General features: G+C 37.2%; 19 protein-coding genes and 2 pseudogenes across 33 annotated transcripts in view; 7 read left to right on the top strand and 14 right to left on the bottom strand.

Moving 5' to 3' along the window:
• Positions 1–9,507: 9,507 nt before the first annotated feature.
• On the bottom strand, positions 9,508–20,672 carry ponzr1 (plac8 onzin related protein 1). Its single transcript, XM_026266795.1, has 4 exons — positions 20,517–20,672; positions 17,174–17,272; positions 16,283–16,428; positions 9,508–10,001 (listed from the first exon to the last, which is right to left on the bottom strand). Exons 2-4 carry the CDS (start codon positions 17,268–17,270, stop codon positions 9,873–9,875), a joined length of 372 nt encoding a protein of 123 aa, XP_026122580.1. The 5' UTR covers positions 17,271–17,272; positions 20,517–20,672; the 3' UTR covers positions 9,508–9,872.
• A 6,582-nt stretch (positions 20,673–27,254) lies between these two features.
• LOC113105620 (odorant receptor 131-2-like) lies at positions 27,255–31,227 on the top strand. Its single transcript, XM_026266794.1, has 2 exons — positions 27,255–28,387; positions 30,109–31,227. The coding sequence occupies exons 1-2, from the start codon at positions 27,471–27,473 to the stop codon at positions 30,167–30,169; spliced, it is 978 nt and encodes a 325-aa protein (XP_026122579.1). The 5' UTR covers positions 27,255–27,470; the 3' UTR covers positions 30,170–31,227.
• A 369-nt stretch (positions 31,228–31,596) lies between these two features.
• Positions 31,597–55,381, bottom strand: LOC113105619 (very long-chain specific acyl-CoA dehydrogenase, mitochondrial-like). Its single transcript, XM_026266793.1, has 20 exons — positions 55,003–55,381; positions 54,524–54,593; positions 53,677–53,751; positions 51,658–51,730; positions 51,356–51,420; positions 50,932–51,066; positions 50,698–50,842; positions 49,617–49,746; positions 45,073–45,198; positions 44,720–44,918; positions 43,525–43,629; positions 42,966–43,052; positions 42,682–42,744; positions 33,467–33,568; positions 33,172–33,269; positions 32,960–33,032; positions 32,723–32,795; positions 32,408–32,480; positions 32,000–32,075; positions 31,597–31,919 (listed from the first exon to the last, which is right to left on the bottom strand). The coding sequence occupies exons 1-20, from the start codon at positions 55,074–55,076 to the stop codon at positions 31,782–31,784; spliced, it is 1,980 nt and encodes a 659-aa protein (XP_026122578.1). The 5' UTR covers positions 55,077–55,381; the 3' UTR covers positions 31,597–31,781.
• Positions 55,382–57,265: 1,884 nt separating this feature from the next.
• On the bottom strand, positions 57,266–72,571 carry LOC113105618 (segment polarity protein dishevelled homolog DVL-2-like). Its single transcript, XM_026266792.1, has 15 exons — positions 72,411–72,571; positions 66,698–66,767; positions 65,684–65,832; positions 64,456–64,565; positions 64,205–64,331; positions 63,402–63,489; positions 62,936–63,005; positions 62,697–62,836; positions 62,294–62,370; positions 61,843–61,910; positions 61,054–61,176; positions 60,839–60,970; positions 60,548–60,724; positions 60,236–60,454; positions 57,266–59,297 (listed from the first exon to the last, which is right to left on the bottom strand). Exons 1-15 carry the CDS (start codon positions 72,569–72,571, stop codon positions 58,744–58,746), a joined length of 2,265 nt encoding a protein of 754 aa, XP_026122577.1. The 3' UTR covers positions 57,266–58,743.
• A 2,756-nt stretch (positions 72,572–75,327) lies between these two features.
• si:ch73-335l21.2 (RING finger domain-containing protein) lies at positions 75,328–93,538 on the bottom strand. 5 transcript variants are annotated; one of them, XM_026266788.1, is made up of 7 exons: positions 93,296–93,538; positions 92,810–93,090; positions 81,048–81,222; positions 79,873–80,006; positions 78,684–78,786; positions 78,499–78,578; positions 75,328–76,726 (listed from the first exon to the last, which is right to left on the bottom strand). In XM_026266788.1, the coding sequence occupies exon 7, from the start codon at positions 76,641–76,643 to the stop codon at positions 76,035–76,037; it is 609 nt and encodes a 202-aa protein (XP_026122573.1). In that variant the 5' UTR covers positions 76,644–76,726; positions 78,499–78,578; positions 78,684–78,786; positions 79,873–80,006; positions 81,048–81,222; positions 92,810–93,090; positions 93,296–93,538; the 3' UTR covers positions 75,328–76,034. The 5 variants fall into 5 exon arrangements, with proteins under 5 accessions (XP_026122573.1, XP_026122570.1, XP_026122572.1 ...); XM_026266785.1 differs by lacking the exon at positions 92,810–93,090; XM_026266787.1 differs by lacking the exon at positions 92,810–93,090 and having other exon boundaries at positions 79,873–80,003.
• Positions 82,861–83,536, top strand: si:ch73-335l21.4 (E3 ubiquitin-protein ligase RNF182). The gene is made up of 2 exons (XM_026266791.1): positions 82,861–83,359; positions 83,464–83,536. Exons 1-2 carry the CDS (start codon positions 82,945–82,947, stop codon positions 83,520–83,522), a joined length of 474 nt encoding a protein of 157 aa, XP_026122576.1. The 5' UTR covers positions 82,861–82,944; the 3' UTR covers positions 83,523–83,536.
• Positions 93,539–98,232: 4,694 nt separating the features above from the next.
• On the bottom strand, positions 98,233–140,366 carry LOC113105614 (insulin receptor substrate 1-B-like). 2 transcript variants are annotated; one of them, XM_026266783.1, is made up of 3 exons: positions 139,619–140,366; positions 124,450–127,824; positions 98,233–99,235 (listed from the first exon to the last, which is right to left on the bottom strand). In XM_026266783.1, the coding sequence occupies exons 1-3, from the start codon at positions 139,965–139,967 to the stop codon at positions 99,228–99,230; spliced, it is 3,732 nt and encodes a 1,243-aa protein (XP_026122568.1). In that variant the 5' UTR covers positions 139,968–140,366; the 3' UTR covers positions 98,233–99,227. The 2 variants fall into 2 exon arrangements, with proteins under 2 accessions (XP_026122568.1, XP_026122569.1); XM_026266784.1 differs by having other exon boundaries at positions 124,456–127,824.
• Positions 140,367–141,555: 1,189 nt separating this feature from the next.
• LOC113105613 (arf-GAP domain and FG repeat-containing protein 2-like) lies at positions 141,556–153,200 on the bottom strand. 4 transcript variants are annotated; one of them, XM_026266782.1, is made up of 15 exons: positions 151,844–151,922; positions 151,673–151,765; positions 151,206–151,299; positions 148,770–148,885; positions 148,478–148,628; positions 147,933–148,053; positions 147,596–147,700; positions 147,026–147,058; positions 146,229–146,417; positions 146,013–146,097; positions 145,857–145,903; positions 145,447–145,530; positions 144,534–144,608; positions 144,248–144,318; positions 141,556–142,592 (listed from the first exon to the last, which is right to left on the bottom strand). In XM_026266782.1, the coding sequence occupies exons 3-15, from the start codon at positions 151,257–151,259 to the stop codon at positions 142,545–142,547; spliced, it is 1,179 nt and encodes a 392-aa protein (XP_026122567.1). In that variant the 5' UTR covers positions 151,260–151,299; positions 151,673–151,765; positions 151,844–151,922; the 3' UTR covers positions 141,556–142,544. The 4 variants fall into 4 exon arrangements, with proteins under 4 accessions (XP_026122567.1, XP_026122564.1, XP_026122565.1 ...); XM_026266779.1 differs by lacking the exon at positions 151,673–151,765 and having other exon boundaries at positions 151,844–153,198; XM_026266780.1 differs by lacking the exons at positions 151,673–151,765; positions 151,844–151,922 and adding an exon at positions 151,441–151,649.
• Positions 153,201–154,287: 1,087 nt separating this feature from the next.
• On the top strand, positions 154,288–173,720 carry LOC113105612 (arf-GAP with coiled-coil, ANK repeat and PH domain-containing protein 1-like). The gene is made up of 23 exons (XM_026266778.1): positions 154,288–154,979; positions 156,853–156,910; positions 157,585–157,704; positions 159,244–159,297; positions 159,401–159,459; positions 159,661–159,844; positions 160,185–160,229; positions 160,315–160,410; positions 163,553–163,627; positions 163,757–163,869; positions 164,372–164,423; positions 164,547–164,647; positions 164,859–164,970; positions 165,800–165,999; positions 166,074–166,143; positions 166,254–166,348; positions 167,582–167,775; positions 169,577–169,624; positions 169,729–169,901; positions 170,002–170,111; positions 170,917–171,027; positions 171,147–171,202; positions 172,953–173,720. The coding sequence occupies exons 1-23, from the start codon at positions 154,927–154,929 to the stop codon at positions 173,045–173,047; spliced, it is 2,274 nt and encodes a 757-aa protein (XP_026122563.1). The 5' UTR covers positions 154,288–154,926; the 3' UTR covers positions 173,048–173,720.
• Positions 173,721–174,446: 726 nt separating this feature from the next.
• On the bottom strand, positions 174,447–183,350 carry LOC113105610 (monocarboxylate transporter 13-like). Of its 3 annotated transcripts, XM_026266775.1 has the most exons (7): positions 183,237–183,350; positions 182,445–182,488; positions 180,219–180,460; positions 180,002–180,145; positions 179,666–179,922; positions 177,387–177,912; positions 174,447–176,631 (listed from the first exon to the last, which is right to left on the bottom strand). In XM_026266775.1, exons 3-7 carry the CDS (start codon positions 180,451–180,453, stop codon positions 176,375–176,377), a joined length of 1,419 nt encoding a protein of 472 aa, XP_026122560.1. In that variant the 5' UTR covers positions 180,454–180,460; positions 182,445–182,488; positions 183,237–183,350; the 3' UTR covers positions 174,447–176,374. The 3 variants fall into 3 exon arrangements, with proteins under 3 accessions (XP_026122560.1, XP_026122562.1, XP_026122561.1); XM_026266777.1 differs by lacking the exon at positions 182,445–182,488; XM_026266776.1 differs by having other exon boundaries at positions 182,445–183,342.
• A 3,832-nt stretch (positions 183,351–187,182) lies between these two features.
• On the bottom strand, positions 187,183–193,987 carry LOC113105605 (B-cell CLL/lymphoma 6 member B protein-like). Its single transcript, XM_026266771.1, has 12 exons — positions 193,653–193,987; positions 193,014–193,078; positions 192,573–192,795; positions 191,619–191,849; positions 190,775–190,921; positions 190,494–190,683; positions 190,162–190,385; positions 189,935–190,047; positions 189,721–189,849; positions 189,343–189,473; positions 188,664–188,801; positions 187,183–188,566 (listed from the first exon to the last, which is right to left on the bottom strand). The coding sequence occupies exons 3-12, from the start codon at positions 192,785–192,787 to the stop codon at positions 188,417–188,419; spliced, it is 1,668 nt and encodes a 555-aa protein (XP_026122556.1). The 5' UTR covers positions 192,788–192,795; positions 193,014–193,078; positions 193,653–193,987; the 3' UTR covers positions 187,183–188,416.
• Positions 193,988–201,689: 7,702 nt separating this feature from the next.
• Positions 201,690–211,538, top strand: LOC113105604 (thyroid receptor-interacting protein 6-like). Of its 2 annotated transcripts, none has more exons than XM_026266769.1 (11): positions 201,690–201,783; positions 202,221–202,283; positions 203,528–203,741; positions 204,673–204,830; positions 205,247–205,351; positions 206,112–206,675; positions 207,709–207,799; positions 207,907–208,076; positions 208,187–208,365; positions 208,573–208,693; positions 209,761–211,538. In XM_026266769.1, the coding sequence occupies exons 3-11, from the start codon at positions 203,537–203,539 to the stop codon at positions 209,890–209,892; spliced, it is 1,725 nt and encodes a 574-aa protein (XP_026122554.1). In that variant the 5' UTR covers positions 201,690–201,783; positions 202,221–202,283; positions 203,528–203,536; the 3' UTR covers positions 209,893–211,538. The 2 variants fall into 2 exon arrangements, with proteins under 2 accessions (XP_026122554.1, XP_026122553.1); XM_026266768.1 differs by having other exon boundaries at positions 207,706–207,799.
• Positions 211,539–211,586: 48 nt separating this feature from the next.
• LOC113105609 (somatostatin-1A-like) lies at positions 211,587–215,160 on the bottom strand. The gene is made up of 2 exons (XM_026266774.1): positions 214,472–215,160; positions 211,587–212,059 (listed from the first exon to the last, which is right to left on the bottom strand). Exons 1-2 carry the CDS (start codon positions 214,601–214,603, stop codon positions 211,868–211,870), a joined length of 324 nt encoding a protein of 107 aa, XP_026122559.1. The 5' UTR covers positions 214,604–215,160; the 3' UTR covers positions 211,587–211,867.
• Positions 215,161–215,820: 660 nt separating this feature from the next.
• LOC113105606 (sorting nexin-15-like) lies at positions 215,821–219,646 on the top strand. The gene is made up of 8 exons (XM_026266772.1): positions 215,821–216,028; positions 216,505–216,540; positions 216,627–216,747; positions 216,897–217,012; positions 217,348–217,696; positions 217,788–217,937; positions 218,054–218,263; positions 219,054–219,646. The coding sequence occupies exons 1-8, from the start codon at positions 215,927–215,929 to the stop codon at positions 219,164–219,166; spliced, it is 1,197 nt and encodes a 398-aa protein (XP_026122557.1). The 5' UTR covers positions 215,821–215,926; the 3' UTR covers positions 219,167–219,646.
• Positions 219,647–225,377: 5,731 nt separating this feature from the next.
• LOC113105599 (prospero homeobox protein 1-like) lies at positions 225,378–229,817 on the top strand. The gene is made up of 5 exons (XM_026266760.1): positions 225,378–225,646; positions 226,443–227,985; positions 228,140–228,247; positions 228,623–228,823; positions 228,913–229,817. The coding sequence occupies exons 2-5, from the start codon at positions 226,477–226,479 to the stop codon at positions 229,099–229,101; spliced, it is 2,007 nt and encodes a 668-aa protein (XP_026122545.1). The 5' UTR covers positions 225,378–225,646; positions 226,443–226,476; the 3' UTR covers positions 229,102–229,817.
• Positions 229,818–236,465: 6,648 nt separating this feature from the next.
• LOC113105608 (transmembrane protein 179B-like) lies at positions 236,466–239,165 on the top strand (annotated as a pseudogene).
• A 2,716-nt stretch (positions 239,166–241,881) lies between these two features.
• Positions 241,882–250,046, bottom strand: LOC113105602 (transmembrane protein 151B-like). The gene is made up of 2 exons (XM_026266766.1): positions 249,360–250,046; positions 241,882–246,048 (listed from the first exon to the last, which is right to left on the bottom strand). The coding sequence occupies exons 1-2, from the start codon at positions 249,417–249,419 to the stop codon at positions 244,282–244,284; spliced, it is 1,827 nt and encodes a 608-aa protein (XP_026122551.1). The 5' UTR covers positions 249,420–250,046; the 3' UTR covers positions 241,882–244,281.
• Positions 250,047–250,160: 114 nt separating this feature from the next.
• LOC113105366 (crossover junction endonuclease MUS81-like) lies at positions 250,161–254,607 on the bottom strand (annotated as a pseudogene).
• Positions 254,608–256,670: 2,063 nt separating this feature from the next.
• Positions 256,671–262,619, bottom strand: LOC113105607 (putative transcription factor Ovo-like 1). The gene is made up of 4 exons (XM_026266773.1): positions 261,998–262,619; positions 258,928–259,166; positions 258,422–258,713; positions 256,671–257,830 (listed from the first exon to the last, which is right to left on the bottom strand). Exons 1-4 carry the CDS (start codon positions 262,095–262,097, stop codon positions 257,493–257,495), a joined length of 969 nt encoding a protein of 322 aa, XP_026122558.1. The 5' UTR covers positions 262,098–262,619; the 3' UTR covers positions 256,671–257,492.
• A 4,511-nt stretch (positions 262,620–267,130) lies between these two features.
• LOC113105603 (E3 ubiquitin-protein ligase TRIM39) lies at positions 267,131–282,098 on the bottom strand. The gene is made up of 9 exons (XM_026266767.1): positions 281,746–282,098; positions 281,065–281,201; positions 276,001–276,702; positions 275,056–275,151; positions 274,601–274,834; positions 272,407–272,554; positions 272,276–272,320; positions 272,117–272,143; positions 267,131–268,337 (listed from the first exon to the last, which is right to left on the bottom strand). The coding sequence occupies exons 3-9, from the start codon at positions 276,688–276,690 to the stop codon at positions 267,796–267,798; spliced, it is 1,782 nt and encodes a 593-aa protein (XP_026122552.1). The 5' UTR covers positions 276,691–276,702; positions 281,065–281,201; positions 281,746–282,098; the 3' UTR covers positions 267,131–267,795.
• Positions 282,099–283,106: 1,008 nt separating this feature from the next.
• LOC113105600 (circularly permutated Ras protein 1) overlaps positions 283,107–287,004 on the bottom strand; it is a 13,429-nt gene continuing 9,531 nt past the window's right edge. For 3 of the 4 annotated variants that reach the window (XM_026266761.1, XM_026266762.1, XM_026266764.1), the window contains 9 exons: positions 286,871–286,955; positions 285,717–285,823; positions 285,481–285,590; positions 285,262–285,373; positions 284,963–285,103; positions 284,786–284,879; positions 284,362–284,373; positions 283,744–283,794; positions 283,107–283,535 (listed from right to left, as the gene is read on the bottom strand). In XM_026266761.1, coding sequence (XP_026122546.1) covers positions 283,440–283,535; positions 283,744–283,794; positions 284,362–284,373; positions 284,786–284,879; positions 284,963–285,103; positions 285,262–285,373; positions 285,481–285,590; positions 285,717–285,823; positions 286,871–286,955 — 808 coding nt within the window. In that variant the 3' untranslated portion in view covers positions 283,107–283,439. The remainder of the gene's footprint in view (positions 283,536–283,743; positions 283,795–284,361; positions 284,374–284,785; positions 284,880–284,962; positions 285,104–285,261; positions 285,374–285,480; positions 285,591–285,716; positions 285,824–286,870; positions 286,956–287,004) is intronic. The other variant, XM_026266763.1, reaches the window with a different exon arrangement.

Here is a 287,004-nt window from a genome sequence, read left to right as displayed (position 1 = left end):
AGAAGAAGTACACCCCTCTCAGATGGAGACAGGTTTTTACAGCCGTTATTTCGTGGTACCGAAAAAAGACGGCGGGTTACGACCCATTCTGGATTTACGCCGTCTGAATCTTGCACTCAGACCGAGCAAATTCAAGATGTTGACGGTGAAAAATATTCTGTCTCAGATCCGACCAAGCGATTGGTTTATTACGATCGATCTGAAGGATGCGTATTTCCATATTCAGATCGTCAAGAGACACAGGAAGTTCCTCAGATTCGCTTTAGAGGGCAAAGCGTATCAGTACCGCGTTCTTCCCTTTGGCTTGGCTTTAGCGCCCCGTACGTTCTCAAAGTGCATGGACGCAGCTCTGGCCCCGTTGCGGCTCCAGGGCGTTCGTGTGTTGAACTATTTGGACGATTGGCTGGTGATAGCGCAATCGCGGACTCAAGCACACTCTCACCGAGATCTTGTGCTGAATCATTTAAACAGCCTGGGCTTACGAACAAATTTCAAGAAGAGTGTTTTAACTCCCTCTCAACGGATAACTTTTCTTGGAATAGATCTGGACTCTCGCGCGATGACAGCGAAGCTTTCTCTCCCGCGCGCTCAGTCGATTGCGTCATGCGTGCGGCACTTCAAAGCGGGTCGCACGGTGACGGTGAGATTGTGCCTCAGGCTCTTGGGTCTAATGGCAGCAGCATCCCCCGTGATTCGTCTGGGATTGCTTCAAATGCGCCCTTTTCAGTGGTGGACGAAAAGGCGGAATATTTCACCCCGTTGTCTCCCGCATCGCACGATTTCGGTGACACGGCGGTGTGTGATGTCGCTGAAAATTTGGATGTCAACCGAATTTCTCCTGTCAGGAGTTCGATTGGGAATTTATGCTTTCCGAGAGACTGTCACGACGGACGCGTCTTTGACTGGTTGGGGAGCTGTGTGTCGAGGGCGACCAGCCCACGGAGTGTGGACAGCGGCTCAGCGCGGCTGGCATATAAACAGACTGGAATTACTGGCAGTTTTTCTGGCTCTCCAGTATTTCTCGGATCTGCTGATCGGCCGTCATGTGCTACTCAGATCAGACAACACAGCGGTTGTGTCTTATCTGAACCATCAAGGAGGATTGCGCTCTCGCCCCCTGTGCAGGCTGGCGAGGCGTGTTCTTCTGTGGTCTCGGGACAAGTTTCTCTCGATCCGGGCCATTCATGTCCCCGGGCGATTGAATTTCGGAGCGGATCTGTTATCCAGACAGGCTCTGGAACAGGGAGAATGGCGATTACACCCCCAGACGGTGGATCTTTTATGGCGGATATTCGGCAAAGCGAAAGTGGATTTATTCGCATCGAGCATGACTACGCATTGCCCGCTATGGTTCTCCCTACGCTCCCCATCGCCCCTGGGCGTGGATGCGTTAGCTCACAGCTGGCCCAGGACCAGTCTGTATGCTTTTCCTCCGATTCGTTTGATCCCAGCGGTATTATGCAGATTACGCCGGGACAGAGTGGAACAGCTGCTGCTGGTGGCTCCGCGATGGCACACGCAGCCGTGGTTTGCGGATCTGATCAGTCTGCTAGCGGGCTCTCCGTGGGAGATTCCCATCAGACAGGATTTATTATCACAAGCACAGGGGCTGATTTGGCACCCGAGGCCAGATCTGTGGAAACTGTGGGCGTGGCCACTGAGCGGAGTGCGTTAGTATGTCCCGGTCTTTCTGCTGAAACTACTGAGACTATATTGAGTTCTAGAGCAGCTTCTACGAGACGCTTATATGCTTTCAAGTGGAGACTGTTTACAGCCTGGTGTGGTAATCATAATGTGGATCCAGTTTACTGCCCAGTGGCTTCAGTGCTGGAGTTCCTCCAGGAGCGTTTCTCGGATGGCGTTACACCAGCCACTTTAAAGGTTTACGTGGCAGCCATTTCAGCTTACCACGAATGCATAGGCGGTGCCTCTGTGGGGCGTCATCCATTAGTTTCTCGTTTCATACAGGGTGCGCGACGGCTGAGGCCTTTCCGCCCTGTGCGAGTTCCTTCATGGGATTTATCCATTGTGTTGTTAGGTTTATCAGGGCATCCGTTTGAGCCCTTGGAGACCGTATCGGATAAAATCCTGACATTGAAGACACTTCTTCTCATGGCTTTATCCTCCCTCAAGAGAGTTGGGGATTTACAGGCTCTTTCTGTTTCACCCTCATGCATGGAATTTGCACCAGGCTCTGTGAAGGTGCTGCTGCGGCCCAGGCCTAACTATGTTCCTAAGGTCGCATCTAACCCTTTTCGCTTTCAGCAAGTGGTTCTGGAAGCTTTTTCGCCTGCCGAGGCCGGGTCAGGAGATCTAAGTCTTTGCCCTGTGAGAGCTTTAAAGACTTATGTGGATCGCACAGCTCCTTGGCGTGGTTCTGACCAGCTGTTTGTCTGCTTTGGACATAAAAGTAAGGGCCATGCAGTTACAAAACAGCGCATGTCCCATTGGCTGGTGGAGGCGATTTCTTTGGCCTATGAGGCGCGCGGACTCGCTTCACCCTTAGGGGTTAAGGCTCATTCCACTCGAGCTGTAGCTTCTTCTCAAGCTTTTCTCAGTGGCTCTTCTATGGATGATATCTGTGCTGCGGCAGGATGGTCCTCACCGAGCACTTTTATCAAATCCTACAGTCTGGATGTGAGGATGGCCCCTGGCTCCCGGGTTCTCTCCGCTTGAGCAGTTGCTTCCTCGGATCTCAGTTATCAGGTACGTCAGGCGTTTTGGTATATCGTTCCCATACGTGGTGACGTCACCGCAGCATCGAAGTGACCTATGATAGGGAACATCTCGGTTACGTATGTAACCTTGGTTCCCTGAATAGGGAACGAGATGCTGCGGTTCTGGCCGTTCCGTACCTTGATAACTCTTCATCTTCAGTCATGAAATCTGAGCGAAATGGCGCGCTGCACCCAGGTATATCATGCGCGCGCATGCGCAGGGTGGTGCTATGCGCCATTTGGCCAATAGGATTGGCGGGATGGTATAGGGCTTCAGACATTCGTCACACCAGAGGTGTTCCCATACGTGGTGACGTCACCGCAGCATCTCGTTCCCTATTCAGGGAACCAAGGTTACATACGTAACCGAGATGTTAATTGAATAACACACCGCTCATCCGGGTACAACGACTTACCTTGACCGGTACTATATGCATTACGAGTCACTATGCTATGTTTAACTGTTTGGCGCCATCTTCTGACTGAAAACACCTAGCCACCGCGTGCTACATTGGAAGACTTCAGCATTAATTTCAACATATATAATAAAAAAATATATCTTAGCTGTGTAATAAGTGACATCAAGTACATCTCCAGTCTCCCATGATCCTTCAGAAAACATTTTAATACGCTGATTTGGTGCTCAATAAACATTTCTTATTATTAGCAATGTTGACAACGAAAGCAACAACAACTATTATGTAAACCAAATGTATTATGTCAATTATTATAAAAAGACAGATGAATGTTTGCATTTCAATATCACTAGTCTCACTAATTATGTAGGCTACACGTCCATAATTCTTGTTCCCAATAAGTTTGTATACTTTGGAGTTAGCTCACAGTTTAATACTGCCACCTACAGATCGAGAAATACTGAAAGGACCATCCCACGCCAATTTGAAGCCACTTTGAGAAATCAGTAAATCGGGAACCAGAAGGCCCTATATATTGAAATGTTCGTGTTTGTCAACTCCTCTGCCCAGATTCTGCATAATTAACAGCGTAAACCTTCTGTAACCAGCTGTAACAAAAAAAATCATTGGTTGAATGTTGTAGCACTTAAAGGGTTTGTTGTAAGTTTCCCCTCAGCTGTGTTTCTCAGTAAAGTCCTGGAGAGGGCGCTGACATCCCACTCAGGTCTGAAAGGACAATATGCTCAATAATACTAATGATAAAGTTTTGTAAAAATTGTTTGGTTTGTCACACATTAACATTAAAATAGTTACTTATAAATAAATATAGCAACATCTCAAATATGTTTAAAATAATAATTATTACAAGTCATTATTCTAGTACACACAGGTATTCAGTTCATAGAGGAAGTGCTAATGCTTTACAGCTGTAAGATAGCTACTAGGCCTGCAGTAATAATATAAGATTAGTATGGTAGTATGATATTGCAGAGAACACGAGCATGAGCATACAGTGATAATACAGAATATAATAAAACATCACATTAAAAAAAGTCCTGATTTGTGGTGTATCCAATACTATTTCTGGGCCCCTACTCTATTTCGATTGAGAATATTATAGTATATATTTAAGATGGCCAAATGAGATTTCAGTATGGATATGGAGGTTAGGATCATGATTTTATCAGCAGTACTCCATCACATAGTAAGCATATTATCACTATTTGTTGTCTGCTTTTTGGGATCAGACAGTGCTTTGCAACCCAGGAATGTTGATGTATAAAGATACTGCACTTCCTCAAAAAGCTAGCCTTGCAGTTTCAGTCTTGCAATAGAACTGATCTGACTTACCTGTTTTAATTAATTTCAGTGTAAGATCCAGAAGGCTCCAGTTTTTAACTTTTATGCCTTTGCCAAGTGCTCATATTATTTTCATGTTTATTTTTACCTCACACGGAAAAGACATGCACTAAACTATGATGCAGTTTTTCCTCTATATTTATTTGCAATTCAAAGAAGGCATTGGGGCATTGGGGAATTTACCTGATTCTAGCTGTGGTTTGTAGCTTGTACCAAAAGTAATTGAATGCCTTTGTATGTGGAATATAGATTTGATTTTCTCTCCGGCATGATGTCAGATAGGATCAAATTCAAAACAGAGTTTCCAACATCATATAACCGCGGTGACTGTCTGGTTTTCCTGCTTCCTGTTCAAATGGAGGATTCTGCCCATTTCCATTTCTAACAAGGGAGTAGCCTTAAGTACCACTGAAACCACCAAATTCAATAATATTCGGTAAGTTACATCTAATAGCCATAAGAACAAAGGACAAGGCAAAATGCATGGAGAACTGTGAGGGAAGGGACTGATGACTATGTTTGGTTTTTGAAGGAATGGAGAGGGAGAGCAATAATGTGCAATAAAAATATAGAGATTTGAATGATGGCATTAAGATGAGAATGTTGATGGAGAAATAAATGATCAGATTTGATAGAGGAAATGTTAAGTCATTATCAAGTACCGTATTTATTATTATTATTATTTCCTCATTTTGTTAGTCTTTTTAATACATTTTCGTGTTATTACTAATATTTTTATATGAACATGGTTCTTATGTATGAAAAGTGCTAGTGTTGTATGTATGTGTGCATTTATAATATTTTTTATATTTTATGTTTTGATCTGAGCTGTGGAGCACTTTAAAATGTATATTGTGCATGAAAATGCTATTTATTTATTTATTTAAAGACTATTACAATTCTGTGGACACATGATCATCTAGCATGAAAGTGCACAAAACATGCCTTATACTGCTCACTATATTGATCAAGAGGGTTTTATTTGTCATTTTTACCAGCTAAACAAACACATCTTATATACTTTTGGTGCTTATATTTGTATTTTTACCCTAAGGAGACCCATGAGAATGCTTTTATTCTGCCTTGTCTATCCAAACAGCAAGACAAATGCTGTGACCTCTCACACATATATACCTCAGTAGCACACACCTCTTCTCACTAGTCCACAAACCCACCCCTTCCACATTAATAGCCTCAACCACGTATGCTGTGCTGCTGGGCCTCTGAAACCTGCGATGCACATTCACATCCGGCACACTGTACCTGCTTTAAACACCATCAGTGCACCACTCAACTATTCGATTCTTTAACATTTTATCTGAATAAATCATTAAAATACTTCAAAATATTCTATCTGAAGCAAAACTTCGACTTGCATATTCAAACCCGATTCCAAAAAAGTTGGGTCACTGTACAAATTGTGAATAAAAACAGAATGCAATGTATACATATATATATATATATATATATACACATTGCATTCTATATATATATATGTATATATTTTTTTTTTTTTCAAAAGCTGATCACTTCATTTTGTTGTGGCCACAGACCGTACATGATTAATCTCAAGTTTCAAGCAAGTCACAGTTACTACATGTAAATTACATAAGATTTCATTGTTTCATTGTTGTGATGTTTATGTGAGACCTACGGCTGACAAATTAAGCGAAGCAGAACTGAAAGCTAATGTTTTACAAGATGTTATGACATGAATACCTAACCGCAAACAGTGTCAGCCAAGTCTCTTAGGCAGCCAGCTAACATACTAATTGTTGACATACCTGGAAAAATGCAGCAAAGAGTTTGAACTAATCACTTACAAATAACAGAGCAAATAAACAGTTCATCTATCATCTATTTCAAACAATCTGAATCATGCCGTGTCCTGTGGGCATGCTTCAAAGTCACCATATTGTGTACATAACGCTAGAATGCTTTTATGTACTAGAGTGTTCACGCACCATTGAAACAGATACTCACCTTCATGTCAATAACAGTCTTGAAAAGGTTTGAAAAGATATGAGGATGATAAAGAAATACAGGTTTGAAACGACATTCTAGGGTGAGTAGATGCCAGATGTTTCATTTTTGTGTAAACTATCCGTTTAAGTGAAAGTAACACTGGTAGTAATTTGAATTTAAACTATGGAAAATTACTGTACTACATAGTGGATTCAGTTTTTAGGAGAGCACATTTAGAGAACTTCTCTGCTTGTTTCTCTTGTTTCATCTGTTTTTTCCCATGCTTGAAAGCCTATTTGGTTTCTGAAAAACAAGCATATTTCCTGCTTATCCTCCTGTTTCTCTCTCCCAGGCGGCCGTTGCAGAGCTTGTGTAAGAAACCGTGGGAGTGACTGTCTATGATTACTCAGTTCCCGAGAATAATGGATGATTTGCTGGCACACGCCCAAACGAAAAAGAGAAAAGAAGAGCCACGAAGTCCATTATTAGCCTGTGAACTCCAACTGTTCATGTGTGTGTGTTTAGAGGTTAAATGTGTTGCACAATGATGGTGCTGTGCCAGTGCTAATCTGAAAAATAGTCAGATAAAAAAACTGAAGGTCAAATAGAGGGAAGATATTAAGCTACAGTTGGGTTACAGAAACTTCCCCCACGCACTGCCTCAAGGTCAGCTAACAGATAGGACGCTGTCCAGCGATTCAGAATGCAGAAGAATAACTTCAGTTTCACACAAAATGAAACTAAGTGGTTTAACTGTTCAAACTGCATAAAGGATTAAAATGTAGGACAGTGATTGTTCTTACTAGTTTGCCTCTGTCCATCTGCAAAAGCCATTTTAGTATTTTATATGAATTTAGCATATGCTGAGCCTTTTTAAATCTTTAGAGTTTAGATTTACTTGTTTTGTTCAGGGTGCAAAATGCAATCTCAGTGTTGTAGAGTTTGATCTTTTCCAAGTAATCCAATCGGGTCTTTGAAAGCAAAGACCCTCCCTAAAAAAAGCCACTTCCTCTAAAACACAGGAATGTGTGCATGCAGACCAGGGGCTAACTAGAAACATGATGTGACCTGAATGCAATGCTGTCAGATTACCTCATGTCTCATAAGAAATGATTACTGTACGAAGCGAATAATATTACTGTAACAATGCCATCTATTCTCAATATTATCCTTAATAATGCTGATGACGTTTAATGTGTGTGCACACAGGGTGCATGGAGTTATGCAAATACATGCATTGACAGGCAGGCAGGAATTCCTCTGACGAGGGATATGATTGGACACACGTGTTACAGTCCTACGACTTCCATAGATGACAAACACATATAATAATTTATACCACAAAACTTGGTGATTGCTCTTAGGATGTGAAGAGACTTTCAACCAGCATAACAAAAAAAATCTTTCACCTACCCTGCTTTTAAAACATATGGGTGTATAAAACATATTTCTTTATCAGTTGCCATCTTAAGATCAAAAAGATAAGACACGAGGTGATCCAGACTCCTCAGAAAACGAGATTGAGAAAGCTGATCAGAAGTTCTAATGTGAGACTTGGAGAGAGAATGATAAAAAGTGTTGAGCACATCATCTATCATTCCTCAACGTCAAATATTGCTTTTCATCTGAAAGATGTATATAGTAGCAACTTTACATGGCAGCTCAATCTAATGCTAAACTAGAAAACATGCGCTATTGAAGTGTCTGTGTGGAGTGGTCATACAGATAAAAGTAATACATCTTTAGAATCTGTAAAGACTTTACATTTATTTGTGTGCACTCAGAATAACAACGAAATGTTGCGCTTCTGTTAAACAATTAAAGCAAACAGGATGCGCTTTCTGCCGGTCTCTGTGAACTTGAGCGAGAAACTTCAAAACTCTATATCTATAAAGAGTGAAATGTCTGCTTTCAAATGAACCAATTCAAATAGGAAATGTGTGTGTTTGCATGGATGATTTACATTAAATTTAATGTGAGTGCACTGTGCATTGTTTAAGCTGGCTGTCAGTTCAATAAAATAAAAATAAAAACTACATTTTGGATTTTTATTCAACTAAGAAGTGCATGCTGCAATCTGTACTGTATTTTTACTTTGACAGATTAAGGCATAAAAAACACAACATGTGAGTGGGGAGGGAATGGGAGTCATTCTTCTGGGACTGGGATGGGTCGGATTTTTGTTTTTTGTTTTTGATGTGGGAGTGAGATGGGAGAGGTATGAAAATCCACTCACGTGTCACCCTCTTACACAAACTGTGCATATAGGGAGTGGCGGTACTCCTTACAGAGCATTTTGAAAATGCATTCATGTGTGCATTTTTTAAAGTCCTTTTCAGTCTTAACAATGTCCTGAAAAGTTCAGAAAAAGAGACATTAAAAACAAAGGTTTGTCTGCAGCCAAAATCAACGGGAGCTTGACCAAAGACCTTGTGAAACACATTGGGAGAACCGCAGTCCTCAAAAACAGAAAACAGAAAAAAACAGAGCTTGAAACTTGAGAATAAACCAAACATCACCAAGAGAATGTAAACATTTTCATAGTACTAGTAAAAGTACTGTAGGCCTCTGGGGCAAAGCATCACTATTGGACCTCATTACATATTTATGAACATTTTATGCATTTTGCAATTATAGAGCAGCATTTCCATTAGTTGGTCAAACATCATGTGCACAATCGGTGAACTGTTGCTGGGCAGCATAACGCATGTAATCCTCAGTACAAACAAAGATTAATGTTTGTAACTATATTCTACAAGTTTTACAAATATGCAAAGTATTTTGCATCGGTGAAAAACCTTATTCAAAATTCGGAGTCTTTTATTTGCATTTTGTGAACATCACCTCTATATTAAAATGACACTTTTTACAAAAGGAATATGATAACATTTTTATATACGGATGTTGTCCAAAACACCATCTATGCATTTCAAAAGTTGTTCTGTGGGAAGTGGAAGGGGAAAGAAGTTGTGATCTTGTTTTTACACCTGAGATAAAGCATATAGTAAGCAAATTCACCAATACAAAAAATATAAGCATACCAGAACAGGTTTTCTATTAACTCATAGTTTTATTACAGGAATGATATTCAACTAATACAAAATAAATGTAATTTTGTATAATGCATTTTTACCAAAGCATAATGAAGCAATAAGGATGTTTTTTTTTACGCTATTTGTTTTTCACATAACATATGGCTGGGTATTTTCTTATATATTTTTTTGTAACTTGTAAAGGTAGGAAAAGTTACATATATTTGTGCATTATGTAAACAGCATAATAACAGGTAAACTTTGTGAATAACACAGTGAGCATGCTATATAAAGCACTTTGATGTTTATGAATCACTACTAGGTAAAAGGCATCAGTTTTCATCACCTGCATGAACTACCATTACTCACAGCAAAGCCGATTTCTAACTACGGGTAATTTGTTGGGTGACCACAGTCCCAGAATGAGCACGAATCTTGATTTCACGAGACATCTGACACCAGGTACAAGGATAACAGAAGCAGACAGTGCAGACATCATCGCAGCAGGAACCCTGAGGAAGAAAGAGTTTCAATAATACCACTGAAATTATATTTGTAAAATATATAATAATAATTCGTTTATAAGTATTATTACTTATTAGTTTAATTAAAAACAGACAAAACAGGTTCTAGTTCTTGATTTTGACCACTTGTCTAATTGCATGACGTGTTCAAGAGGGGGGTGAAGACTTTGTACTTTAAAATAATTTTCTTTTAAGAAAGGAATATTGGGTCATTCTATAGAAACCTCTATTTTTCTGTCCCTAGAATTTACAGAAATATTACAATTTAAAAACACATTAGGGTTAAAAAATACATATATTTTAAAATAAAACAATGTGTTATTGGAACAATTGTTTTATTTTGCAGTCAAATACAGGTTTTTCTACCATTTAAAACACAATAATGTATTAATAACTATCAGATATATGACATAAATGGCATAAAAAAGCTAAATAAATATTATCAAATATATAATGAAAACAGTGGTCCCCTGGAGTTGTGTCACTGGTGTTACTGTTTTATTTTTTTATTATTTTGAATTAAAAATCACACTAATGACATCACTTGACTTCCTCCTTCCTATTTTCTAAAGATCTAAAAAAAAAAAGAACCATGTTAAGTCCAATGTTTCTTTTCAGTTGTCAGAAATTGTGTTATTTAACTCACAATTTCAAGTTGTGTTTTGTTTTCACACCTGAGATAAAGCATGTAGTAAGCAAATGTACCAATACAAAATATGTATATATATAAAAACATGCCAGAACAGGTTTTCTATCCACCATTTTCTTCAACGTGAAAGTAAGCCTATGGATGAGACTTCTTGTTCATTAGCTGCTTTAGGTAAATAACGAGGAGAATAACAACGTGCAGTAAATGGTAAAAAGGTGAATGTGCTCTTAATTAAGATAAAACATTAAAACAATATGATAAGACACATTTCAATATCAAGCAGCAAAACTAACTGTTTTGTTCAGCTAAAAATAGTTGGAAGGAGTGGACACAGATAAGACCGGAAGCCAGACCCATAGAATTTACAATAACATAGTGAAGCAAATAAGGATGTTGTTTTACACTCTCTGTTTCCCTTTCAAGGGAACTTCGAACTGTGTCCTCTAGGGGTCGCTATGGAGTAACGCCTTGTCGTGACCCGTGTCTAAAGCATACATTCAAAAAACACCAACAACATGTTGGCCAGCAACAGTTCATGACATCACTACCGGTGCGACTATAGTTTAAACAGGCGCAGAGAGAACATGTCATCCTCTTCATCTTCATTTACTGTTTTGTTGGAAGCGTTCAGCGTTTAGGTATGCATGTTTCTCGCCAGAGGATTTGCTCTTTTGCACACGGCTCGCATGCTGTGTATGTGTGTGTGTGGTGAAGAGCAAGCACGTTCAGTTCTCAAGGGAGTTGGATGCGCTCTGCTATGCTCATTGTAATGCATTCGCGGGACTACTGAGCGGGATGTGAGTATATCACCATTTCCCCGAGTTTGTAGATAGCTTTTTGTGCGTTTAACTCTCGCGGGAATAGCGATGCATTCGCGGCAGAAGTTTCATTCGCACATGATTTCTGAGGTAATCTAGCGATTGGGTGGAGTGTGTTTAGCTTCCATCGGAGCTGAATGCATGCCATGTCATGATGAAAACATGGAAAGGACCTGATGGGAAATTTCTCCCTATCAGTAATTTCCTTTTGTTTATATAGGAAATTAATAGGGTGGATCTCTCTGCAATTTTTTTTTTTTTTTTTTTTTTTGACAGATGGTTTATATCCTTTCCTTCTTGGATATTATGCTGCACTCCCTCTTGAAAAGAAAAATCCATTCTCGTCCAGCATCCACAGATTCCAGCATAGTTGTTATGCCAACATTGAGGGATGCATGAGAATGGTTATGAGAAGATGCCACCTGTTGAAGAGACGCTGGCCTGCTGTCTCTCAATGGGGGAGGCATCTTCTCTTAAGACTTCCTTCTTGCCAAAGAGAAGGGCGTCTGCCTTATCTTCCCCTTCCTAATTCCCCTGTAACCACCATCTCTCCACCTGACCGAGGTTAGGTAGGAACTTTCTGCATCAGTCTCCTATACTAGACCTATGATGTTTGGTTGGTTCTATGACTTCATAGTAACCACCTTAGTGATGGTCCAGACTAGAGGCTTCTTCAGGTCGCTTCTTGAATGGTGCTTCTGCGAGGAAACCATGGTGGATTACTTTGCAGTGTTTTCCAGGACCTGTGTGTTTCTGTTCTTTTGTAGGGTAGGTCCTTGGTGAGCACTCCAGATGCTCAACTTGCAGTGATTACCTCACTTGTCGATTGTCTCTATCATCAGAGCCCCTTAGAACGGTATCTCTTAAATCAATGTTATGGTAACTGTGCACTTGTGGTCTTTGTAAACTTTCTAAAATCCACACAGTGGTGAGTTTGCACGCTAGTACTTTGCGGTCTTTCTAAAATAATGTATGGTGAGAGCTACACGCGGCAGCTTCATGCCCTTTGTTGAGTTGGTTAAAGCCCTGGTTCCACCTTGGGCACCACTCCACCTACCTATCTTCTGGATACTTACTTTAACAGGGTGTTGCTACTAGGGATCTGTTGAGATAGTTCCTACAGCAAGTTGAGATCAGGAGCATGTTAGGATCTACAGCATGTAGAGCAAGCAGTAGCCCCTGTGTGACAGGCCAAGACTTAGTATGATGCTAGGCTCTTGGTCATATCCCCTTAAAGGAATCTATTCCTGATTCCAAGACTTGGCTCTACCCCAGTCTGGCCTTAGGTAATTTCTGGGTTATGTAGCCTAGGCGTTTGGCTAACGTCTAACGTCCCAGGGGCAACTCCGTTAAAGCTTTGCTAAAGTTGGTACTTAGTGCTCGCACTAAATTTTCTGGCAAGCACCCCCATCAGCATAGTGGCGTGGGTATATTGTTCCTCATAGCGACCCCTAGAGGATACTGTTCGAAGTTCCCTTGAAAGGGAACTTCTTAGGTTACTTATGTAACCATAGATCCCTGAGTAGGGAACAAGACACTGTGTCCTCTAGGTTTCTTGCCATGCTTCTGATGAAAGCTTCAGATGAAGAAGTGAAGTGATGACGTGTTCTCTCTGTGCCTATTTATACTCTAGTCGCACAGGTTGTGATGTCATGAGCTGTTGCCGGCCAACATGTTGTTGGTGTTTTTTGAATGTATGTGTCAGACACGGGTAATGACAAGATGTTTCCCCAGAGCGACCCCTAGAGGACGCAGTGTCTTGTTCCCTACTCAGGGAACCATGGTTACATAAGTAACCTGAGATGTTTTCACATAACATGTGGCGTGCTTATTTATTTATTTTTATTTTTATAAACATTCCTCTAATTAAGTGAGAAAGATTATTTGCAAATGTTTTAGAAAATACACATACTCACTTCTACACCAATAAAATACACAGCACGCTATGTTTTAAAACCAAATAATTTGGAAATATCTAATAATTTAACATACACTGACAGTTTAATTTAATATTGCATAATTTTCGTTTGTGGACATGGTGGAAGATTGCATACACTTAGTATGCATTGAAATGGAAATAGAGATTTAAGGCCTGTTCACACCATTAACTATAACTTTAAAAGATTACTGAATCAATTTTGTTAACAAACTTTGAGGTTAACTCAAGAAAGCCTAGCGTTAAAGTTTGAAGCAAGCTTGAAAATTTAAATACGCTAGATATTACTAGCATATTGCTAAAATGATTTCATTCTAAAATGATTTCTTTAGCATTTTTAACAAATTGCAAGCATGTTTCTAGAATGATTAGTATGATACTCGAGTTGCTGTAATCAACCCTTTAAAGCACGAAAGGTTCTGATTGGATATAAATGTTTTTTTTTTGTTTGTTTTTTGCCAGCTTAAAAAATATTTTTTGAAAGTAATTCCAATTATATCAGTACTCTGTGCCATTATGGTTATAGATTTTCACATTTAGTATAATACTTTGTTACAGTAATAGTTATTGCCCTTGTTGTTAACGGGCCTCCAGCAGTGGCGGAGTCAGAGGGGTGACCTCTGACATCTGATTGGCCAACCCAGGTGCCATCCCCAAAGGTAATAATTTTTAATTATAATGAAAGGAGCATTTAATTTAGCCTCAGCTAAATTACATGACGCATATGGTGTTTGTGCATCGTGTTTCATCTCTTCCATTTCTAGCTTCTCAAGTACACGCTCTCATTCCACATGTTAATTTTTTTACAAAGTGAAAATTTTTGAAGATTATTTTAGAGTGAATTTTTTTTGAAGATTATTTTAAAGGCCACTGGCCTTTAGACTCCATTATGTGCACTGAGGCATTCTTCTTACTTGGGAGAGATTATGAACTTCCTTCCTGTCATTTATGTGTGCTGTCAAGTGGCCAAGGCCAAATGGGTGCTGAAAAAAGTTTAGTTTCCTGTATTTCCTATTACATCATGATGTTAGGGTGAGGCTTAAAGGGGGGGTGAAATGCTATTTCATGCATACTGAGTTTTTTACACTGTTAAAGAGTTGGATTCCCATGCTAAACATGGACAAAGTTTCAAAAATTTTTGTTCCCAAAATACTCCTTCCGGTTTGTCACAAGTTTCGGAAAGTTTTTTTCGAGTATGGCTCTGTGTGACGTTAGATGGAGCGGAATTTCCTTATATGGGTCCTGAGGCACTTCTGCCGGAAGAGCACGCGCTCCCGTATAGCAGAGCAGAGAGAGGGTGAGCACAGCCTGATCAGAGCGAGAGCGTCGCGAAATGTCACAGAAGTGTGTTTTTGGTTGCCAGGGCAAGACAACCCTGCACAGATTACCAAAAGAGAAACAGCATTAAGGGACCAGTGGATGGAGTTTATTTTTACAAAGCATCAACGGAGTTGTGCAAGTGTTTTTGTTTGTTCCCTGAATTTCGAAGATGCTTGTTTTACAAACAAGGCCCAGTTTGACGACGGATTTGCACATCGATTATTTCTTAAGGATGATGCAATCCCAACGAAAAAGGGTCACGATCGTGTGTTGGAACTGCAGGCGGTGAGTAAAACTGCTTCAAATATCTCTGCCTCCTTGTTAGTGCGTCCCCTCCCATGCCGGAGACCCGGGTTCGAGCCCCGCTCGGAGCGAGTCGTTGCTGCTGCTGCTTTCGTTCAGTTTCAGCCTCGGGATCTGATTCTGGATCATAAATAAACGGCTGAATCTGACTGTAAGCCATGGTTTGTTTTGGATGATGGTTTTTCCCTCACGATAATGTCACAGCTTCCAAACGCTCTCAGCGCAAAAGCCTACTGGCGCTCGTGATTCTTTAGCTCCGCCCACACGTCACGCCTCCAGCCGGTCGTGTTTTTCCGGGAAAAATCGGTACAGACTATCTTTCTCTTATGAATATAATAAAACTAAAGACATTTTGGAGTTATGAAGGATGCAGTACTACTCTATAGGTACTCAAGATTAACAGGATATTGAGTGAAAACGAGCATTTCACCCCCCCTTTAACAATTTGAGTGTCCCTTTTTTAATTAACCAATAGTATTAATTTACATCCCAACCGTATTTAGATACAAGTGACAAAAATGCAATACAGGATGTCTCATTATTTCTGGTCCATTGTCCCAGAGATAATGAAAATGTTAAATGTTCCTGCTAAAGATTAACTATTCAACATCTAGCTTTAATTTAATGAGTATATATAGGAAAAAGAGAAGAAGTGTCGTTTATTGGCTAATGTGAGGGGATTATCTGGGTCTTTGATTCCTGAAAATGTCCTTAACCTAAAATGTATTTAAGAGTTATTCAAGTTATTCAGATTCAGTATGTAAAGCATTCATATGAAGCGACATTCAAAGTTGCCATACACTGTGAAATAAGTTCTGATGAATTGTCTTCAGATGGAGGCTAATGGCTACACATGCCTAAAGTCTGAAGTCATACTACTCTTCAGTCATTACTGAAGGTTTATAGTGCCTCTGACAGAGATGAAATACTTTAGTGCTTTATTGTATGTTCTCAGGCTTTAATGTGGCAATACTGTAGATCCATGAAGGCAGGGCTCTACACTTACATTTTTTATGAGCACCTAGTAATGAAATATTTGTTGTTTCTATGGTGATTGTCGAAACATCAAAGACAAGAAAAACAGGAAGCTATAAGCGGTTAACCTATAATTTAATCCTCTCTGTGTGCACTTTAGCCCATTAGCTATTAGTTTTCTAGTTATTCGTTTTTCATTATCAGTCTAATACATCACCATTTTCCTAATTGCGTGTGTGTGTGTGTGTGTGTGTGTGTGTGAACTCACATGAATGTTATATTGCTCTCTCATCTTCTGGCGGAGACAGCAAGACACCACCCCGCAGCAGTCCAGCAGTGGCATACAGAAACACCAGCCAAACTGAGACACAGTCTGACACTGCATACAGGGGAAGCACCAAAAGGCACAGCAACCTGAAACACACCAGGCATGTTTTAGTAGTGTTAAAGTCATGGCCTAGTGGTTGTGGGTTTGAATCTTGGGCTTGCAATATCATGACTTAGGTGCCCTTGAGCAAGGCATTGAACCCCCAGGTGCCGCAGCATAAATGGCTGCGCACTGCTCTGGGTGTGTGTTCACAGTGTGTGTGTGTGTTCACTGCTCTGTGTGTGTGTGCACTTTGGATGGGTTAAATGCAGAGCATGAAATCTGAGTATCGGTGATCATACTTGGCTGAATGTCACTTCACTTTAAATTTAGGTGCTGCATTTTAGCACTAACTAAATATTACCAATGATATCCGTCTGTCTGTCTGTGTATCTATCTAGGATACATACACATGTTTGATGTCATGATGTTCTACATTTGCCTTTTAAGGAATAATTGACGACGGGCTGTTTCCTTTAAAATAATTGCACGCCTCAGAACGTTCGTCAGCCAATCAGATTCAAGCATTCAGTGGTGCCATAGTATAAATCATTATAAATCCATAAAAACTGTGGCTGAGAAATAAAAGCTGCAATAAAAATCAACTATATGATCTCATGTTGTACTTTAACAGGAAGGCTGTGTCCTTTTTACTGTAAAGGACACGCTATTTCTCTGGAGCTTTGATTTCACAACATCAAAACAGGTTTAGGATCAGGTAGGATTTCTCATTCAAACAAGTTGGAACACAGAAAAGAGGACTGTGAGGTCATAGGTCAGTGGGTTACTTACAAGTGCTCATATCAGAACAGCAGTCACAGACGCCTGTAGTCCAGGTCCCAGAGGAGACATGCTGGGTCGTCACAATTGTACTTGTATGCGCTGCCATGACTGCAAGGAAGAAATGGTATTTAAACGTACAGTTTATAAATATGTGAATTTCTGTCATTACAGGTGTGTATTTTATATACACCGAATGTTATAACAAAGGTAATAAAGAGTATTTATTAATGAACACATATGATTTCTCTTCTTTGAACAACTCTTTCAAAATGAATTGAATTAGACTGTTTTTGTGTAATCCAAATCACTCTGGAATTTTATCCCCAATTACTACTTTTCCAAATTAGGTAGTCTCCCTTTCCTGATCTGTAATTATACCACAATACTAGAATCCCTTACAATTTATCTAAATTTCATAAACAGGCATTACTTGCATGGTCATTAATTTTTAAGCACCCCTCACCAATACTTAATTTGCAACAATCAAGACATCTTATATTAGAGAAAATATTTTTTTAATAACAAGTTTGAGAATATTTTTTTGGTTGTTTCCCAGTTATTTAACTCGGAAGGTTAAGTTACAAAGAGTTCTTATGTAAATGTAATGTTCCTTCATTGTCTTGGCAGTCTTGCTAATGGAGCTGTTATGCTTTTAAGGGACTCATTAGATCATCCAGCACTTTATCTTTAGCTTTTCCAAAAGGAGCTTGTATCAACTCCATGTGGTGTCTTATTGGAGGGATGCGGTTGATTATTGATTGGAAAAAAAGTATGGACTCTGCCTTTAGAATACATTATAACTAACAAGGTGATAGAAATCTCATTCAAATTGTTACACATATTTTACCCAGCTAAAAAGTGTTTTTGAAAAGGTTTAAATCGGACATAGATACAAGCTATTCTTCTTGCGCTGACTCTAATAAAACATATAAACATATCATTTGTCGTCACACACAGCTATTTTGGATTGAATTCTCTAATGTTATCCATCGCAGTGTGCTACAGGGTTTCTCTCTGCTTTTTAAGGATGTACTGTTTGGCTTCTTTAATAATCAAAAAAACTAAATTAATTAATATTTAATAATTAACCTACTATGACTTCTTGCGTAATTTCATATTCAATCATCAAAACCCTTTATATATTGTTTTTAAAAAAGAGGTTAATCAACAATATATCCAAACCATTAAATATCCCAAAAATCTTAAGGCTGGTAAAACTTTTTAAAAATGTTTATTTATTTTGTTAAAGCTTTAGTTTAGTATTATTTATTTTTATGTTTGCATACGTTTGTAAATGCTGCTTTGCATGTACTGCCACTACTTTGTATGCAATATTAACAATCTCTGTACTTTTATCTTTGGTACTTTGGCATTAATAAAATAATAAAACACATAATTAATCAATTCTCTTTCCGGCTCAGAATGCATTGGTTTCGCTTACATGATGAAGGAACAACTCGAAAACCTGAAAGACTCATGAGAAGAACTATTCAAATCTCTTTCCGGCTCAGAATGCATTAACTGAAACAGGTGACTAATACTAATAGCAGGTCAGAACCCCCAGGCAATCTACCTCATAAACGGTAAAAAAGTTCCCCATTTACGCAATAAAAACGTACAATATCCTTATATTTATTTGTTACCCCTCCATCATAGTACATCCCTGCATCTTACTCAATCCTATTCTGTTATCATTTATAACACAATTGTTTATACACTTATTTATTTGCCAATTTTTTTTTTTTTTTGTCTCTGTGTAGTGGAAGCTAAAACAAAATATATCACTAAAACAAATTCCTTTTATGTGCAATCATACTTGGCAATTAAGCTCTTTCTGATTCTGATTCTGATTCTGAACGAATCACTCCCCGAGACGACTAGTTATTCCCGAATCAAATTAAAGATTCATTCCAAATGAACAAATTGTTCAAGAACGACCCATCGCTAATATGGAAACATAACAGTCAACATAACACTTTTTCACATGATAAGTACAATTTCTGTATAGCATGCAAGTAATGATCATGTAAAAATGTTCTCATGACATTAGCACAGATTCAGCTCATATAGCCTTACAGCCTAACCATAGGGTCTACTTCACCATAATGGTGACCTCAAAAATCAACATAAACATAAATTATTTTAAATGTAAAAAATAACTAAACAACAAACTTTAATATATCTTCCCCCTTTATACCAAAACCACATTTAATTTAAAAAGGTATTCTCCTGGTCTATCCCACTGCACAGTTTCAGTCAATGCAACATGAATTATTAATGTAGGCCCAACTTAACTTCAAAGGTTTAAGTTAACATGTTAGAATTGTCATTTCATTTAATATAATAAAATTGAATGCAAATGACAACGGAATAAAAAAAAAATAAAGATTTATGTTGTTTAAGCTTATTTTAAGTGAACGGAACAAGCAACTAAATTCATATTTTTGATATGTGTGATGTTTTAAGAAAGCATTACCTTCTTAGCCTCAATAGTTTTGTTGATTTTAATGATCTCATATTGATTTATAAATGTCTAAAGAATCATGTTTCACCACTGTTTTCTGAATTGGTCAGTAAGCTTGTTTCAAAGTAAAAGACCTCTTTTGGCCAATCTGCTTTCTTGCAAAACTCTGGAATGCTTTACCCACTAATTGAAAACAGAGACCAATAATGCTTCTAAAAGAGGACTTAAACAATGGATAAAAACAGTGCTCACATGAATAGTTCTTCATACCAAAATTACTATTGCTATTTTGTCTGATTATGTTGTTTTTGCTTTAGAGCTTATTATGTAAATAATTCTGAATATATTGTCAAATCTTCAGTTTTTTATTTGATTTGTATTTTATGGAATGCCTATATGTATTTTTTTATTTCATGCTTATAATAATAATAATCACGCATTATTTGCTAAAGTTTTTAATTAAGTTCTTCTACACATTCAGTATCCCGAAGAAATGTACTGAATTCAGAGCGTTATAAACTCCCTTAAAACGTTATACAGTTTCAACTTCACAGTGCTTGTTTACATCATGAGATTAATGAAGTGGAAAATAGTTGGTTGGACAGTTTAAGAGATAACATAAAACTTCATGGAAATGTAGGCTAGTCTTATATTACAAGTATAATGCGATTATATTCGGATTGTGTGGTTATTGCGCACGTAAATTGTGATAATTAAACAACCGAAACTGTTATGTGAGCGTTTCTCATTTAGCACTCGATCATTTAAAGAAATAAATCCTTATTCTGCAATTAGCCTATTTAGTTAAATATTTCTTCTTTCTAAAGACAAATACAGGCTAAACCGTAATGAAACATTTCGAAATTAGTAAATAAGCGAATGATGTACCTTGCTTTCAGGCTGGACTGAAAAGTGAGAAGTGATGCAGTGGTGGTCCTCGGTGGAAAATGAAACCTTTCTCAAAGGGAAACGCTTTTTTTCCCTTTTCTTTTCTTTTCTTTTTTCTTTGGCTGATTTGATTTCTGGTCAGTCAAGAGAAGGCGGTCCTTATTCATGAATTACTTGTTGAAGCTCATAAACCATTTCATCGAAGGGACAATGATATACTGATAATCAGGATAGGTGAATGGGATTGGCTTTTTTTTCCTTTTTTTTTTTAACAAGAAAAACCACAAAAGAAAAATAACTTTTGCTTTCCTTGTGTTTTTTTTTTATGTTCTCCACACTTTGTTCAGAGTTTAAACCACAACCACTGTGCAGTAGGCTACTACCTACATACCATGTGTGTATGTTGGGGGATGTTTACCACAAGCAAAAAAATAAGATAAAACAAATAGGCATAAATAAGCAGACATAACATATTGATAAATAATAACAAACGTAATAAAACATAAAACAATAAACAAAAGCACCTGTTACAGTAAACGAATATATATATATATATATATATATATATATATATATATATATATATATATATATATATATATATATATATATATATATATATACGTTTATGTGTGTGTGTGTGTGTGTGTGTGTGTGTGTGTGTGTGTGTGTGAATGGGAAATTAGAATCAAGTACGTACTGTATGAATACATTATAGTGTCACACTGCTATCAAACAAATCAAGAACTCTCAGTCCTAATGAATACTGTGATGGGGATGACCTCTGGTGGTGAACTGGGGAGATTGCAGTTATAGACTAGAATGTACATTTCCTAAAGAAAATGTGAGTGGTGCTTGCAGTGGCAAAACTCGCCCCACTGCTGCTACGGTGTTGCAATGAGTTTGCTAGGGTACCCTGGATGGTTGCTAGGGCCGTTGCTAGGGTACCCAGGGTGGTTGCTAGGGTAATCGAGGTGGTTGCTAGGGTGTTACTGTGTGGTTGCTAGGGTACTCTGGGTGGTTGTTAGGGTCCCCAGGATGGTTGCTAGGGTGGTTGCTAGAGTTATTGGGGTGTTTGCTAGGTTGTTGCTATGTGGTTGCTAAGGTCCTAAGGATGGTTGCTAGGGCCGTTGCTAGGGTACCCAGGTGATTGCTAGGGTGTTGCTATGTGGTGGCTATGGTACTTGGGTTGGTTGCTAGGGTGTTGCTCTGAGGTTGCTAGGGCTTTTTGGGTAGTTGCTTGGTTGGTTGCTAGGGTACCTGGGGTGTTCGCTATGCAGCTTCTAGTTGTCACAGATCATTACTGTAAAGTTTTATAGACTTCTTAGCCTGATTTAGAACTTAGTTAATCACTATTAGCATGTAGCTATTTACTGCTAGCATGACTAGCATGCTGGATGTCCAGTTTGTTAGCATGAGTCAAAAAAGCAAACCCCTTTGTTTCTACAATGTTCTGATGTAGAGATATAGATCTTGAAAGATGGTTGCTAGGGTACTCTGTTTGGTTGCTAGGGAGTGGCCTGGCAGCTGCCAATGGTGATACTCCAAAGGCTGCTTGCCAATATAAACCAACCCACATGCCTTTACGATGATCAGATTTGAAGATATCTCTCTATGCTTTGGGTTGCTAGGGTGCTCTAAATGGTTGCTAGGCGTGGCTATAAAGTCTTGAAGGTGATTCCTAATTGGCTGTTTGCTTTCCCCGAGTCAAATGAGCCAACCTCATGTTCCTATGACACTTCTATCCAAAGATATTAATTTGATCTTTTTCAAAGAAAGTCTATGGAGCTTGTCACTATTGACCATCACAGTCCCGCCCACAGCCACAGAGAGCTTAGGTGCCAGAAGTAAATTTCCCATTCATTTCTCCCATTCACGTTTTGGAAAAATACGTATCTAAAGAGTTTTGGAGCATGTCTGAGGATAACCAGCTACGTCTGAACTCATAAGCATACAACATATCATTTTTGCGTGAAAAAACGAAGAGAAAATGCAAGTCAAAGGTACCTCTTGATGCCTGTCTGTTGTTCAAGAGTGGCTTGACACAAGGAATGCGACAGCTGAAACCCATGTCTTGCATACGTCTGTGTGTAGTGGTTCTTGAAGCACTGACTCCAGCTGCAGTCCACTCTTTGTGAATCTCCCCCACATTTTTGAAAGGGTTTTGTTTCACAATCCTCTCCAGGGTGAGGTTATCACTCTTGCTTGTTCACTTTTTCTACCACATCTTTTCCTTCCCTTCGCCTCTCTATTAATATGCTTGGACACAGAGCTCTGTGAACATCCAGCTTCTTTTGCAATGTTTACAATGTCTTTATGCCTTTCCCTCCTTGTGCAAGGTGCCAGTGGTCGTTTTTTGGACCACTGTCAAGTCAGCAGTCTTCCCCATGATTGTGAAGCCTACAGAAGTAGACTGAGAGACCATTTAAAGGCTTTGCAGGTGTTTTGAACTGATTAGAGTGTGGCACCAGGTGTCTTCAATACTGAACCTTTTCACAAAATTATAATTTTCTGAGATACTGAATTTGGTATTTTCATTAGTTGTTAGTTATAATCATCAAAATTAAAAGAAATAAACATTTGAAATATATCAGTCTGTGTGTAATGAATGAATATAATATACAAGTTTAACTTTTTGAATGGAATTTGTGAAATAAATCAACTTTTTGATGATATTCCAATTATATGACCAGCACCTATATATATATATATATGTGTGTGTGTGTGTGTGTGTGTGTATAGGCCTGTCTAACCCCAGAAGGTCAAATTTAGTGGTTTTACTCTCCTTGCCAGGACATTTGGTCCACATAATATAGGAAATACCAGAACCACACTGTTTTTTTTTTTTTTAATTCTTTAAACCAGAGAATTAATGTTCAATGTATTTTGTCATTAATTTTAATAATATACATTTTTGTTTTTTAAAGCATCCTCATTTTACAGAATTTCGACATTAGTAAATAAACAAATGATTTACCTTGCTTTCAGTCTGGACTCTGGAGAAGTGATGCAGTGGTGGTCTTAGGTGGAAAATGAAACCTTTCTCAAATGGAAACGATTTTCTTTTCTTTTTTCTTTGCCTGATTTGATTTCTGGTCAGCCAAGATAAGGCGGTCCTTATTCATGAATTACTTGTTGAAGCTTATACACCATTTCATCGAAGGGACAATGATATAATGATAATCAAGATACTGAGGTGAATTTATTCTTTTTTCACAAGAAAGCAAAATAACTTTTGGTTTCCTTGTTTGTTTTTTAAAAGTTCTCCGCACTTTGCTCACAGTTTAACCATAACCACTGTGCATTTACCATTTGTGTATATTGGGGGGATGTTTACCACAAGAAAAATACAAGAGAAAAAAAAAACCTCAATATATATATATATATATATATATATATATATATATATATATATATATATATATATAGTATAAAATCCAATATCCCAAAGCTGAATCAAATATATATGAATGTGAAATTAGATCATGTACGTACTGGATGAATACATTAAAAGTAGTGTCACACTGCTATCAAACAAGACAAGAACTATCAGTCCTAATGAATACTGTGATGAGGATGACCTCTGGTGGTGAACTGGACAGATTGCACGTATACACTAGAGACTGAGGTGAGAGATCAGGAAGATTTAGCAGTAATTTTGTTTTGTGTGTCACTTCAACTGTTTCCTTATACCAGCAGAAACAACTTTAAACACTTGTTGTCTTATTAATAATGCATCACTGTATAAAGGTCTGCTTTTATTTGTGTACAATCACAACATGTCGCTTTCTGCCATTTGAGTGAACAAATTAAAAGTGTCACAAAAATAAACTGAAACTCAGCAAAGGCTACTTTACATATAGCACTGTTTTTAACCCCCTGTAAACTAAATCAAATATATTTCATGAATTTATTCCTTACATGTATATATGAGAGTGGGGACGGTTGCAACACTTTTTGTATTTCCTTCAGGTTCTCAGAGACAGTTTTTTGTGGAAAGCCAAAGTTATAATTCATTAAACCCACATCTGTCAGATACCCACTCACACTGCTGTAAGATGCATGCATTATGATAATATATTTTCAATTCAATTCAAGTTTATTTGTATAGTGCTTTTTACGATACAAATCATTTCAAAGCAACTTTGCAGAAAAATTCAGTTTCTACAATATTTAATAGTAGCTTGTAAGTGGTGACTGTCAGTGTGTGCGCATATGGCAGGATTTTTCAAGAAAAATTAATACAAGACCTAGTCATGTATGTACAGTTTGAACTTGAGCAGACAAAGAGAAATGTTGCAACTGACCCCTAGCAGGGGAAGTTGCAACATATCATAGGGACAGTTGCAACATTCATGAAAATGTAATATAATAATAAAAAATGATATTGCATTGAATTTTAATTTTATTTTATTTGGCATTGGTGGATCTGCAGGAGGTGCATGCAGGGCAGATAGAACCGGTGGAGCTGCAGTAGATGGAGGAGGACAATCTGTCACCAAAGATGGTGCACAATCAATATCTTGTAAGACCTCTCGATTAAATGGCCAAATACCAGTATTCCTAAAACCTGACTGCACATTTGCTGATGCTGCTGTCAAAAGGAGGGCCAACCTAACAATGCCAGGAATGTCATAAAATTTACTTCAGCAGGCCTTGGAGCTTCATCCATGAATCACAGGAAAAGTTCCCAGCTCATTTTTGGCTGTTCCAATGCATCCAGGTGGGCCATCACAAAGAGAATGTTCTTTAAAATGGACAAGAGGGAATAAAATTGTTTCGTATTCCTCAGTGCATTGACTGCACAAGCAAGGGCCACAAGTGTCACTCATATATATATATATATATATATATATATATATATATATATATATATATATATGAATGTACATACATACAGGTGCTGGTCATATAATTAGAATATCATCAAAAAGTTGATTTATTTCACTAATTCCATTCAAAAAGTGAAACTTGTATATTATATTAATTCATTACACACAGACTGATATATTTCAAATGTTTATTTCTTTTAATTTTGATGATTATAACTGACAACTAAGGAAAATCCCAAATTCAGTATCTCAGAAAATAATAATATTACTTAAGACCAAAACAAATAAACGTTTTTTAGAAATCTTGGCCAACTGAAAGTATGAAAATTAGTTGTGGCTCCTTTTGTCTGAATTACTGCAGCAGTGCGGCGTGGCATGGAGTCGATCAGTCTGTGGCACTGCTCTGGTGTTATGAGAGCCCAGGCTGCTCTGATAGTGGCCTCTCTTCTGCATTCTTGGGTCTGGCATATCGCATCTTCCTCTTCACAATACCCCATAGATTTTCTAAGGGGTTAAAGTCAGGCGAGTTTGCTGGCCAGTTAAGAACAGGGATACCATGGTCCTTAAACCAGGTACTGGTAGCTTTGGCACTGTGTGCAGGGGCCAAGTCCTGTTGGAAAATGAAATCTGCATCTCCATAAAGTTGGTCAGCAGCAGGAAGCATGAAGTGCTCTAAAACGTCCTGGTATATGGCTGCGTTGTTCTTTTCTTTTCTTTTCTTTTTTTTCTTTGCCTGATTAGACTTCTGGTCAGCCAAAAGAAGGTGGTCCTTATTCACGAATTACTTGTTGAAGCTCATAAACCATTTCATCAGTGGGACAATGATATACTGATAATCAAGATACTGAGGTGAATGGGATTAGTTGCTTTCATTCTTTTTTCAGAAGAAAGACCACAAAAGCAAAATACCTTTTGGTTTCCTTGGTTTTTTTGTTTGTTTTGTTTTGTTTTTGTTTTTATGTTCTCCACACTTTGCTCAGAGTTTAACCACAACTACTTTGCAGTAGGCTACTACCTATGTACCATGTGTGTATGTTGGGGGGGGGGGGGGGGGGGCTTACCACAAGCAAAATACAAGAGAAAACAAATGGGCATAAATAAGTAAAAATAACATATTGATAAATAAAGCAGCATATTCCAATATCCCAAAGCTGAATCAAATGCCAGTAACCATAAAACAAAAGCATCTGTTACAGTAAATGAACAAATATGAAGAATATATATATATATATATATATATATATATATATATATATATATATATATATATATATATATATATATATATACATATATATATATATATATATTCCACCACTGTAAATATGGGAACATTATACACTATTAAAAATAAAAGTGCTTAGGTTCATTTCACGGTAATGCCACAGAAGAACCATTTTTTTGATTCCACAAAGAACCATTCAATCAAAGGTTTTTTAAAGAACCATCTTCGGAAGAAACTTATTTCGCCACAAATATTGTTGAAAAAGTTGTTGAAAGTTCTTTTTGGAACCAAAAACTGGTTTTTCTATGGCATAGTTGAATCACCTTTATTTTTAAGAGTATGCAGGTTTGATACAAAAAAAGTGTTAAGCTACAAATATTGCAACAAAAGAAGTTGCAACACTTCGAAGTGCCATGTACCATTACTGAAATAGTAGCCTATATGTAACCGCAAAATAACCGCACTATATAGTAGCTATACTATAAGTATACCGCACTATAAGTTTGAAGTTAAATGGGTTTCAAGCAAATATTCAAAAACATATCCAATATCTGGATCTGAATCTGTCTTCCATTATTTTATAAGACACCTTTCACGTTTCTCATGAAAATATGCTGCACACACAAAAGGCGCCGAAATGAACTCTCTCTCTCTCTCTCTCTCTCTCTCTCTCGAAAGGGAAGTTAATGTGAAGTTGACTTTCCATCACTAGGCTGACTCTAACGCGAGGACCGCAGGTGTGAACGAAAGGATCCACCAAACGAATTCACATGAACATTTTTGGAGAAACACTGACCACCGTCGAGCCAAATGAACCGTGCGCACCTGTTAAAAGCGTTTTGTTCTGGAATGTTTTGGTTCTACTCCTGTACGAGCGAGGCCTGAAGAAGCGCTAGGATGACAAATGCTACTACAGATGAGGCCAACTCGTATCCACACGTACGTGTTTGGGCAGCGGGAGTCTCTTTGATCATTTTGGCCTTTTTCAACTTGATCATCAACTGGACCATAGTGCGCGAGGAGCGCCTGCGGAGCCACGCGCGCTTCGTCCTCGTGTTCCACTTGTTGCTCTCCGCGCTGGTGTACTTCGCAGTAAGCTTTAGCTTTAACTTACAAAGCTACCTAAAGGCAGAGACCACGCCAAACATATGCATTGCGCTAATCAAAGGTCTGATGGCGAGCGGCTCCAATATCATCCTCACCATCACAGCGATGGCGCTGGACCGTTACTTCGCCATATGTTACCCGCTCCACTATAGTAAAATTTGTTTCAAACCCTGGCCGTGGCTCATCGGGATCCTAACATGGGGACTAGCGTCGATTATTCCTCTTACCCTGTCGCCCAACATAAATGACACTGTGCCCTGTGGAAGGAAACCTCTGCAAGGCGGAGAAATGCACAAAATCGGTCTAATAACAATTTGCACGGTTCTTATCGTGTACAGCTATGTACGGATCTTATATGAGGGGCGTCGTCTGGGTGTGTTGAACCGGCGCAACCGAGCTGCGTGTAGGACTATCGCTCTCCACGGCACACAGCTCGCCGTCTACATCCTCCCCAATTTCGTACAGTTTTTGCTGTATCTTCTTCACAAATATGGGTCCATCTTTAGAACCACAAAAGACATTTTTGCAGTCATAAGTTTTGTCTTCTTCAACCTGGGGCAGTGCATTGCTCCTATAGTATACGGACTGCGTAAAGAGGAACTGCTGGAACATCTTAATCACCGATTCCCGTGTTTATCCGTCCGGCTGAAGCGCATTTTGGAGTGGACTGTCAACATCACACACCCCAATCGCCGTCGCCAGCAAAGGTGAATACAGTAGCTACTACAATAATTGTTTACCGCCTACTCGTCCTTGCGAAGGCGCATTACGCATCGCAATTCAGGTGCACATGCTACCCAAAAAAGCTCAAACTTGTAATAAGACTTTTTATATTGGTTTAAGACAAAACAGTTTGGCTTGTGCTTATGGTTTTACGTGGAGTTTGGTTTGGAGAATAATTACTTCTGTTGAATGGATTTTCACACACTCTTACATATAAACGTGCCTTTTTATCATGCTTCTAGATCTTCTTGGCATAGAAGAGACATTTATTCCGCTGGTCTACTCTATATTACATTAACTGATTTAAAGAAGCCCCCCATTTAAGTACCTTTTATAAAAAATAGATTTGTACTCCTTCACTAAAAATGAAACGCATCTGTTTCACACTCTTGCTCGTATTTTTGTGTGACTCGTCCAAAGATTCCCCCTCTAATCAAAGTCAAAGCAAGCAGCTTTTCAGACAGGCCTTTTCAGGAACTATATTGTTCCAACTTAATTAAATATTATGAGATATAACAATTCATATATGTCCTGAATTTTCTGGTTAATATTCTACTGCACTTAAGTATCTAAAACAGGATATTTTCTGTCATTTCAAATGTTTGGGGGTGTGGCCAAATACGATATATTAATATAAATATATTCTAATATCAATATGGATATATAATAATAGTAATCATTTTCTGACTGGATATTGAAAGACAATATAATGCAAGAGGAAAAATATATTTGGATTCTATACTGTTTATTTTGCTTGGTCTCAGGAAAACTATTCCCGTCCATTAAGATAAATATTGTGACAGATGTCTGTGTGGGAGCCAAATATTCCCACATCAAAGTGAAAATAACTAAGTATTTAAAAACAATCAGTCATCGTTCATTTAGCCCACTCCATCTAAACTACAGTTCTAAAGTTTAGGGTCTTAAAAGGTTTTAATATTTTTAAAAGTCTCACCCAGATTGCATTTAGTGATTTAAAAAAAGCAGTAAAAATTGACACTAATAGTTTTCTATTTTAATATTTCTTATACATTCAATCCTGTGATTTTAAAGCTGAATTTTCAGCATCATTACTCCAGTCTTCAGGGTCACATGATCCTTCAGAAATAATACTATGCTGATTTGCTGCTTAAGAAATGTTTTTTTTTCTTTTGTGGAAACAGTAATGCACTACTTTTTAGGATTCTTTGATGATTAGAAGCATTTATATGAATAAATGCTAATAATAATAATGCATAATTTATTTTTTTAAACAGGTATTTTGTGTGACTTCTAAATTTATTTTATTTTTTTCTATATAATTAATCTTACCCCAGTAGTGTAGACCTATGATAAAGATGTAGAAAGACGTCAATATTTGTTCAAGGGAACTGCATGGTGCCTACTCTCAATTATTTGGAGGTTTTGCCAAAAGCTAAAGCAGCATTTCACACTTTAGACCACAGACTCTCATTTGTCACGTTTTCAAACTTGAGCAACTACAAAAAAAAAAAAAAAAGTATTCTCTACTCTGGTTCCACTCTACTAAACCAGATGAGCACCAGTTTGCACAAGCTGGGAGGCCATCTTAAATCAGCAAAAAGGCAGGTTTCTTTCTGCAGCCAGAAACACAAACAATGCTGAATAATTCTTGACAACCAAATTGCACGTGATGTGAAATCCATGCTGGAGATCTAAATAATCTAAGATACTGTGTTTATTTCAGGGAGAGGAGAATGACTTCAGAGACGTTATTATCAAGAGAGACCTCTCAGACGACTGTGTGACGACATCTTGGGATTAAGAGACAGACCTGATGAGGAATTCTCCAAAAGGATATTTACTTACCAAGACTGAGATTAACATGGAATCAAACGCTATGCAATCAATCTGATGTGTTGCCTATAAATTCAACACATTTTCTTCACTGAGAAAACAAAGTTGTGACTTTTAGAAAACTTTGATTTTTATTCTGCAAACCACGACTTCATTAAGTTGGAGTAAAATACAGCAGCTACACAGTGTTCAGGAATTACTTTTGCTGAAGACATACTCAACTGTGATTTTTATATTAACAATATTAACTGTTAATAATACTGGTGACTTAATGTCATGTGAACAAGTCACAACTAGGATGTGAATTCTTATTTTTCTAAAAGCTGTACCAATCTCTTCTTCAGTATCCTTTGTTTTGGCGAAACTTATCAGTATTTTGCAGTCATACATATAAGCTAATGACCCAAGTAAACCAACTAAAACTTCAGACTGTGAAACAGGTTTAATAAGATAATAATGTATGTGCAGTCAAACTGGTGACACTGGAAGATTTGTAGTATTTGATATGCTATGTTTGTAACCACAGCATCCTGAGTTGTCAAGACACACTGGCATAATAAGGTCACTAACGGTTTTTTTTTGTTTTTACAATTTCCTGTAAACTGTCTCTTTACAAATATATTGCATTCAGAAACTAATGCACTGGTGAAAGGACAAAACTCATGATACAGGGAGATTTCGGATGTCGTTAAGCACTGCAACACAGAGCGAGTATTTATAATAACGTCAGGCTGGTGCAGCTGTATATTGTATGTTTGCTTTAGAAGTAATTACATGCCTAATGGGAGATGCCACAGAAAATGAAAGAAGAATAAATCATTTAAGATAAACGGTTTTACAAAAACATCCAAAGGGAGAATCGACCGTAGCATCTTCTTTGCAGGCATCATAGATCTGTGTAATCAAGCAGACGCTGATGTGGTATTGCCCAATTGTAATAAAGACCTTTTGTATTTATGTTGAGCATAATGTTATTTAGTACACAAGTCCCATTTAAAAAAAAAAAAAACGAGACAAACAGCTTGTTCATGATATGTAACCCAAACGAGTGTCTATTTTTAGTTATGAGAATAAACTTCTGGGTAACTCTGGACAAGACGTTTCACATTAAAACCATGGGAACAGCTAACATTTAGGTTCAGTATGTGAAACCGCTAAAAATGTTGACCAACAATGACAAATTGAAAACATTTGCAAAATGCTAGCAGCTGGACCGGATATCGGGCTGAGGTTTGTTAACAAGTCTAAAGTGCTTCAGTCAGAGCTTTTAAACACTATTTAAAGCAGATCAGTTTTCATCACTGGTTAATAACAGGCTTGCTTAGATATGCAAAAAAAGACTACATTTAGAAACAAAGACAAATCCAATCCTCCAATGTACATCTAAATCTACACGTCCTATTTATTCATTTACATCATTTGATATGAAATCTTAAAGCACTGCTGTGGTCGTAGTGCTCATAAAGGATTGCAGCATTGAACAGTCTGGGTAAAGAGATATGGGCAGCTTTAACTGACTGGTTAGAAAAGAAATGGTTTGTTGATGGGAGGAAGCGCAGAGCTTTAAAAGCCCAGAGGATGAGGAGATACCACTCCTCCGTTTTCTACCACAGCAGCAGAAATTGCACGCAAGTTCTTGAAGATCTGCTTGGACGTCCCTGACCTGAGGAACGTGATGTCCTGCATGACTCTCTCATGGGCCTAAAGGAAAGGAATCGCCGATTAATGCTCGTTTAGTTAAAAAAAAGTTTCAAAAGAAAACATGGACACTAAACACTGACCTCAGTACACCAAGTTTCACACAGCACCTTCTCATGCTGAGCAGAAGAGTGACCTTGGCTGAGAGACCGGGACGCTCTGAGAAACACAGATAGAGATGATCTCTCCTTTAATCAGACGATTATCAACTTTATTTCCAGTAATGCATGGGCATACAGTAAAATACACTTGTATGTTAAATCCCAGACGCTGATTTGTATGTTTTCATAAGGAAATCTGAGCTTACTGTCCCAAGTTAGCAGCACAGATGACTTTATTACGCAACAGATTTCCTTTACAAGCTGCACGATTTGAGGTAACCTTTGTGTCTGCAGCACTAACTGTGTCAAAGTTTCACACTTGGGGTGTTAAAGCCTTAGCACGAGCAGCTTTAAAGGTTGTATACATATTAATGCTTTAAAAAAACGCACCTGGACAAGACCACGACCATGGCATACAGATCAATGGCACAGTCTGCAACTCGCTTCAGAACAAACTGTTCATCTGAAAAGACATGTACAGAATCACTCAATGATCACCATGAGAAAAGTTCAAGTCACACAGTCAAATGGACACCTGACAAAAGCTTCCGTAACAGTATTTAGCTGTGAATATATAAAGTGAAAGACGAACTAACATGCACAGCACAAAAAAAGTCTATGGCAAATTGCCAATGCAGACTGAAGCAAATCATATAATCTAACAAAGATCTTTCAGCAGCAGCACAATGTAAATGCATTACTCACCAATGATTCTCTTTCCATGTTTTAGAAGAAGCTCTTCAATAACCGCTCCAAATTGCTCAATAGCTTTAACAGTCTTTTTAAGAAGAGAGAGGAAATACTCTATCAGGCCTGTGATCTCTATGTCTCATTAAGGCTTTGGTATTATTGATGGTTTCCTTGGTTGGTTTTGTTTTAATACAGCATTGGCTGAACATTGTTTCAGTGTTGTACGAGCACTATGGCTTTGCTTTAATTTACCAGCTCTCCACTGTGGTTAAGCTCTGGATGGACCGTTCCTTGTAATGTTAGTCCTGTCCCCAAGCCTGCCTTCCTGTCAGAGACGGAGAGATAAAGACCGACATATTGCAGGTTCATCAAGTTGATGCAAAGAACATGACATTGCAAAACCAACATTGCAAAACACGACAAAATGTTTTGCAAGAGTGTTTTTAGAGATATGAAGGTCTAACCTCTTGGCTCGCTTGGTGATTTCACTCGCCAACACTCCAGCATTACCAAGAGGGTTCTTCAGAGCTTTCTGCAAGCTCTTCAGCTGAGTGCCTGCATTCTACCCAACAGAACACACATTTGAAGATGTAATTTACATTTGTATTAACAACACGTTCATTCGCAAACTTCAATACCAATTTTTAGCAGTGCCAGATGTCAACAACCACACGTGATGTGAGCTTTAGGCGGTTTTGCAGAACAGGATGCTGTATGCAGGCAGTTATGTTCTCAGCAGTATTTTCTTTCCCCTTTTACCTGGAAGCCGTTGAGCGCTACGAACAGTCGCAGGATGTCATTGGTACCCTCAAAGATTCTGAAGATTCGCAGGTCCCTCAATACCCTTTCCACACCAGCATCCTGCATCAATAACATGTTGAACAGAGAATGATGTTAAAGTGGCAAAAAAATAATCAATTTATTCTTTTAGTTCAGCTTAAGTTATTAAATACCAGAGTACATGATGGAAGTAATGTTCTAAAATCTTTATAATGAAAAAAGTTACGAACACACACACACACACACACACACACACACACACTCCTGTGATGACAAATGGAAATTTTCATTAGCCATTACTCCAGGCTATATTGTCAATATTGCTGTTTTTTTTTCTTTTTAAATCAAAGTTATTGCTGCATTATATTCTTGTGGGAACCATGAAATACTACCAGTCTTAAATTTGGTTAAATAAGAAAAATAACACTTTCATACAGCAAGGACACATTAAATTGTTTTCAAAGCGACAGTAAAAGCATTTATACTGCTACAAACGACTTATATTTCAAATAAATGATGTTCTTTTGAACTTCCTATTTATCAAATAATTCTAAAAATTGCATCATGGCTTCTACAACGGTTTTCGGCTTTAATTAGAACCATTATTAATAAATGAGCACAAACCGTCATTGTTAATAATAATCAGCATGTCATGTGACACTGATTACTGAAGTAGGAATTAAATTAAATTTTAAAATTTATTTAAATAGAAAATTGTGTGCATCTATGTGTCTCTTTTATAGGCAAAACATAAAAAAAGTGTGTGTGTGTACTTGCACTATGCTACATTGTGGGACCCAAATGTCTCCACAAGGATAATAAAACCTTACATTTTTTACATTGTGGGGAGCAACCTTGCAGTGCCCATGAGGGGATACAATTATTTTAAAAAAGTAAATATCTAGTAAAAATATGTTTATCTGAAAGTGTAACAATCCAAAAACATCACGTCGGTGACCAACAAATTGGTATATCGCTTTGATAGACCAATCTTTGCTTAGTTGGGGACACTTCATTTACAATGATATCAATGACTTCATTGCAAATAATTGCACAGATACTATTTAAACTGAACTGAGATTATGACATCACTGAATTTAATGATGAACTGCCTTTCACTGTCATTCTGCATTATTGACACACTCTTTCCCTAATTAATGTTGTTCAGTTGCTTTCTTGTTTAAAGCGCTTTATAAATAAAGGTGACTTGACTTGTAAATTAAACGAGCCAATGCAAAGCATCGACATCGGCTGTCAAAAATCATCGGTCAACCACTAATTGAAACCCTCTTGGCAAATGGGGAAACACAGGCTCTAAGGCTCTACTGTGGACTTTACACATATGGGATCTTCTTATGTCTCACATATGGAACCCAGCCTTCTACCGGTTCTCAAGGATACAGCGAGTGAAGGGCTTACACCGGATGCTCTGCCACGTCTGGCTGCTGAGGGGATGGAGGAGCTCGACAGGGTCTACGATATAGACTTTCTGGAGTGGTTTTATTAAGCCGACATTAGCCGTGACCTCTCAGTGCCAATACATATTTCAGGTGAGAACATGGGAGGATACAGGGGCCACACGAAGGCTACAGATCTAAGGAACGTGTTGGGGGTCACCCAGCTCGCAGCTCTACAAATATGTCACGCCGTGCTTAAAGTAAAAAAAAAAAAAAATGTCCAAAATAGTTTAACTTTTGCCGCTGCGCTCTGAAAGACTGCACTAAACCCGGCAGCACATTCTGTGTGAAAGGCCCATCAATTGTCAGTTTTTCAGTAACTTTTATGGATTTTTACAAGGCATGTGACAATGTGATGACTTCATCTTCCCAAATCAGTAATGAGTATAATTTATAAATATGCTGCGGTCAACAACAAAAAGTACTGATGACTTCCTGTAGGTTTCTATCAAAATAAAGCTCCATCAACATTCATAAATGTTAGTATAATAATTTTAATGTCATTCTGATAAATAAAATGAAGAAGACAATAATGATAATAATTACAACAGCTCTATTAATAAATGTATTATAACATTCACACATTGTGTTCAAATTGGGATCTGTGATATTTTCTAATGTTTCACAATAATTCCCTTCTGCTCAGCAAGGCTGCATTCATTTACATAACTGATTCAAGAATGTGTCCTCAAAATATTATTTTAAAACTTAAATGGTTAAATGGTGCTCTGTTGGTGTAATGTCACTAAAATGTTAAAAAATGTTCAGTGTCAAGTATTTTTAAATTGTTGTTTTGTATTGGTGAGTTTAAAAAAAAATCATTCCATATAGTGTCCATTTCATTTATTTAACATTTAATATTGGAGGCATCCAAGTTATGAGATTTATTTAAGTAACACAATAGTTACTGTCTCTGGTAATTGGTTACATTTATATTGATGTAACTCTGTTACAATTTGTGAGAAGTAACTATAATTACTTTTTTACAGTAACTTTCCCAGCACTGGTTACTACTATTGCACTTTATAATAATGCTGCTGCCACCTTATGACAATAGATTTACACTTTGATTTAGGTAGTCTGAAATCAATGACAGTAGCTCACTGGAAAATGATGGAAATGCCCTTCATTGTGTTTGCACTAATAAATGCTGCTGCCTGAAAGTTCCATATTTTTTTGTATATCATCATAAATATCATTAATCGCAAACATTCCTGAAATATCATGATATAATTTTGAGGCTACATCGCCAACCCCTATTCCCAGTTACCCAACAGGCTAAGGTGCGTAGAGCACCAAGTCCCTGTACTCACAAAACTGATGCTCGACTATGACTATGCTCGTATATGCCAATCGTCGAGATAGTTGAGGATGCAAACACCCTACTCTCTTGAGGGGAACAAGAGCCACCTCTGCGACTTTCATGAAAACATGGGGTGACAGGGACAGCCTGAAAAACAGGACCTAATTCTGTTTATCATGTCCTTTGAATGCAAACCACAGGAATAGTCTGTGGGACGGATGGATTGACACATGAAAGTATGCGTCCTTCAGGTCGATCGCTGCAAATCCATCTCGGGCACGGAGGCACCCAAAGACACGTTTATGCGTCAACATTTACATTTATGCATTTAGCAGACGCTTTTATACAAAGTGACTTAGAGTGCATTCTATATATAGACTATACATTATTTTTATAAGTATGTGTGTCCCCTGGGAATTGAACCAACAGCCTTTTGCGCTTCTAACACAATGCTCTACCACTGAGCCACAGGAACACAACAGGAACATCTTAAATGGAGGAAGTCTTAGGGCTAGTCGTGGCCTAATGGTTAGAGAGTCAGACTCGCAATCGAAGGGTTGGGAGTTCGAGTCTCAGGCCGGCAGGAATTGTAGGTGGGGGGAGTGCATGTACAGTTCAAGGCACCGAACCCTCAACTGCTCCTCGGGCGCTGCAGCATAAATGGCTGCCCACTGCTCCGGGTGTGTGTGTGTGTGTGTGTGTGTGTTCACTGCTGTGTGTGTGCACTTTGGATGGGTTAAAAGCAGATCACGAATTCTGAGTATGGGTCACCATACATGGCCATATGTCACTTTCACTTTCACTAAATCGTACTCTGCTCAATACGATTGGCCTTAACCCACCAATTATCTTGGGTACAATGAAGTAAGGGCTCTAAAACCCGTCATCATATCGGATGCCACTGAACCTGGGCGGATGCAGGGGGAACTGAATTGCATAGCCAAGGTTGATGGTCTGCAGAAGACAGCGAGGCTGGGCAGCGCTAGCCAGGCACCCAGATACCATGTAAGTGGGACCAGAGGAACCACCGTCGTACCAGCAGTGGGGCAGAGAGGTGGAACGCTGGAACCCAACTTGGGTGGCTTGTGGGTGGACTGGAGATGGGGCAATTCTTACCTTGTTCCAAAGGTTGGCAGAGAGTTGTAGATGCTTTTGAACCACCCGCTGCTAACTCCTGGGACCCAGAGATAGTGAAAACTGCTCTTCTGTTGAGAATTTGGGTACCGCAGGCAGCAGGGTAAAACAGAACAAAAGATTCTCTACCATGCACTCCACCAGGGGATGGAATGGTGCTTTCACCATCTCCTAAAGAGCAGAGTTGGCGTTCCTGGCCCACAAGTGTGGATGTCGCATGACCCAGGAAAAGGTCAAGGTCAGACAAGTTCAGTGGTGATTCGGAGCCCTTTCAGAACTTCCGGATCATGACCACCCTTGTGCAGGTCCTTCAGTGCCTTGGCCTGGTGCACCTGCAGTAACACCATTGTGTGTGAGGCGGAAGCAGCTTCCCCGCAAGCCACATATGCACTGCCAGATAGACCAGATGAATGCCTACAGGCCCGTGAAGGGAGTAACGGGTCTCCCCGATAGGAGGAGGCAGCCTTAGCACACAATCACATTGCAACCATACGCTCCACTAAATACACCTTAACTGCACCACCGTCGAGGGTGGTGAGGAAGGAGGAACCAGCAGGCCAGTTTCTTGCAGTAAAGGTGCCATCCAAGACCTGGTGAGTTCCTCATACACTTACGGGAAGAAAGGCAGATGGAACATGAGTCATCCACTAAAGGCCACTCAATATCACCTCAGCTTATAGCAATAGCCAACAATACATTGTATGGGTAGCAATTAGCAAAATGCATGTGCTGAAGTTGAGTAGCGAAAATGTCCACAGAGATCTCACAAAAGCTAAAGAGAATAAATATTGTATTACTTTAGAATGGCTAAGGCTATTTGTATGAAAATTTCTAAGACATTTAAAGTTCCAAGAGGCACAGTTCTCAGCCTTATTTCTTAGCTTAAAGTGTGTTGTACCAGAAAACCTTTGAGGGTTTGATGAAAAAGCACAATATCATAAAATTTTTAATCAGAGCAACTGAAAAAAATCTGCAATGTTAAGCCAAAGACTTGCAAGATGACCCGATGAAAGGAGGAAAACCATTTAAATGCAGCGTGTAAGAAGAAAACAAGACAATAATGGCCTACATGTTGAGACATCTCAATGAATACCACTCTTGATCAAGATGAACAAAAGGCAGACTTGAACTTGATAAAATTCATTTGTGTAGATGTGTGGAGCTCTGGAGGAAAGTTTTATGGAGTGATGGGACTAAACTGGAACTTTTGGACCCATGGATCAGCGTTATGTCTGCTGCAAAATAGGCAAAGCTCATAAGCAGAAGAACACCATCTCCATCCTCAAACTTGGAGGTGGATCAGTCCTCTTATGGGGTTCTTAACTGTGGCAGGAAGTGGAAATCATGACTGTATGAAGGACATTATGGATTCTTTGAAGTATCAAGCCATTTTGACAAGAATTGTGATGCCTTTGGTGCAAAGACTGAAGCTGATGATGAATGGACTTTCCTGCAGGACAGTCATACCAAAGTACACATCCAAATCTACTTCTGTTTGGTTCAGGGATCAGTCATATAATGTTCTTGAGTGGCCTGTTCAGTCTCCAGAATTTAATTCTCATTGAAAATATCTGGTTTAATTTAAAGAAAGCAGTGGTGAATGTGAAAACCAAAGATTATCAGTGATCTGGAAGCTTTTTCAGGCAATGAATGGGCCAAGACTGTAGTAAAGAGGTGACAGAAGCTAAGCACTTACAGACATCATTTATTGGTGATTTTAAAGAATAAAAGATTCTGAACAAAAAATTTGAGTTTTGGGAGGTTGGATAATTTTGAACAAAATGATTCATCAGTGTTCCATTCTCAGAATCACTCAAAATGCCTTGCAGGTCAAAGGGGTTTAACAATTTTGATTGCAACTGTATGTATGTATGTATGTATGTATGTATGCATGTATATAACTAAAATAAAATAACTAAAGTGAATTATATTATCACACTTATTATTATTATTTTCAATATAGTTATATTTAATGGGTCACAATAATGGGACCAATCCTTTTATGAGAACCAGTGAAAAACTTATGTACACCCCTGAATATAGCATAAAAACAAGTGGATATGAGAGACTTTTTTTTATCTAACTGATGAGTAGCCCACAAAATACAGATTAGGAGGAACTGATGAATCTCTTCTCTAGAAATTTCCACAACAGTTTACCGTGTTTAGTGGATAGAGGCTGAATCTGTACATTTTGCATACGCAATATGTTCAGAATGGGGAAACTACTTCAGTTTTACAGCAGCACAAGTGTGGCATTTCAACTGACATAAGAAAACAAAAGCAAAACAATACGACACAACGCAGCCACACAGTCAACATGTAGACATGACCTACATTCAGCAAAGGCCAATTTTATCTGCGTATGGTTTTGTGTTGTGGCGTGAAAGGTTAGCACAGCCGTGTCCCCCCTTGCTAACCAATCACACTGTTGCAGAGGACTTCCTTTGCAAGACACCTCCAGTTTTTCCACCACCCCGGGACAAAACATTTGGGCCTTGAGTGGGTGATTGCCCACAAAGTAGGCGTTTATGAATGTTCACACTTTGAGTCACAATGCAGATTCTACAATGTTGCAATGCTATTGCGCCAAAATTAGACTTCCACCCTGACAGAGTCTGGTTTCTGAAAAAGCTGACAACAAAAAAGCTTTCAATATTTATGTTTGGCACTGTTATATTCAATAGACAATATAATAAATGCAATGTACCTCGATCTAAAAGAGGAGAATCATGCAAACCAGAAACGGTCCAAAAATGTCTGAATTGTTGAAAGTTTACTTATTCTTAAGATGTTGATGAGTTTGAGATTCAGAACATATTTTAACACATTTTGCATTACATCACTTTCTTACCAATGAATCCTCTGCAGTGACCAGGTGTTTTCAGAATGAGAGCTAATAAAAGCATTACATAAATCCACACAACTCCGGTCCATCAATTATTGTTTTGTGAAGTGAGAAGCTGCATGTTTGTAAGAAACAAATCCTTTATTAAAATGGCTCTCTTAAAACCATAAATTCTGGTCGAAATAGGAGTAAATAATCTATAACCCTTTTATCCTCTCACATCAAAATCCACAAACATATTTGTTCAGAAATGTTTTGGACTGCTTTAGCTTATAAATGGTGCATGATCTGTGCATTATTTCTCTCCTGATTCAGACAAGACAACTTTTTCACCAGAGAAAACTATTTTATGGCTAGTGGACTTTCATGTCAAGTTTCATGTTAAAAACTTCTTTATACTTATGGATTATTGTGATGTTTTTATCAGCTGTTTGTCTCATTCTGATGGCACCCATTCACTGCACAGGATCCATTGGTGATTGAGTGTTTGCAATGCTAAATTTATCCAAAATCTGTTTATATTAAAGGGACTTTACATTTACATTTAGCAGACGCTTTTATCCAAAGTGACATACAAATGAGGACAATGGAAGCAATCAAAAACAACAAAAGAGCAATGATATACAAGTGCTATAGCAAGTCTCAGTTATCTTATACAAAAATATTAGAAAGGTAATAATTAGAATAGTGAGTGCTAAAGTTAGAGGGTCAAATAAAGATGGAAGAGATGTGTTTTAAGCCGATTCTTGAAGATGACTAAGGACTCAGCTGCTCGGATTGAATTGGGCAGGTCATTCCACTAGAAGGGAACATTTAATTTAAAAGTCCATAAAAGTGACTTTGTACTTCTTTGGGATGGCACAATCAAGTGACGTTCACTTGCAGAACGCAAGCTTCTAGAGGGCACATAAGTCTGAAGTAATGAATTTAGGTAAAGAGGGAATTTTATGCGAGCAGCTACTGGTAGCCAGTGCAAATTGATAAACAGGGGTGTGACATGTATTCTTTTCGGCTCATTAAAAAAAAATTATCTTGTTGCCACGTTCTGGATTAATTGTAAAGGTTTGATGGAACTGGCTGGAAGACCTGCCAAGAGAGCATTGCAATAGTCCAGCCTGGACAAAACAAGAGCTTGAACAAGGAGTTGTGCAGCATTTTCTGAAAGAAAGGGCTTGATATTCTTAATGTTGAATAAACAAATCTGCAGGACCGGACAGTTTTAGTAATGTGGTCTGAGAAAGTTAGCTGATCATCAATCATAACTCCAAGGTTTCTGGCTATTTTTGAAGGAGTTATGGTTGATGTGCCTAACTTGATGGTGAAATTGTGATGAAACGATGGTTTTGCTGAAACCACAAGCAGTTTTGTCTTGGCAAGGTTAAGTTGAAGGAGAAGGTCCTTCATCCAGTAAGAAATGTCTGTTAGACAAGCTGAGATGCAAGCAGCTACGGTCAGATCATCAGGATGGAATTAGAGTTAGAGATGAGTGTCACCAGAATAGCAGCGGTACCTGCTAAAGAACCTAACGGTCCCATGTAGACAGAGAAGAAAAGTGGTCCAAGAACTGAGCCCTGAGGCACCCCAGTAGTTAGATGTTGTGACTTGGACACCTCTCCAAGATACTTTAAAGGACCTATCTGATTAGTAAGACTCAAACCACTGGAGTGTGGTTCCTGAGATGCCCTTTGTCAGTAGGGTTGACAGAAGGATCTGGTTGTTAACAGTGTCAAAAACAGCGGACAGATCAAGCAAGATAAGTAATGAAGATTTGGATTCCGCTCTCTTCAACAACTGAGAGCAAGGCAGTCTCAGGTCAGTGTCCACTTCTGAAGCCAGATTGGTTGCGGCCAAGGAGGTTGTTGTGTGTGAGAAAGGCAGAGACTTGGTTGAACACAGCTTGTTCAAGTGTTTTTGCAATAAAAGGAAGAAGGGAAACTGGTCTGTAGTTCTCTAAAAGAGATGGGCTGAGGGTGGGTTTCTTAAGGAGTGGAGTTGTATGAGCCATTCTAAATGATGAGGGAAAAACACCAGTGTGGAGGGATATGTTAATGATGTGAGTGAGTACAGGTATAACTGCATGAGAAATGCCTTAAAGGAGATGAGATGGAATAGGATCAAGTGGACAAGTAGTAGGATGATTAGAAAGGATGAGTTTGGAGACGTCTGCCTCAGAGAGTGAAGAGAAGGATGTGAATGAGTGTATGTTTGCTGGTGAGATGTGCTTGGCGGATTGTGGTGTGGAAAATTGTCCACTGATGTTTTTAATTTTATTAATGAAAAACATGGCAAAGTCATCAGCGATCAGATATGAAGCAGGAGGGGGACTTTCTGTAAAGATGCTTTTGGAACGATGTATACTGTGAAAAGGGCAATACAAATAAATTTGACTTGATTTAAACATCACAAAATACATTTTAAAATCCAGTCACAATAAAATCAACACACACACTGACCTTCATGAACCCCATTCCACCCATAACTTGAATGCATTCATCGGTCACCAACCAAGCTGCTTCCTAAAGGAAAATCCAGCGATATGGTGAATTTGCAATATATTATTTAGACATCACATCAGGAGAGAAAGATGTTTGTACAGCACTTTGGGTGTACAGCAATACATAATAAAGCGCTATATAAATGCCTCATTTATTTCATAAAAATTTCTAAATAATTCCCAAATATGTATTTGGAATTAAAAACTAGTCTAACTGGGTTATAAAATATGTTAAACACTTACAGAAGCAAAGATTTTACTAATGGCCGCTTCAATCTGGAACTCTGTGGCTCCGCTGTCCATGTTCCCACTAACCATGTAAGCCATGGACTAAGTCGATGGAGAAAACATGAAAGAAGGGGAAAAAGAACACACTAGTAAAAATGCTGAGAACAAACAAACTGCTTAAAGAAATGGAAAACATGGAAACACAACAGATGATAAATAGAATGTGTATTTTTAGACTTTAACCACACGTGACCCACTCAAATCACTCAGAAATTAGGGGGAAGATTCCACTTCCTCTAAGTCATATGGAAGTAAGAAATTCATGGACTGAGCTCTGCAAGTGTACACTGCTAAAACGCTGATATCTGCAAAGTCCATAAAAAGCACATTGACAATTAGAGATGCTCCGCATTTGAAATGTGTAATTTTGCTTAATGTATAGTATCAAACAAAAGCAGTATTTACTTGACTCAATAAATACATGACATACAGTTAGTAGGCAGTATTTGACTCTCAAATGTCCTTGTTCCCTGAGGGGAAAGTAAAGATGTGACGAAGCAGTAGGTAAGCTCACCTCTGTCACATACTGAAGCATTGCCATTCTGGCCATCTTTTCCTGAATGGCACCATAGTTGTGAATCTTGTTGCCAAACTGAGTCCGGTTAGCAGCATGGTCAACCTGTGTGAGAAGAGAATATTAAGAGATCATTTAGCTAACCGATGAACTCAGAGTTCTCAAAATAAAATAAAAAGTTAGGTTTATAGCTTGAAAAAAAGATTTAGCTGAACCCGCACATGCAAAAAATGCTCTTATATTCAACTTAATCCTAAAATTAGATGGAATTATTGCAGTAATGAAATACACCTAAATGCACTTATGATACATAAACCTGAGTGGAATTTTCATTTGGCAGTTAAAAAAATTCTATATGCAAATATGTGGAAGGACATACAGTATATATCAAATGACATCATGGTACGGTTTTCAGCATATGCATGCCCAAATGCATGCTTTCTTTTTATGACTTGACACAGGTTCAATCTAAACTTAAAACAAACTAGTAACTGAAAACCCACGGGGCAAGTGTACTGCAGTGAATAAGGTCTACGCTTAGTTTCCGCTTTCAAAAGTTCCTGGTCTGAGACAGATACACAAACACAGAGAAAAACACAGATGCCTGTGGTAAGAGCATGCACCGAGGCTGTTGAGAAATCTCCCCCCCCCTCCGCTGTAGCCCACAATCACTCAGCAGCTGCACATTTCATGAGAGCGTATTGCTATAAGTGCACAAGCATCAATTTATTTTTAGCAACCCAAAATTTGCACATTTAAGAACTGCTTTCATCTCAGCAGAAATTTCATTAGTTTTTCTGTATTTACAGTGCCTTCAAGCTGTATTTTATAAATTTTTCAAGAACTCGTAACTCTCACAGCTTTTAAAAATCAGTCAACTATGATGAGCATCGAAAGAAAAATATGCGGGAAAATTGCGGTGAGGCATGTGCCATTGCAAGCTCCGATGTCACGCAGCACAGGGACAGTGCAGTGCGTGCCGAGGAATTTCCCTGCATATTAAGCAGAGGAAGTGAGGATGATAGGGGTGTCAGCGGGTGGGAGGATGTGGCCTAACAAAACAGCATACTAGACAAACTAAATATGAGAAGAGGAATCGAAAAAGAAAGCGAGAAAAACATTGTTCAGCATTATACACTCAAAGAGACAAACAGGACAAACATCTGATAACATGCACTTTAACACACATGCGCACCGCTTTGGCGATGACACCCTTCATGGTGCCAGAGAGGGCAGCAGCCATGCCGAATCGGCCATTATTGAGGATGTTCATGGCCACTTTGAATCCACCTCCAACCTCTCCCAGCACACACTCCGCAGGGACACGCACGTTCTCAAAATACACTTCTGCCGTGTTGGATGCTTTAATGCCCATCTTCTTCTCAGGAGGACCACTGAGAGACAGAAAAAGAAAAAATGAATTTAAAAAGAACAACAGATAAAGAGACAATCAAGAAGATGATGACAGACAGGGTAAATGATCAGCGAAAATGATGACTCAAAAGATTACTGATCAGAATCAGATCACGAGGCAAAAGAAGCACTAACTGTGTGACTCCGCCGAAGCTCCTCTCCACAATAAATGCTGTAATTTTGTCCTTCATCTCTCCGGTCTTTTCATCCTTCATGGGAGTCTTTGCAAACACAGTGAAGATCTCAGCAATCCCTCCATTACTAAGAGAGAGGAGGCAAAGAACCTGATTATTATCATTTATAATGCAATGCGATGGAGTCTTCAGCTTTTTTCAGGCCAAGGATCTGCTTGTGGATAGAAAGATGGAGAAGGAACCACCTGTTACTTATTGTTAGAAAGTGTTGCATTCTACACGCCAGTTCACACCTAGGACGCAAACTAAAACAATACCTATAAAGCTTGAATTCTCTTTTTAATTCTATGACAATGGGAAAGTCCACATCACAGCTATAACAATAACATCACAGAGGAATGATTTCACTAGAATCACTTTCTGGAATTTTCCAGCTGATGAATGACAGAATTCACACAACTTTTAACAGCTCGAGTTTTTAAAGCAGTAGATGACAAATGGCAGTACATGGTTATAATAAAAACATCAACATTGTGTGTTGGTTAGGATGCGAAAATAATCATCACTATAATTATCTTCATAGTTATGAGTCTTTGTGTGAACAGGCCTTAAGCCTGCACTATAATAACACACATACAGTACTATTTTAATGTATTTACTTTAAAGAGCCACACAGATGAGAAATCAAAAATTAGCTGTGTTACAGTGTATGATGTAGCTGTCCATCAGTGTAAACAATGTGCAAAGTAATTAAACCCAAAAGTACACGATTTATAAAGTTATTGGCTTCTAAAGTAAGGAGTTGACTCTGAATCGCTGAAACGAGTCGTTATAGATTTCAAATATTTTGCCCATCTCTATGTACGTCACTAGGAACACTTTGCATAATAATCTCCGCCTACAGTGTTGGGAGAAACAAATCTCCCCCGCCCCCCCACACACAGACGCTCTGGTTGGTGTGAGAGCGTCATGTCGAGGAGACGGTGTGTTTTTAATTGTAAAGGCAAGTTTGTTTTATTTTCACTGCCAAAGAATGAAGATCAGAAGAACCAATGGCTAAAATTAATTTTTACCACAATACCAGAGCAGTACAACAAATCCCTTTTGTTGTGTTCACAACATTTCACTGGTGACTGCTTTTCTAATCTCTGTGAGTTCAAGGTGGGATTTTTAAAGCGTTTGGCCATAAAAGAGGGTTCATTACCAACTTTATTTAGACCAACGAGCATCTCCGAATCACAACGCGAAGTATGATTATGAAGTTATGTGTTTGTTTTCTCCCGAGCGTCTTATCAGTATGTCAAGACCTCTGGAGTCGATTAACGGATACGTGTTATGAGTCATTTCCCACTGATTACACAATTCCCACACATTTACACTTTCAGTTTTAGTCGTACAGATAAGAGCAATACATCAATCGAATCTGTAAAGGCTGCAGACATAACTTTGTGCACTTATAAAATAAAGATAACAAACAAGGTGTGCTCTCTGCAGCCTTTATCTGCGCTGATCTTCATTTACAAACACGTCATTAAAAAAAGAATAAAATAAGAAGTGTAACTCCGTGAATACTCAACGAAGAGACATGAGAGAGATATCTATAGAAAGCTTGACTAGTCTACTTTTAAACTAAACAAGTGCTGCCGAAAACAGATATTCTGTGATAAAGTAATCCATATGAAAACAAGGTGATGTCCAATCTTTCACGTCTCCCTTCACTATAGCTAATGTGACCACACCCCCGCGCTGAACGCGCTATTCAGATTCAAACTGAAGCGCTCGGCTTGAATACACACACACAGAAGAAAAAGCAGTGAGACTGTTCAAGTTTTTTATTTTACTGTTTGCTTTGCAATGAGAGGAAGACATAATTCACCCCAAAAAGATGCTAACACATTGTTTACCGTGGAGGTGTGTGCAGAACAACCAATCAAACCTGACTATGTTCGTTGACCAATCAGAACAAAGTATGCTACCGAAAGGTGGGGTTTAAGGAAACTGAATCTTTTGAACAGCTTCGCGCGAACCGTTTGGGGATCTCTGAGAATTGAGGTAATTTTAAAATGATATTTTGACAAAATGACAATGTTTTTTTTTAACCTTGGATGGATTTAAACCTGTAGTACAGGACTTATAAACAGTGATAGGAAGCTTAGAATTTTCATCTTACTGGCTCTTTAATATTACTCTTACATAAATAATAAGGACTTATTATTACTTGTACATTTTAATTTTAATTGTGAGAGGCTCAATTTAAACATTTAACTGAACTTCAACTTCTTGACTTTAACTTTGGTTCAAGTAACCATAAAACTGTATTTTTGTTTTTGCAAAACACGTTAACATATTTATTTTCCATTTTCCATTTTTTTTTTACTTTGAAATCAAATAATAATTAAATCTATTGCAAACCCATTCAATGTAACAACTTACTTGATTTTTACATTGTCTAAAGCAAATGCGAGTGGCACTTCCTCATTTCGTGGTCTAAAGTGACCAGACACCTGCAATTTTATTCCCTTTTTTTCCCCCTCACAAAAATAAATAAAAATAAATAAATATATACATACAGTACAGACCAAAAATTTGGACACACCTTCTCATTCAAAGAGTTGTCTTTATTTTCATGATTATGAAAATTGTAGATTCACACTGAAGTATATATATATATATATATATATATATATATATATATATATAATTAATGCAGCATTTCAGTATTTCATAAATTAGAGATAATGCATTTAAAATAAAAATGTTGAAGTCAGATTAGTGTCATCTGTTAAGAAAAACATCTGCAATTCCATGGTTTAGCCACTAGATTCCTATATAGCTCTATATAAAAGACATAAATTCTCTAGTTGTTTTTTATAAAGTTGAAGATTTTAATATATATTTAGATATTCTCAAAGACTACTTTTGGTAAATGTTTATATATATTATATAATATATAATATAATATAATATAATATATATATATATATATATATATATATATATATATATGTTTATTTATTTTTATATTTATTTATTTTTTTGGTTTGAAATGTTGATATGAAGCATCAGTTTTTGAATTATTATTACTACAGTCAAACCAGAACACAGAGAAGGCATTTTATTACACAAAACATACACATTCTGTAAATTTTGTAACAAAAATTAACAAGAATGTTTTATCAGAGCTTAATCCTTCTGGGTCTGATCTGATTTCAAGTTTTCAGTTTTCTGACTCATTTTGCCTGTATTGTGTGTGTGTGTGTGTGTGTGTGTGTGTGTGTGCACTCCTAATGTTTTAGAGTGTAACACCTTCCTTGCTGTTGTCCACTTTGTATTTGAATTACTGCTTTTATTTTACATATTTGCTGTGTTACAATCTCATCTGTTCATAGGTAGGTATGTGTGTGTGTGTGTGTGTGTGCGAGTATACATGTGTGACTGGATGTGTTGGTTTTGCACTCTTGATGTTTCACCCCTCCACTGCGGTGTATTTTTTTCTGCATTGTGGCACATTTGTAGATTTCCAAACCTCTTAGTACATTTTCTACATCTCAGTAGATTTCGATATCAATATTTGACACAAATGTTTCCAACAAGACAATATTTTCTGATTTATATTTGACACACTGAACGCACTGAATTTATAGACATCTACAAACACAAAATTTGGCTTTCCTTAAGTAGTACCTATTCAGTTATATCAATGTCAAATTTAGCATATCCTCTGCCGCAGCAGAAAAACCAAGGCACGAAGTGGGCTGAAAGCATATTATTGCTATGTGCATTATCCTATTTGTCAGGTTCGATGGTCTATAAAAAAAAAAAAAGACTGGTATTGTTAAAAAAAAAAAAAAGGTGTTAAAAATGTGGCTTTCACTTTGGCAGTATGCCATATTTCAAGGCCTTAGGTCTCTTTAACGCACATTCTGTGGAAGCCATGAAACCACTGTGAAATGGGCTGATAATAGTTGGCTCAGTTTGGATTGTCCTATTTGCTAAGTATAATGGTTTCTCGTGCACACATAAAAGTCACACACCTCATCAAGCTGCACAGTTTGATTGTATCAAGGCATGTGTGGCAATGTCAGAGGTTTAGAAAATCCCTCTAGCCTTCAGTATGAGCAATAAGAAACAAAATGCTAAGCTCCACTAAGTACAACAGCTCTTCACACTACTAAACTTAGTATATTTAGTTACTCATATGCATTTATGAGTTGCCAAAATGCAATGTGTAAATTCTCTGGTTGTTAGACTTCAGTGAAGAGCACACATGAAAGATACAGATATCTTTGATACAGAAATCACATCGTCATAACAAGATAACAGAACCCCACACAAGTACACAATCGGCTCACTGATCAGAAACACTATTCTGAATGACTGTACAGCTGAGACGGGCTATTAACAGTAATATGGCATCATCCAGCTGGACATGGACAGGCCATGTGTATTCATGATGCCCCCTAGTGGCAGCCAAATAGGTGAACATCCTTGCCACCTAAACTGTGGGGGTTTGTGTGTATTTGTTACGAGTAAGATCACACACACCTGATCCAGATCTTGCTTCCATTCATGGTGTAGTACTGGCCGCAGGGGGAACGAACTGCACTGGTTTTAATGGAGGCTGCATCAGAACCACTGGCTGGTTCAGTAAGACAGAAGGCGGCAACGTGCTCTCCTGCCAGAAACAAGCAAGACAAAGAGTTATTCTTTAATAAACATAAACAATATTAAAGGGATAGTTCACCAAATAAAGAAAATTCTGGCAAATTCATCTACTTACCCTCAAATTGTTCCAAACCTGAACACAGGAGATATTTTAAAGAACGCGGGTAAACAGTTTCTGGTCCCCAATGACTTTCATAGTTTTTTTTTTTACACCACACGCAAGTCAGTGGGGACCAGCAACTGTTTGGTTACCCACAGTCTTAAAAACATCTTCTTTCATGTTCAACAGAAGAAACTCGTAGATCACATGATTTAGAGCAACCCGAGGGTGAGTAAACGATGGCAGAATATTTCTTTTGGGGTGAACCATCTTGAACCATACCATTATGAGTTGTCACCCATTATGGGGTTTTCAATGTCAGATTCTTACCATTTTTAGATTTGGTCTGCTAATCTTAAATGTTTGGTCACAATATTTGAATATTTGTAAAAAGTGTAGTTACGGTGCACTTCATTAAGTTTAGTCTAGTTTGCATTCGTTTTCATATTAATATAATAGTCGGTTTGGTGTGCATTGACATTTAACTTTTTTTTTTTTTTTTTATAATTAAAGAATATTTCTCATGCTATATGCATAATTTGTTTATAATGCCTTAAAACATAAATGCATTTTATGAAGTGTATTCAAACTGCTTGGTTAACCGTTAGCTACTACAATAATTACTTGTAAGCCAATATTTCACAATCATGACAGCCATTGCATTTGGAAGATTTGTGGCCGACTTTGTGTGTAAATAAGTAAATGTATCTTTCTAAAATACGGGACAAAAACTCACAAATAAATTCAAGTAAGCAATACTGACAGTATAAGAACTCATTAAAAAAATTCATTTATATGTAAAGTTTAAGTCACACAGCTAAACATTGCAGCAGTTGTTGTGTGTGATCTTCACTCACTCACCAGTGGCCAGCTTTGGAAGGTACTTCTCTTTCTGCTGGGGGTTACCAAAAAGCAGGATGCCTTTGAAGCCAATGGACTGATGGGCACCAAGAGTGATGCCCACACCCAGATCATGCATCCCGACAATCTCCACCAGCCTGGCGTACTGTAAACATGCATACATTTAATGTCTATCTCTAGATTTCTACCTCCTACCCAAATAAATGAAACATGAGAATGGATCAGTGGTCTTACCTGTGTGTTGGTGAGGCCTACACCACCAAGATCCGCAGGCACCTGAAGACCAAAAGCTCCCATCTCCTTCAGGCCTTCCATTGTGTGCTCCTCCACTTTCTCCAGAGCATCGTTCTTCATGGGGTCATTCACTTCCTGGAAACACAGAAGGGCACATTGCACAGAAAATGGAAAAACAGTTACTATAGTGGATCAACGCATGTCAGCTGCGAGCTACAGTTTTAACATTTAACATTTCTTTAGTGTAAAGGATGATTGTATCAATATTGTTTTGTCCTCTTATGGGACACTTCCTCAAGTTTAATTCTGAGCTTAATTTTCTCACATTCGTCCATGACCCACTGTTTTCAAATATTTAGGGAAATCAGTCTATAAAAGCAAAATTATTCATTCTAAAACAGAAGTGTAGGTGCATTAAACTTACCTCAAAAAACTTACTGCATGGCCCAACCAACTCCTTGAGAAACTGTGACTGCTCTTCATTGAGCACTACATCAATGTTTGTAAAAAATATTCAGGGAATAAATACAGTAAACACACACTGAGCAACACTGAAGTGTGAGGATAACGTGTAACAACACTACAACAAAACCCAATACTATAACATTTAAAAACAAAAATCAGTCTAAAATCAACCTCTACAGTTTTTAAAATATAACATCTGGTGATATTATAAAATAACACCGGACCATATCAAAGCAATGGATTGAAAAAATACTTAGTCACCTGAGGGAAAGGGGAACACCTGAGAAGTGCTGATTTGCCCTTTGAAAATGTTCACAGCGAAGGACTTTGACTCCTGAGGGGAAACAGTTACGAGTGTCTTATAGTAAAATAACAATACTGTCTCTTTATGAGACTCTGGACCACAAAACCAGTCTTAAGCGTCAATTTTTCCAAAATTTAATTTATACATCAGCTGAAAGCTGAACAAATAAGCTTTACATTGATGTTAGTTTAGGACAATATTTGGCCGAGATACAACTATTAGAAAAATATATATATATAAAAATAAAAAAGATTAGATAAAAATAATAATAATAATCTAAATACTGAAAAAATGCCTTTGAAGTTTTCCAAATGAATTCTTAGCAATGCATATTACTAATAAAAAATTATGTTTTGTTATATTTACGGTAATACATTTACAAAATATGTTCATGGAACATGATCTTTACTTAATATCCTTGTGATTTTTGGCATAAAAGGAAAATCTATAATTTTGATCCATTCAATGTTTTTTTGGCTATTGCTACAAATACACCCCAGTGACTTAAAAATATATATATATTTTTTTTTAATTAATTAAATTAAAAATTAAATTATTTTTTAATTAAATTAAATTAAAATTAAATTAATGCATTTAGCAGATGCTTTGATCCAAAGCGACTTACAGTGCATTCAGGCTATCAATTTTTACCTGTCATGTGTTCCGAGGGAATCGAGCCCCCAACCTGTGCAATGCTCTACCAATTCAGGAACACTTAAGACTTAACACTTAAGGAACACTTAACAGACTTAAGACTGGTTTTGTGGTCAAGGGACACATATTATAAAATATCAAAAAGTGTGCATCTTATTTGTCTTAAAGGGGGGGTGAAATGCTCATTTTCACTCAATATCCTGTTAATCTTGAGTACCTATAGAGTAGTACTGCATCCTTCATAACTCCAAAAAGTCTTTATTTTTATTAGATTTATAAGAGAAAGATAGTCTGTACTGATTTTTCCCGGAAAAACACGAGCGCCTAGAGGCGTGACGTGTGGGCGGAGCTAAAGAATCACGAGCGCGAGTAGGCTTTTGTGTTGAGAGCGTTTGGAAGCTGTGACACAGATCCAGAGGCTGAAATTTAACAAGAGCAGCATCAGCAAAGGCGGTATGCTATGTGGTATGTACTGAAACTGTATATATTTGCTTAGCGGTTTTGGAACATGACTAAGTTCCACTTTATGTCGTCTTTTTTTTTTTTTTTTTTAAGCTGTACATGTGGAAAGTGCAGTTTGATGACAACATCGCATGTTGTTTACTTGATGTGCTTAAGCGCTGATAGCTAAGTTAACAACACAGAGATATTTGAAGCAGTTTTACTCAACGCATGTGGTTCCAACACACAATCGTGACCCTTTTCCGTTGGGACTGCATTATCCTTATGAATAAACGATGTGCAATCCGAAATGCAGGGAACAAACAAAAACACTTGCACAACTCCGTTGATGCTCTGTAAAAATAAACTCCATCCACTGGTCCCTTACTGCTGTTTCTCTTTTGGTAATCTGTGCAGGGTTGTCTTGCCCTGGCAACCAAAAACACACTTCTTTTGTGACTATTCGCGACGCTCTCGCTCTGATCAGGCTGTGCTCAGCCTCTCATTGCTCTGCTATACGGGAGCGCGTGCGCACTTAGGACTCATATAAGGAAATTCCGCTCCATCTAACGTCACACAGAGCCATACTCGAAAAAAACTTTCCGAAACTTGTGACAAACCGGAAGAGTTTTTTTTGGAACAGAAATACTCCTTCAAACGTACAACTTAATTTTTGAAACTTTGTCCATGTTTAGCATGGGAATCCAACTCTTTAACAGTGTAAAAAACTCAGTATGCATGAAATAGCATTTCACCCCCCCCTTTAAGATAAGAGAGTTAAAATAACTCAGAATGAAAAAGTAGCATTTGTCGCTAATCACAAGATCTGCCTCTCAAATCACTGCACAATGTGTCTGAATCCAGCACATAAACTCACGCACCGCATTGGCTGCTTTATCGACCTTCTCAGCTGTCATGGTGGCGTCACTGCCAACTACATTCTTGTCCAGAACAGCCTTGGTTAAAATAACAACAGAAAGTTACTGGTTTGTTTAGATGCATGCAACAAAACTACACAGAAATCTACAGTACTCGCATTTTCTCAGTACTGAATATCCATTATGCTAACATTGCTTATGACTTATTTTGTTAGTTTAAATAAAAGAAAATCTAAAATAATGAACTAGATGAATGTTGAATGAAGGTTTTCACTTTTGGTATAGCCAGTGCTTTCTAAGATATTCTGCTTGGTGGGTTCAAGTACAACGTTACAAAGTGACATACTGTAAAGATTTTCATGGCTTGGCATTGTGACAAAAAAAGATGCCAAGTAGAGCAAAGACTTAGATTATAAAACCCTCCATTATAAACCTTCCCTCCCTCATACAAACAAATAATCTCCCAATACATAACCCATGATGAATCAACCATAATAACATTTTTATAGTTTCCATTCCAAATATTTTATTCTGACAGTCAGAGCATCTGATTTCTGTGTAGGTCAACCACAACATTTACATAACATGTATAACATGGCGTAACGCCTACTGCCAAGCTCCTGTGTGTCATGTGAACTTGGACTTGACCTTTACTCCAGATTCATATTAATGGGTGTCTGAGCACAAACACCTGTTTTTTTTTTTCCACAGTGCATGACCGGATTGGCTACAGCATGATCAGTTGTGTCAGTTCTGGTCACAAAGTACTTGAACTGACTCCGGATATAGCCAAGGTTTAAAACAATATGGAAATTAATACATTATATTGATGCACAGAAATATGTCTCACCTCTGCGGCCTGGCTCGCATAAAAACGAGCATTTTGCACTGTCACAATAGATCCAGTTTGGCGTTGCACTCTGATAAAAGAAAAGAGAAAGTCAGAAAAAAATTATTTAATTGATATAACAGTCATATATTGTCTTTACCTCTTCTGCATGTTTCATATTAATAGATCTAAATTCGATTCAGTTGTGGTTATAGTATTTTTAGGGACGCCTACGCTAACTGACATCATCATGTGTGTTAATTTCACAATTGTTTTCCGGAATACTTCATTCAGATTGGTCAGTGACGTCATCCTGCGGGCAAACTGCCCCTTTGAACTATAATAGAGAACATTATAGAGAAAAATAAGCTCAATCGGGGATCAATTTCAAGTTATTTTAGCTTCTGTATATTCCATTTTTTCTTGGAATCGAATCTAATAACTAACGATTACTAATTACTAATGAGAATAAGCTCAACCTGAATTAAAACGAGTCTCACCGTGTGATCGCTGGCTGTAGACGGAGGACAGAGTTGCAGATCGCAGGACTTTGAGTAACTTTACGCAGCAACATAATTACGATTAGGCCGAGATTCTCTTCTTTCTTGCTGAGCGTTGTTTATCTCAAGTGTCAAGTTTTGCCTATGGATAAAGGACAAATGGAAAAAGTTACAAAATGCCGGCTAAAGGTAAACGAGTTCTGGACTGAATGTGCTACAGTGCAGCAGGAGCTGTTTTATTTCGCCCTTGACCGGTGTAGCAGTCGATTTTGTTCCCCTCGGAATGTATGTTTCCCTTACGCAAACATACTAAAATTTTTGCGTAGTTGCCGAGTTACCATACGTACGTTCAGAACTAGCGTGCGCAAGAAGCGCGACTGGATGTACGGCAAGTCAAATGGTTCAAAATACCGCCCTTAAGCCTAAACTTGGAAATAGTTTTAAGACGAGAGGTTTTTCAACTTGAAATTTATTTCCTTTTTTTTAAAATAAGGTTTATTTACCGATTTCAGTGTGATGCTTGAGGCTTTGGCTATTCTGTTTTAAACTATCTTATACTTATTCATTTATTTTATTTTTTTATTATGTGCCTTGCTGTATGCACTGAAAGCGTAAAAAATATTTTTGTGGTGTGTGCAAAACATGCATTAGAATAAATATACAATGAACCATAAATGTTGACATTTTAATTGATACTTATTTTTTTTCTTTCATTCAATAAACTACAAACCTGGTCAGGTAAGAATGATCTTTGGTGCCTCAAACATTTGAAATAAATGAATGCAGTATACAACTCCTTCATGTTTATCATCTATTTTGTGTAATGGTCAATACTAATTTACATTGTTGGTCCTGGTGACATTCCCCACTAAATTCATCCTAGCTGTTAACATAACATAATCAGTTTAGATGTCTCACAGCAATGTTGAAAAAGAAAATATTTAGTAGCCTTTTTACCCATTTATCAATGTCCATCCCCATTCCAGGCCAGTAGAAACAAGCTGAAATGGCAGGCTTGCTTTTTTTCTAATTCTAAAATAAAAATTGGCTGGCCTTTTTTTGTCCAGCAACAACTTCTTCTACACTTTACATTGTTTTTTGAGGAGATGTAATCAAGTTTGCCATCTATTTAAATAGCTTTATTGTTAAAATCTAAACAAATAACCTGCAATGAGGTTCTAAAGGCCCAGTTGAAGAAATACACCCATTTAAACTGAAATTAGAAAACAGGTCATTGTCAATATGCTAGTGTCTTGACTGACTTTTTGTTATTATCAAGTCTTGGTGTATCACTATACCTCACTTTACTATGAGAGAATGTGTCAGTGTAAAAGAGTTATCACTTGAAGTACCTTGCTTACCATCAACATGGAAATTGGAGGAACATCTGCAAATTTTTCTGCTCTTTTTTAAGACAAATGGATAATTTAGAATTAATAGGCTTGACCTATATGAGGAACTATATTACACTGTATCAGTAAGAAGGTAAACAGATTAATCAAATAGAATATTAGTTCAAATGTATTGTTGCTTTATATGGAAACAGTAATATAATACCCTGAGTTTGGACGTCAGCACGGACAGATTACACTAATTTGCAATGGAAAAATTTAACTGCAAAAACTCGGGCATAAGACAAAAACAAAGGAACAATTGCAAGATGAATAAAAAAAAAAAAACATTGAAACATTTCCACGGTTGAACACAATGACCCAGCATCAAAACCCTCATGTTATTCCAAATTTCAATGCTGCTTTATTCTTTATTTTTTTCTAAGTTAAATAGAAAATTAAAATTTAGGTGGCAGTTTGTGACAAAGCCTGTTAAACTGCAAAAGTGAAAAGCACACTAGTAAATTCTTAAGTTTAACTTGCAATTAATGTAAAGAAATAATAAAAAAAGCACCTTAATGATTCAAACCACATTTGACGTAATTGAAATCACAATGCCATTGATTCTGGTACTTGTTGTTGTAGATGATCCCAAAGCTACAGTTTGATTATGCGAGATAGAGAAAAAGATTTAAGACATGCACTGGAAGAAATTTTTGCGCAAAAATAAAAACCTATATTTTGTTCTCTTTTACATTAAAATTCAACATCCTAGAGTGTTTCCATATCTACTGCTATAAAACATTGATACAGTAGTGATACATTTAAACACTCTTCCTCGTACAGAAGATAAAGATTGAAACTAAAACACAAAAGACAAGACATCAAACAATCAACAATTCTAAGATAGAAAAAAACGAGTCATTTCAGAGTTAATTCTATCAAATTTATTTGGAGTGAAGACATGCAAAAGTGACAGTATCTGATGATATTTTAAAATGTAACACTTCAACATGGCATTCCATTGAGAATCAGTCTTTATGTAGCACCTGTATACTTGTACCTGTATACTCATATAAAAAGGTGCTATGATTATCAGTCATACAAAAAGTCAAAAAAAAAAAAAGCTCTGGAGTAGAAAATAGAATAAACATCCCATTCTACCCAGAAAGTACCTTTATGGGGTTAAAACTTCCTCTGCATGTACCGTATGAGTACAATCATTTTACAGTCTGCCTATTTAGATGTGTACCATCAAGTCTTTGAAAGCGATTGCTTTCTAACACCAGGAATCAGAAGAGTTTTTAATCTCAGAAATTAACCATCAAATATTTATCTCCATGAACTTTGGCTCCATTCAGCTGTACAGAGACAGTTTACAAAGGTCATTTTTAAAGTGTACAGTATATAGTACATGAGAGAAAAGCTTTCAGAATTCCTTGATACACTTTCAAGCAATACATAGAGACATAATAGACCAGATCAATTGTTACAAACATTTCACTCCTTTTAAAGGTTTTTGAAGTCATGCATTTTATTATGGAAGCCCGAAGCTAATTTGGACTTTTTAATCGGACAATTCATATTGTTCCCCTTTGCAATTTTAAGAAAAACATTTAAAAAAATTCAGAGTTGTGAAATATAAACCGAATCCTGACTGACTCATAATTCAGAGGTTATATTCTGCCATTCAGATTTTTTTCTCATAATTCTGAGCTTGCATCTCGCAGTTTAAAGTCCCATTTATTAAAAAATAAAAAAGGTAATGTTTAAATTACACAATTTCTTTTTTTCACCCCTTGCAATTGGGAGTTTATATCTCACAATTCAGACTTTTCTTCTTAAAACTGCAAGAAAAAAAAAAAGACTAAACTGTTAGATAAATGTTGCATTTGCCTTTTTATGTTTTTATCCCGTGACTGAAACAAGCCTCAATACTATTTTTTTTTAATAAAATGGTTAAAGTTATAATTCTAGTGAATATCATGTTGGTCATTTAAAAAGGTGTATAAAGTGAACTGAATTTGCTTTTAGAAATGTTTTCTGGAAAATCACGAGATCCTTATCAGAGGCCTTCGAGAAATGTGTGGAAATGTTTAAGGAAAATAACAGGACTCTGAAAAATCCGCCAATTATTATTATTATTTTTTCAGTCATTTAAGAAGGCCAGACCCTGTTGTGGTGAATACCACAAAGACAAAATAGATGTTGAAGTCCGTGCTACGCAAGACTCCCTACCCTTCCGTAAACCCTGTTCCTACCGTCAAGGACAAACACGAACTCTAAAGAGCTGCACTGATACAGTAAACTACATCTCTGTCGGTCACAGAGTGGAACTCACAGTTATCATGTGACTACAAACCTCTCTGCATTCACTCCTTCACCTGTACATCCACAGCTACATACTTCATTACATCACATCCACAAAAAACTCACTGGGGTTGCCCATAGCCAAGTGGAAAGACTGCCTAGAGGCTGTCAGCTCAGGCGGGACGGAGCCCAGGTCTCGGGTCGGAGGAGCTCCTGGAGGCCCACCAGGGGTGCCAGAGGGCGGCATGCCAGGGTGGGGCGGCAAAGTAGGCGTTTGTGGGTGCGGAGCTCCAAGTGCTAGGTGTGGGTGTGGATGTTGGGGCACCATCACCATCATCATTGGGTTATAAGGAATGGGGATTCCAGGCGGATACGGGGCGAGATGAGCGGGTGGAGGAACGCGATGATGCGAGCGCTGGCTCGAGCGCTGACTGGAGCGACTGTGTTCACTGGGCGTGGCTGAGCCGTGGTCTCGTCTCAGGCTGCTGCGAACAGAGTAATCTGATTCGCTGCCGCTGCCGGAACGCGAGTCAGCCCCGCCCCCACCAGGAGACTTATCATCACGTACACTGCCGCCCGCCGTGCTGCCAGATACACTTTTACTGCCCCTTCTCTTCTCTCCGTCACTGCGTGTGGAGCCACTGCTGTGACTCCCTGAGAGAAAGAGATGAGAACACAATAGGGGTTAACACGGGCACAAAAACTTCTTTAAACATGGTGATTAGCATACAAGATGCATGCTGATTGTCATGGCAAATTCAAAGTGTGATATTAATAATACATTATGTCTGTATTCCACCATTAATTTAAATAAAATGAAGCATATAGTGTTTTACAAGTCAGGATGTAAAATGTTTTTAAAAAATAATTTTGTACTAATATACCATTTGATATTAATTTTAAATAACACTGATGAAAAAAGAACTAAACATAATAAATATTAATAAAAATGTATTAATAAGTGCAGCATATTTGTCCAGCGTTTTCTCTGTTTTAGTTCCATAATGACAATCAATGGATATACACTACTATTAAAAAGTATAATTGTTTTTAAAGGTTTTGGAAAAATGTCTCATTGTGCGGCTGCATTTATTTTATTTGTTTAATTGTTAAAACATTAAATGTAAAAATATTTTTACAATTTAAAAACTGTTTTCTATTTATTATATTTAAAAACTTAATTTAGTCCTGTGATGGCAGAGCTGAATTTTCAGCAACATTATTACAGAAATAATTATGATATCTGATATCGATATTGAACATTCTGTGCTGCTTAACATATTTTTGTGAAAACTGTAATGCATTTTTTCAGGATTCTTAGATAAAAAGAAAGTTGAAAAGAACAGTATTTATATATATATATATTTTATAGAAACGTAAAAGATATTACTGTCACTTTCAATCAATTTAATGCAACCTTGCTGAATATTTAAAGACAATGTAGCGATAAAGAATAAATTAATGATCTTACTGAACCCAAACCTTTGAACAGTAGTGTATATGGATTTTATTAAGCTCGGATTCATGAAATCTCTTACAATTGGTTGACACATTTCCATAGATCTGTGCCCGAGGGTCAGTGTGTTTGTTACCTTCGCTGTGCTGGCTGCCTGCACTGCCTGGGCCATAGCTGTAGTTGGAGAGCTCATGATAAGGAGGGGGCTGGGTGGAGTAGGGGTGAGGGTACTGGTACGCGAAAGAGTGGAGCAGAGGCCATGGTGTTGCCCCTGGTAAGGGAAGAGGCGCAAGAGTGTCCTGGTCTGAAGCACCGCTGGAACCATCGTTATCATTTAGAGAAAGGTTGGCCATGTCTGATAAGAAATAAATGGAGAGATTAAATAACCTATGCATTTAACAAACAAAGTAATTAACTATCATCTATAATAAAAGCTGATTTTACTTACAATTTTCACAATTACTGAAGTCTCCAAATATATAATAACACTGTTCAGAGAAGGTGATCTTGTTAACAGTGTGTCTGATGAAACCAGCCTTTAGTAGGTTACTGGCATATTTACGGGCTTCCCGTCTGTCCTGAAACCCATCAATGTGATGATACAACCACTCTACCACATCTGAACCTGTATGCGCAGTCATAAAGACAGAGAACAACAAACACTGGATTAGACTGAAGCTCAATTTGTCTCATAGCTACAAAGTGTGTGTAAATCCAGTCTCAAGTAAAAGTCTCTGACCTAGGAAAGCATTGGGAATGGTGATCTTCAGCCACATCCGGTCTCTGACCTCCAGACCGGACTCGGGAGATGCCATGGCTTTAGCTACCGATGCCATGTCAGAGCGAAGAGACAGGTTGAACTCATCAAAGTCTACAGACAGAGAAAGAGCGATTAAATAATATGGCAAATAATAAAGGTCTAGGAAAAGTATAAGACATAAGCGCATTACTCACGTTCAGTTTCAGTGACAGATGAGCTGGAGGTGATTGTGCTGCTCGGGTAGGACGGAAACACCCCTGTGAGAGCCACTGAATGATTGATCCATGCTGCTGGATCTATGGGCTGGATCGGCTCATCTAAGACACAATACGGGGAAGGATGTTAGATAAACAAATGTCAAATAACATGATAAAAACTCAATTCTACATTTACAGCACTACTTTGAAAGAAGTCACTTCTGCCCATTAAGTCTGCATTAATTTGTCCAAAAGCACTGTGAAAACTGAAATATGGTGAACTTTTATTACAATTCAAACTCATTTATTTCGAAATGTTTTCTTCTTTAAAAACTTAATTTAGTTCTTTGATGGCAAAGCTGAATTTTCAGCATCATTACTCCAGGCTTCAGTGTCACATGACCCTTCAGAAATTACTTTTATATGCCGATTTGGCACTAGAGAAACATTATCTTATTATCTTAACATTGTCTTATTATCATCAATGTTGAAAACAGTTGTGTTGTGTAATACCTAGGTGGAGACCTTGATACATTTTTCTCTGGATTCTTTGATGAAGAGAAATGCAACATTATAAACATCTTTAATGTCCTTTTAGACCAATTTAATGCATCCCTGCTGTATAAAATTAATTTATTTGAAAAAATTTAAATAGTCCTGACCCCAAACTTTTGAACAGTAATACATAGGGACATATGAATTATATGTGAAATTACATATAATTTTTTTAAATAGTTTGTTTTATATCTAATTCATTAATGAAACGGGAATGAAAATGAGACTCACTGCGTGGCAGGGTGAAATAACCTTGTGGAGCAGGGTCCCAACATTTTGCCACAGTCAGGGTGATGGGTCTAAGAGAATAAAAGTGTTATTATAACATTGCAGGTTAATTATTACTGTTACTAATAATAAGTCGCGGAGAGTGAAATGCATTGTCCTCCTACTATAATTCACCCTTTAAGTCATGTCAGAATAATTGGATTATGAAAGCAATATATTTATAGGAAAGTGCACATGAGTGTTGATATGAAAGGATGTGAAAATAGATAAATCAATCTTCTGTGGCAGCCCAACAAAGGATAAAATACACTGCTGAATCTCCAATTTCACCACTTAAGTGTTATCTTTTGCTCTTCGTTTTGTTGTACCAGCCATAAAAAAAAAATTGTTTTTTTGTCAGAAATTGAGAAATTATGAAATTGTACACTCCTTTGAGCAGCGCTCACACACTCACCCAGGTTTATGGACAATCTCACGGAGCACCCTGACCGCGTCATCATTACTCATGTTCTCAAAGTTGATGTCATTCACCTGCACAGAAAAAAGGCAGCTGTGAAACAACCCGTCTAACAAACACCAGAAGGAGTAACTATAACAGAACTCATTTGTTTAGAGCTAATAACTACTGAAACAGTGCAATGTTTGTGTCTTAAAGCTTGGCGTGGCCTGAGAATATTGTTTTAGATTGTAAAGTGTTTAAGTTTGTCAGGACTTAAAATAACAATACCGTCACTCATCTGATAAGCTTGCCCTCCAGTAAATAGATAACATGATGTACAGATTGCACTTTGTTCCTGATTTCCCAGGACCAACCACTTCTTTGCTATCAGTGTGTACACACACACACACACACACACCTGCAGCAGCATGTCTCCAGGTTCAATGCGTCCGTCTGCAGCTACAGCTCCTCCCTTCATGATGGAGCCGATGTAGATGCCTCCATCACCTCTCTCATTACTCTGACCCACTATACTGATGCCCAGGAAGTTATACTTCTCTGTAGGACACAACAAAAAGAACGGAGCTTAATGTTATTAATTATATAAAATACATATTTGATAATTAACAGGTGGAACAAGTAAGAAATGGCACTGACCCATGTTAAGGGTGACTGTAATAATGTTTAGGGACATTGTTGAATCTGTCACACTGCTGAAAGAGGAAGCCTATAACAAAACACAAACAAGAATTCAGCAATTTGATTGTATCAAATACTTAAAGGGACAGTACATCCAATTATTAAAATTCTATCATTTACTCCCTTTATGTTCCAAACCAGTATGACTTTCTTTTGTGGAACATAAAATGTGATATTTTGAAGAATGTTGGCAAACAAACTGTTTCAGCTTTCACAGACATCCATTTTTAAGGACGCTATATGGAAAAACCAATGGAAGTTAAATAGAATGAAAGCTGTTTGGTTACCAACATTCTTAAAAACATTATTATGTCCATGTAAAAAAAAAAAAAATCATAGGTTTGAATGTGTGATTAAAATAAAATGACTGATTTGTCATTCTTTGATGTACTCCCTGAAGTGTAATCATATGGGTGTTTCATACTCTCTCCAGACGTGGGCGCTGTTTCCTGCGTCTGCGGTGGCGCTTCAGCAGTCTAGACGCTGTGCTCTGTTCAGTGGAGCTGCTGAACCTGATTACAAACGTTTAGTTAAATAAACATTCATAATCAAGGCATACAATCCAATACTGACTAATCAGTGCTTCTCAACTTGCAATGTTTCAGGATACAGATTTTATTATATACATAACATCAAACAGAAATCTAACATAGTACAAACATAATTGTTTTTTAGTTTTAATTTCAATGATTTCATGCTGTCAGCAGTCAATAATTCACTTCCTAAAACCCATGTTTATTCATATCACAAATGAGTGTCTGTTTAGCCTAATCTAGGTCATGCTGACACCTGCCTTTTGTCTTCTTCCAAAGCGACACGTGAATTTGCATCCAAATATTGTAGAGATTGATTAGAAGCGGAGTTTTTAACATCAAAACAAAATATAAGTCTATTGCTTTTGCGATCCTAACTATGTGCAAATATATTGTTATGCACATTACAGTATTTGCATTTGCATTTAACATTGTTCCCCATTGCATGAACCCATCAGAATAGTTCAAAACCCATTTTTGAGAACCACTGGAGTAAAACCAAACCAAAAGCATGCACAGATGCTGATACACTCTTATAAAGTTCAATCATTTGATTCAGATAACAGAAATATAACTTTCAGACATAAAAATAAATAAATAAAGATTACATACAAATTACAAGGCGTCATTTTCTTGACACTACAAAATATATCCAACCCCAATCCAATCTTTAATCAAGCACACTTGCTCTGACCTGCTCATCGTATCATCGTCGTCTGAATCACAGAAGCTCGTGGTGTCCAGTTCACTGCTCATCACAGTAGCACTCTCATAGCCGGCCAGGTGTCTGTCCATACGGGACTGTCCATTCACACGCGGCCCTGAAACAATAACAGAAAGAGTACAGCAAAATGAGCATGGATTGCTTCGTCAATGTAATGAAATACTATTGAGATTACTGACAAAAATCTGCAAATATTAGCAACATAGAAGATAGAAACAGACCATGTTGGTCCAAGCTCTCTCTTGGTCGAGGTCTCTCTCTCCTGAAAGACACCACTGACTCGGTCTCTGTCTGATCATCTAAAGACTCCAGGCTGCCAGCAGTGTTGGGACTGTGCACACACACACACACACATCATGCAATGATTTACATTCATGACACATCTGTACATTTCTGCATGCTGAGTGAACCTTTAATTTTTAAAAGCAAGCTGCTTCTAGCAAACCATCTCTGATAGGAAATTGAGAGCAAAGGACCTACACTGGGGAGAGGGAACCATGTTCTTAATCAGTATATTTCATTTCCAGTATTAAAAAAAAAACAAAAAAACAACCACCTTAGAACAAGATAATTTAATCTGAAAAGACAGATTAGATTTTCATATGACATTTTTTAAGTATTTTTTCATGTTTCATTAGCATTTTTTTTCTTCACTAGTTTTAGGAATAAACATTTACACTAAAATACATTTTATATCTCACTTTTTTAACAGCCATTATCTGTTACCAGCTTATATTTCAAGACAACATTTCACCTGATATTACCAAACACGTCATGGTTGTGGGTGCTTTCTACACACACACAAAAAAATATTGGATTTCCCGATCATGTTTCATGCTTTACACTACTGTGCAAAAGTTTTTAATGTTTTTAAAACTTTAATACGTTTATTTGATCAAAACAGTAAAAATATGAATATAGTGAAATATTATTACGATTTAAAACAAATCGTTTTGATTTATAATTAATTTAAAAATGTAATTTATTCCTGTGATGGCAAAGTAGATTCTTCTAAAAATTGTGTTAAACTCACAGCTGTACAGCTTTGTATGAATTGTTTCATAATTGATAAACACTTGATATTGAATGGTTCATAACTGATGAATTTTGCAACATTACTGTGCAGCACTTTGGAAATAATCTGAATTTTATAACGTGCTGTATAAAAAAATGGTTTTGCATCATATTAAAAGCATGTCTTTGTAATATTTATCTTCCAAAGCAAATGTTTGACATATTTTGACTTCTCCACGATACAGGGTGTCTGTTTTGAAAAGCAAAACAAAAAAAAAGTGCATTTTCCTTAAAGTAAAGCTCTACAACGAGTCACTTATTCCAATTCCGACACCTTATAAGAAAGTGTATTTTAAGGGACTGACAGTGTACTGCTGCAGACAGCATCCACAGAATGACATTCAGAGGCAGAAGCAGAGATGTAGATTAACATACTGGAAGGAAGGGGGTCTGGAGTCTCCAATGCCCCCCGTCCTCTCGACCGGAGGTGGAGGCAGGGGAGGAGGGGGAGGTGAGGGCTGAGACTGGACCTCTACTGGAGGGGCTGGAGGGGGTTCGGCTGCTGGGGTATCAGAGGACACCAACTAAAAAAGAGAGAAGACTGGTGTGAGAGTGAATGTGATCCATAAGAAACAAGGACCCAAAAAGGACTGGGAAAAGATCTAATGACATTAATAACACACTATTTTTTACCCAACACAAACTCATGAAGCTCATTCAAAAGTGTAAAAGTGATCACACAATGCTGCAGGTCAAACATATCCAGTGTCTGGGTTTTACGTAACTACGATTTAAACGAGGACCAAGTTGGAGAGGTAAATAGCTTCAAGCAGACAGGAAACTCTATTCAGCTCCGTCTGGGGAGATCAAGCTTTGTAAAACTAGTTTAAAAAAAGCTAGTTAACAATAAACAAAAACATCAACAATCTTCACAATCTGTGACAAAACACTGCATTAAAGCAGTCAAAGTCACGTACTTGAGAATGCGTTATAAGAGGCCACATACAGAATCATTGTATGGCCTTCTCCTTTCCTCATACTAATGGATGCTATGTTATTGTACACTCCTTCTCAAGGGACCTTGAGCTATCCTGAAGGTAGTCTACTATTTCCATCCCAAAGGGTCTGGTTTCGTCCAAGCCTTTTGACTCAAGCACCTGCTTTTCTTTGAGGGCTTTCAGAAGAGGCTGGATTTCAGTCTCCGGGTGAAGCGCCTGACACAACCTCCTGATGCTCTTTAAAGATTCACTGTGACATAAATCAAAACAGCCCTGTTACGTGTCGCTACAGGGATGAGGAGATTCAGTGAGGTTTAGTGTAACAGTGCAGTTCACACTTAAACCGAGAACTGTTACGATACCAGTAAGCATCATATGATAATACAGATTTTTGGAGTGGGAGGAGCTACTGCTGACTGACAGAGAGAACTGGAACAGGAACGGTTCATACCCAGGAGACAACTCTTCCGTTGAAGCATGGCAGCTTGGCACTGTCGTCTGAGATCTCCTCCTTCACCACCCTGAGCAGACACAATTATCAAAGAGAGACAGAATTAAAATGAAGGAACACACATGTTGACAGATTCATGCATTTATACATAAATGCATGCATCTAGGCTATTTTGACTTTACTTATGGACTAAATGTATATACTAGATTTTTACAATATATTAAGTAAATTTAATAGTCAAAAAATTTTACCCACAAGCCACACAATCTGAGATAAATTAGTTTCTGTAGAACAGTAACGAGGCTCAAAAATAAGGATTTTTCTGTTGACTAATTGGAGCAGAATTAATTTATTTTTTCTTACCTAAAAGATGGCTCAATTTTTAATCACTGCATTTTTTGCTTGAAATATCAATATTATAAAAAGTAAATAAGCAAATTAGAAATAAATTAGTCCTTTTATTTAACAAAGTAGGGATGCAACGATACAATTTTTTTTTTTCAGATCCGATCCCAAACATTCTGAGTACTGGATGTTTCCAATTCGATACCAGCACAGTTTTCCTTCAATCAATGTCTAATTTCTATACTTCTATGCGTTCACCTGATCATCACTCTTGTTTGGGTTAAACACAACCTGTTAAATATAGACCACTTCATTTTAATGCAAAATAACAAATGAAAAATATATAATCTATGAAAAAATACTATTATAAATTAGGTTAGTGGATAATTCAGCAGCAAAGGTTATTCTAGAAAATCACGGGTACACAATAATGTTATAGAAACATTCAACTAAACATTTAATGAAACATTATATTATGGGAAACAAATAAAAGTTAATACATGTAGGACTAAATCTGGTGAAATGTTACACATTGCTCTTTGTATTGTTGTAAAATACATGAAATGAAAAACAAGTAGCCTAAATATATATATACATACACATACACACACACACACACACACACACACACACACACAGGTGCATCTCAATAAATTTGAATGTCGTGTAAAAGTTCATTTATTTCAGTAATTCAACTCAAATTGTGAAACTCATGTAATAAATAAATTCAGTGCACACAGACAGAAGTAGTTTAAGTCTTTGGTTCTTTTAATTGTGATGATTTTGGCTCACATTTAACAAAAACCCACCAATCCACTCTCAACAAATTAGAATATGGTGACATGCCAATCAGCAAATCAACTCAAAACATCTGGAGGAAGGGTGGAGAAGTTCATAGTTGCTTGAAGTCCAGTGTTAAGTTTCCACAGTCTGTGATGATTTGGGGTCAATGTCATCTGCTGGTGTTGGTCCATTGTGTTTTTTGGAAACTAAAGTCACTGCACCTGTTTACAAAGAACTTTTGGAGCACTTTGTGCTTCCTTCTGCTGACCAGCATTTTGAAGATGCTGATTTAATTTTCCAGCAGGATTTGGCACCTGCCGACACTGCCAAAAGCATTAAACATTGGTTAAATGATGGTGTTAGTGTGCTTGACTGGCCAGCAAACTCACCAGACCTGATCCCCAGAGAGAATCTATGAGTTATTGTCAAGAGGAAAATGAGAAACAAGAGACCAATAAATGCAGATGAGCTGAAGGCCACTGTCAAAGAAACCTGGGCTTCCAGACCACCTCAGCAGAGCCACAAACTGATCACCTCCATGTCCTGAAGAACTGAGGCATTTATTAAAGCAAAAGGAGCTGCTACCAAGTATTGAGTACATGTACAGTAAATTAACATACTTTCCAGAAGGCCAACAATTCACTGAAATGTTTTTTTTTTTTTTTGGTCTTATAAAGTATTCTAATTTGATGAGATTTTGATTTAGTGGTTTTTGTTAAATGTGAGTCAAAGTCATCACAATTAAAAGAACCAAAGACTAAACTACTTCAGTCTGTGTGCACTGAATTTATTTAATACACGAGTTTCACAATTTGAGTTGAATTACTGAAATAAACTTTTCACGACATTCTAATTCATTGAGATGCACCTGTAATAGAACAGAACAAAAAAGACTACAATTAATAATCTTTCATTGTGCAAAAATATAATACAAAAGTGTATGGCTCCTGTGCTCAGAATTATGTGCTTGAAGCAACACTGAGTCACTGTATTATATCAGTGCGATTATTTTATTGAGCATTTTCTTTTAACAATTTTTAACCTCAGTTTTGTGCACTCTTGAAGAGTTTCGTCGTTTTGACTAGTAACTGAACGCGACACACAGTTTTATTGCTGAATGGAGGATGAAAGAAAGATGCACCTAGTAGAAGAGTTTACATGAACTTAATTTAAATATTGATACTTCACATTAAACTATGGAACGGCTTCAGATCACTTAAAATATACTGCACAAAAACCAAATGGTGCTTTATGGCCTTAACAATAATGCAGAGGACTGTAAAATTTAGCTTTGTCAATATAGAAAATAACTACAAACATTAAAACAGAAAACAGTTACTTTAAACTGTAATGATATTTCAAATATTACAATTTCTACTGTATTTTTGATCAAATAAATGCAATCTTGTTAAGCATAAGAGACTTTAGAAAAACAAAAAAATGGCCCCAAATATTTGTAGAGTACATATGTACTGATGCTTCCATGACTCAACACAAGATAAAATCACAAGTGTGTAAGCCAGCTAGATTTAGCAAAACTGTTGTTGCCATAAAGTAGAATACAGCACTGAAAAACAAATGTTTACTTTTGCAAGGCATAAAAATGGATGCACAAGATCAATTATATTTTTAGTAGCAATGCAACACTGGCAGCACATTATGTCAAAGTTTAATCAGAGTTATGCATTTGAATATGTATCAGCAATATAACAGTGATTCTCGCTTATGAAACACCACTTATATAAAAGAAATAATAAATATATGTAACATTTATTTCAAGTCTTCTCTGCAACCAAACAAAGATTTGACTAGACGATGCAACTCTACAATAATTTCACAAAGCACTTCCTGAAAGCAAAGCTCTACTGCATTTTAACGCTTGTGAAACAATCCCACCCCCAAACCCTGTGACGACGCTAATTAAGCCCAACAGTTGTACTTGAAAAGCAACCCCTTGACCTCTAACACAATAACACACACACACTCTCAAAGCACAATCTGATTTGAACAAAAGCTCTTACAATATAATGAGCTCTGGGCTTGTTAACTCGGTGTTAAAATTTTGGCACAGCAGCCATTTGTATATTTACTCATTTTAATTTGGACGATTTGCACTTAGCACAGTCTGAGAAATAAGGTAGGTGTAATAAAACTGCACTGGAATCTGGTCTGTACTCTTACGGGGATATAAAAAAACAGCAGAGAGAATGTAGAGGGGGCCTAGAGAAACCAAGGGGTCTTCTGCTCCTTTCTCTCTCACTCTCTTTCTGTTGATTCTATCCCAGACACCAAGCAAATGGCCCGTCTCCAACCTCCAACCATATCCCTACCCCAAACACGGCTCAACCCCAGCCCCTGCCACACACAGTCAGACTGACAGCTGGCTCTACACACTGCAGCATCACAGCGCCACCGCCTGCTCTCTGTCCCACTCCACCACCGTATCAGCTTACATCCACAATTCCACATCCAACGCCATTCAACAATAATATACACACGTCCACCCTTTCCACAATAACAAAAACTGGCAAAACCTTCACAGCCTTTCTTCCACGGCTGGAAAGAAGAAACGATCAAGTCTTCAGATTTTGCTTTCCCGGTAAAATCAGATCTTATTGGTGCATTTAACCCAATGTAGCACTATATTACAAGAGTTAGGAGAGACATAGCTGGCTGACATTTTGGCTCAAGGGTTTTAAAAAAAACCTTTACATGTAAAACCATGTTAGCCCCACTCTTATGATGAAAATATGTCATTGTTATTGAGAAAGACAAAACAGACCCTCTGCTGCTCTATTGTCTTATGGTCTGTCCATATTATGAAGTCATTTCTGCAATGGTATAAAACAATTAAAAAGGTGATCACACAATTTGAAGAACTACAAGATAAAAAAATCGGAATTATATATAGTATAGATATATACTCATAAATGAGAGATACAAATTTGGAATTGTGAGGAAAAATCCGAAATCTGAATTTATATTTCACAATTCTGACTTTTTTCTCATAAATCATGTAATTGTGTGCGTTTGTTTTGGGAATAAAAATACAAAGGGTAATTGAGCTTTTTATGTCACAGTTCTATTTTTTCTAACAAATGTAAGTTTCTTTCACATCTCCGACTTTTTTTCCTTGCAATTCTGAGTTTTCATCTCACATTTCTGACTTTCTCATAATTCTGCATCTAATTTATAATTGTGAGATAAAAAGTCACAACTACCTTTAAAACGTGAATATAATTTAACATTGTAATGACTCCAACAGCACTTTAAATAGTTGACAGGTGGTATAAATTAAATACAACTGATTATTAATGTGCATTTGATTTAGCGTGGGCTCTACTTTTACAGTGATCAGGTGAATGTCTCTGAATCAACTAAGTGTACGCTGTCAAACTGATGGAGTATTTACAGTCAGATGATAACATCCTAATTTGCTAAGATTACCACAGACATTCCAGTAGCATCTGGAGAATGCATAACTGACAAGTACATGGCTGAGATGTATTGGCTGGCATTCTGTCCATAGCAGGACGATTCAGGCCAAATATGCAGTCAGAGACAAAGAACTCCACTCTTTATTAAAAAAAGGAATGGCAGAACAGTGGGACACTAAAAACTTGGCCCTTGTGCAAAGAAGTGATGGGAAAGGATGAGAATTTCCCCACACGAGGGATATAGGATCTAATGTGTAGGTTTAAGACAGAATAGCTACACACACTACCAAATGTTTGGGGTCAGTAAGATTTTTTAAAATGTTTTTCAATAGGTCTCTTACCGTCCCCAGTATTGCATTTTTTTTTTTTTTACTAGAAGTACATGTGAACTGTGAAATGTATTACAATTTAAAATAGGTTTCCATTGTAATACATTTTAAAATGTCAATTTATTCCTGTGATGGCAAAGTTGAATTTTTCCATAGCCATTGCTCCAGTATATCAGTGTCACAGGATCCTTTAGAAATTAGGCTAATTTGCTGAATTTGTGCTTATTACTAATGTTGAAAACAGTTGTGCTGTTTAATGCTTTTGTGAAAACTGTGTTACACTTTCTTCTTATTTATTTATTTATTTTTACTAATAGAAATTTCCAAAATATAATATTTATATAACATCTAAGTCTTTTGTAACAGTATAAAATATTTTTTTATTTAATGTCCATGGTCAATACCTGTATTTTTTTGTATTAAAAACTATTTAGGAAATTATATATCTTATATTACGCATCAGCCTTAATAGAATGTGATTAATAATTCATATCAAACAGTTAGAGGTGTACAAACAGTGTCATACAACACAACTATTTTTATAGGCAAGGTATTTTTAATTTAGCCTATACCTGTAAAGTCAGACTGCAGTAACTGATAAACTCTGTCGAGACATGGACACACAGTGATGGCTTGATACAACTAGACCACCCACAACAGTGTCCATCTCGAAGAAAACCCTAAACTTACCGAACCCCCACAACAACATCGGAAAAAACATAAACACATTTATTTCCTACACATAAAAAAACGAATTTGTTCTAACGTTAGCTATTCATGCACATCTTTGTGTGTTTTCCCCGCATTCGCTTAACTTACCCGAAGTCCTGATCCATAGACTTGAAGAAGAATTTGTAGTTTGGCTTGTTCAAAACCTGTTTAAAATCTAGCAAAGTGATTTTCTCAGCCGCTATGGGAATTTTCACCAAGTACGGCGTCTCCTCTTCGTCGATGTGATAAATTATTTTGGTCTCCGCCATGTCTCCCAACTCAACTCAACTTTCCCGTTGTTCTACGAAAGTATGGAAGAGGCAGCAGCTATGCTGCTAATGTTAGCCAGCGCTCCGGAGAGAAGGGGGTTGAGAAAACTCGTCTAGACCACAATACTACTATCCAATAACACTGCCCCGACTAGCGCATACAGCATAAACAAAGAAAAACAGTGCTATTGTGCCTGACTTTTGTTGTCTTGAACGCTCAAAAGTGTCATGATTTCCGTTCAAATACACCTACAAACAGCTACCCTGTTGTAACAACATTTTCCCCGTAGGAAAACGCATGGGGGTTTGGAAAACTTCTCCTCGGCTAGGGCCAGCGCGGCGTGTGACGAAACAGAGGCGCCCAGGACTTCCCACCGCTTCGCTTCGCTTCGCTTCTTCTGCTTGGGGCATGTGAGTGCTTTTGTGGTACCAAGTGGGAATTTTGATTCGTCCCAGTGACTCGAATCTTTGCATCAGTTCACTGTTTGCACAGATTCGTTTGCGTACCCTTTTGCAGTTTACACCAGTAGGTGGCAACTGTTGTGTTATGACTTATAAGCTAATTATTGAATCACTCACTCACCGATTCACCAAATCGTTAATGTTGTATTGTATTACAAAAATGTAAGCCTCGCTAATTTAAAAAAAATATCTCCTTTAGTAAAAGACGCATGGTTCAGTACGCCAAACCAATTAAAGGGTAAGTTCAGCCAAAAATGCTGTTCCAAACATGTAAGACCTCATTTTATCTTCGGAACACAGTTTAAGATATTTTAGATTTAGTCCGAGAGCTCTCAGTCCCTCCATTGAAACTGTGTGTACGGTATACTGTCCATGTCCAGAAAGGTAAGAAAAACATAATCAAAATAGTCCATGTGACATCAGAGGGTCAGTTAGAATTTTATGAAGCATCGAAAATACATTTTGGTCCAAAAATGGCAAAAACGACTACTTTATTCAGCATGGTCTTCTCTTCCGTGTCTGTTGTGAGAGAGAGTTCAAATCAAAGCAGTCTGGATATCCGGTTCGCAAACGAATCATTCAGTTCACCAAATCGAACTGAATCGTTTTAAATGGTTCACATCTCTAATACGCATTAATCCACAAATGACTTAAGCTGTTAACTTTTTTAATGTGGCTGACACTCCCTCTGAGTTCAAACAAACCAATATCCCGGAGTAATTCATGCACTCAAACAGTACACTGACTGAACTGCTGTGAAGAGAGAACTGAAGATGAACACCGAGCCGAGCCAGATAACGAACAATAGACTGACTCGTTCACTAGTGAAGAACCGTTTCTGTCAGACGCGTCCGATTCGAGAACCGAGGAGCTGATGATACTGCGCATGTGTGATTCAGAGTGAAGCAGACCGACACACAGAGCGTCTGAACTGAACTGATTCTTTTGGTGATTGATTCTGAACTGATTCTGTGCTAGTGTTATGAGCCCAGGTAAACTGAAGGCTTGAATCAAGGGCAATCATCGCAAATGACGCCATTACGTCGAGCGCAAAAGAACCAGTGAACCGTTTTCTTCAACCGGTTTATTGAATCGAACTGTCCGAAAGAACTACTGGTGATCCGAAAACCGATACAACCGGTTCTTGACTCGAGAACGAGTCAGTCTATTGTTCGTTATCTGGCTCAGCTTGGTGTTCATCACAGCAGTTCAGTCAGTGTACTGTTTGAGTGCATGCATTACTCCGGGATATTGGTTTGTTTGAACTCAGAGGGAGTGTCAGCCACATTAAAAAAGTTAACAGCTTAAGTCATTTGTGGATTAATGTGTATTGGAGATGTGAACCGGTAAAAAAGATTCAGTTCGATTTGGTGAACTGAATGATTCGTTCGCGAACCGGAAATCCAGCTGCTTTGATTTGAACTCTCTCTCACAACAGACACGGAAGAGAAGACCATGCTGAATAAAGTAGTAGTTTTTGCTAGTTTTGGACCAAAATGTATTTTCCATGCTTCAAAAAATTACAATGGACCCTCTGATCTCACATGGACTACTTTGATGATATTTTTCTTACCTTTCTGGACATGGACAGTATACCGTACACACAGTTTCAATGGAGGGACGAAGATAAAAGGAGGTCTTACATGTTTGGAACAGCATAAGGGTGAGTTATTAATGACATAATTTTCATTTTTGGGTGAACTAACCCTTTAAATCTCCCTGTTGGTTCATCCAAGTGACTTTTGAATAAGTTCACTAAAACATTCATTCACAGATTTTTTTTTTTTTGCAGGTTACACCAGTAGGTGTCAGCTGTTGTGTTATGAGTATGTCATTAAAGGTTTAGTTCACCCAAAAATGAAAATTCTGTCATTAATTACTCACCCTTGTGTTGTTGCAAACCCATAAAACCTTTGTTCATCTTTGGAACACAAATAAAAATAATTTTGATGCAATCTTAAGAGCTTGTAAGTGCTGTCTACTGAACATTAGTCTCATGCAGCCAGACCTTCAGACTGATGGCTAAAATTTGTTATTATATCATTTGTTAAATAAACTATGTTCTGTACAAAATGTTAGTGTTCGTGTCTATACATAAACAAATAAAGTAAGAAATATTAACTTTTTCATCCAAATTAATTAATAATTTGATAAAGTACTGTACATCTGTATGTCGTGCAATCAAAACTGCTTTCAGATGTATTCATCTCATCATCCTCAAGAGGAACACATACCTCATTATAATTTTTAATTTTAAAAAAAAACATGCTGGGCAGTATAGTTGATTTTTTTTATTTTTATTTTATTTTTTTATTTTTTTTCAAATTAAACAACAATGCATTTTTTCTAAAACACAGAAAGCTGCAGGCCTATATTTTTTTTTCTTGTTCGCATAAAGCAACACCCTGTAAAAAAAAGTTAGAGAACAGACAATACCATCCTTTAGAATATTGACATAACAGTTAAGGACAGGAATAATTGTAGGAATACAGACTACAATATGAACATATGAACAAAAATGGGCCCATAAAGCATTTGGACGCTTAAACCAAATGTAATATATTGTATATATAATGTATTGAATTCAATAAAATATTAAACCAAATATCATCTCCTTGAAGCTAGTGTATAATTTTTTTTTAGAACTATACTCACCATTTTTTAATTTAGTTTAAGCAGTAAAAAAGTTAATAAAAAGTTACTTTGTAATGAATGTACAATATGAAGTCACACTAACATCTGTCAACCAGGTTCCACAATACTTTTTGTCTTTACTTTTAACCATATATCATTGTATAATTTAAAAACCTAAACCTTGTATATGCCTACCATAAAATGTTCTGCAATTACTTTAATTTATTTTAAGTGTCCAAATTCAGGGCAACTGTAGATTTTACATGTAATCAAAATGATCTAATTATAATGATCTAAATGATGTCATTTAAAAAATGCAGGGACAGATTAAATATATTAATGTAGATACACCCATGTCCTTAATCTCTCAATTATGAAAGAGGCTTGGCCCAAACACAACCCCAATCACACAAGTCAGCACAAACATTATCCAGAAGATGACAGCCAGAACCTGAACACACATCAGGGTCTTCTTGTGTCTCCTCAGAACCTCAATCTCTCGATGCAGCACCCTAGGTGGGTTTACCATTTCTGTGCCTTCTCCCATCTGCTCCACCCTCAGACTAACAGTGGGCAGGATTATGAATCGGGTATCCCTCTCCCCCAGAGAGAGCACCAAGCGCTGGGTCACCGTGGCCAGCCGGGCAGACACAGACGCAGGCAGACGGAAGGTTACGGGAGGCAACTGGGCAAGAATCCGCGAGTTGCAGGGGAGAGAGTGTGCATCGCCACCCTGTAGCGGGGTGGAGTGGCGGCACAGGGGACAGGAGATTGAGGGGGCGCTGTTGGGGTCGGGCGGGTGCATAGGAGTGAGCTGGATTTTGCGGAGACATTCGGTGCAGAAAACGTGAAGGCATTCTAGCATGCGTGGGAGTTTGGAGTCCTGGTCGTACTCCTGATAGCAAACGGGACACTCCACCTCTGGAGACTCTGAAGGCACCTCAGTTTGTGCAGGCGTTGGTCGAGTCTCTGACATGATGGAGGAAACTGAGATGCCAGAGAGAATATGGCTTTTAATCTTCAGTAGGGACTTCCAGAATCGTGCTCTTCTGAAGTAACCTATAAAAAAATGGTTGATCATGTTTAATCATGTCTCATCTAGGACACAGTGATGCCACAGATGGCCACAAAGTTGAGATTAAGTTTGATTATGAGTTTGTTTCTTCCTCGGAACAGATTTGGAGAAATATATCTTTACGGAAAATGGTAAAACATGTAAAATTTGTTGAAACGTTATCTGCTTTTACAACACTTGCTCACCAAAGGATCCTCTACAGTGAATGGGTGCCATCAGAATGAGAGTTCACACAGCTGAGAAAAACATCACAATAATCCACAAGTAATCCTCATAACTTTAATCCACCAGTTAACATCTTTGTAAGTGAAAAGCTGTTTATTTGTAATAAACAAATCTATCGTTAAGGTGTTTTCACTTTAAAGCATCTTTTAGACAAAATAAAGTCTATAATCGATAATAACTCTTCCTCAAGACTATATCCCCTGTTGTCCTCTCACATCAAATTCCTGTTTTACTTGTAAGGTTCTTGTTCTGTGCATATTTCTCTCCTGATTCAGACAAGACAACTTTTTCACTGGAGAAACCAATTTTATGGGATAAGGGACTCAAGCTGCTTAAGGATAAAAATGTCTTAAGGTATTTCTTAATTACAAACAAAAAGCTTTTCATTTCACACAATGAAACATAACTCATGTCATGTGTAGTACTTGTGATGTTTTTATCAGCTGTTTGGACTCTCATTCTGATGGCACCCATTAACTACAGAGGATCCATTTGTTGAGCAAGTGATGTCAAAGCAAATAACCGTTTAACAAATATTTAAACTTTTAAGTGCTGTATGTCCTTAACCATTTTACATATAGGTATGCATTTGATGAAGAAACTCTACTTTGTATTTGCCAGATCCTGCTTAATCAGGTCTCATCTAGTTTATAAATAAGTGGAACTGACCCAGTTTCACAAGCTACTATCGCACTTCCTGTGTACGAAATCATCAAAATATTGAGAAACTGAGTCTTGACACGACACCAAAATATAAACAAAAACTTACTTAAAAGTCACATAGATCTTGTGATAATTAGTAAATGTATCTCTACACCTGCATATAAAATGAGCCACTTTTGGCACAATTTTATGATGATTTCATCAGATCTTTCATCACACACACGTTTTTAGTCTCAAATGTATATATTTTTTAATTGTTCAAGAAATATGTACACATTTATAAACAAAAAAAGTCCAAATACAGCAGGGTTTATTAAGACACTTTACTCCTAATAAACCCTGCTGTCTGTTTTCTTATTAGTGTTGCAGTTTCAATCCAACTCTCGAGTGGGCATTGTCAAAGCAACCATCACTCACAGGAGGGGCTGCCTAGCAAGCCAGGTCTCTATAGAATTAGTGACAATATTTAGTGTAAGAGAGCAAACTTGATCATTTCTTAAAATATAAGCACTGCAGATCTTAATATGCAAATTGTTTATGTATATGTTATTGCCAACTGTAGTGTCAGTTTGCAAATGTAACTGAAATACGCTACATAACATTAAACAATGCCATGCAAGTTACACAATGACATCATTGTTTTCAGAAAGAATGCATGCAAGTAACACTGTGACAATCTTTTATATTCTACACTTTAATATTTATGTAAGAAATGCAAAAGAAATAGAAATGAGTAAAAATATTCATATATCTGGGAACTCTTTGTACGGGGAGTTTTATCATTACTCTCATTCAGAGAACCAGAGCTTGGTATTCTATTAGCACCACGGTTTATAGTGTGTGAAAGAAGGATGAAAGATTGACTCACCCGCCGTTCCAGTCCAGTATTTTTCAAGGTGAAATGCTCTGTGCCCTTACAAACGTGAGTGCCGGGTCCATGCTGGGTCACTTTGTCACAGGTGAGAAGTTTGGGGAAAAAATTGTCAACTAAGCTCTGTCACCATTTAACACTGTCTGTTTATACCCTGCACGTGTTTGTTTTTGTACGTTTACCTCGGTCTCTTTTTTTCAGTCTCTTCCCTCCCGATCTCATGCTTTCTATGTCTGGGGTGGGAGCTGCTTCACTGACATTTATTGTCAAGAGATGGCTTTGTTACTAGGAGAGGGAACAGCACAAGAGCTATTGTTGCTACAGAATGCTTTCATAGAATTTGTCTTTTACACAATTTTACTATTTAATACAGTACAGTGTTATGTAAAACTTCATGTACACAAGGGTTAATATGGTTAAATAAAACTACAAATTATAAATAAAATAAACGTTAACTGAAAAAAATAATAATTTCAGCTAGTTACAAAGGCAACATTTCTCAGTGTCATTTAGTTTAGCTTTAAATACCAAAAGAAATTAACATAGTTAAAAAAATGTTGTATTTGCAGTTATCATAATTTAAGATGAAAGTTAAAAAAAATATACAACAAAATTACAATTTTAAATGAAAACAAAAATATAAAATGTTTAATATTATTAAAAACTATAATAGTATATATATCAATAATTATTAAATTACTACACTCTATAAAATGCAAGTGTCAAAAATAAAGCAATATAACTTCATTATGCAAAATTGTCAAAATTCACCCAAAAATGAAAATTCTGTCATGCCATTTTTTATTCTAAAGCGGATATGTAAAATGTCCCAGTGTTTTGTGTGTGTATGTTTTTGACTGCTCTTTTGACCGTAAAAATATAGACAAGGCAACTTTATTTATATAGCACATACACAATGCTAATTCAAAGTGCTTTACATTAAATAAAATAATCATATAAAAAAATCACAACAATAAAACAAGGAATTTAAAAACTCTGAAAATTATTTAAAAGGTTTAAACTGAATTTAAAACAGTTAAGAATAGAACATTATTAAACATAAAATATAGTGCAATCAGACATTGCACTGTGCTTATTCAATAAATGCACAACTAAACAGATGAGTTTTGAGTCTGCATTTAAAAGTGGCTAATATTTATGCACATTTGATCTCTTCTTGAAGCAGATTCCCCTTGTTTTGTGTGAACCCATGGTATTTCTAACTGACTTGATGCTAATGATCGTAGGTTTATATTCAGTGAGAAATATCTGCTATGTATTTCGGTCCTAGGCCATTGAGTGATATATAAACCAGTAGAAGTACTTTTAAAATCAATCTATCAAACTATAACTGGAAACCAGTGTAAGGACCTGAGGACTGGTGTGATATGCTCATATTTTCTGCTTCTAGTCAGAGTCCTGGCAGCAGCGTTCTGGAAGAGCTGTAGTGGTCTAATGTCTTCTTGGGAAGGCTGGTGAGGAGACCATTACAATAGTCCACCCTGCTGGTGATAAAGGCATGAATACATTTCTGGAAAACTCTTGATATGTTTTTTAGATTATAGTGTGCTTATTTAATTAATGCTTTGACATGACTACTGAAACTCAGGTCCGTCTCCAGAATCACACCAAGATTCCTGAGTTAATTTTTAGTTGTTAGACCCCTAGAGTCAAGTTATGCATTCACTTTGAGAATTCATCTTTGTTTCCAACTGCAAGGTTTTTCCTTGTTTAACTGAAAAAAATTCTGGCACATCCAACAGTTAATTTCATCAATGCATTGGCAGGGAGAGTCAATTGGGCTGTAGTCATTTAGCAATAAGGCAAGGTAAACTTGGGTATCATCTGCATACCTGTGATAGGCAATTTGGTTCTTTCTCATTATTTGACTTAGTGGGAGCATATACAGGCTAAACAAGAGCGGTGCAAGAATTGAGCCTTGTGGGACTCGCATTTAAGCGAATATCATTTATTACCTTAATGAGCGCTGCCTCTGTGCCGTGATGCGGTTGGCAATTTTTAAAAAATTGTTGAAGAAAAAAGTGTTTTCACAATTGAAAAAGATTGAAAATTTTCCAGGTATCCATTTAACTTTAAGTATTTGTTCAGCTAATTAAAGACTACCTTTAAACAATCTTGACTATAAAAGGAAAATTATATAAAATATAATTTTCCCAGAAAAAAAGTCAGTCACAGTCACAAGAACATCATGAGGGTGTTCATTGGCTGAACTATTCTTTCAAGCATGAAAGTACATGGTCCCATCATGCCAAAATTAAAAGTGGAATGTTTATCAGTCTGGAAATCCATTTCTAAATACTGTTTAAATACAGTTTGGGCATTATTATGCCAGAAAACATAGGAAAAAAAGACAAAACATTTCATAGATTGTAATTTCTTTTCCACAGACACATAATGTCTGGCACTGGAATGACAACTGTAACCTAATCCATGGAAAGTCCATGGGACACGACCGACTGGCTTGCTGGTATTGTTGCATACTGTAAGTAAATGATTAAGAGCTGTTTGGTCTACTTATTACTCACAAGACTGTGGTCATGGGTCATGGTTTGTAGCGAGTGTTTTAACTGCACGTTGAACATGGCCGGCAGTGACATCCTCAGCGTTTTTTTCCCCTTTTATTGTTGGTTTTATTTCTCAACTTCCTCTTGTTTCGTCTTGTTCACGTGTAAAACATCAGGACTCCTCTTTCAGAATTCACTGGGTAGAAACACAACAATTACATACTATCAGGCATTTCTACAACATTATAATTTTAGTCATATTCATATTAGTATTATTAAATACATGTATTCACACACAAACAAACATGAAAAGTGCCATTTGAAATTTTCTTCTAAAATGAGCATTTTTATCAGGCTCCTAAATGTATCCTCAGTAATTTCACATTAACATATGATACACTCTGCTTTGCTCTAAATGCAAAAATATCAGACAACAGAGTAAACGGATGTGTGTTCTTAACCAGAAAGTTCAAAAAGTTATGCGAAATACAAGACAATACGGGAAGCACTCTGAGGAAAGGACAACCAGCTACAGCCAGTTTAGAATCAGTGTGGCACGCCCAAGACCAAGTAAGGAAATGACGGGGAGGGAGAACGAGGGGGAGAGGGCATTCTGGGAAATCTCACAGTGGGGTAGAGTGGGTTTTGTTTGGATTAGGCTAATAAGTGCAGCACAGCTCGGGCGTATTGTATTTCCCTTGCTGTAATCACTGTTTATTTAAAAAAAAAAAACAGTTGTTTCCTCCAAACTTACATAGAAAACACTTGTTTCAAAAATGTACATATAGGCAAGATAGAAAAAAGGGTCATTGTAAAATATGTAATATTTTCACAGGCTTTCTGTACAAATGTCAAAAAACAAAAACAAAATGTAATTCTGAGATTGAAAAGTTTTAATGTCAACCTAAATCTTAAACCCCCAAAAAAACGAATTTCCCAAAAAACATTTTTTACTTAGAATTAATTAAATATTACATTACTTTAACTACATTGTTAAAGGGGTCATGATCTGGCTTTTAGTATAATAGGCCTATATATATATATATATATATATATATATATATATATATATATATATATATATATATATATATATATATATATATATATATATATATATATAGTGCAGTTGTCCAAGGTACACTTATAATGTTATCAAGATTTTTACATTAAAAAAAAAAACAATTTAGAATAGTTTTTTTTTTTTTTTTTACTGTTTTTGCCCCTCGTAAATTTGTTTTTAGTTTTTAGACTAACGGGAAAGTTCTTTAGAGTTCTTACATGATATTTGTATAGTACAATGACCTCTTATATGTCAAAAGATCAAGGGAATTTGTTTTCTCAGTTCACGACCCCTTTAAAAAAGGGAATTTAAATAAACCGGGAGTCACTTGACACTGATTTACTACATTTACCGTAATGTAATAGCCCTGCGTAACAGTAAATTCAATGACACCTACGCACACATGCAGGTTTCATTTTCCCCTAAATCTAACATACTTGGCAAAATCAGTGCATGGGGAATTCCTGTTTTGATTTTATAAATACAAACAACTACTATATGTATATTAGGTTAAACCTTTTAAATAAAGAAGTATGTCTACAGTAAGAGATGGAGGCCTACAGTAAGACACGTAGGCCAGTATGATTTAACTTCGGGTGATGTTAAGTCATGCATGACATCACAGTGTTTACAAACGATGACATCACTTGTTTAAAAATCCAAATCCTGTTGCTATAGACACTTTGGCCGAGAACGAAAGGAACCCAGACAACTCCCTCTTACGTACTTTCAGTCGATCCGCCTTCTCTAACTTGCCTATATAAGATTCCTCAGCATGCACCACCAACATTTTACTACAAACCACTTTAAGAGTTGGCAAGAAGAGAGAAGCAAGCAAACAAACAGCGGGACAACATGTTTCCAGAAACGGAGTGCGGAATCTGCTACCGAACTTACAACCTTGGTCGGCGGTGTCCTCGACAGCTGAGCTGCAAACACTCGTTTTGCGAGAGCTGCCTGGTGACGCTCTGGCGGTCCGCGGAGAACCCTGAGCCCCGGTTAATGTGTCCGCTTTGCCGTCACTCCACGCCGCTGGCGGAGGACAAAATCCAAGAGAGTCTGCCGGTAGACGAGGACATTTTTGAGCGGCTTGTAACCGCGGGCTGCGCGGAGGAATGTGAGGAAGACGACGAAGACACCGAGGAGCCCAAACAGGACACTGTCATCCCACCAAAAGAAGACGTTTCACCCTCGCCAAGATCGCGTAAAAGACGCCTGATGAAATGCATAAGGCGCCTGTGCCAGAAATTCACCGGGGCTGAACGGAGAAGTGAGTATTTCATCTCGTGACAACTAGCACGTGCGTTTGAACGGCTTTAATACATGAATTGAGTCCTTAAACAACTGATTAACATGTGTCACTTGTGTTTTCAGATTGTATGACTGATGAAGACCTCAGGGACCTGGCAATGATGTCCTGCTACATGATGTGAAAGACCAGTGTCACTCAAATGATCTGAACGCCTAAAGATGTACCCACACATGATTTAAGGGAGCAGATGGAATCATTTAAGAATCATCTAATGGAAAACACTGGTTTGCTGCTGAACTGAACATTTGGGTGGATGTGTCCCCTCACGTGTTTGAGGGTGTCACGGTTCTGGACGGCAGTCCCAGTGGAAAGATATGGATGACATGTGTTTATATGCTGAAGCTGTGGAATGTCAGAGCCTGGGAAACAGGAGAGGACTGTTTGCCTTTGGGCGTGACTCGTTGCCATAACAAAAATGTAGGACTGTTCCAGAGAAACCTATAAACAGCACACAAACAAAAACAAGTCTTTTTTTTTTTTTTTTTTTACTGAACCATGCTGCCTAATAGATTATTTGTTTTAGGCCAGTATATTTTTGGTGCCGTTTCTTTCCTGTTACAAAATCACTGAGAACATACTCCACCAGTTTCTCCTTTTTGAAATATTGTAACTTAATGATATTTAAGAATTTCTATGAAATATTACTTGTATTTATTGTCTATTAAGTTTAATTATAAGAAGTTTTTAGTGTTCCGTTTGTATCAAATTAAAGATGTATTTGTCATGTCGTGATCACAAATTAATTGTATATGTATTTAAATATATTTTCCATTTTTTTTCAAGAAGAAAATATATAATGACTGTATACTATGTTTGTATAAAATAAAGTTTTTTATAATTTTTATGACAAGATTAGCACACTGTCTTTTTTTATTTTTTAAAACTCTCTATAAGCAAAGGCGGAGTCACACATTTTCATCATAATTTAAGAACTAATACGAATGCAAGATTTTGTATGTGCAAAATTTTGTATGCTTCGTGTTGAACGCATTCAGGTGAACCTCATCAGTGATCACCATTACGCTGATCATCAATATTAGCATTTCAGTGAGCCCAAATGAAAAGGGTAATTTGGACCAGGTGTAACAAAAACTTTGTGTGGCACAGAGCAAGTGCGTTACTCCTTGAAACATGTCTCTTCAACACGGTAAGCAGTAAGCATTCAGGCCTTCAATTTAACAATACCATTACATTTTTTTACAGACTGGTTTTGGTTGGTTTTATTCTTTCTGTTGTTGGATGTGGGCCTGAAATGTCAATAGGTAATATGCCGTTTTTATTCTATAAATATTTAGAACAGTTATGTGTGACCAAAGAAGTCAAAACTGTATTCTTGTCCTTTGGGTGTTTTTCATATATATATTGCATTATGTGTACAAATAAATGGGATTTAAGTCTTCTGCCATTTACATTTATAAAATAACTAAATATATTGTTGGCTCATCACCAATGCCTTTAGGAGATGTCACGGATGATTCAAAGATCAAAATACAAGTGCTGGAAAGTTTCAAAAGTGTAAATCCACCCATTCAAAATCCAGTTAGAGGCAGTCTTCAAAGGAACGTAGAACAAAAAAAAAAATCCAAGCTTCGGGTTACCTGATACAATAGCTTCTGCAGATGTTATCTATTCAGACCCAAATAAAGTCCAGTCCAATATCAGAAATAATCCTGTTGTAAGTGCCAAATTTAATGATGAAAATGATGCCAAAAGAAGCTATGCTTTCCGAACAGTCCAACAGGAACAAAATCCCTTAGACGTTAAAGGGAGCCAAATTAGCTCTAGTGATTTTAATTTGGCCCCAAGGCTGGTGAGGAAAAAAGGTGGAACGCATGCAGCAAATGTGCATAGCTCTAGATCAGGCTCATTTGGATATCAACATATCTCTAAATCAGAAATGCACTCAGACAGTTCACAACCATTAGGACTCAATGAACCTTATTTTGAGGGAAAATATTCCAACTAATTATGTCTAGAAGATCAACTGTGAACCATAATATCAGGCACAAAAGTGATGGAAACAGGCTGCTGGAACATTTTCTTCAAAACAATGGCCAGAATCAGAAAGTGCTGAGGAGAGTCGTATCGGCAAACACATCTCCCTCAATTATAATGGCAAATCAACAAAAGAGCCAACCATTGCCACAAGCTTTTCCTGCTGGGACTGGAATCCTTTCTCAAATTTCCCATGAGAATATGAGGGACATAGCTTTTCCCAAGGTGTTCAAACCTCCAACAATCCCAACACCAATATCTCCTGCGTTTAAGAGATCAAATTCAAATGGAGTTCATAGCATCCTTCCATTTAAAAAAAAAAAATATCTCAGATGTTTTCTTCTCGGCATGATCACGTCAAGCTATCTAATTCTGAAAGGTTTGCCAATCCAAAAGAAAATCTGCAACACCGTTTTGAATATGGAAATACAAAATCAGCTGTGAGCAGCCACACCCTCAAGAGCATTTAGTTGACACAAAAGGGTTACCAAAATAGGAGACAAAGTAGTCAGAATATTGTGCCCATTCAAAACTTTCACAATCAAAAGAAGTATGATAATTTGGCTGCAGTTATATCTGCCATCAGGCCTTCAGTGACCAATAACGCCCACTCTTACTTCCTATCAGATGAAAACCATGGCCTCCAGATGTCTGCGCTACTCAAATGGTCAAAACAACACACAGATGTGACCGCACGAATGCAGTCTGCAAAGAACAACATGTTATTTTCAGGATGTGATAAAAATAATCTACCAGACCCTAGAAATCATTCATTGGGGAAGCCAAGTCAGCATAATGCCAAGAATAGGACACATCTGAATTCCTTCGGCCAATGTACCATACAATCGTTATCCATTAAACATTATCCTGCGCTAATTCTTGTGCCGGGTCACAGAGTGAAGAGTCACGTCCACAGCGTTAACCCATCTGTGTCTGGCACTAACTTCTAAAAAGCCATATGGTTTTAAAGGTTTCACATTTGTCCCTACATTGCAGATCAAAAGCCCCTCTTAAAGGGATAGTTCACCCATAAATCTAAATTATGTCATTAATAACTCACCCTCATGTCGTACCAAACCCGTGAGACCTCCGTTCATCTTCGGGACACAGTTTAAGATATTTTAGATTTAGTCCGAGAGCTCTCAGTCCCTCCATTGAAGCTGTGTGTACGGTCTACTGTCCATGTCCAGAAAGGTAAGAAAAACATCATCAAAGTAGTCCATGTGACATCAGAGGGTCAGGTAGAATTTTATGAAGCATCGAAAATACATTTTGGTCCAAAAAAAGCAAAACTATGACTTTATTCCACATTGTCTTCTCTTCTGTGTCTGTTGTCGCTTATGAAACAAAAATATATTGCAGTATATTAGAAAATATAATGTAATATATTAGGCATATATTCTTATATATATAGTTATTTTTTCAAATATATTGAAAGCGGCAATCATTTGTATATTTTGCAATATATTATATAATATATGTGTCATCAATATATTATTAAATGTATTCAAATGTATAAAATATTAGAAATAAAAAGGGAAAATAATATATTACAATATATCACAATATATTTTAAGAAATATATTGGTAAATATATTTTCCTTTCGTAAGGGGTGAGGGAGAGTTAAAAACAAAGCAGTTCAATGGTATCCGGTTCGCGAACGAGTCCTTCGATGTAACCGGATCTTTTTGAACCAGTTCACCAAATCGAACTGAATCGTTTGAAACGGCTCTCGTCTCCAATACGCATTAATCCACAAATGACTTAAGCTGTTAACTTTTTTAATGTGGCTGACACTCCCTCTGAGTTCAAACAAACCAATATCCCGGAGTTATGCATGCACTCAAACAGTACACTGACTGAACTGCTGTGAAGAGAGAACTGAAGATGAACACCGAGCCGACCCAGATAATGAACAATAGACTGACTCATTCACGAGTGAAGAACCGTTTCTGTCAGACGCGTCCGATTCGAGAACCGAGGAGTTGATGATACTGCGCATGTGTGATTCAGAGTGAAGCAGACCGACACAGTGTCTGAACTGAACTGATTATTTTGGTGATTGATTCTGTGCTAGTGTTATGAGCCCAGGTAAACTGAAGGCTTGAATCAAGGGCAATCATCGCCAAAGACGCCATTACGTCGAGCGCAAAAGAACCAGTGAACCGTTTTCTTCAACCGGTTTATTGAATCGAACTGTCCGAAAGAAGTACTGGTGATCCGAAAACCGATGCAACCGGTTCTTGACTCATGAATGAGTCATTATCTGGCTCTGCTCGGTGTTCATCTTCAGTTCTCTCTTCACAGCAGTTCAATGAGTTATTAATGACATAATTTTGGTCTTCATCTAATGTGTAATATGCCCCTGCTTGTCCACATACCGCCCAAAGTGCACTCGCTCAAAAAAACCCTTGATGCGTGACAGCTACAAAAAAAATGCTTTTCCAGTTCAAGGACATTGAATCAAGCCAAAAAAAAAGAACAACCTTATTGGGATAAGACAGATTTTTTTGATAATGGACCTCAACGTGAAACCATCTCTTCTACTGAAGGTGCAAGTAACCCGATATCTGATGCTCTAAAGCACCATGTTGTTAGAGGTCAAGCTGTAGCAATGAAAACATCCATCAGTGGCACAAATACTACAAATAATGGAGCTGTTGACGAAGTTCAGGCAAAAACATCTCCGAGGTGGAATTCAAGTATCCAAGATCAATTCCCAACAGTGCCATTCTCAAATGCCATTTTTGTAGGATCCAAAGCATCCATAAAATCTAGTCATAACAGTCCCACATCAGAGCTAATTATACCAATTCATAAGTCGTCTTTTATGAACAAAGTGACTGGATATCCTCAAATACAAAATGCTGGTATCCAGCCCCTTCGCAGGTATAACTTGAAGGAACATGAAGGTGTGTTAAATCCAACAAAGTAAATTAAAGACACAAACTCTGCTGATATAACACAATCAAATATTGCTGAAAATTATAGTCCCATAATATTGTGACTGACCGGCAGCTTTGTGATTGGTAGGCAAGTTGAAGACCATTCAGACAACCAGAACACTATCCCATCCTCTCATTCTGCAATTTGATATCAGATTCAGCAGATCTATAATAGTCACAAAACGAATAGCTCTGCAAAGCTCACTTTCCAGTCACCTATGCACAGATCTGCTATGAAACCTTCTGGCAAAGCTAACATCCTACAAGCTAATGCAGCTTCAGACTGGAGGAACGAAACGTCTCAAATCTCAGCAGCAGATATCAACCTCAGGGCTGTCGGTGTGTTCCAGGCTTTAAGACATTAATACATTTGATAAAACCCCAACCAAACCTGACCTTAAAGGGTTAGTTCGCCCAAAAATGAAAATTATGTCATTAATAACTCACCCTTATGCTGTTCCAAACATGTAAGGGCTCCTTTTATCTTCAGAACACAGTTTAAGATATTGTAGATTTAGTCCGAGAGCTCTCAGTCCCTCCATTGAAGCTGTGTGTACGGTATACTGTCCATGTCCAGAAAGGTAAGAAAAACATCATCAAAGTAGTCCATGTGACATCAGAGGGTCCGTTGGAATTTTTTGAAGCATCGAAAATACATTTTGGTCCAAAAATAGCAAAAACGATGACTTCATTCAGCATGGTCTTCTCTTCCGTGTCTGTTGTGAGAGAGAGTTCAAATCAAAGCAGCTGGATTTCCGGTTCGCGAACGAATCATTCAGTTCACCAAATCGAACTGAATCGTTTTAAATGGTTCAGATCTCTAATACGCATTAATCCACAAATGACTTAAGCTGTTAACTTTTTTTAATGTGGCTGACACTCCCTCGGAGTTCAAACAAACCAATATCCCGGAGTAATTCATTGACTCAAACAGTACACTGACTGAACTGCTGTGAAGAGAGAACTGAAGATGAACACCGAGCCGAACCAGATAACGAACAATAGACTGACTCATTCACGAGTGAAGAACCGGTTGTATCGGTTTTCGGATCACCAGTAGTTCTTTCGGACAGTTCGATTCAATAAACAGGTTGAAGAAAACGCTTCACCGGTTCTTTTGCGCTCGACGTAATGGCGTCATTGGCGATGATTGCCCTTGATTCAAGCCTTCAGTTTACCTGGGCTCATAACACTAGCACAGAATCAGTTCAGAATCAATCACGAAAATAATCAGTTCAGTTCAGACGCTCTGTGTGTCGGTCTGCTTCACTCTGAATCACACATGCGCAGTATCATCAGCTCCTCGGTTCTCGAATCGGACGCGTCTGACAGAAACGATTCTTCACTCGTGAATGAGTCAGTCTATTGTTCGTTATCTGGCTCGGCTCGGTGTTCATCTTCAGTTCTCTCTTCACATCAGTTCAGTCAGTGTACTGTTTGAGTGCATGCATTACTCCGGGATATTGGTTTGTTTGAACTCAGAGGGAGTGTCAGCCACATTAAAAAAGTTAACAGCTTAAGTCATTTGTGGATTAATGCGTATTAGAGATGTGAACCATTTAAAACGATTCAGTTCGATTTGGTGAACTGAATGATTCGTTCGCGAACCGGATATCCAGACTGCTTTGATTTGAACTCTCTCTCACAACAGACACGGAAGAGAAGACAATGCTGAATAAAGTCATAGTTTTTGCTATTTTTGGACCAAAATGTATTTTCGATGCTTCATAAAATTACAATGGACCCTCTGATGTCACATGGAGTACTTTGATGATGTTTTTCTTACCTTTCTGGACATGGACAGTATACCGTACACACAGCTTCAATGGAGGGACTGAGAGCTCTCGGACTAAATCTAAAATATCTTAAACTGTGTTCCGGAGATAAAAGGAGGCCTTACATGTTTGGAACAGCATAAGGGTGAGTTATTAATGACATAATTTTCATTTTTGGGCGAACTAACCCTTTAACATGTCTTCAACAAAATCAGGCCTAAATGCTTATAAACCAGTTCAGATATAGCAGTTAATGCCTCCTTCACAAATGTCCAACCACATCAAACCAAGAAGTGGATCTCGAAAAGTGATCAGAACAGCACTCACTCAACATCAGTGATGGAGGCAAGTTTTAAAAAGCTGTTTTTTGTCAGTTCCACTATGATCTCAGCCTTACATAATGAAATGTATGAAAATGTAATGGATTTACGTGTCCGTGAGCTTAAGCCAACAGCTGCTTATGAGTCACAGCTGGATCCTGGGAATCACCACACCTACAGCAAAGGATATTGATGCATTTTATGTGGGAACATTTGATACCCAATTTGCAGGACGAAATGACCTCAAGTTGAGATCTGCCTCTTCAAATTTTCTGTTGTGTGCATTCCAATGGTAGCCGTCATTAACAACCACAAACTGCAATGTGAGGCGTTTTCTCTTTTGTAGATAAATGGTGCCAGATCTGTCCTTGCATTAATTTGCATTTGTGAGTTCTGAGTTTCACAGTTTGTTCTTTACTTCCCTCTGATAACTTTTTTTTCCAGCAATATATTATTAAGATGTCAAATTTTATTACAGTAAACCTTGCATCCAAATGTAGCTCTTTGTTAATGAACATAAATCATGAAATCAGTTTACTGATGTGAGGATGGGTTCAGACATGCAAGCACAATTTGTTTCCTTCTTGCTGATTACTGTTTCTCTATAGAATAGTGGATTTGATTTTGAGTTTGCTGTAAATCCCACTGAAAAACTATGACTTGATTATTCAGGCCAATAGAAAGCTATTTAAAACTTAATCGCTTAATTTTATGTTTTTTTCTGAAATATGCAGACATTTTAACATGGCAATAGGTCTTTCTATAGGTCATTCCTGTTGTGCAGTAACTTTTGAACTCTGAACTTGTAAGTTAATTAATATTTTAAATTGAGAAAGTATTTATATAAAAGTGAATAACAGAGTTTCTGGTTAAATTGTTATGTTACTATAATCTGACTTCACACAGTGCCAACAAAAAGAACAGGACCGAAATAAGGACCACATTAACTATACCCAAGAGTTAGTTTATGAGTTTGTTTTTAACTGAAGATGTCAGCTTGGTTTAATGTGATTCTAAATTTATTGCTAAAACGTACTTGCATGTGTGCTGTTATTTTTCCCACCAAAACAATGTCACTTCCTGTGGTTTGATGTCATTGAGATGTCATTTGAGACTGGTCTTTTGTGTTTAAAGAGAAATTTAAGTACATGGGTTATAAACTATATTCCCAAGTGAACATGCTTTGTTAAAACATTTAGATAAAAGAAAATAATAAACAAGTTGCAACATCCGCTCCAATGAAAAGCTTCTGACAAATATTGGGGACTCAAACCATGCACACAGCCTTGTAAGTGAGCATCAGAATTTTAAACCAACCCTAAACCTAATAGGAAGCCAATGCAGACTCCAAGATAGGAGTGATATGATCTCTTACCCTTGTTGTAGGTCGGATTCTAGCAGCAGAATTTTGCTTTTACTGAAGTTTAATGAGTTCACCATTACAACACAATATGATGACACGAGAAAAAGATAAATAAGCACTTTAACGAAGTCAAGAAACGATAGAGCCGATAAAAACGAAATAATTTTAACCCCTTTTAACACGTCAACAATATGTTAGGAAGGTCGGTCCAAAGTATTTTCACAGTGCGTTTTCTACAGATGACCGCCAGATGGAGTGTGTGCTCTGTCAAAATGATTTCAAAGGGTTCTTCGAGTTCACTGTGGAGTTATTTTTTTCTTTAATTAGGACTGAACTGCCAAAAGACACTACCTGGAAAGGCATGTGTATTTGCGCGAGCTTGCAATGTACGCACACAACTATTACTCTGAACTATTTTGCAAAAAGCCTAGTAGAACTACTTTAACAGTGTATTAAAAAATGACAAAATTCTAATATGACTTTATTCATAAATTTGTATTACTCAGTTACTTTATTACTTCATTTGAATGAATCTCCATGTTAAACAAATAATTAGTTTCTGATCACAAACATAATCCTTAATAAGAGAGTCTTAAAGTCTTGCTGCTACAATGGCGTACTATCAAAGCAGTAACTGCCACATTTCTAAGAATGACCCTTTTCCCAATAGACGGGCCTATGCAAAAAATCCCCCCGTCTACGCCCCATCCACACTGACCCAGCATGAGGCCAGGACACAGAAAAAAAAAGTCTTTCTGTCAATCATGACGACATACATTGTACAATGCATTACCACACCTCCCCCCAGAAATGCTTTGAAAATGGAACATTCCACTTCCAAGAAGTTTGAAGTGGGAATCTGAAGCTTTTTTCATGTAAAAGCTGTAAAATGTAAAAAAAAATAAAAATAAAAAGGGCTAGTTAAGTAGCTTAGAGGTGGATCAAAAGACAAAAAAATGGAAAAACGCCTGTGTCTGCGTGAACATGTTGCATTCTGTCGTTTTCTCACCCAAGTCTCCTTGTTTCCGTCCCTCCCTCTTTCTCTTTTGGGCTGCGGGGGAATTCTGTAGCATGTGTCTATGGGTTCTCAGGCAGCTCTTGGGGAAAATAAAATATGGAGGCCCCGCAGCGCTGTGACCCCTCCCCGCTCTCTCCCCGCTCTGCTATTCACACTCTGTACAGATAGTCTTTAGGGTGCTGCTAGGGTACAGGGAGCCTTTTTGTTTTCGGATGTGAAGCCAGCTTCTGAGCTTCAGTCTCGAGCATTCAGACAGAACCTCCAAATCTCATCTGAGCTTCAAAAGAAACCTCAGTTAGACTCTCTAGGCCAGATTCACTATCAAAAAAACATACTAAATATGGCCACATTTCTTGGGCGAATGGGAACTAAAGATACATGGAGTGAAAGAGACTGGCAAGAAAAAAGGGTTCGAAAGAAAGCTGTTTTTGTTTAGCGATAATGACAGGGTATTAAAATGCATTAAAACATAATTACCCTCCATGCTGTGGGCGATGAGTACACACAGCAAAACTACTGTTTCCCATCGACCCGCGTCTGCTGAACTTTGGTTGGACCCTCCACTCAAACGACTGAGCGATCAATGAGGCTTGTGGATTAAACTCATTACTGACTGCAACTGTGCCACATTTGAATCTGTGAGGACAGGAGAGGACTGTAAGAGAGAACACATACAGAGCTAGCTTGTGATAACCAAGACTAGTATTGTGTCACGATCTCTCATGAGCACATACTCACTGGACTTCCTGTCTTGCTGAGCCAAAAGGGAAGTAATAAAGCAGGAAGACTTCCTGCTGTATCGCTCAGCTGTAAGAGTGTGTGTTGGCTGTTAGCAGCCATATAAAATTATAAGGTGAAAGTAACTTATTTGATGCAGAACAAAACTGGTTTTGGACAAGTGATGATTTGAAATAAATTATGTCTGCTGAGTATTTTTTTAACAGCATTTATTGATACTGTTGGTGTAAGACTACACGAACACAGTGAGTTTTTACAAAAACATTAAGCTCAGTTGTTTCCAGCAGTTAATAATAATCAATAATAATAATAATGACAATAATATTCATTAATATCAGAATATTAAAATGTATTCTGTATGATGACATTGAAGACCGGAGCAATGATTCTGAGAATTCAGCCTTGCATCACATGAATGATAGAATTAATTTAAGAAATAAACTGAATGGAATATAATATGTCAATGTTATCTCTAAAATATTTAATAAAAGCTTATGGCACTAATAGATCTTCTCACAACCAGTAGAATATGGAAATAACTTTTACTGTACCTTCTGATTATTTTTGTCTTGTTTTTTAGTGCAAATGTCTGATATACAAATATATATATTTACAAATAAGTCTTGTTTTGAGAAACTAATCAAAAGTTTTAATGTTTTAAGCATAAACTAAGCATAAATATTTTTTAAAGAATGAAACGTTGTATGTTCAATTTGCATTTAAGTAAATATATTTTCATTGAAGGATGTTCAGATGTTTGTACCAGAAAACCAAAATACTACAAAAGGCTCCCAGCTGCTGATACATTCAGCTTTTTGTCATCATTTTTGTCACTTCTTTTCATGTCAAAAGTTCAAAAGACTTACACATTTCTCTCCTGCAGCCTTCAGACGTGTGCTGAGCCACAGACCCTGTGGAACAGATGGTGAAACTATATGGCCAAAAGTTTTGCAAGTGACATAAATTTTGTGTTTTGCAAAGTTTGCTGCTTCAGTAATTGTAGATTAGATTAGTTTCTATGGTATACTGAAAAACAATGATAAGCATATCATAAATCATTCTAAAGGCTTTTATTGGCAAAAATATATATATAATCAGTCAATATTTACAGTGTTGACCCTTGTTCTTCATAACCTCTGCAATTTTCTCTGGCATGGATATTAGCTTCTGGGCCAAATCCTGGTTACAATTTGTGGGCTTCTGCTTGTACACGTGTCTTTTATAGGACGGACCACAGGTTCTCTATGGGGGTTGAGATCGGGGGAGTTGTTTGGCCATGGATCCAAAATTTCAATGTAATGATGTCTGAGCCACCTCTTTATCAATCTTGTTTTATGACGGTGCTCCATCATGCTGGAAACGCAGGAATCATCACCAAATTGCTCCTGGATCGTTGGAAGAAGTCGCTCTTGCAGGATGTTTTGATATCTTTATTCATGGCACTATTTTTGGGCAGAATTATGAGAGATCACACACGGATGGTCTCAGGATGCTTCACTGTTGGCACGTCACAGGACTCATGGTTGAGTTCATCTTTTCTTCTCTGAACAACTGATTTTTCCAGATGTCCCTAACAGTCGGAAGGGAGCTTCATCAGAGAAAAAAACTTTGCACCAGATGAATGCTGTGCAATCCTTTTACTTGCTGCAGAATTTCACTCAGTCCTTGATGTTTTTCTTGGAGAGAAGTGGCTTCTCTGTTGCGCTTCTTGACACCAGACTGTTGTCAAAGTCTTGGCCTCACTTTGTGTGCAGATGCTCTCACACCGACCTGCTGCCATTCCTCCGCAAGCTCTGCACTGCTGGAGACACGATTCTGGGACGTCCTGAAGACTTATCCACTGCTGGAGACACGATTCTGGGACGTCCTGAAGACTTATCCACTGCAGTCGAACCTCTCTCCTTGAAGTTCCTGATGATCTGGTAATGGTTCTTTCAGGTGCAATATTCTTTGTAGCAATTTCCTTGCATGTGAGGCCATTTTGATGCATAGCAATGATGGCTCCACGTGTTTCTTTGGAAGTAACCATTACTAAGAAGTATAAATTCTTCCCTCCTTTTATAGCAATCAGTGTGCTCATACAATCTAATAGTGATTAACCTGACTAGTACTGATTCACACTTTCACATGTGCTGCTGATATGATTAGTAAATTAATGTTAACTGGTCATTTTGTGTCAGGATCAAAAAAAAAACTTTATTTGTGTGTGGAAAGGTTTTTTTTTTTTTTGTGCAATGAAGCTTTTAACAATTAATTAAAATGCATCTGATCATTCTACACAGTAATCTATAAGCAATGTGAATGAACGCCACATCAGCTTAAGAAGCAAAACACAACATCTATGTCACTACCAAAACTTTGGCCCATGACTGTAGACTTACAAGCAGGTCACGGGTGGAGCACACCTTCACTTCTGTTTGTCCTGTAGGTGAGAGCCATCAGGTTTTTCCTGCATGTGCTGCTGATGTGCACAAGAATATGAAATGCTGCTGCATAGCATGTGTTTCTCAGTGCAGAGAGTTTGAGGTTTAATTCACCTTGTCCTGGGGCCACTGTGTGTCCTGAATAATACAAGTACTCCTGTGGTAATAGGCCACCCATGAATATGTGCCCTCACTTTCAATCCTAGACGCCTAGCCTTCTTCTAATGTCAGTGAGTGCGCACAACAAGTTGAAACCAGACCGTCCACATAAAGATCTCTTTTGTGCTGGTGAAACTTGCATGAACAATTTGTGGAATGACGCTTAAGACTCTGTATACTGTATCTATCAGTTCTGAGTAAAGCTAGACAGCTTGCTATTCATAGATGCATAGGCTGAGATACTGTTACCAGCCTCTCTGTCTATAGAGAGTACAGACTGAATGCATGACAGGACACACATAATTACGCCTCAAAAAAACAAATAAAAAAGGCAACCGGAAGATAAAATTCAATAAGAAATAAAATGAATCACAATTAGAAGAAATACAATTTAAATTCAGAAAAATAACGTCACTCTGCATCATAGGTGGTGGGTAGGCTAAACAAACCCCAGGGTCAGGCTAAAAGTAGCCTAATAATATCTACACACATCATAATCCCATCTATTTTAGACAAGTAGCCTACCAGACACAAGTGTCATTCAATATTTTTAATACGACTGAAATTGTATTTAACAAAACACTGTTACTATAGTGCTTCAATCACACGGTTATTCAAACAGCGAAATAATCACATACAAAAAGAGAGCAAAGAACATTTACTTTTTTTTAATGTGAATTTCTTTCTTACGTTGTACTTTCATCTGCCCTTCATTGTTTCTGAAGAGAGAATTCAGTCACTGATCATGTGCACTGAACAAAATGCTTCAGCGATGACTCACCTGAAAGTCTCTGATTGGCTGTTACATTCATAAGCTCGACACAATCGTGTGATTGATTTAAATGAACAACACTGAAGATATTGAAAAAAATATAGCAAGAGATTCACACTGTATCACTTGTCTGATCTTTTTAAAGCAGCTTGAAATCCTTAATATCACTCACTGTCCAAAAAAGTGTATTATTAATATATATTTGCTACAAGCCCGATTAACAGGAACCAAACACAGCTTTAAAATAGCTTTAGTAAAGTTATGCAATATGTCAAGTCCTCTTTCATCTTTCACATCATGTGATTAATGTGTAAAATACATTGTTAATAAGATTAATAAGGGCAGCACAAGTTGAAAAGTTCATTTTCTTCATTTACTCACCCTCGTGTCCTTTCAAACCTGTGTGGGCAATTTTTTTTTCTATTGAACACACAAGCAGATATTTTGGAAAACCTCCGAGTGTTGTTTTGTTCATACAGTGAAATTGTTAATGTTTGGATGTCGACGTCTTCAAAATATCGTCCTTTCTGGATGAACTATCCCTTATGAAGGTCAACACATTTTGCCAAGACTTCAGCGATATTGGAAACATGTGTGTTCTGAATGTATTTGGGATAAACAAGTATTATTCTGTAAAACTCTTCGGCTTGATTTGATTAACCTGTGGTCTGATCGTTGAAATGTATTATCCTATAGGATTTGAATGGTCATTATGTTGGATTCCCCTTCTGATAAAAGGAGCAACTGGTTATGATCACTGAGTATTTGTATTACAGGTTGTTCTGCGTGTTCGACCAGCTCAGTCTGGATTCAATAAACACTATTTGTTACTTTGTATCCAGGCAATCACACGTCAGGATGGAACATCCTGAAATAGTTTAGCAAAGAGACAGGAACAAACATACTATATATGCACACACCAGTGCCAACACAACATAAATATTCATATCAAGCAAAATGAAAGAAATAAATACTTCACTCCCCCGAGTTCCAAACCTGTATGAGTTTATTTCTTCTTCTGAAAGCAAATGAAGATATTTTGAAGAATGTGAGAAACCAAACAGTTGCCAGTAGCTATTGACTTCCATAGTATTTTTTTCTATACTATGGAAGTCAATGGCTACCGGCAACTGGTAACCAATTCTTCACAATATCAAGAAGAAAGTAAGTCATACAGTTGGGAACAACAACAAAAGTTGTTAGTAAGTAATGACAATTATTTCAATTTTGGCTCAACTATCCCTTTAAATGAATTCAGAAGAAAATCTTTAAAAGGCATACTCATCATAATATGAAGGCAAACAAAATACATGAGAGAATCATGTTTTTAACACTCCTGCTTTTATTACCACTGTTGGCCAGCAATGGGTGTCACTGTGACACAGTGTGTGGGGGTTGATTCCCAAATTATTTCCTTTACACTCCCCCATTCTGGACTATCATTGGTATAGTCCAGGGTGGATTGGGTCAGCTAGCATCCTTGCGTGCCAGAGGAGGTAAGCTACCGCAGGACACCATCACAGAAGCACCCCACCCATAGAGTAAAAATAGATGCTTAGAGTCACTGAGCCACACGTCTGTTACTGGTTCCTTCCAGGACACTACTGTTAAGAGAACAGAAAGAAGAGAGACCGAAAAGAGACAGGCACTTAAGTACTAATGCATGGCTAGAACATGTCACGCATGGGGCGAAGGGGTGGAGAAAGGAACAGGGAGGGCGATGAACTCGTCAGTCAACACATGTGTGATGCTAGGTTCACTAAACACCATGATGAACACCATGTGTGAGTCATAATTACTTCTTCTACATCATTTTCTCCAGAAGCAGTACCAGCAGCGTCGTTGACATCTTGCCGCATTGCTTTCAACGACTCTCTTTTCCAGTCTGTTTTTACATAAGATTAAAGAACGAGCACGTCCATCAGTGCCTGAACAACTGAAAGTCTATATACAGAAAGCGACAATCAAAAACAAGAGGCACTTTTTGTGTACACATATGTTCGACAATTGTGAATCGTTGAATCCTTTTTGTCAATACTGGACACAAACTGTTCAAGCTTCTGGTGAAGGTCGAAGGTCATTGTCATTCTCCTCTCTGATTGGTTCGTGTGCTTGTCTGTTGACAGTCCGGAGAGCACAGGCAGTAGTTGCTCTTCTCGTTTGGCACATGTTCCCGTTGGTTGCAATGATTGTCTTTGGAAAGTGCTTGTGAAGATCGCTGGGCTTTGTGCACACATCTTGCAGTGTTTCTGTTCCGCATTCAGGTGCACGGGAGAGCGCCGGCGTTTTGTTTCCCAGAATTCCATTTTACTGTGCATCAACATTCTGAAAAAGACAAATTAGACGTTGAATATTCTAATATGAGTTAGTGGTATTGTAATTTAGTATTACTGGTATACTATTATGGTTACTGATAACATTTTGGATTAGATTTCATTTTCATATTTACACGCACGCACACACACACACACACACACACACACACACACACACACACACACACACACATATATATATATATATATATATATATATATATGAAATTTAAATTCAAGTTTTGATAATTTTGTTGTGTTTTTCCATTCCTTTTTATGTATTTTTTAGGTTTCAGTTTAAATATTTAATTTAGTTTATATCAGTTAATGTTTATATTACTTTATTAAGTAATGAAAATGTTTTTTAAATGGTTTTTGATTTAGTTAACAATAATAAACCTGATCAGGGGAGATTTAAGAATAATCCTAAAAAAATCCTTTTTTTTTTCTAGTACAATATAAAATGCATGAAGGCCATTACATTTTGATGTCTGCCATAAAAAATAAAATAAAAACTGCAGTTTAAGAACAAGGCGAACTGACACTCTAAAAGAGAGGTCTTGTTACTCCACACAGTTCAGAGATTTGTGCAATTGCAAGAAAATCAATAGTTATGTTCTATTGCAGCTGTTCTTATCAGAATAACTGTTTGCATATGCATCATGGCACATGGCAGAGCTGTACAGGGTTAAATGACCTTAATGGCATGATGATGTGTAATAAGCCCAATATTGCCCTGGAAATGTAAATACCTTTACGACAGGTGAACAGGATCACACTTAAGTCACATTTGCGGTCACCTTTTTAACACCTGCATGCATGCATAAGACAAAATATGCATGTTCAATTCACTTAATCAATCCAGTGTGCGTCACTGCTTGGTCCCCAAGGCCTCCAGCAAAAAAAAAACAATTACTGCAGAATAACAAATTGATGACCTTTATTCATAAAAGCAAAGATGAGCTTGTCTCTCCCTCTGCTTAGTATCCTTTCATTTCCATCCATTATTGTGCTATTTGTAAAGAGTCAGAGTCATTTAGATAAACAAACACAACAGAGACAGCAACTAATTTAGAGGACACACCGAACATTTAAAAAAGTCTAAATGTACTGCTTTAACGGAAATAATAGCTTTTGAACCAGTGTATTCCTTTAATGCACCACAGGTACATATATCGCTTTACATAAAAGCACCAGAATATGAATATATATACACTGGAATAATAATACGTTAATTATAAGGCCAGTTCTGAACCAAACAGACACTTAACCAGACACAAAACAAATGTTGATTAACTGATTGATGGCACATGAGACATACACTAAATTATTATATTAAATTCACTTTTTTTTTTTTACATGATATTTATTCCAAATTCGCAAAAAAAAGAAGAAGAAAAAAAAAAGACATGTAGCAACCTACTGATGTATGATTTGTTTATTGGCCACTAAACAGTTACTGGCAGATGCTGTTATTCTCAAAATTACCAAATAAATTAATCAGCGTGCCCCCAACCCTAAAAAAATGAACATGACCGCATAAACAAACAGATGAAATATCAGCTAAATCAAATATCAACAGTATGTGATCTAAAAAGGTTTTTTCCTATATAAAGTCGTTATTGATGTACTAAAAAAATTGCATGTTTTGACAAAAGGGAAGTAAACAAAATTATTACTGATGACCTGAAAATTGCCCAATGTTCCTTTTCCTTGTTGCTCTTGAATTTCTAGCCTTGGCTCTAATTGTAAAAAGGTTGCCCCTGCCACCTCTGCTCCTCACTGCGCACAGCTATTTTTAGTCCCTCCGGAACAAGTCGTTCCAACCGAACACAAAGAGACTCGATCAGAAAGAGACAGAGGAGAAGGCAGAAATCAGATGAGCATCAATACACCCAAATTTGGCAATGCAGCACCTAAAACACAAATTATGCAGGTGACAGGTCATGCTTGCCTTTTTTTGCTGCAGCAAAAGGCGAACTTTGAGATTTCATTATAATACTATGTAGTACAATTAAATAACTTATATACTATAACTATATATGGTATAACTATATGCACCTTTATAAATTTCTCAGTTTATAATCAATGGTGGCGCTTCAATATCGGAGGAGTAGAAAAATGTGCATACTGTAATAAAAAGTCTCTCATCACAATGCTAACTACTTAATGCTAACAGCACTAGTTTGGACATGACAGCTACAGTGCTGCAGGTAGAAAAGCCATTTCCTGCACTAAGAGCCATAATGAGATGAGACCACAGATCCATCCATCCATCTCTCTCATTTCATCACGTATCCTGCCATCCGTACACTGATCAATTTAACAATGCCTTTGGGACATCTCTCTCCCTCTCTTCCCCCTCTCTCACTGTCTGCTCTGTGACATGTTTTATGTTTTGTCTGTCTGTCTGGGTCGGCATACGTTAGTGTGAGTGTGAGTGTGAGTGTGAGTACAGTTCGGCACGGGGAGAGCGTCTGCGGACTGTGTGAATGATGTCAGTATATTTAAAAGTTTATTAACTGATTTAATGTTAATACACCAACCAAGCTGAACTTCTAGAACTTACTAGATACTTTTTAAATCAAATTAACTTGAGTAAAATGATGTTAAACTTAAATAAGGTATTAAGGTTTTAGTAGTATTTTTTTTATTAATACTTCAGATAGAATGCATTAATTTAATTAATTTAATTAAAGTGACAGCAAAAACTTTTTTTAATATTAAGATTCATATTCAAAATAATTGCTATTCTTTTTAACTTCTTAGTCTTATTTATAAAAATTAAAATAAATCACAGCTGTTTTCAACTTTGACCATAATAAGAAATGCTTCTTGAGCAGAAAATCAACATATTAAATGATTTATGAAGGATCAAATGACACTGCAGACTGGAGCAAAGATAATGAAAATTCAGCTTTGCATCACAGGCATAATATATATATATATATTAAATGCAAATAATAATTAAAAAAAACCTATTAGATAAGATAGCACCATTTTTCTTTTATGATTACAGTACGGTACTTTACCTTGTATGTTGACATGCATTTATTCTTTTTATGTGTCAAAGTAACAAAAGCTGATGAGAGGCCTTAAATAGCATTCTGGCGTATAGTATGCAATGCCTCCTGTGTATGAAAGCATGCAGGACAGCTATGTGTGTCTCAGAGAGGCTGTATGTGAGCGAGTATGTGACATGCTGATCTTTCCTCGGCTCAAGTATGCAAGTGACGTTGCCTTTTCATCCCCTGAGGTTGTCAATCACTGACCAACATCACATCAAATTTAGTGACATGATGATATGTTTATCCAGGAGTATGTATGTGTGTGTGCCATTCAATGGGGTCTTACAACACTGACTTGAAGCAACAGCTGTGAATGTCTCACACACACACACACACACACACTTTATGTAAAACGTCTGGGCGAACGTGTGTCTGAAGTCAATCACATATCAAACACTCAAACAAAGAGCAAGATATAGATCATGAATGAGTAAATAAATGACTTTGGGAAAGCGAAAGGAAGGAAAGTCCTGCAAGTAAGGTTGATTTATTAATTAAAGAGTGTGTGAATGTTAATAAGTGTGTTAATATGTATGTAATGGATATTTAAAGTAGATGATCTTTGTGCTTGGGAGTACTTTGTGAAACAAGGAGGAATCAGAAGCACTCTGAGCAAAACTTTATATCATCTGCCTCTTTAGGTTTCATTTATTAAATATTTTTGATCACATATTCAAATGTCCAGGAGACTTTAGTGCTCTTAGCTCTGCCGAACTAATATTAAGTCCATACCACCAAATGCTGTAAATCTTAAACTAAAATCAACACAGTAAATACGAAAAAAGTCAGCATTTTCCATCAGGGCCTGGTGAAAACCCAAGTTCTGCTCACCGCTGTGCCCTTGGGCTTGACGTTTAACCCCAGGCTGTTTCAGAGAGACCGTTTTTGCAGTAAGTGCACGTTTAGCACATGCAGCACAGACACAGTTTTAATAATCAGAGAAATTATTCAGTAGGAGAGAAATTAACACTTTTATTCAGTAAGGATACATTAAATTGATCAAAAGTGACAGTAAGGACATGTAAAAAAATAAATTAATTAAAAAGCTTTTGCAATTTTCACTCATCAAATATCATGATTTTAAAGGGCTTAAAGGCATACTCCAAAAAGAACGACTTTATTTAACAATTCATCTCCTTTGTTTCTCTCCACATCACCGTAGCGGCATTTTGGAGAATATGAGCTAAACGCAAACTGTGTACCCTATTCTATGTCAGCCGTGACACAAGAATACGCTTTCTACGTGTATTTATGATTTGATCTGAACGAAAACAGCGCATCCATGTGGCGCGGCTGACACAGAAGAGCGCAAGCTGTCACAAGCCTCGTAGGTTTTCATCCAAAATATCTTAAATTGTGTTCCGAAGACAATTGAAGGTTTTACGGGTTTGGAACGGCATGGAGGTAAGTGATAAATGACAAAATTTTCATTTTGAAGTGGAGAACCCCTTTAAGACTGGAGAAACAGCTGCTAAAAATTCAGCTTCATCATTAAACCCTATTGTAAAAAATTATACTAAAATGCATTTGAAATACATTTCATTTGTGCTGCATATACAACAAATACATTTACATTTTTAAGTGCTTAATAAAACCACCCTGCAATTGAACTTCTGGTATACTAACTAATAACTAATTTTGTTTTTAATGCACTTTACTTGTGATGAAGTATAGTGTTGAGGTCCAACAAAAGATACACTGAAGTATATTTAATTGTGCTAGGTACACTTTAAATATCTTGCATTTAATGACTTATATTATAATTTTAACAGAAAAAAGTTGTTTTAAATTGTAGTAATATTTCTCAATACAACTCTTTCTACTATATTTTTATTTAAATAAATGCAGCCTTGGAAAGCATAAGAGATTTCATTCAATGACACTATTCATCATTCAGAAACAACATTCATGCAAAAAAGTCGTACTGACCCCAACGTTTCACATGGTACAGTATGTACCTGGGCTTAGTTAAGGTAAAAATATTCTGTGGACAAAACTGTTACCAGAAGTCCACTAAGTCTGACCAAACATCCTTTTAGAGATGTCCTAAAAGATACAAGTGATTAAAGTGTAACTAAGGTGTTGCTTTAAGGATAAAACAACAACTGATGTTTGGAGAATTTCTGCCCCAAAATTCTGCAGTGTCCATGTGATCAGGACTTTTGCGTAAGGGCAAAATATTTCTCCATGCAGATTATGCATCAGGTTCAAGCTGGTCAAGTGGATTAATCAAGCAAACAACAGAAAGCTGTTTGGTGTGAAATGATATGAGTTTGAATGAGTTGAGTATCATACATTGCTACACTACTGACAACGAACATTTCTTGCCTGCAAAATTTCACTAGAATCTTACATGTAGTAATCATAATTAACATTATCCAAAAACACTATAAGTCTATGGTACTATAGACAGCTAAGAAAAGGTCTGTGTGTGTGTGTGTGAGAGAGAGAATATGCGCTCACAGCTAGGAAGAGTTTTGCTCTGGGTATTAAAAGGACCCAAGAGTAAGCGGTACATATATTGAGCAATGCTGACTGAGCCCTTTCAGAGCTTCAGTTTTGGACTGAATTTGTCCACACACACACACACACACACACACACACACACACACACACACGTTTGTTTTTGTGAAAAGTGTGTTCATCCCATAGGAATAATGGTTTTTATACTGTACAAACTGTATATTCTATGGCCCTACACCTAACCCTAACCCTCACAGGAAACCTTGTGCATTTTTACTTTCTCAAAAAAAAAAAAAATCATTCTGTATGATTTATAAGCGTTTTGAAAAATGGGGACATGGGTTATGTCCTCATAAGTCACTCTCTCCTTGTAATACCTGTGTCATACCCATGTCATTATACAGAGTTGTGTCCTGATATGTCACAAAAACAAGAGCACACATGCACACACACACACACACACACACACACACACACGTTTACTTAGCTCTGAATATGTTTCAACTAGTAAAAGCTAAACCAAACAGCTTTAGAATTTTTTGAACAACAACATGATTTGGTTCATATATTAATAATCTCTCCATTGAGAACCCTGAAGGGAAGTTGTGTCAGATTTAGCTCAGTTTGTCCCCAAAGTATAGCTAAATAAACACACACAGGCACATAACCTTGAAAGCCATGCCAAAATACAGATCCAAAATGCTGCCTGATCAAATGACTAATTATTAATAGGCACTTACTCTTCTAGTTTTTTCCTCCTCTCTTTCTCTTTCACTGTCATTCCCCCTTTTCCCTGCAAGTTTAAGGTTTCACTCCGTAACTTTATTCTGAAGAGCTTCGGCAAGAATTGGTGGCTAAGTGCCTGGTCAACAACACACATACACAAAGGCCAACAGGCAGCGGAAAATATGTATTCATGAGCAAAACAGAAAAGACCCTGGCTCATCTCTAAACGAGGGATGAACGATCAATACATTCTGTCTTTGTTCCAATGCTTGTACTTTTCTTTTGACCTGTCTGTCACCTTAAAGCTGCAGTCGGTAACTTTTGACGCTCTAGCGGTTAATAAACAGAACTGCTTGCGTCTTGCGGAAGAACATCGTAGCCAGATCCACTTCTCTCTGTTTATGTCTATGAAGAATCACAAAGGTACTGGGTTACTCCGCCGCGGTACCCCCGAAGCAATCTAAAATAGTCCGAATATAAACACTTATTATAGGTGCACCCTAGTGATTCAGGACAAGCTAAAAACACGGTTTGGAAAATGGATTCATGGTGTACTCGCTTATTATGTTCATTTTTCTACATTTTGAACACAAACAAAGTTACGGAGCGCAGCTCTGATTGGTTGATTTCTTACCGGGAGCGATGGATTTCTGCAAATGGCAATAGGACACTGGGAGGAGCCAGAGGAGCTTGATTTTTTCACAGATTATCTGTCTCATATTCTACTGTCAGGACATAATGACAGGTTTAACAAATATGTAAAAAATATATTCTTACAAAAGTTACCTACTGCAGCTTTAACAGGCATCACACAACTAGATAAAGATTTTGGATGTGTTTTATGATTTTACTGATTTCAAAATAGGTCAAATAGTCTCAAGGCATTTTGGTGGATGTAATCCCTCAACATTACATTAAATAACTCAAATATGGGGTCTCATATGCTTACATTAATTTGATGAAAAATAAAGCAATATTGTAAATTATTATTACAATTTAAAATATTTGTTTCTATTTTAATATATATTAAAATGTAGTTTATTGCTGTGATGGCAAAGCTGAACTTTCAGTATCATTACTTCAGTCTCCAGAGTCACATGACCCTTTAAAAAAAACCTTCTCATTTGCTGATTTTCTGTTGAAGAAACAGTTCTCATTTTAATATAAATGTTGAAAACAGTTGTGCTGCTTAATATTTTGGCACAAATCATGATACAGGTTTTTTTTAATGAATATAAAGTTCATAAGAACTGCATTTATTTGAAATAGAGATTTTATTCATATTCATGCAAGTTTTTGTTTTTTGTTTTAAAAAAGGGAAGAAAAACTTGCTGACCCCAAACTTTTGAACAGTAGTGTATACACATTTTAACGTGTGGCTTAAGTGTTCAGATACTATTTGGGGCTGCTGGAAAGAGAGCTCGAAAGAATGAGAGGAGCTGGAAAGTAATACAAGAACATTTTTTTTCTGTCTTGTCAGGGTGGCTCATAAAGCATGTCACATAAGCCCTCCAGTATTTAACCTGCCAACACACACACAGAAAAGCACACAAACCCACACAGAAACACTTGATGAATGACACAGACATCATTCACAGAAACAGAAAGAGAGACGCTGTCACATAGATCAGATTAGAAAAACACACTGAACAGAATCAGCTCAGGTATGGCATGTTTAATATAATGTGCAAAAGTGCTGAGTGTTTGTTTTCACATGCACTCACATGCGCGCTCACACACACACACACACACACACACTGCCGCCTCCTGGTTCACTGGGTTTAATCTCCATCGCTAGCACTGATGAGATGCTGCATGGCCATTTATCCCTCTGGAGGTTTAAACCCTGTGTGCGCTTCAGTACGTGCGTGTCTCACTGTTTGTTTGTTTGTTTGTGTGAGTTTGTGCGTATGAGAAAATCTAGCCTTCCTGTTCCCCTTGAAACGTAAAACAAAAATGCACACAAAAACACAAACAAGACTTATTTTAGATAGAGAGCGTGGACCGTAATCACGGAGGGAAGTGAAAAGATGGAGATCATGCAGAAAGGAATAAGGGATGAGCAATGCTGACGCACATGCTGAGGTAAGCAAGCTAGCTGATGTTTTTGAACATCTGTACGTCACTCCTCAAGCCCTTCAGTCACTGCATATTCAAACCAGAACGAGCAAGAGAGCAAACGGAGAAAAAGAGATAGAAAGAGGGAGAGGAACAGACAGAAATAGAGATCAAACGCTGAATGGGGGACAGCGAAGACGGCTGACGAAAAAATGAAGCGAGGGTTGAAAGAGAATGTAGAGCATCACAGAAAAAGATTTGAAGACGTGAAGCTGAGCATTATTTTTCATTAAAGGCATAGTTCAGGCAAAAATTACAATTCTGTTGTCATTATACAAATATGTCACTATAAACATTATATATGGAACACAACGATGCTCTGTATTTGATGCAGTTTTGCTGACACTTATGTATTCGGGGATATCTAAATGTGAGCTTTGGTTATAGTTAATAAATAAAAATGTCAGTAAATTTTTCTTTTTTTAAAATGTTTCTTTTTTTATTCTTTGATGAAAATAGTTCAAGTTGAAAAGAGTTCAAATATGTTCCTGGCACCAAATCATTTAAATATATGTACAGTGTAAATGCAGAAATGTTAAATTTCAAACACACAAAGTTGTCAGAATCATTTAAATAACATTAGCAAGTATCTGAAGCGCCCCAATCTCAATGAACTGTCAGTGTCTTGCAAGAGCTTTGATTCCCCCGGAAATCTCTAATTTGTGCACCACTAAAAAACAGCAGCTGATCTGGAGGGATCAGAATTGTCTTTGACAGACTTTAACACTCTGAACAGTTACACACTGTGCAAACAGCCAGAGTTTCCCCGTGTGAGACTGTCACATTCGGACTGGAGCGCTGGGGAGAGACAGGTTGATTTACTTAATTGAATGTATGGGAGTGTTACATAATTTCCCCTGAGGCCCAGTCTGTTCTTTTAGCTCCCAACAAGCTTAAACCAGTCTTCAATGGTAACACTCACAGAACACAATCCGTCTTGTACAATCCACAACTTGGCATATTGATCTACTGTAGCTGCATGAATGTGCATGCACACATATGCATTTAGATTATTGTGGCTTTGATTTGTATACTTTAAATTATAATAACATATACAGTATATGCATATATATTTATACAGTATATTTTGTGTGTGTGTATGCATGCTCCTGTGTTTGGTGTTTACATTTGTGTGTTTGTGCAGAGAAGGCCAGATCACATCTCTAGAGTGTGAGCATACGAGGAGGGCGGTCATGGACAAAGACAGAATTGAGAAACAGAATTAGAAATATTAAGCAATTTCAAGCATTGCAAAAGAACAGAAAAAAAAGGTCTCAGGTTGTTGGCAATAATTTGTGCACTAAAATGGCAAGGTTATGAAAAGCTAACAGTTCTTATACTGCTCAGATGAGAAAAAACAGTTATAGCTGCCTTTAAACAAACAAACAAACAAACAAAAACTAGATGCTGTAGATTATTAAAAGAGTGGTTTGTAAGCAACTTTTCTTTCTCTGAGTATCAGCAGCCTCTCAAACGTTCACATTTAATCAATTGTTTTAAAATGAATGTATCTTATTATTAATTGTCCAGAATAGTAATAGTAATAGTGTATATAATAACTTTCGATACAGTAATAATGTAAATAATAACTTTTGATACATTTGATACAGAAGAGAAAGGGAAAAACTGGGTATGAATAAATGTAGTCATGTTTTTTTTTTTTTTTTTTTGATGACACATTGTGTAGGTGAGTATAATCTAATTAGTGCTCTTTTATAGACCTGTAAACCCACACTCAGACACACATACACACATAATCTAAGACCGGAAGTCTAAACAATGCTTTAAGCCATTTAACAAGATTAAGAACATATAAAGAGAAGAGACAGTCAGAGAGGGTATGTGAGCTGATTTTAAAGATTACTGTTGAAATCCCATTGACTGATGAAACCAATTTGTTCCTGCAAGAACACCTTAAATGTAAGAAGAACCTTTGGTGCAAGATAGGCCCACACACACACACACACACACACACACTACTGTTCTAAGTACACTAAGTTTTTTATTATTATTATAAATAAACGAAATGTATACTTTTATTCAAGAAGGATGCATTAAATTAACCAAAACTGACCAACAATATTAAAATACAAATGTAGTAAAATATAAGTATAGTTAAATATATTACAAATATAAAAATATTCTAACTGTTTTTCAATGAAATAATCTTGAAAAAAAATGTATGTATATATAAATATATATATATATATATATATATATATATATATATATATATATATATATATATATATATATATATATATATAATCACAGTTTGCACAAAAAAATGAAGGATGAGTAATGAATAATGAAGACTGGAGTACTGATGCTGAAAATTCAGCTTTGACATTACAGAAATAAATTACATTTTAAAATATATTCTATAAGAAAACAGCTATTTTAATTCAGAATATTTCACAGTATTAAAATTTTGTATTTTGCAGTAGTGTAGTGTACACAAACTAGCAATAGGTTACAACCACCAATTTGTTTTAACCTATATAGTTTTTAGCTGTTGTATTTTTATCTGCGGGGATTTTAGTATCATTCTTGTCCTTTTAGATAGTTTGCACTAAAACTTGCACGTGCTTTACATTTGCAGGAACCGCATGAAATCACATTAAAACCATGCATTTGTATGGCAGTGGCCAATTAATCAAATGAATATTATTAGTTAAATATTTAAAAGCATTGTTTTCTGTTCTGTTTCACTCTGTCTAGCTGTGGCAAAAAAGAGTCTTATCTAAATTCCCCAGAAGAAATTAGTCGGATTGGAGTCATGTCAACCTGAAAACAGTCTGATTAAACAGACTTCCTTAAGAGAGATGAGTCAACTTCATTCAACCGTCCAACAAGTCCATTTTAAATATGTTTCCCTAATGCAAACACACTTACAGGACGTCTACAACAGCAGTAAGAGATCTAATCTACTGTATTTTTTTCACTCAGGGTGTGTTAAACTCAACCGAAGCGCAGACTGAACAATGCCACGAGCTGAAGAGCGATGTAACTAAGAAAAGACGAACAGCACTGAACACACACCCTAACATGCCCAGGAATAAGTAATGGGAGTGGGTCTTTCCATTACCTTTAACCTGTGAAACTAGACCTGAAGAAGACTTTGTTTACTCCTGTTTCAGCAAAAACACAATCTCTACAATCCCATATAGGTCTTAAAGAAAAACAGTCATTTTGCCTCCAATGCACTCCTGTACCCACAATATCAAGCCTTAATAGAAATAGCGGAAAAAAACTAAACAAATGCCCTGGCAGACCCGTGAGCCCTTATTCATCCTTTCCTTTTCTTATCTGTCAATCGTTCTGTCTTGGCTGTCTCAGCTGACACCCTCACTCTCAACGGAATGAGCCCTGTCAGGTCTGAGATAAAGAGATTATTCACACGCACACACACACACACAGACACACACACACACACACACATACACACGCACACACGCACACACACACACACACACACACACACACACACACACACACACACACACACACACACACACACGCACACACACACACACACACACAAACACACACACACCTCTCTGAGATTACCATGATCGGTCGATTTGAAAATGTCAGCTGATTTTAAAACAACGCTCAAGACAGACGCTCTCACTATATCTTGTGATAGCATTTCTTGATCTGGCATATAGCATGTTTTGTTTTTGTTTTTTGTATTACTACCAAAGTTAGAATTTACACAGACAAATTTACTGTATAATTTCTAGATTTTATAAAAAATTTGCCTTAATAAATAAACAATATTCTTTTTGTACATTTTGTAAACAAAAGTAAATATCTAATGAAAAAAAATCAATGCATTTGTTCTTATGCATATAAAGACGATTTTCCCCAAAAAACAATGTATATATACACACACACACACACACACACGCACACACACACACACACACACACACACACACACACACACACACACATATATATATATATATATATATGATATTAAAATTTAATTCAATTCAAATTCAAGTTATAACTAGAGAAAAATGTAAAATATTAAAGTTACATTGAACTCCATCAGTGTTGAATTAACATGGCAAAATAAAAAATAAAAAGTCTATAATTTCAAATTTTTTATTGAAAAAGTTGCTTAAGCCTTAAACAAATATATCTTTGTAACTTCTGTTCGTAAACGAGTTGATGTCTAATTAAAAATATCAAATAAAAAAGATTTCATTCTGACACATTAATATAGTTCTTAAAAATACAGTATTTTCTTTCTGTGGTGAAGCCAGTGAAAATATTGGCAAAAATAAATCTGAACTACTGACACAATGAGGTCAGAAGAAATAATCCTTGTTTTTAAGCCCTGAAATAATAATAAAAAGACTGCATGGATGGATGACAAAAGAAAGGAAAGATGAGGTAAAGAAAAGTGCCAGAGGAAAAAAGTGGACAAAAATAGACAGGATGTTCTGAAACAAGCAATAAAACAGGCAGTGAAACTTGAACAAGAACTCTCAGTGAGGTCACAGAGGACGAAAAACCAAGGTATGGTCATATGCGTCTCCATGGCAATCGTGTGTATCTCTGTTTCTTTGACGCAATAAGAAGCCAGATCAAACTCCAGCCAGAACACTCTTGCTCTTTCTCTCTGGCTCCTTACTGCCGTGTCGTGAGTCATTGTTTGGCCTTGGTCTGCATAGTGTCTATTGAACTATTGAAATAAAACTGAATGAGCATCACAATTGGTAAATGCTGTAGGTAAAGTGCAGAATGACTTTCAAATGCATTTTTAGTTCTAGAAAATGCAACTGAACATCCAACAGAAATGGTTGAATATATGAAACGATTCATCCATGTGTGCACAGGTAGTTTCAATCTCTCATTTGCTCAAATGTGAATGCAAGCGAGTTACACAAAATTATGTGTTTTTGCATTACTGTGGTAGAAAACCCCAGGGCTCAGTTACCTGTGCAATTAAAGGTATAGTTCACCCAAAAATGAAAAGTCTGTCATTAATTACACATCCTCATGACGTTCCAAACGCGTAAGACCTTTGTTTATCTTTGAAACACAAGATATTCTGAAATATCTTACTCTTGTGAACACAGCAAAGACTGACATGGAAGAGATGAAATTGTTGAATAAAGTCTTTATTCTAGTTTCCCTTGCACACAGCAAAAAGTATTCTTGTAGCTTCATAAAATTAAAGTTAAACTACTGATGTCACTATTTTAACAATGTCCTTACTATGTTTCTGGGCCTAAAATGTGTTAGTTCCCTTACTGTCTATAGAGGGTCAGAAAGCTCTCAGATTTCATCAAAAATACTTAATTTGTGGTCTTATGGGTTTGCAGTAATGGGTGAGTAATTAATGACAGACTAACAAATTTCCTCTGCAAGATTCTATTCAAACGGCTGCTTCGACACAAAGAACGAAAAACTGATAGTGTTTTTTTTATAAAATGTTCTCCAATAATAACTTTTTACAGTGTGGAACAAGACATAGCACCTCATGTGAAAATAGCTAAGAATGCAATGTGACATATTTTACATCAGTGCATAAAATAAATCTTGCGTATGCACGTTTTTGCAATGACCTCCTTGCATACATTTGTTTTAGGCAAAATTTCTCTCTTTTTCCCCTTTCCCTCTCCCTTGCTCTGTGTAAAATAGGGATTGAGTTGTCAATTCATCCTTTACGCACTGAAATCCTCCCATTTCCTCTCTCTCCGCGCAGTCAATGGGAGATTAAGCATCAAAAGACAGTAGCCCTGGGCTCTAGCTGATGCTACTCTCTCACACACACACACACACGCACACACTAACCGTGCAATAAACTCACAGCTGGGCACTTGTATAATACATTTACTGCTGGGCACGCATCCAGACACACACTTTACACAGCCTGTGTGTGCTGGTTTAAATTCTACCCTGTTCATTTTATTCTGCAAAAAAAACTGCAACTCTACAATTGCTTCTGCTGAGTTAAGCAGGCCCGCCGAGCAGACAAGCAGAGGCACAAAGCAGACGAGCGGGTGGAGCAGGTGGGCCCAGCCTCTAAGGATTGTGGATAAAGCTGCAGGTGGAGCGGGGTCAGTATTACTGACAGATGTAGCGACTCTCTGAGCATAGACACAATACCACAGACAAACATATCATAACCACATCATTAAACGAATGATTACAAATTACTATTTTAAGTAAATATATACATAAAAATAAACTAATATTATAAAAAAGAAAATTTAAACTATAACTATATAATTATTTTTTATGTATTACTATATTATTATTATGAGTAGTAGTAGTATTTATTATTATTATTATTATTATTATTATTATTATTAAAGAAGGCAGCTACATTTGGGTACAAAAGTGCATATGTGTGTAAAAGTGGGTTAGCGTTTAATATATTAAAATGTCATTGCAGCAAACGACCAAGGATATTACACACACACACACACACACACTTGTGTGATGGTCTATAGGCTGATGAAGGATAGTGCTGTCGGTTTTGTAAGACACGTCAACAGATCTTAAATCTGAAACCTTCGTCAGAACGCCCAGTCTCTAATCTAAAACCCAAACATAACGGCTCCATTCATAGAGCTGGACAAGCAGCCACCAGATATACAGAAACACACACACACACACACACACATTCAGATAGTTACCTGGACTGTAAGGAGATTTGAATCTTTAATCTTTTGATTAGGATTGCTGAGCCCTTCCACTTCACTCACATGCACAGACACCTAATTCAATATTTAAATCTTACGTTTATCAATTCTGTTCTAGTATATATATCGTATATACATAGACACATACACACACACATCACTGTAAAAAATTAATTATGGGTCTTGGAATGTCCATCCAAAAAATTTGGGTGATAATTAAAAATAGTGTGTATATTTCATTAAACAAAATTGTGGTTCAGAAAATATTGAGGATTTTGAGATGTGTTTTTTTTAAAGGGAACTTAAACAGTTTTGAGGCTTGGATTGAGGAACTAATTAAACAACACAAAACAAAACAAATGTATAAAATAACTCAAATACAAACAGGCCTCTCACAAAATCACAGACTTTTGCAAATCAATTTAAAATAAATTAGCAATACATTGTGTCATAGATTAATTAATTGAGGAGAATTTACATGATTTATTCAGATATATTAAATTAAAAAATCAAGCCTTAAAATTGATGTGTATAATATTGTTACCATAATTAAGTAGATAGCTCATTACATTTTTTGCAGTACATATATATATATTTTCCCCAAAAAATTATTTTATTAAAAGGTCTGTACTGTAACATTAGAAATGTATTTTTTGTGTAATTTTTCATCCAGTTAATGCATCCTTACTGAAAAAAAATTCAATTGCTTCAAAAACAAACAAACAAACAAACAAAAACAATATATATAATAACAAAAAAATGAAGTTCTTCATTTAAATACCTCTCTATGACTTTTCTTTTTCTGAACACAAAAACAACATTAGGCAGAACGACAGACTCAGTCATCATTCATTTTTACTGTATGAAAAAGATGAGAGACTGTGACTGTCGGTTCCTAATATTCTGTCTAACATCCTCTTGTGTGTTAAGAAGATGAAAAAGTGCATGCAACTCACAGCAATTAACATAATATGGTCAATGTAGCATTTTCTTTCTCTTTGTTTTTAATAAAGTGTTATTTCACATACTATTTTATAAATAGACTATAGAGTAGACTATACTTTGTATACCATGCCACATGCTGTACAGTGGTGCTCTATTCCAAACATAGTCTATGTTCAGATCACACCATAGAGCCACAGTGTTTACACTTTGTAGAGACGCCTACCACCAAGTGACTTATTTATGGATGTCCCAGCAAATAAAACCAGGATCGGAAAAATATTTTAACTTAAAAAAAAAAAAATACTCACAGCACCTTCTAAAAGCTGCTGCCGGAGCAATTCTACAGCCCACATCTACACTCAAATTCCCATTCACTTTGCTATTCAAAGTATTCAAATGAACAACGAACCCATATTTTCTCAGGCCATAGAGCAGCTATATAGCCCAGGTGTGGGCTTTTCTACAGAAGCAGACACCTTTGTTCGTCTCTCTCAGCTACATCTGTCCTACAAGGACGTCCAATATTACCTTACCAAGCCCGTCCTACTTTCTGCCCTCCTGGACCAGCGCTACTTAACAACTATAGCTACAAAATATAGCACGTTTCATCTAAAATTAATCAGACTAACTATAAACCAAGGGCACCTCGCAGACTTCAGTTAAATCACAGTCATACAATATATGCTGATATAAAATACAAAATTCCTCTTTCTGAAGTGCGACAGCTTTTGCATCAAAGCACATTTGCAGTTGTCTGAGTAGCATATAATCCTACTCGGATTATTCCGTAGGAACTGTGTGTTCAAGAGAGATCTCCTGGCGTATTCGCTTGTCCGCTCCACAGGGTTTGTTGGGACATGGATTCCTACGGGAGCATACATTACTCCGCCCCGTGGACGTGCATAAATAACCACAGATTACCTACTGTCAACTTTAATCTCTCTCCGTCTCTCGCTGTATCTTTTTTTCCATGTCCCTTTCTCTCATGTATACCCATACTTTCCATCTCTCGCGTTCGCTTTCTGGCTGAGCGCTATCAAACCAGCTACAACCAGATTTGGTCCTTCAGGACTACTAGGCTTCTGGAGCTCTGACTCAGTCTTTACTGACTTGATTTTATGACAGCTGTCAGTAATAATATACTGATAATCATAGACAAGATTCTCAGATATATGAAGGCACGCAGTTCATCTGTAAGGGATGCTATAAATAAACTTGGAAAATGTTGACAGTGATAAACATACTGAGTCAGTTTCAAAAACTCAGCTGTGTTTGGCCATTCCATGGATTTATACATGTTCTGGATCACTGTCTGGTGTTTAGTGTTAAGAATCAGTGTTTATGAAAGTGGGATTACAGGTTATTTAAAGGAATATTCTGGGTTCAACAGAAGCTAAGATTAACTGAAAGCATTAGTGGCAATTTGCTGAAAATATATACAGTATCCTTCAAAAGTGTGGGACCAGTAAGATTTAAATAATAATAATAATAATACTTTTATTCAGCAAGATTGCATTAAACTGATTTAAAATTTCTATACAAGATTTTATTAATATTATATACGTTTTTTTTATATATATATATATATATACGCTGCTACTGAACTTGCGCTTCATCAAAGAATTCAGAAAATATCACGGTTTCCACATAAATATGAATCAGTACTGTTTCCGAGAAAAAAAAAGAAAGAAAAGTTACAGTTAGGTATATGGATGTTAACAGTGACAATTTAAAATGATTAAAAGCAGAAATGTGATGCTTATTATTTTATAAATTCACTTACATTAATTCTTGTGTTAGAATATGGATAGTGTGTTTTTTGGGCTATAAAATTTGTTTTATGCTTTTAGGAATTACATCATGATGGCAATATTGGATGCTTTTGTGTATTGGAAATAACTTCACAAAGAAATTCATCATGTTAGCATTTATTGGTTACGTTTTGTGGTTACAGTGAGTACTTTAACATTTGCAAATTGCCCTCCTTACTGCAACTTTAAGTGTCTAAACCTTTTTGAATTGAATGATTAAATAAATAAATAACGATGGACAGGTTGAAAATAGTTTGTGTTAATCGACATGTTACCACAGTAGCTGTTGATATAACTTGTACAGGACTCATAAAACTGCTTTAAATATTTGGGCATCAAAATCAGTGTAGCCAGATGTGGTTGGGTGTGCATGCACTTTCTCAACGCGAAGCATTAATTAAGTCCAAGAGTAGCATTTACAAGTATGCATAGGTTTCAGGGCACATGAGGGCACAGCTGATGACATTCTTTGAATATCCAAACGTGTGCAAATGAGTGCAGACTGTGGTGGAAATATAAACTATGATCCAGTTAAGCAAAACCCCCATGAGTAGTTTAAAAAAAAAACATTATTACCCAACAATATCAGTGTAGGGGACCGTTACAAAACTCCTGAAGTGTCTCTGTGTTGTATTATGTGGTTATGGGATTTTATGTGTGGGATTAAGAGACTCAGCTTCACTTCAATTACCTCAGCTTCACTTCACCCATTTAGGTAAATGTTGTCTTGTGGTTGTGATATGGATGAATGATCTTTCTCACTCTCTCTTGTTAACACGCTGGCACAGTAGAGGAATTCACCTCCCTCGGTGCCAGTAGCTGCACTGGTCTAAATCCACTGCTCTCTACGGCAGACTGAGATACACGTGGCACTACCACACAGCAAGAGACGGAGCCCTGCCAGAACTTCAAACAGTCTCAGTGTGTGCACGGGCTTGTAGGTGTGTGTTTGAGAGACTTTAAGCTGCATAAATTAAGCGGCTGCCTTGCTGATAAGAGGTTACGTACCCTCTCATGTACGTACTAGGAAAAAAGACTCTTCTATATACTATCCCAACTCAGAGATATTATAGTTCTGCTGCCATTCCTTTCACACTCAGCTTTCTCTCCCACCACTTTCCTTGCATATCACAAGCTCTAATTCATCTCACTCTCTATTTTCTTTCCCTTGACTGCTAGTGAGAGTTTGGATGTGGTCAGTGAGACCCAATCTGGAGTCCTGCCAGGGAAACTGCTTTCATCGTTGTTCCCCCCCAAAAGCACTGAAGACTCAAACAAATGAACCCTGAAATCTTCATACAATTTCCTCAACTCCCACCAAACATGAAAACCTGATCCGACTCTGAGCTTCTGACTTTCCTTCCATCTTTTCTCCATCTGTCCGTCTCTCACTTTCTCTCTTGCACTCCCATTGTGCCATCTCTTTCTCACCCTTGTACTATCTATCTCTCCCTCCTCCTCCTCTCAATTGCTTTAATTGGGGACTTCCCATTCTACATTCTCTCCCAAAAATCTATTTTGGTCTGTGCTCGCTTACTCTACTCAGACAGAAACGTTTTATTAAAACGCAAGGGGAAAAAAACTGAGCAAGGGAGCGATGAGTTCAAGCCTACTGGAGCTGAAACACACACGCAAGGGCACAGACACACAAACACACACACACATACACGGCAGCCAGGGAGGAAAGCCACGAACAAAAGGATCATTTATTACATGCAGAAAAGGGGGGGTTGTGGTTGTGACCACGCTGGACCAGCGCAGTGTTGGCCCCTTCTCAACATTCACAGCCAGCTCGCTGCCCCCCCCCCCAGCATCGATGCCATGCTGTCCACTAACTGCAAAAGACTCACTCACTGCTGCAAAGATAAGCCAGTATCTTTCTCTCTCCATTCTCTAATTTTCAATACAACTTTACATTCTGTGATAACTTTATCTTTTGATTTAAGATCAGGCACCAAATCCGGGGCTGTTTTAGCAAGAAAATAAACGAGCGATTATCAGATTTCTGCGAACAATCATTGCAAGCTTTCTCTTATTCCACACCAGTCACTGTTTTCTTGCATAACATAAACTGAACACGGAGTTTCAGACATATGCGGTCAGCCTGCTCTGTCACTATTTGTAAAAAAAGACAATTTATTCAAACATCCCGTCACTGAATGGCAAACCCCAATCTAGCCACAAACCCATACATGCATTTTATGCACACAGAGGGAACTCAAATAGACAGTAACTCAAACAGAATGAAAATACTGTATTTAGCCATATACCCTGTCATTGTAAGCCTTCTATATACATAACTATCGAGGACTCTTTAATGTTTCAGCTCAAAGATAAACACTGGAAATTTTTAAAATACATTTAAAATGGTAAATCAAATTTGGGAGCCCGGGGAATGACAGAGGCGGCAGACAAAACCAATGGTTATGAGATTTGCGAAAGAGAACTTTCCATGGCTCTTGATCAGTATTGTTGGCATTGTAATGCCTGGCAGACAGGTGACTCCTGTATCTAGAGGCACCAGGTGGATATGAATAAAGAACAAAAGTGAACCATGGCCTCATAAAGTTTTGTTATGGAACAGGCTGTACTCTGTTTCCAGTGTATCATAACAACCTGTTATTGACTAAAGTGGAATTAAAGCTGAGATAAAAACAGTGTAAATACAGCCACACGGGAAATCAGACACATGAGTCTGTCACTCTAGTAGGTGTGTTAAAGGTGTGCTTATATACAGTGCCCTCCACTATTATTGGCATCCTTGGTAAATATGAGCAAAAATGGCTGTGAAAATACATCTGCATTGTTTATCCTTTAAATCTTTCATTCAAAAAATTAACAAAACTCTAACATATCATTAAATTTCTATACATTAACAATTGAAACTGAGGAGAAAATTTCATGATGAAATAATTGTTTTTCAACTAATCAATGTTGGCCATAAATATTGGCACCTTTAGAAATTATTTTGTGTTAAACATCTCTGAAGTATATTACCATTGATATTAATTTTTTTTTAGCACACCAGGGTTACTAGGAGCATGACATTTTCCAGGCATGGCTGCCTCTTCAAGAGGATTATAAATATGAGGAACACAAATACCCCTTTATCATCCGTCACAAGGAGTAAAACCAAAGAATATAGTTCTGATGTACTGAACAAGATTGTTGAGCTTCACAAAATAGAAAGTGTCTGTAAGAAAAGAGCTAAAGCATTGAAAATCCACATTTCCACCATCAGGGTAATAATTAAGAAGTTCCAATCAACTAAAGATGTAATGTACAGTGAGTGGCCAAAGACTCTCCAATGATTACAGCAGAAGAATTGCAAAGATTAGCTGAGTCTTGGGGTCAGAAAGCCTTAAAAAACAAATAATCAAAGAGCCCCTACATCACCACATGTTAACTCCAGCATATTCAGCTGTTAGACACGACTGGAACTTTAAATGGCACTGGCTTCTATGGTCAGATGCAACAAAAAAAGTGCTTTTGAGCAGCAAACCCACCAGATGGATTTAGTACAAACAGGGACAAAAAGAACCTCATGTCCAGGGTTAAATATACTGCTGGATCTTTAATGTTGTGGGCCTGTTTTACTGTCAGAGGTCCTGGACGACACGTCATATTCAGATACATGGCATAATGTATTCAATCCAATACTGTACCAATAGAGGAAAATCTAAACCTGACTGCCTCCATTAGAAATCTTATAGTGGGGCTGTGGTTGGATCTTCAATCAGGAATAATCCAAAATGAATATTAAAATCAACACGAAAATGGCTAACTGAGCAAAAAAAAATAAAGCTTGAAACCTATAGAAAATGAGTGAGGGGAACTGAAGAGAAGAAGCACCAACATGGAGCTGTGAATCTGAAGGATCTAGAGAGATTCAGCATGAAGGAATGATCTCTTATCAGGTGTTCTCCAAACTCTTCAGGCATTAGATAACTCATTACAGGAGATAACTCAGTGCTGTTAAATTGGGAAAAGGATGTTGCAATAATTGGGTGCCAATAATTTTTTTTTTTTTTTCACAATTAGATTTTCTCCCCACTTTCAATTGTTTTACTTAAATAAAAATGTATAATTTTGTGTGTGTGTGTTTTTTTTTTATTAAAGATCAAAAGGATAAACAATGCAGAATTATTTTACAGCCACCTTTGCTCATATTTACCAAGGGAGCGATGAGTTCAAGCCTACTGGAGCTGAAACACACACGCAAGGGCACAGACACACAAACACACACACACATACACGGCAGCCAGGGAGGAAAGCCACGAACAAAAGGATCATTTATTACATGCAGAAAAGGGGGGGTTGTGGTTGTGACCACGCTGGACCAGCGCAGTGTTGGCCCCTTCTCAACATTCACAGCCAGCTCGCTGCCCCCCCCCCCAGCATCGATGCCATGCTGTCCACTAACTGCAAAAGACTCACTCACTGCTGCAAAGATAAGCCAGTATCTTTCTCTCTCCATTCTCTAATTTTCAATACAACTTTACATTCTGTGATAACTTTATCTTTTGATTTAAGATCAGGCACCAAATCCGGGGCTGTTTTAGCAAGAAAATAAACGAGCGATTATCAGATTTCTGCGAACAATCATTGCAAGCTTTCTCTTATTCCACACCAGTCACTGTTTTCTTGCATAACATAAACTGAACACGGAGTTTCAGACATATGCGGTCAGCCTGCTCTGTCACTATTTGTAAAAAAAGACAATTTATTCAAACATCCCGTCACTGAATGGCAAACCCCAATCTAGCCACAAACCCATACATGCATTTTATGCACACAGAGGGAACTCAAATAGACAGTAACTCAAACAGAATGAAAATACTGTATTTAGCCATATACCCTGTCATTGTAAGCCTTCTATATACATAACTATCGAGGACTCTTTAATGTTTCAGCTCAAAGATAAACACTGGAAATTTTTAAAATACATTTAAAATGGTAAATCAAATTTGGGAGCCCGGGGAATGACAGAGGCGGCAGACAAAACCAATGGTTATGAGATTTGCGAAAGAGAACTTTCCATGGCTCTTGATCAGTATTGTTGGCATTGTAATGCCTGGCAGACAGGTGACTCCTGTATCTAGAGGCACCAGGTGGATATGAATAAAGAACAAAAGTGAACCATGGCCTCATAAAGTTTTGTTATGGAACAGGCTGTACTCTGTTTCCAGTGTATCATAACAACCTGTTATTGACTAAAGTGGAATTAAAGCTGAGATAAAAACAGTGTAAATACAGCCACACGGGAAATCAGACACATGAGTCTGTCACTCTAGTAGGTGTGTTAAAGGTGTGCTTATATACAGTGCCCTCCACTATTATTGGCATCCTTGGTAAATATGAGCAAAAATGGCTGTGAAAATACATCTGCATTGTTTATCCTTTAAATCTTTCATTCAAAAAATTAACAAAACTCTAACATATCATTAAATTTCTATACATTAACAATTGAAACTGAGGAGAAAATTTCATGATGAAATAATTGTTTTTCAACTAATCAATGTTGGCCATAAATATTGGCACCTTTAGAAATTATTTTGTGTTAAACATCTCTGAAGTATATTACCATTGATATTAATTTTTTTTTAGCACACCAGGGTTACTAGGAGCATGACATTTTCCAGGCATGGCTGCCTCTTCAAGAGGATTATAAATATGAGGAACACAAATACCCCTTTATCATCCGTCACAAGGAGTAAAACCAAAGAATATAGTTCTGATGTACTGAACAAGATTGTTGAGCTTCACAAAATAGAAAGTGTCTGTAAGAAAAGAGCTAAAGCATTGAAAATCCACATTTCCACCATCAGGGTAATAATTAAGAAGTTCCAATCAACTAAAGATGTAATGTACAGTGAGTGGCCAAAGACTCTCCAATGATTACAGCAGAAGAATTGCAAAGATTAGCTGAGTCTTGGGGTCAGAAAGCCTTAAAAAACAAATAATCAAAGAGCCCCTACATCACCACATGTTAACTCCAGCATATTCAGCTGTTAGACACGACTGGAACTTTAAATGGCACTGGCTTCTATGGTCAGATGCAACAAAAAAAGTGCTTTTGAGCAGCAAACCCACCAGATGGATTTAGTACAAACAGGGACAAAAAGAACCTCATGTCCAGGGTTAAATATACTGCTGGATCTTTAATGTTGTGGGCCTGTTTTACTGTCAGAGGTCCTGGACGACACGTCATATTCAGATACATGGCATAATGTATTCAATCCAATACTGTACCAATAGAGGAAAATCTAAACCTGACTGCCTCCATTAGAAATCTTATAGTGGGGCTGTGGTTGGATCTTCAATCAGGAATAATCCAAAATGAATATTAAAATCAACACGAAAATGGCTAACTGAGCAAAAAAAAATAAAGCTTGAAACCTATAGAAAATGAGTGAGGGGAACTGAAGAGAAGAAGCACCAACATGGAGCTGTGAATCTGAAGGATCTAGAGAGATTCAGCATGAAGGAATGATCTCTTATCAGGTGTTCTCCAAACTCTTCAGGCATTAGATAACTCATTACAGGAGATAACTCAGTGCTGTTAAATTGGGAAAAGGATGTTGCAATAATTGGGTGCCAATAATTTTTTTTTTTTTTTCACAATTAGATTTTCTCCCCACTTTCAATTGTTTTACTTAAATAAAAATGTATAATTTTGTGTGTGTGTGTTTTTTTTTTATTAAAGATCAAAAGGATAAACAATGCAGAATTATTTTACAGCCACCTTTGCTCATATTTACCAAAGGTGCCAACAATAGGGAAGGGCCCTGTATTACAGTTGTGCATATAAGTTTGCATGCTCCTGGCAGAATCTGCAAGATGTTTTTCATTTATTTAAAATAAAGAGGGATTATAAAAAAATATTTTTAATTGATTACAGACGAGCCATTTCACATAATTTATATTAATGTTCCACAAGACAAAATAATAACTGATTTTGCACAAATTATCATTTTAAATTTAAATCCCTTGGTTTCTATTGTGGTGTGTACATTTATATGTTATGCATTTGGAAAATGCCTTTTTCCACAGTAACTTATCAGTTCAATTTTGCATTGATCAATGTCTGTATGTTTGTTGAAAAGTATACTTAAAACCAAAGTGGTGTGAACTTTAAAACAGGAAGACAGTGTAAATGTTATTATTTTATTTGTTATTATTTACTTGTGGGAAATATCCTGTGAAATATTCTGAAGAAAATAACTAAATAAAAAACAATATAGCTTTTTCTTCTGCAAGTGATTTATAAACTAAGGAGGTAAAAGGAGTATGCAAACTTATGCACTCAATTGTATGACAACTGTTCAGTGTGCTGAAGATATGATTAAACATTACACTGTATGTGAGATTCAGGATTTCATACTTTTTAGACTAAACTCATTTTGAGATTCAAACTGATCTTACCTGTACCTTCTTTACTGCTGCTACCTTGGTGTGTCCGCAGCTCCTCTGATTTGTAGAAGTCAATGCTAGCATACATGTTGAGGTTTGAAGCACTACCGCCTGAACCTCCAGCTCCTACAGAACCCCCTGCTGCTCCTCCGCCCAGCACAGAGGAAAAGATACGAGCGACAGGTGTGTGGACAGCTGCTTGCCCATCTGTGGCAGTGTGGGAGCTTTCCTTGTTAGCCAGGTCCAAGTCTATGTAATTGAGGCCCTGTTCCATGGATGATATCTGTGAAACAGATAGACTGGGTAGTCCAGGGTTGATGTACTGAGATGAGATGTCCGCTGAGCCACTGTTACCCCAAAGCATACCCTCAAAACCAAGCCGACGTACCACTTGGGTGTGATCAGGGAATGCAGAAGAAGATGATGTTGCAGAGCAAGTAAGAAGTGAGGAAGGAGCTTGGAACGTTTCAGAGCAGTGGCGTCGACGACCTTGAGGATCCGCTCTAATTACTTTAGCCCCATGATCTGGGTTTGGGACTTTGGCAAGTGGAAAGTCTAGTCCTAGTCCCAAACCAAGGGCTGGAACTACTGACTCAGTCTGGTCTGGCAAAGAGGCTTTTGGTGATGTAGGACTTAAGGTGCTGCCTGAGTTCAGGCTAAAGGCCATCTTTGTGTAGTCACCACATGCTGTGGGTGAGTCTCCTGGATGTGGCTCTGATACCTGCATGCTTTTTCTATGTCCCATCTCAGTCTCTGCATCATCATCATTTAGTACAGCAGATCTGTGCTCATCATGAGCTTTAGGGGCTGCTGCTGGCGTGACAGGAGGAGTGGGGAATGGGGGAAATCCAAGTGACGTGAGGGACAAAGGCGAGGGGGATGGGGAAACTCCTAGCTCCATATTGACATACTCGGAGGCAATTGATGGAGGGATGGGGGTGCAGGAGCTTTGCGAGAAAGGTGAGAACCCAGCAACACAAGAGGTAGGCCTGGGTAAGTTGCGGTGTGTACTGGGTGGAAGAGGAGCATCATGCCGAAATCCTCTGGGTCCATTACCTCCTGCCTTCAAATTACTCTCACCCTTGAACTCAATACTGACATACTCCCCAGGGCTCTTAGGCTCAGGAGGAAGGGGTGTTTCACGGACTCTGGGTAAAGTGTTGGCTTTAGAGACATCTACAAACAGACTAAGGGGCCTGACCCTCTGACCAGGATGTCCTTGCTTTACCCTTCCAAACCCTTGCCTTTGCTGCAAGGGTCCTTTCTCAGCATCTTTTGCAGGAGTATTTGGTGCTGCTCCTCCTGACACTTGGACGGCTTTTTCTTCACCTTCACCTAGGCTCTCGCTGCTAGCAGAACTGGAGGAGTAGGAAGATGATGAAAGGGACAGGTGTCGACCAACAGGTGGTTCCTGATGCTTGGAATTGCTATTACCTAGCCCCCTACCTCCACCCAGACCTCGACCACCATTAACCAAATGCTTCCCTCTTCCTGGCCCTTCCTCAAAGCGTGTTGAACTATTGTGTTTGTAGGAGCGGGGTAGAGAATAGTAAGAATATACCATCTTAGGTGGAGGCTGCTGAGAATGCTGGTCGGATTGAGTGTGGGGCTCAGCTGGTGGTGGGGTACTATTGGCAGAGCGGGCGCTGATAGGTGACATATTCATGTAGTCGCTGCCAGTTCGGCTGTCAGCACTACTGCTGCCAACCCAGGCAGTAGGGACCCCTCGTTGGTCTGGTGAACAGCTACTGTTGGGAGACATCATCATGTAGCCATCTGTGCCAGAAGGTGGTGGACGGATCTGCCGTGGGGGTGAAATACTATTATTGGGGGTCATGGCCATGTAGTCATCAGCAGACTTTGAGTCTGGATCTGAAACTGCTACTGAGAGGGAATGAGAAAGGGATACTGGGGGAGATGTAACTCCTGGCAACATGGACATGTAGCCATTATCCACTGGTCCATTAGCTCCTCCGATGACATCAGGGACACCCGTTTCACCACTACCAGCATCACTTTTAAGCTCTGCAGCTACCTCCAAGTATCCTGTTGTGCTTGCTGACGCTCCAGAATCCTGCCTTGGTCCAAAGGATTCTCGGCTGGATGTGTGAGTCATAATTGCATAGTCGTCCTCTTCAACAGCTTCCTCCCCAGCTCGAAGGTGTGGTGCAAGTCTCTCCAAGGACATGGGTGGCAGGGAAGCCCGCTTACTCATTATCCTGCGCTCAGCTTCACATTCTCTGCTAGAGGAGCGCCTCAGAACTCTCCTGGTTTGTGGTAATACATTTTGGCCTGGCTGAGGTTTGGATGCTCCTCTCTGACTCATTAGGATGTAGTTGGATGCTTCATCCCCAACAGAATGCCCGCCTGAGCTGCCGGCAGGCCTTGCATGCTTTGTTGGGGTTAGCAGAGAGTGCTCTCCGGGGCTGGAGCCGTATTCATCTGAGGAACCGTAGTCACTAAGAGAACCACAGACAGAGGTCTGTCGGAGAGGTATTTGACTGTACATGTTACCATTACCATCCACACCACTGCTGCTTGTCCCGGTTTCTACTGCACAAAACTCAGATCCATGTACTGAGCCAGAAGGCAGGCTTGGTGCAGATGTAGGGGCAGGGGTTGAGGTGGATCTCATCAGCGCATGCTGTGCATTGACTGGGGTTGGAGCACGAACAGATGTTGATCTCAGTATTGGGGTATTGGAACATGACCCATTAGTTGTGGGACTTGAGCATGATGCAATCCCTCCAGCAGCTGCACCACCTCCATCATCAACTTTTCCACCATCACTGGACGTTCGTGTTCGGGGAAAGCTGTGGCGAGAGGTTGGAGAAGTGCTATTACAGCCTCCAGTAATCCCTGGTGGTTCGGTCCGTGGGCGTCTTGTGAATCCAACCTGACTGGGTGGAGGATTGGCATGATGTCGTCGAGAGGGAACACTAATAGGATTTGATGCAGTGGTACCACCTCCTGCTCCAGCTGCAGCTGACTGAGACTTGCTACGCTGGCGAAACTCCTCACTCAGGGCCTTCATGGCTTCCAGCAGAGTCTCATGCATATTCTGTGCTACCACAGAATCTTCCACTTGCATCCAGAACTCTCCAGGGCCAGTTACTGCAGAGCGACCCACCTCCACAAAGAAGAAGTTTTCAGAATGACCACAACGCCTCACATTCATAAGCTGGAGTACAATAGCCGCTGCATCAGAGTTCAGCTTGACAAAGTTGACTGTCTTTTCAGTCAGGCAAAGTCGGTAGATGCCAACAAGGTTCTTGGCTTGGCCCAGACCTTTAGGCCAAACTTTTACTTGCCAGACTTCCTTGAAGGCGGGACCAGGGGATGGTACACCATAATCTCCCCCATTCGCACTGTCACAGAGTGCTTTACCTACAGAGAGAAAGAAAACAAACATGTCAGTTTAACCTTATTAACTATTTACCATATTTACCTTATAAACCTTAAGGTTAATTTAGCAACCCATCTTATAAACTAAAAGCACATCTTAATAAAGATATTTAAATAAAAACGCATAATGTTTAAATAATCTACAAGTAACTAACAATCTTTTTGTAATTCATGTTATGCATCATGTAACACCAATGATAATGTGAATGTGATCAAAACACAATTTAGTAAATATAGGCCAATACGCTTAATCTTAAAAATGTCTGAGTAAGCAGAGAGCTTTATATTTAAAAACTATAAGTGGTTTTGTTAGACAAAGTGCAAACAAGGAGGACAAAGGTCACTGATAAAGACTCAAGTCAATAGGCCATAAGTAATAAACTGCAAATGAACACTTGTTACTCATAGGAGATGTACTAATGGTCATCAGCCAACAGTCAGTATTGCAGTGTGTGCAATGTCTGGAATAAGCGCTTGTACTGCATCTTGGCCACACCAACAAGCTTGCCACACAGTCGTTCCAAATCTGCAAACAGCCAGAGAAATGCCTCACAGAACCCTTCCGCCCCTAAACGCCACCCTTATGGGGCCCTTAGCATTTTGCATAAAGCACCTGCAAATATTTAAAACAGCTTGCATTGTTCATATGATGCCTTAGGCAAGTCAGAGACAGGGCCTCTTTATTGTGAAGTACAGACATAAAGATTTAAGATTAAGGAAACATACTATTAAGTATCATACAATCATTTGCTTTTAAACAAAGATACAGATGCATAATCAAGGGTTGAGGCATTATGAGAACAATGTGGTTGGCAGTGCCAAATTTTCTTCAGTACAATTTATTTTCTTTAGAAAAAACTTGACATTGCAGCCATTAGCTTGGTTATGTCACGGTTGGTAAAACCGTTGTCTCTGCTAATCACTATGTGGATGGAGTTTTTTGTCTCTCTCGTCAACACTGATTGTTTCATGTGGGCGTCTCCGTTAATTGTTCATCAGCCACAGTTGCCACTCATTACCTACTCAGTACTTATTGCCCTGTCTGTCGTCTTGTGTTTTTTGGATCGTTGTTTGAAGCTCACTGTTGTATGCCTGGTTTCTCATTCCTGTTTCCTCTCCTCGCTGGATCTTCACACCTCTGGAACCCCATCCACTCCACTCACATCGGATCGCTCATCTCAGTTCCTGCGTCACGCTCTCCTGTTGCCTCACCTCATCGCCACTTCCTGGACACCTGTGACATTATCTCTCTATGCTCCATTTGTCCCTGCTGTTACCACTGTACACTTGTGTGCTTCAATAAATCTACTATTGCTACTTTCAATTGCTTCCTCACCCTCATTGCTGTTACAGGTTACTTCTTGTTTTTTCCTACCGAGAAAGCATGCATTTTCAATTCCTTTCTCCTCTCTGCAGGATACATTCACCCACATGTGCTTTTAACAATTCCTTTGTTTGTTCTCTGAAAGGTAAGGCATGAAGCACGTGGTTAATGACAAAATGTGTAATAACAAAATGTTACAGCGTGCAAATCAGTCGACAGATTGACCAAGTGTTCACTGTTAATAAAGGCTCTCTTTCTCTCACTCTCTATTAGTACAAGAGCTGGCAAATTACTACAACCAACAGTTCTATGAAAACACACAAGATGTTCATAATTCTGCAGAAACTCGTTCTTTAAGTCTGTTTCAAATTCAAAGGCTTTTCCTGATCTGCCACAGCTTGCCTGCCCCCCAAAACTGCTTGCCGAAATCATTACGCTCTAGTATTTGCCTAAATCCTGCTTAGTTAGGATAATAGTACCAACTGTATCCACACCCCACCATCGTATGTAAAATACTCTACCAGTATTATATAATTCATATTTATGTTTATGAAACTAAACATAGTCAGATTGTTAGTGTCCTGGCAAATAAGAGCATGTTAGAAAATGCTCTGGAGTATGTGTACATCATTATTCCCAGTCTCTTGCTGTGAATCTGAGAATCACAATGTTTCCAACACAAATGAGAGAATTACAACCATATGCACAAAAAGCACACCAAGCACGCGGAAGAAGGGAGACCCTCCTTTGCGGTCTGACCAACATATCCATTGCCCTTTCCAGAATATTTCTGTTGTGGTCACAAAATTGCGTGTATTATTTTTTCCGCTCTTTCACTTAAACTTCAGAATGAGCAGCTTCATTTCAAAGGTGGTTTCCCCCACTGCATGTGTGTGATTTTGTGATGTGGGCCCCCCTGAATGCTTGTGTCAACTTAAGGAAGGCTGGAAGCCTGCATTAGATGAGTCATAGACAAAGCCACACTCGACTTTTTAATGACTCTTCTTAAAATGCATGGCTTTTTTTGACATAAGACCATGCTAAAACTTCACCCCTCAACACAACATTCTGTTTTGATCAAATCCCTCTCTTTGATATTGTGATAAATAAATCATATCTGAACACGATCAACATTTTAACAGCTACTTCGAGCAACTGTGCATCCTGCGCCAGAATGGGAGGGAAATGCACGCATCACTCTGTGCAGCAACTGGCTGCTGATCTCGTGAGAACAGCATTTCACAGAACATCTACAATTACGAGGGCCTTGCTAAACTGTAGCGTGATGTTTTCAAAAAATACAACAGCAGGCTCATACATAAATCAACATTTTACTAAAGCTTTCATGAGAACAAACACAATTGTGTCAGCGTGTGTTTATGGAAAGACCAAAAATAGCTTTTACGTTTAATGTGTCTTAAATGTTAAAATGCTTCAGGTTAATTCAGCTTAACACGCAGAGATAACTATAAGTCATTTGTATGCTGGGCTTGTAAGGAGTATAAACCCAATGGGACCGTGGTGCTTTGAAAACACTGCTTTTTTCATTCGATAAATTTGGATGGACATTTTATTTGAATGAAGTAAATTATTTTATAAATAGGTAACAATGGTCAAACAGACCAACAAAGCTTACAGTAGCTAAATATTCAGTGGACCTGTAAACCTCACACACACTCACCCTTGCTCTTACACAAAGAGAGAAAAAGCAAATATTCTTTCTTCATTTTAATCTAATTGCACTGCCCTTGGTTTCCCTCCGATTTTGCATGATGGTCATCTACCTTAGCTCTAGATCAGATTAAATACGGCCATTAAATTTGATCAGATGAACTATTCTCCTGTTCTGGTCTATCTCTCCTGCTATGACAGTATTTCTCACATACCCACATGCACACACACATACACAAATAACCATTCAAAAGTTTGAAGGCGTTTTTGGCCAAACTTTATTTTAAGGTCCAATCTTCATTAACTATGACCCCAAATTTTGAATGATACTGTATATACACACACACACACACACATATATAAATATAAATGCTGTAATTTTATTCACTAACACATATAAAATATGACACACTTTCATGCCTGTTATTGTCTATGTTTATTGGGGCTGTAAGGTCCTTTCTTGCTTAATAAACATTACCTATCTGCTTTCAGGTGTCTAGATATAGACAAACAGGCCGAATGGATACTGACACACTGATAACTGTTCAGCACACACACAAACATTAGGAAAGTAGGTCACAAATAACAATGCGGTGAAGACTGGCAAGGTCACTGCATCTGTGGCACAGTGTACGGCACAAACCAAACCAACAAAATGACCTTCAAATCAGCTAGAGGCCACAAACAGATCTAATCATATGTTATTAGTTAAAAAAAAAATCTAATCTTGATTCGTTTGGAACCATAAACCACATTTGATCCAATGTTGTGGCTCTCTTTGAGCTTAAGTCTGCCGTCATCATACTCACTCAGCGTTTTGGAGGAGGAGGAGGAGGACAGCAGAGCCGTGCTGGCGGTATGCGTGTTACCTTACACCAGCAGAGGGACGGGATGGGGGGAGATCGGGGGATTTGAGGGGAACAGGCACTGTTACATAAGCGCTGTTTTGAAGCGTAGACGCAGCACAAATTGCAGCTGTCTGTAAATAAATAAACGTAAAATCCGAAAAATTTACATTTGATCTAAAAATCTAAATGAACTGGTTTTAGTCAAGTGAAATGTATTATTAATTATGACTGCATCAACTTGAATACATTATGCTATGCAAATAAAAGTATAGTTTTGACTATGGATACACTCGTTGCAACCTTTTATTTTTAACTGCTAACTGTTTAAAACAGGTGTGACAGCCAGTAATGCGAACAATGGCTTCAACAAAAGAGCAATTAAACTGAGATTTGTGTGCATGTGAGCACATAAGGGTTTTAAAATAAGGGCTAATTGCTCTTTTTAGGGCCAAAGTTCAGTCTAGATCTTTCTTTCTCCTGGTGCTCTGAAAGATAAGCAGAATGCAGCAGAGTAGAGAAACAGCTGTGTGTATGAGAGCCACTCAAAGCCAAGTGTCCCCGTCTGTCTCAAGACTCCCCCTATGCCTTTTCCCTCAGCAAACACAAGTATTCACACATAAACTCTAAAGAATTTCAAGGTGACATCTAAGTTACAGTTTTGGTCGTGAAACACTTTAAGATACTAAAGATATATAAATGCATGCTAACTCAAACAAGCTTAAGTGTGTGAGTTCAAGCAGCTGTTGTGGTTTTAAGTTACTTCAATATGCATTCTGTATGTAGACAACGCTCACAATTTGACACAAATCACAAAATGTTTTAGTTCCCGGGGTGTTGATGGTGAGATGGTGGCTCAACTCTTGAGAACATTTTGTTCTACCAATATTACGCAACACTCACCAAAGGGAATACTAGTAACTTCATGCAAAACTATTTACCATTCACAAAAACACTAAACAGAGCTAACATCTATTCAAACCAGTAATTCCATACGTATTTTGTTTATTATTTGCCAGTCTTACATTAATCAAAAACACAAAGTTTATTCAGTGGGTCACAGCAGATGCAACAACATCAATTATTAGTCTTTATAGCTTTACAAGAGCACTAAATAGACAATGCTATGCAGTTCTGTTGCAGAAACACACATGAGGTTCAAATTGTAAGCAATTACATATAAACACAATGTAAATATTAAGGCAATGGTTCACCCAAAAATCAAATGTTTACTGAACATGTACTCACCCTCAAGCCATCCGAGATGTACAGTAGATGTGTTTCTTTAACAGAACAGATTTGGAGAAATTTAGCTTTACATCACTTATTCACCAACAGATCCTCTATACAGTGAATGGGTGCCGTCAGAATGAGGGACCAAACAGCTGATAAAAGCATCACTATAATCCATAAATAGTCCAAACCACTCCAGTTCATCACTTAATGCCTTGTGATTGTCCAATATTTGTGTGCAACTGTTTTTGTTTGTGAATAGTGCTCGTGATTCAGAGGAGACAACTTTTTCCTGGAGAAAGCAATATTGTAGTAAGAGGATTTTAATCAGAAGCAACAGTTTGAAATGAAAAACACCTTAATATTGAACCATTATTTTTTTTTTTTTCAATTTAGAAGATGTTAACCAGACTGGAGTCATGTGATGTTTTTATCTGTTCGGACTCTTGTCTGACGGCACCTATTCACTGCAAAGAATCCATTGGTGAGCAAGTGATGTAAGAAACAAATCCATCTATATCTGGGATGGCCAGAGGGAAAGTACATGTTCATCACATTTTTATTTTTGGGTGAACTACTCCTTCACATATTTACACATCATAAATATATAATTATATATTACATAAGACAATATATATATATAAAAAAGACATTTGCTGTGATCATGCTGCTAGTGGCAATAATGATGAGAAAGTGTATTTATTATTCTGAACCAATTGTCTTCCTAAAGACTGAGTGATCTTGATCAAACTGAGAAGACTCAACAGTTTGTCAGCTTCACACACAGCTTGATACAGCCACCTTTAAAATAGTTTATCTAGGTTTTCCACAAGAAATGCACAAGTGTCTCCTACACAAACACACTATCTTTTTAAGCTCCTTTCACACATGTGTTTTCTGTTATCACTGCACACACACAAAAACACACAAATGCTGGCACTGTCATCATGTTAACCCTGATGAACCCTTTGCTGGTCAGCATTATCATGAAGTTTCCAGATCTGCGTGTGGTTTTCGGTTTCAGTGCCATATGGAAGCATATTACTGGTTTTCGCTCTGCCAAACCAAAGTTGGAGCGATGAAAGATGTAACAAGCGAAAGGAAGAGTCATTCATTAGTTAATTACAGGTGAGAGAATTAACAAATATTGAGAGCTTGTGTAACTCTCGGTAGCAGCGTCGCAGTATCCCTCGGGCACGAGTAAGATAATAAGCAAACGGGCTCGTGTTTGTGTATATAATGTGTCGAATTTAAACAGATTTTAAGTAACTCTTAAACAAGCGACATTAATGGTAGCTCTTGTTTACTCCGCACACATGCTCTTCCTCTTCCCTCACCAATGTCTGTTCCCTTCATTAAAGCTCCAGGTGAACAAATAAAAGAGGAACTAATATTACACATATCCAACAAAATAAAAAAGCAGGCCTTTTGTAGTGCATTATTATGTATTATGATACATATTAACACCAGCAGTTTTACATATCTGTAAAGATCATTATATAACATTTAAATTTGAAACTAAATTTATACCGTACATTTAGCATTGTGTCCTTATCCACCCTAATTAAACTCTTTATTTCAATAAAACTGAATTTCAGCTGTAAATCACAGGACTTTTCATTAAGTTTTGTGATCTTAGCACTGCAAGTTCCTTTCTGTGTTTGAGAGCGACTGATAAGGCCATTCAGCAAAACATTACAAATAATCAATTAAATTGGCATTAGATACATTTCTGCTGAGAGAGGTTTCATAAAGTGGTGCGGACAAAATTGGTCATGGTCAGAGGCGGTGTGGACTGTACATGACGTCTACGATGGTGCCACTCTCCTGTTCGGTACACTGTGAACCGTGTCTAGCTCACTTAGAGATAAAAAGCCTTTAAACAAGCCATTTTTACTCAAAACAAGCCATAAAAACAAGACACAGATTTCCACGAAAGCACAGCTTTGTTTAGCAATGACAGCTACAATTATTTCCAAGAAATCTTTCGAGTCTAAGTGGTGCTTCAGTGGCTGAGTGATTGCCACCATAGTACTATTGCTGCCATGTCTTCATCCAATCTCTTTAGGCTCAGTCTAGAATTGTATATTTAAGAAATATTGCTCTAGAACTGAACACGTGAACCCAACGACCTTCTAGCTCACAATTCTCAAAAATCAACCATGAAAGAAAACAATAGACATCCTTTTCACAACACAGCTAATTCAATTAGGAAGCAATAAAACGAAGTCTTTGGCTCAAAATATGTGTGTATAATGTGAGCAAACAGGCTGACATATTAACCTCTGCGCTAATTTGCATTCAATGCTCCGTACTTATTAGGCTTATGTATCGTTGATTTGAAATGTTTACCATGAATCAGCATGACAGACTGCTAATGTTGCATAGAGCTGCGTGTGGTTAGCATCTCTACTGTGATTAACACATTCTGACAAACGCAGCATACATAAACATTCGAAGAATTATTCAAAAACAACTTTTTTTTCTTTTTTCGTATATTTGTTTATTCTGAAATGACCTGTGAAACATGTATTTCATGCATTTAATGTACATTCACATAAATATGGTTTTTAAAATATGTATAAATGTGTTCCTTTAATACAGTGTATTTATTTTGCAGACTTTGTATTCAATGCAACTTAATAATACAATCAGAAACAAGATGTTGCTGGGCTAGTCCTGTGAATTGCTTTATGTGCACCGAGGAGCCTAATGGATATTTTTGTCACAGGCTTACATTTCTCTGGTCGTGTTTAAACAGCACTTAAGGACAGGCTAAGTTGTAATACGAGGTACGTGGGGTCAAACAGTTGTAAGCAACTCTGTGATCTGCTTCATTACATCAGATTTAGCAGTTAAAATAGAACATGCTTTCAGTGCTGTTGGCTGTGTGTGTGTGTGTGTGTGTGTGTGTGTGTGTGTGTGTGTGTGCGTCCAAAAGCTGACAGAGACAATAATTACCAGCACATTAAGGAGATGAGTGAGGCTTAGGGAAGTTTAACCTTTGAGCATCAGCCATGAGATAGACTGGTATCACAGCCACATACTGTACAAATACACATCGACTAGTACACAAACAAATGGGAATGTAGTGAAGTGCTATGCAAAGTTAAAAAAAAAGATTAGTTTGATTTTACAAATGTATTGTGCAGTGTGTATCACCTGCAAGTAATGCCCATATGTGTCCAGCTGTGCCAATGGTGAGAAAACCGGTTCCTCCAACCTAATTTCTTCCTCTTGTTTGCAGCTGTACAAATACAGAACATGGGATATCTGCTCACAGAGCCGAGTCTGCTTGCTATTTGTTCAAATGAATTTGGCATCAGAAATCCATACAACATCAGGAATGCAGGTGAGTTTCCCAGGACCCTCTTTTTCACGTAAAGCATACATTACCGTTCAAATGTTGTGAGGTCGGTATGCTTTTGCTTTTTTTTTTTAAATGCAATTTATTCCTGTAATGGAAAACCTGAAAGAGCAGCAATTACTCCAGTCTTCAGTGTCACATGATCCTTCAGAAATCATTCTGATATGCTCATCTGATGCTTAATAACCATTTCCTACTATTACTGAAAACAGCTGCGCTGCTTAAGATTTCTTTTTTGAACCCCAAACCTTTAAAGTGCAATGCATGTTTTATTGTAATTTTTTTTGGCCCATCTGATAAACACTTCCTTTATGTGGAAAAATAGTTAACATTGACTCTATTTAGCTTTGTCTGCGTGTACATGTGCTTTAATGTTTTATTAAGTATTAGGTTCAGCCCCTAGACCAGATTGTCCAGCATTGTTCTGTACAGTTTTCAAAACTTTCCACTGTTGATGCTTTTAATGACTGTGGTCTCTGTGTTCAGTAAGTGGTTAGTCGGAAATACACAGACAAAATAGACAGCTGCAGGTCCAAAAACTTAGTCAAAGGGAAAATATTCAACTGTTTGCATCACTTTAACTCCCTAGCCACAATGCAACGGTTGTTCAGGGTGCAAATTATTGTGCTTTTCTGTAAATATCCAAGGTTACAATTACCAGTTAAATCTCAGCTGTATGTAAACATCAAAACACGGATCTATATTTTAAAAGCCTTATAAAATCTAATAATTGCAATATCTAGCGCTTAGTGGTTAAGAGAGGTTATGCCGATGTGCTGATAACTGATGCATGCAAGAGAATGAATGAAAGAATGCATGAAAAAGATCAGTGTAAAAAAATATGTTTAAAGGAATAGGTCAAACCACAGACTCGATGAATAGCGGATGATAGAATCAAAGCGGATAAAAGCGGCAACTGAAATTTCATCCCCAGCGTAATTTGAACAGCGGGGGGCAGATTGCTGTTGGACAGATTCTCAATCATCATCTAGTAGTGCTTGTAAAGAATACGAACAGGGAGTAAACGCATTAAGACGTGTAAAAGTGAAAATGCACAACATTCCCACAGGTCATCTCACAGTTGTCCAGCCCGTCAACAGGTTGAGCTCAGCAGAAAGCGACTATGGAGGTAAGACAGATGTCAAAATGTTTAACCAGCCGATCAGCAGACTGGTGTGTTCAGCTTGTTATCCAGTTAGGGGGTTTATGGATGACAACTGGAGGGTCATTTCTAGACTAAGTCTCACATCTTGTTAAAGTGTCACCTCCTTTACCCTCCACCACAAAGTGCCTTAATACACACACACACACACACACACACATCCTGCCTATATGCATGTAAATTCAAAGAGGCTTTGCTTTGTATTCAGAGTAAATATATGAAATTTAACTTTCTGGTTGCAAACAGTACCTTTTCAGAATCTGCATATGTTTCTATGTGCATGTAATATGCTATGACATATGGTTGGTGCTTTCATGAATCAATCATTGTGTAAAGCAGAAATAGCACATTGGACTCCTGATATTGGTTTGCGAGAGATGCGTCACATGTTGGATATGTTAGTTGTATCTCCCGGAGCCAAGGAACATGCGGGGCTGTGTAATTGCTGTAGGAGTCACGGTCACTGCCCTTTTCGTCTGTTTACTCTTTGCAAGTGTACCTGGCTTTCGCCACTACAGTTTATTCTAAGAGGAGTCTGGGGTTATATAATATCCAAAATCTTTTGAAATGCACAATATGATGAGAAACTGTCTGAGTGATTTAATTAGCAGATTTTATGAAGCATCAATAGAGTATAAGTTGTATAGGCATGGAGGGGCCAAAATAAATTAATAAAGAAAGCTTTGCAGCATCAAACGGCAACAAAGAAACCTGGTAAAGTATGCAGGTTTGTGTGTTTCTTTTGTGTGTTTGTGTTAGTTATTTTGACTGTACTGTAACCAGGTGGTATGGGGAGAACTATGATGTTGTCATTTAGTTAAAGGGGGCCGCTTTAATTATTTTTAGGGGAAGAGCATGGCATATTCTAGCAGCAGAAAACAAGCTAAGAACCGTTTATGAATTTGTTTGTTGCATTTTTTAGATTAGAAAACTTCTGAGTAGTTTTTGCAAACACACTCCCATTATAATCACAGAAGCTGTCTACACTGCAGAACGAATGTTTTACTTACATCTTTTCTGCCCTTGTTGTCTTATGATGACAGTGAGCTCAAGCACTGACTGAACAACTCCAGCGTTCTCTGCAGAGACGAATCAAAGTGTCTCTGATTGGCCACTGCATTCATAAGCTCAACAGAAACCTGTGTGATTGGCTGTAATGCTCAGCGCTGCAAATTGCGTATAAAAAGAAATCTGATGCAACGTGAACAAATCAACCATAAATGTAATGCAGCAATCACCACTTTTCATGAACTGATAGCATTATTTAGAATTTATTATACATTACCCTGCTGAAAAAAACACAGAAAATTGAATGGATTCCAATACAAATGCAATTACAAATATTGCAATCCATCAATTTTTAACCATTTTTCCCCTGTAGTGTGTTTTGGGACATGTTCCATTAGGAATTAGTGGTTTTAACAAGCCAGCAATAAAAGGCGACCAAGTAGAGACCAATAGGTCCATTACAGTTTCCATTAAAACCAATACAATTCCCATTATAACAGTAAAACCATTACAAATTATGTAATGGTTTCTATTGTTTTTTGTTTTCAACAGGGTATATATATATATATCACAAAACTGTTTTTGTTTAAATCAACTCGACATTTAATTAACTTCACTAGGAGAATCAACAACCAATTTGGTTTGGTGAGATGAACCTCAACAGATAATTAGAAAAATTCAGCTAAATCAGAATAATTCGCGCATCTGTCCTAAACACTAGGCTATACTAAATGTTATTTAACAGACATACATATATATAAAAAAAGAAGAAAGATATTAATTTCCCTGACTGAAGATAACACAATGTGTGGCAGTGTGGATAAGGAGCAATTTGAACTTAAGTAACAGTCGTTCCCTTCTTCAACAGCAAAAGAGGCCCCTTTGCCCAACTTGGGGGCCATCTACTTTACTGGAGAGGAAGAAAAACACTGTTGTTTCAACACCACCAGCAGCTGAAGACCCAGAGTCAGCACAAGCTACGAATGCAATGACAAAGTATCTGGATGTGCTTTGATTAACTATTCATTTTACATGCTATTGCAAATTCATCACATTAAATACTAGATGGAATGACATGCAAGATGCAATTAAACGAAGCTCGCCACGTTAACACCTAAGTTGACCACTCTTTTGCAACTGCTTGATGCTTTATTTCCCAAACTTACTCTTGCACTGAAGTTCCACCATCGCCTGGTACCATTCCTCCTGGTCCGTCTCGTTCTCCGCCGCCACCACGAAACTCTCAGCCCGCGTGTACAGCACTATCATGTGTTTATTCTTCGAGTCGGCCCGTTTGTTGATGTTGAAGCACGTCTCCAGCGCCAAAGCCTTTTTAGGCACTGGCGCTTTACCTCTAAATTTCTTCTCACTCTCGTAGTACTCGAGTCGGGCCGGACCGCGCTCCGAAGCCGTCCTCAGCACGAAGTACCGCCGGTGCATGGACTTCTGCTTGCGGAGATACCCGCTTTTACGGACGTCTTCTGTGCTGCTCTGCGAGTCGCTGTGGTTCTCCATGGTGTCTGTTTTACTCAAGCACGTTGAAAAAAAAAAAAGTAGTTCAACCCTTAGAAGAAGGCTACTAAACGACAACAGATGTAACCTCCGTCCACCTCTGCTGCTTCAGAAAAGTCATATGCGCAAAGGGCGAGAGAGGTTCCAACAAGCAGTTCCTTTCCCAAAATAATGTCATTAAACGTTGCGCTTTTCCTGGCTGGAGTCGAGCAGAACGGGTGAGCGCACGCGAGCACATGCGCTGCGGCGCGCGAGAAACAGCGCAACTACTATTGAGAAGAAGCTTCAGAAGTTGAATAATCTCATTACGGTAGTTTACAGTAGACAGCTCCCCGTGACCCCTCCTCTCCAGCGCAGCGTTCACTGCTACTGTGAAGCTCTGTCACTCATCAGTCCTGTGTGTGTGTGTGTGTGTGTGTGTGTGTGAGAGAGAGAGAGAGAGAGAGAGAGAGAGAGAGAGAGAGAGAGAGAGAGCTAAAGCTGCAGAGCACGAGGTTGCGGTTCAGAATCGGATTTCATTCGCCTCTGGTCTGTCCTGACTCAACACTGCCTTAAACAAATGTCACTTTTTTTAAAAGGTTAGATCATCCCTTTCGTTGCCAATATTTTGCCTAATTGTTTTTTTTTTATTTTTTAAAGATCTAGTAGTCTATCTATTATTGTTAGTAGTAGGCTACTAGTATTAATAGTATTCGATAATGGGTATCTTTTTCTGTTTAGACACTAGTATCCGTTTTATTTAATATATTCAGTGCCTAATAGTATTTATTTATTTGCGTCTCATTTTTCGAAAAACAAAGTTTGCACCAATTTACAGATTTCGTTTGCCTTTTAATTCTATAGGGATTTTAAAATCAAAATAATAAGTAGTAGTAGGCCTACCAACGAATAAGTACTTATTTCCCTTTTCCAATGAATAATTACTATTGCGATTTAATATAGGCTACTAGTTACATAAAATACACGTTTGTTAGTTTGAAGCAATAAATGTTAATTCTTACCCTTGTCGTCATAAATCTCTTAATTTACTGCAGATAAATAGGCTATATGAGTGACAGTAGGAGGAAAACAATGGGCAAAAGACTTCAAAATAAGGCAGAGCTAAAACTGTTGTATCATCCTTTAATATATTCAGATGCCAAACATTTTAGGTTTTACGCAAGGAGAAAAAAATGTTTTGGCTGTACAGTATGAATAAGTCAGTAATGCAGGTGTACATTATAAAAATATTTTTAAAAATAAATAAATGCGTAAAAGTTTTGATTAAATACTTTGGAAACGTATTTAGTCGAATTCAAATTGATTACTTGCGACATCTAGTGAATTAATTGGTTCATTGCAGCTGGGTATTTGACAACGTGAACAGGAATTTTAGGATAAAAATTAAATATATAAATGTATATAGCGATGTGTGCATTTTTAGAAGATGCACTGGTTCACCAAAGTATTATTTAGAAGTACATATATGAATAGATAGATATAAAAAAGTTTTAGATTAAGTATAGCACTGCAGGACATTGCTTGACATGTCCAGCTATTTCAATTATAACTCTCTATCAGTCATAAACATGAGACTAGGTCAGGTGAGAGGTGAAATTTATACTATTCATTTTAATTTTCAGTTGAAAGCCCTAATGACCATAGAGTGCAAATACATTCGAAATGCAATAATGATCTTCACAGAAAAATATAAATGATGCTGTCATAAAAAGATATTGCATGAAATTCCAAAAGCAGCAAATTCCGTTTGATTTGCATCACACAGACAATACACATTGACACAACAGTTATGGATAGCTTTATGCATGGATACAACTCGATAAAAAGACATTCTATATTTCTATATAGACAATTTTTGGTCCATACAAGAAACTTTTTTTCCCTCATAAGTAGTACATTCAGCAGCTTCCTGCTCAGCTTGAGAAGCGCATGCAGTTTGACAATGCACACACAAATACTCGACGTCAAAATAAATAGAAACAAGCCCGGCATACATAAACAGACAGAAAAGTGAAGGAAATGCCTGTTTTGTTTATGCCGTCTTTTTCACATGCCTCTGAATCATTTAAACCAAATCAGCACTGAGGAGAAATGCATTACTGAGATGATCTGAAGCTAATATTTTACTGTAATGTGTCGACCTCAGTGATTGAGGGAAGTACGTGGGCACTCAGGTTAGGGTGATACTGGCAAAAGAAGTTCTGGAAAGGTCAAAGCAGCAGCTTGTGTGTGTGTTTGTGAGTGTTAACGGCTCTCATAAGCACCTTTCAACTGAAGTTCTCCTATTATCAGAAAAATTCCTCTGATATTAGGCAAAATCCACACATAATGTACACACAAACACACACATGCGCACACACTCACAAAGCTTAATTTATAGCATCTGGTACAAAAGGGCACATACAAACACACACACTCGCTCACACACAACAAAGTGTGTACAAATAGTTACATGGACAATATCTGCTAACACACACACACACACATGAAGACACACACAGAAGTGTTGGTGGTTTTCTGTAGGTATGGCAAAGTAAACAAGCTCCACTCGCTCTCTTCTTTCTCCACGGCCGGGGTGCTTCAGATGAAAGGGTTCAGTGATGCTCCTCTACTCGGGTAAACATTCCCCTAAGAGAAGTCATAGAAACACTCTTAAACCTTCACACACACGTACTAACAAATGTTGTGTGCTTGTACAAATAAAAAGACTAGTGCTGGGTAGATTACTTACAAACTGTAATCCATTACTGAATATAAGTGCATGATAAATAATTCTCTATTAATTTGTTACATTGCATCACATTGATTGATCAAGATAGTCTTGTACTACATTAATATAAAAATACAATGAGAATGAAAATGTACTGAATGCTTTGTTATCAACAACATGGAGTGCATTAAACACCACATGACGCCAGGGTTTCCCAAACAAGGTTTTGTGAAGAAACTGAAGGGGATTGATTCGTAAATTGATAAAATGCTAATAATTAAAGGGGTCATATAATGTTGCTAAAAAGAACATTATTTTGTGTATTTGGTGTAATGCAATGTGTTAATGATGATTAAGGTTAAAAAAACACATTATTTTTCACATAATGTACATTATTGTTGCTCCTCTATGCCCTGCCTTTCTGAAACGCATTGATTTTGACAAAGCTCATCATTCTGAAAAGCGAGGTGTGCTGTGATTGGCCAGCTATCTAGTGTGTTGTGATTGGCTGAATGCCTCAAGCGTGTGACGGAAATCTTAAGCCCCTCACCATACTGTGGTGCCGTGTGTCCCAGCAATAAAAGACAAAACAATAAAACCCATTACAAACAAGGCATTAGTTGCATCCAGTGGAGACATAGCTACTGATTATAATGACTTTTACTCTCTTTTTACCTGTTTGTGACTGGAGAAATGACAAACAAGCCTACACTAATTCTTTTGTAACACTCCAGAGAAAGAGGAAAAATTTTAATCGCATCAAATGACCCCTTTAATGGAATAGTTCACTCAAGAATGAAAATTAGCTGAAAAGATGAACATGTGAATGAGTTGATTTCTTCTTTGAAAAAGATTTGGAGAAGTTTAGTATTACATCACTTGCTCACCAATGGATCCTCTGCAGTGAATGGGTGCCGTCAGAATGACAGTCCAGACAGCTGATAAAAACATCACAATAATCCACAAGTAATCCACACCACACCACTCCAGTCCATCAATTACCATCTTATGAACTGAAAAATTGTGTGTCTGTCCATCATTAAAATTTTAATCACTAAACCATCGCTTTTGACCAGAAAACGTGTCCATAATCCATAACGCTTTCTCCACTGAAAAATGTCCACCCCCGCTTTCCTCTTATCAACATCCACTGACATATTTGTTTGGACTGTTTATTTGCTTGTAAACAGCGCTTGATCTTTGCATATTTTTTTCTCCTGATCCTAGCGAGAAAACTTTTTAATTAAAGAAAGGATATTAGAGGACTCGTGTTTTAGCCAAAAGCAACATTTTAAAGATAATCGATGGAAAGGTTGATTACCGTGATGTTTTTATTGGCTGTTTACACTCTTATTTTGACGGCACCCATTCACTGCAGAGGGTGATTATTAAGGAATTGATGTAATGCTAAAATTCATCAACATCTTAGGTGGCACATTGTCTGTATGAGGCACATAGTCTGTCATTCAGTTGAAACTATGGCCTGTAATTGATGTATATGTAAAATATATAGGCACAGGGTGATTTACTACACTCCGTCTATTGACTCTTAGCATAAAAAGATCATGCTTACAGTAAAAGGGTTGACAGACATTGGTCGTGGGACTTTAGGGACAGAGTCCGGGGGAGGAAATGAGTTGAAACCTAAAAACAAACAAGCCAACAGGATAAAAATAGCACACATTTCAGTTCAGGTCAACAAAATGGTCTCTAGCGGTCTACTAGAGTTTTCACTCTGCAGTGTCTTTCCTAAAGCACTAACTCCTGAATGATTCTTTTAATTGATTAACGGACTACTTTGAGGACACGGGTTTCACTGCAATTAAGCAGATTTAAAGACTTAAGCTTGCTACACTTACCGTTTGCTTCTTGGTTACTAGACTGTTGGTGTGAAAAAGCACTTTGTGTGGTGGGTGCAGGAAAGGAGACAACATCTGTCGATCAGAAAGACATGAGGTCTTTAACATTGCAGTTAAATACCACAAACATAAATATATCTATCTATCGGTCATATTTATGTCTATATGTATGTGTGTAGATCAGCAAACACGTAGTCAGACAATATATAAGCAGTGTTGTATTTTACGTTGTGATGCATGTTTGAACTCAGTGTTCAGGAATTCAAGATAAACGTGCTGACTGCTAAAAACTAAGTGTATTATTTCCTCTCACACTCAAAATTCAGCCAACAGTAAATCCAACAGACCACTCACATGCATTGGAATTTCACTAGGTGACATCCCTGTTTTTGTTGGCTTTGAGATCTACCACTAGGTTTACAGCATTTGTGGGAGTAAGCAATTTATGTGATTTATTAGAAGTAGTTCCGCATGGGAACACCAGCATATCCAGTTATCAGTTATTCATTGCTTTATGGATTAAGTTCCTTTTAAGCCAAGTACACTCTGTCAGGTTTATAGCACTGTAAAAATGTATCCTTCACAAGACATAACCATGGGCTTGTGTCCCACAATCAGATTAATGCTGACCCTTGGCTGCACAGACTGAGAAATGTGCACATATGCCACTGGTAAAATGAAGGTTTGGAAAATCTGCGGTCAAGAACCTATTGGGATTGAATGCATTTCTTTATGGTCAGTTTCTAACCTCATAAACATACTTTATTTGATATCTTAAAGATAAAAATTGATCCTATCTTTCCAAAAGTGCTGATAACATCAAACTTCAAAAACTGCATCGTGCTGCTGAATTGCAGTCTTTTTGTTTTCTAAAAGTCAAAATATAAAGCGAACACGGGTGCAGATTTCTTACCTGAGGCTGTGCTTTTGAAGGGGTTACTGGGAGACAGAACTGGCTGGGCGCAACTGGCTGTAGAATTAAAGGGGTTTGGGAAATCTGAATCAGAGAGGGGAAAAAGTCTGGTTACTTGTCTCTCATTAGCACAAATTGTACTTTGGATTCAATCCCTGTTTTGACTTAATTATAGTGAATTTGCAGATGTTTCCATCTCAGAGATTTTTTGAGGTCATGCTGTAAGATCATCCAAATGCTGCATGTCACACTGTTTAGAAAAACTCTACTATTATTACTCGCTTACTCAAAAATAACTGCTTTAGATTAAGACTAAGTTAAAGTTGAAAACCCAAAGGCGATGCCCACTGTACATCACAATCTGTTCTGGGTGGGCTATCTAGATAAACTACTACTCTGAATTTGCTCACTTGCAAACGTTTGAGATCCAGAAGTGGCCTCTGGAACACCTGGGGAGCTAAAAAAGAGAGAGAAATAGACTGACTGAGGGAAACTGAGAAAAAGACAATACACTAGTTCACAGAAAAGCCATTAGCCATTAACAAATGTGATGTGGGTTGTTGTACCTTGCAGGGGTTGAACTGGAGGATAGTCGGTTACTAAAGAGGGTGCTATACTGAGGGGGTCCATCAGAGGGAGCTGTTGTAATGGCTACAAAATTGTAGAAAGGACGGTCAAAGATTTGATATACTGAGATTTTGTTTGGAATTATTTTATGGATTGGTTTAATAATGTTATATGTATATAAAAAAACAGATAATACCCAGAACATTCTTTCTTACCTGTGACAGGTGTGTTGTCTGAGAACACTTTATGAAGCTGTGATAAGGCTGAATACTTATCCTGAGTGACAGGGGGCGGAGCAGCAGTACTTATAGTGTTGTGGGCGTGGCTTAGACCCCCAAAATCCAAACTCAGCGATTTAGGGAAGGCTCTAAATGGAGCTCCACCCCCAGTTGACAGAGTGCGACCTGAACCAATCAGAAAGGCTATCAGTTATTGCGCTCTAAATGCTTTGGCAGACAGCAATTAAAAATGGATTTCATTTACATTAACTGAAATGAAGTTTAAATGAAATATAAATATAAGTTAAAGCACAAATCTGAGGCCACTGCAGTGAGACACATTTTTGAAACTGGGCTGAACTGGGTGATGAGTTAAGGTGTTTTTTTAAAAAGCTTTTTAGTTTTTGTAGCTTGTTTTCACTGTACTGGGTTATATAATACTGTGGCCACAAACTGCTGACTTTCTGAATGTATTTATCTTACACTAAGACTAGCTTGGTCATTTGATCTTGATCTAAACCACAGTCTTTCCACTGGTTTCTTGTTAACAATATTATTCCGTGGTGGAACAATTCTGCATAGCGTCAAGCTTTTTCTCTGCCTCTTTCTGTTTCTTTCTCTATGATACGTTCATATATGCACAGACATTATATTTGCACATTAATGAATGCATTTTCTTATTGCTTGTCATGGCTGGCTCACTCAGCACTGCAGCCAGATGGTCTGAGGTATAGCTGTCTAGTGTCTGCATTGCACAAACACTCATACTCACATATATCGTTTAAGCGACTTACCTAAAGTAAAGCTGTTTTTGAAAGTGCTACTTGCTGTGAAATAAAGGATAAGGAAAGGAAGATGAGATTTCATGCAACTGTTATGGTTCAGTAATGAAGAAAGACTTGAGGGACACTGGGTTTTTAAACACTACAGAAATGAAAATATACATTGCAATCTATTATTTGATTAAAGTGCTTATTTGCAATTTAATATAAAATGTTTTATCATTTTTTTAATTAAAAAAAGTCTAACTTTAAAATGTACATGAATTTCATTTACTTGAAAGTCACCAATTTGCTTACCGTTGATTAGTGGTTTATAAATAAAGCAGAATTGTAAAAATTACTTTCTAATCTGAATTATACTCAATATATTATTATAAAATTACTTTGAATTTCAAATCATAACATTTCAAATAATTTTTGAGGTCTACATAGGTCTACATAAAAAGAAGCCTCAGATTTTCAATGTGGTCTTTTTGGACCCTATAACATACTTACAAAAATTTATTTTATGTTATAGACACAGTCCGTGTGTGTGTGTGTGTGTGTGTGTGTGTGTGTGTGTGTGTGTGTGTGTGTTTGTACCTGAAGGACGTGGTAGGGCTGGAAAGGAGGAGGGATGATTCTGGTGTCCCATTCCAGAAGAAACTGTTCCTGGCCTCTGTCTCTCCACACCACTTAACAATGTGTCTGAAATAGAGAGCGAGGAACAGACATGAAAACATTTAAATAAAGATTTAAAAGAATAAATCAAAGTCTAATGATGACTCAAAGTACAGTACATCTGTGTTAATAATCAGGAGAGGAGGGAGGTAGACAAGACAGAAGGAGGAGGGAGAGAAGACCGGAAAAGAGGAAGAAAAACAGATTGAATAAAGGAAAGAAGAGCAGATGGGTAGAGAAGAGAGTTTGAAGGCGGCACCTTTAATGGGATGATCTCTGAAGCTCTGTGAGCGAGTTGGCCTGGCAGTGAACACCTCAGTACGGCTATCAGCTGGGGAGACAGCAGGAGCTCTGTCCCATATTGACAACTGGGACTGGGACTGTGGGAATACACACACACACACATCACACACACACACACAGTATTAAAAATCAGATCAGCACCCTCGGCGTGACACATTTTGGGGCTGGTTTTCAGATCAGAGATGAAAGCTTATTAGACAGCTCCATCCAAAGCAAGCAACACATCAGAAATGTGCTCATATTAGTTCATTATTAGATCCAATTCATTAAAGTCAAATTGACAATCTACTGACACTAAAATGTTTTACTCCATTTTCTTTGTAAAATAAATTTATGTAAATTTCTCTTACATTTGATTAGATTCATTTGAAGCTGCAGTCTAAAACATGATGTCTTGCGGAAGAACATTGTAGCCGGAGCTACTTCTCACTGTTAATGTCTATGACGAATCACTTTTTTATTTTATTTTGAATTCCTGAGCTTTCCTGGTGTTTTTCTCACCAGTGTGCGGGTGGGCCGGGCCGCGGGGTTCAGAGGATGTCCAGGCGGAGGCTGATTCTGAGCAGGGCCGTGTGGAGCTGGAACAGCCTGAACCCCTGGAGCCCACGGTGACTCATTGACATCCCTGCGGATCTTACTCTTAGAATAATGCCTGGGAAAACAGACACTTCTTAGTATCGCATTCTTTGACTTTTTTATCTATAGAAACTGCAGGGAGAACAAGCTGCATGTTCTAGGACACGCGTAGATCATTCTGTTCGATCCACATTGAAACACACTTTTTCTCACTCACCATTTCTTTCTCTCATATTTGTCCTGCAAGAACTCTTTAAGCTTCCGTGTGTCACGTGCATCAAAACAGCCGTCTGTTTTGGGGTCAAATATGCAGAGCCAGGTTCTCCTTCCAACCTAACGACCCCATAAATCAAATACATTAATCTCCTTTTAAAGCCTCATTAACAAAGTACATACAGCCTGTTACAGGCTAATCGTCATATAGCACAGAGTACCTCCTTGAAGACTTCAGAGGAGATGTTTGCTAGCATTTTAATGTAAAATTGAAACTGTGCAGCACTACTTAGTAAGCATATTGCATCTTTGTGGTTATGTTTGCAATTAACTTAAAAGCTTTATTATTACTGAACATTAATAGTTAATATAAACATGTCAAACTACTACTGTTTGTTGCATTAGAAGGAAACTCTCCGCTCCAATATGTTTCTGAGGTACTTAAAAAAATTAGACTTTGACCAAGATGCTCAGAGACATAAATGACAAAAAAAAGAGTCCAAATGCACACATTTTTAGCAATGCATAAGCTTAGATGCAATTTATCAGTCTCAGTTATGCTTTGTGATTTGATTATGGATTAGTAACGATTAAGCCATGTGGTTTTTATTTATAATGAGCTTCAGTGTCAACACTAGCATTGATATTTGCTGTGCCTGTCTGTTCCTTCTCATACTCAAAGTGCTTTACTGACAGTAAGAGGAGGAATGAGTCAGATGAATTTTTTTGCCAGTGTTATACAAGCAACGGCGCCCACCCTCTGAAGTTGGCTTTAACTGCAATGTGCAAAAATCCTGTGGTGCCAATCGTGGGAGTGAATGTGAGTATGTGTATGTCAGTTGGGGAGTGAAAGATAAGTGTCTGTACTTGTACCCATTCCCCCCATGTAGATTAGCTCACATGCTCATGGGAAGACCACAGTATATTATGTACTAAAATCTCTATACAGTATATTAAGCTGTGCCCACACACCATTTAAACACAGATGATTTAATACAAAACTTAACAGAGGCTCTTAGTGTCAAGCTATCTAACATTTGCTCAATGCACTACTGAGTTAGCCTGCTTTAGTAGTTTATATTATTGAAGACAGCAAATGTTTTCAGTCTTTCATTTCTGAGGATGGACTAGGAAGTTTTACATATGCACTTTGACACACATCCACTTAAGAAATACAGCCGAAAATAAAGTGTGAAAGTCTGTCCCTCACACGTGTGGTGTTTTCTATTCATAGAATTTAGAGTATGACACTTATGAGGTTGTTGATATGAGACATAACATATGCCTACAAAAATAAATATGTTCTATATTCGCTTGTTTTTGTTTTTTTTATACTGATTTTCTTTTTTTTTAGTTTTTGTGGCTATTGTTATTAAGTTCCAGCACTATATTATCTTTATATGTGCATATGTAGGTTCCCTTTTAATGTTAGTCAGTGTTGAGTTTTTCCTTAAAGGAGTGGTCCACTGGTTTTTCCTTTGCAAGGTAGCAGTTCAGTGCTGTGTTTATTTTGAGGTTTGGGTTTACTGTTTAATCCAGGGGTCAGGAATTTTTACCATTATGATGGCAAAAAGTATCTTTCCCCATTGATGTCTATTCAAAAGTAACCATATATTCTGATTCTGACAGGGTTTTTTTCAAGCAGTTATCTATAATTATGAAAATTTATGTTTAATTATATTATATGTGTGACCCTGGAGCGCAAAACCAGTCTTAAGTCCCTGGGGTATATTTGTAGCAATATCCAAAAATATAAGAAAAATTATGCCAAAAGTCATTAAGATATTTTGTAAATGTCCTACTGAAAATATATCAAAACTTAATTTTTGATTAGTAATATGCATTGCTAAGAATTCATTTGTAAAACCTTAAAAAAGACTCAATATTTTGAATCCATATTTTCAAATAGCTGTATCTCGGACAAATATTGTCCTATACATCAACGGAAAGCTCATTTATTCAGCTTTCCTATTACGTATATATCTTAAATTAAAAAAAACATTTTACACTTACGAATGGTTTTGTGGTCCATGGTCACATATGGTATATGATATACAATTAAAAATATTAATAAACATATTTTGATTATTAACTCAACATATATTAACTAGCAACAATGTGTTATTGTTGTTTTATCAGGCATTTTGTTTATTTACATTTTATTATATTAATAATTTAATATATTAATCAATTATATGAATCATTTAATAACCTTGGACAGTTTCCTCTCCCTCCCACTTCACTTCCTGTCTCATATAGCTACTCTCCTATCATAATAATTAAAAAATATATATATATTTTAATTGTAATGAAAATGAAAGAAAGAGACTGATTTAATCTTACATTGACTCAAAAATAAAAGGCAACTGGTAGTAGCTGTCTCCCGTTCAGAAACTCGCACAGCATCTTTAAGCATGTAGTTAGTAGATCTGTCACTCACCTCATTGCCATGATTTTGCAAAAACTCCACTTCCTGTTGGGAGAAGGTTGTCATGGAAATAGACTTGACTCTGTGGGGTGGGTTGAGCCCTCTCCTGAAACAGAAACAAACTGCGTGCTTAATCACAAAACTGGGTTTGCACTGATTTGAACACAAACAGTAGAAACGTGTGAGATAAACGGTGCAGGGCGTGAAAGGACCGTGAACGTGATAGTAAACCGAAAGAACCTCTTACAGCAACAAATTACAAAACCGTGAAGGAACCGTGAACCTGCTTTTTTTCCTCTCCGGTGTTCGTGAGTGCAGTTGCATACTGAAATCGTGTAGAAACTGCAGTGGTATCACACCATTCCTTTGCGGACATGCAGAAAACATATGGATGCCAAACCTGAAACCGTGAGGGAATGATACGTAACGCAAGCAAGACTGAGACACGCCTGAAAACGACAAAGTAACGTAGTAATTACCGACTGTCTTGAATGTAAACACAACTAGAGCTCCCTCAAACTCGCGCGCGCGGACAGCGCTGCGTTGTAGCCACGTATATTTTCCAGAGTGTGCTGAAGAACAGCGTAAACAAAACACAATCATCTCGACTTAATCACTAGGCTGTAATAATCACATGCATGATCACTCACAGCATTCCGGAGCATGACGTGCACACGAAGCAGCCCACGGTGATGTCGATGTAAGTCACCCCGGGCTGACTGCACTCGAAGCAGTGCTTGTTCACTCCCGTCTGCGCGAGCTCTCGGACCTTGCGGGCGCATATCTCCTGGTTGTCCCGGTGCTTTCGGTTCGACATGCTGGTGTCCTGCAGACGCACACACCCCCTCTGGCACTCAAGACGTTCACTCGCCCGCCGTTGCACTTTAATTCCCCCTTCGTAGTAGCCTATGTTTCTTCTTCTCACGCCCGCATTCTGAGAGCGACTGTGCGGCTGGAGGTCTTCTCATGCGCTGGCTTTAACTGACGTGAAACGATTTTACATGCGTAGTCTCCCGTGGTCACGACTGGCCGATCCGAGCGGGGTTTTACAACCGCCCTGTTTATTTATTCATCGCTGCGGGTTTCTCCTCTGGGCTCGGGATCGTTATTCTGCCTCGCTCCGCTGATTGCTGGTTCTCTCCGCTCGCGCGCGGTATCACACCGTTCAGACCCCGCTGTTGCGCACCCGTCTGTCCCCTCACGGATTCTTCTGGGGAGATTGCGAGCAGAAAGCAAGACGAGGGCGAAGGAGGCAACACTGTGCCTCTGGAGAGCGCGCGTGAACGTGATAAGTGGGGATTAATCTGATAACAATATTATGTTTATGATGGCTGTGTGCTCATTATTTTGTGCTTGTTTATTTCCAGCAACGTGAGATTTTTTATCTCGAGTATCACGCCCTTCTGTATGACGTTTGGAATAAAAAATGCTGTCCTCCGTGTGTTTATTAACTCTTTACATGGAGTGTGAAGAATCCAGTCCACACGCAGTGTCCCTCGTGACTGATAAAGAATAGCGTAGGGATCAAATGGAGAACATTTTATATGAATCTGAAGTGGGTGCATCCTGTTGACACATTATTGTGTTAAATTACATTAGCAGAGACATCTCAGCAGTTATACTGATGTAATGTTGGCCTTGTTCCTAAAACACAGGGGATGCGTGAACTGCACTGGCGACTTCCATCCGGCTGAGGTAGCGGTTTCGCCAAACATACGATTTAGCAGTAATTCGTTCACAGAAATGTAATCTGTGAAGTCACCACAGCTGCTATATTTTTGTATGGTTTCTGCAGGTCTTAAATAGTATTAATTAGAAGTGTTTTGAAAAACTGAACAGAGTTAAGTGAGTTTAAAACAAGAAAAATATCTGTCTGTGAGGTATGGCAGATGTTATTGTTGTAGTCATGAACCCTACTTAATTTGATCAATTTCACAAAAATTTGCTTGTCAAGGAAATGCATCTTGATTTAAGAATCTTGAGACATTTGCACTGTGTTATGTGTATAATAATTTTTGCCATTTTAATTCTTTTTAAAATCATTTTACATTCTTTGTTTTATTGTTGTGATTATTTTTTTGTATGATTATTTTAATTCCTTTTTATATGCAAAGCAGTTTTAATTGTGTATGAAATGTGCTATATGAATAAACTTTGCACTGAAAAACAAGGAAACAGTAGGCTACTGAGGAAAAACAATTTTTGAAGTCTCTTCATGAGTTTGGGAACACATGCATTAAATCATGCATTTTTTTTATTAATTGAAAAGTAATCTTTTGGAAGTTGTATTTTCAAACTTTAAAAAGAGTTGCTAATTTTCTACAATTTTCAAAACTCATTTCCATAAACATTTACTTTTTTAGAGTAGGCTTCATGTTGATGTGTTGTGTTCTTTCGATTTAATTATTATTGTTTTATTTTTTTTTACTTCTTAAAATGGTCTCCTGAATCGTTTTTGATGTTTCTGCATACATTAGTTTTCTATTATGCTAAAATGTGTAAACTGAGTTTGTGTTGCATATAGAAGACTTACTAATACTCAGTTTACATCAATAGACAAGGAGAGAGATCAATGTTGGTAAAGGTTTAATTAAGCCTGCATATCTTTGACGAGACGTACAGATCTTACATCTCTGACTCAGACTCGAAGCTTTTTCCTTTTTCGGTTTTGGCTTGATTGCTTTCAGTGCTGTCAGGTGGGGCTTTCTTATGAACAACAGGTTTAACCGGGACAAATGGATAAGCTGCAAGCAGATTTAGAGACAAAAGCAGTCAGGTTTTGTTGACACGTGATGTTACAACTGTGGGGAACACTCCCTGGAAAACCCTTCACCTGAAACTGGGATGTGAAGAGATAATCATGCACTTGTCTTTTCGATTTGAAATAAAGAATCACAAGACTAGGAAATATAAGACTAAAGTTTTAAAACAGGATATTTTGAAGTAAAAGACCTTTGATCTTCCAAAACATAAATACTCAGTAATAACATTAGAAGTAAACGCTACTAAATAAGTGTGTGTGTATGTCTCCTGAAAACAGCTTTAATTTGTCGGTGCACCAAAATCCGAAACCCGGAAATAAAGTGCGCTCGCGCGAAGGGGGGTGGACCAACTTTGGCAAATTCAAGAGAGAGAAAAAAGTTCTCCTGCGAGGTGCGAACAAGTTTAGTCTCTCAAGGGAAACGTACACGGACATGCCGTCTGATGAGCTGAAGCACACATCGATGTATAAACCACGAATCTATGGACTAATAAATGGATGAAATGCGCACAATGGAACGTAATGAAAGCGTGCTCTAGAAAATTTAGTAAGAGATGAGGCCATAATTATCGGTACGGTTTACTTAGCCTAATTTTCTTTTACCAGTAACTTTGCTCGTTCTTCTAATATTTATATTATTCACGAATTATTTTAATTTTATTTCCGCGACTCGTCGTTCAAGTGAATTAACGTGACCGGGAAAACAAAAAACTTGGGTTTATTTGTGAGAAGATGCTTTTTGCTTTCACAAGGCAAAACCCGGCTGATACTTACATCGAAACCATCCAATGGAAACGACTGGTTTAATTCATCTTTTCTAAACTAATCCTGATGTTGTCAGCACCAGTGCTCTCAAAGCGTTGGACGTTCACAGCGTAAAGGAACTCTCTTAGAGCACACCACATAAAGAGCTGCGGGGAATTAAAAATTAATTGTTTGCATCGACTGTGTTCTTTGTAATTAGTTACCAAAATGACCGTCAAACTGGATTTTGAAGAATGCCTAAAAGATTCCCCGCGATTCAGGTAAGCTACTTTTTTATATATATATATAGCCTATATATATCAGATATTCTAAATATTTAAACAAATACAAAATAATCGCAAAATAATTATATATATATTATTAATTATTTATATATATTATATATAGGCTATATTAATTATTATATATATTATTATTTTATTTTTTTACAAAAGACAGGTCACATGCACCACATTAAAATGATACATTTCACTGTCATGTGCAGAAGGGATGACGTAGCATGTTTCTTTCCAAGCAGTTCCAGGATCAGGTCAATGTGTTCAGCGTAAGGGTTTTGGCCTGCGCGTGCTTGATTAAAGCTGATCTCAGATCAGCCCTGAGTGTAGCCGCAACGGTTAGTGTAGCGCACAGCACTGGAAAGAATTTGCTTAGACCCATACAGAAGGAATGAATGGGATGATGATTAAGTGGCTCTGTGGAGAGTAGGAGGGGGATTTTATTATTTTTCACTCTGATTGCCTTTTTTGAACCATTTACGTGAATACATAATGCTATTATAGCAATTTCAATGTATAGAAAATAATTTATTTAAATGATATTGTAATAAGAATAAAAGTTTTGAGAGTTTTAAAACCACTATTCGACTTTAAAAGTTTCTTTCTATCTTTCTTTCTTTCTTTCTCTGGCTTGGCTGTAGATTTAGTGGGCAGTATAATGGAAAGTTTGAGTGCCATGTTTTAGTGGCTGCCGAGGGAACAGAGGGTGTAGTGAGTTCAACAATTAGGTCATCCCCACTCAGAAATATACTTGTATAAACACACACAATATCCCTTTACATCTGTGATATGCAGATCTAAACGTACAGAACATGTGGAACTCATCTACACAGAATGTACAGCCGTGCATGGACGCTTTTGATCTTCATACACAGAAAGCAACTGAAAAGAAAGAGTTCGCATGAAGGTGTAAGAAGGCTTGAACAAATTTGAGGCCTAGTTTACTTCAGACTGAGGCTGTCTCTGGTTGCTAAGTGACGGCTGGGTAGTGGTGGAGGAGCAGGAAGTGAGACGACAGATACTGAAATGATAAACAGGAGACAGGAAGTGTGTTTTAGGGGTGGATTGCTTCGGAAGCTACAACTTTTTCTTCAATACACACACACATTTATGCACAAAAAAGTGCGTTTATAATGCATGCACATCCATGTGAGCTCACATTATGGCTGGAATATTATTACAGATTCTAAAACACTAGGCGTTTTACACTTGCCAACTTTGTTAGTAGTTACAGAAACAGGGCATCATAGACTAATCGACTGAAGATCACACACAAATTCATATCGTGTCGACCAAACACAACAAAATCACGCAATCCTCTTTGATAGGAGATACATGATTATTGAAAACAGTGTGTGTTTAAAAGACATCTTGACATTTCAAACATGCTTAATATTCTCCGACTGGATATAATCATAGTCTGAAGCTAAAACTAGCGACTAGCGTTGACTGTAAATTGGAGCAAAAAATCATAGTGTTTTCCAGGCTTTACTTAAATAACATTGTATAGTACTTTTTTTTTTTTTTAAGGCAATTTATATGAGCATTTTTTTTTTTTCGTGTATTTTTCCCAGTTCCTATTTGTGTTAATACTTACATAAAGTTTTGAATTTAATAATATATTCAGCATAATATTTCTGTCTATACTGTATGTATGGAAAAAGCGGGAAACACAAAGCGCTGTGATCTTTGAGAAAGTTTATAATGCTACACATAAGTGAAGATTCACTGACACAACTCCACATTTGGACACAGATATTGACATAGTTTTGTAGTGTTTTTAACAGGTTAAGTTAAATGGGATATCAATCTTTTTTTCAGTTCTGTGTGTGAAAAAGTACATGCTATGTTTCAACAGGGCAGAAATCGAGAAGGTGGAGGTCAACGTCAGTGAGCTGGAGACGAGACTCGAGAAGGTGAGGAAATGCCAAACCAACAACACTTAACTCCTTCTATATGGACATTATCGATAGCTCAAAACATGTGGCTTGTTGAGGAGAAAAGTGAAAGTAGTGCTACTTTTCGAAGAGTCCTTGCACCTTGTGAATGATGTAAACATAAAACAGGTTAAAAAAAACATCCTATAGACTTATACTGACATCAAATCTCGAGATCTGAGCCACTTTTTATTTGTCTGCAGTGAGTTTTACATGTTCAAGCACCACACCTACTCACATTTTACGTACAAAAGTCTCTGCTACTGTTTAAAACCATAACAGAACGCAGTCTCATATTTAGACTCGCACCATAAATACACAACAGACACCCAAATATCATTGCTGCAGGGTTTATGTGTTTAACCTTCAATGCTCAATTCCCTAAATCGAAACAAAGTCATTGTTCCTATCTTCTGGCGTGCGTCTCCCGCTCTGTGGTCTTATGAAGAGATATAGTGTAATTCAGAGGAACTACAAAGAGGAATCGCCAATTGAAAAGCTTCTAACCACAATTCAAGATCATTTCCCTTGAATTTATTCGACTGGACAGTTGATAATTTGTTTAACAATTGCCCACATCATTTGTTTCTGAAGTTTACATGAGGGTTATGCGTGTGTTATGAATAACATGACATTATCTGACGTTTGTGTAGTTGGTGAAACAGTGCAACACTATGCTGGATGCAGGCCGTGCCTATTGCCAGAACAGTAAGAGCTTTGTTAATGGCCTCAAAGAGCTGGGACACCACTGTGCCGAGGACCGAACCATGGGGGTGAGTGTATCAACAGTCCTGCAACTGATCTCAAATGAACATTACTTACTGTACACAAAACCCACGTGGGTTAGCTGATACCTGTAAATGAACATGTGATCACCCATAACAGCATCAAAATAAGAAGGAAGTGATACAACTGATAGAACTGTGTGATAACACATATGACTGTACAGTAGATTCCAGATTAAAATGGGAAACAACAAAAATGACCAGTGTAGTGTAAAATATAGAGTGTGAAGATGTTCGATGGTTTGACAGAGGTTGAAAGCGTTAAGCATTTGAGACAGAGATTTAAAAATACGTATGTAAGTGCTAACAGAGCACGTGTGTGTCTAGACATTATGAAAAAAGAAAACATAAAGAAAATTCAGTTTCTTTGGATTCATCCGGATTTATAGCTACGTGTTTGAGTAAAACTTATATATATATATATATATATATTTTTTTTTTTTTTTCTGCAACTACTTGTTATGAGATTTCTTCCCAATTTTAAATAAAATGTTGTAATTTAGAGCATTAAATGACAGCTGGTCAAAATAACAGGTAACACTTTAGTAAATAGTTAATTAGTTAACATGAACTAAGACGTTAGATTTTAAATTTCTGCATTTACTAATGCATTCAAGGTTGTGTTTGTTAACATTAGTTAATGCACTGTGAGCTAACATGATCTAATGATGAATTAATGTATTGTTATTAACTAACATTAACAAAGAGGAATAATACTGTAATAAATGTATTGTTCATTGTTTGTTCGTGTTAGTTAATACATTACCTAATGTTAATAAATGACACCTTATTGTAAAGCTTTTTTAACAAAAATAACCAAAAAGATGCCATGATATATTCATGTTTAGACTACACAATAACAATGTTTCGCCTTCAGAGGCCTGAAGAAATCAGCATTTTGTGGAATAACCCTCATTTTCAATCACAACAAATGAAAACATTTTTTTGTGTGTGTGTGAATTTTTTTCATTTTCTGAAAAAGGAAAAATAATTCCCCTTGATTATATATTTTTTACTTGAAATGTGGAGGAAATGTTATCATACCTTTTACTCAAACTTATACCTAGTAAATCCAGAGAAACGTTCTGACTGTTCAAGTCTTAAAAAAAGATTACTTTAAAAAAAATATTTTCAGCAAGGATGCATTAGATTGACAGTAAAGACATTTATAATTATTCTGTTTTCAACATTATTTATTATAAGAAATCATCATATCAGAAAGATCATGTGACACTATAGACTGGAATAATGATGCTGAAAATTCAGCTTTGCATCACAGGAATTAATTACATTTTAAATGATATTATAATAGAAAACAGTTATTTTAAATTGTAATAATATTTCACAATATTGCTGTTTTCCCTGTATTTTTGATCAAATAAATGTAGCTTAGGTAAAAACAAAAAATACTCGATCAAAAGCTGTACTAAAAATCTAACTGCAAAATGACGTTCCTGCGTAGTTATATGCATTGAAAATGATTGAAGGTAATAGAATCCTAAAAGAGGCTGCGCTTCTTTCTTTCAGGAGTGTTTGGAAAAGTTTTCTAAAAAGCTGTCAGACATTGTCACTGCTCAAGAGGTGAGTCAAGTTCTTTCTTTTTACTTTTACTGTTGCTGCTGGTGACCAGTGTGCCAAGCATCTCTCTGGAGATCCTGCTCATGAATGATGTCTCTCCCTGCAGGAGGTGATTGAAACCACACAAAAGTCTGTGAAGTTGAAGCTACAGAATTTTGTGAAAGAGTAAGGCGTTTTCTTCCTCTGCCTCCTCACTAAAGAAACATGTTCTTTTCTGTATCTCGTACCAATAATACGAAGCTGTCTATAAACATATGCATGAACTTGGGAGTAAATAATAATTTCTAAATCTAATGCATTTTTCTAAGAGAATGGTTTTATTGCAACTACTGTATTAATGTTATCCCTACTGTATCTCTCCTGAAGGGATGTGAAGCGTTTTAAGGATGTACGGAAGGAGTTTGAGCGCAGCAGTGAGACCCTGGAGGCAGCGCTGAGCAGGAACGCACAGGCACCACGCGGAAAACAGCATGAGGTGGAAGAAGCCAGCAATAACCTCCTGAACGCACGCAGAGCCTTCAGAACAGGGGCGCTGGACTATGTGCTACAGGTACAAATATATACACTGGCCTAAGAATATACTGCACTACAGAATCAAACTAAGTGGCATTCGTCTGAACACAGTTTTACAAAAAATGCATCAAATATATTAGGGTTTTAGACTCTAAAACAACACTGCAGATGTTCTGGTACACATCACATACCAGTTGTTTGCAGATTTGATTTATTATTAAATGCAAAGGAAATCATATTTTATTGTGTTTTTTTTTTTTTGTGTACCAGGATAAACCTGATGCATCTGTTCTTGTACTGTGTATTGTAATAACGCTTTGGATTTTGAGCTATGAACGCTTATGTATTATTGGCATTCTCTTTCCTTCTAACTTTAGATTAATGTCACTGAGTCTAAGAAGAAGACTGAAATTCTAATGGCGGTATGTGTCATAATGTAATATGAATCTTATGATAATGATTAGCATTGAATGGTAACTTAAAGTCACTTGTGTGAATGTGTGTCAGATGCTGTCTCTCATGGACGCCCAGGCTGTGTTCTTCCAGCAAGGCTACACGTCACTCACAGAACTGAAAAGCTACAACAAGCAACTGAGTGAGGAGGTAAGAAATGTATCTAATCTGTCAGCTAATATGTATGTCAAAAGGGTAACACTTTATAATAACTGCACACTATTAATCATTAATTAAGCATTAGTAAACCGATAATTCATAATTTATAAAGCATTAATAGACAGTAATAAGCAGTTTATAAATACAGATATAAATGCTTTATTCTTTATTTAAAAGCATATCTATAATGTGTTTAATAATTGTATTTTCATACTTTATTCATGATCAGTTTATTATTTCTCAATGAAGTATATCATTATTTACAAACCAGTTATTTAGGAGTTGCCAGTGATTCATAAGATCACAAGAAATGTAGTAAATTCAGGTAGTTATAAAGCATTTAGTAGTGGTCAGTTAACTATTTATGTGAGCTCATCTAAAGTGAGGACTAGTTATGCCTTGTAAAGCATTTATAAAGGATATTTAAAGGCTCAGTTATCTTCTAAACAAAAAGCGGAAAGAAACAACACAAGTGATACAGAACATAGAAATATTAAAAGCCTTTAAATCTCATTTGTAAAAGCTTTACAAGGCATAAATAGTCCTCACTTTAGATGAGCTCACAAAAATAGTTAACTAACAACTACATATGTTTTATAACTACCTGAATTAACCCCGCGAATTACAGTAGAAATACATGTTAATAAACCATTTATTAACACTATAAGTAACTATTACTATATGTCTGAATAAAAAGATGTATGAATGCACATTTAAATAGTTTATTAATCATTTACTTACAATTTCTAAGTGATCTTATGAACCACGGACAACTCCTTAATAACTGGTGTGTAAATAATGCTATACTTAATTTAGAAATTATAAATTGATCATTAATAAAGTGTGAAAAAACAATTATTAAATACATTATAGATATGCTTTTAAATCAGGTATAAAGTATTTATATCTGTATTTATAAACTGCTTATAAATGTCTATTAATGGTTTATAAATGATGAATTAACTGTTTCCTAATGCTTAACTAATGATTAACAGCATGCAGTTATTATAAAGTGTTAACGTCAAGGGTGTGTAAAGCTGCTTGCACACATGACTGAAGAAAGAGGAAGGAAAGGAAAAGTGTGAACTGACGTACCAATTAGGACAAATGCAAGTGTTACTTGAAGGGGAAATCGTATCGAATTGATCATGTTGTAAAGTAAAAAAAAAAAAAAAGACAATCGGAAGTGTAAAGTTTGAACTGAAAAAGGGGACAGAAGATCTACTGACAGGAATGTGATGGTACATTCAGAGATCACATGTTGGCTCATCATGACAGGAAGTTTTCTGCCAGAGTGAGCAACAACAGGAAACAGTATGTATCACACACTGGTGTTGTGTGTGTTAGCAAACACTTCTGTGCTTGCAGAACTGCCTGAAAAACAGCTCAAAACTTGTAAAGAGTATAAACAAACACCAGTTTGTGGACTGAAAAGTAAAATGCTAATTCTAAGATCTGCTAATATCTTCAAGAACTGCTCATTTGATGTTAAAAAGCTGCTGAAGATCGATTATTTATGCAATGATGTTTTGACAAAGTAATGACTTGATGTTAATGAGGAGCTCAGTGTTGAAATGAAGAAGTTTTAGACAGGAAGCTTACTCACCTTCTACTGGCCTGCGAAAACCACAAAACCTGCTCGTAGCTTCCTGTAAGCACAGGAAATGGTGAAAAGCTTAGCAAGACAAATGTCAAGAGAGATCTCTAGAGCCTATTCATAGAGCGATATACAGACTGAAAATGAGAAGACGGAAACATTGTTGGGATACAGGGATGGCGTTAAATCCAGATGTGGCTGGGTTTTTGCAGATTTAGCATTAGAGAACCAGGGACAAGAGGAAATGTAGTGTTCAAAAAAGAGAGGAAAAGAGAGGGGGAGAGTGCGTGGAAGATAACAAGAGAAGGTGGAGGTGATCTTCATGACCTCTTCTTGATATAGCTCAGGAAGTTGAGAAAGTGTCAGCATGTCGTACATCCTTTCTCATTCGTTTCAGCGCTGAGTGACGTGCACTTTGACTCTTCACTCTAACTGTGGTCCAAAAACCCACCGCATCTCAGATAGACTACAATTAGAGCAGACTGCTCGTCACAACTCTTGACTGGAAAGCTCTCGTAATAACTAGGCCTATGTACGGCAGTGGGGATTTAGACTGAGCCTCCGTACATGTGTTTATAATTGTAGAATATGCAATTAAACTTCCATTCTGAGATCTAGTTAAATGGTCCAAACCTCAGTCTGAGAGAGTTTCCATCTTTTCAGGACTTTCAGCTCAAACCTGATGTTTGTGAGGTTGCCACATGATGTTTAAATCGGTATAAGATAGTTGTCTAAACAGGCAATGTTTCACTGAATGCATGTGTAAATATAAATGTGACCATGGACCACAAAACCAGTCTGAAGTGCCGATTTTGCAAAATTGAGATTTATACATCATTAAGCTTACACAAAGCTTAATAAATAAGTTTTCCATTGATGTATGTTTTATTAGAATCGGACAATATTTGGCTGAGATACAACTACTTGAATTTCTGGAATCTGAGGGTGCAAATAAATCAAAATACTGAGAAAATCACCTTTAAAGTTGTCCAAATGAATTCATACAGTAGCAATGCATATTACTAATAAAAATGTACGTTTTGATACATGTACAGTATGGTAGAAAATGTACTAAATATCTTCATGGAACATGATCTGTACTTAATATCCTAATGATTTTTGCCATAAAAGAAAATCTATAATTTTGACCCATACAATGTTTTTTTTTTTTAATATTGCTACAAATACACGCCAGTGGCCACAAATGTGAATGTACATTTGTATTTATATAAATTCATTTGCACATTATTCATGAATAATTTTATTTATAGGTCATACTAAAGATGAAAATCAGATTGATGTAACATCAAATAACCTTATTTTAACCTGCCTTGCCATAAAGGAATAAATCTGAGTAGAATCTGATTTATTTCTACATATAACGAAGTGACCCAGGTCAGCCTTTAAAATGTCAGTCACTCTGACTTTTGCATGTTGCACATCATCCACACACACATTCACAAATTGGGCCACTGTGTTGTGAACATTGCCCATATGACTTTGATTTAGACACACATTTCTCCTCTTTTTCTCCAGTATGCTCAACTAGTCCTGAATTCTGCAAGAGAAAAAAGGGATATGGAGCAGAGCCATGCAGCTGTCAAGAAAAAGGTAGCAAGGCTCTCTCTCTCTCTCTCTCTCTCTCTCTCTCTCTCAGACACACACACACCATTGTATCTGTACACAAAGACATCATAAATGCATCTCTAAGGGAAGATATATTTGTGTGTCTGTCTTTAGGATGTGTCGTATGATGACTCCATAATGGACTTCAGCCCAGATGCACCCAATGGCATCGCGATGGAAGGTTATCTGTACAAGAGAGCCAGCAATGCTTTTAAAACATGGAGCAGGTACAGCACTCCAGCAATCTGTGATTTAATCACACAAATATTAACATTAATACATGGATTTATAACAAGCAAAGTAATTATATTTAAAACATTCAACTAAATTAATACAAAAATGCATGTAATGTACTAATTTTTCATTAATTTCTTTAGCTATGTTTTTAAACTGTAATAGATTTATTTTTTGAGTCATCATGTTATATGCAACTTTGTGAGCAAGTTCAAGTGGTTTCTCGGTCTGTCTCTCTCCATGCAGTTATTTATAACTGAATTAGCACATCTGAGAACAAAGTTTTCAGTTTTATTTCATTTATTATTGGCATATGGTTTTAAGGTTATTTATTTGTTTACATACCTGATGGTTTCCTGTAGTGGACATGTTTGCTCTTTTGAGTTTTTCCGTTTTGCACATTTGTTCGTTGAGTGTGATTTCAGCGTCTGTGATGAATTACAATCATATGTCTGACTGCATTATTAATACCTTGCATGTGTTTTCATACTGTAGACGCTGGTTCTCCATTCAGAAGAACCAGTTGGTTTACCAAAAGAAACATAATGTAAGTATCAAATCGTTTAACATAAGGATTACATAGCATTAACCAATAATAGTAATGACACAGTGATTCACACACACGTACAGATTGTTTTATTTAAACATGCTCTCTGTCTCCCTGTATCAGGAGCAGCTCACTGTTGTTGTGGAGGACTTGCGTTTATGCACAGTGAAGCCCTACAGTGAACAAGACAGACGATTCTGCTTTGAGGTCGTCTCTCCCTCTAAGTGAGTCGAGAGTGTGTTGAATTGGAATTGAAACTGGAATTTAACGTGTTCGGTATTTTTGTGCATGCAACATTTTTCTGTTTCCTGTGTTTGGGTCCGGCTGTAGTTAGACTGTAAACGGTCCTGTAAATATGTTATTCTGCATTCAGACAAGTCTGTGCATATCCCGCTCATGCTCCAAATGACAGGATCTGTGTGTGTGTTTGTGTAGGAGCTGTTTATTACAGGCTGATTCAGAGCGACAGCAGCAGAGCTGGATCAGCGCTGTCCAGAACAGCATCGCCTCAGCATTCCAGGACCGAAGAGATGACAATCTTAGCACTGTATGTCACGCACATTCACATTTAACTAACTAAACACCTAACTGTAGACATACCACAGACTATAAAACTACAGACTAGATATGTCAGAAGCACCATGTCTACTCTAAAATAAATAAGAACTTAACGATAGCAGTCTTTCTACAGTATTATTAGCACTGTCTGCAGCACTGTCTGCATGAATATTTAGATGTATGCTCTGTGAATAATCATATTTTTGCTATGGTCAAAAGTGCTTCTAGGTCAGAATGCCTTGCATCTTGGCAGAACAGTCGATTTGTTTCAAGTGAATGTAAACAGGCGGGGTAAATAAATCATATATATATATATATATATATATATATATATATATATAACTTGTGTCTTGCAGTGTAAATGTAGATCTGCCACTGTCTAAAATGTTAATCAAACTTCACTATTATGAGGAAAAGGGAAAAGCACTTCATTTTTTTAGTTTTACCTTTTAACTTTAAATAAAAAAACTAAATTTTAAAATTACAGCATATTGATAACTGTGAATTGTTTGTAAACCCCCCAAAAATTTTAAGAATATGAATTATTCTATAATATAAAATGTACAATAATATTATGATTTTTGTATGATTTTTTTTTTAGTATTTAATGTTAGATTTGTAGCATTTTTTATTTAGAATAGATTTTTTTAATGCATGTAATAAATAATACTTATTATTTTTTAGAGTAAACAATTTATAAATGTCCACTTACACACTCTAGATTTTGCTTAAAATTAAGCTGAATTAGCTACACTTTTAATGAATGCCATACATGTGAGTGTTATAAAAGGATGTGTGTTTGTGTGTGTGTTAAACAGAGAGACCGCTGTAGCTCAGTGTCTGCGGGGAGTGTGCGTCTGAGTGCAGGGGAGCAGGAAGCGTCTGGTCGGGAGGCTCTGGAGGAGGTGCAGGCCATCTCAGGGAACGGACAGTGCTGTGACTGCGGGGAACCAGGACCCGACTGGGCATCAATCAATCTGGGCATCACACTGTGCATCACCTGCTCTGGCATACACAGGTAACACACATACACACAGAGAATTATATAATGTATCACATGAACATGCATCTGAATGGTTTTTGTGTTTGCAGGAGTTTAGGTGTCCACTTCTCGAAGGTACGATCCCTGACGCTGGACTCATGGGAGCCAGAGCTCATCAGAGTAAGCATAGACATCATTCTCATATATTCATGTATTAGATAAAAAAAATTAATATTAAACAGTTACAATCTTTTCACAATCACTCTTTTTTTCCATATTGCTCTTTCTAGCTCATGTGTGAGTTAGGAAACACAGCCATTAACAAGATCTATGAGGCACGTATTGATGAGATTACAATCAAGAAGCCCCACTCCTCTAGTCCAAGGTACAGTCTGTGTTTATATAGTAATCACAGAAAACTGTATATATTTACAGTGGTGGCCAAACTGATTAGAACAATAGTATTTTCACCAGCTAAAAATGCTTTTAAGTCAATTATTATATCTTTTGCTGTGGTGTGTCAGTAGGGAAAATCAGTTTACATTTGCAAATATTCATTTTCCAATTGATTGTCATAATCCGGGAAGAGTTTTGTTTGCACAAGGAGTGTGACGGCAGCCAGTGCTCAAACAGAGATCTGATCTCATCATCATCAGTCTGTCTGTAATAGTGTTTTCACAGTACCAAAATTTCAGTATTCGCTACCGATAACAGTTGAAACCGATAACCGATACCGATAAAATGCAGGACTCATATTTTAATCAACATTTGCGGCTTAACATTTACAGATACTGGTCCATATGGAGATTTTATTTTATTAATTTATGCTAACTTTGACAAATTCCGTGACTGTCCGTATTAAAATGTAAGTTTCATTTTCATGACTGGATTTTGAGATTCCGTCCGCGTTTTCCGCGATTTTGAGATTCTGTCCGTGTTTTTCACGTATGCATCAAGAACTGGGTTGACCGGGTACTCGGTACCACCGGTACTTAAAGAAACCTGGTACCATCACATTTAAAAAATTTTAGTACCGACTTGGTACCGAACTACCGGGTATTTTGACAACACTAGTCTGGAATAACATGAAGAAACAGAACAAACTGAGACAGACTAAATCCAGAAGAACTGTGGCAACGTCTCCAAAAACACTGCAAAGCTACAGTGCTGTTAAAAGTTTTGGGCACTTAATGTCATAAATATATTTTCTTTTCTATAAGCTTCTATTAACTAAATTAAATCAACATTTGGTGGTTCGATTCTTTGTGTATAAAGCAGCTTTTGCCACATAGTTTTTCAGGTAGCTTTGCAGGTAGGTTTCTTAAAGCGTCTTGGAAACGTTGCCACAGTTCTTCCGGATTGAGTCTGTCTCAGTTTGTTCTGTTTGTTCATGTTTTTCTAGACAGACTGATAATGGTGAGATCAGATCTCTGTGTGGAGCACTGGCTGCTGTCACACTCCTCGTGCAAACAAAACCTTTACCGGATTAATACAATTAATGGATGTTTCCTACTGACACACTACAGCAAAAGATAGACTTAAAACCGTTTTTAGCTGGTAGTCTTTAATCATTTTGGCCACCACTGTAAATATAATCTGTATATAACTGTTTTCTCAGACAAGATAAGGAGTCGTGGATTCGTTCTAAATATGTAGAGAAGAAATTCATCCACAAGCTCCCGGAGACTGGTCGAGGAACGGTCCTGCGGCGCTCCAGTGCCCGACGGAACAGATCAAACACACAGGACAAACCCAACACACGCCCTGCCATCAAACCCAAACCCACCCGAGCCACCCTGCCACGACTCACGGGTACACAGACACATGCCAAAACACATGCTACAGTAGAACTGACACAGACACATGCACAGTCATGCACCCAAAGAAACTGTATTTATCTTCTACAATTCAGCACAGAAAGATGTATTATATTATTGTAATGTAAGACAAAAACGAATAAGAATAGATTAACCAAAAAAAATTATTTGCTGAAAATGTGATCAACATCAGAGCATTCAAGATATTGAAGAGTTTGTTTCTTCACCAGAGCAGATATGGAGAAATTTAGCATTATATCACTTGCTTACCAATGGATCCTCTGTTGTGAATGGGTGCCGTCAGAATAAGAGCACAAAGATTTTTGCTTTATAAGAAGTTAACTGGTGGACTGGAGTGGTGTGGATTGCTGTTATGTTTTTATCAGCTGTTTGGACTCTCATTCTGACGGCACCCATTCACTACAGAGGATCCACTGGTGAGCAAGTGCTAAAGCTCTCCAAATTTATTCCAATCTTACATCATGGATGGCCTGAGTGTGAGTCATTTATTATTAATTATTCCTACAATGTAAAGTTAAAAAAATAAATAAAGTGCAACTACATTAAAAATAGTAGTTGAAAAACAAACTTAACATAAATAGCTGTTTTATTAGTCTTCAAAAACTCATCAAATGGAATAACCTTGACCTGTGTGTCTGTGTGGGGGATGACAGCCTACATGCAGATGGCAATGAGATGCCAGTAGAGTTACCGATACTGATAACAAAGATGGACACTAACTATACCACAGACACCAGAGAGAACCTTGCATTCTGTTATGAACAAACTTTAATGTAGCTTGCAGTCAAGATTGCACAAGTATTCTGAGTCAAGGTCGGTTTCCTGAACATTAAACTGTATCCTCTTGTGGTTCTCTTTTTAAATGATGCAACTGAAATCCTGAAGATAATAATTCAGTGTAAATGAAATACAGCATTAGAGTAAGATTAAACTTTGGAAAATCTGCAAGTCATGGAAATGAATAAAATCTATAAAAAGCCATGATGGAAATTAGTACAGTGTTTAAAAAAAGTTAATGGAAATTAATACAATTTTAAAAGGTTGTTTGGAATTTCTGTAGTCAGTATAAATATAGAAAACATGTGAGTGTAAACTCAGTATTTGTCACAAATGTCTGGGGGAAAAAACGTACATTTATTGATTACGTTTTATTGCTTCCCCAACTGATTCCTTAACTGATCTCACTTAAATAGATATATGAAAACTAAATAGAAATATGGAAATAAAATGAAACGTAAACTGTCACTATCAAAATAAACAATAACCAAACTGAAATATGTGACCCTGGACCAAGAAACCAGTCTTAAGTGTCAATTTTTCTAAGCTGAATATGGTTTGTTAGGATCCGACAATATTTGTCCGAGGTACAACTATTTGAAAATCTGGAATCTCAGGGTGCAGAAAAATGTAAATACTGAGAAAATCACCTTTGAAGTTGTACAAATTAATTCTTATCGTAAGTATTTCTAAACAAAAATTAAGTTTTAATATATTTACAGTAGGAAATGTACAAAATCTCTTCATTAAACATGATCTTTACTTAATATCCTTATGATTATTGCTATAAATTTACCCCAGCGACTTAAGACTGCTTTTGTGGTCCAGGGTCACATATACAGTAAATCTGAAAATTGCAATAAAAAACAGGAACGAATGCAAAACTGTGGTAACTGTAGTTGTGATACACGAACAAGCATGAAGACACTGGTAAAATGAAACAATGAACATTTCTACTGATCTAATCTCTGGGCTGTTGCTTGATGTTTTCCCTATAGGCCTGAACCCAAGTGAAATCATGAAGAACAATTCCAGCTCTCATAAAGGTTACACACACACACACACACACAAACACACAGATATGATGTCCATTCGTCCATTTGACCGCACAAACTCCTCACTCTCTCTTTCTCATACTTTCTGTGTACAGAGAATGATGAAGAGGAGGATCTGAGTGGTCTTCATCCCGGGGCTTTGCTGTACCGATCTGCGTCAATGCAGCATTTCCCTCTCATGGCAGACGCTCTGGCGCATGGCGCTGATGTCAACTGGGTCAATGTGACTGAAGACAGCAAAACTCCACTAATACAAGCCGCTATGGCTGTAAGTGTGTGTGTGTATGTCCATTGTTCATGATCTTAGACTGAGAGTGTGTATTGCATAAATGTTACAGTGAATAATTACTGTGTATTTCTCTCTGCAGAATTCCTTGGCAGCCTGTGAGTTTCTCCTACAGAACGGTGCTAATGTTAACCAGGTGGACTCAAACGGGAGGGGACCACTACACCATGCTACCATACTGGGACATACAGGGTAACACAGGCTTAGATACTAGGTTTGGGTAAAAAAAAATAGTTTTCATAATTATGTTTATTCTTCATTTGAACAATTGCAATACTGATTCTTAAAATCCTAAGATTGATCTCTCTGTCAGTGTTTCCTGCAACACTTTTCAGTAGTGGTGCACCCTGCTGTTGAATATGTGATATTGCATTTGAATATAAAACCTCATTGCAAAATAAGACATATGTATACCATCTGTATATATATATATATAAAGAAATATACATGGAAGAAAATCATTTAAATGCATGCCTTTATTTTTGTTTAAAGCACTATAATATACGACTGATTCATTCACTGATTCTTTTAAAGGTTTTTTTTGTGAATTTAAAAAAAAATGCATATGGTGCAACCACACAAACAACTGTTTTATACTCTTAAATTGGAGTTTGTAATTTAATAATAATTTACACATTATTATAATGACAGATTTACATAAGAAATACAATTAAAATTTTACTTCAGATAGTATCCAAAGAGCGTTTTTTGAGTGTTGATTATTATCTATTTAAGTACAAAATGAAAATAATAGAAAACTGACTGCATAGTCTGGGCCCTGTTAGTAATTTTAAAAATCTATATTTTTGTAATGTACTGATTTTGAATATTCCCTTGGACAATTGCAAATTATCTTGCAAATTTGACATTATACTGTATGTCCGAATGAATCAGAATCGAATCAAACCTATATGAATCACGAACTGAATCAAATCAGTATCAATACTCAGTGCTGCTGTTATACATGTCACTCAAACGTTGCTCTGTGTGGTTGTAGGTTGGTGTGTCTGTTTCTTAAGAGAGGAGCGGACTACAACTCAAAAGACATTGATGACAAGGACCCAATCGGCATTGCCATAGATAACGCCAACGCTGACATCGTCACGCTGTAAGTTGTCCTAGAGCACATCAGCTGACAAGCACACTAATCAGCTTACAGTACATTTGATGAGGCGCTTCCTGCTAATAACTCAATTAACATATCATCCACTGTGCTTTTCCTCCTAGACTCCGGATAGCCAAGATGAACAAAGAGATGCGGGAGATGGATGGCACTCCATCAGGTCATTCTGAGGGGCGGGGCTCTGGTGGTGGGGGCGGGGCTGGGACTGTGATTGGACACACTAAGAAAAGCTTTCAAAATATCAAGAACCATCTCAGTGGCCGGGCTCTAGGTGGCCAGAATTAACTGACTGTACATTTAAAACGGAAAACCGAGCTTAACAGATAATAAAAAAAAAAAGAAAGCACAGTATGTGGATTTGAGCACTTTGATAAAGCACTTTAAAATTGATAGAAACACTGAATGTTAATAGATAACACTGTGCATTCTGTTCAGTGCTTTTAGTAGCTGTGGTAATGTTTTGATAAATTGTTATGTAGTACGTTTTATTAGGTGGTATCAGTACCATTTGTACCGAGTATGGTTTTGCATGTGTATTGGGACATTTTGCATTAACACAAATCTGATCTTGTTTGTACAGCTGGTGTATTAGAAACACCTCAAGTGGAGTGTATAGTGGTTTCTCTCTGTCTGTCTAAAGCTTCAGATGTTTGAAAAATCAGAAAAGTGCTTCACTAACAAGATATATTTGATTTATTTAATGTTCATTCAGACCTGATCAGGCATTACTACCTTGTTTAACATGATGTACTTCACAGCCGGTCATTACAGTGTTTGCAAGACATCAGCATGCTGAAATTTCTGTTATACTTTTCATTATTCTTTACAATTTGCCAATATATTATATTATATAATGCAGCTTGAATTGTTTAATATATAGATGCCACTATTTTACATAACCTAGTTTAAAAAAGCTCCCAATGACTAACATTAACACAGTGTCTAAACCTATCTATCTATCTATCTATCTATCTATCTATCTATCTATCTATCTATCTATCTATCTATCTATCTATCTATCTATCTATTGTCCTATCATTCTGTCTATTATTCTATCTCTCTATCCTCCTCTCTTAAATTGTCTAACTCTAATCATACCATTCATCTAATGATGTTGCCTTGCAAGCACTAGTAATTCCTTCACAAAATACAAATGATTCAGCTGTTATGGGATGTGCATGGATATTTGGCATTGTAAGGGGTATCATCACCACTCAACCAACATCATAACTTTATTCGAAACATCAGTTCAGTTCATGGTGATCATTTGTTAAGTTCACTTGTAATATTTGGCTTTCCGGTAGGATTCTGTTACTCTGAATCTGATACTCTTATTGCAATGCCGGATGTTTACAGGTGTGCTTTCTTGTGGTGCTTATGCTTTTTGCTGTGGGGCTTGTTTGTTAATCTTTGTCTCTGTATACAAATCTGTTTTTGCTGTTGCGTGCGTGCATGTGTTTTGTGTGTATGTGCTTGTCCTGAGACGGGTGGCCAGGTGTCTACTGCTTGCAGTGTGTGTCCTCTGCACTCCGTATTACAGGTAATTTACTGCTTTCCTATGCTTTAATGCATGCATAACCATTGCACTTATGTACAGTTATAAATCCAAATATCTTCCTCTGGGTGGTGGTGTTCTCAACAAGCTGATTCAGACATCTTTATAGACCTTGTTAAACTCCAGGTTCCAATCACTTTCCACACACAGGGGTATAATTTTCACTCTCATACAGAATGTGATTTTGATACATATTCTTGTTTGTTTTGGGAGTAAAATGTGATCTTGAACAGAGAATCTTGCAACAAGGATGCAACATCAAAAAAAGATGTTTTGCATACATGTTGTGCTGCTCATTCCCGAGACAATGATCAGCTAATATTTTTTCCCTCTCTGTATTTCTTTCCTCTCACAGGTGATGATACCTATCATGACATTTTCAGAGATTTCTCCCAAATGGCCTCCAACCATCCCGAGAAGCTTAAGCGAGGTAGCACTGACATGAAATAAAGCACCTGACCACAAGATGTCAGTGTTACACCAATACACACACACTTACATACTCCAGGAGACAAAATGAAATGCTGCAACATTTGGCTTGTCTGGCATACAAGAGTGTGGGTCTAAACATCTGGATTTTTGCGTATTTATTTATCCCGGTTTAGGCTTTAGGAAGTCATCAGTCATTTGGTGTTTCCTGTAAGTCATTTATTCCTTTCAAAGATGTTCTGTAGCCGAATAATTTATAATTTGAGCAAGTTTACGTTCCAAATGGTATGAAAACAAGACAAGAAACCAGATTGTAGAAGTGGAGTGGACTTCACTGTGTTTCTGATTTAGATGGCAATGCATTTTTCTCATTCAGATGATTTTCAGTGGACAAGTTGCTTTCTTTTTATTCACTATGTTGTGAGCCGCAGTGTTAATGCAACTTGAATGTACTCGTTACTTTGGGTGAGAGATCACCGTTTTTTCGGTTCTCCTGTATCATTTTTATTTTGTTTTCTTTATAATTTAATGTCTCTTTTTTATAAGAACAAAACAACCCATTTGAAAATGGTCAACTGTTGTGTTTTGTAAGCATGCAATGTTACAACATGCAATGTAAACAACATGTATAAATGGATAACCGTGAAAGCCGTAGAATGTGTAGTTAAATAAATAAATGATTTGTGACTTATTATGCAACTTGCATTTCTGAAAATTAAAACACCATTAACACATAAACTACCGTTCACTACCATTCAAAGTTTGGGGTCTGTAAGATGTTTTTTTTTATCTTTAAGATGTTTAGTAGTTGTTTTTTTCATCAAGAGCACAGTGAATTGTTCAAAAAGTGGCAGTAAAGACATGTATGAGGTTACAAAATATTTCTATTTTAAACAAATGCTCTTCTCTTGAACTTTCTATTAATCAAATAATTCTGAAACAATGTGAAACTTCAGTTTCCAGAAAAATATTAAGCCGTTTTCAACATTGATAATAAGAAATGTTTCTTGAGCAACAAATATCAGAATGATTTCTGAAGGATCATGTGACACTGAAGACTGGAGTAATGATGATAAAATACACAGGAATAAATTACATTTTACAATATATTCAAATAGAAAAAAAAAAACGTTTTTTTTTTTTTTTTCAAATTATGATATTTCACACTATAACCTTTTATCAAATTAATGCAGCTTTGGTAAGCATAAGATACTTGTAAAAACCCTTTTTTTTTTTAAGAAACCTAACATATCAGTTATCTATATTTTTTATATATCCAGCTCAGTTACATTTTCTTGTACTTCGGTCACAATATCTTCGTTTAAATTGTTTCATACCATAATTCTTCATGAGAAGATCATAATATTAGAATCTATGAAGAATATAAATATATATAACAAAAAAACAACAGCACAATAAGTACAGAAATAGCCTTTAATTCAATCACATTAAAACACAATTCTGTTTACCTAAAACACAGTTTTATACTATACTGTAGTAGTAAAACCCCTTTTGCCATGCTGTGCGCTTCTTGGAAAATTAAAACAAACCACAAGATACAGGCTGGTAACCTGGTTAAAGATAAACGGTAAAACTACCTGACTGGCTCAGATGGCAAACTCCATTCAACTTTTTAATTAGATCATAAGTCATCTTGCGCAGTGTATTTCCAAAGCTATAAAGTTCAACTGACCAGATGATGAAATATAGTTAAATGTTACTGCCTCCAAAGCTAATGAACTTAAAATATGACTTAACTGATCCAAATTCATCCAAATCTCACTTCTCATACGATACAAGCATATTGAGGTCAATAAGAGCATGTATAATTGCATTAATACAAGTGCTTGCTTTGAAGACAACTGTGTGTAAAGGCAGTGCTGTTAATCTCACAGCAAAAAGGGCCTCTCGCATGAGAAAACAAAGTCCAGCTGCGCTGAGCTCATTGACTATGAAGATTAAGGCTCACGTGTTTGGTTTTATGAGAAGTGTATCTTTAAAACAGCATTAGTGACTCATTAGTATTCAAGGTTTTCCCATGGGAAGTACATATTAGACAATGTTTAAATGAACCTACACCAGTTTGTGCACCTCTCGCACTAAGTTAATGATTTCTGAGTGAATCTGTTTATGTCAGCAACCTCTGTTGAAAATATAAGTCAATATTCACTCTGAAACCTGCATCTTAAAGATCACAATAAAAGCCCTTCATGTTGAGCAAGATTTCCATCATACGATATTTATAAAGTATCAATGTCATACACAAATCACGAATCACATGGTCCAGTTTGTCCCTGAAAGGACAACATTAAAATGCCATGTCTCTGACAATGATAGGAACATTAATAACATAATGTGATCATCATATTCCTCCATATGAACCTCAAGAACAGTCCAGCTGTAATCAAGGTAAGGTACAGCAAGTTGTGTGTCAAAAAGTGAAAGAAAAATGCTCTATGTGAGGAGTAGCATTGTGTTAGCCTTTAGCTTGCCTTCCTGCTTTGTATACTGTACTAAAGTAGCCTCCAGCACTAAACTTCCTGGCAAAAGAAAATGTTTTACCCTCATTTTAGCTTTTGCTTGATGTGACAACAGATATGTGATGCTGACTATGCAGTTAAAAGCTTTTCTGTAATCTAGAAAACTCTTGATAGCAGCCTTCATGTTTTACTAGTCATGAATACAAAATGCTCCTCAGTAACTTGTGATTAACAAAAACCACAAGCATCAGTGTTTCCACCAAACCCTGAAGCTGTATTTGTGCATCATAATTAAATTCCTGTCAGGGGAAGCCGGAGGTGAAGTGCTTCACATTGATTTACAATACAAAAAAATTGTATTAATAGGCTACTTTAATAACAATCAAATAAAATAAATAGTATATTACTATATATATATATATATAAGGAATGGTTAAACAATTCAGATTGAAAATTAAGACCGATTTGTTTTAAACTTTATACAAGCCAGGCTAAATTTGAGCTGTAAACTGACTGTTGCTTTTCAAACTCTTTCAAAACTTAGGACTTCCATCAAATTGATTGTCTTGATATTAGGCAAAAAGCATAATAGCAAATTTCACATAATTATTCTTTGGCATGGAGGACATTTCACTAACTGAAATTACCCACAAAACGTTTTACTGCAAAATGTGGTACAAAACCATCCAGTGCAGTATGATTTGTGATTCCAATGCCAATAGTTGCCTATATCCTGTTTAGGATGCAAAACATCCTTCTAAAAAATAAAAATAAAATATTTTTTCCTAAATTAGTATGTGCATCATTTCTGAGGTATTTCTTCTCGTTCTTGCACTAGATGTGTAACGTCACTCTTCCAACACACCTTTTACTCCTTATCCGAGTAGGGTATATCATCCGAGGGACAGAGTATCTCAGGAACAGAATTTGAGGACAGAGTTTGTTTGAGAAGTCCATCTTCAATGGATTCATCCTGAGACTTCTTCTGTGAAGGTGATGGGGGTGGAGGGGCCGTACAAGACCAGAAATAGGGAAGAGTCATTGTAACGAACGTACCTAACACGAGGAAACTTCCAGCAGCGATAAAAGATACCGTGTACATCCCAGTATAGTCCTTCAGCCAGCCTGGGAGGAAAAAATGGAGATTGAACAATTATTTGGAGGAGTTTATATTAGTTGCTCACTAATGGATCCACTGCAGTGAATGGGTGCCGAACAGTGTCCAAACAGCTGATAAAAACATCACAATAATCCATAAGCATCCATACAACTCCAGTCCATCAATTAATGTCTTGTGAAGTGAAAAGCTCTCGGTTCATAACAAATCCATCTTTAAGGCATTTTAACTTAAAAACGTCATTTCTGGCTAAAATATGAGTCCAAAATCCATAATGATGACTCCTCCAGAAATCCCATCCGCTGTTGTCCACTCACATCAAAATTTACCAACATGTTTGTTTATAAATGTTTATAACTGTTTGCTTGACAAGATCATTCTTCACTGAAGAGAGCAATGTTATGGACAGAGGACTCCTATTTTAGTCGAAAGCAACAGTTTTAGGATTCACATGTGTTAACGTTGGATTTGTTTTTCGTACAAACCTTCAGCTTTTCACTTAGGACAAATTGTAGTCATAGTGGATTACTGTGATGATTTTATAAGCTGTTTGGGCTCTCATTCTGACGGCACCCGTTCACTACAAAGGATTCATTGGTGAGCAAGTAATGCAGTGCTTAATTTCTCCAAATTCATTTGATGAAGAAACAAGTTTATCTACATCTTGGATGGCATGAGGGCGATTACATATTCAGCAAACTTTCATTTTTGGGTGAACTCTTCCTTTAAATAAAACTATTGTGATGATCTCATGAGCTCCTACCAGACAGTGGTGCTCCCAGCAGCCCTCCGATGCTCTCTATGAGCTGCAGCAGACCAAGGGCTCCCAGCATTCGCTCCATGCCTACGATTTCCGGCACCACCGCAAACGCCAGTGGCGTCATCGCTCCTGCGCAAAACCCATAGACCACACTGACAACCAACAGTCCCGAATAAACCACGGCTACAGGAATGAGCATCAGAGAGAGCCCCAGTAACCCAGTCCAAACCACCAGCATGTGCTGCATCCGCATTCTGCCCAGGTCTGAGAACCAGCCGGAGGCTACACGGCCCACGATGTCTGCCACACCAGTCACAGAGATCACAAAGGCTGCCTGGTACTCAGTAAAACCAATGTGACGGCTGTGGGCGACCAGATGAACGTAAGGGATGAAGTAGCCGGCATTGAATAAGGTGATGGCCATGGAATATGTGAGGAAGCCTCGGTGTGAAAGCAGAGAGATCTCAAAGCCCTCGTAGATACGGGACAACAAAGAAGAACATTTGTTGAGCTTGGATGCGTTTTCAGCCTGAGAACGGCACAAAAAGAAACAAGCCAACTTAATATATATTCTATATATGCTAATCTGCAGAAAAATCATTATAATACATTTATTTAAATATAAATGTGTTGAATTGTATCAATTATATATATATTAGTCATCAATTGTTAAAACCATTAATATTTAAATTAATTGAAATATTATAAATACTTATTAAAATAAATAAAATAAAAAGTTTTGGGTCTACAAGTTTTTGAAAAAAGTTATTTTATGCTCACCAAAGATGCATTTATTAGATAAAATATCTACAGAAGATTGTTGTTAAGTAGTTTAAAATTACAGTTTTTCAATTTTAACATATTTTAAAATGTAATGTATTCCTGTGATGACAAAGCTTTTTTTCAGCATCATTACTTCAGTGTTAAATGATCCTTCAGAAACCATTCCAACATGATGATTTGATGCTTAATATTTTTTGTGGAAACAAATTATTTTATTTTTTTGATACAGGACTGTTTGATCAATAGAAACACTGATGTGAAATATATATTTTATAACATTATAAATGTTTTACTGTCACTTTTTCACAGCAAAATACTGCTTCCTGGATAAACAGTTTTTCTGCTTAATATTTTGGGGGAAATGTTTTTCAGTATTCGTTAAAGGTACAGGTTATAGGACCTGCCACTAGAGGGCGCACTATCAGAACAATAACAATCGCGTGGTTTGATGACGCTAAGAAGGAGCGTGGAATGATGGGATTTGTTGTCTTCTACCCAACCGCTGACGGCCATCAATCAGACGGAAAGATAAATCATGGATTTAACGTAAGTTCAATGATTTGTGCGAGTAGATTACATACAAAGTCAATGCAAAGATGCGATCAGACTATGGATCAGACGCATCCTCACGAGGATCTAGAGACGCGATACACCGTGTTTGGCGTGTATGCCCCATAATACTAATCTTGTTGATCGTTATAATAGCTTATGTTTTCTGTAAATATACGAATCAAAGCAACTCACCTGTCGAGTAAAATACAAGCGAGATCAGCATCCCTTTCTAGTTTAAGTTTGTCGCGAAGCTACTTCCACATTTGTCCACGACACGTCATGTGGTTTCTACGTCAGTAAAGGCGGTATCAAAGGGTAACTAACGTCATAGACAGGCGACTGCACTGCCCCATGCCACTGTTTAGAATGGGAATTTTCTCATGATTTACAAGTAGTTGAAAACATTAGAGATATTGTTTTAATCAGCTTGACAAAATATATAACACTAGCCTAGTAGTTTTTGGATATTTTACTGCAAATATCTTACAAATTGTACCTTTATGAACTAAGTTCAAAACAACAGCATTTATTTAAAATATACCTTATTTTTCAGACTATAAGTCGCACCTGAGTATAAGTCGCATCAGTCCAAAAATACATCATGATGAGGAAAAAAACACATAAGTCGCACCGGACTATAAGTCTCATTTATTTAGACCCAAGAACCAAGAGAAAACATTACCGTCTAGCTCCCTCTCGCGGCTGTAGACGGTAATGTTTTCTGTTAGTTAATTTCTCTTGGTTCATGTCAAATAAATGTTGATAAATAAGTCGCACCTTACTATAAGTCGCAGGACCAGCCAAACTATGAAAAAAAGTGCGACTTATAGTCCGGAAAATACGGTAAATCTATTGTAACATTATAAATGTCATTTTCAGTGACTTTTTATCAATTTAAAACACCTCTGCTGAATAAAAGTATTAATTATACATCTCAAAACACATACCTTCACCACAACTTTTGGTGTCCCTAGAGGCCGAATGAGAGCTCCACAAGCAATCATGTTGAAGCTGAGGCCTCCGAGGACAAGCAAGGCCCCGCGCCAAGCATAGGCTTCTACTAGATACTGAAAAAGTGGAGAGAATGCAAAAGAGGCAAGTCCGACGCCTGTGAAGCCCAGGCCCATGGCTAGAGACCTCCGCAAGGTGAAGTACTGCATCACTGACGCAACGGTAGGAGTGAAGATCAGCGCCCAGCCTAAACCTAACAGAGATAATCACAGAGTAAAAACTGAATCCTGACATTGGTGGATATTAAATACACTCTCTTCAAGAGCATCTACCTGAAATGAATCCCATGGTCAGGTAAAGATGTAAAAGAGATGTTGCCTGGGATGCCAGAATGAATCCCAGGCCTGAGAGGAATCCTCCCATCATAACAACCGGACGAGCTCCATATACGTTAGATGCGGCTGCACTTATTGGACCTGCAGGCAGGCGTATGTAATCAGCTGAATGCTGAAGCCAAACTGTGTTGTTTGCATGAAGGAGTGAACTTACTCATTAGCTGTTGCATGGCCAAGCCAATGGATGTTATCCAAGACACCGCCTGGGCACTCTCACCAAAGTACTGCACAAACTCCACAAAAAAGACACCCAGACTGCGGATAAGCCCGAACACCAGCGCAGAAGACACGAAAAGAGACCCCACCACCACCCAGCCCCAACCCCCATCAGGTGCCACCATCTGTGGGGATGACTGCTGCTCTTCCGGTGTCTTTTGGGGCTTTTCCATGATTGCACTGAAGAGACAGATTACACAAATAGTTCACTCAAAAATGAAACCTGACTCAGGCCATGTAAGATGTGGATGAGTTTGTCTCTTAATAGGAACATATTTGGAGAAATTTAGCATTAAATCACTTGATCACCAATGGATACTCTGCAGTGAATGGGTGCCATCAGAATGAGAGTGCAAAAACACAACAATACAAAAATAATCCATGTCCATCAATTTACATATTGTAAAGTAAAAAGCTGTATATTTGTAAGAAACAAATCCATCAAGACATATTTAATTTCTGGTACTTCTAAAATACCAATCCATCATTAAAAAAGTCAGTTCCCTGTTATCCTCTTGATCTGTACATATATCTCTCCTGATTCAGAGAAGATTATATTTTTGACTGGAGAAAGCAATATTATGGATAGAGGACTCTTATTTAGCTGGGGTCAATGTTTTTAAGTTAAAACACCTTAATGAGAGATTTGTAACTTTACAAAACATTAATTGATGGACTGGAGTCGTGTGAATTATTGTGATGTTTGCATTAGTGGTTTAGACAAGTGATGTAATGACACACTTCTCTAAATCTATTCTGATGAAGAAAGAAACTCAAATATTTCTTAGATGGCCTAAATGTGAGTACATTTTCATATTCCTTTATGAGAAGACTAGAGCAAGTATATACCCATAATCCTTAACTGCGTCATAGACAACATTAAAACACTGTCAACAAATCAATAAAAGTAATTTGGTTGCTTCTTGTTTTTTTTTTTAAACCCCATTTACTATACTACATAGGGCTCTGTTTCTTGACAAATAACTGGTCTCGGTCATACTCTTCATGGTCTCTTTAACATTACCTTGAAACTAAACACATCTGTTCATTCTGCGTCACAGAGCTGTTAAACACTTACCAGTTTCAATTCTACAACTAAGATGATTTATATTCATTGAACAGTTAGGTGTCCTTTAGCACACACTCACACACCACTATGTTATTTTGAAGAAGTAAATCTTTTAATTTAGTCCTAAAACAAAATGTTGAACACGAGTTGATCTTGAGGTGGACTCTGAACTGTCATTTCCAGTAGTCTGAAAAATTGAACCAATCAAAATCTGATCACTCAGGTCATCCGCTGGGTCATCAATAAATGTTTTTATTTTTTCTCAGAAGGTGTTAACTTTAACATCAAAACATCGGTAGAAAGAGAATGTACTGTTAACAAATGCATTTAAACATAAATGTATATTTAATATGACAAGCTTCCAAAAAAAACTGTACTGAACTATTCTATATAAAGAAAAATAATATATTAAAATACCAATTATATTTTAATTCACTAATTAGAATACAGCTGCTTCAAAAGCACATATGTATTACTATAATGCTATAATAGAAATATACTGTAAAAAATATCAGTGAACGTACTTTTATGTTTCATTTTGATATAGGCCTATTGAGCATATTGTTGACCTCACCACTTGCTAGTGTATATAGAGGCTTTAATTTTATATTTGGATGATACTTTGTGGGATGTGCATCATAAAGATGGAAAGATAAACATTTGTTTTGTAGAACCATGTATAATCACAACCAAACTAATTAAAACTGTTCATGTGGCAGGGGACTTTGTGAATGCTCTTTTCCTCAAATAATTAGTATATTTTACAAAATAATAATAATAATAACGATATGCCAACTGCCCTAAATATAATTTACTCCACTAATTAAACTTCATACATATTTATGCATGTATATGCATGTAAATGATACATATTTTACTTTAAAAAATATTTCTTATTAACAGATATTTAATTTAGCAATGTTCAAACTTTTCTACTAAAATGTTTACAGTTATGCTGTAATTTTCTTGACACAACCAAAGAAGAACAGTCGATTTTAAATGTTGAATGTGCACCTATACCATAAATATGCAAAATAAAAAGGAATAACAAGCATAACTGCTAAAATAAAATAAAAACTAGCATGATACTCCTACCTTTTGCCCAATTTCCTCTGCCTTTCGGACGAAACAGGCACCTCCTGTCCATGCAACACATCATTACATAACCAGTGTTTTTACAGGTGCTTATAATATAATATTTGAAGACTTATGAAAATATTTTCAGATGTTAATTTGTGGTTGTACACATTTGAAAACTTTACACAAAATATATGTACATTTAAATGATTTAAAATATTTTCTTTTGTAGCTTGATGTTAAATTTCAATTTTAAAATAGTTATCAAACGGTCAACATACTAGATTTAACAACAATTAATAACAATTATATGGTACTGTAAAAAAAAAAAAGGTCACAGGTAAAACGATGTCCAATGAAAATCAGGCATATGGCTCATAAATATTAATTACGTCACACGACATAGGATTAGAGAGCGTGAATAAATTAATATTCATGAAGTCAGGCTTGTTGTAGCAAACCCGTCTCGTTCCTGTCTGTTTAAATAATATTTTACACACGGTTACATTACAGTGACAATAACACGATTTAATCATGTATTAGTGGAATATAAGTAGCAACACAGACGCGAATAGCCTATATTTGTATCGTGGATGTACCGCACAAACAATGTCAGGAGATACAATGTTGTACAATGAAACACACAGCCTTTTAGACAAAACATTATGAAACGAACAAATGGAATGACATACAATATACGACTCCGAGTCTGTGAAAATGCGATAAAATATTCCATGCAAGATGTAATTTGTTTGAAAATGCATTTGGAACAACGGTTAATGTTTCAGGAGGAGATCAGTAGTTACTTACCCATAACCCCCTCACCCTTTTTCCTGTCGAGTCATCATCAGGCCATTCGTTTCGTTTTAAATACTAGTGAGGTTACATTTGAACCGAGGCATCGGAGCTCGTGTCAAGAATAAATGGGCGTGCCACATGAAGCCTCGCTGGTTAACGTAGAAATCACGTGACCAATGTCAAACGGTATGGCAAGCCGTTTTAACAATTACTATACAGCGATAAAGGCTATGTAGATTACCATTACATTTTAAATATACTTTATTCTTATAAAAATACCTGAGATGGCTTGAAGAACACAGATAAAACCATATACAGTCGCAATCATTGTTTATTTTCTTCATGTTTCATCAGAAAAAGTCTATCTGCATGTTATTCAGCTATTAGTAGGGATGGGCAAATCGATCCTGAAGTATTGATATATCGATACTGATTGCGGGTATTAAAAGTATCGATACTCAAATCGATACTAAGGTGTTTTTATTTACCAGTGATTTTGTTTATTAAACAAAAATAATGGCTACAATACGCCTTAAATTGGATGAATAATGTTAGAAAATAATTGTATGGAAGGGATTTTCCTGCTCATCTGAACACACCCAAATGTTGCAAGGCAGAATCAATCAATTACAGAGAGCATTCACTCACTTCTGACAGTGCATTTAAATAGAGCTGCATTTCCCAAGAGTAGCTTGTAATAAGAGAGCATTAATGTTTTTGGAAAAGGTAGCCCAGAACAATGCAGAAAAAATATAGGCTATATGATTGAGTTATTTCACAATAAACCTTTTGAAACTCAAAAACCTAATTTGAGTAAAAATAGCAAAAATAATTAAGAATTTTAAGGTAAACATTTGCAAATTTTTACGTTTTCCTCCAGTGTAAAGAAATGTACATTTTGTATTTTTCTTGCAGCTATATTTATTATTGTATTTATACTTAAATACTCAGTTTTGTATTTTATAGTATAATAGAGATATTACAAAAGTAAAATTCCTTATTTTGTTTAATGTTTTATTTAGAAATAATAACTATATCACTATGGACCCGGACCTATATATCAAGCACGGATGGACATCTTATGCAATAGCAAAAAAATTATCTTGATATTTTATGAACAATTACATAAGAATAAAATAAATCATATTTTGTTTCCTTTTGAAACTTAAAAGGGATCAATTTGAGCAGATGATTTGACAATCGCTGTCAGAGTGCACTTCCACAGTACATTCAGCATCTGCATCACATTCATTATCTCAACCATATTCTCAAAACTATAGTTTTCAATTACTTCATATTCAATATTTTGATCACTGGCAGCTTATTCACATTTATATTTCACTGCATATAGTAATTGCTCTGCATTAAAGCCATTCACATTTTTTATTAATGATATGATATTTGCTGTTTTTACTGGAGGAAAAATAACAGATAATAAAACTGGCGTCTTATCGCCATCCTGCCACCAGAGGTCACTCGATGACAAACAAACATATTAGGCTACTGTTTACAAAATTACAGTGTTTACAAATAATTGTTTATTTTTGTTAAGTCCAAGTCCAAGTAATCATGAAGACAAGACAGTTTCTCACTTCTTCAAGGTTTATTCAAAACTTAAAGCAATACATCTACAGCACCATCTCCTGACAAGTACATAGACACAACAATTTTCTATTTGGTTTCCTCAACAAAGGACATCCATCTCCTTGTTTCAGTTTCCTGTTTAATCTCTCTCCTATATGTTGCTGGCTCATTAATATTCAATGTACGATTACCATACTGGGCTGAAATGCAAATTTAAAAAGTACTAGTATCTTTTAAGTTCAGGATATCTCTGTTTTAAAAAGTTTCTAGCAACTAAAAAATAAGAACTAGTCCTATTTTTTCCTAGCAAGAAGGGTATAATTAAATACTAGTTAGTATTGGAATAAGCATTAGTATAATGATTAAGTACTAGTACCTAATGAATAAGCGGGCTATAAATTCACAAAATACACTACTTTACGAATAAGTTTTGATTCTGACTTATTCAGTTACATTTTAGATACCCAGTCATACAAGTAATATGAAGAATACAAATTATTTCAGGAAAATTAAATATTTGTCATATGCAATTTCTTATGTGTACGTTACATCATATGGATATCCGTACTGGTATTAAATTTCACAGTTTAATAGGTAAATTAATTTAACAGAAACAGATATTCAACAAAAACACTCACAAAAGCACTCACAAGCTAGCTAGTTTTCATTTGTTTATGAGTATGTACAGTACTCCGGTCAGTTACAAACAGGGGTGCACTTTTTTTTTTTTTTAGAGAACCTGGAGATTTGGTTTGGTCCTCACACTGAATACAGAGTGACCCATTAAATATAACTATAGAAATATGAATATTAATAATAGTTATAATATTATAGCACTTTATTTATTTCGTTTTTAAAATAAAATAATAAACTAAATAATAACGTGTGATAATATTATTAAAAATTAAAGGTAGGCCTAGTATTACATACAAATACAATTGTTATATAGTAAACTTAAAATAAAATGCTAATGTTTACTATTACTCTTAGTTTCCCTGTTTAAGAAGAATCACTTTATGTATTCCCCAATTGTAAAATCTGCATTTCAATTTAATCTTGATTGTTTTATTTTAATTCTATTCTGGTGGCATACAGAGCCACAATTATGAAATTTGTGCTAGTGTCCAAATATATATGGACCTAACTATATATGTAAACTATCGTTCAAAAGTTTGGGATCAGAATGATTTTTAGAGTTTTTTAAAGGAGTTTCTTATGCTCATCAAGGCTGTATTTGTTTGATCAATAATACAGGAAAAACGGTAATATTGTGAAATATTATTACGATCTAAAATTATATTTATTTCTTTGATGCAAAGTTGAATTTTCATCATCATTACTCTCGTCTTCAGTGTCACAAGATCCTTCAGAAATTATTCTAATATGCTGATTTATTATCAGTTTACTGTATATTTGATCAAATAAATGGAGCCTTGATGATCATAAGCGACATCTTTAAAAAAACATTAAGTCTTACTGATCCCAAACTTTTGAATGGAAGTGTATATGTCACATGGATATTGTCTTATGGTATTTTAACTGGATCACAGCTCATATATATATATATATATATATATATATATATATATATATATATATATATATATATATATATATATATATATATATATATATATATATATATATATATATAAAACTTGATACTTTGTGAGTTGTGATCTAGTTAAAATGCCACACAACGATCTCCACCTGCCACACGTTTGCCTTCAGCTGTGAGCATGTTTGATCATCCATAAAATAAGAAACAGTGGGTGGTGCTCCTATAGGTCAAACTAAGAGGAAAACTTCCAAACATAAGGACAAACAGGTAGTGAGTGCATGGGGCCAGTTTTTGTCTAACACCGGAAACAGGTGCCAGCTGCTCCATTGTTCCTATTCCAGCACCACCCATAGAGAAGCTGAGACACTTTAGGGTGAGACGGGTCTAAGTTGTGAGCTAATCAGAGGAAGGAAGGGTTAAGAGGTGAAATCTTTGTTCTTCTGGGCTCCAAGAATCAGAAATTGAAGTTAGATGTGAAACATTTAAGTTTACTAGTAAGTGTCTTGATTGACTACTTTTAGGTTTAACTACTTCCATAATTATCTTCCCACTGTTCTTGTGATTTTTAAGAATCAGGATTCCATGAGAACAGCTGACCGAGGTATTTATAGTTAACTAAAACTAAAACCTAAAACAAAACAAAAAAGTTCAAATGTTTAACTGAAATAAAAAAGAATTAAAAACTGTATAAACTCATTTAAAAAATCAACACACAACAACTAACACTTCAAAATTAAAACAGAAAAATTAAAACTATTATTAAAATAATCATAATACTACACTATAGCACTGTAACAGACACACACACAATAATGAGAAATTACTTTAACTTTTAATTTATATAAAATAGGTCTTGTCTTTGTCCAGCAAAAGAGCGCAACATAGTATTGTTGACATCATTGTCCTCATCATCATAATCATCAATCTTTACATGTATATTAGTTTGACTAGTCCTCAACCTGCTTGGACTCTCAGCAACTATAATACACCATAAAAATCAAGAAATGGTTTCTCAAACATAAGTATCATTAAAAAGATAGACAGAGATGCTAGTCCTCTACGCATTTTCTTATTGTTACTTAAATAGGCTCCAGGCCTTTTAAATTAGTACGCTTACATACTGAATAACTGGTAAATAAACAACTAAGAGGTTATATTTGAGCTTTTCCATTCTGCGTGTTCTGTTATCTTCTTAAATACTAAAACAAAATATTGTACAAACACCAGAAAGCATCCAAAAACAAATAAGAGCAATACTTTTGGGCAAAACAAACAAACAAAACAAAATAAATAAATAAAATTACATCATATTAATTTTTAAAAACCATACAAACGTATCTTTTATCTGTTCCTTCTCAAACATGCTTAATTCCTTCTCTACACTTCCTTGCTACATCTATCTTTCTTTCATAATCTTTCCCACTTTCTTCCATATGTCTAAACATTTTTACCTTCATTCAACTCCTACACCTAAAATCTGAACTCACACTAATTCTCACTCTGCCACAAACCATCTTTGTCATAACAGCAAACAAAAAATAAATAAATAAAAACACATTGAATTCCCTATCAATTAAAGTATTTTCAAATAACATGTTTTTACTGTCTTAAGCCCTATTTGGATGATAATTGTTTAGCATCTTGTCATAACACTCTCACATTCCCCAAGAAAAACAATTACCATCTGAATTGGGCCGTATATAGATTACAACAATGATTTTCACCATTTTTCCTGGCACAGAACAAATTTTTAGAGCAACAAAATAACTGATTTAATAGCATGAGGAAAATAAAGTATGCAAAGCAAAATATATAAAAAATATTTTAACAAATAATAAAGGTAATAGTCAGCACATCTAGCGCAGGAGTACTGCATTCTTGGAAGACTGTATTCATGGGTACATTTATAGTTAAGCTGTCCTCGAATGCAGCACTCCACCTCTTTAAACTCTTTGCGATACTCTTTTATAGATCCATCAATCTTCAGCCTAAATCTTCAGTTTAGATCTTGACCTATCTGCAGAGAGAGCATATAGCAACAGTGCCCTTAGCAAGCTTGTAGCAGGGTGGGTCCAGGTTGGTAGGGGTCTGCCAGAACCTTGTAGCGGATCTTGGTGTTGGTGATTGCGCCATGTTTCTGTCTCAGGTGAAGCCTCAGCTGGCTCTTATGACGGAAGTGCAGGTGACATTTCTCACACTGGAAGAAAAGGTTAGAGCAGCGAGTGAGATTGCAACATCACTTTGCAGTATGGAGGTATGCATATATTGTACATATTTGTTCTAATATGACTGACGCTGTAAGGCTTCTCTCCAGTGTGGATGCGCAGGTGGCTCTTCAGCGTCTGCAGGTGGCGGAAACGGGTTCCGCAGGTGTTACATGGGTACGGCTTTTCCCCAGTGTGGATCAGAACATGGGCACGCAGGTGAGCCACCTACAACACACATACACACATTTTACAAGAACATGATATTAGTTGATCTCTTTTTATTAATGCCTTTCGACAAGGAAAAAGGAAAAATGTATTGAGATTTATATATCATCTGAAAGCTGAAGAAAAATAAGCTTTCCATTGATGTTTAAGAGGATCAGACAATATTTGGCAGAGATACAACTATTTGAAAATCTGGAATCTGAGGGTGCAAAAAACTACAAACTTAGAAAATCACATTTGAAGTTGTCCAAATGAATTCTTAGCAATGCATATTACTAATCAAAAATTAAGTTTTGATATGTTTACGGTAGGAAATTGACAAAATATCTTAATGGAACATGATTTTTACTTAATATCCTAATGATTTTTGGCATAAAATAAAATGTAAAATAATTTTGACCCATGCAATGTATTTTTGTCTATTGTTAAGAATATACCCCAGTCACTTAAGACTGGTTTTGTGGTCCAGGGTCACATATATGTATATATATATGAAACCCTCTGCACCTACATTTACTAATGCGACTCTGTGCAGATGTACCTGGACAAATCTGGCTCCGCATGTGTCGCAGCGGTAGGGCTTTTCTCCAGAGTGGATGCGGGAATGAGTTTTTAAATTGGCAGGCCGGTTGAACTGTGCTCCACACACATTACAGTGGTAAGGCTTGTCTCCTGAGTCAGCGGAAGCATAAAAGAGTGAAATCAATGAGAAAGAGGTAGAACTAGTAATAATAAAATGTTCATTGATTTACAATTATAAGATAATTGAACTTGTACATTTGTAATTACAGTCTAATTTATTTTAATTTCATATAGTGCCTTTAAAAGAACCGTCTCAAAGGGTTTGACATAATAAAAACAATAATACAGACATGTACAGGTACATGAAACTTCATTAAAAAATACTCAGCAGCCTCACCTGAGCAGGGAGATTTTGTGTTTATGGCTTGATTTCCATTGTAACTGAACTGTGTAGAGAGGTTCTCAAACTTGATTGGGTGTTGGCCCAGTAAATGACTCTGATTGGAAATATAAGGACTGCAGAGACCTGTTAAAAATGAAGAGGATAAGATCAGTCTGTGTATTTTTGTAAGCACATCTATTCATTGTAAAGCCAAGAGATGTTCACTCACCTTTATCCTCACTGATCAAAAGGGGCAGGGGCTGCAAACTGCTGTCCACAACATGATGGGGACTAAGATATATTTTTTGCTGTGATATGTTATATGGAAGAGACAAGGTTTTCCTAGAGGAAACAGAACGTTGCGTTGAAAATGTAGTTTCTTCCTTAATAACGATATATTATTAAACCATTACATCAGAAGTTCTTTAATCAACTAAGTGAAAAGGGCCTATAAACCTATTATTCAGTCCAGGCTCCTCCCCTGTCTGAATGATATTTGTTGTTTTAGAGGAGACTTCCATCCTATTATTGTCAAAGGGGGCGTGGCTCTGTGTTTGCCGCTCTTCTTCAGGCCCCTCCTCCTTTATAGGTGTGGCACACAGAGGGTTGAGGACAATATACTTGTACTTCTTCCAGTTACAGGCCTTCGGGTCAGGAGTAGGCTTGGATTCAGATCGCTTCTATATGGAAGAAATATTGGAATTAGTGAAAACTAATTTATTTAGACTCAGCAAAACATTGAAGATTTTCAAACTTTTGAAAGGCAGAGTTCATATCAACACACACACCTTTATCTGGGGAGACAGACTGCAGCCGCTGGACTCAGCAGGTGAGTTGGGCTGCCCGCTGGAATGGGAAGGACTGTCTGGGGATGGTGTGGATGGGGTTGCAGGTGAAGATCCCTCTATGGTCTGAGACTTAGGGATAGCAATCAGGCAAGTTTCTGGATCTGGCGACACAAAGGTCTCACTTGGAACCCTGTGGATACAGTAAATTAATTTTATGCCTTTTTAATAACATTTTATTGAGATAGGATTATTATTAGACCTTCCCGCCATAAGTCTTTTACCTGGCTCGGTCTGGGATGGGATCTTCTGCCTCAGCGGTAGGCCTGGAGGGGGAGGAGAAGATAGTGGGATGAGCAGGTGGTGACCTTCCACCGAGGGGTGCTCTGGAGGCTGGCTCCATCAAAGAAGGAGTCACAGAGATCCTTTCACTGCAGAGAAAAGAAAACACTTTCAGTCTGTACAGTACAGTCTTTTCAGAAGTTGGGTGTTCTGACACTTTAGGTGCAAATATTTTATACTATACTAAGTACTAATATGTACCCTTTATGGCTACATAAAATACAAAGATGTGCCTTTTAGCTTTTGTACATTAAGAAATAAAAAGGAATGTTTTCTGGCAAGGTTCTCTCAAAGTTCTGAACCAACATTCTTCCAGTAACATTAATAGAATGTTTGTTCAGAGTTATCTGGTCTTTAATAACATTATCAAATGGTAGCAAAAAAACAACAACATTTATTTACAGTTTATGGATGTTTTATGGAAATATTTTAGTTGGGCAATTTAAACGTTACAACTTATAAGTTTCAGGCAGTTCAGAGATCATTCGAAAAGCTTAGATGTCTGCTAAACGATAAAATGGAACATTCCCATAATGTTGTTTCAAACGTTCTCTAAATGTTTAAACACTGTACTTTTTGAACGTCCAGAAAACATTCTCAAAAGCATTCTTAATAGACAACGTTCCTAGAAAAACACATTTTTGTTAGCTGGGAAGTCACTATATCTGCTTATTTGCATAAATATTGAGCTCTTTTCAGATTTGTAGCATTATGTATTTGGTGTCGCCAGAGATAGTTTTGACTGCAGTGTTCTGCTACCCCCTCTGCTTTGGTCTTCATTCTCACCTGTGAATAAATGCTCGGCAGGTGTCAGCCACATGCTCCATCTGCAGATAGGTGGCAGCTGCGAGCACGCCAGTTACCGTCCGGGGCGTGAGAGGGAGGCAGGAGGTGTACATGAAGTCCAGCAGCAGGGACACGCTGCCTGCGTCCAGCCCCTCGGGCAGAGTGAGAGAAAACCCCTGCTCACCGCCAGCACCGGCCGCTCGACGAGAGAAGAGAGTGTAGAAGAATCCGCTGTGGAAAACACGTTATTAAGGTGCAAGAAAGGGAAACAAATGCATTGCAAAAATGTTTTGTCTTGTTTCAAATAAAAATATCTTAAAAAAGTCTTAAATAAAATGGATTTAATTAATAAGCAAAATGACATGATATATTTAGTCTTGTTTCCAGAAGAAGAAGAAAAATAAATTAAGTGCATTTTGCTTAAAATAAGTTACTCTTGTTAAGAATATTTTGCTAACCCCACTGGCAAATAATTTTACTTAGTTTAAGAAAAATGCACTTAACTAATTTTTCCCCCTGGAAACAAGGCTTAATATTTTAAGTCATTATGCTTATAAATGCATCTTAATTTAAGAAATCTTAGATATTTTGACTATAGAAACAATACAAAAATACTAAGATAAGCCTTTTATTACAGTGTGAATTTTTATTTAAACAAACAAACAAACAAAAAAACATTTAAAAAAGATCTTAAAAAGACAGACAAAGTTTCAACAGACTATAAACTCTAAAAACAAACAAAAGAATTACATCTACTGTGATACAATACACTTGTGAGACAAAAGATGTGCCGCAGGCGGAATATGATCTCATGCAGAAGTGAGCTAATGTCTTCAGACAAAAACAAATCTTGGCACAAACAGGAAAACGGGCTGAGGGGGGCAGGAAAGTAGAAATGAGGGAGGGTGGGAGAAAATAAATGACTGTACATCATGGCACTCCCTGTTGACCAACCTGCATGCGATGAGCACGGCGCAGTGGGCACGCAGCCTGGCAGTGCCCACAAGCAGCGTGGCATCTGTAAGGATGTCCCGATGCCGCAGTTCATTTAAGTTCAGCAACACATCGTTGGAGTGACGGGTGAACTCCTTAATGTAGCCTTTCACCTCCATCACATGGGCAGCTGCACTGTGCTCGGAGGAGCTTCGGTATCCCTCTTCCATTTGCATTAATTGTTCTGTTTGATAAAGGATATATGCATTGATATTTATAAATAATATAATAATTTTAATATGTATATTTTCAAAAAAATTGCAATCTGTGTATTTATGAAATGTAAAAAAATATATAAACCACATTTTTAATGAAGTTAATTAAATAACAATTTAGTCTAGTCACATGAATTATGGTCCTGCAAAGCTTTATCAGAAAATACATTTACAAATAACACAATACCTGACAAGGATGATAAAATGAGATTCAAAAGTGTCTTTTTGGGGAGGCCAGCTCCCTACTCGTACCTGCCATAAAAAATAAATAAATAAATAAATAAAATAAAAAACATGCATAACTTAAAGTAAAACATCTTTAAAATAAAATACAATTTTCTAAATAACATCACTGATACAACAGCTTCACAACTGCAGGTGTCAGAAGCATTCTGCAAAACTAAAATATCATATACAGTATAATTGTGATGCATTAGTCCAGTTATTAGCTAAATGTCCAATGGGGACAGTAAAGCTTTATAAAAAATATTTTTCATAAAATTACTGAATTCCACAACACCTTTTAGCAAATGCATTGTAAAAAATATAACAGTGGAAAAATGACCATGTTGTCATTCATTCATCACATTTTGCCTGAAAGGGCCTCCTCCCATAAAAACGACGAAACCTCATTCATAGCACCTTTTTAGCTGAGCAAGGATCCATCAAATACACATTTTGCATGTGCTTTGAGCATGACAATCAAAAAGCATCACATTTTTGAGGAACTAAATGGAAATGTGAATTTATATGCTAAAAATCAAACTATTTGACTGCAAGAAAACATCTCTAAAAATGCATAAAAAAGATTTAATGGAAAACTCACCCCGACCAGCAGGGACGAGAACACACACCGCCTTGTTCTTACAGCTCCTTGCCTCTGATCCCAGCTGCACACACACGCTCTAACCTCCCTCACGCAAACGAGTCTCTGAAAAACTGACCAGTCTGACCTAGGAGAGAGTATCCTTTATAACACTGCACAGGAAGTCTCATTCAGTCAGGGTGTTTATTTCCTGTGTTAGTAGAAGCTGCCTTTTCACACTGCTCCTGGGTCAGTTTTGTGGCGATTATTATAATGACTGATGTCTGGATCTAGATGGTCTCTGATCAGGGGAAAAAACCCGAGCTGAATCCCCCTATGCTGCCCACGCGCTGGAAGCTCAGCGGGAAAAGGCTCCAGGCCCCTGTGTGTCAGTATTTATAGTTGTGCATTAGAGCTCTTTTGTGTTTAATGATGACAGGAAAGTGGGTAGATTGCTTTTTGATGCATGTTGCGTGTGTTTTGCATGGAAGTGAAGAATTCAGGGAATGTAGGTTTTGTTTGTTAGAGTGTGTAGGGTGTGTTGGCCTGCGTGGGCTTTTAAGTATTGTCAACGGGTCAGATGTCCTGTCAACACTGTCCAGGAGTTCAGCTAACCAAAGCAAATGTGCACGATCCAGTTTCTGTCCAGGGCAAGGGAAACGGCTTCAGAGGAAGTTTGTGCAAATACATCAACTTTATCATAAGAATTCTTCTGACAAGCTTGGATTGAGTGGAGGGGGAGCAATGACAAGGCAAAATAAATTTGGGTCGAACTGTGCAATCCAGTGCTCCAGAATACATTTTGAAATTAATCTGGCATGCTTAAAAACATACTCACAGCTAAATTTATAACAAAATTCCTGTGATTTGAAAGCTGGATTTTCAGCATCATTACTGTAGTCTTCAGTGTCACATGATCTTTCAGAAATCATTCTAATATGTAATAGTATAGCTGCTCAAATCACAGTCAAAAACTGTTAATGCCTTTGTGGAAATGGTGATTTAGTTTCATCGAGATTCTTTGATGAATAGGATATTCAAAGAAAAAGCAATTATTATTTTAACAATTTTAACAATCAGTTGAATGCATCCTTGCTAAATGAAATAATTATTTCTAAATATCATGCATCTTAGAAACTAATAATATCATTTAAAAAATAATATTATCATTCTTTTTTTTTTCAACATTCAACTTACAGTAATTAATTACAGGTGTAATGACAAAGTAATAAATTTATTTATTTATATATCAACTATATCCAACAAAATTCTAACTTCTTAAACAGCTTTTTAGATAAATGTATACAATTATCTACATTGGTGGATGAAATGCTTAACCCCAAAAAAAAGGAATATTAATCAGAATGTATGTAGGATTTCCATATCTCCCTGACTGTATAGCACAAATGTTGCATCAGAGTCTAAACTTAACTCAACGTAATCAACTCCAATACACAGAGGATACATTAGTAATCTAAGTAGGCCATCTGAAACGAGTCTAGAGAGTTAACTTCCTAAAAGTAATTTAGAATGGACTGATTGAACCAGGTTGTATTGTAAACATGTCCTAAACAAAGGGCATGACCTTAGTTCAGACCAAAGATACGCATCTGAGCCAATGCAGCCAGGTCAGCAGGTACGGCCAAATTATTAGGCTTCACCTGGCTCTCTCAAGGGTTGCCGGAAACCTCTGTCTGGCTTCCTGTGACAGGAGAGTGTGTGTGTGCTTCTGGAAGCTTGTTAAGGGCAATGAGCGGAAGGAAATAGGAGAGTTTAAAAAAAAAGTGATATGGGTGATACCCCTCTCTCACGATTGAAAAACAACTGAGCGACACCTAGAGAAATGCGGCCTGCAGATGTGCAGGAACTATGGAACACCCCCTCCACTCCACAGCCTGCCCCCCTTAAGGCTTCCTGTGAGACACACACAGAGCCAGAGACGGGGATGAAACGCCTGCGCAGGACATCCGTCAATAAAGCAGGCAGGAGAATGAGACAGGGGATATGGGGGCCTGTGTAGGTCTCCAATAGCTCAAAAACAAGCGGAAAGTTACCTCACCTTCTTCACTCACGGTTCATGGAGAGTTTGGAGGGAAAACTTACCAGTGGGCATAAAGGCAGACAATTAAGTCTATATGCAATTTTGCACTTTAATACTTTAATAATTTTTTTTCATGCACAAGGCAATGATTGCTTTGACTTGCATGGCTATTGGGCTATAGATGTTTTAGTTTATTGCTATCAGCTGATATTTAATTGAGCATAGACAGTTACACTTTTAGATTACCTTTGAGATCATTGTATGCACAAATTTAATAACACTGAAGACTGGAATAATAGATGATCAAAATTAATGTAAATATAGCGTAACAATTATTTTCATTCGTAAAAACTTTTCACAATATTATTGTTTTTGGTGACCCATTAAAAAACTTTCTAATGTGCAAAACTTAAAAAAATAATAATTATACAGCTAAATATTGTTCAGGTTTTAGTTCACTTTCCCATTATCCACCATGGCAATAGTTGCTTAGTAAGGCCAGAGATTATTTAGTTAATATTTTTTTACATTTTTGTATGTTTATGTTTAGAACGCTAATAATTGAAATAACATTGTTATAAAAAATGTAATCTTTAACATATCTCAAAACAAAAATCAATTTTCCACAATGGATATTATAATGCTGCAATGCCTAAATCCACTTGCAGCATTGAAAACGACTGATTTAAAACACTACAAATGAGCCACACGCTGATAGATAATGGCTAGTGAATGAATGAGCACAACCCTGTCAAACATTGAGATCATTTTATTAAAATCACAAGAAATATTCTGTATAATATTTTAGGCTATAATATATTGGTCATGTTTAGTATCTATTAAACTGTTCAGAAATTTTTTTTATATATAATGTACTTAAAATAAGGACTAAATCAATTCAGAATGAAAGTAACTAAAACCAAATGCATGCAAATTATTTGATATTTCTCTAATTTAAGTCAGTTTCTTATATTAAAAACAAATGGATCAAAGTTCTCCTTTTCATCAAATAAAAACACCAACCATCATAAAACAGCTTTGAGAAGTTGTTATGCAATTACTGCATTCGTCCTTTGTTTGTGTTGAAACCGAGTTTGTTAATGCGAGTCGGAAGTATCTTTTAGACGAGGGTGTTGAGTGCGTGTGTGTGTCCTATTTGTTTTGATGTTGACTGGATCAATTGTGTTTTTGGTGCAAGGGGAAAAAAGAGAGAGAGAAAAAACAACAGAAGAAAAAAAACAGAGAGGGAGATGTGGGTCTAGGCGACTTCCAGGCATTGTGCGAGCTACGGAAGAGAGGGGGCGGCCGAGGAAAAGTGAGACCATTACTAAACGAGCTCGGCCAATTATCGGAAACCATACAGTCTGTCAGACTGGCAGCAGCACCGTTATATAGATGAGATCCTCAGAGCTGCGTGCCTCAGCTAGTGTCCGGCAGCACGGCCGGAGTGGGCTCGAACCACTGCATTGTGATTCTCAGAGCTGCTGTGACTCTCTAATGAGTTTTTATGTAGCTGCAGCCTAGTTGAGTCACGGTTTCTGCTTTCTAAAAAGCATGAATCACAGAATGAAAAGATGAAATAATGTTGTTCCGACAAAGATACACTGATTAAAGATACACATTTTAAAAAGGAGTTCACCTAAAAATTTGTCACTTTCTTTCACAAAAGATATTTAAAAGAAAAAAACTGACTTGCACTTTTGCTTACAAAGTGCAAGTCAGTGGTGTCCATACCATATGAAATACAAATCAACTGTATTTATAATGTGCAGAAACAATGAGTGTACTTTCAATAAACTGCCTCTTCCTGTTGAAGCTGAGAGATTTGGACATATAAGGACATGCTTTCAGCTCATCCGGTGTGGAGTATGGATGAAGGGGGTTGTTTGTCCTCTTGAGGAAGGTGGAAGGAGGTGGACAAAAATGGACAATGAAGAAAAGTAGGATGTACTGAAACGGATCACAGGTTGAAACATATGCAAAAGAAAATTCATATGCATGCACATTACAGTTCAAAAGTTTTGGGTCAGTAAATGTTAAATGTCTCTTATGCTCAGCAAGGCTGTATTTATTTGATCAAAACTACAGTAAAAAATAAGAAATAATATTTCAATTTAAAATAGTCATTTTCTATTTGAATACATTTTCAAATGTATTTTATTCCTGTGATACACAGCTGAATTTTCAGCATCATTACTCCAGTCTACAGTGTCACATGATTCTTCAGAAATCATGCTGAATTGCTGCTCAAAGAACATTTATTTTTTATTATCAATGTTGAAAACAGTTGTGCTGCTTAATATTTCTGTAGAATGTCTTATATTATAATGTCTTAATTTCTTATATAAAAAATAATTAATTTCTTCATTCAAAAATAATATATGTAATAAATAAACTTTAAATGAGCCAGAAATTATTAACATTCCAAACCCCAGACATCTTGACGTAGGTGCTCCCTGTATAGAGAGCAATGTTTCTCTCAAGATGCTGTGCCAGGATCATTAGATGAGCAGCCAAGTAATCAAGATGTTTTGCTGAATTGTCTGCGGCTAAAAATGTTTAAGATATTTCAGGTCATTTGTTACCTCTTTCATAACCACCACAAAACTATTCATAGAACTTAATGAAACATTAACAATTATCAGCAGAACATCTAAGAAAAATCCCCACCATCAACAATACCCTATTCATATCGCTGTCAGCAACTATTTTTAAAGAAAACTATGCCAAGAGCAAAGTTTTGTAGTATTACGTCTTTAGAGAATTTTACTAAATTAAAATAGAGAAATAGTATGCGTTACATGAAGAAGTCATCACAGTTTTTGGTTCCTATAAAAAGTACACAGAAATTAGTTAATAATGTGACACAGAAGTATGCATTGCCAAAAAATAATTATGTAAAAATGCCTCATCAATTTTTCCCAAATAGTTAGTTTCCGAGTCTCAGATCCATTGTAGGAAGTACACTGATCATACCCAGAGTTAAAAGAATCAATTAATATTTTCTTTTAGACTTCTCACATGAAGAACATTCATTTACACTTCTTCTATAAATACCAGACATCTCTTTGTGAAAAAGAGAGTGACCAACCTGATCAACACCTATGGGAAATGCCATGAATGTATGGTCAGAATTTAATGGTCAGCTCTATTGTTAGATGGTGCATTTTCTAGAAAGCAACTTTGCATCCTACTTCTCTGTAGTGGTGCCGGCAGTCATCAGCATTCACAGAGAGATGAGTGTGAGGTGGTTAGTGTTATGAGTTATCTGTGGGTGTCTGATCCTGATCTTATCTTGGTAGTAAGTAATCTTGGCAACAGAAAACCTGAAGGAGAAAGAGGAGAGGGAAGACTGATACTGGTTCAGGTCAGCCATTTCCTCTCCAAAGCCCTTGAGGTTAGTCTGATGGTCACGTAGAGTTTCAGAGCGCCAGATGCTGGAGGGTGTTTCACGTGTTGGCCTGGAGGTGAGAGGGCAGATATTATCTAGGCAGGATGTTAAAGTGGAGCATAGAGTGTAAGTATCAATAAAAATCAAGTTGTAATAATAAATCAAATAACAATTAATAAATTAAATTAAATCTCAAAGTCTCACACAAGAGGTTGGTTCTGTTAAGTTAACTGATTAAAATTTTATCCCCAAATTAAATTGTAACAGATCTATACATTACATTTAAGTTTAATCTTTTAGCAAATGTAGAAATTAGAACAATAGAAGCAATCAGACCAACGAGAGAACAACAAAAATGTCATGACACGTCTCAATTAGTCTAGCACAGAACCTTTAGCTGTTTTTTTTTAACATTATGTTTATTATATCCATGGTTATATTTATTAATTATATTTTATATTTATTGTTGTTTATTTGATTATTGTGTTATCATTTCAATTTTATATAACATCATATTTCTAATTGAATTTAGTTACATTTCTACACTGTTGTAGCAAAATCTGTTAAATCTGTGCTATTACGTGATTTAAAGTGTTCTGTGATAAATAAATGGTTTATGTTTAAATTTAGTTAAAATTTAATTTTGCCATTGTAAATACACTAGAGACAAACTATTTTTCAATATATGCAAACACAAGTAGCATTAGAATTGGGAGAATTAAATAATAGATATGCACGCTGTTATTCATAAAGATTACAGTTTCGGTTATTAATCAGTTGTTTTGGTATTTACTGATTTAATCAACTCCAGGAGTTAAATTATTGGTTCATCTATCAAAGTTCAACTGAAGACAGCTCAACATTCCGTTTCATTTTGAGAACAAGTGATATGTCCAGGATTAAGTTGCCCTAGGCGATAAATAAATCCCTCTTTCTCTCTCCCTTTACTAGGACTGCCACCATATGCCATTCCAATATGGGACACACACAGCAGGGTATCCCAAAATATGCTCCCCAACACCCTGACATCTATGGCAAGCCAATTTAACATGTATTCATTTTAAACTAGCATTTATTTCTACATTATTAATAAGTAATTTCATAGTGACCTTTTCAGTTTCACTGGTACTATTTAGGGGTGGTCCGAATACCATATTTTGAGATTCAAATTGCTTGTTCTTAATTAATTTTGTCTTCTCTTCCAGAAGAATTGAATCATGCGTTCATTCATGGGCAATTCATATACAAGCTCGAATGAGAACCATTTCGCAAAATCTTAAATCTTAATCTTAAAATTGAAAATCGAATGCCAACCCACCAAACAAATATTTAAATAATCTAATATTCTGGTCCAGCCCTATACTATTTCTATAAAAAATCTAAATTATAGTTTACCAAATGTGACTGTCAAATTATCGAAATTAAAATTTTATTAAAATCTATCAAATTAATTACAAGTATTTATTCATTACGTATTAGTATTTAATAATTTGCTATACATCTCTATTCCAAAAGTGACAAATAACTATTCAAAAAATATTAGAATTATTTGTTTAAAAGTCATTCAGATGTCAATTATTCACTTACAGCTATAAGGCCTATATTACAAGTTCTTGCTGGTAACTGTTCCAGTTTTACAAAGTAGTAGGTATTACAACTTATTTAGTCATGGCCTAATGGTTAGAGAGATTGCCTCCTAACCCTAATGTTGTGGGTTCGAGTCTCGGGCCGGCAACACCATGACTGAGGTGCCCTTGAGCAAGGCACTGAACCTCCAACTGCTCCTCTGGTGCCGCAGCATAAATGATGCCCACTGCTCCGGGTGTGTGTTCACAGTGTGTGTGTGTGTGTTCACTGCTGTGTGTGTGCACTTTGGATGGGTTAAATGCAGAGCACGAATTCTGAGTATGGGTCACCATACTTGGCTATATGTCACGTCACTTTCACTGTCACTTTATGAAACACTAGTATCTATCCCATAGGTGATAAAAAAAAAAAAACTTTGATATGCTATATTTAATGACCAGTCACAATGGCAGCAAATATAATACATATCTATTTAAATAATTTACTAATTTTAAATAGCCATTTTAAAGTTGAATTAAAAATCTTACAAGTAGCCTATGATTAAAATTTTACTAGTAGCAATTTGAATACACAGCATTTATTAAATATGCATATTTAATTTGTACCAGGTAAACGTAACTTTATGAATAATTAAATTCAAGTAACTACAGAAAATAAATAGGTAGAAGAAAATATATTCTATTCGCTACTGAATTTCTTAAAAGCTATTTAAAAATACAGTACTATAACATAACAATATATCATAGTAAGTGTAAAGAATTCACTTTTTCCTCAAGTAAGCCTATGGGTTTCATTAGCCGTTATAGGTAAATAACAAGGAGAATAACAATGTGCAGTAAACGGTAAAACTGTTTGCAGTACAAACCAGTGTGTTCTTAATTAAGATAACAGATTAAAATAATATGATAGGACACATCAATTGCTGCAAAAAGAACTGTTTTGTACAGCTAAAAATATCTGGACGCAAATGAGACCGGAAGCTAGACCCATATAATTTACAAATAGCTGCGCCCATTTTTACATCAGGAAAAAGGTGGATAGGCTAAATGTTAAATCAGCTTGCCATGTGACGTCATGCGTTTGGATTGCTCCACACAGGCCTCTGTCAGTCGCTGCTGGATCCTCCAGGAAAAGTAGGTTACTAAAATGAAACAGACAGATAACTAATAAGTCCTTCACAAGTGTATTAGGTTAGCCACAAACCTAAAGCAAACAGAGCTTGCTGATAGTGTTTACCTAAAACGTGTGAGCGTGTTCCGTTTAGTAGAAAAAACTCTCGGTTTAATCAGCCAAAGCGACTTGCAGTATTCGCATTATCTAACATACTAATAAACAATGTAAACTGGATGTTATGTTGCTTACCGATAAGGTAAACGATATAGGCGACTGTTTTATGTTTTCTTTAATGTCTAGAGAGTTTATTTATAATGGTTTAACAGTTTCATTAATATACCACTTTGTGGTAAGTGCACGGTGCGTCTGAAACCGCATTAAACTGAACTTTACCATTTAAACATTGAAGATATACCAGAAGCAAGGACTCATTTCATGAGCTGATTTCATTTTGCAGATGAATACGAGGCGAGGCGAAGCAGATGGTCGGTAGACTGGGAGTCTGCAGCGTTTTCAAGAGGTACGGGAAATCGTTAATGTCCCATTGTTTAAATATCCCAATAAACACAGGACTCAAGTTACATGTATGAGTTGTTGTTATGCGCGTGACGTTCTTGCGCGGCAGTGTCGCGCTTTCTCCAGTCGATGTAACTTTGGGATTTTACATTGGCTACATGCAGCCGAGAACTGCGGTATCACTAGCCTAGGCTATATGTCGCAGATGAATGTGTTTTATAAGATGAAAGCATACTCGTACGGGTGATTAATCGGCCTAACAATCCCCGGCTTTGAGTACGAGTTTTCACTGATTGCATTGCAATCCAAGCCGGTGAGGTTGGACATCTCTGGATGCAAACCTTCACATTTGTTTGAATGTAGTTCATTGCAGTGATTAGAGATCAGAGTAAAAGTCACAGATGAAAATTTTATTTTAAGATGCTATTTGTTTTGTTACATGATCACACTGGTCATCTGAGACCTGAGAACAAGCAAACCAGCAACTAATTAGTTATATTAAAGTGGTTAAACTGTTTTTGGGGTGCATGATAACTGATCAGCTGGCTAAAGACCAGTTAGAAACCAGCTACCATTTTAAGCTGGACTATCCTGCACAGTTTCAAAGTGTTTTAATATCTAAGATTAGATCCTTTCTTATTGTGTTTTGCCTCTTATATTGTTGTGATGTTTATTTGCTTTGTTTTCATAAGCTTATAATAACCAACACTTCTCAGCACTTGGATACACGGGACATTGTCCAGCGGACACCAGATGGCTCAAATCAGAAGTTGATCATTACACAACATTTCCTATATTATTTTCATGGACAGACTCTGTAGATAAAGGATTGTGGATGAAGTGTTGGGTACAATGGCTATTGTAGCAGTGGGAGACTTGAGAGAGGAGCGAATACATTGCGAGTGCTGTGCACCTGTGGGGTATTATATGTATGTGCGAGAGAGAAATGCAGTTCAACTAAGGAACCCTGGAATTCCCCTTTCGGCTGAGAATGGTTGCCTTTTCCTGCTTTTTAACTTAGCACCAATTGTTATCGTGGAAACTATGCTTTGGCAATGGAAACCCAACATCAACCTGTTTTGTGTAGTTGTAGTTATTGCAATTTTACCAGCTTGAACAGCACTGCTTAGGGCCTTAACGCTTGAATTTGTGATCGCATGTTCAGAATGCACATGTAAAATAAAACACTTAGCAATTAGAAAAGTTACACAATTGTCAAATCATACTTATTCTGTTCTGTCCTTGTAGAAGCCTGGTATGTCTGGCCCCAACTGGCTTCCTCCAAGAACCCTCGGTAGCCCAGATAGAGCCACAACACCAATGTCACACTCTGGCCCCGCTCTCTACAGACCTCCCAAGAAAGGTCTGCCCGATCAGAGGCCCAAATATAACATGTATGACCAGAATGGTGGAACGGGAGGAAATGTTATGCCTATAAGATATATGGCTACTGGACCTTCAGGTAAACCTTTCAGTGCATGTTTATGCATCATGCTTACTTCTCGGAGAAAATTGTTTTATTCTGCTGATACCTGCAAAAAAGATTTTGTTGAAGTTTGTCCAAGTAGTTTAGAATTATCTGTCTTAGTTATATTACACCAGCCTTCATCATATTTGCTGAATAAAATCCAATTCTTGATTCTTACAAATTTTGAGATGCTGATTCCAAAAATAGTCGATGCATGTCACACTTTCTCAAGTACTATTTGTAGGGTTAAGAAGTCTTGCTTTATCACTTAAATGTAAAAAAAAAAGACTTTGTTCATTTGTGAATTGTTCATTTCCTGTGAGCCAGGTTACAGGTTGCTCAATTCTCAGCCTATTTTCACATGTATCATGATTCTGGAGACATTCGTTTATGCCTAATCCTGATTTCAATGTTAGGATTATGGCCAAGTTTCAAGTTTTACTATAAAAAATGCTGTGAAAAGAGCTTAATTTGGTTTTGACATCAAATGTATTTGGCAGATTGTTAGTTTAATATTAATTTGTTAAATACTTAATGTTGGATATTTATTTTTGTCTACTTTGAAACAATTTGAAAAATTTGATCTCAATCCTTTTTATTTTTATTTATTTTTTTTATTTAAAAAAAAATCTTTTTTATTTATATTTCTGGTCTCAACATCATCAAAATAGGTAATATTATTCCTTTACAAAACAGCAGAATTTGTTTCAAGATGCAGGGCTGTTACTAAATATCATATTAATATCGTAAATGGTCCAGACCAGTATGTGACATGATTCTTGTTTAAAATTTAGAATTTTCAAAATCACAAACAGTTAATATTTTACATTTAACTCATTATATTATCTGTTTCATTGAATTTAATCTTAAAGAATCTAATGCTGGATTACTGCTGATGAATCTGAACTGATGTTTTTCTGCTCAGGTGGAAACATGCAACACCAGCATCAGGATGATCGCTCGGGGTCTACTACCTACAACCCCTTGACTCCCCAATTAAGAGAGCGATACTATGCTCCAGGCCAGGGGCCTAAAGAAGACCACCACACCTGGAACCCACGCATGGCCAGCCATGAACTTCACGTCAGTGACATCAACATGTTCATTTATAATTATAATTTCTCTGCAGAACTGTGTTTTTCAAATCTGAATTGAAAGATGATTTACTTAGTAAATTGTGCCTAAGGAAAAGGGGGGGGGGGGGGGGTCTATCATCATTTACATGTCCTCATGTCCTTCCAAACCTGTATGACTTACTTTCTTCTGCAGAACACAAAAGAAGATATTTTAAAGAATGTTGGTAACCATTCCGTTCCTTTTGGCTTCTAATACACTGTTTGTCTCTATAATAGAATTCACTGAGAAGCATAAATGTTTGGAATGATGTGAGGATGTTTAAATGATAATGGAATTTTCATTTTTAGTTGACCTATCCCTTTAAATCTGTATACATGAATGTATTATAATGTGTGTTTTGTTTGTGGTTGTTGTTTGCTCAGAATCGGGGATCAGAGAAGCACATGTCTAATATTGATGCAGAGATAGACTCTCTTACATGCATGCTGGCTGACCTGGACAGTCACACTCAGAGCTCAAGCACACAGGTACAACACACCAACAGTGATTCATACAGGTGCCTGGACTATAAATGCTTTCGAGTATATTGATGAGTAAATGGGTTTGTTAAGGTTTGAATACACTACTCAACTTCTGAACAAACACTATACACTTGCTGACTTTGTAAGTCGTTAGAAAAAAAAACTGGGCACAGTAGACTGAAAGACTGAGAATCAAACACTACCAGACTTTAAAGTCATTCCAAAAACACACACAAAAAAACTCTCACAGTTTCATTGCAGATGTATGACAAATGAAAACCGTATGTGATGGAAAAACGAATCTCTGCCCATCATTAGTGGTCAACCAGTATATTGCTAAGCTAATGTAGCGGCCAATATTTGGCATTTTCTTTTCATTTTCGGCATTAGACATTACGTTTTCTCTTTAGCCAATGTGTTTTAAGCATGGCTTTTATTTTGGCAACACATCATCGATAGTTTACTGTCTCAGTCTAATGAATTATTAAATGGAACTGTTTAACTTTAGCTTTTTTGTGATCTCATCATATTTTGTAAGGTCGCTCTGTCCTCTTAGATATTGGCATTGGCTATCAAGAAAACAATATTGGTCGAAAACTACCCATCATATACTACACAACTTTGGATCACTTGCATCGACTCACCCAGATCGCAAATATTCATGTTTTGTAATGTATTCCAGCCTTTAGGAAACATTTAGTATTGTGGTATTGTTTTTGGTTGTTGTTTTTCTATGCAAAAACAATCTTTCTCATTTCTTCAACAGTTGTATGACAATGTGCCTTACAGCAAGCACCTCCCTATCGACCACTATAACCCTCCCAACCAGATGGGGGCTCCACCATCAAGCAGGCCGTCAATGGGCTATCAGCCTCCACTCCAAAACCAGTACCACCCCGCCCCACCTTACACCTCTACACCTCAGCCAGACTATGTGTACTCCTCTGCTGCATCTTCCGTCCACAAACCTTACCCCCAACCAGTGCCTGCCTCCTACACCACCGCCTCCACCCCAACCGGCCCACGCTTCTCCGTACAGGTGAAGACAGCTCAGCCCGTCACCTATTCTCAGAGCGGACGGCAGGCAGAGCAAGCTTACACCCCTCCACCGCCCCGCCAGCATGCCTCTCGCCCCCCTCAGCAAGAACGAGCACATTATGAGCCACAGGGACAGGGCTGGTACCCACCACCACCTCCTCCTGTACAAGAACCTCATGGAGATCCTGCTGCTTATCAGGGGGGATCAGGTAATATGCCAGGAGGGAGAGCCGGCCAGGGACCACCGGTGAAGAAGAGTCAAGACCAAGTGTCGGCATATCAGTCTAACAAGGTTAGACTTATTATTCTGTGAGGATGATGCAGGTTGTAGCAGAGATGGAAACTTTCTGGCATGAAAATTAACACAGAATTTCTTTTGAGTGTTGTTTACGAAAAGCAAAAAATGATAAAGATAAAAAAGAGAAAAAAATGTATTTATTGTAGGTGAATAGTCCTTTTATTTGCCAAATTGATAACAAATAAATAAAATAGTTTTGATTCAAGAAAATGTGCTGTTCATTTTAGATATTTGTGGCTTGATGACATATTTAATATTAATTGTCGTTCAGTGCAATTAAATAAAATGTAGTGTAGTTTACATTAACATTAAGTGCAATAAAAAAAAAAAACATTTCTGAGTGCTTAAGTAGGACAGAAGAAAATAATTTCTTTATGTAATTGCGTGATTATTATAATTTTTTAAATTTGGCTTGTGACACTTGTTTGATATATTAAAATATACTGTAATGTCACATCTGTAGTAATTTGTATGTAATTAAATGTATGCATTTAAAATATTTCTTTTAAATGTAATATTGAATCGCACAATACAGTTACAATAACAAGTAACTTACATGTACTGTACTTTACTACGGTGACGCATTGCTGCCACACACTATTTTTTTTCCGCTCAATTGTCGTAAAATGACATCTTTTTTCATAATGAGATTTTCTCGTTTAAATTACATTTTCTCGTAAAAACGAGATACGTTGTTAAAACTATATAATTATCATTATAATAGTTTTTTTCGTAGTAACGACATATGTCAAAAACAATATGGTTTCCTTTTATTATAGATATATGGTACATTATGTTAGCGAGCGAAGCAATTGTCTGCGCTGCAGTTGTTTTGACAATAGCCTTAAGATTTAAGAGCCTCAAGAAAGGTTGTGAACATGTCTGAGTGATAGTATGATTTTGTTTTAACTCTACAAAAAGTTTGAGACCATATAAAGAATACATCTGTATAAAATATGTAATGAACAACAGGAATGCAACAGCATGCTTAGCAATGTTTTTCCATGTTTTCATGTTCTTCCAGCAGGGGGCAGCACCACATCCAGAAGAAGAGCTGGATCGGCTCACCAAGAAGTTGGTGTATGATATGAATCATCCCCCTACTGAGGAATATTTTGGTATGCACCAACATTTTACATCCTCTGTGTTGTACTTTTGCTTTTACATCAAATATGTGTTTCAAATAAGAGTCATGGATTTCTCTCTCTCCATCTTTCTTCCTCAGGTCGATGTGCTCGGTGCGGGGATAATGTTCTGGGAGACGGCAGTGGCTGTATTGCCATGGAGCAGGTGTTTCATGTGGAGTGTTTCACCTGTATCACCTGTCATGCGCGTCTGAGAGGCCAGCCTTTCTATGCACTAGACAGAAAGAGCTACTGCGAGAGCTGCTACATAGTGAGTTTATCTGTTTATCTGTCGACTCCTCTTGGTTTCTGCCTCTTATTTTTCTTTAGTTTCTTTCTGCATTCAGACTCTTATCGTTTGTTCTTCCTCTCTGCTCCCAGAGCACACTTGAGCGCTGTTCGAAATGCTCTGAGCCCATCCTAGACCGGATCCTGAGGGCGATGGGTAAGGCTTACCACCCTCGCTGTTTCACATGTGTGGTTTGTGGCTGTTGCCTGGATGGAGTGCCTTTTACTGTGGACGCCACATCTCAGATCCACTGTATTGAGGACTTTCACAGGTACTCGGCAACTTCTGTGTTTTTCTGTTTCTGTGTGGTTAGAAGTTTCTGTTGATAAACGATCAGATGCAGATAATGCAATAGCTTTTTCTGTTTCCCCACACTAAATCTTAGCTTTTTTTTTGAATGGTTATGAAACTCCGCCAAATGTCTAAATTTATTCATTTATTTATTTATTAAAACCTGGTTTGCTGCTTCTGTGAACAGGAAGTTTGCCCCCCGCTGCTCAGTATGTGGCCAGGCCATAATGCCAGAGCCTGGGCAGGAAGAGACGGTGAGGATCGTTGCACTGGATCGCAGTTTCCATGTTAACTGCTACGTCTGTGAGGTAAGAAGTTTCTGACTTTCACTTCATGTTAAATCAGTTATGAAATGCAATCTCACATATTTGAGAATGTTTGTGTTTTTAAACATGCATGTAAAATAAAGGACTCCTGTAGCAAATCCATGATTTTTCAAAAGAAAAATATCCATATTTTCAACGTTATAATTTTTTTTTCTTACTTCTGGTTTATGTCATACATGGAAGGCGATATGATTATGATTAGGTTAATAATTTTTTTTTTTTTTAAGTATTAAATTTATTCCCAACCTTATGTCAAATTCTTACAGCTAATCAGTTAAGGAAAACACTATAGATTAATATGGTAATTATAGATAAATATTAATATTTCACATACTTTTGAATATCCAGCATTAAAATGATCCTGATGAGTGCTCGTCGTCACAGCTGTAAACACGACGTCTTCTTTCGTGAAGGGGTTTGGTGCCACGGTATCTTTGTTTCCAGCCAGAACATTAAGAACGCAACACACACGTCTACCGGAAATCCTGTAAAATTCATCCAATCCAATGACGACTTTTACGTTTTTCCACTTTTGTGTGCCATATGATCAGACATTCAGCCAGTGGTCTGAGACTAATGATATATGAACAAACACCTTCAGAGTATAAATAGAGGTTGAAGATTTGATGATCTGAAAGTATAATAATTTGAGAAAAGCTAGGTATTGCAATTGAAATCTACAGACGCAAATAGATAAAGTGGAAGTTTTCATTCCACGATTCTGAAATAATTCAAGTTCTGGAAGTAAAATAGCCTAAAATAATAATAATTAAAAAAGACCAGTCAATCAATGATTTTGCCTGTATTGAATTGCATTAATTAAAGCATCAACAAAGAGTTGAAAAAAAAGCTGCATCTTCTTTAGATGTATTTGCACAATGTTAAATGCAGCACTGAGGTGTCATGAATGCATTTACACTACACTTGCAATGGAATAATGCTATGAGATTTAAAATGTTCAGTTACATTTTGAATATGAAATAAGCTAAATGGATAATAATAAGTGAAATGATCTAAATGCGTGCTAAAGAAAACAGTTTTTGTTGCAGGATTGTGGTCTTCTCCTCTCTTCAGAGGGCGAGGGAAGAGGCTGCTATCCCCTGGATGGACACATTCTCTGCAAGAGCTGCAGCGCCCGTCGCATCCAAGATCTTTCTGCCAAAATCTCCACTGACTGCTAATGCCCCCATCCCATCACTCTGTGTCCCTTCTCTTCTTCAGTTATTCTTCAGAATATCGAAACACCCGCCACCTGTCATTTCTCCCATCCTTGACTTTACATGTTGATCGCACAAATAATATGAAGACATCCCTCTCAGGGTAGCATAGAGCTGAGGAGAAGCTAATAGCTCTTGTGCTTAGACTAGCTTCACTGGTAAGCTGTTTCCTAAAAAAAGAATAACACAGATGATGAATCAAATATGTGTTTATGTATAATCCTCTGCGTATGTGTGTTCATGCAAGATGTGAGTCTCGTGAGCAGGGTGCATTTCTACCTTGAAGCAGTCACTTTTACAACACTTAAATAATAACCTTTAATGGAAATTTAGTAACATGTCACAGTTTCCTCTAATGCCCCAATTCTGTTGCCAGTTGGGGTCCCTTCATATTGTCCCCTTTCAGATCATCTCTTTTCTTTTATCCTCTCACAAACAAAAACCTGATGTCAGTGGATATCCAGTGCTCATTATTTTAATACTTGAAATCATGATTGTTGAAGGATATGATTACTGTATTTCATTTACTGACTTGATATTAGTTTATTATCATTATTCATCATGACACTAATGATAATTCTGGTAAAACGGTTGGAAAAGTTCTTTTCTTGGAAAAGAGCTGTTTTGCTCTGTTTTCCGTGCAGTCTCTAGCTCTAGGTTTACACTGATTTCAGAAATATTGGTGGCAGATAGGATAAAAGGGTCAGTTTACTTAATGACCGCTTCATTGAAGGAAATCTTTTGACAGGTGTGTGTGGGATCAAAGTGGTTGGTTTCATTTTAAAGCTGAGTAGCTGCAGTTTTTTTTTTTTTTTTTTTTGCCATGTTCAGCGGTTTGGTTTTGGCAGCAGAGTGGATTTTTTTCAAGGAGTTTGAATAGTGAAAGAAATGGAGAGAAGTTAAGGAACGGATTTGTGATTTTGTAACTAGATATACATTGTTTAATGACTAACAGACAGTAAATAGTAAAGTATGAAGGTTACAAGGAGGGAAAAGTATGTATTAGAGAAATGACTTTCAGATTGTTACACATCTGACTCTTGTGCAGAGATTGTAAGTGGTTGGCTTTATTTTTTTACATCTCATTTTCTGTATTTTCTTTACGTCAAAATGCATTTGATTGCCTGTTATTTGAATGATGTGTAGCAGCAAGCATCCATTGCTTAATGCCGTTATATAAAAGGTTTCAAATAAGGTGTTGATTGCAGCAAAATAAGTGCTAGTGTTTGCACTGACAAATTGTTACAATTATCTAGAAACTAAAAGCATAAAGTGGTTCAGATGGTTGCATGCTTTATTTATTGATTTGTCTGGAATATTTTGTAAGATTATTCCAGCAAAGTGTCTATCTGGTCAATTTGCTGCCAAAAAACTTTGATTGCAGATAATTGATGAAGTGCCCTGGTACTGCACAGTCTGTTTCAATGGCTGATTTACCTTTTAAGCTGCCAGTTTATTTCGGATGAGTTTGCTTCTGTTTTTGTTTTTTCTGATGTTGATTTTAGGGAGAGCAAAAGATCAGCTTTATAATTCCATCTGTCTTTACTGCAAATGTCTATATTGACATCTAGTTTGTACTGACATTGTTGATGAATTTGAAAGAAAAAAAAAACTGACAATGTTTAAGCGTGTTCTTAATATTACGACCCACAGAGCAACATGCTTTCCCTGATCACACTTTATTACAGAGGAATAGCGATCAATCCAATGACACTGTTGACAGGTCAACACAAAAACCTCTATATCAAGGTTTTAAACATTAATCATATGATCTCTGACCATCAATTCTAATAGTACCCATAATACAAACATTTTATAGCATACACTGCATAAACGTCAAGAGTTAATCTCTCTCTATACTGGGATAATATTCCTGGTCTCATTGTTATTTTGATGGCTACACAAGTACAACAATGTTTGTAAGGGTCTTGCAGGTTGACTAACAAGAGGTGAAGGTCTTCCAGTAGAAATTCCTGCAGCCTGCTTTGCGTTCTCGTTGGGAGAGGGGAATCTGGCGAACCACTTCATTACGGACCTCAAGATCATCAATGCTTTCAAGAGCTTCTTTCTCCTCAGGTGCCACCGACTCAGAAAGCTGCTTCAGAAGCAGCAAGCGAGAGAGATCCTGGAGCTGAAGAGAGAAAAGAAGATGATCCAGAAACCTTTCATTGTCAAAAAGAAAACATTCTATTCAGAACTTGTTGTAGTTCTTAGAAATTGCATATTATTATTTTCTAAATGGATATTACTTAAAAGCTGTACTGTAAAAAATCTTTTTTCACTCCAAATTTGCCAGTAAATTTTACAAAAGGTTTTATTAGACTTTATTAGAAACTTCACTAGGTGAAAAATAGTTCTAAAGTATTTATTGATCTTAATTTCAATATTTAGTATTAAAACCAAACGTTGCATCTATTAAAATTATTTAGTGGAATTGAGCTAACAGTCAAAATTCCCAGTAGTTCATTGTCCAACATTAACAATTTGGCAATACATTTGTTACAGTATTTATTAATCTTAATGGTAGTTACTGTAAAGCTTTTCCAAATTGACTTGCCATTTCTGAGAAAATTGTTGCAAAATCCAAAAAAAGGGCTTTGAAACTATTTGAAATGGCAAGTAACACCAAATTATACAATAAATTCTGAAGTAGAAAAACTGAAATATGTACTGTAGAAATAATTTGCACTCAAAAGTGAAAATTGCTAGTACTCATAACACAAATAACTACAAAGAAATGGCAAGTGACCAGGCACGTGCACAGGTAGGGCTCAACCTGTGCAGAGCACATGCCCTTTTTGCCCTTACACTCCGAAGTGCCCTTTTTTTTGGTGGTGTTTTTTTTTTTTTTTTTTTTTTTTTATGCTATTGGTCACCATTTACGTCTGTTTGTCTGTTTTACAAATATTTAGCAAATTAAAGTTCTTAAAACGAGCTTGTGTAAATCTTATTCGATTCTCAAGCTGTCAGTAAGCTGATAACTCCGCCCCCTCTATATTCATTGAATCAACTGAAGTTCCACAGCAGCCGCACAGTAGACAACAGCTGAGCTGAACAGTTTTGCGAAGGGTAAATAAATATCTTGTTTTTTGAATAAGTACTACTAAACACTATGTCTATAAAGGCTCATATTTTATTTATTGGATGTCTGTCTGACTGGCTGAGACATGTGGGACGCATAGACAGTAAAAGGTGGGACGTCGCCTGAGAGAGAGGGCTAGCATTTGCCATCTAGTCATAGCCAATACATAGCCAACACTTAAATAGCCTGGGCATATAGTAGCATTTCATCTTTTATAAAATGCGATTTTGGCCAAATGCATTTTACCACAGGAAAAACTGAGCGCTCCGTCTATATAGCTACAAAAACTAGTTTGTAACCTGTAGATGAAAATGTAATGTGATCCCGGCAGCGGCAGGCGCCGTCGCCGTTTTAATGTCGGACAAAAAAAATAAATAACATTTACACGCATTCGCTGGTCAAAAACGATATATTGATAACAACAACATATAATTTGTTTTTACCATCGGAAAATCATAACAAGTTTCGTACTGGAATTTACACAAAGCAGCGAGTGATCCTCGTCACCTAGATAACTATATTTCTAAGAAATTTCTTCTTTGATTTATGATTGCTGATACACTTAATTTTTTAACATTTAGGATAATCATGTTATGATATACTCTCCGTATACTCTCTGTATAAAAAGTAGTAAAACATGGTTTTACTACAGTAATGTTGTAGTAACTAAAAAAAATTACAGAAGATCACTGTGAAATCTTTATATTTTATCATGCAGAATGTAATTCATGATTCATTCCAAGGCTTCGTTTATTTGATCCAAAATACAGCAAAAACAGTAATATAGTGTAATATTTTTACAATTTTAAATAACTGTTTTCTATTTGAATATATTTTAAAATGTAATATATTTTTGTGATCAAAGCTGAATTTTCAGCATCATTACTCCAGTTCAGTGCTCTTCAGTGTCACGTGATCCTTCAGAAATGATTTTCACTGCAACTGTACTTTTCACACTATTTTTATTTATTTTTTCATTGCTGGCTTATTTTAGGGAAAGTGTAGTGAATAGGAGACCTTCAAGAAACCAACATCCCTGGTCCACCACAGTATCAAATTTTTGCCAGGTAGGCGGATACATGTTGGATATGTTATAGTTACGGTATGGCTATAGTTTCTTATAATCTGGAATTGAGTTGTACCGTAGTGTTGGACATAATTACTTAAATTATATTTCAAAAAAGTTAGTCAAAAATACTTGACTCATTGCTCACCTTCCCCTCTTCTCAATGTCATTCATAAAAATGTTAACCAAATAATACAAATTAGCTTATGAAACCAAACAGAATAGCTAAAAAAGAGAATATATATAATTGATATAAAAAAAGGGAGGGGGTGCCCTTTTTCAGTTTCAGCACATGCCCCTCAAAAGGTCTGTGCACGGCCCTGCAAGTGACACACTGATTCAAATATGGATTTTTAAAGTTGAAACAATTCTGTACAAAACAGTTTGTGTCTCACCTCATTCTCCTTGGGATCCACTTCTGATTGGAGCAGCTGGAGCAGCAGGTCTCCTCTTGGTGCCGAACTGACGCCGCAAAGCAGCAGAGACATGGACAGAGTCACCACAAACACCCGTAACAGAGAGAACATACTTTCAACACTGTAAAACACTGCCTTTTAGAGGGGTTTGAGGATGATAGGCTTTTATAGGCATCAAAGGTGGGATCCTGCGGTTGATTAGAGAGCACAATTGGTCAAAATATAACCACGAAGCACAGTGGAGGTAGTGGTGTTGGTGTGTGGGTGTAGAAGGGGTAAAGGGTGAAGAGACATTTGTGCATGAGAAGGGACTCCCAGACCCAGTAGGAAAGATGTTTGATAAGGTCACACCAAGGTGTTACTTCTGCATTGGAAGTCTTATCAATTCTTTCATTTGCAATAATATATCATGGAAAAATGCATTATCTGAAACTCCTACTCCTATATACTCCTGTTTGACAGGTGGAATCATATTAACTTCAGTGGCGAGGAACTAATGAACTGCTAGGGTGTTAATTATTACAGGGTGATGATGCTATTATGCTCTGGTAAGGCGTGGGGTGTCACTTGTGATTTGGAGAGCTGTGCATTTCTGTGTCTTGTTCTCACTATGAGGTCCTCGTTAGACTGTGGTATTAATGATGCGAAGTGACTCAAATGTTAATTGGTCTGCTTAGCCCTTTTTTCACACCATCCTCCATCCCTGGGGAGTTGCTTGATGCATTGCATATATAGAGTGATCCTGTCAAGCTGATCAAAGTTGACACTCGTGTGTGCGTGTGTGTGGGACATGTTTGCAGGTGGGTGACATTATAATCTAAATCACACCCCTTATCGAACCCACATTGAACTACAACTTTGAGATCTCAGAAGGCAATTACTCATACTTGGCCATCTCAATGGGAGGCCATTAACATTTACAAAGGAGAGGTGGGCATGTCAGGGCTACGAGTAACATGCTGGGCATATAAATGAGGCCTGTCTCATCTTAAGCTTAATATGTCTGAAATAAGTTGACATTATTTTTAAATAAAGTGACACTATCTATCTATCTATCTATCTATCTATCTATCTATCTATCTATCTATCTATCTATCTATCTATCTATCTATCTATCTATATTATTGTTTATGCTTTATTTTTAATACTTTTTTTACATTATATAAATGTGCGTATAAATTTGTAAATTATTTTCAATTATCATATCATATCATATCATATATTTAGGAGCACATTCAATGAAGAAATACAAATCTCCTTTTGACCTTTCATGACTTTTATTTTGAAGGGCCTGGAATGTAGTGCTGTTATCAGTCTGCGCATGCGCGCCTCTCAGAACAGGAAGTGCTCCAAACTGTCAACAGTACCAGTCACCGCTTGATTCTGTCCACTTATTTATATTAATGTAAATTTAAACATATTTATGTGACAGGGATGTCTCGAAAGGCCAAAAGAGAGGAATATCACCGCTTCTTCACTGTGACAGATCCTCGTACACATGAGAAAGGACACACGGAATATAAAGTGACAGCTAGGGTTAGTAGCACAATATAACGTTTTTGTATTTAGTTATAACGTTAATGTTTACGTTTCATCTCCTTATAACAGAGAGCAATAATACTGTAGATACTGTACAATTATTAAATGAGTCTGGACTTCAGATATATGAATGTTTTGAAAAGACTGTTGTGTTGTTGTTATTATTATTATGAATATTCCAGTAAATAACAAAGATGATTTACTCGTAACTGCTTTGTACTCTTGGATCAAATATGCTTCATAAATACAAAAGGCATAAATCCTTTTGAACTGATCCTCATAAATGGGGTTAATAACTACTAGTACAAGGCAATGTTTATCAGGGTTTCAGTCAAACTCGTGATTTAAAGAATCTGGGACGAGGTCATGTGACTTCAGCCTCCCCCTTTCCCATTAATGCTTACAATCAGCCCTTTCAAATCCTCTCCCTTTGGTTGTTGTGTGGTTTAATTCATCTCTATCTTTCTCTGTAGTTTGTATCAAAGACACATCCGGAGAATGTTAAAGAGGTATGAGCACCCTTTTGTATTTGTACATATACATGTTGGATCAGAGTTGCACTGGGCTCACTGGGCACTGTTGGTTTGATTGGCAGGTCGTGGTGTGGAAGAGGTACTCGGAGCTGAAGAAATTACATGGAGAGCTGGCGTACACTCATAGGAACCTGTTCAGACGACTAGAAGAGTTTCCCTCATTTCCACGAGCACAGGTTTTTGGTAAGGGCAATGGAATTGCAAGACATGATATGTAAACAAAAGAGAAATTACCCAGTTCAGTTTGTTTTATTTCATCTTTTATGACTTGATGCTGTACCGCACTCAGTATTGTCCGTCCTGTCTTTCTTTTTTCTGTGTCTCTCTCACAGGACGTTTTGATGAGGCTGTGATTGAAGAGAGAAGGAAAGCGGCTGAGGCCATGCTGCTCTTCACTACAAATATCCCTGCTCTGTACAACAGCCCTCAACTCAAAGACTTCTTCAGGGTAAGAACAATCTTCTGGAAGATGCATTTATCATGTATCATGTATTCTATTTTATTTTATTCCTATAAAATCTGTGTACTACCATTTTTAATGAAATGAATATTTTTATTCAGGATGTGACAATAAAGATTGTTGTAAAAATTTCTGTATTCTGTATTACATCTAAAATATTGTATCATATAATATATAATGGTATACATACATAAATAAGTCGTCCATATTCAACCTGTGTCTCATTGTCCATTGTCATTCAGGTTTGCAACAACATGAGGGTGAATTAATGACTGAATGTTTATTTTCTGCTCCTCTTTTTGGTTTTATTGATCTTGTCTTAGGGAGCAGAAGTGAGAAGACCAATGGAAACCTCTGCCGTTTCTACGTCTCTTCCGCCTCCTCTTATTCCCCTGCCTGAGAAAAACACTGAGCTGCTGGCTGAAGAGGAGACGGGGAGAGAGGCTCCTATCCAGCCTCAGGAGCTGGAGTCCGACCAGAGACTGACGGACCTAACCCAACCTGAGATGGCAGAAGAGGCTCTCAGTGACACGGAAAGCAGCCCCACACAAGAAACACACACTGAAACCGAAATACAAGGACTGACAGAAAAAGAGAGAGAGACTGACATCACAACACCTCAGAATAACGGCACAGACCAGTGCTCTGCTGCTGCTACCGACACTACATCACGTCAGTTGCCATGTTACAATTATCAATTCTGTAATGTCTAATTTGATTTCAATCATAGCTGATTGTTCTATTCCTATTTTTCATCTTCCAGATGCCTTGCCTGAAATTCCGGGTTCTCTAGTCGACCAATCCGAGGAGTTTGATTCCCTGTTTGACTCGGGATTGGAAGAACATTCACACAAGGCCCCGCCTCCGCTTTCAGATACAGACCTCGCTATTTTTGACCCGTGTGCCAAAGAAGGTATAGAAGTCTAAAATAAAGTAAAATTAGTTTAATTCATCATTTCTACATATAATTGGTTTTCTGAGTTGTTGTTTTTTTAATGCAAACCTTAATCTTATCCCACAATCTTCCAGATCAACCGTATGGATCACCCAGCCACGCTGAACTCCTGTCCGTTCCTCTAACCGTTCCAGATGGGACAGAGTCTGCTGGAGATGTGAGCTATGTGTACCAGGCCAATGAAGTGCTGAAGGCCGCCCAGGAAAAAGATAGAAACGGCGAATACAGTGTAGCAGTACAACGATATAGGACGGCTGTTGATATATTTATGAAAGGAGTGCAAGGTAAGAGAACGAGGCAGTTCTTGATAATAGACTAACAAACTGCAGTATATCATGTATATACTGTGCACACCGTGAAAACTGTGTCTCTTTGCATGAAATACCCTGATATAAAATGTGTATTCAACAAAGCACACTGTAGGGATTATAGTATCCCACACTGCATGCGCTTGACTTCACTTTTCGTTTCCTGTGTTAATAATGAACTGAAAGTTACAATGTGCACAAAATTAGGTTACACTACCCTTTACAATTTTGTGGTCGGTAATATTATGTAACTTTTTTGAAAGAAGATTTCTGCACTCATTATGCTTATCAAGGAAAAATCAAAAATACAGTAAAAAAAAAAAAAAAGCTGTAATTTTGTGAAAAATTATTACAGTTTAAAACTTACAATTTAATAACACCGCAATGTTTTTAAAAACTGCATGACCAAAACATTACTGTTTCAATGAAAATTGTTTTTTTTTTCTTCTTTTTGTTTTCCATCTATATTAAAAAAAAAATGAATAAAACTGGCCCCATATGCAGATTATAGATGCTAAATCAGCCAAATGTCAATTTGCTGTGGTCAGGATGACCCTGGCATGATTCAATTATTTGAGAGGAAAGAGCAGAGTACCTCTCAACTCAAGGACATTAACATGCAATGTTGTTTTCCTCAAAGCAGGAAATGAGCTCTGTTTGGATGCAATGCAGAATATTTAAATGGTATATAGACCCCATAACAACATATATGCCTTTGTTCTACCCTTTTTCTCTTCTCTTTCTATTACTCGTTCTCTCTCGCTAGGAGATGTAGATTTGAAGAGGAGAGAAGCAGTGAAGAGGAAGATTGCTGAAATCCTAGAGCATGCAGAGAGACTTCTCTCCATACAGACACCCACTCACGACCACAATACATAGAGAAACAGATTAAACACACACACACATGCACACTCCCACATACGTACTCTCATCAACTGAGTTTTGACTAACACACACATATTGAAACAATTCCATCACAGTTTCACTTAAGTACAACTCGCTGGCCACCCACACAGTCAACACACACACACACACACACACACACTTGACTTCCACACTTACCTTACCCGCTTACTCAAATAGTTACACTTGTAGGATATGTCCAACAGCATTATAATCCCTGCACTGTAAGACCACCACAACAGAGTTTTACTTGATTTGACACTATTTTATTTTAATAATCTGGTACATTTTCTGAGCCTAAGGAACTTTTTTTTTTAATCCAATGGTTGATCTCTTGTATAAATGAAGCTGTTATGTAAATGACTGTTGTTTAAATGAAGACATTGCCTTTTCAATTAAATCTGCCTGTTTAGTAAATTATAAGTAATGTAATAAATTGTTATTATCAACATGAAATGGCATTTTGACCTATTTTACTTCTATAATGTGACTTTCAGAGTGGAACGGGATGTTCAGTGTGTATTCAAAATGTAGGAAAGGACTTGATTCTGTCCATTGGGAATTAATTGGATGGTGGGAATACCATACCAGGGTTTGCAGTTGATTGTAAATGGGGTTATTCCACTCCTGAAACAGTGTGCTCCATTTTGAGAAGGCTGTTGTTAATGGCTATTATTGCATTTATTACATTAGCTTTAGCTGGCATGAAATTTCTGCATGGGATATTGGCAAGCAAGCTTTAAATCATACAATAGTAGCTTAAAGAAATGTTCCAGGTTCAGTACAAGTCGAAAATGTACTCCCCTTCAGGCCATGTAGATGTGTTTAGTATTTAATAGAAAATAATTGGATTCAGCATTGCATCACTTGGATTGCATCAATGGATCCTCTGCAGTGAATGGGTGCCGTCAGAATGAGAGTCCAAACAGCTGGTAAAACATTACAATAATCCACATGACTCCTATGAAAACTGAATGTTTGTAAGACACAAATCCATCACTTTTGGCTAAAATACCAGTCTTTTATCCATATTATTTGTCTTTTCTGAGAAATATTGCACAGATCAACTGTTTACACGTAAAACCAGTTTAAAATAAATAATGGATTTTGAAGTAAGAGGACCACAGATGATGGACTTTTTCACTGAAGAAAGAGTTATTATGAATTATGGACTGGTATTTTGGGCAGTTTAAAACGTCTTGATGGATTTCTCTCTTAGAAACATGCAATTCACAATATGCAAATTGATGGAAAGGAGTCATGTGGATAACTGGTGGATTATTGTGAGGTTTTTATCAGCCATTGGACTCTCATTCTGAAGGCACCCATTCACTGCTGACGATTCATTAGTGAACATGTTATGCAAAATTTCCTCAAATCTGTCAAAACAAACTCATCTACATCTTGGATGCCCTGGGGATGAGCACATTTTTATAATTATGAGCTGATCCTTTAGCATAATGAATTAAATCCATTCAATGCTGTTTGAATTTGGTATATTAATTTAAAACAATGTCTAAATGGCTTTAATTATAGGTTAATATTAACTAATGACCAACATAGCTTTGATGGTAAAATAAAGGCGTTTGAAAAACGTTTGCAGTTGTGCGCAGTTCCATTTTCGTGTAATGTTGACTTTTGTGAGTTTGAGTGCAGTTTCTTAATCCACCGGCAGATGTCGCAGATTTGCTTAGACTCAATCAAGACACCAGCGCAGATAAACCCCCATCTCTTTTAGGGCCATCGTGCTTAAGGCAAGTCGTTCACACTTTGGCTCTGTTTCTGGGGTGGGGTAAAAGAGAAAGAACGAATATAAAGGACGAAAAGGATTACATAGCAGAAAGAACTGAGGGATGAGCAGAGGATGAGCGTGGATCATCTCTATTGTCAGTGGATGGAAAATATCCCCCTCTTTTCCCTCCTACTGTTGTTTTCTCTCTCTTTTTCGCTCTCCCGTCGGGCTTGTGTATTTGCTGTTTTTTTGCTGCCTGGAGTGAATGTGGAATGGAGAGAGGTTACCGCACCTGTGTGTGTGTGTGTGTGATGAAGAGAGTGACAAAAAGGAAAACGGGGGGAGATAGAGTGTATTTGGGCATTAGCATGCTGAGAGTGTCAGCTCTCAATGTCCCTCTCTCCCCCTCTCCATCCCTCATTCTATCTCTCACTCACCAATCCCTCTCTCCTCAGTGTCCATGGCAATTATACCATCAAAACACTCCAGCCAAAGAGGATAATTGCAACCTGAGTACTGCGGAGAGAGAGACTGAGAGCGAGAGTGAGTGAGACTGTGTGCGCGAGCGCGTTTTCTCACGTCTGTGGGATCTGTGCGCGCTTGAGAGCGCGAGTCGGTACATTATATTGTATTCCTGAGGTTCTCCGCCGCATTGTGAGAGTCATTCCGGTCAAAGATCAAAGAATATGTTTGCTGTGCTGAGAGGACAAGGACAGTCCATTGAAGACATGCACACACTCAGGGTTTTAATAATGTGCATTACCGCAGTTAGTTTCCTGAAGCTCAAGGTCAGAGGCTTAAACTCAGAACAGAGCTTCAGTAAAAAAAAGAGGAGTTTTAGCAGAAAGCTGCTGAAACAGTGGCTCTACTGAATCCAGCATCCAGTTAAATTTAGTGCTGACCGATATCTATAAAGCAGGGTGGCTGATAGCTCATGTAATGCAGATATATAAACGAATAACACTAAAATTTACAGGATCAAACTCTATTTTTTTATGTGTGCACTCTGAAAATTGTAAAAAAAAAAAAAAAGTTTGGGGTCATTAAGTTTTTTTTTTTTTTTTAAACAATTAATAATTTTATGCATCCAGGATGTATTAAATTGATCAAAAGTGACAGTAAAGATATTTATGATATTACAAAATGTTTGATTTAAATTCCGAAAAAAAAAAAGAAATATTAAGCAGCACAACTATTGTCAACATTGGCAATACTAAGGAAATGTTTCTTGAGCATCAAATCAGCATTAGAAGGATTTCTGAAAGAATATGTGATACTCAAAACTGGAGTAAAAGTTCATAAATTCAGAATAAAAACCTGCTAAAAATCAGCTTTAACATCTCAGGAAAATGTATATTTGAATACATATTAAAATAGAAAAGTTATTTTAAATAATAATAATAATAATTTATGTTGTAATAATTTCTGTGTTTGTAACTGCTACTTTTATTTATGTATGTATGCATGCATTTATTTCATACATTTTTAGATCAGATAAATTCAGCCTTGGTGAACACAAGATTTCTTTCAAAAACATAAAAAAAATCTGGACAACCTCAGACAAATGTAATATAGATACTTAGACATATATTCATAAATGCTGTGAAAAAATCTTATAAGAAAATGTACAAACAATAACAAAGTAATGGCAAGTAACACACTGAATTAAATGTGCAATACTGCAGCAAAAACTGAAACGATGATACCGAATTCATTAATTTTAAGGCCAACAAGTTAAACCTTAAAGATAGTTTTGAAAACAGTTCATTTGCATGACGTGCATAAAGCTTTTCATAATTTTGTATACTGACAGTAAGTAAAATTACCGTTTTCGGTCACCCTGCACATTTTTTTTTTAATCTGCTAATCTCAAAATATCTCCCATTTAATCAGCCTAGCTTATATATCCATATCTTCTTTCATTATATAGGCTACTATAAACACTCAGACATCATGCTTGTGTGGATTTGTTTTCCCTGGGGTTTTGACGTCTATGTGGTACTAATTCCTGAGGCCTCGATTCATTATTATGTCTCTTCAGTTTGAATATCCTCTAGTTCAACTGCAGTTGTCACTCACAGTCTCCCCTCAGTCACCTTGCCCAAGGCTGAATGTGTGAGTGCTCTTTCCTCTCATACACACTTTCCCTCAGAGGCGGCCAGTGGGCAAACACTTTGCCTGTCCATCGACCCCCTCAAACGTCTGTCTCTACTCCTGCTTTCTCTCTCTCTCTCTTTCTCTCTCCCCGCTGGATACCGCATTTCCATTCTGCACATATTACCGACTCCTAATGCAATATGTTTGATCGTGACTCATTCAAATGAGATATTTTGATATGTCTCCCACCATTTGAAAGGATCAACATTCGTGTGGCATTTTTAAAACACTGCTCGCAAACGGTTGCGTCCCTTTGGTGTATTTCATAGCTCTTTGTCAGAATTGCTCATGCATTTTAATATTGTTTGCTGTCAGTCATTTGGCTCCGGTTCAAAGGATTCAGTGTGAGTTGCTAATGTAATTCAAAAGCCTTCCGGCCTGACCTTACTAAAGGTGTGTGTATGTGACTGTAATAACAGATAAGGAATTCAGCAAGGAATTTAACACCCATGTTGAACATTTAGTTTAGCGTTAATATCAAAGTATGCAGGGTGTGTGTCAAATCTGTACGGGATCTGGCCAATATTTGCGTTTTTAAAACTCCATTTTGCTTACATTTGTTTACTTTGATCGCTCTATAGTCACAAGCACCTTTTATTAATTAGGCTTTGTGTCACATTTCTTGTTTCCATAACAACAGGAGCCAGTGGTTATTGTGAACAGTTTGCTTGGTTGAGGGGTATTTCAGTGAAGTGCATGGGGGAGAGAGGGAGTGATGGAAACAATGAAAGAGAGAGAAAGGGTACTATGAAGAGGAGTGGAGGGACCGATAATCAGCTTTCACACACTGAGGGGTGGAGGAGTCTCTGATTATGAAGAGCTCAGTTGCTGCTTTTTCATGCTGGCCTTGGCATACAGTCTCATAGGGCACGTGTTTGGAGCAATACGTAATCAAAAAAATCATAATTTAGTAAAACATAAAACAGACCCTTTAATTCTGAAATATTGGGTAGGCTGTATTATGTATTAGGCTAGTATCTACCATTTTTATGCACACTAATATCCATCCTCTCTCAAAACAAACAATTCTACAAAAACTGTAATCAGGTTTCCAGTCAGTGTTACTATCATATAGCTCTTATGTGGTATTAATCATAATTGCATTAAAATGAAAATGAGTAAAATAAAAACTTAAAAATGTGTGCACAGTTGCTACTAGAGTTCTATTGTTATTTAGAACCTCTCCTAAAGCATTCCAGTGGAAACGGAGAAAGAATCCTTAGAGAAGCAAATATGTTCCAATATGGGATAAAGGAATTTTTAGAACCATTTTTGCATTTTGAAGGTTCTTTATTAGTAATTTATTGTAATAATGTCTTACTGAATGAGCTGTAAGGGGTTTAAAAATGTGAAAGATTTTATTAACATTTCTTGTGATGTACACTACACTATACAGTTCAAAAGTGTGGCTTGGTAAGATATATTCATGTTTTTGAAAGAAGATGCTCAACAAGGTTGCATTTGTTTGATCAAAATTACAGTGAAACATTAATATTGTGTACTATTATCAAAATAACTGTTTCTTATTTTTATATTTTTGAAGTAACTTATTCTTGTGAGACAAAGCTGAATTTTTAGTATCATTACTCTCTTCAGTGTCACATGATCCTTCAGAAATCATTCTAACATGCTGATTTGATGCTCTAGAAACACTTATTATTATTATTATTATCAATGTTGAAAACTGTTGTTTTGCTTAATTTTTTTTTAGAGATAGAGATTTTTCAGGATTCTTTGGCTAATAGAAAATCCATATACATCTTTACATTCACTTTTGATCAGTGTAATGCGTCCATGCAGAATACAACTCATTTCTTAAAAAAAAAAAACTTTGTGTAATACAGGGGGATTTTTTTTCTGTATGTGGACAATGTTCTGTGGTGAGCTTTATGTATAGGCCTACAAAAATAAATAAATAAAAAAAGATTGAAAAAAATCAAAGAAAAATGTTCTGTTCTCTTCTTAGAATCAATTTGAGTCATTATTCTAATTGGATTTATGACTTGAAAGCTTCTTAAATTGCTTGAATGAGATCCTATATTACTAACCAGTCATTAATTAAAAATTTTAACAAATAATTTTGTTAGAAAAAAAGGTCACTATAGTATACTTACCATATCTAGCCTACAACAGATTATTTTAGTAAATCAGGTCGTTTTTGATTGGTGCAGGCTCATGACCAAGTAGTTGCCCCACGTGGAGAGTGTGTGAGAGAGTCAGAGAGAGAGGAACAGTAAAGTGTGTGTGTGTGTGTGTGTGTGTGTGTGTGTGTGTGTGTGTGTGTGTGTGTGTGTGTGTGTGTGTGTGTGTGCGTGCGTGTGCGGCTGTGCGCGCGCACAAGGGGGCAACGGCATCCCTCCCTCACGCCTGGACGCCTATCACCACGCGATAGAGTGCGCGATGATGAGAGATGGACAGCGCGAGACAGGAGTCACAGCAATAACAGGAAACTCGGTGGCGCTTTTAACGCTGATGCTGCCGGTCACCAGCGGAGACCTCGACGAAGACCGAAATATAACACAACAAGACGGCGACCGACCGCGGGATGCTTTCTGACTAACTGTTTTGTAAGTTTTTAGATCTTTTTCTGTTCCTTTTGGGATATGTGGGTATTTATTTGTCATTGTCAAACGCGCCTCATCTGTTTATCTGTTAATGAATCTGCGACACGAGCGCGCGGAGTTTACAGATGTCCGCCCTGCACCGGAGCGATGCATCCGCCTTCATAACGAGAAGAAAACTTTGATGTGAACTCTGTGTGTCAGTACTTAATGCAAATCAATTTTCTATAATATATCCGCGAGGGTGTTGTCCTTCCATCTGCTACATTTATTTTTTTTCGCGGCAGTTAAACGGCTTTATATTCCAGCAGTAATCCGATGACATCTGTGGCATTTACGCCAATGAGGAAAATGCATAAACATCCGTTTAGGAGAGTAATTTCTGTTAATCTGATTTTAGGATAGAATATTATTTTAAGAGTTTTTATTCCATATCTATCTATCTATCTATCTACAAACCTCTAGTACTACAAGGTATGAATTAAGTTAAAATGCAATGCAAATGCACTATAGTAATCTCATTAAAATACTCACCATCCATGTATTTGTGTTGTGCGGACGGAGTATGTGTGTAGGAGAGAGAGAGAGAGATAGAAAGAAGGAGGAGAGCAATAGAGTCAACAGTCTGAACAAACACAGGGTACAGCTGTCAGCAGATAGATAACGCTCACATGCAGAGAGGAAAAAAAAAAGAGCCGATGATGCTGATAACAATGAGAGGATTATGATTTTTTTTTTTAAACGCATCCAAATAGCTGCACATTTTTGTCTACGGTTATGCATTTATTGTTCTCTTTTGAAGATCCTGAAACCAGATCAGAACGGAAAAGGGGACTATGGATTCCCCTTCGGATCGATTTCATCAGCAGCTTTCCCAGATGTGTCCCTTCGAACTGTATCGCAGCTTGCCAGATTCCAACCCCTCAAGCCACCGAATTTCCCCGGGCAGCCTGTCTTCCCACCCGCTCTTCTCCCCTCTCATGCACCCCAACAGCGCATCCCAAAGGTGGGGTAGTTTCCTACAGCGCCAGGGCTTGTTCCCTGGGCTCCTGGTAGATGATGATGTTAGTGAGGAGGATGTGTTTGCGAAGAGAGAGTTTGCTGTGGGGTCTGTGGCATCATCGCAGCGCTGTCCCGGAGAACAGGGACAGGGTTCGGCTCCCGATCCTGGCGACTGGGGGCAGGATTTTGCTAGAGTTAAGAGACTCAGGATGGACTCGGCAGCTAGAAGCGAAGAAGAAACGAGGAGAGAAGGGAAGAGGGGGAGGAAGAGCACCGCTTCGGTTAGAATGGATGAGAGGAAGGCAGCAGAACAAGGGAACAGGAGGGAAAGCAGGGAAGGTAGGAAGCGACAGCGGCAAGAACTGAAGCTCCAGCTGGAGGAAACCAGAGGGAAACTTCTGGAACTCCAACGCAAGGTTTGGAAAGTGTACGGAGGGCAGGCGGATGACGGGAAAGGAGGACAGGAAGAACAAGAAAACGGCCCGATCAATCTCGACGAGGTCGCGGAGATGTTTTCCGACATCGATGATCCGCTCATTGGCAGTGGATTTTCTCCTCTGCGCTGTTCGTCTAAGAAACCCAATGAAACCAATGGGAATGCCGGGATGTTTCCAGAGACCTCCATGGACCTGGATTTGGAGTTAAATGGTGATCAGGTGTGGCTGGGATGCAGCCTGGTCAGAGGTGAGTGGGAGAGCGCAGAAGGAGGGCAGAAGTTTGCACAAGCTCTAAAACAAGAGCTGGCGAATGTTGTGGCTCAAGTTATCGACAGAGTTGTCCGCCTCTATGCCGAAACCGACCCCTCGGCAGTCACATCCACCGCCATTCCTCAAGAAACCAGCATGGTGTTGGATCTAAACCCAAAGCGGACGCCGAGAACTAGTGTGGCGGAGCAGGTGGAAGCGTTGCCACTTGTCACAAAGAGTCCTCAAGACAAGAAAACCCCTTTTGCACAGAGTGTACACAAGGACCTCCTCCTCCCTCATGCCAATCCCAGCCTAGCTTCACAACCCCAGCCTCCACTCCCGGCTCTTTTACCCCCTAGGAGCAAAGAGCACTTCCTGCCCTCCTATCCCCCAGACAACCCCGTTCCCCTTCCCCTTCTTCACTACACCATGCAGAATCTCTTTACCCGCTCCCTCACCAGTTTGCCTCTTCATAAGGACTGCCTGTCTGAGTCTTTCATGGACTTCCGTTCACACAACTGTGTGTTTCCACACCTCCCATTGCTGGGCCAGCTAGACCCCTCTCCGTCGGATAGAGCGAGGGAAGGAGGGATGAGAGGAGGTGGAGCAGGAGTGATGGATGGAGGAGATGCAGCGCTCTATCTTGCTGCTGGGTCAATATCCTTTTATAAAAGATGTGAAAATAGATGTATAAATGTATGTATGTATATATATATATAAACACACTAATGTGCCTTAACATTTGAATGGTAGTATACATGTATTTATTAATTTTTTTTGTTTGTATCAAACATTCCTTAACCATCTGCACTCTCAGGAAGGTCTCTCTCCATGCCACCTGAAGAAAGCCAAACTCCTGTTCTTTTACACACGCTACCCCAGCTCCAGCACACTCAAGACATATTTCCCTGATGTCAAAGTGAGCGTCGTTCATATCCTGAACACAAAAAAAGTATAGCTGTGTGTGCATAACCTGCACAAATTATATGGGCTAATGACTTATTGAATGAGTCCACGCTGACCTATATACAGCAGTGTTGCATGGTTTCCTTTTGAAATGCTTTGGCTCAATTAAAACAGTCAGAAAATATTCCTACATTTATAATAAATTAATATCTATGGATTTTTTTTTAATATTAGATTAATTACATTAAAGCTGTATTGGTGTCTTTTACGTTAAACATCACACAGCGTCATTAAAACATTACACTGAAATGTGTTGACACAATCATTATATGCCATTTTTTGAAATCCTGCCACAATTAACTTGGCATTTGCGTTTTTCTCTACACAGTTCAATCGCTGTGTCACATCCCAGCTGATTAAGTGGTTCAGTAACTTCCGGGAGTTCTTCTACATCCAGATGGAGCGCTTTGCCCGTCAGGCAGCCAGAGAGGGGCTTGCATCTGCCAGGGAAAGAGCACTGCGCCTGGGCAGAGACACTGAGCTCTACCGCATTCTCAACATGCACTATAATAAGAGCAATGATTACCAGGTCAGTGCATGCACGTGCACATGTGTAAAGGCTCGAGTGGTGCGTGTAGCCTTTTAATTATCTGTATAAACATCATGTGCATTTTCTAGGTTCCAGAGAGGTTTGTGGAGGTATCTGAGGTGGCCCTTAGGGAGTTTTTCACTGCCATACAGAGTGGCCGAGATGCTGATCCGTGCTGGAAGAAGGCCATCTACAAGATGATCTGTAAATTAGACAGTCCAGTGCCTGACAGCTTCCGTCTGCCCGGCTGCCCCACGGACTCTTACCGGATGGGTTAAACAGAGTTGATCACACACATGCACAGCCTCATAAAAACACTGTGCATGGATTGATATCATGAGTGTGCACAGAACTGTTAACTATTTGAATCAACGGCAAAGGACGAAGAAAATACTAAATTGTGCTGTAAGGATTGAGAACATTGAACAAGCGATTTATTATTATCATCATCATCATGATGCTCTAAAGTATTACTTGTTTAAACATTATCAGACTGATAATTCTACTTTAGTCCAGCATTATTCCACTGAAAAGCGTTCTAAATAAATGGAAAACGTTCTCATTTTATTTGCTGTTACATTAATGCTTTGTATGTTATCTGAAAATGAAGGCCTGGTTGGCTTATGATTTTTTTTTATATTACTTGTTACTTGATAGATAATGTTGCAGAGTTTCTGTGAACCTGTGGTGTCGTGTAATAAAATAAGTCAAACACTCCTTGCTGTCAGTCAATGCTACAATTTAGTGCTAAATAGGTATTGTAAAATTCATATGCAGCCTTGCATGACATATTATTGGCTGAGTACACTGAACAACATGAAAATGTCATATGCTTTACTGTGGGAGAGCAAAGAGACCCTGGTTCTCAAATGATGAAACTGACAGTAACTTACCCTGAAGCTATGTCCAAACACCTGACCGCAGAGGAATGAACATCTACTGCAGTCAATACTAGATTTGTACTGTTTAACATTAAAGATTGGTTGATTAATTATTGGAAGTGTAAGTTTTTTTTTTTTTTTTTGCTGTGTGGAGAGATCTTGACAGAAACTAAAAAAAGATCATTTACAAGTGATAAGGTGTTGATATAATCATAGTTAATCTAGTTATACACTAGCCTATCTAGTTAGATGCAGGTTAAAAAAAATAGTATTTACCAAAATAAGGTGGTATTGTCATTATCATAAACGTGAACTATTTTGATGCTATATTTACGAGAAAATACAAGGGAATGTGGTTCGATCTCATGATGGTCGTTGACTCGCCGAGTGTGTGTGTGTGTGTGTGTGTGTAGCTGCTGATATACGCCAGCTGCATTATCTGCGGGATCATCACAGCCGCCTCTGTTACTATCTCACAGGTATCTGCTGTTTGTTAGTTCACATGGGAAACTATAACAGACTTCATCTTCGTGTTACAACGCGCGAGATGCGTTTCAAACTTTAATAATGCTGGATAAAAACTTGTGTTTTCTCTAGCAGTATTGACATGTGACATCGTTTCCTGTCTCTCTGGAGGTATTTTGTGTTTGCACTCTCACGAGTTGGCCTAAAAATCGTCGGAGTCATGTGACTGAAAAAAGTAGTTTAAAACTAGGAGTGTTAAAAAAATAAAAAAAAATATTTAAAAAAGAGTGTATATATCCACGCAGCAGTTTTAAAAGTAAAACCCGGAAGTGAAGAAACTGAAAGCTTGACAGGAGAAGCACCTAAACTAAAGCTTCCACTTCTGTCCTTCTCTTCACTTTTTTTCTGTCATGTGACCAGCTGAGAATCTACTCCCAAGAATAATTAATTGTCTTATTAAAGTCAGGTGGGCAGAAAAAGAGTGTAAAATTAGAGTGTTTCTCAGCCAGGTTTTATCCTGCTAGCTCAAAGAAAATAATATAGAAGTAGGGAAAAATAATCGTGCAGAGATTGTCCACCAAGAATGATAGTCTCTATGCAGTAGGCTACTGGCACATTTTACTACAGTTTTTTTTTTTTTTCAACTGCTTACACACAAAATCTTTATTTGTCAACAGTTTCTGAAACCTGACACACAAACACCAGAAGCACACACTTCTATTAAATTCTACTAAAATTTCATAAAACACTTTTTGCAAAACACAACACAATTCTCTATGCAACATACATAAATTTATCAGGAATTAATATTGTGGCAAAGTTGTTTGTAAATGTTTGCTTTTGAGATGTGTTTGTAATATTTTGAATGCAGTGCTTCATTTAGCAAGAGATGTAATTCTTGGAGGTGTGTTTAAAGTTTTGGAAAATAATGTAAGCAGTTGAAAAAACTAAAAAAAAGTATACTTTGATGTACTTTTTTTTTAAAAGCATTAGAGACACAAATCCCATCTTTTAAAAGATAAACTATTATATAATATAACATTAAATGTGAAAAGTATCTAGTTTGAAAGGCACAAATATCTGTATTGCACCTCTTCATTTTGACTCTGAGATATTGAACATTCAATTTACCAACTGTATCCAAAAATTAAAACAGTATCATAATTTGACAATTTATTTAGCTGATATTTGGTGCTTTATTTTTAAGTAACATAATTTTGACATTTCCTAGCATAGTGTGAAGTAATCTCATTATCCTTTGCAGTTTTTCTTATGATTTTCTTTTTTTAAATAAATTGTGCACTGAAAAAAAAAAACAAAGAAAAATGAATAAAAAAAATTAAACTGATCTTTTTTTCCCCTTTAGCTCTTTGTTGAACCTTATTCATGAGAATTGTTTACTTTGGTTATAAGATGCATTTTTATAACAGAGGTTTATCTTTCTTTTTTTCACTCAAACAGGGCAGTTTTGATGGGAAATGCATGTTGTACGGATCAGTGTGTGATCCATCGCTGTGCTTTCATCCAGTTCTCCTTTCCTTTGTTACTTTGTGTCAGCCATCTCTGTGTGTGTGTGGCGGTCTTCTGCTTTTCACTCGCTCTCTACTGGATCTACATGGCCTGTGTTGACTGAGAGGTGAAAAGGTAAGTCCAGGAATACAGTAAATCATGTGCTAGTGGGTTTGGTTTAGGAATGAGAACAGAGGTTATCTGAAGGTACCTCTGTTTCTGTTTCCTGTTATGCCATGCTCTAGTATGAATGGATTGCAGGAGGAACTCTAAACGGACGTGATGCAAACTCATAAAAATAAGTTGTTAGTATTAATATATGTGATATCACGGTCAGTCAGAAATGTATACTTCCATTTAAATAACGATGCATTAAATTGATCAAAAGGGATTGAAATTAAAAAATTAAACAGCACAACTGTTGTCAGATTTGGTATTAATGTATTTTTCTTTAACACCAAATCAGCACATTGATTTCTGAAGAAAATCAAAATAGAAAATATATTAAAATAGAAAAAACTTTTAAAAAATTGTAATAACATAACATATACATATAATAACATATTACTTTTTTACCATAGTTTAATCAAATAAATGCAGCCTTGGTGAGCAAAAATATTAACTACAAAAATGAGTGACAGTTAAATAGTAGTGTGTATATATGTCTTCATAACAAGCTGTTATTGCATTATGATCTAAACAAAATTATAAGAATCCCCTCAATGCACCATTATTAAATGGAAAAACTACACTCTAAAAATGGCTGGGTTAAAAATAACCCAATTGGCAACCCAGCACTGGGTAAATATTGGACAGAACACATGCTGGGTTAAAGTAACCCAGCATGCTGGTTTACACATTTTAACCCAGCATGCTGGGTTATTGAGAAAACCCAAGATAGAGTCATTTTTACCATTTGTGGGTTTGCATTTTTATGATTCTGGGTTATTCTTGCTGGGTTACTCTCATAATTTCACTTTTGCTTAACAAAGCAATCATGGATTAATGAATAATGAAGAATACAGGTTATTTAGACTGTTAAAAAATATTTTTAATGCCATCTGACATTCAAAAATTTGTACCAATGACAAACAACATGGAATTTTCCCTTTTTTTGTTTCCAGCAAATGCAAAATAAATAAATAAAAAACACAGAAATACAGTTGCAATAAATAAGAAAATTATTTCTGAATGACCTGTGTCTAGCTGTTTAACTATTACATTTTGAGATTTTTAGCTATTTAAATACACAGTGAAATGACATTGACAATTAACATTCTTTAAATTTAAATGTAAAATCATTTAAAGATGTCCTTAAATTTATATCAAGTATATAAAGACTACTACGTAGGTAGATGTGCACTACTTAGGGTAGTTCAACATATAGTTCACTCAAAAATGAAAATTCTGTCATTTATTACTCAACTTCATGTCGTTACAAACCCGTAAGCCCTTCGTTCATCTTCAGAACACAAGTTAAGATATTTTCGTTGATATTCGAGAGCTTTCAGACCAGGGTGAATAATTAGTGACAATTTTCATTTTTGGGTGAACTATTGTCAAACACTTAAGCTCTGAAGCAAAGATCTACACCTGAGAGCAGTGTAGTCTGCTATAGAGCCTGTCTATGGAAGGACAATTTTCAAAAGGAATTGCTAATCATATTTTCAATTACGTTTTCCACATGTGACAAATTGTGACAATCCAAACACAATTGCAAATCTTGAACAAAAACACTGTTTCAAAAACACTGAACAAAAATTACGGTTTCAGTTTTCATGAATGCATAGTGACTGCCAAATTTCAAATGGAAAAACAAAGTCAGTTTGTAGCTGTATTTTCCATGTATTATGAGTAATAAGCCTGTCATATTGATCAAATACTGCATCATAGCAGCTTTACAGTATTAAATAGGAAAATAGTGTGTAATAATGCAAAGGGACAAAAGTAAACACTCAGTTTTCAGTTAAAGTCAATTCGTCATTGATTCAGTGATGTATCGTCCCTCTGTGCAATCAAGTGAATGATATCGCTTGATATTAATTGTCCCCAACTAAAGAAAAACAAGGAACCAAAACTCCATCGGTGACAGAATGGAGAAAAAACCTTGGGAGAAACCAGACTCAGTTGGGGGTCAGTTCTCCTCTGACCGGACGAAACCAGTAGTTCAATTCCAGGCTGCAGCAAAGTCAGATTGTGCAGAAGAATCATCTGTTTCCTGTGGTCTTGTCCTGGTGCTCCTCTGAGACAAGGTCTTTACAGGGGATCTGTATCTGGGCTCTAGTTGTCCTGGTCTCCGCTGTCTTTCAGGGATGTAGAGGTCCTTTCTAGATGATGATCTCCATCTGGTCTGGATACGTACTGGATACGGGTGGCTACGGTGACCTTGGAATAAGAGAGAAACAGACTAATGTTAGCATAGATGCAACATAAGAACAAGTACATGAGGTTTTATGAATTACCATGTCTGTTTTTTCACTGTGTCGCACATGTTACCTGCCAAAACTCAAATGGAATCTTTAGCATCTGAATTTCCAATGCCTCACATTGAAAACTGTCAATTTTTGTCAGAGGTGGGACCATACTATGGAGAGTGTTTGTATTGGGAGGTGACGTCACTCAAAGACAACTGTGCAAAATGCTTTGAACAATGGAGGTTAAGGCACTACTAAAGGCAGCTGCCACTCCGAGAGATGTGTGATAAAGAACAGACAGTGAAACCCGGATCTTCCTATATTCTTGGCACCTCACACAATAAATAATTCTGTCATTTTTACCCCAAATGCAGCTACTATCCCCTGCTAACCGTTAGAGCCACATGGTACTATTGGTCAATATTCACCATTAACCAAATGCTTTTCACCTGAGGTATAAAATATAGGGTAAGATGCAGCTAGGTAAATAAGAGTAGAACTTCAATGTTGTTTGCTGACGTGCATCAGAGTGCAAACAGTGAGAGATTTGGGGTAAAAACTACAAAATATCTCCCAATACAAACACGCCTCATAGTATAGTCCCACCCTTGACACAAATTGACAGCTTTCTGTGTAAGGCATCTGAAATACAAATGCTTTTCAATTGAGTTTGGACTATTTCACAATGTATATGTCCACATGTGGAAAAATACAATTAAATATACAATTTGCAATTCCTTTTGAAAATAGTGCAGCATATCCTTACCTGTCCATTGATTATGATCAATGCCTGAGAGATCTGCTGACATTTTTAAATCGCCATGACAATTGGATGGGGTTTTGTGGACTCTGCTCAGTTAAGGAATTCCATGTTTGTTCCAACCTTTAAAATAAAGTTTAAAAAAAGAAAAAATACAAATTGTTTTAATAACAGTGATTCAGTTCAATTAACTGTGTGAAGTTAACCATGAAATTGACCCATCATGATTATGAGTTAAATTCACCTATGAGTTGGTCTACAGAAGCAGAATTTGCTCTAGTGATTGGCTGAAAGGTGTGCTTTCAAACTGTCTAATCAATGGGATGTTCCAGTCATTATAAATCACAGTTTTATGTTAATATGCTGGCTATATCAAACACACACAGTCACTGGCACAGATAAGGGAGATCACACTGCATGCGCGCACACAGACATTTCTATGACAAGTCACGTAGGTAAAACAGTCCATATATAAAAACTTATAGATGTACCAAAGTGATGAGGACAAGTCAAAAACACGATCTGGAAAATTAATATATGATGTTTACGCTCATAAATTAGGTACATTCTGGTGCAGCTTTAACTATAGCACGAAATAAAAATATATGTGCGTTTAAGTTACGTGAGGGTTAACGTTAGTTGATTATCACAGACAAACAATTATGTAAAATGTATAATAAACACGAACTTACCGTTAGACGCCTCAATAAGACTGCACTCGACGAGTTTTTCTCTCACAAATGTATCCATGCGCTTTTCTGACAGGAAAAAAACACATTTTGAATTATAATTTGTATGTAAAAAGACTTTATAAACCACAAAAGCATCAAATCACTTCACTAACGCGGCCAGCGTCACTCGCTGTGCGTGCGCGCACTTTGAAATGCCCTGAGACGTCGATTCTTTTCCGGGAATCACTTTGTTCGAGAATTACTGAACCGGTTTACTTGAACTGGGTCGTCGGTTCTTTTAGACCTGCGGTCCGACTATATTGTACGTAATTTGTATGATTTAAATGTCGATATGGACAACTGCGGGCGTTTACATTAGAGCAGAAAGTCGTATTCACTTTTTGAACTCATTTGACTCACTTAAATATCAAATTCGCTTTTCAGTGTCAGAAACTACTTTTTCCTCTATTTTCACAGGTATTCGCATATTTCAGCCATCAGTCACTGTCTGAAACTTAATAAAACTTTATTAATCTGTCGTCTCAGATACCTTAACACGATTATGCGAGTCGCGTAACGTAGGTTGGCCGTTTGAGGTAAACAGTTCATCAGTTAACGTAAATAATGTTGGCCTGTGGACGTTTAACAGTATTGTTGCTGCAAAAAAAAAGTTATAATTCTGCCAATTTAAAATAATTATTATTGAAAACATTAAATAAACTTACCTTAAAACAGTAGAAAGCCGTGGCTTTGCCCCGTTGTTCTTCCAAAGTGACAGTTGGGGAGCGATTTAAACATCTTCAAGGCGCGTTAAATAACCCAGCGCTGGCCTGAAACAACCCAGCGACGCAACCCAGCAGGTTTAACCCAACACCTGGTAAATTGAAACTACCCAAAAGTGTTTAAAAAGAAATTAAATAACCCAACAAAATGACCCAACAGACTCAACCCAGCATTTTGGGTTAAAAAATAACCCAGCCGTTTTTAGAGTGTAGGAAAAAACTTTTTTTAGGGTGTGAAACCTTGTTCATATGAACAGATGACGTCTTTTTCATTACAACTCATGAAAAATAAATGCAGTTTAAGCTCAGTTTAAATACATTAAGATAAAAATTTTATAATTGTAACTATATTTTATTTTCTAAAATGTAATGCAAACAATGTGCAATGTTGTCTGATATATCCGAGAGAAATTATGGATGACTGTTACTCTTGGCTTGTCTGGAGTCTTCCTCTTCTTCCTCTTGGTGACGGGATGCATCCTGAAAATCGTCCGAGACAGACTGTGTGACTCAGTGATTCAAACAGTGAAAAATATAACCAGGTGAGTGCGAGGGAGACCTCTGTAATAGCTTTTGATCATTGCAGGCAGACAGTATTGTCCATGATAACAACCATAAATGACTTGTAGGTTTTGTGCATTTGCAGGTGTGAAGAAGCACAAAATAAGCCTTGGACGAGTCCTATAAATGAGAGTCAGTTCTACTCCAGACTACACACTGTAGAGGTACTGTAGCCAAACACACTGAGATACTACAATAGCATTTCATATATATTTTGAATTAGTTCTTATTTTTTTGTATTTTCCATTTTTGTTTTAAATTCTGTTAAAGTTTTAGTAATTTGGTGTTTTTATTATAGCTATATTTTTTGTGAAATATGTCATATTTTACATATCTTAAATCGTTTTTAAATGTAATTTTATTTCAGTTTGAGTTATTTAAGTACATCATGTTAATCTAAATTAAAATGAGAAATGCTGTTTTGGCAACTAGCTAGAACTAGCTGTTTATATAAATATTATAGCATTTTATTTTATTTTATGTACTTCTGGTCAAAAAGCTAAAAAAAATAAATAATAATAATTCCTAATATTGTAACAGTGTTACAAATTAATTTTCTATTGTAATGATGTTTTTGCAGCCATTACTTTAGTGTTACACGATCCTTCAGGAATCATTCTAATATAATTTATAAGAGGTACAAAAAATGTAAAAACCTAAAAAGTGAAATTTGATACATGCCAATCGAAAAATAATAATAATGATAAGATCATCATTAATATAATATAAGCATCAAATGATTATATTTTATTATTTATTTTAATTATTATTATAAATATTTTATTGTGCAATGTCAGTAATTACAATGGCCTACATGTTTTTTATTGTGAAATCTGAGTGAAATTTCATGCATGGCAATTTTTTAAAATATTTTTTTTTTCTGTTATTTTTATGCAATGCCTTTAATTACAACATTCTAAAATTATTTATTTTAGCTGTATTATTTATTACATCTTCAATAAAGGTTTTTTTCTTTCTTTCTCTCTCTCAGACAGCAGTATGGGTGAATTTCTTCTTTTGGCTGATCATAGCAGTTCTGGTTCTGCTCCAGCGTAACAAAGGGTCAGAGATCCGGTCAGAAGGAGAGGACCCATCAGTGACCCCCTTCTGAAACAGAGCCCTTCTTAAACCGCCAGGACATTCTTAGTGGATGTCTAAAGCAGTCTTTGTGCCTCTTGAACACACTCACTCACACGTACATACGCTCGCACTGACAATCACACTGCTGGCTAGCGGTTGGCTAGCCGAGCCGAGAGGATTTTGGCAGCTCCAGTATATGGGTTTTTACCAAGGGTTAGTAGCCATGGTTACTGATCTGAAGCTGGCAGCACAGTCCTGGCAGGTGATAGTGTGCGGTTGCCAGATTGGTGGTGTGACCTGAACTGATTGAGACACGGCTTTATGCAAAGAGCATAATCAAATCTGACAACATTGTCATTGTTTTCATAAGCAGCAAAACAGTATAAAAAAATAAACTTGAGGAGTTCATACTCAAACCTTCAAAAAAAGGACATTTCATGAGTACATATGTCAATTCAAAGACTTTTGTAGAATAGCAACCATTAAATTGAACCTAACTGACCTGGAGTCAAAGCAAGTAAACTACTGTACTGTAACTTTTAACTTAAGCCTGCTCTTTGTTAATGTGCAACATTTCGCCCTCTGCTGTCTGTTTATATGAATTACTCCATAAATCCAATTAGACGGTGCTCCTGTGCCTATTTTGTGAGCCAGGACTCTCCCATAAGTGATTTTTCCGCCTAATTTCACATTTCTCCTATTCATAGTCCTTAGTGTCCTTAACATGAGCAAAACTGCTTGAGAGCGTCTTTCCAAGAATGTTTGGCTATTAATCTTGTGCCCAGTAGAGATGTCATTTTTTAATGGCTTTTTCCTGCACACAGCCACGGGAGGTAGGAGTGTGTGTGTGTGTGTGTTTGGGATGACAGGGACATAAATCCATAATTTAGCTTCTGATGGTATCTGCTTTCCACAGGCAAAGTGCCAAATCTGAGGTGCTGCCCACAGCGCTAAAGTCCTCAGAAACACAGTGTCCTTCCGCCCATCCCGAAAACACAGTGTCCACATCCAGTGTCCACTAAATGCTTCATCATCATCTGATAATTTCCCCTCCTTTTTTTCCTGCAACATTTTGTACATTTTCATTTAACTTACTACTATTGTTTTATAACTACTGGTTATGGATTATTCACTGACTTTTTTATGAATACTAAATCTTTTGTATAACCTGCTATGTCAGAGTTTATGGATGTGTGAACATTTCAAATAAATTTTATTTGTCAACCAAGTGCTTATGGTCTCACAATGTCTATACATTAAAGGTGCATGATGACGTCTTTGATATTTTTTATTTAATGATTTAATTTAATGGCACCCCTTTCCATACAATTTGAGGCAAGATGATGTAGTTTGTTTCTACATATAAACAGATTTGGAGAAATTTAGCACTGCATCACTTGCTCACCAATGGTTCATTTGCAGTGAATGGGTGCCGTCAAATTAAGAATCAAAAAAAGCAGTTTTTTGTAAAAAGAAAAAAAGAAAAAAAAAGTAACCCACACATCTCCAGTGCATCAATTAATATCTTGGAAAGCAAGAAGCTGCATGTTTGTATGAAACATCTTAAATGGCCCGAGAGTGGATATTAATATTTAGGTGAACTCTTGCTTTACAATAACAATAATTACTGTATTTGCATTACTGTAAGGGGTGGGTACAGGGTTGGGGTATATGTAGACATTAATAAAACACAATCTAATAGGCAGAAAAAATATTGTTGGTTTCTGGCTGTAGCTCTATCCATTCTAATCACAACCATAAACAACACATACTGTATTTACATTGCTGTAAAGAAAGGTTTAGGGTTGGGGTAGGTAGACGCTAATAAACCATAATTTGACCGGTAGCATTTTTTTGTCTAGTTATATTACCTATTACTGTTTTAATGGTAGGTAGCAAAATCGAAACAGCACCGGCGGTAGCCACTGACTTCTATAGTCTCTTGTGTGTGTGTGTGTGTGTTTAACAGATGAAACTCATTCAGGTTTGGAACAACAGGACAATGACAATTTTTGGGTGCACTACCCCTTTAAGGAAACAGACCCTTGGTGGCTTAACTAAATATTTTTAAACATAGGCCTATATCCACTAATCTACTCCTAAATGTTGACGAAAAATATAGAAGACTCTTTGTGTGTGTGTGTGTGTGTGTGTGTTTTCTACACCTTCTTCAACGGGCAGAAACTCACGAGCTGCTTCCCAAAGTATAGATGATTTACATAGTGCTTACCAAGGCCTGTCATTTAATGCGTCAATCATCAGTTATGACGCCTCATCCTGGGTTTGATCCGCCGGGCTTCGAGCGGTATCAAGCGGTTTACAGAGGCTTACCGAGCCCCTCTCACATCAGTCACAATGCAAACATTAACTCCTGTTAAAACACGAGACCGTATAAAAACAACAAAAGGGTAAAGTCGTTACAACCTCAGTGACTTCATTCAAAAAAGGTATTGTGAGTGTTTTGTATGCAGTTCTTGTATTTGACAACTCGGCATGCAAAACAAACTTAAGTCTACAGTTGAACACAGATAGCTAAAAAACGCAAATTACTTTCCACATTAATCAGATAAGATACCAAACCTACAAGACTTTCCTTTCTTGCTCGTGCAGTTTTTCTGCTTGCTATCTGTGAGCGATTCAGCGTGTCTGTGTCTGTTAAATCCGTGATTTTCTCTAACGAGTGGCTTAAATCTACTAAATCTATTAAATACGACAGGATTGAGAGAGAGAGACAGCTGAGAGGCATTCTCATAAGATTTAGTTTACAATTTGTGTAGGCTATATTTTGCATGTAAATAAAAGTAGACTATAAGGATTAAACTAACAAAATTGTGTGTCTGCATCAAATCTCAGCAAAAAAAGTAGTATAGTTGAAAATTTGTTTTATATATGTTCATTTAAAATAGTTTGTATTAATACATTTTTTCGAAACTTACACCTTTTTTAACGATTAAATTTTTTTTTTTAATTAGATTGTAAACAAGTAAAACTACACATTCTGAACAATTGTACAGTTTTAAACAGTGTAATAGTAGGCTAGTTAGTATGCTACACTCTAAGAAAAGTGTGTAAATAGGGCACAATCTACAATGTTAATATGAAAGAGATAATTTCCTGGAAAATTACTAGTCCCTTTTCCAATTTTTCTAGATATTTGTCCTGCAGTGTACCAACTGATCAAGTGTAAGCTACTAACAAAATATATAATAAATGAACAATTATTACTAAATTATTTTAAAATTATTATTATTAAACAATTGCAAATAGCAAATAAATGGTAAATGTTCCTTTTATCATTTGAGTCACTTATTAAAAGTTGCAATATTAATAAAACAAAAAAAATTAAATATGTTGCTAGGTGGTTTTGGAAGAAAAGTTTGCTAGGGTAGTCTGATTTAGCAACAAAATCAGTCTGTAATACCAGCACTGGCCAGAAGGCGGCGTAACACAACACAACCTGTGTGTTTAATTCGGATTGGTGGATTCGTTTATACAACTGCTGTTGTTCCAGGTAGGCTATGCTGCTAACATCCATAAACTTTAACAAGCTCTTTATGAATACTAAACCTAATGGGGACTTCAAAACATTCAACTTAATCGGTGACATAAGGAAGCAGCTCTACAAACAAGGGCATTTTAGAAATAAAAACAATTACAAATGTGAGATTAAACCTGTAGACATGTCTGGATAGCATATTAGCATTATAAATTGTAGGAAGCACTGCAATGGGTAGGTCGTATGCATTTGATTTTACCTTCCCGTTGCAGTGTGTTGAATGAATTACAAGCATGTTTTTTCATTGTTTGATCAGACTGTCAAAATAATTTTTTTACACAACAAATTATTAAATTAGCAGTTCAGTTTCCAAAATGATAGACACCAAGTTGATGCAATGTCAAGATGCAACTGAAACAATGTCAAGGCACAAATAAGATTTAAAATTAAGCAGTTTATTATGTTCCATCAGTATTACGTTTATCATGATCCTTATTTTTATTTTTTTCAGTCTGCCCACAGGCTCCAAAACACACACTTGCTTTCATAACTCCGAGCCAATCCACTGTAAAAAATAATTCAGGCAAACCTGTTTGAGGCATAACAGCAATATTTTGTTTGCTAACAACCTAGTCATTTTGGGGAGGGACAAATGTAAAGCTCCTGCAAACATCTCAGTGAATTTAGCTACATCTGAAATGTCATTGTCACAAAAAGTAAAGTATTGCTTTTTGATGCTACCATTGAATATTAAAGGTTTCTTATGTAAGTCTCAAAAGGGTAGTTGGAAACACACACATGCCAAACATACAGACAGTTGATTTCAAGACTGCCTGAACCTTCTGCAAATTATAATAATAATACAAAATAAAAACTCTCGTCATCCATCTCTAGAAGACAGTTGTGCATCAAATTGAAAAATTCCAATTTCTAGAAATTCAAGTATTCCGGGAATCCAGGTTTCCACCTTCTGGGTATCAACAAGAGGCGAATGGATGAAACACACTGCACTGTCAAACACGGATGACATACTTTACATTCTCATTGTGATTTAAATAGACACCACAACACTGTTAGATCAACATTCACGTTGTGACAGAACATTTGGACAGTATTGCAAGAACATTTTCTTTTTCTTAATCAAAGGTGTTTTAAATTATTTGCAGTACTATTGCAACATCTATGTGACCTGCTAAAGGATACATGAGAGAGCATGTCTGCATGCTGTAGACTTATGGTAGGACTAAGCATGTGCATTTCTGCTTCCAAAGTGTATTTGCAGATTATATTTGAAGCTTGACAGCATAACACAAGTAGGAAGATTTGCATTTTTACACATTTTCCAGATATTAAACATTCACATGTGTATGCTGCAGTGAACTCACTACTAAGATGTCTCACGAGGATCCACAGTTACCAGGAGATGGATGTATCTTGGCACACTAAGCAGTCTCATCTACGACTGGCCTATTTATTCACATGACACTTCAGCCAATAAAAGACGAGCACAGAGGCTACGATGGAGGACAACATGCTGTACCATTATTTATGTCTGTGAGGTGCTCTTCTGTGTCAAGCTCTTCACGAGGCAAATTGGTGATATGATGTACAAATAAACAATTATTGACAAACAATAAATACAAAATACATACAGTGAACAAAAAAGGATTACAGCAGCCCACAAAAGCAAGATTTTTCTTCTGAGAAAACATCTCCACAAACTTATTTTTCTGATAAGCAAACCAAAAATGTGTTACTGGGACTTGCAAGCCTGCAGAAAGAAAATACTCTCAGCGAAGCTGCAAGAAAATAGCTTAATAGGATTATATTCCTTTCAGTAATAATGGAATCCATTAGTTCTATCAAAGATCCATTTCATAAGAACAGTAGATGCAGTGAGGGAAATGTTTGAAAAAGAACAACTGAACAAATAGTTACAATGAAATGTTTCAAGAAGATGAATCCCAACATTTTTGTGCAAGTTAATGAGGTTCCTCTTTTCTTTTTTCTTTAAGTAAAACAAAACTTATTTTTGACTTGTGGGACACAGCTTTATGTTGGCTATGTGTATAGATTAATAACATTCCTCTTGATGAACTGAACTGTTCTGTTCTCTTCATGATCTTTGGAAGACTTTCCAATAGTCTTGTCCTTTGCTCCATGACCAGAGGAGGTGCAGTTTATTGAAGGTTCTTCTTTTGTTGTGCATCCCTTTACATTTTTACAAACACTCTCTTGCGGTTTCTTTATTGCATAGATAAGTTTATATTAACATCAGTCATTGTTTGGTCGATTTTTGCCTCAGTATTAAACTGAACCAACTGATCATTCCCTAAGTGCTGCCATAAAAAATTAACTGACCAAACCCACTTAGCAACTGTTGCCTTTCATTGTTTTCTCAGACATGCACTTTTAATGAAAGTCTCTGATGGAGCTGAGAGATTGGATACTTTAAATGCAATTTTACTTATATTATGGTAAAACACTGTTGACTGTTCCACAAAGTACATAGAGTTGATACAAGTTTAACCAAATATATATTGATTCATCTTTTAAAAATTATTTGTCTTTTCAGTTTTCCGTGGTCAGGATTCTCATCAGTTTTTTTTTTGTACTCATTAATTATATGCATGCATTACAATGTAAAAACTCATTGTGAATGTATATCCCTAGTTGATTCCTATGGTATATTCTGTAAAGTTTGTCTGAGTTAGCAACAGTGACCAAGGGGAATGGAGCTCAATTCACAAATCGCTTCCTTCACATTCTATTTGGCCATGACTTTTCTAATCGTCTATATTATCCCTGCAACCTCAAAACGGTTTTTGATGGGAGCTCTTCAGGAAATGTCCTCACCTGAATGGCAACTCTCCTCTCCATGCACAATCAACACAGGGAAGAAAAAGGCATCCTGATATGTAGGAGGTCTGTCTCCTTCCCTTGCTTCCTCCTGTTCTGCATCCTCCTGTTGCTCTCTTTCCTCCCCGTCTCTCTCATCTTCTTCTTCTTCTTCTCTTTCTACCACATTTGGCACCTCGTCATCCTCATCCCCCTCTTCCCCCAGCACTCTTCTGCTCTCTTCATCTTGTCTAGCTCCCAAACCTAAGAAACCACCTCCCCCACTTGTCTCTTCTCCTCTTGTTGCTAATCCTGCACCGACACTTCGGGAGTGGAAGAGGGATGACGGCCGAGGAGCCTGGAGACGCCCCAATGAGAAGCCACTTCTGCTCAGAACCAGCCGTCCCGGGCCTCCAGGACCACCTCCTGATCCACTAGCTCTCATCCCAGCCATGGTTCCACTCAGAAGGGCTGCAGTTGGGCCTCTCAACCGGGATGGCAAGGAAGCACTGCTTGTGGTGCGCCGACAACGAGGACAGTTCTGGAGCAAGTATGCTGAAGCGAAGGCCACTGGAAGAGTTGGGCCACCCGTTGTTGAGTTAGTTCCCTGCCCGGCTGGAGGAGCGTAAGTACTTTGGTTACCCCCTGAACCAGGATCCATCAACAGGGCCTCAGAGTAGCTAGGCACCATTTGTTGGTTGCAGCGAATGTGCCACTCCAGCTCAGTCATGTCCACTGTATTGACACGTGAAATGGCACGATAGCTTGATCCGGTACCAGGTCCAGGCCCACTTCCATTCTCGTTGCCCCCACTATTCTCAGTTACGTCACCCCTATCATCAGCATCGCCAAACAGTTTCTCTACATGGTAATGCACATACGCAGTGCGATACTCTGCAATGACTCGAAGCGGCCAGGACAAGAGTAGAGCCGAGGCCAGCCAGAAAACTTTACACCTGGCGTACCAGGGCTGTCTGGTCGGGTCCGGAAAAGCAAGGATGTGCTCACGGAAGTCCACATTCTTCAAATGCATTCCCTCACGTGCCTCCATGTAATCATCAAGCCCTTCATTTTCACCGAAAAACCGTGCGCGCTGGAAGAGGTAGGCAGCCTCTGCTCGGGCACTGGCAAAACTAAAGCATTTGGTGAATCGCAGCCGTACCGCTGGGTAATCCATCAGGCCTCTAAGTTCCTTCGAAACGTCTTTGGCGCCATACCTCGCATAGTCAAACTCTGAGCTGGCGGCATGCGTGTTTACACGCTCATGATACACTTGCGTAGTGGTATAGGCATCCCCGTTGCGGTAGCGTGTTACCTGTCTTGTTCGTCGCACGTAGTGGTAACTGATGGCCTTCCACCAGATGCACGGCGTTGCTTGCTGCAGCCTTTGCACACGCTCATAAACCTCCGCAACCTCTGCTTGAGCCAACATGGCCGTCTTGGAATAGCAGTGCCAGCATTCCACCAGGTAGACCACGTACAGCATTGCCAGGAAAGCGAGAGGAATATAAATGTAGCCGCTGGAACAGGGACTATCCAGATCCACTTCTAGGGGGATGTAGACATCGGAGATTGCTGAGGTCGTAGAGGGGTCTCTGGGCTCCACAACCGCAGCCTCAGGCTCTGTTGGAGCTAGCACTGGAACTTTGTACAGCTTGCACCAGGCCAGTGTGCCAAAACAGCCAAACATGAGCAGAGTGAGGAGAAGACACTTCCAGTGAGACTCGCGGCACAGAGAGGCAGCCAAGGACTGCTTCACCGGATGCTGCTGCAGAGACGTGAAGGTAGACAGAATATGTCAGAGTGAGCATATGGACAATAGTTTATAATAATTAAGACATACTTTGGATTTTAGTGCCGGGAAAAAAATAGATATCAAATTATATTTAAAAATTACCTGTATGGTTAAATTAAAAAAACACTCTTGGTCTGGCCTGAAATAAATTTCATGCACATTAGGTTGCAAAATTTAGAGTTAATTACCTTAAACCATCCATGAGATTCCAGACAAGCACTTTTTAGTGCAATTGTCAGAAAAGGTATGTTAACACTTGTTGAGAAGCTCTTTGCTCTTTGACAAACTGTCTGCTATTATTTTTAAGCCTAATGGATAACATTATGCAAATTCTAATTATGTATCAACTGTATTCTGAATTTTTAAGCATTTTCAGTCTATAAACAACAGTGTTGTCTGCAATTCATTCTTTCATGTACTGTGACAGAGAATCCTTCACAGTCTGATTTCACAGGACCGTTATTTCAAACATTTAGCAAAATCATCTTATAAATACTACAAAACTTGTATTGTAATCTAACGTACTATTGTAAATATTTAATACTTAGAAAAAGAATGAAAGAATGAGGAATGCTGAATGCTTTTCTCAACATGTCACCTGGGATGCACGTGAAGTTTTCTGAAACAAATAAACAAAAACAAAAAAATACAGTAAATCTTGTCCATGTTAAGACATAGAAAAAAAAATACAACTGCACATTCTACATTTGAAATGCGCAGTTGCAATCACTCAAACACTCTTTGTAACAATCTCTCTTACATAGCTTCTTTTTTTCACTCTTTTTCTAATTAACCAAACCACAAATTCAGAAGTTAAAATCGAAGTGGAAGTAGAGAGAGGATTATGGCCTTTCAATGACTACTGTAGCTACTTGAATCTTAAAAATCGGTATTTGTGGTTTGGTTAGCTGAAAATGACTGGAAGAAAGTGGGCTATGCAAGAGAAAGGAACATAATACGGAGAAAGACGTTGGTTAAAGAAGGAATATGATACATCTTTACAGTCAAAGAGCTAAGTATGTTGGCAGGAGGAGCAATACGTCAAAGCCAGATACTCTCTCAGCATTCTTCATTTAACTTCAGTCTTTCATCTTCCTTCAGCAGCCTGTCCCACATTAATGTCATACTAAAATGTACAGAAATAGCACACTATCTGTTGTAGCCTATTACTGCTGCCAACCAAATTAATTTAAAACTGCATTTCTGATATGACTCACGGCTTTCTTCCCTTCAACCTGTCTCCATTTCTATTGATCTTCATGTAACAAGAGACAGGAGTTTAAGTCAGCACCAATGAATAGAGGAGAGAGAGAAAGACAGACAGAGAGAGAGAGAGAGAGAGAGAGAAACGCTGTAGTTTGTTAATATGGAGGGCCTGGAGGTCAGTGCTGACTCTGGTCTTGAGCATTGTCACAGATTTGTTGACCTAACCAAAGTCATTATCTGCCTTGAAATAACACAGACCTTCATTGATCAGATACTGTACCAATGAGAGGACATCTATCAGACAGAAGAACATGATAAATGTATAAATGTAAAAAGGAAAGTGCTAAGTACATTGGGAGATAAAATGAGAAAGAGATGTTGCCAAGAAGGCTGGTAGTAAAACAACAGCCCAAAAGGGAAAAGCTCTGTCAAGACCTATGGTTAAAGACATGCATATTACCAAAGAACCACAGTACTTTTTTGTGCAATTAAATTATGTGCAAATACAAGGGTACAACCTCTTAAAAAAAAAAAATAATAATAATAATAAATAGCCAGACTGAGGACAGAAAAATCTGGGGAAACAACAAACTGCAGTGCAGAGATAAAACATATGCTTAACAATAATATACTGCAGAATGTTTGCTGTGGAGAAACCCGCTATATTATTAAACTGATCTCAATATTTCCCACTAAAACAATTTTAAGATTAAAATACTGATAAGAGTATAGCTTGATTATGTCATGTGGCAAGCTGTTTACACGGCTTGTAATATTTACTTCTTAAAATCAGTAAGTACTTCTGTTACTATACCTAAACCAGGGGTGTCCATCCTGGTCCTGCATGGAGATCTACCTACCTGCAGTGTTCAGTTCCAACCCTGATAAAACACACCTGTCTGTAATTATCAAGTGCTCCTTCAGATCCTAATTAGTTGGTTCAGGTATGCTCGTTCAGGGTTGGAGCTGAACTTTACAGGAAAGTAGATATCCAGGAACAGGATTAGGCACCCCCGAGGTAAACTATATAGATATAGCTATATAAACAATTCAATAATGACCTGTATCTTTTTCATTCAGCTATCTAAAAAGTACTAGTAGAACTACAATGAACCCACATGAACAAAAAATACTATAGTAATTTATAATAAATACTATACTGTTTTTGAACCCTACTGTAGTAAAGTACTTGGCTTAATTTGCTGTGGTAATATAACAACTATAGTGATTTAAACAAATCATTTTACCCAATACTGTACTACGTTTATATTTTATATTATTCTAAAATACAGTTTACTGTAGTAATAACTAAAAGTATACTAGAGTTTTATAGTTTATCAGTTAACTATAGTTAATACTTCATTAAAAAGTGTTGTAAATATAATATATACAGTATAATAAACCTTACTATCCACTTGTTAAGTCTGACATCACGTGTCACCGCTTCCGTGTCCAAACACTCTATCAGATACCACGAGAAAACAACAAAAGGTGCTAATATACACTCACACTGTGATATAATACTACCAAAAAAGTTATAATCCTAACCTTTTACTCCATACTGAAGTCCCAGATAGCCAGACAATGAAAATATAAGTAAATAAATATAAAATGTATTTGTGTTTGAGATGCTGTGAGCATGGAGACTGTAGTGTACACTGTGAATTTGAAAATGTTTAACTTAAATGATTAATATTAATAAACAGTGCTCATAAACGGCTGCGGAGGTAGTATTCTCAAGTCAAGCGATTTGAGGCTTGGACCTGGAAACAGCGATTCTTACGTCATCACTTAACAACCGAATAGTATATGTTCAAAAGCACACCCGTCACTAGCTAGCAATAGTAGTATCTAATAGTTACTACTGAAACTCAAAGATACAACTATTCTCTGATGGATTGTTTAGCAAGTCATTAAAAGTCGTCAGTAACAAATGTTAAAATGGCTTGCCATATACGTCGTGACCGCCTTCCCGGCTCAACATTAATACTTACTGTACTACACCAGCTAACCTGTATATGTAAACACAAATACATAATTTATTTCGGATCTGGAGAATTTACACGCCCTCGTCTCACCTCTTCCCTCCCAGCTCTGTTGGGAATGGGCTCCTCTCCATCAGCCGTCGCCTCCTGCATCTTTCCTCCGTCCCTCGAGCCCCACGGAGGCACCCCGGGCTTCAGGATTGGCGGGCGGCCCTCGGGTAAGTCACCCCATCCGCCGCTGGTCCCGATACGTTTGCTCGAGAGCAGCAGCCTGGGCGAAATCGCATGAATAACGCCACATTACCCACCCGCACTCTCCGTCTCCTCCTTGCCCTTCACACATCAAGTGCATGCATATCTTCTCAAATAGTCTCTCGGTTCTGACCATCTCCCCACCAGCTTCATCACCTTCACTGTGGTGAGGATGATGAGGTTGTTGTTATGGGTGTAGGTCCGGAAACATGGATGATGGGAAAAGAATGCATCGAGGATTTTATAACGCACGCGCCTGTCTGAATGCTGGATGTAGGCAGCAAAACGTCAAAACACATTTCCACGAAAGCAAGCAGCGTCGATTCAAAGCGCCCTACTTGTTTTTGTCGATATGCGTGTTTCTCCTTGAGGGAGATTCAGAGGACGTCAGCGGAGTCCCCCTCCTATCTCCTGTAAGGCACAGCAGCCGTTACCTCAACACTGCTTTCTTAACACTGATGTCACCCACCTGGCTTCCCCATGCAGCTTGTCCCAATCCATTGCACCAATGCCCCCTTGCAATTATTTCCTTCATTTTATTGCACAATTTGCCTTTTTAGAAATCTTATGCTTTAATGATTAACGCTAAGGCACAGCAAGTTTACAGGTTTTGTTTTGAAGCATATAATTGAACTGCAATACTCCAGAGGCAAGATAGAATAACTGTAATTTATATCTTTATTGCTATAGACATCATTTGAGAGTCAACAAATGCACAGAATGAAAATGAAAATGCAATGATTAAACTGAAGTGCAACAACACATTTGTACATGTGTACAGTAGAGCTGATATATAGTGTGGCTCAATGCAGGTCCAGTATTCCTGCAATAACAAATATATATATATATATATATATATATATATTACAAAATATTACAAATATAGATTACATTTATATTACAAAAATAAAAAATATCTAAATTATTAATTGAAGTCATTAAGGCTAAACAAGGAATGCATTTAGTTTATATAAAAAAAATATATTGTGTAATTTTGGTATGAAAGAAAAATCTATACTTTTGACCCATATATGTTTTTTTTTTTTTTGGCTATTGCTAAAAATATACCCCAGGGACTTAAGACTTATTTTGTGGTCCAGGGTCACATTAAATTAACTTTAAAATGTAATTTATTCCTGTGATGCAAAGCTGATTTTTTTGCATCATTACTCTTAGGAATCATTTTAATATGCTGTTTTGATTCTCAATATTTCTTGTTGCTATCACTGTTGAATAAAGTTTAATATTTTTTTGGAAATCACAATACATTCTTTTAAAGATTCACTGATGAATAGAAAGTTCAAAAAAGCAACAATGATTTAAAATAAAATGTAGGTCTTTACAGTCACTTGATTAATTTATTGCATCCTTTAAAAATATAAAAATATAGATTTCTTTATATTTTCTTCATATTTTTATTTTTATTTTTATATAGCTATTCTTAGCACATGAGCAAGCAAAGCCATTACATGTAATTTAAACACATACTCAAATACATACATACATGGAGATATCTAGACAGAGTAAAAACAAATCCGCACAAACAAAACAAACCTTTTGAGTTTACCATTTTTGATGGATGAAAGAAGTTTATCTTTATCAGTTTCATTGGAGCACTGATTCGCTTTTAATAAACTAGAGAAATAATAAATGACCAAAAAAAAAAAAAAAAAAGCCAATAGCCTTTTCCAAATGATTGGGTGACCAAAGAGGTAAAATTACATGAACTTGACATGTTGTTATTCATTTATGTTACCCAGCAATTTTTATGAAATACAGTAATTTTAATTTCATACAGTGAGTTAATGTAGGGATAGTAGAATATAAATGAGTGGTTTAATGAGTGTGTGTCTGTGATAGTGGAATGTAAATTAGTTTTAATGAGTGAATGTTTCTGCAAAAGTGGAGAGTGAGTCACACCTGCTGACTGTGCTGTAGTGTTCAAGAACAGCGGATGCTTTATCACCAGAGACTCCACTGATCTGCATAAACTGTCGTGCAAATACTTCCCCACTGTTTGTATGAGTCAGAGATCTTGATTAGAAATAAAAGTAGGATTAATGGGGAAAAATAAACATTTTTTCACAGGAAAGCATGATATATATCAGCCCAGCAAAGGTCACCAGCAGAAAAATTCATAATAGCTATATTATAAATAATATTATAGTGCTGTCAAACGATTAATCGCAATTACTCACATCCAAAATAAAAGTTTTTGCTCACATAATGTGTACGTGTAGTGTGTATATTTATTACGTATCGATACACACACAAGCATTTATCTATTTAGTAAAATATGTTATGATTATATATTAAACATATATATATATATATATATATATATATATATATATATACTGTATGTCTGTGTATTTAAATATGCATAATAAATATACATACTACACACACTTATGTGTGCAATACCTTATTTTGGATGTGATCATTTGACAGCACTAATACACACACACACACACACACACACACACATATATATATATATATATATATATATATATATATATAGTTATTTAACCCACTTTTAGATTATTTTTTCTGTCATCTAGCGGCATCTCTTTAAGTATTAAAAAAAACATAATTCTTTAATAGCACTATTTCAAGAAAGGCTGTTTTTAAGACACTTGAATATCCAAAACAAATATCCAACCATAATGTACAATATAACATTGTGATGTCTAAATTCACTTTCGCATCACAATCCCAGTTTTCGGTTTTAATGTTTTATTTTGATTTTAGTACAGATTTTACATGAGCATTAATTATTATCATGTTATCAGCAAAATCATTTTGGGCATTATTTATATATCAGTGCAAACCAACTTTCTAAAATGTTCACTGATTTGTTGACATTACCTTGTTCTTAATAGCCCCAGAGTTTAATTCTGTGAAGGCCATGAGAGAACAGGACAGGTTTGCCATTTGCTCTCGCTTATCTTCTCCATCACCCTCCAGTTCTCTGGAGTGACAGAATAATGTGCAATTCTGAGGATTAATGAAAGCCAGATAGTCTCAACTCAAATAAAGCACAAACAAATCCTGACATAAATTAGGAAATACTAGAGTATAATAGGGAACGTGTGATTTACACAAACTATTGCATGATGGTCTTTATGGCCTGCTTTATACCCGTGTATTGACTATAGCCTGTTGTAATGTGCTCTCAGGTGTACTGAGATAAGCTAGATAAATTGGCTTACGCAGACCACACCTCTTCAGTCGAAACTAAGGATGAGAATGCAACAGAAGAAAATAAACTGTAAACATAATAAATCACAAATATTTTTATTATAATGAGAAAGCAGTAAATTGAAAAAAACAAAACAAATGAAAAATGGTATTCAAGGTTTATTTTCACAACTTTTTGTGTGTGTGTGTGTGTGTGTGTGTGTGTGTCATGGTTCAAACCTTCTGCTCTCTAAAAGCGTCAATCTATGATGCTTCCACAGAGATAATCCATCCTCTTCCTCTCAATTATGTATTCAAGCACCAGCTCTTTTCCCACAGGTGGACGCAGCTGCACTGAACGAAGACAGTTTTTGTTTGGAATTTGTACATGTGGAACCTTTATAATTAAAAAAATAATAATCTTAATGGATTTAATCTATTAAAACTGGTTCTAAACTATGAGGCCTCTGCAATCTTCCAGTGGGTGCCAATAAGTCTTAAAAATATTTAAAGTAATAGTTTAACCATTACATCTCTTGCACCCCAATGGATCCTCTGTAGTGAATGGGTGCCGTCAGAATGAGAGTCCAAACAGCTGATATAAAAATCACAAAAAAATCAAATTTATTCCAATGAAGAAACAAACTCATCTTGGATGGCCTGAGGATGAGTAAATATTTAGCTAATTTAAATTTTTTGGGATAAACTATTTTAGATTTTTTTTTTTTTTTTTTTGTCATCTAGTGGCAAAAAAAGTAATACAAATAATGACAATTCTTCATTAGCACCGTTTATTTGCTTTTATTGTAACAGAAGTACATAACAGCTGAGATAGAAGGGCCTTTCAATATTGTCTCAAACAACTTACAAATTTGTCCCAGGTAAACTGATTTAAAATAAATAACACTAATTTAAGAGCAACACTGCCATCTGCTGGTTAGTAACTAGTCTAACATCTCAGGAAAACGAAAAAATTGCTAGTTGACTTACGAGGAACAGGTGTCACTTTCTCACGTGCCACTCAAAGGAAGTCTCCCACATTCAGTTTCCTGACATCATTGCTCACACCATTCCTTTGTAATTCCTTAACCAATTCTTGTTTGCGACCACTGCTTCCCCTGTTGAGTTCAAAATACAACTGAATAATAAGGTTCTACAAACTATTTTCAGTTCTATTAAATAATATGCATTAGAAGAATTTTAAATGAATTTATATTATTATTAAAAGTAGAATTGTAGCACACATATAATCTGTAAATATCATAATGCTGTTTCGATGAAGTCTGCACACAACACAATGTCATAAGAGCCAGGTGGAAGATGCCAACCCATTGTGTTCTCACCGTCTCTTTTCCTGTGGCGTCTGATTCAGAGACTTGACCTCTGACCTGATTTACAGAAAGAGCTGGGGCAGGCCTTTCTGAAGACTTTCTAGACCTATGGGTGGATGAAAGTTGATACAGTTAATATGCCACAATGGTGCTTCTCCATACCCTCCCAACATGCAAATGATTTTAGACACGTCATTGCACTTATGCAAAAGACAACCTGCGTCTACTCATCTACTCTCTTTCTCTTCCTCCTCCTCCTCTAAAATCAGGTCTACAACCTCTGGTCCATCCCAAATGTCCTCTTCTTCACTCATTTGCTCCACATATTCTTTAGCCATCCCATTCTCTTCTGAATCCAGCGTCTCGGCTAAAGCCAGACCCTGATCAGTCAATGAATACCTGAAATAAAACAGAGAAAGGTGAAGAGTAACTGAACTAAAGTAGAAATCCAAGGCAGTGATTGCAGTTTATATATCTCACTTGGCAGGATTGTGCGTCTTCACCAGAAGAACCTTATTAATGAGTTTGCAAACTGATGACCATGCAGTGTTTGCTAACAAGATCAGGCTGTGTAGAGGAAATCAGCATAGTTAGGGTATGAGCAGCGTTTATAGTGGGCAGTTCAGCAAGTCTTTTGTGTGTTGTGTGTTTTTGCTTGCCTTACCTGTGTGAAGGAGTTATCACACAAGAGTTGTGCCTCAGTTTGCAGTTAAATTTAAATTTATGCATTTAGCAGACGCTTCTATCCAAAGCGACTTACAGTGCATTCTGGCTATCAATTTTACCTATCATGTGTTTGGGGATCTAACCCCCAACCTTGCGCTTGATAACGCAGAGCTCTACCAATTGAGCTACAGGAACGCTCCTAAACATAAAACCTTTACTGCCAGGCATCTAGAAATAAATAATACACTTACATTTTATAGAGTGCATTAGTGGTGCCTATATATATGTGGAAAGTAAGAAGAAAATAAATGCTTGTTTTACTTGTGTGTGTGTGTCTATACAAAGTGAGTAGTACACCCCCAGACCTCTTCTGTTTCATATATTCTCTCTTTTTCATAGTTCCCTTCTCCTTTCTCACTTCTCTTTGGGTTTGCTTCTGCAAAACGAGTCATTTGTTTTCTAATATTAACTCAAGCAAGTAATCGCAACTCATTTCTTTTTTTAAACCAACTGTACGTTCACAAAAGTTTCCTGAAGGTTCCTTCATCTGTTTGATGGAAGCCATGCTGCTCCTTATGGCAAGAAGTTGCTTTAGAAAAGAAGTTGCTTATAGCATCAGAACCTTTCAGGAATAAAACAGAAGACTGTAAACATGAAACACTGACAGATTAAGATAAAGGGTGTGGATAATTGGCATTTCAGATATAATCAACGTCTGGACTACACTGAAGTCCTTCACAGTTTTCCCGATTATGCTTCTGCATCCGCTCGTCCAATTTTTTTTTTTTTTTTTTTTTTTTTTTTAAGAGTTTATGCCCAACATTGCATCCGCTAAGTTTAATGAGTCACAAATGGGATTTTGTTCGTGTTTGCAATCCGTTAAATTCAATATTTAAACCTAAATCCAACACAATTGCCCATCCTCTGGATTTTCAAGCTTTTCTCTTTGGCGCTATCACGCATATCTTGTAACCGCTGCAAAAGAGGGTTTGGGCATAAAGGTATAAGGTGCATCCGACCTGATCCGTTGCCATAATTGCATCGAACATGCAACTTACATCCTAAAAAGTAAAATATATTCATGTTGCATATATATATTTGTAATGCAACTTAATAATCCTTATTATCCATAGGCTATGCATTTGCTCGTTTGGTTATTTCCTTGCAACCGACGTGATAAAATTCAGATTACACACTAGATCCTAGAGTGATCGTTTTTAAAAATGCATGTAAATTATTACTATTAAATTATCTGCGGGGTTTTGGATGCCATGTTTACCTTTAGTTTAGCTGCCCACCGGTTCCCCACCTGTGTTTTGTAAAGTATTGTAGTTACGTCATTTCCGTTAAGGATAGGCCTACACAAGTATCGCCGCTCAAGGGGTTGATGGTGCATATTTTAGCTCAAAATGTTGTGAAACATGACATTTTGCATGAGAATGCATGAGAACTAAACACAATATGGTTGGATGATGTTTAGATTAATGTTTTGCAGTAATATAGAACTAGTAGTTAGTTCCCCAACTTAGGCTCGATTAATTAACACATTTAATCTCACTTCAGTTATGTTTGTTTTAAACCAGGAATTCTTGAAGTGTTACAGTTTGAAAGGGTGGTACAGAATGTGTTAGTGCTGTTGAAAATAACGGTTTTAAAGGGATAGGCACTTTTGAGCCGTTAATGCCTGATGGCCCCACAATGAAACAGACACTGAATTCCAGAAACAAGACCAAACAAGGATCTGGAATCCGCCAACATCCACCCACTGAAACTCTTTTTCTCCTGCTGTCTCTTATTCATTCTCTCTTGCATGCAAATTCTAAAATGCTTTATTGGTCTAATCTGCCTCTATAACTGTTTGCATGCATGCAATCATGCATAAGACATACTTTATAAAATTAATAATTAAGTTCTAAGTAAGTAACTGTTTCTGATAATACGTTGGTGAAATAATACAAGAGAATGAATCCCATTTCTTTTGAAACCATCAACAAAAACACATTTATTGTGTAAGTGTGTTGTTATAGATTGCCAAAGAGCCAGCTTCATTTATCTAACAGTGACAAGAAAGTAAAATGGTATAACATAGGCTATATGATGCTTTTGAATATGAAAAGTACAAATAATAATAGTAACCCCAAAACACAAGTATTACAATCATTAAAGGTTGTTACATGTGGAAGTAAATGTATAAATCTAGCAAAAAACATACCCAGGAAAATAAAACACCAGGATAAATATAAATCTTTTTATGATGAATTTATGCAAGTATATATTACATACAGTAGTAATACAACAACACAAAATGTATTTACTTTCTAAATCCCTTTTTTAAACATCAGGGACTGCTGATATGTAACTATCAGTTGTTACAGAGTTCATTTTAGTGTTGAAACATTGCTACATAAAATCACTGTCCCACACAGTAAAAATCGAACTATTTAATGTCACATTGAATTGTGTATTTCTCCTGAGTTGTGTTTCATCTATTTTAATAATAATAATAATAATAATAATAATATGTAAACTGAAGTAGTGCATACTTATGCTGTAGATGTCATCATTTGCTTTTGTGTTTTTCAGAGAAAATGTACAGCTTGATTCTGCAGCAAAAGTGTAAACTGAATCTCAGCGTACTGGCATTAAAACAGCATTCTGCATGACTTCACTTTCCCTTTTTAAATTCCCTCTTCCCTCATGTCTGTTTTCTGAATGAAACAATCAGAATGCACATTAAATCACATCCCTTTATATATACATTAAAAAAATTTTTTTTTTGGAAACATCCCTTTCTCTACCTCCCTCCGGACTCTACAGTGTCATCGCTGTTATGAGAGAGAGGGGAACCAGGTTGGGAGGAGTCATCTATGGTAGCGTTCATCATCGGTGACTGTCTCCGTGCCCCCTTGGCCCGCAGGAGGACACTGTTTGGATGTTCAGTGTGGAGGTGGCGCAGCAATGCATCCTGGGTAGAAGCTGTATGGCCGCACTCTTCACAGACGTACAACTTGTTGCGGCGCTCCTTGTAAGCGTACTGCTGCGTGACACCATGAATCTTCTTCATGTGGGACTCCAGAGAGCAGCGCTGAGTGAAGGCCTTTTCGCAGAGATTGCACTTGTACGGACGAACACCTACAGGAGGAACAGAAGAATATTCTTGTTTGAAAAAGATGAAGAGTTTTTGCATGTTGGTATAACAAAGCACGTTTTCTTTTAATAACAAAAAGAGTATTCAAATAGTTTACAAAAAAAAAAATTTTTTTTAAAGTAACATGCTGTTTTGTTGCTCAATACTCTTAAAAATAAAGGTGCTTCACGATGCCACAGAAGAACCTCTTTTGTCTAAATGGTTCCATAAAGAACCTTTAACATCTTAAGAACCTTTCTGTTTCACAAAGAATCACAAGAATAAATTATATTTTAAAAAATATACAAATAGAAAACAGCTATTTTTAATTGTAATAATATTTCACAATATTACCGATTGTACTGTATTTTTAATCAAATCAATGCAGCTTTGGTCTTTTTTCAAAACATATTTACAAATCTTATTTATTCTAAGCGTTTTTGACCTTTCAGTCTATCTATATATTAAAAAAAGATTTGTTTTCCAGTAAAAATTATTAAATCGCGCCCCTCCAACACATCCATATCTCAAAATCCAGTCAGCAACTAGTAATTTGTGGCTACTTCCATTTGATCACAAACAGATGAAGCTCTTACCCGTGTGTGTGCGGACGTGCCTCTTGAGATCGAAGGTGTCGTTAAAGCCCTTTCCGCAAAAGTCGCACAGGTGTCTCTTCTGCTCGCAGTGACATTTCAGGTGTCTGTTTAGCATGCGCTGGAACTGGAAAACCTTTTGACACACCTGGCAAACATAAGTCCCGCCACTCGACTGCACCGAAGGGGACTTAGCGGCAGGAGGGGAGCAAGGTGTCGCTATAGAAGCAGGTGGACTTGTAGTTAGACTGGGAACAATAGGTGGAACCTCTTTGGGAAGCTCACCTGTGGTAACCTGCAGCAAGATAACAAACACAGACTAAATTAGTGGTAGTGTAAACATTCAGACTAGTAAAGTGATATGAGTATAACCCACACACACAAGCAGATCGCAAATCAATTATGTCCAACGGTGGCACAATGGCTCCGCAGCTGAATATGAGCTTATTGCCGCAGTAACTAGATCTTAGATCAACATAGTAAAAGTAAACATATTCCAGAAGCCTCACCTTTATTTTAGTGCGCACGTACGTATTGTTGTGTGTGCTTCGGATGTGCTCGGTCTCTGGACTCTGGCCTAGAGCGGTGCATGATGGGAGCTCAGCCGCAGGAACCACAGCACCGGGGTCATTGGTGTACATCTGGTTGGTTGTGTACATGCTGTGGTCCTTGCGAGTGGACAGGCACAGCGCCACCTCTGCCGGACTGGCTTCGGTTTCCTCACGAAGTGCGATGGGCGACATGGAGACTTGAGGAAAAATAAAGGCGACATTAGCATCAGATTTTAGAAGTACAAACTGAATGCAAAAAAAATGCATTTCACCGTGTTACCACAATATTTGCTTTGCATATCTGGCCCAGGTATTGTGTAAAGAAGACAAATGATGACAGCCGCAAGATGTTCAAATCTTTCCAGTATAACATCTTGACTTTGTTAACAAGTGTGGATTACATCCTACATAGCTGAAGATGAAGGATGTGATTTCTAGACAATCAGAAACTGGGTGTGTATGTAGCTCTCGAGGCTAAGGGGGACAGTTGTGCCTCTGGGCCAGGTGTGTGAGAATGCAAGAGTGAGTGGGTGGGTTGGCTGGTGCGCATGAGTTTGTGAGTGTATTGTGCCGGGCTAAAGTTAAACCACTCCTGTTACTGCTTTACCAGTCAGACCAGCTGAGCTAGAGGCACAGGCTCGAGCTCCCTTTATACAAACCTCCACGCAACACAATACATCAGATGGATAATCTGCAAATGTTTGCCACTAAACTATCATGTTCTTTCCTAAGAGGTTGTTGGATCATACTCTACACATCTACTGAAGAGATTATTAGGTCACAGAGACAACATTGGTTGCATGGGGATTTCAGATGATCAAAAACACTAATACTAGTAGCCTGAACAATGAATCTGTTGATTCTGGTGTGGCACAATCGACTGGGTTGCAAATTATAATGCAAATATCTGATGTGTGCAGTGCCTAACGGTAACATGCAACGATCTATATTTCATAGCGACCATATTATCCAAGTTTACACTTGTAGAGTTAGTTGGTTTCTTGTCATGAAGAAACCAAAAGACAGCTTAGTAGTTTCAATGCTGATGAGACCAGAATGTCTGTGTGATTTATAAATATAATATTTATTTTATTATCTTTTTTTTTGTTGCTTTTTTTTGTTCACTTTTTAACATAACTTCAAATTAAAACAGTACATGGCAGTGATTGTTTCTTTTGCCTTTGGCCTGATGTTTGCCAACCCCTCCCTTCACAGACAGTCACACCACAAACAATAACATGAAGATCAACGACAACAGAACAGATTTGATCTTAAATAGCACAAACAGATTCATTTCTATTCAATTTTGATATATTATTTTTAATAAGTGAAAAAAAAAAACATTTTAATTAAATGCTTCAACTATTACAAACACATTTCTTATATTAATATGCAATGTAAAGTCCAATAATCCAATCAGTCAAAGCAAGTTTTAATGAATGTACATTTTCCAAATTATTACTAGCCTACTTTTTCAAATTATAAAATAATTGTATTGTTATTAAAGCTTCAAAGTCGATTTCAGTATGCATTAGTGTAACATGCAAGACGAAGTAGAATTAAACAATTCAAAAGAACGAAACTGAGTTAACGAATGGGTTAAAACACCATAAAATGGGGGTAGGCAAAGTCGATAAATATAGCTATAACAATGCCTGTGCTCCGAGTTTGTTCAGCTGATATCGAAAAGTGAGGTGAAAGGTACACTCGCTGTGTTGTGTGTGTGTGTGTGTGTGTTTGCTAAGGGTGTAGCGGGAAAAAAGGGAGACAGCGCGGCGAAGCCCGTTATTTCCTTCACCGTTGTAAACATTAACCCAAACCATATCACGGGCGACAAACTAAAGGACCACGGTGCGTTAAAACGGATGCTGCACTGATTAGAAAGAAAGAAAGAAAGAAAGAAAGAAAGAAAGAAAGAAAGAAAGAAGAGAAAAAGTAAGCAAGATTAGACTTTAATGTCAGGATTGTTGCAAGAAGAATATCAGAATGAATTTAATCAACGATTAAACCCGATTTATGAGTCTAATTAAACAACTCAGAGATCGTTATTGTAACGAATGGAACAGGTACAACAACCTCCAGACATACCTGCATGAATCAATGCTACAAATGTCTCTGTTTCAAGTTGGTTCAGTTTATGAATGGGCTGTTATGCAAATGGATTAAACTTTCCATTTAAAAAGAAAGCTGACGAACACAAAAAGACATCTCAATGAATTATTTTAAAAATGACAAATTTCTACTGGCCTACACACATTTCGTCTTTAACTGTTAATAGTGATTTTTAAAAATGAAAATAAAAATAATGCATGAAAAATAACAATTCAGAATATCTCACTATGCTCGTAATATGATGATCCATGTAGAAATCGAAGAAGGGGCTCCTAGTTAAACACTGTTAAAAATGAGGCAGCTATCAGTGACTTGGTTGTAATACAAGTAGCCTAAATAAAAATCACCCAATATGTTATCCAAAAAATGATTACAGTGACTAGTCTAATCTAAACATCAACTTTCAAACGAAAATAAAAGAGAAAATTTTCTCTCTTTTATTTTTTATTTTTACTTTATTTTATAGAATAAAAGAGCTTTAATTTCAGAGCACTAAACGTTTAGGCCACTGGCACTGTGTTGCAATGAGTTTCATGTTATAAGGAAGACAGTTGGGTCTGAAGGTCAACTAAAGGAGCAATAACGGCCCTCTTACCCACAGAATCATTTTATAAGAGCATTTTTAGTTCAATCACTCTCAAAGACATTGTCAAATTTAGGTAGCGATTTGCATGCACCTTTTAATATAGCCTAGGCTACTATGAAAGCAACATACGCAAAACACACCATAAGTAAAATAAATAAATAAATGAAAAAGTAAAAACAAAATGCACAAATAAGATGTTACTAAGGTGTGTTACTTAAACATCGCTTGGCTTCTTGAGAACGGAGTTGTGTTACTGAATGTGCCATTGGATGCATCCGTACCGTTATCCAGATTGTGAGCTAAAAAGTGTTTACTTCTGTATCGTCTCACCTGGAATATAAATGTCTCCGCGTTCATGATCTGGTAGATTGCTCCAGTTTCTCTTGCCGGGTGAATTGCCCGTTTTCTTCACTAGGAAAGCTCGTGGCATGATGGTCTATTCCCGAGGTCCTTCCCCGCTATCTCTCCAAATTAAACGGCAGGCTTTTAAACACCGACCTACTTTTGGAAAAACTGCTCCAAAATAAGTGTAAAGTCCTTCTCAGATGGTGTGTTCAATTGCCCTTTCCTCGGTTTGGGAAAGCAAAGCCGAGTTCTTCGCTCTATACGCACAGCTCTTGACGCAAACTTTTTGTACCTGTACAGGTTTCCGTGGAGCTACGTTCACCCGCTTCTGCTTACACCTTCCGCCGTCTTCCGCTATACTCTCAATTCACGAAGTCTTGCGCGGTAATTCACTCAGTCCGGTAGGTTAAGACACAGCTAGGTGTCTTTGTCAAGGTGGGAGTTGATGTTTGTGGCAGGTAAATAGTATTACCTGCTCAACCGACGCACTACAAAGCGAATTTCAGTGGCTCATTAGAGCGCAGGTACACATTTCATGAGGAAACATGTAACAGTGCGCATGCGTCTGAATATAACGGTGACAACAAACCCGACCCAGTCCGGCCTCTGCGTCTTACCTGTCCAACCGGTTCTCTCTCTCTCTCTCGGTCTCCCCCTCCCTTGAACAATTCCGCTTCAAGGTGGCAGAGAAATGAATGTAGAGGTAATGTAGCAAGGCGAGGCAAGATGTGGCCAAAAACAAACTTAAAATAAATTTTAGAATACAGTTAAAGTTGCCTATTATGTCATGCAAAAAAAAAAGGAAAGAAAGAAATCTTGTTTTTCTTCTTTGGGGTTTTATCTTAAGAGCATATATATGCATTTAAATATGATCAGAATATCAAAACTTTTTTATTTTTTTTTAATTACACCAAGCATTAGATATGAGATGAGTTTAGTTTCCTTGTAACTGAACTGCCAAATGCAACTGCATGCATGCTTTTTGTTCCTCTGAAGCTTTAAAACTTTTAACAATGTTGCATTGATACTTCACAGGCTAATCCACGCAGCTTTTCACACCTTATTAATGAGGCAATTGATAACAGACAGTAAAACTAACAAAAACGCCTCAAGTAGGCTACACAGAACTATTGGGAAAATACTCAGTTCCAGCGGTTTCTTGTTGGCATGCAAGTTTCTGATGACCATATAAGTTTCACTTATAAGCTGAAATGTTTTGCAGTAAACATACTGTATATTTTCCAAAAATGATCATACATACTTGTGCCTGACGAGTGCTTGTATCATATGTAAAACAAACTTTACATTGAGTCCTAAAATGCTTATTTTACCTCATCATGTGTGAGATAATGGGAGGAGACTAGAGAACTATATATATTTGGAAAACAGGCTGAGGTAAAAAAGAAAAAAACAAAAAGCAAACAGGCAGAAAGATGAAGACATGATACCATAAATAAGAAAGAGAACGACTTGAGTGAAAGAAGGAGTGTGTAGGTGTGCAGAATGACAGGTATGCTGTCTGGGCTGTTGGAGTGGTTGAGGCTGAACATTTGGCTTAATGTTTTTTTTTTTTTTCTCAGCCTCTCCATCCTTCCCTCACTAAAACTGCTCTTTAATACTCAATCTGAGAAATTATCAAAATGTTAAACTTTTAGGGATCTATAAGTTACGTTATAGACTCATTGCATTCTACAAGGCTTTATAAATCAGTTCAGCCCCAAGACGGATGTCCCATACTGTAACATTACTGTTACAGACATAGGTCTCATGGAGACGTTGGCTGTCATGCAAGTAGAGCTGGCAGAAGGGCAAGAGTTAGTACATTCAAGCTCAACCTGATAGACGGCCTACGACCATTTCTCTGACAACCACCCCGTCCCTTCCCCCATTTCTCTTCTTCTCGTCTTGCTCAGAGCCTGCTTTGCTTCATTCACTTCTAAGCCATAGGAATGACTGGCAGTGACTTTTACTAAAGCTATGGGTTTTTTCCACAGGTTGGGTGGAGTTGTGACCAGCATGTTTTACTGTCACAGTATTTGTGTGACATGACTTTAGCGTGCGTCACACCTGTTGACCAGAATTGATTTGCGGTCTGAAAAGGTAGTTTGGAAAAACTCACAGATTCTCACAGATCCACATTCTACAGTGTATTAGTGAGGAGGAATGTTCGCTACAATTGAAATATGGTAATAGTCATCACACACACACACACACACACACACACACATTGTTTTGTTATGTCAGTTGTACGTTCCTGCTTGGCTTGTTACCTCTGTGATTTCTGCCATGATTTAATTAAAGTTCACATGATGCTATTTCTTTTCTCAATAATCATCTGTTGAACTGCCAGGAATTCAATCACTATCTTTTTTCCCTTCATTATTAAGTGGCAGCATTTGCCACGTGGAACTGTTTTGATGCATTTTTCTTTTACCTTATGAGGGCATATTGTCTTCAAACCAGTGTTCTGGACATTTATATCAAGTACTTCAAATGAATCAATTCATTACGGAGATCATTATTGGCATATACATATACACACATATATAATAAGCTGAAAGTAATGACAACTCTGGGACTATGGGAATTAATAAGAAAATGTAAAACTAGTAAGGGGTCTGCTTGCATTTAACAAAAAAATGTCTAGCTCTAATGAAATGATTGAAATCATATTTCATGTTAGCTACACATTCAACTTCATACACTTCTGAGGCAGTAAATACAAGCAACAGCTTCATATTTTTATTCCTTTTCCTTATAGTAGATCTAGAATGCCCTTTTCATGCACAAATCTATTTGTTGAATCCAAATGACATTTACAGATGTGTAACTTTTGCACTAATTTCAGATGCAAGTATTAAACAAGTTTTAGTCATGTTTTAGAAGTGATAATATCAAACATAACTAACAATAACTCACAGAAATAGCTGGTGCCAGAGAACAGGAAAAACAAAAAGTATTTATTAAATACAATTTAAAACAAGTCAGAAAAATAGGCCGCAATGTAAATTTTTTAACAGTGGAAAAAAAAAACGTATATATATTATATATACACACACACATATACAGAATTTTTAGGAAAAGTTAATTTCTTACTGTAATTCAACTCAAATTGTGAAACTTGTGTATTAAATAAATTCAATGAACACAGACTGAAGTAGTTTAACTCTTTGATTCTTTTAATTGAGATGATTTTGGCTCACATTTAACAAAAACACACTAATTTACTATCTCAACAAATTAGAATATGGTGACAACTAATCAATTCAAAACACCTCCATAGGTTTCCTAAGCCTTGGTCTCTCAGTTTGGTTCACTAAGCTACACAATCATGGGGAAGATTTATGATCTGACAGTTTTCCAGAAGACAATCATTGACACCCTTATGAGGATTGTCAAGCAAAATCGATTCAAGAATTTGAGCGAACTTCACAAGGAATGGACTGTGGCTGGAGTCAAGGCATAGAGACATGTCAAGGGATTTGACTACAGCTGTCATATTCCTCTTAAGCCACTCCTGAACCACAGACAACATCAGAGGTGTCTTACCTGGGCTAAGGAGAAGAAGAACTGGACTGTTGCCCAGTGGTCAAAAGTCCTCTTTTCAGATGAGAGCAATGTTTTGTATTTCATTTTGGAAACCTAGAGTCTGGAGGAAGGATGGAGAAGCTCATAGTTGCTTGAAGTCCAGTGTTAAGTTTCCACAGTCTGTGATGATTTAGGGTGCAATATCATCTGCTGGTGGTAGTCTGAAACCTGGGCTTCCAGACCACCTCAGCAGAGCCACAAACTGATCACCTCCATGTCCTGAAGAACTGAGGCAGTAATTAAAACAAAATGAGCTGCTACCAAGTATTGAGCACATGTACAGTAAATGAACATACTTTCCAGAAGGCCAACAATTCACTATTTTATTTTTATTTTTATGAAGTATTCTAATTTGTTGAGATAGTGAATTGGTGGGTTTTTGTTAAATGTGAGACTAAATCATCACAATTAAAAGAACCAAAGACTTAAACTACTTCAGTCTGTGTGCACTGAATTTATTTAATACACAATTTGAGTTATTGAAAAATTTGAGTTATTTGAAATAAATGAACTTGTCCACGACATTCTAATTCATTGAGATGCACATATAAAAACTCATAAATGCATGTGGATGAATTATATAAAGCATAACGGGAGAGTATTTCTCTAAAACAGGACTACGTCACAATTTTGTTAGTGAATAATTCTCATTCTATTATTTACTTTTGAAAGTACGTTTCTGAATAGACACATACCTTAACATTTTGGCCCAAAAAAATAAATAAATACAAATACTGAACATTTCCTCGATTGATTCCCAAAAGAAAAAGAAAAAAGTTTATTGAACACATATGACCTTTTGTGACAACATGCATATTGGGAAATGTTATCACAATCGAAACTGCCATTAAGTATTCTATTATATGCTTTTCAGATCAATTTAAACAGTACAACGACTAATACATACAGAACAATAGATAGTGAGATATCGCTGCTTTAACTATCCTTGGTTTCCCTTTTATTTTCCATATAGATCAGTCACACAGACTTTCAGTGGCATCTCCTGGCATCTGTAGAAGTTTGCGTTATGTAGTTCTATAAATGATAGATGACTGATACATGGCGAAAAAGAAAGTAACCACGTGTTTACGTTAAGAAACGTTAGCAAAAAAAAAAAAAAAAAAAAAAAGAAAAAAAAAAGGTGCAGTTCCAAAACCAGTCGGCGTGCCACCTGGCGGCGCGTTGAGGAAGCGCAACCTCACGTCTCAGTCAGCCCCTCGGGTATATTCTCTCCGACAGTTACTTTTTGACATGCTGCAACACGAACGATGCACATACAGTAAATACCGTTAGGATTTGTTTTGGGAGTTACCTAAAGCGGTAAAAAAAACAATGTAAAGACAGTTAGCGTTGATTACAGCGTCATTAACAGACACGAGGTGGTTGTAATGGTATTACGTAAGTGTAAGCAGTATAACTTTAGTCTCACTCCACTCACTGTTGGGAAATAGTGCCCAGTCCTGGTACTAAGGTATGTGAAAGAGAGAGAAAGGGTGGGATTTTATAAAGTAAGAAATTACCTGCAGAAACTTGCCATCTGACACCATAATGTTTATTTCATCGTGTTCAAGTACACTCATCGTAACAGAAACTTTAAAGTGCAGTGTGTGAGAACTAGGCTACATTTCAGAGCGGGCCAAATGAACTGTATAGGCCTGCAACAGTGGAAGAAAGAAAATTGACAAACAAAACAACACAACTGAATAACATTCATCTTTGAATTAAAGTATTCATTTTCTCTTTAATGCCTGCAAAGTAAAGGCTATTAATTGTTATAGTGGATTGCGGTGCATTCTTGTTTAAGAAACGTATAGTCTACTGTATTATTTGAGTCTTTCCTTCCTGAAGGGAAGATTAAGACATTTAAGACATGCCCTGGCCAGGATTTCTAAATTGCATAAAAATGCTTGGGATTTGGCTTTGTTTTCTTATTGTTTTCATATTTTCTGAAGGGTAATGACTGAAAGTAGCATGCATTAACCTGTAGCATGCATGCATTGTACATATAATGTACGAGCTAAAAGCTAAATCCTGGAAGTACGGTCATCCAAGTGATCCAAACTCTTTATGTTATCGGTGAAAATGAAGTACTAATGTGGCAGCAGATAAATCATTTACTGCAAGTACAAAAAAAAAAAAAAAAAAAAGGGAACGTAAACAACATTTGCAATCAGAAAAAGTTTACATTTCACTGTTCAATCCATAAGCACAGGTGTGATCTTCAGCGGAGCATCATTTTTGCCTGTTTTATTGGTACAGGGACTGAAAAATGGATAAATGGTCTCTGAAAAGTTGTCCATAAATGTGTAAATGTGCATCTTTGCGTCCACATTATAAAAGGACACTTGGCCTTTTTCGTAGTCCACAAACAGCCCTATCTTCTGAGGTCTGAGGTTGAGGGTTAAGGCAGTGGAAGGCTCAGTCCTGAAGGCATAGTTGTTCTTGTCCCGCAAGCTAAGAAACCAGTAGCCGTTGCTGGGGCTGACTGTGATCTTACCCTTCCTGTTGCAGGAATGACTCGCCACTCCCAGATCCCAGTCCGTCTTTCCATCCACCTCCACCTCCCAGTAGTGTCGGCCGCTGGTGAATCCCTCGCAGCCCAGGACACAGACCACACGGTCGAAGCGCTCATGGTTGTTGGGAACTTGCTGGTGCCTTTCACCACACCACACCTTCTTCTTGTCTTCAGATAGGATTAGACGAGGATGAGCAGTGTTGGTGTCCAGGGTCACATCCACTGGTGTAAAAAGTTAAAACAAATATCTATATCAATACACATGCACACACACACACACGCTCTTTGATGTCAGTACGATTTCTAAGACATGTATAGTGTCACAAAATATTTATATTTCTTTTCTTTTTTTGCTAATCAGCATATTAGAATGAATTCTGAAGGATCATGTGTCACTGTAGACTTTAGTAATGATGATTAAATTGTAGTTTAACCACCACAGGAATAAATATAATTTTAAAATTTGGTACTTTATGTAAATTCTAACTTTATTTATATTAAAATTGTATTAATATTACATTTAATTTGTATATATGCACAGTACAGACCAAAAGTTTGGAAACATTACTATTTTTTATGTTTTTGAAAGAAGTTTCTTCTGCTCATCAAGCCTGCATTTATTTGATCAAAAATACAGAATTTTTTTTAATATTGTGAAATATTATTACAACTTAAAATTATTGTTTTTACATTTATTATAATTTAAATTATCATTTATTTCTGTGATGCAAAGCTGAATTTTTATCATTATCACATGATCCTTTAGAAATCATTCTAATATGATGATGCATTATCAAAGTTGGGAACAGATCTACTGCTTAATATTTTTCCAGAACATGTGATACTTTTTTAGGATACTTTGTTAATTCTTGCACATCTCATCTGAGAGAACATATTATTAGAAATTTTTGAATAAATGCAGTTCTTTTTAACCTTTTATTAATCAAATATATTAGACAGCAGAACTGTTTCCAACACTCATAATAAATCAGAATATTAGAATGATTTCTAGATGATCGTGTGATCGACTGGATGTTACATGTGGCAATGAAGGCTGGAGTAATGATGCTGAAAATTCTGCTTTGCCATCACAGGAATATTTTTTTTAAGTATATTAAAATAGAAAACGGTTATTTTAAGTTGTAATAATATTTCACAATATTACAGTTTTTTCTGTATTTTTGATCAAATAAATGCAGGCTTGATGAGCAGAAGAAACTTCTTTCAAAAACATTAAAAATAGTAATGTTTCCAAACTTTTGGTCTGTACTGTGTACTGTATATATACATATATATATATATATATATAGTTATTTAACCCACTTTTAGATTATTTTTTCTGTCATCTAGTGGCATCTTTTTAAGTATTAAAAAATAATAATAATTCTTTTATAGCACTATTTCAAGAAAGGCTGTTTTTAAGACACTCAAATATCCAAAACAAATATCCAACCATAATGCACAATATAACATTGTGATGTCTAAATTCACTTTCGCATCACAATCCCAGTTTTAGGTTTTAATGTTATATTTTTATTTTAGTACAGATTTTTAAATGAGCAATAATTATCATCACGTTATCAGCAAAATCATATTGGGCATTATTTATATATCAGTGCAAACCAACTTTCTAAAATGTTCACGGATTTGTTGACATTACCTTGTCCTTAATAGCCCCAGAGTTTAATTCTGTGAAGGCCATGAGAGAACAGGACAGGTTTGCCATTTATATTTTTGATCAAAAAATGCAGGCTTGATGAGCAGAAGAAAGTTCTCTCAAAAACATTAAAAATAGTAATGTTTCCAAACTTTTGGCCTGTACTAATATATATATATTGTGACGAGTCAGCTGCCTCCTCCCTGATTGTCACCGGCACCCCGTCCTAAATCGCCGCCCTTCACCAGGCTCCCGACTGGAGTGGGTGTGTGAGAGGAGGGGCGCTGGACGAGTCAGGGCTGGCGGCGTGTGATGGGGCACACCTGAAGGAAGTGGAGCCTCATTACCGCCGCTGTTTAAAAGCCCAACGCGCCTCTCCTCAGGAGACCGGTCTCTTCCCCGTGCATGCACACTGGTGTCCTCGTGGGTCCAGGAAGGGTGCGTTGAGGGACTCCCGCGCCACCAAGACGTGAGCTGCCGGACCCGCGATCCGGATGGGAACCGCACCCGTATACACGGCCGACGGGCCAGGATGCCGGGCCGTCCATCCCCTACCAGCGCCGCGGCCGACGAGAGAGATGTGGCCGCTAGAGGAAGCCGCCGCCCCTCGCGCCCCGGACCAAGGAGGGGAGCGCGTGCGGCCGCCGGACTCCGCCCCTTACCTGGACCCTTCCTCGATGAACACTGCCCGACCTACACAAATCCCGCAGCACGACGAGGACACCAGATTCCCTGTTATTTTGGACACTTTCCCCCTTTGGCCACTTTTATTCCCTGTGTTTTATTATTTCTGTTAATAAAAGCCTCTCCGAGGCCTGACGCCACGCCCACTGTGTCTGTCTTGTGCTCCTCCCGTGACACTGGTGGAGAATGCGGGCAGGCGGAGCCTAGACAGCGCAGTTGGGAAACGTCTGGTGACGTCACCCCCTCTCGCTTGCAAACGTTCGTGAGAACCCAGACTGGGACGGAGGAAAACTGGGGACAGCCTCCCAGCCACACAAGGGGTAAGTGACTTTTCCATTGTCATTTTACCCTGTGGTTGGTTGAGGCTGTTACTAAAACCCGGTTTCTCTGTCCCTGTTCTGGTGCGCTGCGAGAGGGAGGACCGCCCGGAGAGGAAGCCCCGCCCACTCCGACCGTTTGGAGCCTGGTTGAGGATGGTAGCACTCCCGTGTGGGTGGCGCCCTGGGGACGGGGATGTCGCTTGGGAGGGGGAATGTGACGAGTCAGCTGCCTCCTCCCTGATTGTCACCGGCACCCCGTCCTAAATCGCCGCCCTTCACCAGGCTCCCGACTGGAGTGGGTGTGTGAGAGGAGGGGCGCTGGACGAGTCAGGGCTGGCGGCGTGTGATGGGGCACACCTGAAGGAAGTGGAGCCTCATTACCGCCGCTGTTTAAAAGCCCAACGCGCCTCTCCTCAGGAGACCGGTCTCTTCCCCGTGCATGCACACTGGTGTCCTCGTGGGTCCAGGAAGGGTGCGTTGAGGGACTCCCGCGCCACCAAGACGTGAGCTGCCGGACCCGCGATCCGGATGGGAACCGCACCCGTATACACGGCCGACGGGCCAGGATGCCGGGCCGTCCATCCCCTACCAGCGCCGCGGCCGACGAGAGAGATGTGGCCGCTAGAGGAAGCCGCCGCCCCTCGCGCCCCGGACCAAGGAGGGGAGCGCGTGCGGCCGCCGGACTCCGCCCCTTACCTGGACCCTTCCTCGATGAACACTGCCCGACCTACACATACCCCGCAGCACGACGAGGACACCAGATTCCCTGTTATTTTGGACACTTTCCCCCTTTGGCCACTTTTATTCCCTGTGTTTTATTATTTCTGTTAATAAAAGCCTCTCCGAGGCCTGACGCCACGCCCACTGTGTCTGTCTTGTGCTCCTCCCGTGACAATATATATTACTTAGTATATATTTAGTTTAGAAATATAATGCACAGAAATCTATGATGTCTCAATTAACATGAATGGCATTTAAAAGCATGTATATAATTAAATAAAAAATTGAAATCATTAGGCAACTAAAATGCAGTTTGACAGTTTTAGATTAATTATAGACTGTCATACTGCTTGACAAGTTCTCAAATGCTCAGAAACATTCAGGTCAAGAACAGCTTGCACAAGAACAACAGAGATGAAGTTTTTATGGCCTTCAAGGGATACAGATGAGATGTGCAAGAATTAACAATCAATAAACTGTTATCTGAACAATTCAGGACTTTACACATAACAGGGCAAACCTGTTATCACGTCTTGAGAAAAAAAAAAAAAAAAACTTTACAGCACCTGCTTATATATACACTGCAATAAAAGCAATAAAACGTAATCTTTAACACATACCTGCATATTCCTGTATTCTCCTCACTTCTGCGAAACATTAAAATAAAGATCATTGTTATTGAAAAGATGACGTTTGAAAATGCTTTTCGTAATTGTAGATCTACAGTTAAATAATGAATCATGGTAAGATGAACACTTGCATGGAGAGGTCTTACTTACTTGGGTGTGACTTCACCGGTGATTGGTTAGCAGACACAGGGCGACCTAGAACAGAAAGAAAACACATGAAGTAAGTTCTCCATCTGCCACTAGATGGCACTGTAGTGTAGTGTTTGACAGCTGTCACTCACAGAGTGCAGGAACTTTCTGAAGCTCCTCTTTAAACTGTTCCAGTAGCTGACAGACAGAGCTGTAAACTGCTGTCGTTCCAAGGTCAAAGGTCAGTGAGGCGCCCGTCCAGTCCTTCATTGAGTTGGGAGTGTTGACGTCAGAGTAGCCCTGTTGAGGAAGACCAGGAGCTTGATGTTTGCCAAGTCATGCTTATTTTCTCTCCAATAGTCATAGTTTGTGAGTTGTTCATTGACTGCTCCCATTGTGAAATGTCTTATAGCATTTTTAGCTCCTCTGGGAAACTGATAAAGAAAGGTGATTGGTATATGTATAACATTAAATATAGGTTTTATTTAGTGGTTTGGAAAGTAATGCATTTATTTGCACTGCTGTTCAAAGTTTGGGGTCCGTAAACTTTTTTTTTATTTTTATTTTTTTAAAGAAAGTAATACTTTCATTTAATCAAGGATGCATTCAAGTAAGTAAAAAAGTGACAGTAAAGACTATTACATCAATTCAATAGTTTCTCTTTAAAAAAAAAATGCATATTGAAAATATCATATCAATTAGTTTTTATTGGATTTTTGATTCAATAAATGCAGCCTTGGTGAGACTCACATTTTTTTTACTAACCTAAAACTTTTGATCGGTAGTGTGAATGTTTTATTTAAGTTAAAATACTGAAAATTGGCAGTCAGACTGTAGTCCTCCTCAGAAAGGTTTTTGTCAGAGCAAAACATGGTTGTGTTGTGGGGCTGTGAATGATTTCCAAGGGCTTTGGTATGCGGCTGGTAAGGTATTCTGAGCTTGTGTGTGTGTGTGTGTGTGTGTGTGTGTGTGTGGCTACGCTTTTTCCATGAGGTTATTTCTTATTGGCTCATGTCAAATAAGCCCACTTCTGTCTCGATGACATTTAAAATAAAATAATAATAATAGAGGAGACTGAAAAGATGACCTGGGCAGTCTATTACTCAAATGAAATCTGATGCCTAATAAAGGGCCCCGGTATACTTCAAACTATGTTTGTTTTCATTCTTTGTTTTGGGGCAAAAAGAAGTTTGATAAGGCTAAGCGATGGTATACCGTTTCCGAACTTTCCGACACCCCTGCGCTGCTGAAGGCGGGGTGTAGATTAATGTAAACATGACTCGCGACGCTAGCGTGTATCCCCTAAACACAACAATGATGAAATGATGAAGTGTAGGCAATCTAGGTGTGAGACGGGCAGATATGGTCAGAATATTATAGACAAAAGAATAATAATTAGCATCAGTTAATAATGATTAGCATCTGCATTAGATCAGAGACAAGTATCATGTTTGCAATACATAAGAACCATAATCAGTCCTTTATGGGAAGTGTGAATGACTCATAGTCTGTAAAACTTTGGCATGATGTGGAAAAATACTGGAGTCCATTTGTTATTTTATTTTATTAGTGTTCATTTATTATATTAAACTGGATAAATTGTTACACGTTTTAATATTTCATGTGGTGTCATGATTTACTTTTGATAAAAACAAAGGTTTATTTTTGTTCGTTTTGCATTTCATTTATTGCATACCCTTTAAATATGCTTATTGAAAGAACAACAGCAGATGCAGTATGGTGTAAAATTTATTTAAAACACATGTATTTGGTACTTGCTACCTTATATTTTTACTCTTTCCTTTCATTCTTTTCATGGCTTTGGAAAACTTGTCTCGGATGTTTTCTCAGCATCGCTTTTTGCATAACTCCGGGTCATCGACACCAAGCTTCATTGCTATTTCTTTCTAGGAATTCATTCTTTCTCTAAATCTTTAAAGTCTCTATAAAGGTGTGGATATATTTGTGCCAGCTCAGTGTATTCATGTTGCTAGTGACTAGGCCGGAGATATTGTTCTCGCTTGCCTGACGTCCGGTGAATGAGAAACTAACCAAAAAAATTATAATAATAATAATTTGCTCATCAAAGAAGGTGGAGTTTCAGAACACACCCACCGATTGCATAACCATTATGGACTAATAGAAACTCAAAAGTGTTTAGGAGCTGAAACGAACTCCCCCAGAAAGCTTGCTTTGGCACTGCCGAAACTAACTCAAAATGAACTTAGTTTCAGCCTGATTTTGTTCGAAATGACGTCATATCAGTTCGTTCTTCAATTTCGTGTGAAGTATATTATGGCCTTAAGGCATGTGTATGTTGTCTTGACATATAACATCATTACAGACCTTCAGTCCAGTGATGTAGTTTTCAGTCTTGGCCAGTTTAGCCAGCGCTGTGCTTCTCCTCCTCAGCTCTGTGATCTCCTGCTCCAGCTCTCTGATCATGAGCTCAGCCTGGTGCTCTGCTGAGCGACGGTTGATCTCAGTCACCTCCAGCAGCCCGGCCTGACTGCGCTCGAGGGAGCTTATCAAAGCTCCGAACAGCTGGATGCTGCGCTGCACCTCTCGCTCTGACAACACCTGGAGCACCGAGGGGAAGCAGAAGCAAGGATGATAGAAGGGTTTCATCATATATCTAGATTTAAGGATGGTGAAGAAACCCTGACACTGTATGACAAAATGTCCTGCTTTACTAAAAATCAGCTGACGTTAAAACCATAGCTGTTCACTTTTATCTAAGACTTTGGGGATTTTAGATGGTGCAGGATGAAGAAAACAAGTGAAGCTGTAGCGTTACTTACTTTGATATTAACTAGGGATTGTTTGATCTCGTCCACTTTCTGCATTCTCTCTTTGGTCATCTCCTGTATCTCAGTCTCTGTGATACCAATCTTCATCTGTGTAAACAGGAAATGATGTAGCAGGATGTGCCCCAGATTTTACCAGTAAATGCATATAATGCAACGTTTTAGTTCTAACAAATGCTTATATGTCAATGTGTTCTTCTTACCATACAATTTGACCTAAAACCTTGTGTGTATGTGTGTATATATATATATATATATATATATATATATATATATATATATATATATATATATATATATATATATATTTATTTTTATTTTTTTTTTAGTGATAGCTGCTTGATTTTGAATAATAGTAGTGGCCAAAGATCAGAAATAATCCTTGGACCCAGAAAGTATGTGGACACATAAGCCACATTTCCAATTGTACACTCAGAAGAAATGGCAAAATTTTAGCTTTAGGTGTACAACAGCTTAACAGCAGGGACAAATACATATATATATATATATATATATTTTTTTTTTTTTTTGCTAAAACTAAAACATTGCTAAACGTTTCAATATCAGTTCAGTACCAGTTCTTACTTATTCATTTCATCCCACCTTACTATTCTGTTGTTGTTGTTTTTTCAAAGATAACATTTTTATTTATTTGTTTATTGTTTTGTTTTAAAGATTGAGCACACGCACACTTTTCAATTATTTTATTTTATCCAGGTAACCAGTTATTTATGATCTACAGTAGACTAAGTGACACCAGTTAGTTAAAAGTCACTGCTAAAACTCAGAAAAGTGGACTGATTTGTTTGCAAAATGCCACATTAATATTCCGTTTCTTTTCAGTATATAATCAAATTTACACATTGGGCCACTAATTGTGAAGGCTTTTACAGATTTTCTGTTAGTACCTGTTGTTACTTATTCTTCATTTCATCCTACCTTATGACTCTGCCACTCTTTCTCAGCACTTGTGATTTCATGTGACTGGTGTTCAGTTTGTCCACACTCAGCACAAACACACTCCAGATCAGATCGACAGAACAGCTCCAGGCTACGGTGATGTTTTGGACAAAGAGGCACTTTCATGGCATCTGCCGCCCCACTCAGGGTGTACCTTCGCTGGGACAACTGTCTGGCAAAACCAGCTGGCTGGGTGTCACTAGTACACACAGTGTTTGGTGTGACAGGTAGTTCAGACCCTGTTTCATTGTGAGAGGCCGGAGAAATGCTGTGTGCCCTGTGCCGTGTGAGTCTCCTCTTCATTTCCTCAAGAAGATAACCTGGAGGTTGGCCTGGCTTTAGTGTCCCATCCACTGAGTCTTGTTTTCTTACGCCTTCCTCAGCATCTCTGCCTGAGCCGTCCCCTCCAGAGGCCCCCGGGGTTTCCTTCATGCGCTTGAACTGTTCGGTGATCTCGCGGAGAGTTCGATTAATGTGGAGATCGGGCTTTCTCTTGAAGGTCTGCTTGCAGAGAGGGCACTGGCAGTGCTTCACTGAGTCAAAATAGTGTCCGATGCAGTTCATGCAGAAGCTGTGGCCACATGGCGTGGACACTGGATTGTCAAACACGTCTAAGCAGATGGAGCACAGCAGCTGATCTTCAGACAGGAAGCTTCTTGAGAATGGCATGGCTGTGCAGAGCTACGGCAAAAAAAATACAGAGACGATGAGGAAGAATGGTAAGATAACAATTGGGTGGGAAATGCAAAAATGAAAAGGAAATGTAAAGGTTTGACTGGAATGACATGGATAGGAAAACCAATACAGGGAAGCACTTTACAGTAAGGTCCAATTTGTCAACAAATTAAAATAAACATAAAATGACTAAATATTAAATAAATCTAAATATGAAAAAATGACAATTTTTTTTTGTTGCAAAAGTCAATTGCATGTTATCTTTTTTACAAGTAAATGAACAACTTTTTTTAACCTTAATCCGGTAATTTATAAATATCGTATTGTGGATTCATATTCAGTTGTGTTAATTGATGTTAATTTACAATATATTAAATAATGTTAGTTCATTAAATGTTAACTTGAAATGCTAAAAATGTAGCTTATTAGTATATGCATAAATAAATTGTAACCAACATAAATGCTGTACATACTATTATTGTTAGTTTTTGACACTAGCTGCATTAATATTAATACATTTATCTTTAGTATTAAATGTTAACTAATACAGAATTTACTTTTACAGTAGACAAATATAGATGGATGGAGAAGTTTTTTGTCCTTGTGTTATTTTTTGTAATGATGTACTACTAGTACTACTAGCAAGTCACACCAAACTGCCTGAGCACAAGGAAATGTAGCTAGATTATTAATTTTATTGCAGCATTATATTGTCTTAAAGTCTATTTCTCACCATGTACCACTTGAATAAACTCTGCATCCGTACGCAATATTATCAGTATGGGCTGCCATTGTTGTTTCTTGGGTTATGTGACGTCAGAGTGTTGACCTGGGAGTAAATCGATGTAGTACGAGTTCACGGGGGTAGATTATGACATCGACAAAATCGTTTGCGATAATGACAGCTGTTTTCTTATCTCCTCAGTGAACTATGGCTCTGTGTAGTACATGCTGCTTCATCTGAGAGCACGTGAAAATACCACATTTAATAACATGGTTTAACTCCAAATTCACTTCATAACATCAGTCGAGTGTTTAAAATAAATCCTTTTGTGAGATGATGTGGCTTCTTGAACAGAATTATTAAGGCACACAATATTTCAATGTATTCTAAGAAGTGATTGAGGCTATGTCAATTAGCATTTCATTATAGATATACTATATTATGATGAAAATTATAATAAGAAGAACTCAGATAAACCATATAGCGCTGTAGTCGTGTGTTTATTAGTCGAACTGAATCAATGAAAGCCGTTAAATCATGTTTTTATTCAGCTGCAGTGAACGGCCTCTGGCTTTTGGATGGATATCTACTGCTGATCACAGAACAGTGCTTCACTGAAAGAAACGTAATCGCGATTAAATTTCGATTAATTGTGCAATCCTAACATAGATACTATCAACCCCCCCCCCCCCCCCCCCCCCAGTCAAATTCCCATTTAAATGCTCACCGACAGCAAATGCAATGAGTTTGCTTCCTTCTCTGAGAAGATCAATAATATCAGTAAGGCAATTATTACATCCTCAAGTTATGAAGAGGTCAGACAGAATCGACCGTAATTTCAGTAAGTTACTATGCCAGTAGTGCTTCATTCCATTGTGAAGGTTACTATGTCTGTTTTTGCAGCAATTACACAAACCACTTCCCACATCTTTTTTTTTTAAGAGTGTTTAAATGTTTAGAAGCAGATCTCTTAGAAGTGGTGAACGCCTCAATTCTTTCTAGGACTTTTCCAAACTCCCTGAAAACAGCCGTTGTTAAGCCCTTGATATCAAATCTTCCTTTTGTGGGCAAGATTATTGAAAAATTAGTTTTTAATCAGCTAAACAACTTCTTAAACTCAAATGGATTTACAATCCTGTTTTTCAAACACAAACACATCACATCACAGCGCTTCTAAATATAATAAATCATATTTGCTGAAATTCTGATTCTGGCAAAATATCAGTGCTGTTACTAGTAGATCTTAGTGATATGTTTGACAACACTTCTAGAGAGACTGGAAAACTGGGCAGGGCTTTCTGGGATGGTCCTCAAATGGTTCAGGTCATAATTAGAAAGGGTGAGGTTATTATGCGAGTCTAGGAGAGCATAAGTCTAAGTGGACTTCCATGACATGCGGAGTCCCACAAGGCTCAATTCTTGCACCGCTCTTGTTCAGCATGTGCACTATTGTATATATTGTCAAAAGTAATGGGACACCCCTTCTTCTAATGAACAGGTTTGACTACTTTTGTAACTTCCATGAGCACAGATCTTAATATTTAAGCATATAATGATATTCAATGGAATTGTGTGCTTCTAATTTTATAGCAACAGTTTGGACAGTACCCTTTTCTATCCTAACATGACAGTACCTCTGTGTATAAGGCAAGGTTTAAAAAATAAATGATTGATTCAGTCAGTGTGGAAAAACTTGACTAGTCTGCAGAAAGCCAAGTCCTACAAAAAGGTGTAAAGAATTATGGTCTTCGTTAAGAAGACTATTATTTTTTTAGCATCCCTAAAGAGTTGGTATCAAATTATTTTAAATGTATTTTAAAGGATAGTTTTAGAGTCATTAAATGTTTAAAGTGACTTATGTGTATTTCTGTATATGTAAATGTATGTATTTTGTTTTATGTGTAACTAAATGTGTTGCCTATCTTAGCCAGGACCCTCTTGTAAGAGATTTTAAATCTCAAGAGTTTCATTTCCTGGTTAAATAAAGGTTTAAAAAATAATAATAATAACAATCCCAGATGAACACCTCTGGTGTCACTTTAAATGCAGACCTTGAGACAAAAACTCATCACCAAACAACGACTTGTACACACACTATATGGACAAAAGTATTTGGACACCCCCTTCTTTAGAACAGAAAATGGTACTTCCAAAATTGTTGCAACAAAGACGAAACATAATTCACATATTTAAAAATTGTATTTCAATCTCTGTTGCGACAGTTTTGGAAGTGTGACTGTACCCATATTTACAAGTCATTGGTTCTTCTTCCACACTGACTGAATTAATCCTTTATTTTTTTAACCTTGCCTTATACACAGAGGCATTCTTAGAATAGAAAAGGGTGCTGTCCAAACTGTTGCTATAACATTAGAAGCACACAATTCCTTAGAATATCATTATGTGCTTAAATGTCAAGATTTGTGCTCATGGTAATTCCTAAAGGTAGTCAAACCTGTTCATTAGAAGAAGGGGTGTCCAAATACTTTGACCCACTGAGTCAAATAATGAGAAAGAACCAAATTCCCAATCACAGCTATGCTGATGTTACACAGGTTTAGCAAGCATTATCGCCAAAATACTACAGCCCCACTGACTCCGTCTGCCAATGCATTGAAGAAATCAACAGTTAGATGTGCCAACTTTCTTCAGTTAAGCGAGTAAAGATCTGAAGTCATTGCATTTGGACACAGAGATTTGAGAGATCTCAAAATGAATGCATACCTTGACTCTAGGGGTCAAACAACTGAAAATCAGCTGCAGCTCATCCAGAAGCTCACTGAATATAAACCAAGCAGACCATTCAGATCAGTAGGATCGAGTCAGTTAGAAATACCAAGGGTTAACTCAAAACAAGTGGAATCCAACAAAAAGAAGAGATTAGATGTGCTAAAACATTAGTCACATTTAAATCTTAAAACACATCGGTTTAGCTGTGCATTTACTGAACGAGCACGGTCCTACATCGAAACTGACTGCACTACATTTTTGTAGAATCTTTTTTCTTTACTTTTTTAATTAATTCTAAATCATTAGTAAAATTAAGTTTAAAATTTGACATTACTGGTTTTATTGATGTGATTTATCTTTTTTTTTAATGATTATTTTAAATCATTTTATATGTAAAGCACTTTGAATTACCATTGTGTATGAAATGTTCTCTATAAATAACTTTCCCTTGCCTTGTGGTCAGTTAAAATTGTAGTATTTTTTTTTTTAATGTCTATTTAAAAATATATATATATATATTGCTTTGTCATATGGCTGAAATAAAAAAAACTAATACTTTAGTTTATGACGTTTAACATTTATTTAGACTAACACATTCTTATGGGTTTAGTTTTAGGAACTACAACCCTTTTCTTAGTGCTTTGTTTGTTGACCTTGTGTCAGTAAGAAGGCTTTGAGAATAGTCACACGTACAAACACTAAAGCCAATGTAACAAATTCAAATGCAGTTTATAAGGTCAAATATATTTGTCATACCAGCAATTGTTCAGTTGTCAATCTTCAGTCAAAAACAACCTATAGGATTACTGGGTCGGTGTATGTTAGTACCAACAGTCCAGTTAGTTTCATAGAGATGATTTAAATGTTTTGTAAATCTCACTAAAATTAGACAGATTATAAAATGGTGTTCTCACCTTTAATCAGCAGTTTCACACTGGAATGAGGCACTTCTGGTTAAAGTGTGCACATGTTGTGTAACAGATCTGTCTGCTTCAGTAGCATATTCCTTCCTTTAGTCCTCTGGAGCAGGGTGGGTTCTGGAAATACAAACCTATTTCACACAAAGCAAACAAATTAACAAATGCAACCAATCAGTTGTACTATTTTGTCTGTGGCACTTAAAACTCCAGAATGTCATTGAACAAAGACAACAATATCTCAAACCTAGTTGCATCTGCTAACAAATTAACACTTTCTCAGAACAAACCGTCCAGTCTCATGATTTTCTGTATAAAGTCAAGTCCCTCCGGTTCACGGTGTGCTTCACCACAGTGCATCTGAATCGAGTTTGACAAGTGTGAATAAGATGTGTTTTGTCCCTTTTTACAGAAAAAAATAATAATTAAACTAACAAATTTGTTTTGCTTGAGACGTGTGCTTGTGCTATCTTTTCGCAAATAAATACTTCCTGGCTTCATTCGTCATCTGATCAATGACATTCAAGTAAGTGTCAAAAAAATATTTGTATGATATTTTTTTAAAACTATGATTTAGTATGAATTATATTTTTATAACAGTTTTTGACATATGCTTGACGCCAAATCTATATTAACAGTCATAAAATTGTATTTAAATTAAATCTCTGAGTAAATTACCTCTGTTAAGACTTTTTTTTTTCTTTATCCGTTGGTCTCTTGTCCTAGTGTCGTCTTGTTGTAGGATATCCAGCTGTACAGGTATGATCGAAAAGCTTACATGTGGTTTGGTTTTGGTTGACTGATCTGTCCCTCCCTCCTCACTCAGCGCTCTTTCTCCCAGATAGAGTGAACTTAAACCGGTCTGATGAGATTCCAAGCGGAATTACATGCTTGTTTCAAACACACTTCGATGTCAGGCTGTGTCAAATGAATCATGCAGAAACATAAGTCGTTTATATGAACAAATCCAAACCCAGACATAATCTGCAAATATTTAAAGTTATTCTATACGGCTCAAAATTAAGAAAAAAAAAAAAACAATTAAAATGCTAATATTACGTTACGGAGCCCCGCACAGGACATGATGCAAGAAAAGAAAAAAAAGTGTGCGCGCGATTTACTAATTCGTTCCCTCAATGTAACCTACTAAAACGTGCACGCGTTCCCTCGATTTACTATTGCGCACTATTTATAAATCCAGAGAACCAAATAGTAAATCGAGGGCACGCAAAAGTAATCGTGTGCACGTTTTAGTACATTGAGGGAATTAATTAGTAAATCGTGCACGCGATTTAGCTTACTATTTTTTTTTTTCTGCATGTCATGTGCGGGGCTCCGCATGTATTAAATGTTTATATGATGAACTACTACACAAAATCAGACCGGTTGGATAAAAGTTAGAAAAGTAAGTAACACTTCAGTATGGGACTACTAGTTGCTTATTGGTGGAATTCTGTGAAATGAATTAGACTTGTAAATTGAGATGAAAGTACAACATGCTTATTGGCAGATGAAATAAATTTGTAAATGAATGAATAAATAAATAACAGAAGGAGATTCTACAGAGATCTGGACCTGATCATGACTGAATTAAAGGTCTTTTGTGGTCATCTTGTGGGGTGAACCAGAGGTCATATGTGCAAAACAAAGCCTCATTATGGAAAAACCTGACGTAGTGTTAAATCTGTAGAAAAACAGATGTTTTTCTTCAGGGAGAACCAGGTGACACAGGTTTCCTAGGTACATACCGTCTGCAGAGAGACAGATAGAATCGCCTCATTTCAAGAGTGGTATTTCAAGAGTCAAATGCTACTCTACATCTGCCATTAACATAAGGGGAAAGACAGAGAGAGAGAGAGAGAGAGAGATAAGAAAGAACAGAGTGCAAATGATCAGGGTATTTTTGTCACGTACATCACTAAAGTTGGTTCTGTTGACACACTTTTACCAGTCGTTATCCTTTAAATCAGCGTACATTATAAAATTATTTGAAAATTTTAATGTTTTGTAAGTAGAAAGAGTAAGAAGAATCAGTCTGTGATTTCTATAAAACATGTTTTATTTGATTGCATTACACTGAGTCCCTAGTATCTAAACTGGTAATCTGACATACATTTACTAGTTACAAGATACTCACATAAAAATTGCACAGACCAGCCAAACTGAAATGCACAGAAGTTAAATACAGCAGTGATGGCATGACAAGAAACTCACCAGCTGGATACAAGGTTATCAACTCATAGTTTGCATAAATTTTATATTGCATATATTCTAAGCAGTATTCATTCTCCATAGTTTGAGACTGATATAGCAGCCTATATGACTGGTTTCACATTTAAATGACCGCTCATGAGTCCTGTTGACATCTGAGTTCACTGCTCCAGCGTGGCAACTCTCTGTCCCTTTCCGCTCACGCTCTTGGCTCTCTTCATTTGATAGACCACATTGGCCGCCGCATCTGAGAGACTCTGGAGGAGAATATATTTGATGTGATGATCCATGATATTTAAGCATGCTTTCTTATTCATTTTATGTATAACATGTTTTTCAACATCCTAACAAGTTTGTGTGTACATCCAAGTTTAAATTAGATTTTAAATCCCATATTTGATGTTACATATATGTATACATATATATATATATATATATATATAGCATGGGAGATCTTTAACTCACCGCGGTGGAAGGTGTTCGGGATGCTGGGATGGTGTCAGTTTCTGTCTTGTTCTGTTTAGAGTAAAACTGTGTCATGCTTTCAGCACAAGGACTTTATCATTTAGTCACAATGATTCATCTATAATGCTTATATGGCTTGGGGCACTTTTGTAGCTGAGCAGATTTCAAAACATACTGAATGACACATATCTACAAGCATTATTAGTGTGTATCTATCCAGACTGTGGTATGCTGAATTAAGTAAACAATGACAATGCTTGATAAATGCTCTGCTAATTTATTTTGAAATAGTTTACATAGTTTATTCATGTAATAAAAACACTTATTCATGAAAATGCTTGAATAGCACGACCTACTGATTAGTTAAATATTCCATAATGTTTTAATGACTTATTAAAATTAATGATAATTTTTGGAACAATAAAGATTTTTAAAGATAAAGAAGGCTGCATTTATTTAATCAAAATACAGTAAGCAGTGATATTGCTAAATATTATTGTAATTTATTTCTCTAATGGAAAAGCCAAATTTTCAGAAGCCATTAAAGGTATAGTTGTCCCTGACCACTGAAGCTAAAAATCCTTGTTTGTGTTCTACTGAAGAAACAAATTCACTTACATCTCGGATGCCCTGGGGGTAAGCAGATAAACATCAAATTTTAATTTTGGGGTGAACTAACACTTAAATCCAGTCTACAGTGTCATGTGATCCTTATAGAGATATGTAGAGGAGACAGTATAGACATCTATAATGTTACAAAAAACACTATATCAAATAAATGCTGTTAATTTTTACTTTGTTCTTTCCATTCATAAAAGAATCCTGAAAAATGTATCCCAGTCCACAAAAACATTAAGCGGCACAGCTATTCTCAACACTGATAATAATAAGAAATGCTTTGAGCAGCAAATCAGCACATCCGAATGATTTCTGAAGGATCATGTGACACTGAAGATTGGCGTAATGATGGTGGAAATTCATAAAATCCTAAAATAAATGATTATTTGTACTATTATTTGTTAGGTTGAGGGTGTAGTCACACCTGGTTGACCGTGGTGAGGTCTTCACAGATCATACTCATGGTGCTGATCCAGTTCCCATAGATACTCTCTTCTTTAGGGCTCGGCTTCTGTTGACTGTGAGATAAACATTAAGAGAGATATATTCTATACCTACACATATGATGTAGAAAAGTGGAATCTGGAGAGGTTTGCCGTACCTGATGTCTTTCAGAAGATCCTGCTGAGCTGTTAGCTGTCTCTGTGCTTCGTGTACTCGGCCCTCCATAGTCAGCCTGGCACACAGCTGGGCACAGTGGACGCCCAACACAGACATATTTAAACTGCCTGCCCACACCCAACTACACACAGGACAAGACACAGAGATGGAGAAAGGAAGGTTGAGATATATATACTGTCTTACTATGTCTACTGCAATTACATTTTTGCAGATATTTTAAATGTGAAACAGCTGATGATAAATCACTAAGTGTATTGTGTAGTATTTGTAGTTGTTTGCCTGCTGGTGGTGACACGTTTCTGTTGAGTGATGACTCTTGTCACTTTCTGCAGATCTCGAGTCTTGAAACTCAGCTGCAACTGAAAAGGGACCCGGTCCCGTTGCTGGAAACCTAAAAAAACACACATTTAAATAAAAAAAATCTACATTTCCTGTTCCATATGAAAATGCATTCATTATTATTTTTTGATTGCACTGTATATTGTATTTTGTGCTTACTTTCAACTTTTTCTGGTCTGACTGCAAACTGGAAGGTGATCTCAACACCATCTGTTACATTGCCAATCTCTCGTACTAACCTATGATTATCCTCCTCATAGGGGAAGTATCTGAGTCAAACAGAGAAGAGGATAGAAAAAAAGAGACAGAGGCTATGCAATGAGTGTATAGTGCATATTTGTGTTTGCATGTATTTGTGCATGTTTGTGTGAGTGAAGGTAGTAATGGATACTTACATGCCATCTGGTGCCAGCAGTGTTGCCATAACACTAGTTGCCAGGACACTGTCAGCTATAGCGCTCTGAATCTCTGTGGCAACTGTACCAATGTTTACAATATTTATCTGAAAGTGGATGAAAAATACATAATATGTTTTTAACATTTAAGATCTTGGCTTATATGTTATATCACAGTTTTCAAAGAGAAACACAGCCTTCCAAAACATGGGGGTTGGTAAGATTTTTGTGTTTTGAAAGAAGTTTTTTCTGCTCATCAAAGCTGCATTTCTTTGATCAAAAATATAGTAAGTATTATTACAATTTAAAATAACTGTGTTCTATTGTTATATTTTTAAAAAGTAATTTATTCCTATAATGCTAAGCTGGATATTCCGCATCATTACTCCAGTCTTCAGTGTCACATGATCCTTCAGAAATCATTATAATATGCTGATTTGCTCAATATATATTTCTCACTATTATCAGTTGTGCTGTTTAAAGTTATTGTGGAAACTGTGATACAAACAGAATTTATTTTAAATTAAAATCTTTTGTATGATTATAAATAAAAGTATCAATTAAAAAATGCTTATTATTCAAACTAGGTGCAAACTAATAAGCTAGTGGTGCACACTACAGAGATGGATGACAATAAAGCGATTAATGTCTTGCAAACGTATGCACCAGTTTCCTATTATCATTGTTTCAAAGCCAAAACTCCTTTTCACATTCAAATGCAGCAAAAGGGGAAATACTGAACACAAATAGTCCTTCCTTGTATGTGTGGGTGTCACTTGTGATAAGCATCGGTTTCTCTGAAATAGGCTTCATGCTACATGTCTTAAACCCATTAAAACAGATTAAGCTTCTAGGATGTGCTTGAAGTCTATGTTATAACATGAGTGGTGACAGACAGTTGCTGTTTGCAGAAAATGTCGAGTGAAGGGGTCATGCTGAGAATGTGAACATTTTTCACATAGTTTACAATGAGCTACAAGTGTGTGAGCCGTAACCACATTAGGGAAAGTCAACACCCTAGGAGAAATGGATTGTTGCAGCAATCCTCATGTACCTCTAGGTTTCTCTCTTTACCATCTTATCTGATAATTGCAACATGACCCAGACTGCTAAACAGAAAGGTGGAGAGCAGATGTGCAGCAGCAGTAACTCACTCTGCCTCCTGTGTGATCAGCCAACCTCCCGACCTCTGCCAAACGACAGTCCTCTCCTTCAAAGGTCATCACTGACACTATCACACTGTAAATAACCACAGCAACAGAATCTATGGCTTAATGACCACAACTAA

This window comes from Carassius auratus, chromosome 7 (genome assembly GCF_003368295.1).
Source record: "Carassius auratus strain Wakin chromosome 7, ASM336829v1, whole genome shotgun sequence".
NCBI lineage: Eukaryota > Metazoa > Chordata > Actinopteri > Cypriniformes > Cyprinidae > Carassius > Carassius auratus.
This window is presented reverse-complemented; position numbering and strand designations above follow the sequence as displayed.

What these genes read in the sequence shown, in the direction of transcription:
- ponzr1 (XM_026266795.1), bottom strand. Translation starts at nt 17,270, where the DNA reads ATGGCAGCGCATACAAGTACAATTGTGACGACCCAGCATGTCTCCTCT. An exon ending in CTGTTCTGATATGAGCACTT is followed by an intron (nt 16,429 to 17,173) that starts GTAAGTAACCCA and finishes GGTGTGTTTCAG; the next exon opens with GTTGCTGTGCCTTTTGGTGC. An exon ending in GAGAGCAATATAACATTCAT is followed by an intron (nt 10,002 to 16,282) that starts GTGAGTTCACAC and finishes TTTCTTCCTCAG; the next exon opens with GGTTCCTGCTGCGATGATGT.
- LOC113105620 (XM_026266794.1), top strand. Translation starts at nt 27,471, where the DNA reads ATGACAAATGCTACTACAGATGAGGCCAACTCGTATCCACACGTACGT. An exon ending in AATCGCCGTCGCCAGCAAAG is followed by an intron (nt 28,388 to 30,108) that starts GTGAATACAGTA and finishes TGTTTATTTCAG; the next exon opens with GGAGAGGAGAATGACTTCAG.
- LOC113105619 (XM_026266793.1), bottom strand. Translation starts at nt 55,076, where the DNA reads ATGTTGCTGCGTAAAGTTACTCAAAGTCCTGCGATCTGCAACTCTGTC. An exon ending in TAGGCCTCACCAACACACAG is followed by an intron (nt 50,843 to 50,931) that starts GTAAGACCACTG and finishes GCATGTTTACAG; the next exon opens with TACGCCAGGCTGGTGGAGAT. An exon ending in ACATGGAAAGAGAATCATTG is followed by an intron (nt 32,481 to 32,722) that starts GTGAGTAATGCA and finishes ATGTCTTTTCAG; the next exon opens with ATGAACAGTTTGTTCTGAAG.
- LOC113105618 (XM_026266792.1), bottom strand. Translation starts at nt 72,571, where the DNA reads ATGGCGGAGACCAAAATAATTTATCACATCGACGAAGAGGAGACGCCG. An exon ending in TCCAGACCCCCTTCCTTCCA is followed by an intron (nt 64,566 to 65,683) that starts GTATGTTAATCT and finishes GTGTGTGCACAG; the next exon opens with TCCCAACACTGCTGGCAGCC. An exon ending in CTTCAGTAATTGTGAAAATT is followed by an intron (nt 60,455 to 60,547) that starts GTAAGTAAAATC and finishes ATTTCTTATCAG; the next exon opens with ACATGGCCAACCTTTCTCTA.
- si:ch73-335l21.2 (XM_026266788.1), bottom strand. Translation starts at nt 76,643, where the DNA reads ATGTCAGAGACTCGACCAACGCCTGCACAAACTGAGGTGCCTTCAGAG.
- si:ch73-335l21.4 (XM_026266791.1), top strand. Translation starts at nt 82,945, where the DNA reads ATGTTTCCAGAAACGGAGTGCGGAATCTGCTACCGAACTTACAACCTT. An exon ending in CACCGGGGCTGAACGGAGAA is followed by an intron (nt 83,360 to 83,463) that starts GTGAGTATTTCA and finishes TTGTGTTTTCAG; the next exon opens with ATTGTATGACTGATGAAGAC.
- LOC113105614 (XM_026266783.1), bottom strand. Translation starts at nt 139,967, where the DNA reads ATGGAGAACCACAGCGACTCGCAGAGCAGCACAGAAGACGTCCGTAAA. An exon ending in GGTGGAACTTCAGTGCAAGA is followed by an intron (nt 127,825 to 139,618) that starts GTAAGTTTGGGA and finishes TTCTCTCTGTAG; the next exon opens with GTAAAGCACTCTGTGACAGT.
- LOC113105613 (XM_026266779.1), bottom strand. Translation starts at nt 152,010, where the DNA reads ATGTCGAACCGAAAGCACCGGGACAACCAGGAGATATGCGCCCGCAAG. An exon ending in TGGATCTCAAACGTTTGCAA is followed by an intron (nt 145,531 to 145,856) that starts GTGAGCAAATTC and finishes TCTCTGATTCAG; the next exon opens with ATTTCCCAAACCCCTTTAAT. An exon ending in TGTCTGTCAACCCTTTTACT is followed by an intron (nt 142,593 to 144,247) that starts GTAAGCATGATC and finishes GACTTCTCTTAG; the next exon opens with GGGAATGTTTACCCGAGTAG.
- LOC113105612 (XM_026266778.1), top strand. Translation starts at nt 154,927, where the DNA reads ATGACCGTCAAACTGGATTTTGAAGAATGCCTAAAAGATTCCCCGCGA. An exon ending in TTTACCAAAAGAAACATAAT is followed by an intron (nt 164,424 to 164,546) that starts GTAAGTATCAAA and finishes TCCCTGTATCAG; the next exon opens with GAGCAGCTCACTGTTGTTGT. An exon ending in ACCTGCTCTGGCATACACAG is followed by an intron (nt 166,000 to 166,073) that starts GTAACACACATA and finishes TTGTGTTTGCAG; the next exon opens with GAGTTTAGGTGTCCACTTCT.
- LOC113105610 (XM_026266775.1), bottom strand. Translation starts at nt 180,453, where the DNA reads ATGGAAAAGCCCCAAAAGACACCGGAAGAGCAGCAGTCATCCCCACAG. An exon ending in CACCAAAAGTTGTGGTGAAG is followed by an intron (nt 177,913 to 179,665) that starts GTATGTGTTTTG and finishes TGCCGTTCTCAG; the next exon opens with GCTGAAAACGCATCCAAGCT. An exon ending in GCTGGGAGCACCACTGTCTG is followed by an intron (nt 176,632 to 177,386) that starts GTAGGAGCTCAT and finishes TTTTCCTCCCAG; the next exon opens with GCTGGCTGAAGGACTATACT.
- LOC113105605 (XM_026266771.1), bottom strand. Translation starts at nt 192,787, where the DNA reads ATGCAAATGGAAGAGGGATACCGAAGCTCCTCCGAGCACAGTGCAGCT. An exon ending in CACAAAATCTCCCTGCTCAG is followed by an intron (nt 189,474 to 189,720) that starts GTGAGGCTGCTG and finishes CCGCTGACTCAG; the next exon opens with GAGACAAGCCTTACCACTGT. An exon ending in GCGGAGCCAGATTTGTCCAG is followed by an intron (nt 188,802 to 189,342) that starts GTACATCTGCAC and finishes TGTGTGTTGTAG; the next exon opens with GTGGCTCACCTGCGTGCCCA.
- LOC113105604 (XM_026266768.1), top strand. Translation starts at nt 203,537, where the DNA reads ATGTCTGGCCCCAACTGGCTTCCTCCAAGAACCCTCGGTAGCCCAGAT. An exon ending in CTCAGAGCTCAAGCACACAG is followed by an intron (nt 205,352 to 206,111) that starts GTACAACACACC and finishes TTTCTTCAACAG; the next exon opens with TTGTATGACAATGTGCCTTA. An exon ending in TTAACTGCTACGTCTGTGAG is followed by an intron (nt 208,694 to 209,760) that starts GTAAGAAGTTTC and finishes TTTTTGTTGCAG; the next exon opens with GATTGTGGTCTTCTCCTCTC.
- LOC113105609 (XM_026266774.1), bottom strand. Translation starts at nt 214,603, where the DNA reads ATGTTCTCTCTGTTACGGGTGTTTGTGGTGACTCTGTCCATGTCTCTG. An exon ending in TGGATCCCAAGGAGAATGAG is followed by an intron (nt 212,060 to 214,471) that starts GTGAGACACAAA and finishes TTCTCTCTTCAG; the next exon opens with CTCCAGGATCTCTCTCGCTT.
- LOC113105606 (XM_026266772.1), top strand. Translation starts at nt 215,927, where the DNA reads ATGTCTCGAAAGGCCAAAAGAGAGGAATATCACCGCTTCTTCACTGTG. An exon ending in TGCTACCGACACTACATCAC is followed by an intron (nt 217,697 to 217,787) that starts GTCAGTTGCCAT and finishes TTCATCTTCCAG; the next exon opens with ATGCCTTGCCTGAAATTCCG. An exon ending in ATTTATGAAAGGAGTGCAAG is followed by an intron (nt 218,264 to 219,053) that starts GTAAGAGAACGA and finishes CTCTCTCGCTAG; the next exon opens with GAGATGTAGATTTGAAGAGG.
- LOC113105599 (XM_026266760.1), top strand. Translation starts at nt 226,477, where the DNA reads ATGGATTCCCCTTCGGATCGATTTCATCAGCAGCTTTCCCAGATGTGT. An exon ending in TCTATCTTGCTGCTGGGTCA is followed by an intron (nt 227,986 to 228,139) that starts ATATCCTTTTAT and finishes AACCATCTGCAC; the next exon opens with TCTCAGGAAGGTCTCTCTCC. An exon ending in ATAAGAGCAATGATTACCAG is followed by an intron (nt 228,824 to 228,912) that starts GTCAGTGCATGC and finishes TGCATTTTCTAG; the next exon opens with GTTCCAGAGAGGTTTGTGGA.
- LOC113105602 (XM_026266766.1), bottom strand. Translation starts at nt 249,419, where the DNA reads ATGCAGGAGGCGACGGCTGATGGAGAGGAGCCCATTCCCAACAGAGCT. An exon ending in ACAGAGCTGGGAGGGAAGAG is followed by an intron (nt 246,049 to 249,359) that starts GTGAGACGAGGG and finishes ACGTCTCTGCAG; the next exon opens with CAGCATCCGGTGAAGCAGTC.
- LOC113105607 (XM_026266773.1), bottom strand. Translation starts at nt 262,097, where the DNA reads ATGCCACGAGCTTTCCTAGTGAAGAAAACGGGCAATTCACCCGGCAAG. An exon ending in CGGAGACATTTATATTCCAG is followed by an intron (nt 259,167 to 261,997) that starts GTGAGACGATAC and finishes TTTTTCCTCAAG; the next exon opens with TCTCCATGTCGCCCATCGCA. An exon ending in ACGTGCGCACTAAAATAAAG is followed by an intron (nt 258,714 to 258,927) that starts GTGAGGCTTCTG and finishes ATCTTGCTGCAG; the next exon opens with GTTACCACAGGTGAGCTTCC.
- LOC113105603 (XM_026266767.1), bottom strand. Translation starts at nt 276,690, where the DNA reads ATGCCATTCTCAAGAAGCTTCCTGTCTGAAGATCAGCTGCTGTGCTCC. An exon ending in TCAGAAAGTTCCTGCACTCT is followed by an intron (nt 272,321 to 272,406) that starts GTGAGTGACAGC and finishes TTTCTGTTCTAG; the next exon opens with GTCGCCCTGTGTCTGCTAAC. An exon ending in GAGAATACAGGAATATGCAG is followed by an intron (nt 268,338 to 272,116) that starts GTATGTGTTAAA and finishes TTTTTACACCAG; the next exon opens with TGGATGTGACCCTGGACACC.